Below are 288,358 nucleotides of genomic sequence, written 5' to 3'. Positions count from 1 at the left end.
AACTGGACTGTGCTCTCCCTGCTAAAACGCAAGCCAGTGCTCTCCGCAACAATGACTTTTGTCACTGTAAGGGGTCCATGGAAGAAGATATTGATATTTAATATGTACCCATCACCTATGACATGCTCTGTTTTATAGGAAGCATTCATTCAACTAACTGATTCATTCATTCATTCATTCAAAAAGAACTTACTGAACATCTGGTATACTCAAGATTGCAGGAATACAAGGTTTGAGCACCCTGAAAACCTACAGCTGAGCAGAAGAGAGGAGTGTGCACATACAAAGCTATAATCATAAACCTTGGAAGTCATAGACGCCACAGAAAGGAGTGGGAAAGGGGGTGTGGGGATTACTACGGAGGGGGGAGTTTATTCCAGGGGAAGCATCATGGAATGCTTCCTGGAATAATTTTCAACCAGGTTGGTTTTGAAGGTTGGGTAAAAATGTAAACCCCCATTCCAAATGAAACCTTGAGCTAAATGAAGGCATGAAAGCAAATGGGCATGAAGAGAAGTAAGGGCTATCAGGCTGGGAAAAGCTTTAAAACCATGCTCTGGAGTTTGAACTTGACCTTATACACAAGGAGAAACCAACAACATTGGGTTTTGAGCAGAAGAGCGATGTAAGATGAGTAATGCTTCAGGTAGGTTAACCGGGCAGCCTTATATAGAAAGAGATCAGGAAAGGAAAATAGTAAGAAAATCCAATTTGGAAACTATTGGAAATTTTTAGGCAATTTTATTTGGGAATCAAAGAGTTGGGCTTTCACTTTACTAACTCCAACGTATATTCCTCTTCTAACAAGAAATATTATGAAGGGCTGGTCAAACATAAAATAAATAAATCTATTTAGTCTCTTTGACTATTTGCTGAAGGCAGAGACAACTCAAGTCATCAATCTTTGGCTTTGGAAAACAGCAGATGGTATTTTTGGCAGCAGATCTGCTGTCCTAGTTATATGTTTTGCTCAAGCTAATGCTGTACTTTGTTTGCATTTCTTCAGCCTGCACCAGGAGCAAGGGGCCAGCAACCCCAAACGTAGCAAGCAATACAGGGAGCTACACTGGGCCTCAAATTTTAACATTCAGATAATCTGGATGCAAGCACAAGAGAACAGATGATATTCTTCATTTTTTTATTCTAACCTATTAATTTTTTCCAATCAGTGTATTTTTTTAAAAATACTTGACAAATATAAATTGTATATATTCAATGTGTACAATGTGATGATTTGATATAGTACATTCACATTGTCTAATGATTACCACAATCAAATTAATATATCCATCACCAGATCCCCAGAACTTGTTCATCTTATAACTGAAAGTTTGTACCCTTTGACTAACATCTCTCCATTTCCCCCACCCCCAGCCCCTGGTAACTATTGCTCCACTCTCTGCTTCTATGAATTTGATTTTTTTTAGATTCCACATATAAGTGAAATTGTTCAGTCTTTGTTTTTCTGTGTCTGGCTTATTTCACTTAGCATAATGTCCTAGGGTTCTCCATGTTGTTGCAAATGGCAAGATTTTTTCTTTTTTATGGCTGAATAATATTCCACTGTGTGTATATATGTGTGTGTGTGTGTGTGTGTGTGTGTCATTTTCTTTATCCACTGATCTCTCAATGGACACTTAGGTTGATTCCATATCTCCTTATCTTGGCTATTGTGAATAATACTGCAATGAACACAGGGGTGCAGATATCTCTTTGAGATACTAATTTTTTCATTTCTTTTGAATATATACCCAGAAGTGGGATTGCTGGATCATATGGTAGTTCTATTTTTAGTTTTTAAGGAACCTCTATAATGCTGTACAAATTTACCTTCCTACCAACAGCATACAAGGATTCCATTTTCTCCATACCCTTGCCAATTCTTGTTATTGCTTGTCTTTTTGATAATAGCCATTCTACTGGTGTGAGGTGATATCTCACTGTGGCTTTGATTTGCATTTCTCTAGCAATTAGTGATATTGTGTGCCTTTTCATAGACCTGTTGGCTATATTACAAAGCTATAGTAATCAAAACAGTATGGTACTGGCATAAAAAGATACACAGACCAATGGAATAGAATAGAAAGCTCAGAAATAAACCTATATATATATGGTCACTAATCTTTGAAAGGGGCACCAAGAATACACAACAAGGAAAGAAAAGTCTCTTCAACAAATGGTGTTGAAAAAACTGGATATCCACATGCAAAAGAATGAGATTGGACCCTTGTCTTACACCATATCTAAAAATTAACTCAAAATGGATTAAAGACTTAAATGCAAGACTTGAAACCATAAAAATCTTAGAAGAAAACATAGGAGAAAATCTCATTGACATTGGTCTTGGCAATGAGTTTTTGGATATGACACCAAAAGTAGAGGTAACAAAAGCAAAAATGAACAAGTGGGATCACATTAAACTAAAAAGCTTCTGCATAGCAAAGGAAACAGTCAACAAAATTAAAACACAACCTAAGAAATGGAAAAAAAATTGCAAACCATATATCTGACAATGGGTTAAGATATAAAATATATGAGGGACTCATACAACTCAATAGTAAAAAAATAAATAATCTGATTTAAAAATGAGCAAAGGACCCAAACTGACATTTTTCCAAAGAAGACATACAAATGGCCAACAGGTAGATTATATTCTTCAGTCTCCTATGCTAACAGTACTTTTGGAAGCCTGAGCACTCTTTCAATACTTCTGACCAGTTTCCTTCAAGTCTTCAAGACAAGAAGAGAGAAAAAAGCAAGGAGTAGAATCACATCGTAGTAAGTGGCTATATATGCAAAGCTGGAAAATTCCTAACACTGGTTACAGGCCACTGGAAAATAAATGCTTCATAAGACAAATAAAACAATCTTTTTTTTTGAACACTGTGTTTTTCTTGACCTGACTTTTTGAAGTGCTCCTTTCCAAAATATTAATAATAAAAAAAGCTGTTGCAGGAAATGAAGTGACTCATAGCATTTTCTTCATGGATTAAATTTCGGCAACTTTCTGTAGGCAAATCAATAACAGAAGGAATGGCATTTGCATTTCAGCAACACCAAACCCACTTACAAGGATGCACAGAAGAGATTATAGCAGAAGTGGGCGATTCATTCTTTCCTAAAGAGTCTAATTTCATCTTCCCAATTCCACTTTGCAGCCTTTCAGCATAAACCTTTGGCTGGGGGAAAATTCATCTCTATACTGATGGAAACCAATTTTTCAGGTATGTAAGTGAGATATAATACAGGACCTGTCTTCTGTACTTTATTTTTTGGCGCTTTTTTTTTTTTCCATACAGGTAAGCAGGACAGCCAACCAAACCCTGCAGAGGGAATTCATCAAAAGCCTTGCTTATGATGACTGCTCCCAAATCAGGGAGATCTAAACTGTAGTTTGGAAGCATTTGATTTAATGAAACAAAAAGGTCAATCTTTGAGCAGAAAAGGGAGTTTTTGCCAAGGGAAGCACTGCCAAAATAAGGAAATGGACTCTTCAGGGAAGTTCTAGGAGGAAAAAGGCAGAAGTAGCCACAGATGGGAGCTGGGGAAAGGATGGACGTTTGAACAGTATGACATCCATTTCACTGCATACCAGGAAGCCAGGATAAAAGTATGTACGTGGGCCTTGATCTCAGAGTGTTGGGAAGGCAGAAAAACAAAATAATACAAAGGAGGGAGGTATTTGGCATCGGCCCTATATAGGGAAAAGGGAAGGTAAGAGAATGAATGGTCAATTAAAAGGGATAAAAGCACAACATGTATTATTTTCATAACCGAAGTTGTAAGAGGCCGCTATAATCTCCACAGTTGTAATTCTACCATAAAAAACATGTTTTTAAAAATAAGGCCTCAGTGGAAATCGAAGTCCAAGCTGGAAGGCCTACAAGGAAAACAAGGCAGTGCTTCTTCCTCACATTGCATAGTTTCCTGCAGAAACACAGTGAATAACAGCGGATTCATTTCTTAAAAAGACAACACAAAGGCTTCAATTCTCTTGAATATGCTTATTAATATTTAGCCAGTTAAACACAGGCCTTTCCTAGTTGCAGTCTGCCAGCCCATAAATATTTACTAGGAATAGACACAGGCGCGCGTACACACACACACACACACACACACAGAGAGAGAGAGAGAGAGAGAGAGAGAGAGAGAAAATATTCATTCTTTCTCACCCCACAGGACTGGGACACCCAGGGGACTGTCTGCATATCTACAGACCCAGCCTGGCAAGGGGAGCATTTAGAGCTATATTCCTTGACCACGGCACACTCCGGGGACAAAAGATCTCTCTCCCCAGATTCTAAATTCTTCCTTATATTTTTCAAGCCTTGAGGAGGTGCCGACACCAAAGAGGAACGCCAGCTCTTCCATAAATTCCTGGACTTGGGATGGTTGAGGCTTTTCTGGAGCTGCAACCAACTCCCATCAACAGCACGATCCGTATATAATCTATGTTGTCAGGCCTCGGGGACACACCTCAATGGCTTTTTGAAAGAATATAGGATTCTGCCCAATTTGTTTACCCATTCTGCCAAGTGTCACCAAGCATGCTATACAACTGATAAATAATATGCCCGCCCCACGTATGAAAGGCGTTGATGATAATTACCATTGATTGGGGATTCTCCATGTGCCAGATGCCTTTAAAAACATCTAATGTTTGTAACAGATTTAATCAAAGGAATCATTAGCTCCATTTCACAAATGAGGAAAGGCCACTCAGGGAGTTAAACAGTCTACCCAAAGTCAAGTGGGGTAAATTGAGGGTCTGGGATTTATACCAGGGCTGGGTCTGCCTAAACTTTATTTCATCTTCCACTGGATTCTTTTAACTGGCCATGAAAACACAACCATGGGAAAACCCGACCACCTCACATCTCACACGCTCGTCCTAGCACCTGAACCGCAAGCCTGTATCACAGCCTATGGGATTATCCTGCCAGTTTCCAAAAAAAGAAAATTTACGAGGATTTTACAAAAATCACTGGGTCTGCAGAGGCTGCGAAGTGACTTCCAGTTTTCAAAACTAACAAGAGTCTCCCCCAGAGCCGATTCTTAGGGCTGATACAGCTCATAAAACAGACCATAAAACCATTTCTGTTATAATAGGTTTGTGTTTTCCTTTTCCAGAAGGCTGTCTAGGGGGAGACTGCTGCAGAACGCCTCCCCAGGTCTCAGGACTGTCTTCACCTCTTCCTTCCTCCTCTGTATCAGATGCTCTCAGGTTTGCACGAGGGAAACATGATTAACCAGCCTCCTCTACCAGAGGTTGATCTCAGATGGGTCCCAGGAGCCGGTTCTAATTTACTTAAATGATGAGATCTCCCTCTCCCCAGTTACTCAATCCTGCAATACCGGCCAGCAGATATAATTGCAAAGCAGGTAAACTAGACTCACCAATCTGCCAATTCGGTGCCAGCAAACGTTGCAAATTACAGGGTGTAAATTTAGCAGGGTGGGTCTTGACAAACATTCCTGCAAATTACATGTTCCCTCGCTAGTAAAAAGCGCATTAATTACTTCGGGTGCATGTACGACTTCCACCTACTCTGGGCTTTCTGGAAAGGTGTGAGCAACTCACAGTAATCCACGAAGATTAGAGCATCAATAAGTAACACCTGCTGGGGTAGGTGGGCTTTTTTTTTTCCAAAGCTGTTGGAAGCAGAATTGGTAACTTTCTCCCCACAGATTGAGAGAGTCACTGAGGCCCACTGCATTGGGGTCGAGGGCAAAATGACCCAAATCGAGACAAAAATATGGGACCAGTAGGGCTGGAAACCAGGACCAGGGTGGCAGCAACAGCAGCGACTTCCTCCATCTTGCACTAAAAGAGCTGCTTCCCCTGCAAGACGGGGAGCAGCTAGCTAGCACTTAGGGCAGGGCAGATGCAGCCAGAAGTAACGTCTGGACCCCTGGGATTGAGCCCGTAAGGAGATCTCACCCCGTGTCATGACAACAGAGCATGGCACTGATGAGCTAGGTACCTGCAACCTACATCTTCGTGGGATTCCTCACTTCCGCTGTACGAGGGAGGAAGGAACCAGTACCGAGTTTACACAGAGGGGAAACTAAGGCTTAGAGAGTTAAATATCTTGCCCAAGGCCACAAAATCAGAGAGTCGTGGAGCCCAGGTCTGACCCTAAAACTTACACTCTTAAACACTACAGGCTGCAGCATCTGCAGAGGGGCAGCCAGCCCGAGTGCCCATCAGGGCTTTGGGCAGGGAGAAAACACCACCACGCATTCACTCAGCGTCTCCTACCTCCTCCAGCCCCGGTAACAGCCCTGCGCTTCCACCAAGGCCGTCCCATCTAATTCTTGGAAACATTCTGAGAGGTGTCTCATGCCCTTGACTGCCCCCTAAGGAAACCAAAGCTGGGGGAAGTCGGGAGCATCCAGCTCGTAAGTAGCAAAGGCAGAATTGTGAACCATCCCTATGTCTCCTGAATTCACGGCATTTTCCTCTAATCTGTGAGTTAACTGTAACTCTGGTAACTATGGAGCCTCCGTGATTTGGGGAGGAAAAACAAAATGAAACTGTTGGGATCAGTGGGGAATACCCAATGGTGACAGCCACAAAGTCCCTGGGCCCATAATTCCAGCAGGATGGGGTGTGAGTGGCTGGTTTTCAGGTCACATCTATAGTGGGCGCCAGTGGCAGTTTTTTGTTTAAGATCCTCAGCATCCATTTCCCCCTCTACTTCATTGGAATTACCGATCTCTCAAAGACTGTAATGTAATAGGATCGTAGTCAAGGGTCCTACCCTCTCTGGCCAAAGGCAGTTCGTGTGATCTAAGCTGAACTAATACGATGCTCCCTTCCTGGAGTGTGACTCTTGAGAAGAGGGACAAAGGCTCTGAAAGCATTCCATTCCTCCCAAGAAGCAGGACGGGGCAGGCCTCTTCTTGCTGTAAGACCCCATCAACGTTCTCTTTCTTCCTCTTTACTCCACTCAGCTGAGAAAACTCACAGGCCTCCTGACTGAAGGGACTTAGACTTCAGCAGAAAGTCGAGGCTGAGAAAACACAGGTCATAGGCAGGAAGAAAAGCAACATACCACATTCACAGTGACAAAATCTGTGTGTCATCTACACTGAAACACAAAAAGGTATTTTGGAAGAGAACCTAGCAGCTTCCAGAAGGGACACACTCTGATAGGAGACACTCCGTGGATCAGCCAGGCCAGGCAAGATCGCGCTTGGCCATCTGAAGAGTGACCTGTCACAGCCAGATCACCCTCTCATCACCTCTGATATTGACAGGGCATTTCCTCATAGCCATCACCATTGGGTGGATTAATTAAACTTGGAATTCTCGAGCACTCAAAGTTATGACCTCAATCCTGGCTTCAGGAAATTGCACATTCTTTGTCTTAATTGGAAATGTGTATGGTTTTACCTAGCAAAACTGTGACGGTAACCTAATAACACAAGGTTACTCTATACCAGAAAGCTAATGAATAAACTTGGCACCGTCATATAGGAAGTGGCTGTTCTTAGATTAAAAAAAAAAGTGTAGGATGCCTGTGAGCTTCTGTTGCATAAATACCACCTTATTATTTAGGTATTCCCTCTCTAATTCTTTTCTACTAAAAAGTGGGAAGCAATGCAGTTAAGTGCACCCTAAGGTCCCTCCCCTCGGAATCAAGCTGAGATAAAAATCATTTGTTTGCAAGACATTCATCTGCAGGAACATTTCTGACCTTCCAAGACCTGGTGTTTAAGGTGACACTCATGGTCCGTAAGCCACATGGGATTCCAGTGGACCCTCCCCAGTCTAGGATGGGCCTGAGTAAGACCCAAAGTGACACTGGGTGGCAGCTAAGACAAGCCAGAGCTAGGAAAAGCGTCGGGAGATGATGTTAACCGAGGGCATCAATGGGGCTCTTTGAGACATCCCACGTGCTCCTGCCAGGCAGGCGGTCACAGGAACAGCATAATGCAGCACTGGCTCTGGCTCTGGCTGCTGAAGGGATGATAAGGATGACACAGGAAGAAGTGACAACGTACACACAAAGCCCTGCGCTCCAGGCTCCTGCCCCGGAGGAGCCAGGGCCGACAGCTGTCTCTGCCCCAAGCCATTCCACTGTGGGGGCACGAAGGGCTGTGGAACTTCTGGGAATTTTTCTTATCTACAGGAATGACTGTAAGTGTACACCAGCAATAGCTACAAACATGTCCTCGGCCGTGATGCTTATAATAACAAAAACTTGGAAACGACACAAATGCCCCAAATGAGGGAGTGGTTAAATAAATTACAGAACATCTGCTGGACAGAATTCAATACAGCCATTAACACTGGTTCAGAAGCAATGGGGAAGCAACCCCCCTAGAAGAAGAGGAGCCCATCAAGAGGGGCACTGTGTGACCTGGAAAAGTCAATTAGCATCAAAATAACTCTCCAAGGTGGGAGACAGATAACTTAAAAGCCTCTTGTTTTCACAATACAGAAAATAAAGCTAAGCCGAACATGGTGGTGAGGGCCTGAAGTCCCAGCTACTTGGGAGGATTGCTTGAGGCCAGGAGTTCAAGGCCACAGTGTGCTACGGTCACGCCTATGAATAGCCACTGCACTCCAGCCTGGACAATACAGCAAGATCCCATAAGAAGAAAGAGGAAGAAGAAAGAAGAAGAAGAAAGAAGAAGAAGATTAAGGGAAAACCAAAATAGAAATGTTTTTGAATAGAAAAATGTCCACTATGTATGAAATGAAAAAAGAAAGTTTAAAAATTATATCACATACACACACATTCCTATAACATGAATGAAATGATAATATTCCCCAATTTTTCTGAGTGGTGGGATTACTGGTGATTTTTAATTTCTTCTTTCTGATTAACTGTATTTTCTACAAAGAATAACAGTAAGAACAGCAACAAAAGTTATTTTTTAGAATTTTTAATGGGGGCAAAGACCATCACAGAACCAAACTGCCCAACAGTAAGTCAAAGTAGATTGACTTTTGACTCTAAAGAAACCATTTCTGGCTGGGCGCAGTGGCTCATGCCTGTAATCCTAGCACTCTGGGAGGCCAAGGCGGGTGGATCGCTCAAGGTCAGGAGTTCGAGACCAGCCTGAGCAAGAGCGAGACCCCCGTCTCTACTAAAAATAGAAAGAAATTATCTGGCCAACTAAAATATATATAGAAAAAATTAGCCGGGCATGGTGGCGCATACCTGTAGTCCCAGCTACTCGGGAGGCTGAGGCGGTAGGATCGCTTAAGCCCAGGAGTTTGAGGTTGCTGTGAGCTAGGCTGACGCCACGGCACTCACTCTAGCCCGGGCAACAAAGCGAGACTCTGTCTCAAAAAAAAAATAAAAAACCATTTCTCCCTAATTATTAAATTAAAAGATATTTTTTGATAATATCAAAAATACCCATGTATGCATACATGGAGCTCATTGTTTAAAGAATTCTCCTATGGATTCCTCTGTAATAAGTATCATCTTAATTTGTGGTTTGGAAATATAATAGATATTTTACATATGTACAATATAGACTTATACCTGACCAGGTAGACTCTGGGAAACAACCATCTTCTCCTTAGAGTCACTTTTTCCTCCAAGCTCTCTCTCTTTCTGACTCTAATCTGCTTTTCCAGGCAGAAGGTACCACTGAACAGCCAGAACACACAGCCCTCAAGGTATGGGTAAACCAGTTCTACCTCTTCCGTAGCCAACACGCCCTTGAATGTGAAGGACAGTGCTAAGGCCCCTCCCGTGGAATGTGCTGGCTCACGGCCACCCTTCCCAGGTCCCTCAGCTTCCCCTGGGACTCTGGTGCATCCTCTCCCCGCCTGGCTCAACCTCTTCCGCTCTGCCTGGACCACGACAGCAGCCTCCTCCTGACCTCCTGGCCCCCAAGCTCCTTCCCTCTCCGTCTCTCTGCACAGTGAGGGCAGGTCAAGTCACTGTCTCCACGTTGTGTCCCCACAGCTAGCAGATTGCCTGCATGACCAAGGTCCCATCTACCTTCCTACTTTTATCATCCAGGACATTTCCTCCCCATCAACTAAGTTCCAGACACCCCAGATAACCTCCTATTCTCTAGACATACTTTTTTAACAACAGGAAGTATTTCAGGCATATAAAGAAGTATTGGGCCGGGCGCGGTGGCTCACGCCTGTAATCCTAGCACTCTGGGAGGCCGAGGTGGGTGGATTGCTCAAGGTCAGGAGTTCGAGACCAGCCTGAGCGAGACCCCGTCTCTACTAAAAATAGAAAGACATTATATGGACAACTAAAAATCTATATAGAAAAAATTAGCCGGGCATAGTGGCGCATGCCTGTAGTCCCAGCTACTCGGGAGGCTGAGGCGGTAGGATCGCTTAAGCCGAGGAGTCCGAGGTTGCTGTGAGCTAAGCTAACGCCACGGCACTCACTCTAGCCTGGGCAACAAAAGTGAGACTCTGCCTCAACAAAAAAAAAAAAAAAAAGAAGTATTGCTAACATCATAAATGCTCACGTAATCAGACCCTGAAATTGATAGATACTAGTATTTTGCCATCATTATTTCATACAATGAAATCATTATATATTAAGAGCACCCTCCCATCCATCTTCCCATTTCTTTCATTCCTTCTCCAGAGGTAACAACAATCCTGGTGTGTATCTTCTTTTCCACTTGTTTTCTACTGTTTTTTGTTTGTTTTGAGACAGAGTCTTGCTCTGTCACCCCAGTTAGGGTGCAGTGACATCATCATAGCTCACTGCAACCTCCAACTCTTGGGCTCAAGTGGTCCTCCTGCTTCAGCCTCCCGAGGAGCTGGACTATAGGCACGTGCCACCACGCCTGGCTAATTTTTCTATTTTTTTGTAGAGATGGGAATCTCATTGTTGCTCAGGCTGGTCTTGAACTCCTGAGCTCAAACAAACAATCCTCCCGCTTTGGCCTCTCAGAGTGCTAGGATTACAGGTGTGAGCCACCGCACCTGGCCTGTTGTCTCCTGTTACCACATAAAACTTAATTGTGTGTGTGTGTGTGTGTGTGTGTGTGAACAGACACAAAATACTATGTATGTTGTATGTATACATTATATATACACATATTGCACTATATAGTATATATGTATTATACAAATATATAATGTAGCATGTATGTATATACAAACTGTTTTGTGTGGTTTTAAAATAAACTCAAGTGGCATTATACCATAACGAGCCTTCCTTTTTCCCACTTTAAGTTTCTTTAGAGGTTTATCCACGTCAGTGTGTGAATATCTAGACTACTCATTTTCACTGCTGGATAGCATTCCACTTCATACTAGTGCCATGATTTATCTTCTCAGGCCCCCGAAATGGGCAATCCGGCCATTCCAATGTTTACTATTGCAAACGGTGAATCCTTGCACGTGTCCTCACAGGCACACATGGAGACCTTCTCTGCAGGACAGTGCTGGTTCCACAGGCTGCAGGGCTCACCCCTCCTAGATACTGCCGTGCCTGGCCCTTGATGAGCAGGTTACCATCGTCACTTGTGCTGGACTGTGGCTACTGCTGACTGCACCAGAGGAGGGCCTCCAGTCCAAGAAGGGACTGCAGGGGGCCAGTGACATGCGTGCAGTGGCCAGAAAAGATGAGCAGGTGACACCCGTTCCTCCCTTCAGGTCTTTAGGATCAGGGTGCAGCTGGCCGGTTAGCCACGGGAGCTGAGCTGGAAGAGCATGAGGAAGGCTCGGGACTGGAATGGCCGTGGGCATGAAGCCTGGAGGACGCAGTGGGTAGGATAAGAACACAGCTACTGTGCCTTTGCACAGCAGAGAACACCAAGAGCGTGACCACACACGGCCAGAGAGATGGGGAGAGGCAGCCTGTGTTTTAGAGAGGTTTCTGGCTGCACCACCCTCTCCCTGCAGGTAATTTGGCTGACTCGTATCAGAGAGGACACCCTTCAAGGATCAGCAATGCCACCTCCACCACGAAGATTCCCCAATCCAGCCAGCTGAAGCAATCTCTCCACCCTCGGGCTTGCAGCATTTCCTGCACCTCCCTTAGAACATACATTCAGTTCCAGGCTGGACCCTAGTAACTGACTGCAAGCCTGTTCCTCCACACACATCATAAAGGCCCCACACACATTCTGCCACTGATCTGTCTCCTGTACAACACCAAGCACGGGGCTTTTTGCACACAGTAGGTGCACAATCAATTTTTCATAATTGAATAAAAGCTGTGAGCTCCTCAAAAGCAGGGCCCATGTCATCTCCATCTTTACCATATATCGGGTCTTTGCACAGTGTCAGGCATAGAGTGGGTCCTCATTAAGCGTGTGCTGAACGAATGACTGAGATGTAGGCTCACATGAACAAGTGCATCTGCCTGAACTGCTCTCCCAGGGCTCGTACCAATGATCAAATTTCAAAGTGGAGGTGACCAAGCCAAAGGATAATTTATCTCCCTAAAGACGTTAAGTGTCAGTTAAATTGCTCTATTTAATAGGGGCTGACTTAGATGGACCATTCTGAACAAAAGCAATAACTGCTCTCGTAATGAGCCTACTTTAAATTGCTATTACTATTACTACAGCAAATCTGAAGGATTCCTGGAGCCATCAGACCAAGACCCCAATTAGAGATGCGCAGCCTTTACAAACCACAGACCCCCACACTCACATCTCTGACCTCCCTGGAACCACAGAGGATAGTTTCCGAGGGAATCCAAGATACTCCTCTCCAGAGGTTCATTCTAGGACTGTTTTCTCTTTTGTTGTTGTTTGTTTGTTTGTTTGAAATCAGCTTGCCCAGCAGGCTCTGAGTCACTTCCCACAGTTGACACACAAGCCCGGTAAGGAGAGGATAGGCCACGGCTGAAGGAGCCTGGCGGGGAGGCCTCGGAGAATCGGGCTAGTGTTAAATGTGTGGATTCTGTCTGGTCGGTGCACCCAATGCCTCTGAGCTACAAGGAGTGCTTGCAAGCACCAGAGAAGAGAGAGGAGGAAAAGGGCCTTTATCTGCCATGACAGATTGTAATCTCCAACAGACAACAGGAACAAAAGGCAAACACATACTGGAAATGGATGACAAAAGCATCTGCAGAACAAAAAATCGGCTCAGAGTTCTTCAAAAAGGAGGGGGAAAGCACCTCCTCAGCCTTGGTAATTCTGGGGTTAGCGGGAGGAGGAAGCTAGAGGCAATGGCCTGGGCAGGTCCGTGCTAACCTGCTGCATGACCGTCCTCCTCCAGCGAACACCCTGGTCCTGCTCCTTGGGGTCACCTGGGTGAGCCGACTCCTTCCTGGAGAAGACCTTCAGGCTGAAAAGGCAGCACAGACCCAGAGCCCTCACCAGTGGGTCTGTGCTCCCCTCTAAAGCTGACATCTTCAGCCACTCATCAGATGAAAGCAAGGAGAGGACGGGGTAAAAACAGGAGGTCCAGGGTCAGACAGACCTGAACTCAAGTCCTGGCCTCCCACACTTTGTGGCTGTGAACCTTGAACAAGTTATACAACCTGTTCAGCCTCACTTTCCTGATCTGTAAAATGGGAATAATCATACTTAATCATAAAAATAGCCATCGTTTTTTGAGGACATACTATGTGTCATTCTGTTTGCCAAGTGTTGTGCAGGCATTACCTTGTTTTCAGTTGTCCGTCATCCCATGAGGCAAGGACATTACTATCTTCATTTGATAGGTGAGAAACCGAGGCTTCGGAAGGCAGACACGACATTCCCAAGGGTACATGGTGAGCACAGGGAGGAGCCAGGACTCAAACCAGGTCTGCAAAAGTTGCCAGCTACTGTGCTGAGATGTTGGGAGAGTTTGAATGAGACGGTGCACACTTTGCACAGGGCCTGGCACATTGACCAAAACAGTTCACCGTTGTTGTTCTCTTCACTCTCATTTATAGCTGCGCTTCGATGCCCTCCAGCATGCTCCTCGCCCCTGGCCTCTCAATCAGGTAAGGAAAGACATCAATTCTTGATCTAAGGAACAGATCTCCACCTGACACTGAAATAGTGTGCAGGCAGATTTCATTTTACTGTGCTTCACTTTTTTTGTTGTTGTTTTCTTTTTAATTCTGTCTCCGCTGCTTGAATCAGAATATTGCACTTTACTTTATTGTGCTCCACAGGTATTGTGTTTTTTACAACTTCAAGGTTGGCGGCAACTCTGCATCAGGCAAGTGTATTGGCACCATTTTTCCTACAGCATGTGCCAACTTCATGTGTCTGTGTCACGATTAGGTAATGCTCACAATCTGTCAAATTTTTCATTATTATCAGATCATGCTGATCTGTGGTCAGTGATCTTTGATGTCACTACTGTAATTATTTTGGGGTGCCACGAACCACACCCACATAAGACAATGAACTTAATAGATAAATGTGCAACCTCCAACCACCCCACTGATCAGTCTCTCTCCTTCTTTTTGGGCCTTCCTATTCCCTAAGACACAACATTATTGAAATTAGGCCAATTAATAACCCTATAATGGCCTCTAAGTGTCCAAGAGTCACGTCTCTCACTTTAAATCAAAAACTAGAGATGATCATCAAGCTTAGTGAAGGCAGCACGTGGAAAGGGAGGCCTCCTGCACCAGTTAGACAGGTTGTGAATGAAAAGGAAAAATTCTTGAAGGAAATGGAAAGTGTTACTCCAATGAACACACAAATGATAAGAAAGCAAAACAGCTTTAATGCTGACATGGAAGACGTTTTAGTGGGTTGGATAGAAGGTCAATTCTATAAAGGCTGAGAGAGGTGACGAAGCTGCAGAAAAAAAGGTTTGAAGATAGCAGATGTTGGTTCATGAGGTTTAAGAAAAGAAGCCTGTCCCTATAACAAAAGTGCCAGGTCAAGCAGCAAGTGCTGATGTAGAAGCTGCAGCAAGTTATCCAGAAGCTCTAGCTAAGATCATTGATGAAGGTGGCTACGCCAAACAACAGATTCTCAGTGTACATGAAACAGCCTTCTATTGGAAGAAGATGCCATCTAGAACTCTCACAGCTAGAGAGGAGAAATCAATGCCTGGCTTCGAAGCTTCATCGGACAGGCTGACTCTCTTGTTGGGGGCTAATGAAGCTGGTGACTTTAGTTAAAATCAATGCTCATTTATCTTTCTGAAAATCCTAGGCCCTTAAGAGAATTATGCTGATTCTATTCTGCCTGTGCTCTGCAAATCAAACAGCAAAGCCTGGGTGACAGCACATGTATTTACAGCATGGTTGGTTAGATATTTTAAGTTACTGTTAAGATCTACTGCTCAGAAAATGATTCCTTTCAAATTACTGCTCATGGACAATGCACCTGGTCACCTAAGAGCTCTGATGGAGATGGACAAGGAGATTCATGTTGTTTTCGTGTCTGCTAACACTACATCCACTCTGCAGCCCATGGATCAAGGAGTCATTTCTACTTTCATGTCTTACTATTTAAGAAATACATTTTGTAAGGCTGTAGTTGCCATAGATAGTGGTTCCTTTGATGAATCTGGGTCAAGTAAATTGAAAACTTTCCAGAAAGCATTCACCATTCTAGATGTCATTAAGAACATTCGTGATTCATGGGAGGAGGTCAAAATATCAACATGAACGGGAGCTTGGAAGAAGTTGATTCCAACCCTCACTGGATGACTTTGAGGGCTTCAAGACTTCAGTGGAGGAAGCAACTGCGGATGTAGAGGAAATAATGACACAACTAGAACCAGAAGTGGAGCCTGAAGATGTGACTGAATTGCTGCAGTCTCATGATAAAAACCGAATGGAGTTGATCCTTATGGATAAGCAAAGAAAGTGGTTTCCTGAGATAGAATGTACTCCTGGTGAAAATGCTGCAAACATTGCTGAAATGACCAGAAAGCATTTAGAATATTCCATAAGCTTAGCTGATACAGCAGCGGCAGGATTTGGGAGGACTGACTCCAGTTTTCAAAGTTCTACTGAGGGTAAAATGCTATCACACAGCATCACATGCTGCAGAGAAATCCTTCATGAAAGGAAGGGTCAGTTGCTGTGGCAAACTTTCCTGCTGTTTTATTTTAAGAAATTGCCAGAGCCGCCCCAACCTTCAGCAAACATCACCCTGATCAGTCAGCAGCCATGAACCTCGAGGCAAGACCCTCTACCAACAAAAAAATGCCAATTCACAGAAGGCGAGATGATCTTTATCGCTTTTTGGCAATAAAGTATTTTTTTAATTAAAGTATGTACATTGCTTTTAAGACATAATACTATCGCTCACTGAATAGACTACAGTTTAGCAAACGTAACTTTTATACGCATGAGGAAAACCAAAATATTCATGTTGGCTGGCTTTACTGCGATTTTTGCTTCATTGTGGTGGTCTGGAACCGAACCTCCGTATCTACAAAGTGTGCCTGTGCTCACGGCTGTCATGAAAACTGGCCAGTGGCAGATTTCCTCCTGCCTATGAAGGGGCCCCCTGAAACCCTGCCGAAGTCCAGACTCGTGGAAGGACAGGCTGTTCCTCCTCCCAACTCTGCCCCGATGACCCTCAGCTCTCGGAATCCTAACTCAATAGAGGCTTTTCTGTTCCCGAGATGGATACCTTTTACCAGCACTGAATTCATTAAGGGACGGAGAAAAGAAAACCTTTAAATCTATGTGAGTCCTTTTTGAACACAGGAAATAGTCCTGCTAGGCAGAAGCAAATATTTATGCACATAATTAACTAAGGAGGTAGAGTGTTCTTTCCAAGTGTTCTATACAAGTTGAGCAAAACTTGGTGGAAAAAAAAACAGCCCTGGCCACGAAATGGCCTGTCCCAGACACTGGAAGGAAGGGACCACAGGTCAGAATCAGCTCGTGATTCCTTGCCATGAACCCTCTCCCTACTGAGAATACGTAACACATCTGGACCAACCCAGGACCCCTCTGGTAGCTCATCCTTTATCCCGGTAAAAATTCTCTCTTCTTTGCATCTCTGGCCAGGGCACAACTAACTGACATCAACTGGCTGACTCAAGATCTGCAGGGGAACACCAGCTCTTCTCTTCTCCCTAATTTCCTGTATGCATTTTCCTAATTTTCTGTTATCCCCTACCTCAAATTTTACTTTCATCGGAAGGGTTACAAGCCAAATAGGCTACATGGCAGGAAGCTAGGAATTTCTAATCTTTTTACTCTGCAATGCTGAGAAAATAGCACCTTTGCCTGAAAAATAAACAAATAGGGCCTCCTCTGTAAGCTGGGGTGACGTGCGGTGTCATGCACTGAATACTACGCTAGATGCAAAAACATGCAGCCAGCCCTGCTCTGTCCTGAGCTTCCCTCACCCCTCCAGGTGCCGTCTGAAGGTGTTTACAAGGAGGGTATCCATTGCCAGTAGCTTTTTTTAACCCTCAACTTTGCTCAATCTTTTATTAATAAAAAGAACACCTAGCCTCTTGGCAAGCACAGTGAAATGAGAGTCAGAAGACCCGGGATGAAGTCTCAGCTCAGTCACTAATAAATTCTGTAACCCTGCACTCACTTCTTAAGCTTCAGGAGTCAGTTTTTCACCTGTACAGTGGAAAGGAATCTATAAAAGTGTGGATTATGGATTCAATATTGTGGCTCACGTCCAGCAACTTTTAAAGAAATGGAATGGAACAGATTAGAATACATCAGAACGTCTCAGACACGGAAAGAATAGGTTTTGATTCAACTTTATCTAATTGTTCTGGTTTGCAATGTAAATGTGATTTTTAACAGCTTTATTGAGATAAAAGTCACATGCTATGAAATTCGCCCATTAAAGTGTACAAGTCGATGGCTTTTAGTATATTCACAGAGTTGTGCAACCATCACCACAATAAATTTAAGAACACTTCGCCACACCAAAAGGAAATCCCATACCCATTAGCACTCCCCATGTCTTCCCAAACCCTCCCCCTATTCCCCACCTTGGGCAACCACCAAGTTACTTTCTGTCTCCATGGCTTTGCCTATTCTGAACATTTCCTATAAATGCAATCATAAAGTATGTGGTCTTGTGTAACCGGCCTCTTTCACTTGTCACCATGTTTAAAGGTTCTTTCATATTGTATTAATAGCAGGTATCAGAACTTTGTTCCTTCGAATGGCTGAATAATATTCCGTTGTATGGATATACCACTTTTTTTTTTTTTTTTTTTTTTGAGACAGAGTCTCACCCTGTTGCCCAGGCTAGAGTGAGTGCCGTGGCGTCAGCCTAGCTCACAGCAACCTCAAACTCCTGAGCTCAAGCGATCCTCCTGTCTCAGCCTCCCGAGTAGCTGGGACTACAGGCATGCGCCACCATGCCCGGCTAATTTTTTCTATATATATTTTTAGCTGTCCATATAATTTCTTTCTATTTTTAGTAGAGGTGGGGTCTCGCTCTTGCTCAGGCTGGTCTCGAACTCCTGAGCTCAAACGATCCGCCCACCTCGGCCTCCCAGAGTGCTAGGATTACAGGCGTGAGCCACCGCGCCCGGCCACCACATTTTTTTAATCCATTCACCTGCTGATGGACACGTGGGCTGTTTCCACTTTCCGGCTATTATGAATAAGGCTACTGTGAACCATTCATGTACAAATTTTTGTGGAGACTTATAAATGTGTTCCTATGGGTCATTATCAACAAAGTTTGAAGCCACTTCAACCTGGGCTTAAAGGTTACTGAGGGATCATTATACCATTCTGTGATTTTTTTTTTAATCAATTCATGGACTTTTGCTTTGGAAAAGGAATCAAAGACCATCAAATCAAGGTTGCATTCCTGTTCATGCAGCCACCTACGAATCTCTGTGGCCAAAACTGCTTCCCTGTCATCGTGAAGAAGAGATCATTTCAGAGAATTTCAACCGCTGAAATATACATCTTCCTTACCCAGACAGACTGAAACGGGAGGCACTTCCATGCTGACAGGACTTGCTGAACTCTCAGGAGAATCCATGATGGGGTAATGGGTAAATCTCGTTGTTTACCAGCTCCCATCCCAAGATGTAAATTCCTGCATCACAAGGTTTCAGACAAAGGGCGCTCACAAGCATACAGCCCTATCTCTGAGCCTCCCCTGCCACACACACACACAAACAACTATTCAATTTATGAACTGCTTCACATGGAATGTGACTCCTACAATTGCAGCTATTAAAGAGCTGATGTAAGAGGAGAGGCGACGGTCAAAAGCAGCTCCCTCCACCAGCAAACCTGCATTAATAATTCAGCTACTAACAGCCATGTAACCAAAGAAGCTTGCAAGGGACATCTCTGCAGTGGTCTGTGACACTAGCTCTCATTTCTACTTCAAACAACAGAGACCCAGATGTCTGGAAACACCTGTCACTATCACAGAAAGGGAACTTGACAAATTTGTGAAATCTAAGGAATAAATACAATTACTAGGTGCCTTAAATTTATGGCCCTCACAAAGCCTGCAAAATATGATAAACCATTATAGGTTTTTTTCTGTCTTCCCTGCCTCGGCCACAATTAATTTCACCATGTTCAAGTGTAATATGGGATGTAATATATGGAGGCAAGAGATTTAGAGCCCTCATTGCCTTGCAGTGAATAAGCTTCTGCAGTTTGGGGCCCCGGAGGAAAAAGAAGCAATAACAACAGGCCTCATTTTGGGTGACCATTTATGTGCAGTTTCTGTTTTGCATTGCTATGTGAGACAAAAGTGCCTGGAGGAAACCATGACAGCACTGGGCTAAAGTCACTCAAAATCCAAACGCCAAATACTCTGTAATTGAGATGCACGGCGGCTCTTACACACACCCTCGAAGAGCATCCTAGTGCAAATAAAGGTGGTGCATTACCGAAGAACAACAGAAAATGTTCTGGTTTCATCAGTATCGTAACCTCAGTGGTCTGAAAGGACAGCACAATTCAGTTAGAAAGTTTCAGGCTGGTATTCCCAAACACTCTACACAGAAAAGTAATGGCAACTAGTACTTACTGAAGGCCTACTACGTGTGGGTCCTGTGTTAGTACTCGACCACGCTACTGAGGTTAGCATTGAGTCTCCAGAAAAATGCGTTCAAGGCCTGACCTCCAACACCTGTGAATGTGACCTCAATTGGAAAGAGGGTCTTTGCAAATATAATCAAGGTAAGAAGAGGTCACACTGGATCAGGGTGGGTCCTAATCCAGTATTGTTATAGTGTTATAATTTAGTATGGTTATAAGAAGAGGGAAATGTGAACACAGTCACAGGCAAGAGCGCCATGTGGCAGAGGGAGGCAGGGATCGGAATTACACAGCTGCAAGCCAAGCAATGCCAAGGATTGCCGGCAACCACCAGAAGCCAGGAGAGAGGCCTGGATTCTTCTCAGATCCTCCAGAAGGAATCGACCCTGCCAACACCTCGATTTCCAACTTCTGTCCTCCAGAACCATGAGCAAGTAAACTTTCTGTTGTTTTCAAACACCCAGTCGGCAGGAATTTGTTACAGCTGCCCTAGGGAACCAATATAATTATGAATAAAATCCTTAGTACCAGTTAGGCATTTTCACCCCCTTGCTGGAAAAACTAAGTCACTAGTACAAAATCACACAGAGAGCAAGTGTGGGAGCCAGGATTCGGGCCTAGGCTATCTAACTCCTAATAAAGCCCAAGCCCTAACTACTTGCTAACAGGCACATAATTTTCCACTGAGTCTGCAGAGTGGTTTTCCTGTGAGAAGCTTTTAAGGAGATGATCCCTAAAAAAAAAAAATGCGAGACTTCAGTAGTTTCGTGCTAATAAAATGCAGAAATGTGTCTTGGCTGGTATTTGATCCACCTCCGCCACAGGTGGCACCAACATTCTCTTGAGGAGACAACTCCATTAACAAGACTATTCTAAGAGGAGCAGCCCTGTGAATTGGACCAAAAAGTCAACCAGCATTTGCTGAGTGCTGAGAAAAATGTGAGGCAGGCAGGCTGGTGTGAGAGGTTATGCAGCCCTCAGCTTTGAGGAGCTCAAGCCTTCTTTTCTCATCAAGTAAATGGGCCCAATCACCTACTCACGCCGGGGCTTTCACTCAGAGTCAATGAACTAATCACCAACGGTGAGCCCCGTGTTAGCTGTGGCGGACTGGTACTCATCTGCCCCCCACTTCCCAGCTGAGGCAGAGCCACGTGACTAGTCTTGGCCAATGGAATGTGGGGACAGGTGACATGTAGCACGTTCAGGGTACAGAACAGAAGAACCAGCAACAACAGCTCCTGCAATCTCTCCCTCTGCGGCGGCAATGTTCCAGATGGTGGAGCCTCAATCTCTGAGAAGTAGAGACCCCTCCCCACTCCCGCCATCCAATCTGCAGGGGTCTTTGTGTAAGTGAGAAACAGGCTTCTATGTGCCAAACTTTTGGGGAAATTTGTTACTCCAGCAAAGAGCTATCCTATCTTGACAAATACATTATCTAACACACATCCTTGCATGGGCGCATTACTATAAATAACAGGTTAAATTCCAAGATAAAACAACACAATTCTTTGAACCTGAACATCAATAATATTCTGGTGGACAGAAGTTTACCATATATTATAAAAGTTCTGTTAAAATGATTTCTTTCCTTCTATACCAAAAGGATACAAGAAACAAAATGAGATAAATTCTCTCTCCTATAACCTATCCAAAGCATTGGACGTGGGGAGTGTTTTCAGAATTGGATCTCTTCCTAGAGATAATTAGGCACCGTCCAGCTGCACCCAGCATGGCTCGTTAAGGAGCAGAGATTCTGCCTTCTCTGTGTGGTCCCTAGCCCTATATGGACCTCGATCCTGAGTCCAACAAATATTTGGTATATGGATATCTCTCATAAGAAAAACCAGCATTCTCATACAAACTCATCAACATAAGCCTCCTGTCAAACACCCATCCTTCCAGACTGGCTTCAGGGTACTGTCCCCTGCCTCTCTCCTTGGGCACACCCCAGCCTCCATTCTGCTCCATCTCATGACATAAATCGAACTCCGCCAAAGTATCTCCCACCTTTACCTTCCCCCAGGGACCCAGAGACTGCCTAGAGCCCAAGAGCTAAAAAGGCCCAGGGCAGAGTTTCAGCATCACCATCCCAATCTCCAGAAAGTCCCACCACCTCAGCAAGGCCACCTTACAGGATCTGCAGAAATATCCTCTCCGTTTCCTAACTACCAGGAAAAGCTCCAAATGCTGGATGGTTACTAACTCAAGCAACAATTGCAACACGGAATCTGCAGAACCAGAGGGAGGATGTGGGAGACACCAAAGAGCAATGATGTGCATCGCGTGCGCTGCAGGGATGCCTGTGCCCTTGCTTGGAGATGGGGGCATGGCGGAGGGGCACAGAGCTTACCCCCAACCCACCCCTCACCGCACCCAGCTCCCACCTAACCAAAACAGCACAGATTAGCTATTTTACCCATTAGCCTTGATGTAAAGATTTCCTTGGAGAAAAAGTCTCCGGTTACTGAAAGTGGCTTGGATGGTGGGACTCAGCTCTCCCATGGACTTGTGCACCCCTGGACGAGTCCGTTGGCCTCTCAGAGACACAGATCCCTTCTCTATAAACCAGGGCAGTAAACCACTTCACAGGCCTCGCGTGAGGATTAACTGAAGTGATTATGCACAAAGTGCCTGATGCACTGTAGATGGTCAACAAATGTTCCTTCTCTTTCCCCTAAACATAAACACTGGCCAAATAAGTCTGCTGCACATGGGGCTGAAGATGTTTATTTTGTGATTATTAATAGTAGCGTGAGGGGCTTTTCTAAAGTTTTTGGTGGGAGCCCAAAATCTCTAGGTAAACCAGCATGTCATGCTGTTTACCCAAAAATGGAGCTATCCATTTGAACAAGTACTTAATGAACACAAAGAAGACAGCAGATGTCTCATCAAGCAGGAAAAAAACCCTCATAATTAGTAAACTGTTCCTCTTTTTGTAAAGACACTTGTCATTGGCTTTAGGGCCCACCCACATAATCCAGAATGATCTCATGTTAAGATCCTTAATGTAATTACCCTCTTTGCAAATAAGGTCATATTCACAGGTTCTGGGTGGATTTATCTTTTGAGGGGCCACCATTCAACCACTACTGCCCTCTACAGGGGTCTGAGCATTGCCACGCGGAAGGTAAGCTAGCCAGTCAGGGCACCCCGTGCCCACCTCCTTCCCCAGCCCTCAACCCTGAATCCAAGTCACGGCCCAGCCAGATCCATGCAGTGTGTTATACAGACAGAGGGAGGGGGCAGTAACTAGCGGTGTCCAGCAGAAATTTAACACATGCCACTTATGCAATTTAAATGTTTCTATTAGCCACATTACAAAAAAGTAAAAAGGAACAGGTAAAATTAATTCTGATAATATATTTTATTTAACCCAATGTACCCAATATAGGGAAGATATGGTCCTTGTCTTCAAAGCGTTTATAAAAGAGGTGAAGAAATGAGGCTCAACTCTATGAAATGTTCAAGCAGGTTTCCAGGACTAGTTTAAAAGCAGCAACCATGGCCCAACACAGACACAAGAAATGTCGCAGGGCTGTACTGGAGCAATGGCCTTGGGAAAGGAGTGGAACAGACGTGAGTGCTGTGAATTCAGAGGACAAGACCACCGTGGAGAAAGCCGAGCTGTCTTCAGGCTGCATTAGGACATGGGTGGCAAGAGGGGAAGGAGAATGACAGATCTGTGGGGCAGGTGGCAGCTACCCAGACGTGCCCTTAGGTGAATTTTTAAAAGGCAACCCGTCTGGGCAGACACAAGCAAGTCCAAAGCTTAATGAGTAGGTTACTCTATGCAAATCAGCAAACAGGTATTAGTGATGGGTTGAACTGTGTCCCCAAACCATGCTGAAGTCTTAATTCAGAATATGACCATATTTGGAGACAGTATCTCTACAAAGGTGATCAAAAGTTAAAATGAGGTCACTAAGGTGGGCCCTGATCCAAGATGACTTGCAATCCTATAAAAAGGGGGATATTTGGACACAGGGACAGATTCGTACAGAAGGACGAAGATGCAGAGACAGGGAGAACATCATGCGAAGATGAAGGCAGAGACAACCCAAGGGGTGCCAAGGAGTACCAGGAAGCCACCAGAAGGTAGGGAGAGGCACGGAACAGCTTCTCCCTCTCAACCCGCAGAAGGAACCAGCCCTGCCAACACCTTGATGTCGGACTTCTGGCCTCCAGAACTGTGGGAGGATGAATTTCTATGTTCAAGCCACCCAGTCCTGGGACTTTGTAATGGCAGCTCCAGGAAAAGAATCCAGTGCTGCTCCTGAGTGCAGGGACAACGGCCCTGAGTGTGGGACTAACGGCTGCGACCCAGAACGGCTGAGGAAATAAAGCCACCGATGGAGAGTCCCAGGAGCTCTGGCTCCCAGGCCACCCAGCCAAGCAAGTAAACGTCCTTCAGCTTTCAGTGGAAGAACTAAAAGTGGAAAACACAGCTTTTCTGACATGTGACAAAAAGTATGCCTCGAACACCCACCCACACTCTGTGTTCACAGCCCGGGCTAAGCAGACCTACAGCTGCTCCTGCTGACAGCTAAAGCCAGGGAACCGCCAACCTGGTGGGAGATGCCAAGTACCCTTGGATTTCTAAGCTTATCCTGCCAACGGTGACTTTGGGCAGACTGCAGGCAAAGAGAGAGCCCCATTGAAACTGAGTTCCCTCTGCAAAGGGAGGGGTGAAGGTCACAACATTAGGACCATCACAATGAACATGAGAGAAGTAGACTTTAAAAAAAAAAAAATCTGCAGATCTAAAAATGAACCTTTTCATCAGGGTGTGCACCTGCCATCAGGATCTGAGATCTCCATGAGTTATTTTCAGTACTTAGTATTAAGAGCATGCGGCACTTCTTTTTTTTTTTTTTTCCCCAAACGTTACCCTATTTAATGTTCACAACTACCCACTGAGGTAGTTACTGCCTCCACTTTGCAAATAAAGAAACTGAGACCAGAGAGGTTGTGTGACACGGCCAAGGCCACACAGCTGAGAAACAGAGAGCAAACTTCTGGTCCCAAGTTGCTCTATCTGCAGAGCCCTGGCTCTCACCATAAAACCCTCCCCCTGACCCCTGGTCTGAGCCTCTCCATTGCCCTCTGTATTTCCCCAACATGTGAAATAATGACCTTGAGCATGCAGAAAAGAAAACTGTAAGCTCCAAGTCACAGCTCTATGTAGACCATGGTCCCAGAGAAAAAGGTTTCTGCATTTTTTTTCCTTTTCATGTACATGAGATTTCCTCCAACCAACAGAAAACGAAAATTCACAGGATAATGCCTTGACTCCCCTGGGGGTCAACAGTGGCCCAAGGGTCTCCAAAAATAGCTTCCACACTGAGGTCCCCAGATCGCTGGGGGTGCCAGAGATTCCCAAAACTAATTAAAAAGAAGCAAAGAAAATTGCCCATTTGCCTAAATGTTGGGCAACTGACACATCAAGTATCTTTGTTCATTGACTAAAATCAAAACATATTTGTATGGTAACGAAAACTACTTCCTTTGAGCGGAAACTCTCATAGTTGCAAATGCCTTTCATTAATGTTTTAATGATATAAATTATTATGTAATAATTGCAGTTTGGTAACAAGCTATTTCAAAACATCTTGTTCGTGGAGGGAGTGTTACAAAAGCGGCCGTTTGCTGGGGGGGAGACAGGGAGTGAGCAGACAAGGGTTCATCACCAGCACCTGTGTCATTCACAGTTGGAAAACTGAAAAACACCCCCTAGCAGAATCCAAGTTTATCATTAATAAAATCACATTTCTCAGAGTGTCATTCTCCCAACCTGTTTAACGAAGTTCACGTTCAATCATTAACCCTCACAGTGGGGAAGCTAAATGAACTAGAATTTCCATGTTATATATATAAAAGGAATCAGAAATCCCATTTTCAAAAGAAATAACTCAAACCAACTAAGCCATTGGCCAGTGGATTAGTTCCCTAATAGGAGCCAATAAAGCCAGTGTTGTAAAGGACGCAGGAAATGCCCGAGCGGTAATGCCTTTCTGTGGTTTGACTTTCTATGGGTCATTTATTTCTCTATATGAAGCCTCAATTTCCCCAGCAATAAAATGGGGATAATATCTGCCACCTGGTAATGAAGATACAGCTATAAATTACTTTGAATTGCCTGGATCATCAGCATTATGCAAATTGACAATATCATTAGAGAGCTACTAAACACAGTTATAAATCTTATAAAAATACTCCAGTGGAAATTAAGGCTCAATTAAGAGGCCCCATGTTTTAAAAATTTCCATCACCTTGTTATTTTAAAGACAAGAACACATACAGCTAACTTAGATGCTTCTAGAAAAGAGATAAAGGGCTTTCTCCAGCAGTCCTGATGCGTCTCTGCACTGCTAAACAGTTGGCCCATAAGAAGGGAAGAGGATATATCTGGCAGAACAGCTTCAAGCCAGGCTGAAACCAAGAGACCAGGAGAGGCGTCCTCCGGAGATGCCACTGGCTCAACAACCTTGTCCCAGGTACGACAACCACATTTCTTGGCCAAGGGCTACAACAAGGTCCAGTGTATCTTATAAATTATCTTTCAAACACGGTACCTATGAACGAAGTTGACTCAATTTTAACTTTATGTTTATCCCAATGCCTTCAGAAGAAGCAAGTCCAAAAACCTGAAATCAATGGACCGGAAGCTCTCAGACTCAGGGTTTCAACACCCAAAGCTCTGCTAACCTAGTAAGTCCAATTCTAGCAACGTCCTGCATGGGGGACCCACCCATGGCCGCTCTCAGGAAGGGGGCTCCATCATACCCCAACACCTTCTCAGAGACCCAGCGCCCTTCCACCGTCAGCATCCTGGGGCTAAAAACAATGCGTCTACAATCCCCAAGGGCAGAGAGGTCACAGGCTGGATGAGTCCAAAGCTAGCCAAGACAATCAAGCAGCAAATTAAGGAAATACAGTGGATGTTTTCTCGCGAACACCTCTCAGAAAGCCTGTCTGCCTTGCCTGGTCTAGCCTGTGGCCGCACTCTAACACAGCCCTGTCCCATCTGGGAGCCCAGGTCAGCCGGGCTGCACTGAAAGCAGAAACCACACATCCCGCTCCTGGTGCCTACCACCAACATCAGCAACCAGGCCAGTTTCTACGGACTGCGCCTGCTTCTTCCTGTCTTTCTCCATCATGGTTATGAGACCAACACTCTAGGCAGACACCCCAGATCTGGAGTGGAGCATTCTTCAACGCATGGAAAGAAAAACAACTTGAATACGAGAGAAAATGCAAGAAAATGGCTGAGAACAGACAGCCCTTATGAAAGAATCCTTTTCAAATTTGAGATTCTAGCATTCACTAATAATGGAGAAATGTGTAAAACCACTCAACAAAATCCAAAATGAGCCCAAGTTCAGGGAAGCAGCATACCAAGAGCTGTGCCCCTCCATGGATAAGCATAATTTAAGCTACAAGAACTCCTTTTTCCTCCCCTAACCAAAAGCACGTGGATTGTTAGAAAAACAACTCTGAATGCGGGTGTTAAAATTTAAATGTCTCATTGAGCTGCCGATCCTGGACTCAGCTGGTGATCAATTTACCTTTTAACAGTCTTTTCCAGCTCAATAATTTGCTCTAGGTAAAGCAATGCCTCCTGCTTAGGTGAGATCATGAGACTAAGAAAACAGGGGCACGCTTTCACACAGAGGGGCCCTCATCTGGGGAACTGGGTCGGAACCGAGGGTACCAAGCAGAGCAGAGCTGGGGACCCAAAGATGTGTGAGAAACAGCCCCACCTTGAACCAAGGAGTTTAGTGCATCAGGAGCTGACACGTGCACGAACACATTTAACCGCAGCAGCACCGGGTACCTGTCACACAGCACAGGACAATGGAATGGATTAGGCTGCTCTGCCCCGGACCACCCTGGACCACCCTGCACAGGATCGGGCAGGGAAGTACTGCCGGCATGGAAACCTGCAGGAATTCAGCTCGCAGAGGGCTACGGTTCGGATTTTGCCTTTCATGCAATGGGAGACACGCTTCAGTGCTATTTCCTTTCTTCCCAAAAATGTGAGCCAGAGCTCCTAGTTATTTTAAACTAGCCGCTTACCCTGCATCGCTCTGGAGAATCACAAGCCATCCTCAAAATCAATAAAAAGAGCCCTACTGTGCCTCCCTCGGGAGCACGTTCCGTGGGGCCACCACATGAGAAGCTGCAGCCCTATAAATCGGCACCCTCACCCCAGAGTGTCTGCCACGGCGACCATGGACGTGGGGGCTCAGGTTTGAAACTGCCCTCTGTTTTCCTTAAGGCACTGCTATGATCAGAGTGTTTGTGTCCCTCCAAAATTCACGTGTTGAAATCTAACCCCCAATGTGACTGTGTTAAGAGGTGTGGCCTTTGGGGAGTTGGGTAGGTCGTGAGGGTGGAGCCCTCATGAATGGGATTAGTGCCTTATAAAAGAGGCTTGAAGGACCCCTTGTCCCCTCCCACCATGTGAGGACACAGCAAAGAAGATGCCATCTAAGAGGCAGGGAGCCCTCACTAGACACCAGATCTGCTGGAGCCTTGATCCTGGACGTCCCAGCCTCCAGAACCGTGAGTGATCAACTTCTATTGCTTCTAAATCACCTGGTCTGGGGCATTTTGTGACAGCAGCCGCACAGACTAAGACAGGCTTATTCGGTCTCTCCCTACCTGTGCTCTCCCAGCATAACTCATATTCTTCTATTAAAGCTGCTCAAGAGAATGATACATATTTTCTGCAACATACCCCTGCACCCTCTAAATAAGTTTTCATAAAACAAGTTTCTAGAAGTAAAATTCTGGCATTTGATTCTCTTCCCTTCATAATTGGCCCCTGCACACAGACACAGACACACACACACACCCCCACCCATTATATGTTTTCCTTCTCTAATTACTAAGAGGACTCCTGATTTCATTTAAGCACATTCCCCAGTCACCTTGGCCACAGAATGTGGCCACGTGACTAAGTTTTGGCCAATGGGATGGAAGCACGAGTTCAGTGTGTGACTTCCAGGGAGGATCCTTCAAAGGAGGGAGCTCGTGGTTCTTAGTGCCTTCTGCCTTCCTCCAGCTGAATTCAGGTAACTCACGCAGTCGTCTTGGGCCATGAGGTAATTAGCAGAGGAACAGGTAAGAGAGGGAGCCCGGGTCCCTGATGGCATGGAGCCACCATGTGGATCTCAATTACCGACCTCCAGCAGCCTCTGAAAGCCACTCGACAGGCATTCGCACGCCTGAGTGATGCAGTTCTCATGTAAATAAAGGAAGTTACTGAATTTGAGCTTGAGTTTCAACAGAGCAATAACACCCCAAAAAACTCACATTTATATATATGTTCCAAGCATGCTCATTTCCAAGCCTCCAAGAAAGATAAAAAGCAACACAGCTAAACACGTACGTATGCACAAGTGCGTACACATGCATGAACACACACACACACACACACACACCACTAAGTCACCCTCCACCTTGCCACACAACACAACTCAACTAAAACAGACTCTTTTGGAAAAGGCAGTCTCATTTATCCCAGTCTCATCTTGGATACTTCAAAGTGTCCTTCCCCACCACGGAGCTCCTGGAGAGAAGAGACTGTTCATTCAACTCAGTATCCCCAAGTGCCTAACACAATCCCTGGGATATAGTTTGATAATGAATGAAATCCAATTCACGCACTTGTCCAGGAAAGAGGGAAACGAGTGCAGAGAGGAAATATCAACATCCTCCTTCCTGACTGCGTCTATGTCTGTGTTTCCAGGAAGCCTCCCATCCACCGTCCGGGCCCCCATCCCTCTCTCCCTTCAGAGGCAAGCGCTCCCCCAGAATCAGTCAGGAAACTTCTGGCCATATGCAGGATCTGAGGCAGATCTAAACGGCAACCGGGCGCCCTCCCTCTGAGACTAAACTGCTCATTAAGGTGTCCTAGATAACCGGCATCAGAAAGTTACCGCCTTGCCCGCCCCGAAGTGGAAACGAACGCATGGACCCGAGAGCAAGCACCATCGTGCAATCCCTGAACTCTCTGTCTCCGTGTACAAGCTGAGTGACCTGGGGCAAGATGCTCAACACCTCTCTGAGCCTCGATCTGCTCATTTGTAAAATGGAGTTAAAATCCTTCTAGGTAATTCCTACTATATTATTTCCAAGAGCTGCTATAACAAATCACCACTAACTGGGTGGTTTAAAACAACAGAAATCTATTTTCTCACATTTCTGGAGGCTAGAAGTTCCAAGTCAAGAGGCTGGCAGGGCCGCACTCCCTCTGAGAACTCTAGGGCAGAATCCACCCTCGCCTGGCTTCTGGTGGCTGCTGGCAACCCTTGGCTTGTACCCACATCACCCTAATTTCTGCCTCTGTCTTCACATGGCCATCTTCCTTTTGTGACTGTCTGTGTGTCCCCTCCTATAATAAAGACACCAGCCACCGAATCAGAGCTCACCCTAATCCAATGCACTTCATCTTAACTAAGTACATCAGCAAAGACCCCCATTTCCAAACAAGGCTGCATTCACAGGTACCAGGGCTTAGGGCTTGAATGTATCTTTTGGGGGGACACAATTTAACCTACCTTGCTGCCTGTGAGAGGACTCAAGAGATAATGACCTCAAAGCACAAAGGACAGTGCCCGGAGCACACAGTCAGCACTGCACAAGCGGGAGCTCACCTCATTATCAGCCATTTATTAGCCACACCTGGAGCGGTTTTCTCCTACACAGCAGGCTACTTTCCCGGAAGATCAGGCCTAGCTGCTTTGCTCCTCATAAAAACAAAAACTGCAAGGACGAAACCAAAAGCTAACAGGCCTGCATCCTCATGGCTGATGATGTGTTGTGGAGACTTTTAAACAAACCAGGACTTGGTACCAAATCACTGATGTCAATATTTTATCAGTGGGTCTCTCCGAAAAAACACCGTGCACGCACGTGGGCCCCACATCCCTCCTCCCTGGAGGAGCTGATTCTGCCAAGAACGAGCCACACTGGCTGCTCTGAAAGCAGATAGGGGTTTACTCAAGGTGTGCGCCTCTGGTTCCAGCGCCTGGCTGCCTTCCAGCTGAGCAAAACCTCCCAGAAACCACGCACACACAGGCCACGTCGAAACCCACAGCTCAAGCTGAGGCTGAATCTGGGGCAGCCACAAGAGCACCGGGCTTCCCAGGAGAGCCAGGTGACAGCACGGCCATGGGAAGTGATTAATAAATCATGGGCAAAGCCTTTTCCCCATTCCCCCCGCAGTGGAAACCAAAACGCCCATCGCAACGATCAAAGCCGCGGCCCACAACTTGAGATTGACTTTGACTGAGCTCATTAAGTCATAAGCTTCTGTAGAGTGGATTTTCTCCATGGATAATGCTTGAAAATTAGGAAGTTAAGTGGCCTAGGAGAACCTGGGACCCATTAACCAACTAGCCAGTCAGAGCCTCCATTAAAGGAGAAAAATGGCTGAAAACCTGAAATCCGTCCTTGGGCAGCTGTTCAAAGATTCCATTATGAGTTTTCAGGAAGCCCCCTGGGGTTCACGCCAGTGGGAAAGCCTCCATGAGGCGAGAAGGGCCTCGACTGAGCAGGCAGAGGCCAGGGTTCGAATCCCGGCCACATCTGGAATCTTAGGGGGTCTCCTTCCCTCTGTCTGAGCTTCAGTTTCCTAGGGGAGAGGTGCCACCCCTCATGTAAGGCACACAGATTCCAAGACTGAGACCCATGTATAAAATCGTGGAGCGGAGCCAGGGACTCGGTGCCCATACCATATGCACTTAAGAAAGGACTATTTGTAAGTAGAGATCAGTATACGATAGAGTTCCATCTGCTAGTTAGCAAACGATGAGGCCACAGGCTAGGAACATAACCAACTGACACAGTCACGAGGTCACAAAACAACCAACCACACAAGTCCCAAAGGAAAAAGCAAAGTGTCCCCACATTTCACCACTGTTACCCTAAATAAATAATTGAAAAGTTTTCCAAACAGGCTGGCCAATGCCATCCTAGAGTTAGGACCTCAGGACTCAGGACTCTGCCTGAACCTCTACTCTGTGACTTGGCTGTCAGGAGACTTAGGTACACCTGGAGCTTCAGTTTCCTCATCTGTGAAATGGAAATAATAGTGTGTCTGTCCCCAAAGATTCTATATGGGGATTAAATGAGATCTCTCTCCTAACATACGCTGGGCAGGTGCTAAATAAATGTTAGAGCCACCTGTTTCTGTCCCCTCCTTCCTCTCTCCTGCATTTTTCACCCACTCCTATCTTCACAAAGGCCTCTCCAATTCCTCTGCCCAGAGAGACGGCTCTCTGGCCTAGAAAGTGCTTCCTGAAATCCTAAAAACCCACATGCCTGAATACCAATCACCTACATCCTCCCACAGGCCCCAGCCAGAGCCCCAGGGCCTCTGGACAGAACAGTCTCCACCCGCAGTTCCCACATGTATGTTACAAGAACACCCTGGTCCATGACAACGTGTTCACTGGCCAGCAACAAAGTAGAAAATGCAGGCGCAACTGCAGCGAGCTCTTCTTAGAACTCTTCTTAGAACTAAACTTTACTTATCCCACTTAAAGGACCATCCTTTATTCTGAGGATGAACCACTGCTACATTTTTGTATTAAAATGTCATTCCTTTTATAAAATGCTGATGATCTAATAGAGGGTGATTTTTTTTGTTGTTGTTGTTATTCTCATTTGATCAAATAAAAGTAGGCGACCCCATGTCAGGAGCCCAACTTGTTTGGTGTGACTGGTTTTTTTTTCCTTTTTCATTATTTTACTGGTCCATAATATCCAAGTCTGGGAATTGCCGGACTATGCTAATCAATTTCCCTCTACTGCCTCCACTTCCGCTGCAGCTCAACTTCTCAGCCCTAATTTACAAACTCGGCTTCTGCTCTCACCATTCAAGTGACACTGTACTCTCAATGGTCTCCAAATCCAGGCTCTCCTCCCTGTGACAGCCACAGCCAGGCCCTTGCTACACTCAGACAGACCAGAGCCCCCAAAGGGGAGGCCACCCCCACTCTTTCTAAATAAAGCTTTGATCAAGGCAAAGGTGTCGCAATGCCCATGACACAAAGCCCGGCCTCTGTGGTCCTCGTCACCACCCCAGCCACCAAAGCACAGGCTGTGGAGCTGGAAAAGCTAAGGGCTCCCAGCCTCGCTCTTGCCCAAGTCCCAGCAAGTTGCTCAGTTTCTCTGAGCCTCAGCCTCCTACTTGGTCGAGTCGTGATCGCAGTCGTCTCCACCTACAGGGGTCTTGAGGAGATTCGACAAAATCAAGTGTGTAAGGCACTTTGCCCAATACCTGGGACACAGTAAGTGCCCAGTATTTAGGGACACAGTTAGTAGGAGGAGTATTCGTAGTAGTGCATGGGCTCTTTCTGGCTTTATCTCCCACCGCTCCTTATGACTCAGGCAAAACTTTATTTGTGGCTCCCCAAACACACTATACTTTCCCATCTCTGGGACTTGGCCCATGCCATCCTGGAATTCCATCATGTCAGGGACCACCTTCGTGATCCTTGCTTACTCATCACAGCCAGAAGAAATGTCCTCTGCAGTCTGGCAGCACGGGGTCTGTGCCACTCTTGCATCACGAGCCACATTGCTACGCATGAACAATGCTACACACATACTCTGAGGTCTACGGGCACATTTTCCCTCTCTTCATAAACTCTTAATTACTTAAGGTCAAGGGAAAACTCTGGAACTCCAACCATACCTACTACTTTGCTTTACAAGTCAGTGAACAATAAGTAATTGTTCTAAAAAGCCAGTGACATAATCCCGAATAGGTCATTGTAAAATAGATGGTAAGCAGATACAGAATAAAGACCTCTTATGTCCAATGCTGAATTTCTTCCGAGGACCGAGGCTAGCAACGTGTATAAGTGGGTGTATACATGCACACACACGCACAAGCACACAAACATGTTCATCCCCAAATCTCAGCCAATGCAAGTGGACAATAATGAAAAATTTAATCCAACGGGACTTAAAACCATGGTCCTTAGGACCTGCCCTTCATCCTCCCATGTGTCAGACTGTCAGTATGTGACTCTACTTGTTCTCCCACTAACATCCACGTCTCTGTACTGCTGATCTTGTTTTAATTATGTCTTCTTTTGGTTTAGTCTTCACCACATTATTTTCATATCTTCACTCAGATCACCATTTCCAAGTGGCATCACAATTGACTTCAGAAAGCCAGCCTTTATCCCTCTGTTGAAAACACCCACCCATGTTGGGCTCTTAATCCACTAAATGTCCTTTTTATGGTATCCTGTATATGTAAATAACTAAAATCTATAGGGATTTTAATTTCTTTCCATTCTGCTTTCATCCTCCATCTCTCAACTAAATAAAAATTATTTAAACAGGAAAGGGAATAGGCAGTGTGTCCTCCCCTAAATGCACTTAGAGAAAGGACATTTCTATTTCAAAATCTTTGAGGCTCTCTTAGTCCACGTAGGCACTCATTAAGACGAGGCGCTCTGGGGAGCCCAGGAAACTTAATGAGCCTCCGAGAAGCAAGCTGTTCGTCCCCTTGAAGTCAGTGCAGAACCAACATATGGAAAACTATCATCGGCAGCTTAGTCCTGATGATGGACCCACGGGGTGGGTTTTACCTCTTCGATCCAAAATTTAGGATGAAAAAGGTACTTTCTACAGAGACAAAAAGAGATGGATGAGTCATTTGAACTAGCAGCAAAACTAAGATATATCTGGAATCCTCCAGACTCTGCTTCCAGAATCTTACTCAATAGTGACCCTGCAATATGTCCTAGGTCATGAAAGAGAATACCCCCTAGAACTAGAGAAGCTCAAGTTCAAACCCCCAAAACTTGGGAATTTTAGAGTCATCAAATGGGGAGAAAAAGCTATTGGAATGTATTTCAAAAAGACCAAGAAGGCAGAGGGGGAAACATTTCAGGGAGGAAGAAAAATGGGAAGAATAAATTTTTAAAAGAATGTGAAAATGAAGAATTACAAAAACCTGATTTCAAGTTCATGACTAGTGACCAGAAATTTCAGGATTTCATCCTTTTTCTTTCCTTTCCTTTTTTTTTTTTTTTTTTTTTTGAGACAGGGTCTCACTCTACTGCCCAGGCTGGAGTGCAGTGACATCATCATAGCTCACTGCACCCTCCAACTCATGAGCTCAAGCGATCCTCCTGCCTCAGCCTCCTGAGTAGCTGGGACTTATCTCGCACTACCACACCCAGCTAATTTTTCTATTTTTTATAGAGACAGGGTCTCACCATGTTGCTCAAGCTGGGCTCGAACTCCCGGCCTCAAGCAATCCCTCCACTTCAGCACCCCAAAGCGCTAGGATTACAGGTGTGAGCCACCACATCTGGCCCATCTCTGTTTTAAAACCACAAATGGAATCATAGTAGTCCCTGCTTTAAAATATTCTCATTGCTCTTAGAACAAAATTCAAAAACCTTAGCATAGGCTGCCATACAAACTGAAGCACAACTCATACATTCATTCAACAGACACGCAGAGTTCTCATTCAGTGCCAGCCCTGGGCTAAGCACCCCACACGAATAATCTCATCTACTCTCCCCAAGAATGTTCGGAGGCTTGTATCAACCTTATACTCCTTTTATAGGCAGAGCGGCTCTGTAACTGGCTCGAGGTCACACAGTCAGGCTCTGAACTCAGAGCATTTGGTGCATGAGTCTGAGCCTGCCCTCTGAACTGCTACTCCCTCATATCTCACAGGAAATGAAGTCTAGAAAGTGACTCCCATTGTTTTGCTGATTTTCTCACAGTGGAGCACCCTTGGTTCAGTGGCCGCTGCAGCCTCACAGAGTGAAAACACCCACCAGGATGGAGGAGCACAAGACTGTGGCTCACCACCTGCTATATTCCAAGCCCTGGGGGCACCCAGAATCCATGCAAATGGCAAACATTGTGCTGTCTGGAAGAATGAGACCTTAGCACCCAGCGCTCAGGTCCAGAGTTTGGCCTGGACATTCTTACCACCAACACTGAACAGCCACCTTTTACCTGCCTGTGCCGAATGGCCTCTGGGTCCCTCCATCTATATTTGCTTCTGGGCAGGCCTGGCCACAGCCAACCACTCCCCTCACTAGTAATCGGGGAAGGCAAATTCAAACCACAGCAACAGCCTGTTCAACACGGTGAGACCCCATCTCTACAAAAAGTTTAAAAAGTAGCCATACACGATGGAGTGCACCTATAGTCCCAGCTCCTCTGGAGGCTGAGGCAGGAGGATCGCTTGTGCCCAGGAGTTGGAGGTTGCAGTGAGCTATGATGATGCCACTGCACTCTAGCCCGGCTCACAGAGCAAGCTCCTGGTCTCAAAAAAAAAAAAAAAACCAAGAAACACAGCAAGTTTCTACTTTGCACCTTGGGGAAACTAATTAAAAACTCTAAATTCCAAATGTTGGAAAAAAAGGTAGGGAAACAGACCTTTTCATAAACTACTAATGAGGGCATAAATGGGTAGGACTATTTCATAGAGAAGTTGAAAATGTGCAAACCCTTTGATCAGCAATTCTACTTCCAGAATAACATTATAGAGAAAGTCTTGCTATTAGGCACAAAATTTTTCACTGCTAGTCACAGTAATAACCTAATGTCTTGTTAATAGATGAATGAGCAAACTGTAGTATATTCATACAATGAAATACTCTATAACAGTTAAAATAAATTATTAATACATCTATATGTGGCCACATAGATGGACCTCAAAATTATAAGAGTAAATTTAAAAACTCATTTACAAAAGTAAAGGCAATATGATAGCATCTATGTATCCTTTAAAATCCTATGCATCGCATATAGATGTTCACTTTGGTGGTAAAAGATTAAAAACATGGACAGAAAGGATATACGCTAACTTGAGGATAGTGGTGACCTCTGAGGTAAGAAAGAAAATAATGAAATAAAGTCTTTTGATGGTATCTGTAATATTATAAATTTTCCTTTAAAATGTATCTTTCGTCAATTAAAATGACATGTTAAAATCTGCTAAGTCTGTTTGATAGGTACACTCATGTTGGTATGTTATTCTCAGTTCTTTTACAACATTTGAAAAGATTCCAGACTTTAAAGCAACTAAGACGTATACAGTTGAAAGCACCCAGGTTACTCTTATTATACAATCATCTAGGTTTAATAACCATTCAAGTATAGGGAACAAACTGTGTGTTAAGTTCAACAAGAACAAAATACAAGGTAGAGGCAGCCGTTAAGAAGCCAGAGATTAATTCTGTGATTGAAAGTTGAATACGAGAGGGCGGTTTTCTAGAAAGGGAGACTCACTAGCCAGGTTTCAAAGGGGTGAACGGGAAGCTTTCTCTGCAAAACTGTCTACAAACACAGCCACAGACTAAATTAATAGTAAGACCATACAGCAAACAAGGGCACACACTACATAATGCTGCATTTAGCTGTGGGGAAGTGAACCAGCTGGGAGACAGCGTTCCTTCTCAGTCAAGCTGTCCAGAATCGTTTGCTAAAAATCCAACAAGAAACAGGGCATCACTAGGGCACCGACACCATCTTTATTTGTGTCAGCTCACCCCACTGGCAAAGCGGCCCGATGTTGCTGGGAGTGGCAGGGACGGAGGGTCCAGTGACTTCAGAGCCCTCTCAAGGAAGCGTCTAGACAGAAGCAGCACACACGTGTGCAAACGAATCGAGGAGGATGGGTCATTGTGACTGTTCACTCTGGTGGGTTTTCTGCGTTTTTCCACCAATCTGAATGAGGGAGGGGGCAGAGTGGCTTCCTCTCTCTCAGTCCTCGGAAATCACTGCTGTCAAATGTGGGGGTGGGGAATAGTTAATTGATGGGAAGAGGTGGATTGAGGAGTTTGGAAGACAAGAATGTGCAACACTGGGCCACAGGCTTGGGAACAAAAAGCACTAGGAACACTAATGACCGGGCCAGGCACCCAGAAGTCCTGATAGAACCTACAGGAGGAGGAGGGCCCTGAACAACTGACTGACTTCCATGGAATCTTTAGCTCTTGGTGTGTGGGGTCAACTAGGAGCAGATCAGACTGAATTTAGAAAAATAACGAATATGCTGTGCCTCTGCCCTAAGCTACGTAGGGCTATTTACACCACACACACATATGCAGTACAGATTTGAATCCTGTTTCCTAAGAATTCTCTTCCCAGGCATGACTTATTCTTCTAGAGCAGTGCTGTCTACCAGAACTTTCTACAATGATGAAAATGTTCTCTACCTATGTCATCCAGTAGAGTAGCCACTGGCCACACGAGGCTATCGAGCACTTAAAATAGGCCGAATGTGAATTTTTTATTTTATTTAATCTTATCTAATTTAAATCTAAGTAGCCACATGTGGCTAGTGGCTGGTTTATTGGAGATCACAGGTCTATAGCATCCTTCTCACTGTCTGCATAGTACTTTAGTATACTGATATGATAACTCACCCCAACTAGTTGAGTATTTTGTTAGCCTCCGGTGTTTCACTACCATGAACAAAACCGCCACCAATACAGGTATCCTCACAGCTGAACCTTTATACACATCAAAAACTATTTAACTAGAATAAAGTCCTAGACATGGAATTGTGGAGTCCATAGATAGTTACGTTTTTAGGCTTTCCTACACCCACTTACAATAACATAGATGTGTACAGTATTTTACTTTTTATTAGCTGGTTTCACATACTACAGGATTCTCATCGGATCCTCATGACTATTAGATAAAGTGAGACAGGCCAGGTAATATCAAGTCCCACGTATAGACGAGGACATGACACGAGCTGTGAGACAGCCTGTCACTGGCTCTCGTGGGTAGACTTTTTATAGCCAACATCAAAGAATACACCCAACCATTCTGTGATGTTGGACTACTTGTTCTCCTAGATTGGTTCAATGCGGAAAAATGCTTATGCGACATTCATAAGTGAAAAAAGCAGGACATGAAATCACATTCATGTATGATTAAAACTATGTAAAATCAAAAATAAACAAATCAATCAATGTGTTAAAAAACCTTTAGGTTATAAAACTATAAGTTATGTGTTTCTACCTTTGGTCCAAATTTTTACAGCAAATCTGATTATTACTACTAAACAACACTTAATGGGCAATCATAAAGGCTAAGTGCTGTACATGCATTACCTCATTCAAAATATTTCCTCATGGTCAGGACCATTACTATCCCTATTTACAGATGAAGACAGATTGAAAAAGTTTAAGAAACGTAGCCCAGGTCAAGGCAGGGACCTGGAATCTGAACCCAGGCTGACTCACTTTAAAGCCTGTATTCTTAGCCACCACCTCAGTGCCTCTCAACTTTAACGTGCACACTTCTCGCCTGGGAATCTTGTTAAAATGCAGATTCTGATTCAGGTGATGCTAGTGTTGCTGGACTACACTTAGAATGGCAAAGCTCTACTCAATAATCCGTGTGCTATAATCTTAAAGAGAAAATACATTATCTAAACTCAACCAGAAAAACGTTTTCTAATAACTTAAATAATGTGAATGTTTGTAATAATTGTATGTAATAGCAAAAATACACTTTCTTTCTCAGTAGCCTTCACGCCCTTCTCTCCTATCCACACGACAGGCCCTAAGCTGCTCTTGTGAATTCCCACCAACAGACACCCCTTGGGCAGCCACTGGTGTCAGACTCACTGAGCCCAATGAAGTTAATCAACCTTCTCATCTCATTAGCAGGAAGGATTTCATCCCCACAGCTTCTGTGAGTAAGCGCTTCGCAGATCCAGGGAGCAGGTGTGTGGAGGAACGGGTAGTTCCACCCACCACAGACACCTACCACCCAGTCCTCGGCACCCCTTAGATCCGGGCATTTCCCTATTCTCACGGACTTTTTATTTAAAACATCAAAACCATGTATTCTCTAAATATTTTAATCTTCCAAAATTTGGCAAGAGTGAGCTAATTTTATACTTGAAGAAGCTTCAATATCCTTTCATTATGTTCCTCATTCTTCTTGTCTTTTTGTGGGGGGTGATCAGATACTTGTTGTTTAATGAACCCTTTGGCCATTTGCAGTAATCCTGTTTATCTATTTTAATGCTCACTACTACAAAAGTACTTATCTGATACCATAAAAGTAGCCCTTACAAAATGGTTTTTATTTTATTTTTTCATTCTATTTATATTGCTTGATTTTTACTGTGTCTCCTATAATGAGCGGATGGGTGATTTTTCAAAAAAAATCAGAATTAGTAACATTTTGTTTTACATTTAGTCTTATAGCTGATGCATTTATATCACCCTCCATTTACCTCTAAGATTATATTTACTGATGCACTTCCTTCCTGGAATCATTTGTGTGGTTTCTACCAGCAAATGTTTACTTCCTTTCAAACCAGACCAGAAGATATCCATCCCATCAGTTTCTTACTATTTAACGTTTTTAACACTGATATTTTATAAAACAGAGCTGTTTTCAATTTTTCCTCTTGGTAACTTCCATTTGTTAGGTAAACTATGTAAATTCCCTTCAAATAGAATTAAGATACAAAGCAGTTTTCCTTAATCTGTCAGAAACCCATTATACATGCCACATGCTAGTCTCCTAATGTAATCACCTGATTTAAAATTGCTCTAATCCATTTCCCTCTCATAGGCCCCTTTCTCTTTGTCTTTTTAAACCAAGGGTGTCTCTGGTAAAGAAAATCTTTGCAGGTCTTTGAAGATCAATGAGACTGTCCCAAAATCTAGAGGAGGAAAAACAATTCTTCACCTAAGGGCAAAGTTAGCGTGGCCAGGTAAATTTCATTCACCATGGCCACATCTGACTCCCCCAATTCCTTCATTTCTCCAAGGCATAGTCACATATCTTTAATGATCCTTCCATTTCTTCTTGTAGGTAACTTACAGGAAACCCTATCTGCCAAGCACTGATTCAGGTGCTGGAGTATAACAGCAAATAAGGTAGATGCCAAAGAACACGACGGATCCATCCTGTCTCACAAGAAAGCTGAAGAGTTCTTTTTTCTGCTCAGGATTGTTGCCAAGTCACATTTTATGGTTACTTTCAAGCCATATTGCCCCCACAATTCTGGACAATGTTCTTTTCTCTGACTATATATTCCAATTTATTTATTTATTTTTTTTTTTATATATTCCAATTTTTGGTCATCTCTGATTGTTCTGCTATGTTGATTACTCAGAAGCTGGACAACCTTATCATATTTTCAACATCATTAGCTTTTCTTATATTGTCATTATCATTTGCTTGGGTAGCATAAACAAACTGAGAATGCTAAACCTTTAACCTACTATATCGCCACTACCCTTCATAGGTTCCACCGATGTTAGTGGTTTTGCTATAACATTTACAAGATTAGTTCCGTCTTTCATTCATACCAAATACTCTTGATGTAAAAGTCATTCTTTCCAACTTTATCTCTTTTACAGCAGTTATTACAGCATCGATTCTTTACTGTCCCACTTCCCTCGCTCCCTGCCATCTGGGCTCACTTGCTAGTGTCATCCTTTCTAATCAAACTTATGCCAACGTTTTTATAAATCTGTTTTTGAAACACCTTATTCAGTTCCGTTCTGTTTCTCTTAGCAGCCACCCTTTTTTACGGCTTTAGCTCTGATGAAATACCCTACGTTGTTAATCACTCTTCCCCTCCCCAAACTCCCCCATTTTATTTTTATAATAAAAAAAAAGTTAAATTTAGAACTTTCCAAATCAATGAAGAGGCTTTTTTCAGCTGACTGTGGAACTACAAGTGTGACTAGGGCTCATTTTTCAGCCATGTCCAATTAGTTTAACGACGCCTGGAGAACACTGCTCTGATTCAAGGCTAAAGCTGAAGGAAAATGTTCCAGTAATGCCATCAAAGACAACATACTCCTGACATTCCCAAAGCTAAACTCACGGGGCCTTATAATAATGAGAAGGGATTTTTAATGCAATAAAATTAAACACCCTTTATGCTTTCATTTCTCTATGCCAACAAACACACAAGTGTCCGCTGCCACCTGGAACACTGGCACCTTGGGTTTGCAAGTCTTCTAAATCAAGCTATTCATAGACTCCACATCCCTCCAGCACCCGGATGTGGAAGGCCTGTCCCAGAGTAAGCTAAAGGGCTGCCCCCCCTCTCTGTGGCCGCTCTCCAAGACAGAGACAGCCTCGTCTGCACACTGCGCCATTTGTCAAAAATTGCAGTTGAACTTGGGCACCAGTGAATTCACCCAATTTATCACCGGTCTCTTGATATCACAATGACTCATGAAAAGGAGAGTCCAGCTCTCAGTTCTCTGGAAAGAACTTGGGAGTGAGTTTAAAATCCCGAGGTTCATCCTGATCTACCTAGAGTGATTAACACTTCACAGACCTGCAGCATGACTTTCTCACAAGCCACCCCTGCCTACAAGAGCTCATGGGCTTGAGGTGACAAGACGAGGCCAATTACTTCTAGCTTCTTTCTGGAGCAACACATTAAAATCTCACCTTCCACAATAAATAACATCAATCACTAGTTCTCCCATACGTGAACCATCCCAGTGTAAGCTCAGGGTCAGAAAAAGAAAAACAAACTTGAATTCCTCTTTTTATATGAAGGATTATCATCAGCACTATATTTTTGTCTAGAAAATCTATTTCCAGGCTTTTTAAACAGTGGGCCCTTCTATGTGGCACCCAGCACTATCTGAGGAAAGTACTGAGTGAAAAGAAATTGCTTTCAGTTGGTATCTCAACAAAATATTCCCATCAAAGGGGGAAAAATGTTCTCCATTATTAACATATTCAAAGGCAAGTCTCCTGATGCTGAAATAATCTGTTTATCGTTGTTTTTGTTTCTTTTAATAAATCAAGCCTCTGCAAAGGCCAAATGAAACACCTATAATGGTAAGTTCTCCATACAGAGGAATGGTAGGTAGAATATCGGTTTCAATTTGCCAAAGATAGGCCATTCGAATAAAATCTACTTGAGATGTCACCCACTCCAGTGGCTCTCTAACAGATCTTACCATCCAACACAGTAGCATGGAGTCAATACTGACATCACTATCCAGTGACAGAACCCTCTAGCACGAGCTAGATGGTGTACTTCCTTCTTCTTCCAACAAAACGGACTTGGATGTCTACCCCATGCCAAAGCAGTAGAGCCAGCGGTTAAGAGCATAGGTTTAAGCTGCCCAGACCAACGTGCAACCTCTTACTGGATGAGGGCTTGGGAAAATGACTTAACCAGTTAGTTTCCTCATCTTATAAAATGGCAGAACATACTATCTCCCGGAATAAACTGCTGTGAAAATGAAGATCCAGCGGCAGAGGAAGTATTAAATAAATTACAGTATATGCATACACTGGAAAGCTGTTTTTAAAAGAATAGACAGGCATATTAATGTAAGAGCAGAAAGAAAGATAGCCAACAAGACAGGTATCTTTGACATTGTAAAATCTCCAACATCAGGATATGCCTAGTGGCCAGCCGCATCTTCTGACAGCACAGGGCGGACCAAAGCTGTGATTTATTTGTCACTGGCAGCGCCTGGGTAAACCTAGTCACAGCTGTTCCTGTGTCGTCATTTCTGTTGGGTTCTGTGCATTGCTGGTACCGCACAGGTTGAATTGACCTGCTATTTAAGCTGTCTTTTAAAAGATGACATTAAAATTTGGCACTGAAATGGAAAATTAGTGTGTGTACAAAAAAGGGAGGGAAACAGTATAAATTTGATAACAATGAAGTACATACCCATCACTGGAGGAAATGACTACAATTCCATATTTGCTTGCAAAGCAAGAGCCGAGCATTTTCAGAGACTTAAAGGAGGAAGGTACTCACAAATAGCTGAAGTTGCACCCTGGCTTCTGAGAGACAGGCAGAAGGAGTGCCCGTTCATGAGCTGAGCAACACAAGTGGGGGTCAGAGAAATGGCCAAATGCTTTGGAATAACCAACATGCCTAAACAACAGGAGACAAGTGTGACCTATTCATGGGGCTCAAAGCAGAATTGATGAAATGTAGTTAGGTAAAAAAATCGAGTCAGAAAACTACAGAGACAAGAATGAGTTCATTAAATTACGTGTGTGTGTGTGTGTGTGTGTGTGTGTGTGTCTATACATATAAATCCATGTTAAGGTTAAATTGATATATGCCAGACAGTCAGCAGTTACTTAGGAGAAGGGAGAGAAATGCAAAAGGAAAATGAAGGAAGATATTAATGTTTTATGGCCATTACTTCTATTTTGTTTGGATTTTGTATCATGAGCATGTACTTGGTGTATTATGTTTGTAGTGTTTTTAATTCAAGAAGATTATAACAAAATAATACCTGTGCAGTGCTCGACACCCTGCCAGACAGCATAAACCTTCCATGACTCTACTAGACACCATAAAAGAAACAAAAAATACAACATATACATTTAACATATGATCCCAGCCCTCAAGGAGTTTTCAATCTAGTAGGATTAAAGGCTAAAGAGAGGTTTTCTATATACAGCATATACATATATATCACTAGGGGGTATATACATATATTACACACACATACACACACTGTGTATGACCATAATATAAAGAAAGCTATTGTCCAAAAGCCACAGAAGCAATTTCTTGCCCAAATCTCAGAAGCATAGCGCTAGGTCTCAGAGTGCCAACACATATATGCCAACATTTTATGTGGAAAGCGAAAGAAACAAGCTAGGACACATGTCACCACCTCTGAAACATGTTCAAGAATGACACATTGATTAAATATCACCAAAGACGAGATTCACGTTTGCCAGGGCATTCTGACATCTACACAGTTCTGTTCCCATCAAGGTCCAAGATCCATCAGTACAGCTCACATTGAGAAAATGCCCCCCCCGAGATGCCACTGGCAGGAAAGACCCTCTACCTTTCCCAGATAATTAAAGAAGGTAAACAATCTCATTTCCATCAGTGGATCATTCGGTTTGTCAACGGCAAAGAACAAGTTTTCCACAGCTCTGCACCCCTTCAGCACACACGGTGCCTGGGCATGGTGGCAGACTTGATACCACGCTAATGAATGGCCCAAATAAAATGTTAAGAAGAACTTTCTAGTTACCCAAAGACAAAACGGAAAATGATATCCACATGCTTGGGAAGCCAGAGCACTTCGCTAGAGAAGGAGTTTCCAAGAGGGCATGATTGGAGACAAATGTGTCTAAACTGAGACAATGTGCACTTCTTCCCAGAAAGCCCATCCTCTCCCTGTGGGTACCACCTTTCCTCCTGCAAATTCATGCCTAAAAGCAAACATCAAGCAGACAACTTATGTGGCTAGTCTGAAGAGAGGAAGAAATAAAAATCTCAACGAAGTCTACGAAAGGAACAAAGAAAAATGACAGCTAGAAGGAAAAGTGTCTTAAAGGAACTGAAGTGTTATAAAGCGACATAGAGCATAACTTTAAAGAGACTTCAGAGAAGAAGGTGTAAGATGAAAACTTATAAAAAGCAGCTTGCCGCTAGCAGAGATGATCTTCTCCACCACCTGCAGAACCGACTCAAGTTGTAAAGCCTTTTGATGGCAAGGGAGAAGGAATTATAGGGAGGGAAAGGGGAGACACGAAGAACAATAATTACTCTGTACAGTGGAGAAAGGGGAACTTCCAGGGTTAGGATTTCAACACGAGACGTTCATGGCAAACTTTCAGGCAACTTGTTCTCCTTTAGCCCTCCAGGCTGGTGAACCTCTCAAGTTTAACATTCAGGGAACCAGGTGGCTTTTGGGGTCAGCTGCCACCTGCCTGTGACCTGCTTTCTCAGCAGATGTTTCTCCCAAGGGGACCAAATCTACAATCAAAAATGCCAGAAGTTTTCTCTATGGCACAAGGGGGAAGCGTGAGGGAAAGGGTCAGAGCTGAGGGCATTTCTAGGTAGGAATGTGTTTTCAATAGAACTTTCTTGGCTGCGGAGACATAAAGCAGGAGCCCGATGGCCATCTCGACCCGCTGCATCCAGAAGACATTTTTAGGATGGGCAGTGGTGATGCTCAAGATGAATGGCAAGGATGCGTGCTCACACTAGACCAGGGGTTCTCAGTCAAGGGTCTTGTGGCAATAGCTGGAGACATTTCTGGTTGTCACAGCCGAGGGGTGGGGAGGAGGCTGGTACTGGCATCTAGAACCAGTCATGCTGCTGAATATCCTACAAGGCACAGGACAGCACCCACAACACCTGTCCAGTCAAAAATGTCCACAGTACCAAGGCTGAGAAACCCTGCACTAGACTAACCCTATCCTTGCAACCATCTCCAGAAGCCCTAGCAATCCTACCTCAAATAAACATTTGCTATCCCTCTGACCCTGTTGCAAAAGTCCACTTATTACGGTAAGCAATATTTAACAGCAAGCAAATAACGTGACAAGCAAATGTTGCATCTTCAAAGTATCTGGCTGCTCTCCCAGCAAACATTTTTAAGGATACTCCTCAGCATCCACGTGAGTAGATTCTTTTACAACAATTACAATAGAAAAAAGGCAGTTATGCACACATGCGCACAAGCACACCCAAGAGGGGGCGTCTTAAAAATCTTCCTGATTGTCAGGCAGAGGCACTAGCAAAAATAACCCTAAAACAACTGCATAGTTAGAATGACCCAAGCAATTCCGAAATATTCCAGAGAGAGAGAGAGAGAGAGAGAAAGAAAGAAAGAAAACAGAAAAAAAAAAACAAAAAAAAAAAACCCTCAACAACCAAAAATAGATCTGTCCCTGGGGCAATCCCATAGCTCAAAACAGCTCCATCACTCCAAGGTGCATCCATGGTATATAGCATCCTTTATTTTTTAATTACAAAATACAATAAACATTTTTAAAAGGGGAAAATATAAATTTAGAACTCAAAGAATGAAAACGAATGGCCCTGTAAGTACAATTCAGGTCAAGAAATGGAACCTTGGCTGGTAGCATCTTCCCACCTGCTGGGCTTCCCACTCACCAGTGCGCACAGCAAAAGGACCAGAGTTATTTTGAAAAAGTTCCATCTTTACTTAAGGATTGAGATTTATTTTATATATTTACCATGAACACTAACGTGTCCTCCAGAGAATGTCTGCTGAATAAATTCAGAGCAGTGACCACACGGTGAACAGACCGGGGAGGTGGAGCGTTCGTGTAAACAATCTCACTGACTGTGTTAATTCACAAAAGCTTTTGGAGGAAAGGCACGGAGTTGCTACACAGGAAGCCTGGCAACAGAGGGAAAAGCCCAGGTTGAGGGCGAGGAGAAACTTAAGTTAGAATCCAAGCTTCAGCCCTGGCTGTGGTACCTGGGGTATTATTGATCTCTCCTGAACCATAAAACAATTTCCTGCCACATGATATTGTTGGAAAATTTCCATGAGATCATGTGTTTAAAGTGGTGAGCAAAGCATCTCACGCACAGGAGATGCTCCACAAACACTGGGTTCCTTTTCCTCCCCTGCCCATGCAAACGGGCAAGGTGGTTAAGGCCAAGTCTTTAATATAAGACTGTTTGATTATGAGCATTTCTAAACTCCACATTCTCCAAACTGTTTTAAGAGGGTGACAGCACAAGCCCACTTCCAACTTACCCTGGAGACTTTGGCCAAAAGGTGTCTAAATCAGTCCACAGGGCCCAGAATTCACCCTCTCAACCTTCTGCTCCTCACATCTGTGTTCCTCCCCATTTACTCCAGGCCTAAGTGGGCTGTCAGGAAAAAACACCTCACACCCCAGTAGGGAGCCTTAGTCGCATCCCTTTGAAGATGAAAAGCAACAAGGTATGTTTATTTGTACTTGGTGTAGGCAGTAGCCTCATCTTCCCGAGTTGAGCCATGCTGGGCTATGCACAGATATTCAGCTAGTTAAAAAAAAAAAAAAAAAAAAAACCCACCCCTCACACCATTAAACAGATCTTTCCAGGAAAGAAGGTTAATAGTCAACTCCTGGGAGTACACACAGGAAAATCAAGCCTTTTCACTCATAGGAAGAGAATGTCAGGGGGTCTAAGCACAGGACAGCCCTGGAGGAGGTGAGAAGACTGACCACCCATCCAGCAAGGCCACCATTAGAAAGGTCTCAAGACCCATGAACTTAAACCCACCCAAGTTCACCCAAATGCAGGAAAATTGGACATCAGATGATGTGACGTGGGCTGAGGCTCTCTCACAGGATACATTAAAAATAATAACAGCCAGAATCAATGCTTCACTGCCCTAACACAAACAATAAAAACAAAGGAAGAAAAAAAAATACATATGAAGGTGTCTAAGAAGTTTCCTGAATAACAAAGGCCTTCAAATTGCTCTTGGAACATCAGTGGCCTCCCAGCCCTACAGAGACCCAGGACTCAGACAAGGGCTCATCTTTGACCCAGGTTTCTTTTACAGACTATCAGATGGAGGCAAAAATCCAGAATACTGCCCTTATAATCTCTCGTTTTATCAACTTTGCAAAAGAAAATAAAGGTGTAGGATATGGGAAGGAAGGGTGGGGTCTCTGGTCTGGCTGTAAACCCCAAACTGAACAACGCAGGCTTCTCTACGGGCTGGAAGCCCAGAGGCACCCGGTCAGCATTAGGAAAAACGACGAGCCCTGTTTCTGGCAACACTCGGGTCAAAGTGGAATCTATGCTAAAAAGATGAGCCTTAATGTAACATGAAAAATGCACACCCTCCAACCTGCCTAGAGGTTTCTAAGGCAAAGCCCACAGACAGCAGAAAACCTCCACCACCAGGGACAGCTGGGCTGTCCTTGTCCCCCACCCCCAACACACACACACATTTTATTTATTTTAGCCCTATTTTATATGTACACACACACAAATAACCAGTGCTGACCAGAGAGGGACAAAATTAACTTTGCAACTATTTTTACAGAGATGGAGACGTAACTGAAGCAACCCAGTACCAACTGGGTGATGCAATAAATAACAGTGTCCAGTGGGCCACAACAGCTCTCTGAGGACACACACACACAGCTTCCAGACTGTCCTTCTCGGTTAGCAGGGGACACACCATGGCTACGCAAATTAAATGTGTGAATCCAGGCAGGTCTTCGTGTCTGAGACACCCTAGAAAATGGTCTGCTCCAACAGCCTCCAAATAATTCACACCTGCACCGGCTGCCCAATCCCCTGTCTGAACCCTCTCCCAGGGGTGGTCCAGGAGTTCAGGAGAAACAGGGCGCTCTCATCCAGACCAGGCTAAGAAGCCCACCGCAGCTACCAGGAGGCCTAGCCCCACACTGGAAGCCAAGCAAACCCATGGACATCTAAATGGAGTCTCAGAGGAGTGGAATGACGTCATATGTCTAAGAGGCGGTTAAGGCTACCCAGTGGACTCTGAGGATGCCCAAGACCAGGGACTTCAAGGAAGAGGCACTCACATCTCCAAGGGACAGCTCAGAACAAAGTGAGCCTCAACTTAGCCAACACGCACGACCATAGACACCTCGACCGGCAGGCTCTTTGCAAAATCGCAGGCATAAATTAGACGGGCGGATGGCACAAACGCCAGGCAAGGAAGATTCTGCTGAATAAAGTTCACTGGGCCCTGTCACCCACTTTCTGGGCATCAGCGGCCCAGAAATAAACAACAGGGGGCTAAGGGCGGGCCCAGCAGAGGAGGGGTGGCCAGGGGCAGCCGATAGCTGTGGCCCGGAGGGCAGGGGCAGAGAGGAAGGGATCCAGGGGGCTGGAATTCGGAACGTGCCCACATCAGCAGAAAAGTTCCTGGGAACGGCATGCTGTCTGGGACTGAAGGAGGTTTGCGGCTGTCCGGCTGTCCGGCTGTCCGGGCCCAGGATGCACGCGCTGTGGTGATGCCAGGTTCAAAGGGCTTCCAGACGAAGCCCCGGGCCCTCTCCCAGAGCCCCTGGCCGGTCAGGTGCCCACTGCCGGGCGCGTGGGGTGGTCAGACGACTTAAATAAAGCTTCTGCTCCCAGGATCAGTGGGAAAAAAGAAAAATCCCCAGGTCCAGCCCTGCTTCGTCTCACTGTGCCCAAACCAAACACAGTCCCAGAGACGAATGGAAGGAAGTGGCGATGCTACTCGTCCCGCGGTGCAGGCGGGGACACTGAGGCACGAGGGTGCACGCTAGAGACTCGGCAAGAGGCCCTGGGGAGAGAGCAAGCGCGTCTTGGAAGACGAGATCAGGGAAGAGTTCTCTCCTCCCTCCTCCGTTCCCCAACACACACAACACACACAGACACACTCGAGCTACGCCCAATCGGGGCGGCTGCCGGGCTCCCCAGAGCCGGGCTGCACACAAAGCCCCGCCCGCGCACACAACCCCGCACAACCGGGCGCGCACGCCCACACAATAGGACGGCGCGCACCCCGCGGCGGCCCCTCGGCGGGGTCCCGGCCAGCCCGGCGCCGGGGTCCGCCCTCCGTGCACACCCACGCCCGGAGCCGCGGCCCGCGCGCCGGGAGGGGACGCGATCGCAGCCCGGCCGCCGCGCCCCGCGCCCCGCGCCCCGCGGGAAGTTCGCCGGGCGCCCCCCGACTCACCCGCGGCGCCGCTCAGCAGCAGGCACAGCGGCACCAGCAGCCACATGGCGCGGCCGCCGCTCCAGCTGCCAGGCGCCGTCGCTGCCCCCGCGGCCTCGCCGCTGACCCCGCCCCTCGCCGCGCCGCCCCGCCCTCCCGCCGGGCCCTCCTCCCGCCGGCCCGCCAGCCCCGGCCCGGCCAGTCCCCGCGAAGTTTCGCCAGCGCCCCGGCTGCGCGTCGCCGCCCGCGTCCTGCCCCGCGTGTCCCGGCTCCGGGGGGCCGCCGAGGGGGGCGCGGAGCGTCCGGCCTCTCGGCGTCTGGTCGCCTGCCCGGTCCGGCTGCGAGGATCTCACAACTGCCCGGGCTCTGCTCTCCGCCTCCTCCCTCCCTTGCTCCTACATCCTCCGAGAATGCGCGCCCGCCACCTCCCCAGACCCAAACGGGAGTTCTTTACTCAACTACAAAATGAGTTTACCCAGGGAGGAAAGAAAAAAGTTAGAATAAAGGGCCGAATCGTATGGAAAAAAGATATGTAGTTTACTTTTAGCAGCGAGTGCAGAATACGACCAGCGCTTGTCAAACTTTAATATGCATCCGACACACTTGGCGACCGTGTTAAGATGCTGACCCCGATTCAGTAGATCTGGGGTGGGGGCCTGAGATTCTGCATTTCTAACAAGCTCGCTATTGGAAGGCTGGAGACTCCGGAGCCACAGGTGGAGAAGAGAGGCTAAAACCTTCCTCGCACACAGCGCTGGCCACATGGGTTGTTTCGGCTGCACCGTGTCCACCTTGACCAGTTTTCAGAAAAGGTAAGTAAATATAAAGGCAGAAAGAACAGCTGCACCAATGAATGCAGTTGGGCTTCCAGAGAGCACTGATGAAAATCCTTAAAAATTTAGATGGTCAAAAAAATGGGATGACACTTTTGTGCTCCAAACTCTCCCGCCCCCACCCCAAATAAAGCAAAAGACTAAAGCAAAGAATTGCCAAAAACTGAAAACTGCTAAAGAGCCCATCAACTGGTGAATGGATAAACGTATTGTAGTTCATCATTAAATGCAACAACATGGATGAATCTAAAACGCACGCTGCACTCACTAGCTGAAGGCTGTCAGTGCTGAACCATCATTGGCTCTCCCCAGATCTCCCTGCTCTCCCCCCTCCCCATCACCCCAGGACAAGCCCCTGGCTCCTCTCCCCTGCCTAGAAACTCCCGCCTCCCCGCCAGTCCTGTCAATTCTCCTGGGTCATGGTTCTTTTAAAATGAACACAGAATGTAAGTTTATTTTCAAAAACATGAAGCCAGCTCAACCTTTAACTTTGCTCTTATTAAGTCTATTATCCTTAAAGCCAATAAATTATATAAATCTTGGATCTTTTTTTAACTCAGAAAAATAAACTCTTATGACAACCCATGAAAAATATAAAAATAAATAAATAAATAAAAAGCATGCTAAAGAGAACGAATCCAACTCCAAAAGTTTACATTCTGTATGATTTCATTTATAAGACACAGAGGGGCAGGGAACAAAACTATGGGGACCAGAATCAGAACAGTGGTTACCAGGCTCTGGGTAGAGTACAAAGGGGGAGAGTACAAAGGGACACAAAGGAACTTTGGGGAGCAGTAAGACTGTTCTAATCTTGATTATAGTGGCAGTTCCACAATTCTATACATTTGTCAAAACTTATAGAACTGCATCCTAAAATCCACCACTAACAAGCATGACATTTGCTGTATATAAACTGTACCTGTCTGGAGGAGTCAGGGGGATGTGGGTGCTGGAGCTGACTGCCTGGGAGGGTGGTTACAAAGGGGATGGCTACAGCAGATTTGGGGTGCACTGGAGACATCCTTGAGGATACTGAGACTCAGTGGCTTTACTGTTTAGTTGTCTGCTCTAGTCTGGAAACAGGAAGGCTAAAGTGGATCAGGTCAAAATTTAAAAATACCAATGAGGGTTCAAGATAATGAGAAAATGTGATGTGACGTCAGAAAGTTTAGCAAGTTCCATATCATCAAGTAGTTTGTAAAACATATGGAAAATATAAATAAATTCTTTAAATGATCTGGCATTCAGGGGTTTTTATCCTGGGACCCATGAACATTAAGGAGACTGTCCCAGGGGCTTCAGGGAGTTTTAAAGCCTCTAAAATTTTATGCAAAATTTCCGGTATATGTGGATATGTGCACTTTTCCAGGAAGCATGTTGGGAAGAGGCCCCCTGCCTTTGATAATGATACCCAAGGAGGCAAATAATTTCTCCTACAGCTGCTCCTTTGCCTCCCAACATTAGGAATATGGAAAGACAGTGGACCTGACTCAGTGCTGTAGTTCTTGTTTCCTTAGTCCTTAGGTTCCACTGGGCACATGAACTTCAACTTTGGGAATGATTTAACGTGCCTGGCTTACTCTCAACATTTTTCTCTCTCTCTCACTCTTACACACCACACACACACACACACACACACACCCCTTTTAAATATAGTAATGTCTTTGAAATCATTTGGACAAATGTAAAGCCCTCTTTAAGTTCAATTGTTATTTTTATATGTATTCTAAATCACTCCCAACCTCCTCGCCATATAAGCTGCGAAGGAGTTGAAACCATTCTTTTTACTCTATTAGTCTCATCTTTCCTCCTTCCCAGTTCGTTAGAATTCCACCAAAAGCACAAGACGCTCAGTTTCTGGGCAATGTGATAGGTGCCAATGCTAATTGTTTCGTCCCACGGAGCCAGTCAGTCTTTCTTAAAGTTGGTTTAATAAAAGTAAGAAAAATAGCGCTGTATATCTCTTGTTTACCAAAAAACAGACACTCTGACCTTGGATGTACACCTCTAACACGGTTTTATGCTGTGGAAGGAGAGAAGAAAGAATTGTATCTCCCTGTGGACTTCCATATCACAGTCTGTGGTTCCCAGACATTTCTCATTTACTCGCCACGGCAGTCCCAGTAACACCACAGGGGAAAATGGCACAAGCTGGACTTGAGCTCAGGACTGTCTGAGACATGATCAGATGCTCATTTCACTTGCCTCGTACTAGCTCTGTGACCTGGGGCAGGTTATTAGCCTCTCTGAGCCCCAGTTTCTTTGTCTGTAAAATGAGGATGACAAGAGCTCCTGGCTCATAGGCTTGCTGTCAGGATTAAAGACAATGTATGTGAAGTCTCCGGCATGGCACCTACTAATTACTCAAGAAAAGTTAGCTGTCACAGTGTCGTGGTTCATACTACAAGGCAACCGCTGTGGCAGCCAGCTTCCGAGATGGCTTTCCAAGATCCTTGTCTTCTAGTATCTGTGCCCTGGTGTAGTGCCCTCCTACGCTGAATGAAGCTGCGCTGTGTGACCAAATGAATATTGTGGAACTGACAGTGGATAATTTCCAAGGCTGGGTCACAAAGGAGATAGTGGTTTCTTCCTTGCTCTCTTTGATCATTTGCTCTGGGGGACGCCAGCCACCATGCTGTGAGGACACTCAAGCAGCCCTGTGCATCTATGTCCACATGGGAAGGAACTGAGCTTCCAGGCAACTTGTTAGCCATTGGAGTGAACCATGTTGGAAGGAGATTCTGTGGCCCCAGTCAAGCCTTCAGATGACTGTACCTCTGGCCAATATCTGACTGACCTTCATGTGAGCTGGAGTGGAACCCCCTAGAAACCCTGAAATTCCTGATCCACAGAAACTGTCAGAGATAATAAATATTCATTGTTGTTTTAAGCTACCAACTTTCAGGGTAATTCACCATGCAGCAATAGATAACTAGTGTATCTGCCTTTAAGGTCATCCATAGGGTTGACTTACTGGTTCCATAAGGCTCTTTTATATGAGTTAGTACATGGAAAACACTTAGAATTTTGCCTAGTACATAGTAAGCACTCAATAAATGTTAGTTTCATTATCCTAGTTTTTTTTATTGTCATTATCATTACCTTTCTCCCAAAGACCCTGAGACCCAGGCCTTTCAGACTTTCAAAAAAACCATTTTAAACTTGAGGAAGAGTAGAAACATGTTAGAACTAACAGGAGGGTTAAAAGGGGCGTGGGCACTGAAAGGACCAAGAACAAATCCTTACTTATAAAAAGCTATTGAAAACAAGCCTGATGGCCGGGCGCGGTGGCTCACGCCTGTAATCCTAGCACTCTGGGAGGCCGAGGCGGGTGGATCGCTCAAGGTCAGGAGTTCGAGACCAGCCTGAGCAAGAGCGAGACCCCGTCTCTACTAAAAATAGAAAGAAATTATATGGACAACTAAAAAAAAACATATATAGAAAAAATTAGCCGGGCATAGTGGCGCATGCCTGTAGTCCCAGCTACTCGGGAGGCTGAGGCAGTAGGATTGCTTAAGCCCAGGAGTCTGAGGTTGCGAGGTTGCTGTGAGCTAAGCTGACGCCACGGCACTCACTCTAGCCTGGGCAACAAAGTGAGACTCTGTTTCAAAAAAAAAAAAAAGAAAACAAGCCTGCCTTAGCTTCATTCACTTCATAAAAATCAGGCAGACAGATAGTAGAAGAAGTTTGACTTCCCCAGTCACTTCTGTGACTCATGGTTTCCCAGGGCTCCAAGTTCCTTGCTCTGTGCTCTCCCTATCCTTCTGATTTTCATTCTTCTCTTGGGTGTGTGAAGAAAATGGAAATTCAATGGAGGATTCAGCCAAGGAAGGCTTACTCCACCCCAAACTATAGTGGGTGGTGGGAACTGCCTACTGGAATGCCGCTTGTGGAAAGTCACTAAGTCCCTCCCAAAACACAGCACACACACACACCCACACACACGCACACGCACACACACGCTTTCTACCCCAACATATAATCAGGAAGCACAAAATCAGGTGACTAAGAGAACGGGCTTTGAGGTGGCTTCATACACCTGGGCTCCTATGTCCCACCACTTACAGACTATGTGAGCCTGAGAAAGTCAATTTATCTCTGAGTCTCAATTTCCTGTGAAATGGGCATAATATTTGTACCCAGCTCCTAGGATCATTGTATGAAGCAAAGGGACTATTTCTCATTCCTTTATTTATTTGACAAACATTTATCGAGAACAGACTCTGTACCAAACACTGTTGTAGGCTCTGGATTGCTGCAGTGAACAAAACCAGGTCCTTGTCTTCAGGGAACTCACAGCCTAGTTGGGGTGGTAGACAGTTATCAAATTAACAAGTGCCCGCATCATGTAATGTCATAGGGCATAGAATATCATAAGGGCATAAAATTTAAGGGCACATGATATCATAAGGGCTATGTGAAGCATTTAGCAGAGTTCCTAATGCAGAGCTCCTGTATTTTCAGCTCTTATTTACATTACTTAGGAAATACATGTGAGAGTAACACCAGGAAACATAGACATTAAAGTTGCAGAAGGAGCCTGCTGTGGGCAACCTCTGAGATGAACCACAATGATGCCCATCTCCAGATACTCACACGCCTGTGCAATTCTCTCCCCTCAGTATTGCTGGACCTCGTGACTCAATTCTAGCAAGTAGAATAAGGCAAAAATGATGGGATGTCACTTCCAATCTTAGATTACAAGGAGACTCCGGCTCCTATCCTTGGACTGACTCTTTCTGCCCTGCCCCCTGTTGATGGCTAGCTGCCGTGTTGTGAACTGCCCTATAGAAAAGCTTACGTGGCAAAGAAATATAAAGGCCTCCAGCCAACTAACAGTGAGAAATTCAGGCCCTCGAACCAACAGCTCACAAAGAACTAAATCCTGCCAACAACCACATAAGTGAGCTTGGAAGCAGATCTTCCCCAGTCAAGCCTTCAGGTGAGCCCACAGCCGAGACTGACAGCTTGACTGCAACCTCGTGACAGACCTAAGGCAAAGGCACCAGCTAAGCTGTGCCCAGATTCCTGACCCAGAAAAACCATAAGGTTATAGAAGTTTGTTGTTTTCAGTCACTAAGTTCTGAGGTTATTTGTTACATGGCAATAGATAACTAGTGTAAAGCCTTACAGCAAATATCGCGTCTGCGAACACTTAACATTATTGAATCTCACTTACCAGTTAGCCTGAGAAAGATGGTGTGGGAGGAGTATCATTAACCAAGTATCTTCTTCAGGCATTGTATACGTACAATCACATTTAATCTTCACAATAATCTCTGAGATAGCAATTATTGTCCCTTTAACACAGATGGAGAATCTGAGGCTCAAAGAATTTAAGTGACTGGCCCAAAATAACCCCGTGAATAACTGAGATTTGAAGCCAGATCCTTTTGATTCCAAAAGATTCCCACACTACCATACCAAACCATGTTGCCTACTACACAGCAAAATAATCCCCAGTGTACAAAACACAAAATGTATTTGTGTCTCAAAAGATAACGTGTTCACTGGTTTTGAGCTAGAAAGTTAAAGAAGCTCAGAACGTCAAACGGAACTTGATTTATTAGGTAATACAGTTGGACTCCCAGAAAAGTTTTCAGGATGTATCTAGTTGTTGGAGTCCCCGCCCACCCCCAAAATATGCTGAGCATGAGGGTTCTCCCTGTTAGAAATTAAAGTCAGCCCAGAGCTGCCAAATGTATACATATATATTTTTTTAATTGTCAGACTGATGTACAGCAAAATACTTTTGGGAACCAACAGAGTTCTTGTAATTTGTGTTTCATATAGTCACAAGCTTGCAGAAGAGAGATCGGTTGACATTTTTTTGTTGTTGTTGTTGAGACAGAGTCTCACTTTGTTGCCCAGGCTAGAGTGAGTGCCGTGGCGTCAGCTTAGCTCACAGCAACCTCAGACTCCTGGGCTTAAGCGATCCTACTGCCTCAGCCTCCGAGTAGCTGAGACTACAGGCATGCGCCACTATGCCCGGCTAATTTTTTCTATATAGATTTTTAGTTGTCCATATAATGTCTTTCTATTTTTAGTAGAGACGGGGTCTCGCTCTTGCTCAGGCTGGTCTCGAACTCCTGACCTCGAGCGATCCACCCGCCTCGGCCTCCCAGAGTGCTAGGATTACAGGCGTGAGCCACTGCGCCCGGCCCGGTTGACATTTATTAATGAAACTTTTGTACCATCTGAAATTATGAAATTGTTGCCCCTCATTTTTTTTAAAATGTGCAGTTGGTTATTTATTTTAATGCCTCCATTTTATTACCCCTTGAATGAAGTTGTCTACTCCCTTAAAAGGGTGATTTCTCACATGTGACCAGTCCTGAAACTAAGGAACAATTATATGAAAAAGAAGTTAACCTGTGGTTTATCAAGAGAAATTTTGGCTGTTTTCTCACCACGGCCACATTTCTTTTTCTTTCTCAATTGGAAAAAAAAAAAAAGTGGAGTTATTGAATGAACTGTCATTAACTATATAGATCAGCAGCATCCACTGTGGTAGCCATGAACCACATCTGACATTGAGCACTTGAAATGTGGCTATCCTAAATTGCTCTAAGTATAAAATGCAAACTGGATTTTAAAGACTTAGTCCAGGCCGGGCACATGGCTCATGCCTGTAACCCTAGCACCTTGGGAGGCAAAGGCAGGGGGATCACTTGAGCCCAGAAGTTCAAGACCAGCCTGGACATCATAATGAGACCCCCATCTCTACAAAAAAAAAAAATAAGAAGAAGAAAAATTAGCCAAATATGGTACACGCTTGTACTCCCAGCTACTTGGGAGGCTGAGATGGGAGGATCACTTGAGGCCAGGAGTTCAAGGCTGCAGTGAGCCATGACCATGCCATTGCACTCAAGTCTGGGAGACAAAGCAAGATCTTGTCTCTACAGAAAAAAAAACCTTAATTCATAAAAGACTGTAAAAGATCTCAATAAGATTTACATTGATCACATATTGAAATATAAAACTGAGATAGAATTAACTAAACTTATATTGACATTACCATCTTTTATTTCTTTTTGCTTTTTTAATGTGGCTACTAAAAAATTTTAAATTTCATCTGTGGCTTGCAATTGGAGCTCACAATATATTTCTTTTGAACAACACTGATATAGATAATATTTTATTTTGCGAATGAACACATGACCCCTTGGAGTTTCTTGCATCACAGTTGAGTATAAGTCCTGTTGACGATCTCTGACGTAAGAAGGACTTTTGTTCCCCCCAGTTCTTCATCTGACTAACTCTGCCTCAAAGCCCTCTTAACCTTATATTCTAGACAGCAAAGCCCATCGACACGGAAGTGATTTCAACGCCATAATTTCAGTATTCCAAATGCAGCACAGGGGCAAGAAGAAGGGAGATAAATGAATTGGGAAGAAAGAACCAATCTTTTTAGACGACATGAACATTTGATACTTGGATTCAGAAAAGAACATGACACTGAATAAGACCTCCATTTTCAGTGGGGAAATTTATACAGTAATTAACTAACCAGCCAGAAGTCACAGGAGATAGTGACAAATGTGAGAAAATGATGCCAGCGTGCCTGGGTCTGATTACCTTCTCTAAGTAAGAAACTCCCTTTCATAGACAAACAGATAAGCTGCAGACTTCAATACGAGCACTCCAAAAAACCATCTGGAAGGTAAACAGATTTACATTTTTAATCTGACATTATTGGAACATTTTCCCTGCACTGTGAAAACTCTGCTTTAATAATTTAAGTTGTTTTTCTCAGTATACCTCAGCCTACTTCTTTTCAACACCTCTTCATTTCAAGCTAGGTTCTTTGGGCTTGATTGATTTTAATGTTTAAAAGGTTAATTCCAGGCACTGATTGCCTAACCCGGGACTGATGTGTGGGTTTGTAGTTCAACTTGGGAGTCGGGGAAGGGAGTGGGTTTTTTTTTGTTTTTTGTTTTTTTGTTTTTTTTTTGCTCGAGCTTTCAGTGGCATTCCCACACTCAGTGTGGAAGGAAGTGAACAAAAGGGATCAGGAAGGGAAACTAGTACAGTTCACAGTTTTCATGGCCTTTCAACATACATGTGATGAAAACACAGCAGAATTACAGATATTGTTTGCTTTTGTGAGGCATTGATAGCAGCTCTTTTAAAATAGCTAGTATCCTCTACCTTGTCGTCCAAGCCAGAAATCTGGGTGTAAGCCTGGACTCCTCACTCTCCTGGACTCCCCCACATCACCAGTCCCCAAAATTTGTAGATTCTATGTGCTCAACATCTCTTAAATCCAATTCACCCCGTCCTTCCCTGTCTTTCCCTTAGATCAGACGCCCACGTGCCCGTGCCTGGGTGGCTTCAACCACCTCCTAACTGACCTTCTCAGGTCTTGTCTCAAGTCTTGTCTTGCTCCTGTTCAATCTGCTTAAAACCTCCATGGCTCCCTACTGCCCATAGGACAAGTCCAGTTTCCTTAGCTGAGTATATCTTTTATGAACTACTGTTGAGGCCCATGATCAGGAGGAATGGGGACAGAGACAGGGGTGAAGGGTAACACTAGAGGGGTGGGCAGGAGACTTTGGGGGATGTTAAGGTGTTTAGTTATTTTCCTATGAGCAATGAGAAGTCACAAATGGTCAGTTTTAAGCAGGGACATGGCATGAACAGATTTGGTTAGTGGTTAAAAGCAGGGGTTCTGGAATCCAGCTTCACCTAAAGGTCTGGCCATGCCACTTAGCTGTGTGTCCTTGGGAAAGTTACTTAACCTTTCTGAACCAATTTATTTGACCATAATGTGGGGGTTAAGACCCCTATGAATAGGCACACTTGTGAGATCTCAATGAGGTCACGCTTAGCATACTGTTTGGCACATAGTAAGCACCCCACTAATTATAACTAGTATTACTATTAATAATTCCCACTCTTCTTCTAAGAAGCCCTCCAGGATCCCTCAAGACTGAGCTCAGCCCCATTTCTGTGTGCTGCTATAACACCTCGTATTGTCCCTGTTTGTTGGACTTAGCAGTCTGTATTTTAATTGCCTATTAATGTGTTATTTCCCCCATCAAACCGTAGTTCCTTAAGGCCAGGAACTATGGCTGACACAGTGGAATGAATAACCTAGATTGCTTTGTATTTTGATTCACACTATCTCTTTTGTTCTGTCCTTATCGCCACAGTTGTGACAAAGGCTCAAAGAAATCAAGTTTAAGCCCAAAGTCCTACAGTCAGTAAGTGTCAGAGGTGCAACTTGTCTCAGGTCTCGTGGCTCTTACCACGGCCTGGAAGGAGGAGAAGTCGGGGGCAGCAATGCCCTCTCCAAACAGCCTTCCGAAAGCAGGACCAGTGTTTTCACAAAGCTTCATGAAATGTCAAAGTGAAGGAATAAAACACTTCAGCTGGAAAAATAATAGGTAGCCAGAAATCAACCCCAATCCTACCAGAAATAATAATTCCAGGAAACAGAGCTGTATACACAAAAAGGAACATGCCCCAGGATACACACAATGAAGTCACCTTGGCGAAGCTTGTATCCTCGTGGCCAAGCCAGAGGAGTGATTGAATTTAACAGAGACTCAGAGGGAGGACCTGTGACCTCGCTAGTCCATCTGAAGAGATGTGCCAACCCACCCTGCGATGTTCACGTCCCTGCCTTATAACCAGAAGCCTGATCATGTCAAAAATCCAGAGCAGTTACAATGAAACTTCCCAAGGTGGAAAAGATCAGGCCATGGTAATACTAGAAGCTGTCTACGCAGGCCAGTTGGCTCTAATCTCACAGCGTGGCGCCAAGGAAGCCAAAGTTGAGGCTGGTACTGGTATGGGCCAGTTGGCTTTGCACCGACAAGGGAAAAAGTTCTACGGTCACTGGCTAGAACCTTCATCCCACTCAGTCATCCTGCCAATGCTGGTGTTTGAGGTAAAAAAGGGATTGGGTAAGAGTTTGGAGGACCTAATGCCAACCTTGACAACCAGGGCTGACATTCAGACAGCACACACCATTACAGACAGTCCACTGTTGAATAATAAAGTACTTCTGGACCAGTTGGTAAAGAGGACTGACCCCCCCCCCCAAGGGTCTCCCATATCACCCCGACTGTCCAGCTCCTCCCTGGGGCTTCTGGACCCCCCACTGATGCAGTGGCTGTTTGGAGTAACAGCCTGATGCAGAAAGGGGCCAAGCCCTAACAGGTCGATGCCCTGCCTTTTGAATGTCATTCTGATCACAACTGCTAGAAAACAGTGAGTAACTCCATTCGTTCATTTATTCATTCACTCGACGATTCTTTATCCAGCACCTGTCACATTGATAGCAGGTCGATAGTGTGGTTTTCAGGTGTGAAGAGGGTCTTCTTGATCTATATGTACAAACCTCATTCAGGCAGAAGTATAGACAGATCAACTGGACACCCTGGGTGGGAGGATTTGGGCAGGAAGTTTTGGAGCCTTCAGTGCCCTTTTCATCCGTCCATCGACTCGTTCATTAATCAAATGTTTATTAAGTGCCTACTATATACAGGGCCCTAGGCTGGGTGCAAAAAAGTGAGGAAGATAAAGCAAACTCAGACCTTGGACTCTTTCAGTCGAGCAAAGGCGTGAAGACCAAGTCTACACACACGATAAAGCCAGGAGCAAGAAGTAGTGGGAAAGGCATCAAGGTACAGAAACCACAACTTCCCATGTGGGGGGACAGTCTGATTTCATGGGATTTGATAAATGTGCAACAAGATAAGGCAATGTTTATCAGTATTAAATTTAAATAAAATATCTTGAATTTGGGTTCCAAAATTGGTCTTCCTAGGAACAGAAAAGTTCTCCCATAAAAATAATAGCAGCAAATATTCATTGAGAGTTTTCTCAGTTTGGGTTCCCCTGAATAGAGCTTGAGACAAGGACGTGGGTGCAGATAATTTATTGGGAGGTGATCCCAGGGAGCAGAAGGGAGGGGTGGACAGAATGGGTCGACAATGGGAGAAAAGCCAATGAAAGGTGCATTTGTTGCGCTGGTTAATGCTGCGGGCAACGGAGACTCAACCCTGACATGGCCCCTGTGGGCTGTGTGCATATCACACCTCAGGTTAATTCTCTGAGTTGGGGGATGAGACATTTATACACAGACTCCTGTCCCCTATTGGTTGACTGTTAAATCTCTGCCCTTCATGGCTGCCCCACTGTGGAAGTGATCCTAAGGCAAAAAAGCTGAGAGACACCATGGACGCTGGAGGCAGGACCCAGCCACAGTGAGGGAACCTGTCCACAGCACCCACAACCCCAGCCACGTGGGCCACGTGATGAGGCTCCCAATATGCCAGGTATCTTACATTCCATGGGTAAGTCCTTTCATTTTCCTCATTTTCAGAAGAAGAAACCAAGACATGGATAGGCAAAGTACCTTCTTAAAGGTTGCGGAGCTAGGACATAGCTGAAGATTCAATCTGTGTTATTCAAATCTTGAATCCAAGTTTTAGACCATGTTAAAATACTGCCTATGCTGGAACTTCAGAAAACAAAACAATCATTTGGGGATGGGATGGGAGTGAGGCAGAAACAATATTAGGAAATTTTTTTATACACTCACCCTCCCTTTTTGTGGAAATACAGAAAGACAGCCAATCTGGCTGTACACTGAAAAAAAAAACAAAAAACCCTCTGGAAAATGTCTTGTAATGACTTGAGGAGACAGATTTACAGACAGTTCCCTACCCCAAACACTCAAATATATATATATTTTTAAAAGCACATGTGTTACCCATTATTCCAATGAAGGCCCAATACATATTGAGGCCACTGATGCTTCATGCTACAGCTCCAGGAAGGCTGAAGACCAAATATTTAGTGTAATTCTTCATACCATGATTCTTCTTGGCTTGGATTTTTAAGAAGTTGAGAACATTGCTTTCTCTGAAGCAAAATAAAAATGTTTTGGATAAAGTTAAAGACAGATGACATTTAGATTTAGAGAGATAAGTGGAGCTGATATATCCATGTTCAGCTGGTATATCTACATTCAGAGTGAATGAGGATCAAAACTTGGAATGGATTTATTAACAACTCATCACACTACTGGGAGTGTGGGGTAATACTTTGTATGTGATGTACCAGCTGTCTGCGGAGCTAAGCAAACCCAAAGATCAGACACTTTAGTCTCCTGGTCTCCAGGGAGACACAGAGAATAAAGGCCACTAAAGTGACATGGTTCCTCTCATTAGAGCTCTCATTGCCTGCCCTGTTCTCACTATCAATTTGGTTTCATTGCAAGGTTTCGAACGTGAATTTACAGCTTGTTAGTCATGACTGGGACCCATTAGGTTGCTCTCATTTTCTACCCCTGTGTCCCCTGTCTGAGTTTTCTCAAGCTTGATGTCTGTCCTAATTTAAATGGGACATCAGACACTTTATCTGTGGAGATTGTGCCTCTGCTTGGTAGATCACAATTAGGAAGCTGCTATCCACACTCTTTCTATTAGTGGAAGAAAAAGAAATAGAACCATCAGTAAATGCCTGAAATGCTAAAATACCCAAAGAGGAAGAGCTATGTGGGGTTGTAGCAATAGAAAAGAGTATTGTTTCCTTTATGGAACGATGAAAGCCATTACACCATAAGACCAGTCCCGAGAGGAAGTAGTATTTAATAAAGGCCAGTCCAAACAGACAAAATGTAATTTACAAGGAGTACTTAACTGGAGTCTTTCAGAAATTAAGAGAAATCTGATTTGTAAAATCTCACACATATCCAACATGTCTCATAATCACTTTTCTCTCAGTTTTCTTATGCTGCACTGGTTAGTACCTTCTTTCTGCAAATTGTTGGAAACATTCATTCCAATAATTTGTTCAGCAAATATTCACTTCCTTCCTCCTCCCCACTGTGGGAAGAGGAGACTTCCCAGCTTACTGAAGTTGGGCTGAGCCATGTGACTTCTTTGGCCAATGGAATATTGGCAGATGTAACAGGTGCAGAGGCCTTAAATTTTCTTGTGGATTTTGGCCTGACCTCTCATGCTCTGTGAATTTACCATGAGAACATGCCCTGGGTATTTTCTGCTCCATCAATATGGGCCCCAGATCAATCAGACATGGAGCAGATCTGAACCCATTCACACAGCCTGAAGCCAAACCCAGTCAGCCCACAGCCTGAAGCAGAACCACCCAGCTGAGCCCAGCCCAGTCACCATCAGCCTAATTGTAGCCAACAGCAGATCTGTGAGCAGGAAAATAAATGTTTGTTGCTAGCCACTGATTTTGGGGTGGTCTGTCCATGACCAGTGTTGCTCCTTGTCCTTCTCCTCTCTCCTTCCTCCTAATTCTAGTTCATTAAAGCCCAAAAGAATGGCACCTTCTTCAGAGGAGAGAGAAGGAGGAGAAATATGATGGAGCAAAATCAGGATCTTCTTTAACACACAGAGGAAGGAAAAAAGGCTGGAACTACTCATGTGCTGATAATTCTTGAATTGTCATGCCTGCGATAATGGCTACCATTTATTTGTTCTATGACAGGCTCAGTGTTAAACACTGTATAAACTTAAACATATTTAATCCACCCAATAACCTAAGAAGTCAGAATAAATGTCACCATTTGACAGGAAAGAAAACTGAGGCTTAGAGAGGCTACATATTTTGTTAGAAGGTGCCAGAACTAGGATTTAAATACTCAGGTTTAGGCAAATCCCAATAATTATTGAGCAACCTAGGTAGCAAACCAGTCTTAAGATGAAATACCATTCTTTAATGTAACAAATTGGCAAAGATTAGAAACACTGTAATACTGAGTATTGGCAAGAATACCACCAGAGAGACATCTTATAAAATACAGGTGAGAATGTAAATTGGTGCTAACATTTTGGAAAGCAATCTGACAATATTTATCAAGAACCTGAACATTTGCATACCCTTTGAACCAGTAATCCCACTTCTCTGATTATAATCTAAGGAACTAATCAGAGTTGCAGCCAAACATTCATGTACAAAGCTGTTCTTCAAGATGTTGCTCATCACAGTGAAAAATTGAAATCAACTGAAACGTAAAATAGTTACAGGATGGTTAAATAATTGATATTGCTACAGGCTGGAACAATATGCAACCATTAAAAATCATATTTTAATGATATGAGGAAAAGTTTGCAATAACTAAGTGAAAAAAAGCAAGATGTAAAACTGAATATACAGTGTGACTCCAGTTTGGAGAGTGTGTTTGTGTGTGTGTGATTGTAAAATAAAATAATGGTAGTAATGCATTGTTTCTGCATGATGATTATTTTCTGTGGGTTTTTTGTATTTTAACTAATTTTTTGTATTTCTCAAATTTATTGAATAGGCATTACTTTTGTAACTAGAAAAACATACTTTAATGATTTTTTTAAAAAAAACAATTTTTTTTCTCTGTAGAATATAAGCTCTATCAGAACAGAAGTCTTTATCTATGTTGTTCACTGATGCATGTCCAGAATAGCAACCGGCTCCTAAATACATACTCAGTAAATATTTGTTGAGTGAATGGAAGTTACACCCTGTGTTGTGTGCTAATCTATTATGTTTGTTTAGGTTATAGTTTCATTAACAATTACCCTCAAAACATCAACCATTTTCATAGGCTCATGCATTCTGTGGGCTATGACTTGTGTGTATTAGTCAGCTCAGGCTGCCATAACAAAATACCATAGATTGGGTGACTTAAACAACAGAAATTTGTTTTCTCAATGTTCTTGAGGCTGGCAAGTCATGATCAAGGTGCCAGCCCATTTGGTCCTTGATAAAGACTCTCTTCCTGGCTTGCAGAAGGCCCCCTTCTTACTGTGTCTTCATATGGTTGAGAAAGAGCAAGTGAGCTCTCTGATGCCTCTTCTTATGAAGACACTAATCCTATTGGACCAGGGCTCCACCCTCATGGCCTCATCTAATCCTAGTCATCTCCCAAAGGTCCCATCTCCAAATATCATCACTTTGGGGGTTAGGGCTTTGATATATGAATGGGGGCAAGGTGGACACAGACCCTCAGTCTATAGCAACATGATTAGCTGGAGGTGACTTGAAATGTTAGGAGCAGGAATCACTGGGCGGCTTCTTCTCTCACATGCCTGCTGCCTGAGATAACTCAGAAGCTGGACTCAACTGAGACTGTCAACTGAAATGTTAACACGTGTTCTCTCCACCCAGCCTGGGCTTCCACATTCAATTTTGCATGAGTAAGAAATAAGCTTCTACAATGCTAACCCACTAATATTTCAGGGTTCATTATTGCAGCTTAGCCTACCTTATTCTGGACTAATACAATGATTTTCAAATGTACAGCCATTCAGTGTAGTGAGATATACTGAATATACCTTGTCTTCTTGTCTCTGTTAGCCTGGAGGCCAACTGAGGAATGTTTCTTTTCCATCCTGGGCAACGTAAAAAGCTGCTTGGTGACCCACATGAGACACACATGACAAGGACCAGGGCGCCCACCCTGCCATGCCACTTACAAGCAGTGTGGCCTTGGAGAAATCACAGAATCTTTCTGAGCCTTGGTTTTCCCATCTGCAAAATGGGAATGATAATTATAGTACTTGTCTCAGGATTGTCATGAGACTCAAATGAGATGAGTTATCTACTATATGGCACTGGGCACAGCATAAACACTAATTAAATGTTAGTTGTTATATTTGTTCTGTTATAAAACAGTCCACGATCTCTTGATCTGAAGGCCAGGATGGTGTCAGGTATCAAGTATGCACAATTAAAAAGAATGGAGTTAGCACATCCAGAGAAGATTTACTAATAGTACCTTTTGCATGTATTTATGGTTGGAGACAAAGAGCAAAGGAGGCTTCTGAGGCCGGGCGTGGTGGCTCAAGTCTATAATCCTAGCACTCTGGGAGGCCAAGGTGGGAGCATCGCTTGAGCTCAGGAGTTCAAGACCAACCTGACCAACAGTGAGACCCCGTCTCTACTAAAAACAGAAAAATTAGCCAGGCATTGTGGTGCACACCTGCAGTCCCAACTACTCGGGAGGCCGAGGCAAGAGGATCTCTTGAGCCCAGGAGTTTGAGGTTTCAGTGAGCTACAATGACGCTACTGCACTCCACCCAGGGCAACAGAGAAAGACTCTGTCTCAAGAAAAAAAAAAAAAAAAAGGAGGCTTTTGAGCTCCTAAAGTTTTAGATAAGAAGCAAGGAGAAAGACCTACCATTTGGATATATTAAATATCTACTTATTTATATACTGCCTGGTTCCATGTGAGAACAGAGAAGGCAGACTTCATGCCATCTCATCATTTGGAAACAAAAACAGACACTAAAACAAGGATGTGGATGTAAAATAGAAACAGAAAGGAGCTCACAAAATGTCTTACCATGGGAACCTTGCCCCAGACTCTGGCCATGCACTAAACTCTACAGCAGACTGTGCAAAAACAGCAGCCGTGGTGGTTGCACAACCCCTCAGGGTTGCACAATCCACGTTCCTCACCACTGGGCACTCCACTGCCAAGGTGTGTACCCAAGGGAGGGGCAGGGAGGGAAGGTGCTGGCCAAGGTGACTTGAGCAACGTGCTGAGTGTCATGCATTGCACCGTGCAGGCTGAGTCACCCCAGAGGTGCAAGCTGGGGCTGCCAGGCCTCGCAGGGGGTTGCAGTGGGCAGGGAGGAGGAGGAGGTAGGATGCAGAGAAGCATCCAATTTTTGTCTTCATCACCATCAGTCAAATGCAGAGGAGAGAATGCCTGAAAAATTTCTCGCTGGCTTGCACTTTTGAGGCAGTTTAATTTTTTATTGTTGAGCATGAACAATGAAAGAGAGCAGTTTCCTGTTTCTTGGCCCCAACCCCCCACTGCTGAGGAATTTGGGTTTAAACTGCCAGGAGAGGAACGTTTAAATTCTATAAATTAGCTTCACTAAAGATGCTTAAGCGTTTATGAAAACATTCCCATTTTACACTCAGCTTTATAAAATCTTAAAGAAAAAAAAATCCCAAACTGCCATGTGAAGCTAAGCTGGCAGAGAGAATGATCTGCTCCGTGCAAATATGCCAACAGCTTTACAAATGAGGAATATGGAATCAGGATTAAGAGCCTGCAGATCATTTATCAGTGACAAAACAAAGATTCTTAGCCTCTGGACGCAGAGTCCATGGAGACTCTCACAGGCTAAATGGTGCACCGCAGAAGCAATAGACAGTGTTAACTCATTTATAGCCATTTAATGCTGGTGGCACGGAGGGTCCTACTGTGCCTACCTCAGGTGCCCAGGAGAGCTGTCGTGACCTACAGCAGAGTTTGGCTTCAGGGAAGACCTGGGTTTAAATCCTGGTTTAGCTACTAACTAGCTAGTGACGTTGCACCATGGGCTTAATGACTGGGAGACTCAGGTTCCTCCTCTGAAAATTTAGGAAGATAATAATATGCAGCCACTCAGTAAGGGATACCCCGCCCCCTATAACTTCACTTCTAGACAAACAGAATCAGCGTAACAAAACTACAGAGGGGTTCCTTCAAATGTACGTTCACATAAACATGTTTGGACACACTGCCCCATCGCACCACGAAAAAAAGAGTGTGCAAAAGAAAGAAAATGAGAAACTTGAGTTCTACCCATGCCTCATGTCTTTCTGATATCACCTGGCCTTCCACAGCGCTAGGGAAAAGAGGTCACAGCCAAAATCAAAAGAGAAGTTGAAGACGTTAATTTTGGTTTTTGATTCTGAGGGTTTAGGTTTAAGAATAGTTTGGACTCTTGGCTTTATAGAACTCTCCCCTCAAGTTCTTACTTTAAAATCTGTGACCTCCCCACCCAGCAGCTCCCTACCCCCTAAACAAACCTGCAGTTCCCATTACTATCTTAACCTGGAGGCAGCAAGGCACAGGGGAATGACCACGGGCATTCTCTGGCTGCTAGACCATGGCCCCTGCTCTGTCGTCTAACTTCCAGATCCTTTCAGAGACAAGATCACAGCCGAAATGGAAGTTCTTGTTCACTGCAACTTACTAAAACACTGTAAGTGTTTCCAGTTTTTTTTCTGCCTGATTTGCATCTTTTCTGTCCATCAAAATTAAGTGGTCACCCCAGTGGATAAATACTGTCTCTGAAGCTACATTCTGAGCAGTACTTAGAGATTAGCATTTCCAAGGACAAATACCTGATTTAATACCTATCACTGCCAACCACGTGTTATCACTATTTGCACAGTTTTACCTTTAATATGACACATTTATTTTCATGGCATTTCATTACAGTCTCAGTGGACAATGACTTAGCAGAGAGGAATTTTTGGTTTTAATGCTTGTTTAATGACGTGCTAGACCAGCACTTTCCATTGGCACTTTCTGGGATGGTGTGAGTCTTCCCTATCTGTGTCGTCCAGTAGGGTGACTACCAGCCACACAGGCCATAGCACTTGAAATTGACTATTAAAAATATTATCACTTCAACTTATAATCAATAAAAAAAATTGAGATATTTTACATTCCTTCTTTTATACTAAGTCTTCAATATTTTGTGTGCATTTTATAATTACAACACATCTCAATTTAGACTAGCCATATTTCAAGTGTTCAACAGTAGCATGTAGCTAGTGGCTAACATATTGGACAAGGTAGCACAGATATTAGCCACCCTGAGGCTAACTTTTCCATCTATAACATGAGCATGCTTACAGCAACAATAATCAAAAACACTCTTGCCTTTAACTAGGGATGCTAAACAATGTTAAACATAAACACCAAACTGGCTATATTTATTTTTACTAAAGTATACATAGCTATGCAAAATATTTGACGTTTCCTTTCCTCTCTAAAGATGTTTCTTGTTCTTTTGCTTTGAATTAAAGTAATTAACTAATTTTACCAACATGTCAATATTTACTGCTAATTATGCAAGAACATCTACAATTTGAAGAAATGCAATGTGATTGTGTATCATGGAATTCTTAAGCTCAGTGCCTAGTAATTTCCATATCAATAATTTCCATTAGTGCAATGGGACACAATAGAAGCTGCTTCTAGAATAAAAATGTACAATGAAAAAAGTAATTATAGAGAATCACTTGGCAGCAAAAATAAGCCGATGACCTGATCAATGAGTGTTAGATACATTAAATGCAAAAGATGATCCTGAAGTGTCCATTAGCAGAAATTCTACAAATAAATTACATAAATTACATAAAAATAATCAATACCACCAGCTGACAATGTAACCTATAACAGTGGATTCGGAAGCAATTTCAAAGATTTGCATTGCTCACGCCTGAGTGCCTTTTCAACTTTTACATTGCAAACCATACCTCCTCCCCCATCTCAAGCCCCCTCTTTAATGCTTTTTCTAAACTGGTTTGTTTCATTCATACCACATAGTAATGAAAAATGGATAAAGGCAGTCATGTGGGTTTTCTGTCTCTCCAGGACACACCTGGCTGAAACATGCTCGATATTTGCTAATGGCTTTGGAGGGAGAAGCTATGATGTTACAGCCTTTGCTTCTGAAGGCAAAAAGAAAGGAAACTTGTGAGGGGGTGAACTGTGGGGGGGACCAGTTGTAAAGATTAGATGGTTGCCTTTTAAACTTGAACAGGAAAGTTGTTTTGTCATGATTGTCCGGAATGTCAGCCTGGCTCCTGACTCGAAGAAGGGAAGCAAAATGCAGTTCCTGTGGCCTCGTGCACCACCAGACTAATCAGCATCGCTCCTTCCACTTTACAACAATTTATGTAGTTTGATTTTGTACATCCCCTAAGTGTTTACACACTGCAAAGTTAGCTGACTGGGAGAAGACAGGATAATAATCTCACTATTATACATTATTTAACTGGTATTAATCTTTCATTGGCTTCTCTAGCAGGAGTAAGATTTTGCTGTGCTCAGGAAAACAATCAGGAGTGGGCTATGTATGAGCTATGCTCACTTGTAAAAGGTTGGCCCTGCCTTCAAAGAGCTTGATCCCAGAATAGAGGTAGGGAACACAGAGGCCTCCTCATACCTCTTCTCTGTTGACTTTTCATAGTATGGCTGAAAAGGAAGCAGAGGGCTACCATTTACTAAAGACCTACTATGTATCAGGCACCATGCTAGGCACAGGTAGATAATACCTACTTGTATTGATATTTGTTTCACAAAGGCATTGTTAGTAATCAGAAAGGGGCATTATTTTGAACACAGAGAGGAGAAAATTTTCTGCCCATCCCAGTAGCAAAATCCTGGCATCTCAGGATTCCAAGAAAAAATGTCAGCAGGGCACTTTGATATTTTTTGTTTATAAGAAAGGAAATTAATCTAGGGATAGTGAGGTGAGGCTGTTATTTGCTCCTTTCTAGTGCTAAGGAAATGGTAGTCATATTACTGGGTTGCAGGATTAAGCTGCTTACGATGAGACCAGTAAAAGCCAGAAACCTTTCAAACCAGCAAATATTATCCTTTCAAACCAGCAAATATTAGGTCTCAAGAGCCAGAAGTTGAATTCTTTTTTGGAGTAATTTCTGGAAAGAGGAAGGAGCCCTTTAGCTGTGCATGTAAAAGTAAGTAACACATCCATCATTTTAAGAAAAATTATGCAATAAATATTAATATAAAAGTTGATGTTGGCCAGGCACGATGGCTCATGCCTATAATCCTAGGACTTTAGGAGGCCAAGGTGGGAGGATTGCTTGAGGCCAGAAGTTCAAGATCAGCCAGAACAACATAGCAAGATCCCATCTCTACAAAAAATTTAAAAATTAGCTGGGCGTCATGGCATGTGCCTATCGTCCCACCTATTCAGGAGGCTGAGGTAGGAGAATCACTTGAGCCCAGGCATTGGAGGTTGCAGGAAACTATGACGGCACCATTGTACTCTAGCCCAGGCAACAGAGCAAGGCTCTGTCTAAAAAACACAAAAACAAAAACAAGTTGATGTTAAAGAAAAATATTTTAAAAATAAAATCATGATTCATACAAACATAAAATGAACACATGTCAAAGATTTTATTTAACTCATTAATTAATGAGGAAACCAGTAAGACGTTACAACAGGTTCAAGGGAGAATTCAAAGAGTAGATACACCTGTGTGCAACCAGGAACGCTGGCAAATTTTCTTAACAGAGGCAAAAACTGACTTGAGGAAGTTGCATGATGTAGTAGACAGAATTCTGAGATTCCTGCCCCCTAGTGTACATACCCCATAGAATCCAACCTCTCTGAGTATGGGCAGGACTCTACATGTGATGGATTTCATTCTCATGATTAGGTTACAGCATGATTAGGTTAGATGACAAAGGTGAACAGATTTTACAGGTGTAATTAAATCTTTGGGACAAATTAATCAAAAAGGAGATTCCCCTGAGTGGGTCTGACCTAATCACGCATATCATTAAAGGAAGAGATTTGAAGTAGGAAAGATTCTGCCGGCCTTTTCTTTCTTTCTTTCATTTCTTTCTATCTGCCCTTTGCGAACAAATCTGCTGGGCTTTGAGAAGCCAACTGCCAAGGTATAGAGAGGGCCGCAGGGTAGGGAATGGCAGGCAGCCTCTAGAACTGAGATTAGCCCACACTGACAGCTGGCAAGAAAGTAGGAACCTCAGTCCTACAGCCACGAGATAAATTCTGCCAACAAAGTGAGCTTGGAAGAGGAACACAAGCCACAGATGAGATGGCAACCCAAGCCAACACCTTGGTTTCAGCCTGCTGAGACTCTGAGCAGAAGACCCACTTAACCTGTGCCTGGACTCCTGACCCACAAAAAAATACAAGATAATAAGTTTATGTTATATTATATTAAGTTACTAAGTTTGTGGTAGCTTGTGAAGCAACAATAGAAAACTAATATACATCGCTATGGGAAAGAATCATTTGTATTCCTATCTGTTAGCTACACCTGACAAGTTGTAAAGTAGCTCAAAGCACTGAAAGGTGCACTGATCCCACAGAATCAAATACCCTGGAAGGATGCCCAAGACAACACCTAGATTTTCATTGAATGTACTCGGTAATTTACTTGGTCCACTTCAAAGTCCTTGTATATAGTGAGAAATGTTTCATTTGGTAAAGTGCCTATTTCACTGACATTATTGTATTATTTTTATTCAAAGAAACCTTTTTTTTCCTTGAATGGATATAGACTACACTTTGTTTTTTTGGACATGTGAGGGGGTGAGGGGCAGCTAGCTTCCAAAAGTTGCAGAGTGGAGACCTGAGTAGGCTGCAGAAAGGATCACACACCTGTCATTGCTGAGGAAGTGGAACTGAGCAAACCTCAGCCTGACCTAAGAGGTTAGTGTTCTGTGTGCCGTGAAAGTTAAGGCTGATTTTATCCATTCACCTATTTATTCACTCAACAAACAAATCCATTGCCTACCTGGTTCTAGACAGTGATATGCTGCATCAAAAAAGCATTAAGTCCCGACCGTTGCAGAGTTTACATTCCAATGGAGGAATGAGAACTCTACTGATATTGGACCATTGTGTTCAGCCATGAAAAACCTTCTGAAGTTAAAGGTTGAGACCATACCTCTGTAGGAAAGGTTTCAGAGACAATCCAGTTGTTAATCATCCCGGTAACCGGCAGATCCAGGTAGAGGAGTGGAAATTCTGATGCTCCGCCCTAGGCTGTGGTGAGGTGGATGCACAGATGGCCACTGCGATGGTGGGGCCCAGGTCCCCAAGAAAATACAGACTTGATAAGGAACTGCCCTGGTGCTGGGCTCAGCCCTCGCCTGCACTTGGAGGCTGCCCTGTGCCCTGGATGGGGAGGCGTTCTTTAGTGCTAATAACTATTGATAGCTAACACATGCAAGCACTTACCATGGGTTAGTCGTTGTTCTAAGCACTTTATACGCTGTAATTAATGTAATGTTCACAATAACCCTAATGAGGTAAGCACAATTATTATCCCCAGGTTACAGATGAGGAAACTGAGGCTGAGAAAGGTTAAGTGACTTCCCCAAAGCCACCCAGCTAGCAAGTGTCAGAGCCAGAATTCACACCCATACAGTCTGGGTCCTAGTTCTTAACCCTCATATTGTACCATCTTTATAACAACGAATCCTTGAACATAGGCACCAGCCACATCTGGTAGTAGTTCTGAAGTATGCCTTGCCTTGCCTTTTATTCCCCCAAAGCTTCAGTATTGTCCACCATAATAGCCCATATTCGGGCAGACTATAGGAAATTAAGGAATTTTTATGTTTTCCTATAGCCATAGCAGGCATACTGATTATACACAAATACACAAATAAAGCTACCCTTTGCAAGCTATCCTTGCAAATCTGTCACCCATTTTAAAATGCATCTTTGCTCATATCTGAGCTTCATTTCTGCTTTCCTTTTGAAGAAGTGAACTTCCTCCTCTGTGGGCTCCGTCTTAGAAACGTATACTGCTCATGTCCCTCCTAGGAGTCAACTCCAGGCACAAGCTCTGAGCTTGAGTCCCCTGCAGCTGCCCACAAACAATAAGTAAGTAATACAAAGGATGACTGAGGGTTTCAAGTTTCCTGTTTACAGCCTCCTTCCAATGCGGATCTCTCCGGGAGAAATGTAAGGCTGGCAACAGATTAACAAGGGTTCAGTTATTTTACAAGGGAGAACAATGGGTCCTCTGACTACTTTTGATTCATTCCGTCTTTGGTTTCCATGGAGCGTCATAAGAGGATCTATGTGTGTGTCAATAGAGTGGAAGGAGAGAAGCGGCCCAGGGCAAACAGAGGAGGAAGCATCCGCCTGATGAGCCTCCGTCGGAAAGAGAGTATCACCAGTACTTGCAATCCAGTTCCTGTGTGGGTGGGCTGCTCTGCCGGGGAAACGCGATAGTACAGTCCCCATGCGGCCAGTCTCATTCCTCCCTTCTCGGGGATCTCTGCCCTGAGGTCTGTCTCCTTTTCATCGTTATTCTTGCCTCCATCTTTCCCCTTTCACTGTGGCTAGCTGGAAAAGCTGTTTCAGAAATCAGACGTGCCTGCTGCAATGCTTCTGGGGTGGAGGGGACAGGTGAAGACGAATTTTCAGGGATTGACCTTGGAATTAGGGGCACTATGCCAGGCACCTGTAGATGTTTCGCTATCCAAAATCGAACCCCCCTTTTCACAGTTTCATCGTCTCTTCCCCTTAGCTCCCTGGCTCAAGAATAGGGACTGTGACTTGGTCTAAGCCAATCAGGGCAGTACATTTCCTTGGCCTCCAATGATTGGTTCATTGATAATCATGTGACTTAATTAGAGCCAATTAAAGAGGCAATGAGACCCTCGCTGGGAATTCTGGGAAGGAGACTGTCACTTTGTCCTTGCTTGACTTGGGAGGTGTGAGGGTGGAGCTGCGTAGCAATCTCGTTACTGATAGGACCAAGAAGAGGACAGGAGAGACTCTGGATCTTGAGGACAGTGCTTGAGCCCCTGAATCAATGTCTGAAGCAAGCCCTGCTTCCAAACGCTTAGTTATGTGATTCAGTAAATTTTCTTTGAGCACTGTCTTGGGTTCGATTTTCTGTTTCTTGCAACTAAAAAAATTGTCTGTTTCCCCCTAGGGAAAGTTGAGGGGAAGAACAAGTGCTGCTGGAGAAAGGGCAGTTCACAGCCCTTCAGGCAGGAAAGAGATTCTCAACTGAGGCTATTTGTCCCTTTATGTTTATTGTGAAAAGGCAGGACCTGCAATATATGCTTTTAGAGCCATTAGCTTTTCCATTCCCTTCAATCTAAAACTGACATATTTATAGGCAGTGAGGGGACGCTGTCCAGTTTATTATTCAAGTGGTGGTTGGTCTGCTTTAAAGTGAACACAGACCTCCATATAAAAGTCCATATCTGCTTTTGGTCACCATGCCTTTGAAATGCTTACATTATCTCAATTACACCGTTTTTTTAAGCTAAGGGATGGTATATGAAGATATTTGGCCAGGGGACCCAGGAACTCCTGAATCCTGCCTTTGGCCTACTGGCCCCATCTGTCAGCAGCGCCCCCACAGGAACAAAAAGTAGCACTTTATTTTTAGAGAGAGCTTTGGCATAAAACCATAATGCAAATTCAAGTAAGAGTGGCCCGCGTGCTTCTTTCTTGTCACAATTCAGGCCCAATTCTCAGGAATTACCAGTTTGGCTTTCTAGTTCCACATCCTCTGGCACTGGGTGATGTGTCTTGGCTCAGATTTTTTGTTGTTTGGTTTGATTTGCTTTTGGGTTTTGTTTTTTAACTGTATCAGAAAAGGAAAGGAGAGCATTTTGCCACCTTTGCCCAGAATATTTGCCAAATGGTGGCTACCCAAGTCCTTTTAAACTGGGTCAGCAACTCTGAACCTGCTTCCAGGTGCAAGGAGGAATGTGTGTCCAAGAAGAGGAAAAGTGAAGGAATATGGAAAAGGGAAGGGCATGAACTAGGGCCAGCCCACCATTCTGTCTGGAAGTAGGAGAAAGAAGAGGAAAAAAATGTATGTGTGCTACATGTGCTATATAACTTATTTTTGCTGAAAGTTCCACTTCTAGAAAATGTGGGCCACTAAGAATCTTGGAATCTAACCAATCAGATCAGTACTCTCACAGCATAACAAGACAGGAGGTAAAAGGAAAAGCAAGAGAAGGTTTGAAAGCTTGCTCTTAATAATCAACATTATAGTGTTAGTAAGGAGAATGCTAGCTACAATAGCAAATCATCTCCAACAGCAGCCTAACACAATAAAAGTTTATATCCTGTTCATAAAACAATTCAAAGTGGGTATTTCCCACTAGCAGGCTGCTTCCTCCACAGTGATTTAAGAACCCATGTTTCCTCAATCTTAAGGCTCTACCTTAAGGCAATGGTTTTCAGCTTTAACTGCATGTTGTAATTACCTGAGGAGTTTTCTGGTAATACAGGGGCCCTTCCCCCAAGACATTCTGATTTTATTGGTTTAAGTTGCAGCTTGGGCATCAAAAAGTTTAAAACAGCTCCAGGGGTGTCTAAAGTGCAGCCAGTATTGCAGGAGAGCATTGCCCTGGGCAGTGGTTCCCAAAGTGTGGGCCCCAGACTGGTGCATCAACAACATCTGGGAACTTGTAAGACTTGCAAATTGTCAGGTCTCAGATCAGCTGAATAAGAACCCTGCGGATGGAGACCAGCAATATGTGTTTTAACAGCATTCTAGTTGATTCTGATGCATGTTCAAGTTTGAGAACCCCCGCCCTAGCAACCTCAAGTTCTCTGCATCCAGCTGGAAGGGAAAAAAGAAAGCACGAAGCAGCACACCTGTTTTTTAAGTTCCTTGAACTGGAAATGTGGTCATTTTGGCAATAGTCACATGGGCCAAGCTAGATGCAGAGGAATGGGAAATGTGACCCACCCTGGCTGAGCACCCTGTTTCTGCAGTAATCATACACTCCTGAGTTGTCTACACTCACCTTGAATTCCACACCAAATCAGGATTGAAGACAAAGGAAAGACAATTCTAAATTCTAGGTGTGACATAGATGGTCAGGAATTTGAGACTAAACGAAACCTGTAAGAAGACATGCAAATTATTTATGCAGATATAGGATAGATTGGGTTCATTCAGATAGACGCGTTAACACATAAAAATTGCACAAATTTGTAAGCAATATACCATGTCTTATAATGGTAATTTTTCATCAAAGTGATAAAGTCTCTTGAGTCCTTATTCTGACTAAATCTCTCTGAGATTCACCTCCTTCCAATTTCTTTGCCCCCAGCAGCTCAACAGCAATTTGAGGCAAAGATGGAAGATTGTGCATCTGTAGGCACAACGTTGTCTCAGAAATCAATCCTGAAGAAATCTGCCTACCCGAGGCTCCTGCTATGCCAAGATGGAGAGAATAGAGACCTTACAATCAAGCAGTTTGATTCATGTTCATGTCCTGGCTTTGCCATTTCTTTTTCCTGTGTGACTTAGGGTGAGATACTTACCCTCTCTGGGCCTTACTTTCCTCTTCTCTGAAAGAGATAAAAGTCCTGGCTTGTAAAATTATTGGGACAACTATATGCAATGAAATAGGTAAGAGTTTTTTTAAAAGTGTCAATGTTTCTAATCACCTCTTTTCTCTTCTTGCACTCTGGGTGGGAATAAACCCGTAGAACACATGCAGACAAAATAAGCCAGATTCTGGTCTCCATTCCAGGAGAATGCTATTTGGGTGAATTTTGGCTGTAGTGTAATGACTAAAAGAATTCAGGCCATTCTTATCATCCCCGACAGGCCACACGCACTCAAGATGTTTTAAGCCTGTCTGAGGGATGGATAAGTACAAGCGATTCTTATTAAAACTATTTATAGTAAGGAGCAATTCTGGTTAGGCCTGCCTTTCCAGTCTGCCTCATTGGCAAGGTGGTGAGTCTCTGACTTCTGTCTGCTATGTGTTCCTTGTGGTTTCTGTCCACTCTGGCTTTGGTGGTATGTTTCATTCAGACTAGATGCCATGGAGATGATGTGGTGCGGAGAGCTAAGGAACAGCCTGAATGCCTGGGGACTTTGTGCTGTCTGTCACACTTCAGAAAGTGACTCAATTAGCCAATGTCACAGAGAAAAGAGAATCTGTGAATATTTCGCCCATTTGGGGGCAGAGACAACTCTGGCCACCTAAACACTTGGAATATAAACCAGCTCCTTCAAAGTTAAAGGCCACTTTGGGCTCCATGATTCTTTATGAGGGTTAAGTGGCCAGGGAGGGTCCAGTACAGGGAAGAGACCAGACAATTACTGACATTTACAATTTACAATTTTGTGCAATGGATTAGCTCCCAGATATTTTAAATTCTGGACTTCAGAGTCAGTTCAGAACTCATAATAAAACAATGACAACAGTAATAAACTTATATATATGTATATACAGATAGTGCTTTTCAAATGTTCTTACAAAACATTTTCATATAGTACAAGAAGGCTAATCCTTCCCATTTCCTTGGATCACATAAGTTGTATGTGTTGTTCAGAGATCATTTGGTGGCATGGAATTCAAACCCACTGAAAGGTACCAGTTGCATGTGGTATAGTCAAACTGTACCAATCCTCATTTCTAAGTAATACAGCCCTGTATCTAAGTGATGTTTCTCTCCATAGTCTTGCCTGAAGTTAAGGCTTGGCAATCAATTCTTGCTGCCAAGTTTGTGACATGATTGGGATTGTGTGAGCTCTACAGAATTCACATGAGAGGTAATCCACATTCCCCCTCTTGCATCCTGCCCTTAAATTTACAAGGATATGTTCCTACTTGGAGTCTCTGAATATTGTAATAAAATTGTCACATGTCGTTAACACAGTTCAATTCTGCAACTTAACTGATTGGAAAAACTGATTCAATTGCAAACGTTCTTTTGGCAACAGCATCAGCATCTTCCCAAAATATATTAGAGTTGCCATTGACAGATGGTTTGAGATGGGTCCAGGGAGACTGTTGACAGATATCTTGGGATGGATCTTATTACATTGACATTGACATATCTGAAGAGTGTCCCACGGGAAATGTCTTCACAGGCCTGGAGGCTGACAGAACAAGATGGAAGCCCTTCAAGAGAATTGCTAATAAAGAAAGACTGAAAATGGGCACAGCCTTTTGGAGGTAATTTGGCAATGTGTATTAAGTCTTAGAAATTCATACCCTTTGACTCTGCATTTGTCTTCTCAAGTTTTACTTGAAAGCACTGCTCAGACATGTGTGCAAAGATTTATGAATAGATCTTCATTGCAGCATTAAACATATAATGGTGAAGAAATGGAAAGTCCCACAATATGGGGCCATTTAAATATACTAGTTATATTTATATTCATACTTACTATGATAAAATAAAATCAGGATAAAGAACTGTTTATTTAGAGTGATATAAGTTTTGTAAAAAAAAAAAAAAGAAGGCTTGAAGGAAACATATTCTACATGTTAATAGCAACTATCTAGGGGTGGTGATATCACAAGTAATGTTTCAACATTTTATTCTTGTATTTCCAGTGAATTTCCTATGAAGGTGTTACTTTTCAGATCAGAAAAATATGTGGTATTTTAAGTTATATTAACAGAAGTCTGTAGAAAATTTTGAATAGGGAAAAGGATCACCTATAATCAATACAACAATTTTAACTTTATATTCTAGGCTTTATCCATGTGCGTGGCAATGCTTTATATAATCAGGGAACACCTATAGTTTTGTGTTGTGTTCTTTACTATCTACATAAAAATAGCACACACCAAAAAATCTGTTGAACCTGAAAAATTGTGTGCGTACACATATACATTATGTGATAATATAAAATATCATATCACATATTAATTCAATTGTTTGAAATTTGATAATCAACGTATGTGAGTAACTCTCCTAATCATAAAATCTGCTATCCAAAACAATTTAACTCTATTTTTTCTACAGAAGAGATACCACTGTAGGCTTAAAATCAGGGATCTAGAACTAACCACCTGAATTTAACCAATTTAGCAAATTTTTAAAATATACAAAATATTCTTCAAGAACGTCAAATTTAAACTTAATTCACTGGAGAAAAGGAACAATGGGTTTTAAAAACCCAGGGGGTGAAAAATCTATTAAGCCTTGGGAAGCAGCAACAGTGGCGAAAGTGTTTCTGAGACAGATGCAAAAATGAACCTGAGGATGACAGCACATCACAAGGGGCCGTGGCGAAAGCCTTGACTTGATGTCCATAATGACAATGACCTCAAGGGAAATTTTGAAGAGTATGAAAATTCTGTATTTAAAATCAAAATCAGGATTGATGTGGAAAACAAATCTACTGTACTGCCTTCTGAAAAACAATGCAGAACCTGCAGCTGTATTTTAACAAGGCCTGCCTCCTACAATTCAAGTCAAAATATTACTTTCATCAGAGAATTATTTTTGTTCTTCCATGAAATAGCACAGGAAATATGTTATGAAATTACTTGCCAAGGTCAAGAAAACTCATAATCTTGACAAGGGGGAGAAAAAAAAAGAATAATTGTGCCTCCATCTAGACCAGTAATTCTCAACTGGGGGCAATTTTGCCTCTCAGGGAACATTTGGCAACGTCTGGAGACATTTTTGGTTGTCACAACTGAGGAGGTGGGGGCGGTGCTGCTGGCATCTAGTGAGTCGGGACCGGAAATGTTGCTAAACATCCTACAATGCACAGAACAGCCTCCTACAACAAAGAATTATCCAACCCAAAGTGTCAGCAATGCCAAGGTTGAGGAACCTTGGTGTCTAGATGGTCACAAATAATTTGGGAAGAAGTAATCAAATGTATGACCCCTGCCATTCTGTTCTAGAGGGTGGGGAAGGCCACAGCAAAGGTTGGGTGGTTAAAGGGACTTACTTTTCCAATTCCCCCTTTACTGGACCTAAGGCCAGGTGGAAGAGGTTGGCTCCCAACTCCTGATGACCAAGGCCTCAGTTACATCGTTCATAAGGATAGATGAAAAACTCAAATATGACAAAATCTTTTTTAACTGGAATTTATGTAGGCAAAATTCCCAGTTTAGCAGACACTTTTTTTTTCTCCCTGTACAAGGAGAAAGGAGCAAAATACCAGAAGGAAAAGGCTCATTTCAAGAACTTCAAAAACATGTCCTAGGGTTGAGTCCCAATCTCCTGTTTTTTGTTTTGTTTTTTTCTGGACAATGGAAATTGGGGTCCAGAATATTTAGCCTGAGGTCCAGCCTGACCCTCAACGATCAGACAAACAGTAAACGACATTTGGAATAAACTGTGCTTCTTAAGGCAGGAAACTCGACTCATGCTTTTCAGTAAGATTTTCAACATTGAGGGTTGATGTGAAAAGGATTTTCTGGTTAAGGCTGAGATAAGCCGGAATCTCCCATTCCCTGGGCATTTTGGCTAATTGGAGTTTTCCTGCAGTTTACATTCTTCAAGATAGTCTTGACACTGGCAAGGTTTATAGGAAGGGCTACTGACAATATTAAAAACTCAAATCCAAATTTTTCCTTTCTGCACTTTATGTCTGTAATGTTGGAATGTATTAAAATGAGCATGTAACATTTCTTCGTAATAAAGAAAAACAATTCAACTGTGTGTTTTTTAAAAATCTAAATAAAACAAAGAAAACGTGCAATAGGTAGAGAAGAGTTAACTGGCCTACAAAACAGCAGCAGAAGATAAAAATCTGGGTTCTGACTTGCAACCTATTCCAGATGGACAGCTCTGTGTGGCTGTGTCAGTTTGGAGGAGTTTGGAAAGTTCGATTTAAACGTTTGCATGATTGTTTGCTAGGAATGAACCACATGGAGTTAAATGGCTTTGCCTGAATCTCTCTAATCTCATTCTGACAGGTTTGTAGCCAGGCTGGTTACAGCCAGGACTAACTCTTCTCCAACGTTATTGCTAATTGGCAGCAACAGACAGTATGTAAGCTGGAATATGTGAAAGATGGGGAAAAACAAAACCAAAGCCAAGCTCTAAAACTCCAATCATCTTTAATTAGTCAAGACAAATCAACAGCTTAAGAACGTACACCTACTGAGATAGTGTGAAGAGCTGGCTGCAAAGTGTCTCTGAGTCCATCTGAGGCTCTCGTGCCCTTCACTGGCTTTTGTTTTTTCCACCTTTATAAATAAGGTGTTAAAAATTGCTCTCCTCCTGTTTGTACCAGATGTAGCAGTGCTTAATTTGGAAATTTTAAAAACGCAGAAATATCCATAATAGACCTGGTGCTAGAAGGTCATTTTCCCTGTCCCTGTCTCTTTACCTGAAGGTAGAGACTATCCTATATTGTGCAAATACTAATAGCCACAGTCCTGTGTCAGTTAACCAGAATCTACCTAACAGGACGTCTAATTAAGGCATTTTTTTTTTTTTCCTGTTTAACAATGTGGAGTAGTGAAAACACCATCAACTTTCGTTCTCCTCAGACCTGGGTTTAAAATCTTCCATGACTTTCTAGTTGGGTGACCTTAACAAAATCAGTGTGCTTCCCCGAGACTCAGCTTCCTCATTGACAAAGTGGTTTTGTAATGATTACTATGTAGCTGTGGCAAGGATTACAGTAAACAATACGTGCAGAGCAAATGGTTGGAACTCAATATATATTAATCCCATTCCCTGCCCCTCCAAGGCAGAACTCAACCCAACACCGCCCACTCACGCAATACACAGTTATTTATTGTTGTTACTGTTGAGTGTTTTCTTGAACACTTTTAGGGAAAAGAGAGAAAGCATCAGAAACCAAACCAAGAGTGAAGATTGAAATCAAACAAAGGCAATTTCTGCAAGTTCTGGGGCGAATTTATGATAGGTGTGACTCATGGTTTTCAGGTTTCTACACATAGAGTTCTGAATAATGAGAACTGGAAGTTCTTCACGATGACCCTAACATTCTTCAAGATCTTCAATTGTCTCTGACAAGGGACATTGTGTTCTAATGTATTGGTTAGAACTCTTTGGTTGCAAGTAACACAAGCTACCTTAAGCTAGCTCGGGTACGGATTTGGATGTGTGTGTGCGCGTGCGTGTGAGTGCGTATGAATCCGTATGAGTGTTTGTGTGTGACAAGGAGAGATTTCAAGGTGTTTCATGGAGCCCAGACTTGTTTCTACTTCTCACTGTATATCCATTTTATTTTTACTTTCCCAAACACCAGCTTCTGCTTCACATTCCAGATAGCAGAAAAGCAGCTGCCCCACAATGCTAGAGGTTATGTTACAATCACATGAAGAGACTGATGCAACCAGATGTTGCCCCTGTTTTAAATTCCCAGAACAAGAAGCTGATTGGTCCAGCTAGAGTCGACTGTGCACCTCAGCTCCAATCATCTATGGCCAGGGAGGCAGGATCCCGTTGTACAGACATGGCTGCTGGAGGCTCACTCCTACAATTCTGAGGATGGGGATAAAGTAGAGTTTTCAAAGTGTTGTTACAGGTAGACACAACAAAGCTGTCATTCCACTTTAAATAGTGGTGAAAAAAGTGAATTTTGGAATAATTGCCAGTAGCCAGGGTCACATTCTAAAAGGTTTTGTACATATCCCATGGTTAAGCCAAAAATTCAATTAGACGAAACTTTTACCCACATCCCAATTATAGCAGACATGGAAAGATGGCTGCCTACCTAACAGCCTGTCTGTCCCTTCTTCTCAGTTGGCAGGACTGCACATTTATGTGGGTGTCCACTCCCCCATCATATCAGTCGTAGAAAGATGACCTCATCCCTGTGTTTAGAACTAAATTACTCTAATGGTTGCATTTGCCTTTTTAATGATTGGCTTAGACACAGGCACATGACACAATTCTGGCCAATAAAACGTGATGGGGACTCAGCTGAGAGACCTTCTGCAAAGATTTTTTTTTCTCACTGATGGAAAGAAATTCATAGAAACACTCCCTCTCTTTCTAAACACTTTAGTATCTGGGTGTGATGCCTGGAACTATGGCAGCCGTCTATGACCATGAAGGATCCTAGCACGAGGATGGAAGAGTAGAAAGAGGGAAAGAACTTGTTATCAAGCAATCAGTGGGCTCACTGCCCAATGTGCATAGAAGCCACAACCGTGGCACTGGACTTTGAGAAAAGAAAAGCTATACTGCAAGTCGAGTGGAAAGGAGACAGGAAGAATGCTCAAATCTGTCTTCCCGAGCTGGGAGCGGGGTCGGGTTTTATAAGCATAAGGTAATGAGACATGATCTGATTGGATCTTGCAATGGCAATGCCAAGGCTTGATCTGATTGGATCCTGGATTCTGCCATTTGGTGTCTGCTTCTTAATTCAGTCCCCACTCCTCAGTCCAACCTAAGCACTTAAGTTCCACCTAAGTTGCACCTTTGGTTCATCTGGGCATGCTCTGGTTACATGACCTTCAACCTGGGCATCCATGGCAGATGAAAAACAACTCACAACTTGGTTACATAAAAATTGAGCCAGATTGGTCTAGTGTGGTTACAAACGTGGGTCCTTGATGACGTGATTTGAGCTACTGGGTTAAACCACGATGGACTATTTTACCTCTGGGATTCTTGTTATTGATAAAAGACATTTTCTTATTGTTTAATCCAGTTGAGCTGATTTTCAATTTTTAGTTACTTGCCTCCCCAAACATCCTAACTGACACACCTCCTAATTAACACAAATCATGGAGCCACAAATAAAGCATATGTTAATGAGAGCTGACTTAGTAGTGTGGGGAATAATCCTGCAAATGCTTAGGTGTCCCTTAGGCGACATTGATATTGGTAGCCAAGAGATCATAAATCATTTCTAATACTTCCAGAGCTTTATCAATATGCCGCATTTTGCAAGCCCAGCAGCATTTTTTTATGTTTATAAAAAAAGTACCTCAACGGAATTATCTGTTTAAAGTAGCTTTTTTTATGCTTCAAAATCCTTGCTCCTTTAGACAGGGAGTTGGACAAGTTTAAAGTGATTTCATTGTACATTCTGCTTGCTCGAGTTTGATAGGCTGTGTTTCCATGACAGGTCTGTCCCTACACTGAGTGTCTGGGATGCTTTGATGTGGGCTGCTTTCGGACAGCCTAATACTTGGGGGAAAATGTGCTGAAATTGAACAAGATTGCTTTCTGCCCAGCTGTTCTCCAAAGGCTCAGACATTTTTAGCACTGAGCAAAGAAGCTTGTATTTGTTTTGACAGTCTTGGCAGGGAGAACAATGGTTGATTATCCCAGCACTTTACTAACAAATAAGACTGCCTCCAGCAGAGATAAAATATGGGTCTTGACTTGATTGCATTTCTTGTCCAAGGGAATTATCTTCTATTCATTCCAATGCCCTTTCATTATGCAGGGTATCTTTTTTGTTCCTTATCCTAGCCCCGCAAAGTAACCCATGGCTTTCACTCTGAGAAGGCAGATTCCCAAAATTGTCATGGCCATGGCAGTTTGATTATCTTATAAAACATATACTGTGTTTTCATGTCTCCCAGTTTGATTTCTTGGAAGCTTATTTTTGTTTGTTTGTTTGCTTTTGGTTCTCTAGATGTGTATGGTTAGTTTCTTCTCTAATTTTCTGTCTGCTTGCTTTTGGTATTTTTTTATGTTGCTGCTACTGTTTTAGCATAAAGAAGTCTTGGATTTTACATCACACCTACATTTAAAGGGGCTATCCAAGATGCGTTTTTCTCACCCACATAGAGAACAACTATGTTTCCTTAAAAAAAGGGACTTTTTAATATTTTCACGAAAACACTTCTATTTTCTGCCTATTCTTCACCTTCTAAAAGATTTTAAAAATTAGACATTTCTGTAAGTATGAGATAGATGCACCTGCCTTTTCACAAAATGAACACACCTGTGTCACTATTGTCCTATCTTGTTCCCCTGGTCACTGCCTGCCTCTTCCCAAAGGTAACCACTATTCTGACTTCTATCATCAAGATGACATTGTCCTCTTTTACTCAACTTTGTATTTGTAGGATTCAGTTTTGTTGTCATGTCTAGTAGTAGTTGCTTCATTTTTATTGCTGCACACTATTCCATTGTGTTAATACACCACAAGTTATGTCAATGGCCATTTGGCATGTATCCCTTTGGGGCTATTACAAATAGTATTGCTATCACATTTTGTACATGTTTTTCAGTGAAATATCCATACTTTTTCTTAGTTATATATACCTAGAGGCAGAATTGGTAGGGAATAGGTTATGCATATGTTCACCGTTGATAGATTGTCCCAATTTACACTTCCACCAAAAGGGTGTGAAAGTTCTATATTAATTCAAATCCTTGGACTGGGCACAGTGGTTCATGCCTGTAATCCTAGCACTTTGGGAAGCCACGGTGGGAGGATCACTTTAGGCCAGGAGTTTAAGACCAGCCTGAGCAACATGGCAAGACCCTTTCTCTACAAAAAATACAACAATTAGCTGGGAATTGTGGCATGTGCCTGTAGTCCTAGCTACTCAAAAGGCTGGAGCAAGAGGATGGCTTGATCCCAGGAGTTTGAGGTTGCAGTAAGCAATGATGATGCCACTGCACTCTAGCCCGGGCAACAGAGCAAGACCCTGTTTCAAACAAACAAGCAAAACAAACAAAAACAAAAAATGAAACAAATCCTTGCTAGCACTTGGTATTATTGGTCTTTTAATTATAGCAATTCTGCTAAGTGTGTAGCAGCATCGTGTTTCTATTTTGCATATTCCTGATGACTAATGAAATTGCATACCTTTTATGTTTGTTGGCATTCAGATATCCTCTTTTAGGAAGTGCCTTGAACAGGTTTTGTCATTTTTCTATTGAATGCATTGATACATATATATTCCTTATTAATTTGTATGACTTCTTTATATATTATGGAAATGAATTCTTTGTTAGATATATGTGTTGTAAATACTGTCTCCCTTTCTGTGGAATGTCTTTTTAAATTCTCATAGAATCTGTTGATAAATAGAAATTGTAATTTTTTTTTAACTTTTAAATTTGAAATAGTTTTAGACTTACAAAAATAATACAAAGAGTTCCTGTATACCCTTCACCTGGCTTTCCCTAATAGCAACATATTACATAACCAGAGTACAATTATCGAAACCAGAAAAATTAAGATTGTCACCACAACATTAACTAATTTACAGACATTAATCCCATTTTGCCAACTGTCCATTAATGTCCGTTTCTCAGTTCTGGATCCAATCTAGGATTCCTACATTGCCTTCAATTGTCATTGTATCCTTGGTCTCTTCCAGTGTGGGACAGTTCCTCAGTCTTTCTTTGTCTGTTATAACCTTGACACTTTTGAAGAGTTATTTTGTAGAATGTCCCTCAATTTGGAATTGTCTGATGTTTTCTCATGATTATCAACACTAATGCAATGATTAGCAACTATTAACATGGTGTATCTGAGAAGTGTTAGTTCATCCACATTGATGGAAATGCTGAAATAATAACATATTTGAGTTTAAATCTACCATCTTATAATTTGTTTTCTCTTTATTCTATATTCCTTTTTCTCTCCTTTGTTGTCTTCTTTTGGATTGTTCAAGTTTTTTTTAAATCATTTTACTTCCTCCTTGTAATTGGCTTTTTAGGTATATATTTGGTTTCCTTTTTTAAATTTAAGTGGTTATCCTAGAAATTACACCACGTATTCCTGATTTATAATAGTTTAATTTATAGTAGTACTTTTACTACTTCCTGGACAAAGCAAGAACCATAGAATACTTTAGCTCCATTTATCTCCTTCCTCCCAGGCAGGCTTTGGAAGATAGTTATGATGATATCCTACTAGTTTTCTAGTTAAGAAGGTGTTCTAGGTAGTGAAAACAGCCAATCTGTGTGCTGAGGACTCCTCTGCCCTCCCCATCCCATTCTCTCCTTTCTCTGTGACCTGGGAGGCTGACCGGCTGGATAACTGCATCAGCAAGGTGGCCTTGCCCTCTGCCTTTCTGTTTTATAACAAATGAGAGGGACTGGCAGGAAACTGCAAGATTAAAGCAGTTGAAATATTTATTCTCTCCCTCCCTGGCATCCCTGCAAGCCTTCTGTGGTTCCGACTGTGGCTGCATTCTACAGCCACAGCTCCCGTCAGATGGTCCCTCTTCCAAGGTCTAGCTCCTGCGGGAATCTGGTGTGGAAAAAGGTGCGGTAATACGCCACTTCCAGTAGCTGCCCAGCGCACAGATGATAAAACCCAGACTCCTTATTGTAGTCTACAAAACCCTAATTGATTTGGCCTCTGCCTACCACGCTGACCTCAGCTGTGCTTTCTCACTCATTTACTGCTTCTTTGTCAAACTGTCCCTTTTCCCCCTGTTCAGTAAACATGTCAAGCTCCTTGCAGCTTGGGGGCTTTTGCAATTGCTGATCCGCTTCGTGGACACATTGCCTCTCTCGTCATCCACGTTTCAGTTCAACAATCACATTCTCAGAGAGGGCTTTAATAGCTACTCCCTCGAAAATGGCTTCTTCCTCCTGTTTATCACACATTATTGGAAGGTTTTTTTTCCCCTCATAGGACTTATTGCTGTCTGAAGTGTTTTCTGTATTTGTTGACTTACGTATTATCTGCCTCCCTCCTCTAGCATGTAGAGGTCATCAGAAAGGGACTTCATTTGTCTTATTCACTTTATACCTTCAGCTCCTAGAATAAACATAATTGACACTCAATCAATATTTCTTGAATGAATGAATGAACCTTTCTTTCTATCTGGCTCCCAAACACCCCTCTCCCCCATATATACATTCTATCCTTTATCACCCCACCCCCACCCCCACCTCCCACTCACCAACAAATAAGGACTTTGGCAGCCAAGACCATTACTGCCAATGACAAAAGACTACTTTATTGGGCAAAGCTTCCTGCAGGAAGTGGTATCTGATGTGGTCTTCAAAGAGAGGCAGGGAGCTCTTGCATAGAGAGAATCATTCTGCAATAAATTCAAGTCTTAGAATACCCCAAACCAAACCAAACCAAACCAAAAAACAAACAAACAAAAAAAATCTGAACCAAAACATTTACGAGAAAAGAAAGCATTTAGACATCGTTAGCTTCTTAGTGCTGTGCAACAAATTACCACCACACTTAGCAGGTTAAAACAACACTCATTTACTCTCTCACAGTTCTGTAGGTCAAAAATTCAGACAGGCTCTTCTGGGCTCTGCTCAGTGTATCTGAAAGTTGAAGTCGAGGTGTCAGCCAGCTGGGCTCGTAGCTGAAGGCTCTGAAGAAGACTGACCTTTCAAACTCATGCAGGGTGTTGGCAGAATTCAGCTCTTTGAGGTTGTAGGACTGAGATCCCTGTTGTTGGCTGACTGCCAGCTGGGAGCCTCTCTTAGCTCCTAAAGGCCATTCATGTTCCTTCTGGCGTAGCATCCTCCCTCTTCAAGTGAGCAACAGCATGTCAAATCATTCTCAAATCTCCTCGACTTCCCCTTCTGCCTTCCTCTTTTCCTTTGAAGGGCTCATGTTATTACACTGGAGCCACCTTTTAGGCCTGTCTCGTCTCCTGGTCCTTGGTTCCCAGCGTCAGGAATAAGTACTGGTACCAGTCGAGCTGATGACGGAGTGATCGCAAATATAAAGTGATCTGACACATGGAGTGTGTATTGCAAAGTAAAAGTACGTCTCAGAGGGAGAGATGGGTCATTCTCCACGAGTAGAGAAGACCCAAAGTCTTAGCACACACCGTCTTTTATATGCTCACTAGTTTGTCCCGCCTCTCTCCTGGGTGGGATTGGTTGCCATTTCCTGCCTTTGGGTGATTGACAGGCTGGGGTTATATAACAGGTTACATAACAGGTTGGGGTTATAGAACAGTTTTCTTTCTACACATGCATCTTCCCAGAATACTTCACAAAATACCTACTGGTGGGTCCAAACCATAATGCTAATTAGATAGTAATGAGCCCCGGTCAGTTAAGGTCACTAGGAGCTCCTCATTGCACATGCTCCATCTAGGGAAAAGTCTCTAGCCACAAATATCTGATAGTGTGGTTTCTTTTCTGCGTTCTGATTGGTTCCTGCTTTAGCCACTTTCTCTACCTGCCTTACAACTTGTTTGCCCTTCACCCAGACCTCACACACCCAGCTAATCTTTCTATCTTAAGATTAGTAACCCTAATTACAACTTCGGAGTCCCTTTGCCTGCGTAGCATAACATATTCACGTGCGTAATGCCGGGCAAAGGTCCTGGCGGCCACAATTCTGTCTACCACAGATAGAAACCTGAAAGGACAAAACAGTTCCTGGAAGAGAGTGAAGAATCCCAAAGACAGGCCCGATCTCCCTCAGCATAAAAAAGCAACTGCCCTTTTGATTCTGCAGACAAATCCTGCCTTCTCTCTTTTTAGAAGTTCATCACCGTCTCACTAGAATCTGAATTTTTAAAATTTTCTTAATTTTTAATTTTTATGAATACTTAATAGTTATACATATTTATAGAATCTGAAATTTTTTATTTGACTGGTTCAAGGTAGCCAGGGTTTAATAATTTTTCAAGGCGGGGATGGATGTGGGATGCTTTTCTTGACTCTACCTGGAATTCCTGTTCATCCAGCGCTAAGCCTGGTCAGCAGATGGCTCACAAATGCAGGTTCACGGGGGCTCCCAAGGAAGCAGCATTGCTGGTGCGAAACTGGAGTCTGTATTTCTCACATGCTTTCCAGGCGAGCTTTATGCCTCTAAGCTTTGACTCACACAGCTCTCTTCTTCCCACTGTGTTAGGGCACAAGTCAGTCATCCTGAGCACCACAAGTAGGTCCCAGACCATTGCCTTAGAGAAGTGCAAGGAGAGCTGACAGTTTCTAGCTCCTGAGGAAGCCATCTTGGCTTCTGTGTGGAGTCAAGGGGTATCTGAAACCCTGGAGATGAGGGAGGGAGAGAGTGGAAAGGCGAGGGAGTTAACAGGGACAAGTGAGTGCCTGCTTTGCCCAGGGAAGCAGGTTTTCCACTCACACAGAGGAGACAGGAGGGTAGATGGGCACACAGCGTGTGTCTCTCAGGCTGGCCTACCTGACGTCATAGATGGGGATCTTTCCCTCTCCTCACAGGCAGGAGAGATATTTCTTTCCATTTCCCCTGAACTCCTGGCTCATCCCAGGGAGCAGAGCCGAGCCCAGAGGCAGCTCCAGCCTCAGGCCTGTCACAGGCACAGGTGCCTCTGGATTTGCTGAACTCCTGCCTGGAAGCCAGACCAGCTGGGTTCATTGCATCTCACGCATCCTGCTCCTTCTCCGCCTGCCAGGCTCACCTGTCTCTTACCCAGCGCTTGCAGCAAAGCACACGGGCATAGACTCGGGTGCAGGCAACAGCTGCCTGGAGGTGCCTGGGGATGTGTGAGTTCAGGGCTGTCACCTCATTCCTTATTTAGGCAGCTGGCCAGCACCTGAGGGATTTTTCTAGATTTGCCAAACACACATCTGAAGCTGGGAGCAGGTGGCAGGAACAGGGAGGCAGCTGGGCGCTGAGGAAAGAAGGCTTTGGAAGCAACAGACCTAGACTTTGAACCCATGCCTGCCACTTCCTGTGTGACTGTGGGCAAGTCATTTAACCTCCTTGGGCCTCATTTTTGTTATCTTTAAAAGAAGAGGCTTTGATCTTTTTGCAGGTTTGTGTTGTGGATTAAATGAAATAATATTAAAGTGTCTGTTAAAATAGTTGTCATACAGAAAGCCTTTATTTATCTTAGGGCCTTTTTCCCACTATTAAAAACCTGCTTGGCAAGTTACCTAACTGCTCAGCGCCTCAGTTTCCTCATTTGTAAAGCAGGAACAATAACCACAGGGTGATTTCGAGGCTTACATGAGCTAATATGTACAAAGCCCTTTAGAACAGTGCCAACACGTAGGAAGTTTTCGAGAAGCATGAATGATCCATTACATGCCTACTTCTGTTCTCAACTCATTTAAGGTCGTAGCAGAGATGTTATGGAGAAGGCTGGAAACCCAGGGTCCCAGGATAGGCCCAGTCTCCCAAAGGATAAAAATGTAACTATCTGTCTTAGTTCAGGCTGCTATAATAAAGTGCCGTAGACTGGGTGGCTTATAAACAACAGAAATTTCTTTCTTGCGGTTTTGGAGGTTGCAAGTTCAAGATCAGGGCAGCAGCATGGTCAGTCCTGGTGAGGGCCTCTTCCTGGTTGCAGACTAGCCACTTCTTGTATCCTCACATGGTGGAGAGAGGCCAGGGCAAGAAAGCTCTCTGGGCTCCCTTTCAAGGGTAGTAATCCCATTCATGAGTGCTCCACCCTCATGACCTAATCAATCCCCAAAGGCCCCACCGCCAAATCTAATCACTTTGGGGATTAGATTTCAACTTACAAATTTTGGGAGGACACCAACACTATCTCTCTGATTTTTCAGACAAACTCTTGCTTACTCTTGGAATGGAAGAGCCTTTTCTTGCAGATGAATGAAGCCCAGTTAACACTCTTCTTTTCCTACATAAATTCAAGTGTGCAGACAAATTATATTAGTTATCTACTGCTGCATAATAAAATTACCCCAAAACTTAGTGGTTTAAAACAAACATTTATGATGCGTAGACTTCTGTGGGTCAAGAGTCTGGGGACAGCTCACTTGAGTGGGCCGCAGCTTAGGATCTCTCTCGTGGTTGCAGCTAAGATTTCGGCCTTGGCGGCAGTCATCTGAAGGCTTGATGAGCTAAGGGAGCTCCTCAAGCCTTCCTAAGATAGTCACTCATTTATCTTTTGGCAGGAGGCCTCGGTTCCTAACCACTGGGGTCTCTCCATAGGCTGCTGGAGGGTCCTTTCGGAATGGCAGCTGTCTTCCCACGGAGCAAGATGGGAGAGACAGAAAGATGGAAGCCACAACATCTTTGTCTTTTATAACCTAGCCTCAAAACTAAAACATCATCAATTCTGTAATCCCCTATTCATTGGAAACTAGTCCTTAAGACCATCTCACGATCAAGGGGAAGGGGAATTAGACAACATCTTTTGAGGAAGTATTGTCAAAGAATTCGAGGATATGTTTTAAAATCACGATACCACCATACCAATAATGATAGGTGCATGGCAGATTAGGGAAGGAGGCTGATTCCCAGCTGAGCCAGTGTCTTGGTTCTTTGTTCTTTTTATCACCCAGTTGACCCTTCCTGGAAAGAAATTTGAAATTTCCAATTTCCAGCAAAGTTGAAAATAGGCTCAGAAATGGAATAGAAAATGGTTACGGTTCATACCACAAACTCTTACCAAATACCTTCTCTATGCCATCTCCTATGTTGGGAATTAGAAACAAAGAGATTAACGCGAAACTGCTCTGGCAGCACTTGCTGTCTAAATGGAGAGAGGAATAAAGAGGAAGTTAGAATAAACTTGGACAACGTAGTCATTACCTCCCACCCTATTTTCCATGTCTAGATCCTCCTTTTTCCCGAGGACTTATCACAAATAGAACTTTCTCATTTATTTGTTAGTTTTACTTATTATTACTGTTTTCTTCCCACTGTATACCAGGGCTTAGCCCAGTGGCTGCTGCGTGGAAACGCTGAATAAACACTTGTGAATGAATAAGTTGTGATGAGGTAAGCACAGGGATCTATGGCAGCAAGCAGGAGGGATGCCCAACCCAGCCTCGAGGGAAGGCTTCCTGGAGGAGGTAATCCTATGTTGAGATTAAAGTATGAACAGGAGTTAGCAAGGTGGAGCCAGGGTATATTATTCCCATCCCCAGGAACAGCATTCCGAGCTGAAAGAGTCCAGTGCATCCAAGGGGCTGCAAACCCTTCCACGTTCTGGAGGAGAGAAGGAGGCAGGGATGGTAGGGCTTGGGGAGGATGGCAGAGGGAGCGATGAGAGATGAGAGTAAACACACAGCAGCATCAGGTTATTACAGACCGACCTTGTGTGGAAATCTGAGGAATATGGGCTTTATCGTAGAACCAGTGGGGAACTAGTGAAGGTATTGAAGTAGGGGAATGACAAGGTAAGTACAAAAGTCTTTGATGTTCTAGCAAGGATGTGAAGGGCCACCCCAGACTCCCCCTCCAAGGTTGGAGAACAGGAGCTACAGGTGCCCCAGAAGCCAGAAGATAACACTGCAGAGTTATTTTTGGACCATCTTTTTGCAGAGTGCACAACCCCCAACTCCTCCCCTGTGGAGGTGCCGGTGCTCTACTTTGGGGGCAGGGACAGGCGCACAGAGCACCCGCATCTCAGGCCATAAGATCAGGCCTGGCCAGGGCCCACCCAGTGGCCCCTCATAGCTTACAGAAAGCAAAACCTGGCTCTGTCATGTTCTTTGAGTCCCTTTCAGACATAAAGGTGGAGTGGCCTCCCCAAACCCAATTACTAGAGCTTAGCGACTACGAGTTGGAAAACACATTTTTCCTGCAAAATAATAAAATGTGCTGCTTCCCAGGATCCCCCCACTGGAATTATTTGTGAATGTGCAGAATAACAGAAAAGCAGTTTTCTCTTAGAGACATATGGAAAACGATTTGTTTGCTTGGAGGAAAATCATAACTTTTTGTCTTTTTTTTCCCCGTAGGAAAATTAAAACTCTCACACATTTAGTCTTTTCAATCCTTTGTTTGTCTTGTGCTTTTGAACCAAAACGAAGGCATGGGAAGAGGAGTGCTTATTGATGAAGAGGTAATCTTAGTTGGAGGGTTAGTTCCACTGGCCAAACTATAGGAATTCTGAACTAAATTGCCCATTCAGCATCTCTAAGGCAAGAATGGGGTCATTGGGCCACCAAGCCAAGGGACACATCTTTCACTGAAGGGAGGATGGCCTTGATTATATATGGTGTGTTTGCGTGTGGTGGGGGGACGGGGTTGTGGGGGAGACAGGCAATAGATGATGGCAAAGTGTGAAGGATTCAAATGTAATCGCCAAAGCAGTCTTGAAATAATCCTGCCTTTGCAGACCTGATCTTCCCAGTCACTATGTAAACAAAAGAAAATGGCCTGTCTTTTATTTGGTTCACTGGTGCAGAAAATGGGGCCCAGGAAGATAAGCCTGAGCTGGGTGTTTGAGGTGACTCCAGGGAGCCAGGAGGCTTTTGTGGGGGGATTTCTTTCACCCAAGAATCTCCTCAACCTGGAGCCTTCCCCAATGACAGGATCCCTGGGGCTGCCTTTTTCCCTCCTCTTTGAACAGCCTCAGAAGTTCTTTCCTTGGTAACATGAGAAACCATGCACAGGGCTTCGAGGATACATCCTGAATGATGATTTATGCTAAGTTGTTTACAGCCTTCCATCCCCACCAATAATTCTTCCAGAGAGCGTTTAGCTGATTTGGAAAAAGTATATCAAATCCCCCCCGAGAACAGTATGTATCTTAACTGTGGATGAGTGTAATTCCTATCATTCTCTAAATGATCAGAAAGCTTTACAAACTGGGTAACCCAAATGCACAGAAAAAACTGCTTGCCCAGCTTCTGAAGAAAAAGTTGGTTACCCCCAAGAGGCAGCTGGGAGTGGGTGGAGGAAATGGAGATTGATTCTCTGGATTGACCATTTGAATAGCCTGTGGGTATCTCCAGAAAGTAGGACTTAAGTGAACAAATTAATCACACCTTTCTCCTTAAAAAATATCGCACTAAGCACCTAATATTTGCCAAGAGCTTTGCTCAATGCTTGTAAAGAGTTACAGAAACATGGCCAGTGAGTCTTGAGCAAAGGAAACACGTGAGCTAAGCTCCACATTCAATTTCACTCTCTGCCAGGGACACTTTCTAAATGGCAGCACAAGGAAAATCCCAAAACATGGCAGCAATTTCACCAGGTAGAGTTGACAGAGTTCAGGCTGCTGAGATGGCTAGAGTTTGTAGAGCAAACTTTCTTCTATCATAGAAGAAAGAACAACGAAGATACTCCAGAAATCTGCATATGGGTCCCCTTCAGTCTTTGGCCAAATATTAATGCAAAGCTGTACATGTGCAACAAGGCCCTGCATGGCTATTAAGGGACCCATAATAGCTGGGTGGAGATTCTTGATGGTAGACATTGGATTTCTGGCCAGTCACAGTTTAGCCATATCACTGAACACTCTGGGCATTCAGTTGAGATCCCAGAAAGATCAGTCTTTAGAACTAAGACCCCGCTATTCTTGGCTCACTTTAACAAGGCTTAAAAACAAGCCTCAACAGGATCAAACTGAGCCACAAATGAATTAAATGTTTGCCAAAGCAATATATAAGACTCTAAAAGGAAATAGCATAATCCAAACTCAACATTATAGAATTCATAATGTCCAGCATGCAATAAAAAAATTAGACATATGAAGTAGCAAGGAAATGTGTCCCTTAACCAGGAGAATAAAGTTAGTAGAAAAAGGACTAGAGATGACCCAGCTGTGGGCAGTGGTATACGAAGACTTTAAAATAGCCATTACAAACAAGTGCAAGAATTAAAAGGAAAAGATGGACATATCAATGTAGAAATCTCAATGGAGAAAGAGAGACTTTAAAAAGAGATAAATCGAAATTACGGAACTGAAAACACACTTGTTTCTAATGTTTAACATTTTTTTTTTTTTTTTTTGAGACAGAGTCTCACTCTGTTGCCCAGGCTAGAGTGAGTGCCGTGGCGTCAGCCTAGCTCACAGCAACCTCAAACTCCTGGGCTCAAGCGATCCTCCTGTCTCAGCCTCCCGAGTAGCTGGGACTACAGGCATGCACCACCATGCCCGGCTAATTTTTTCTATATATATTTTTAGCTGTCCATATAATTTCTTTCTATTTTTAGTAGAGATGGGGTCTCGCTCTTGCTCAGGCTGGTCTCATACTCCTGAGCTGAAACGATCCGCCCACCTCGGCCTCCCAGAGTGCTAGGATTACAGGCATGAGCCACCGCGCCCGGCCATGTTTAACATTAAATAGGACAATGCAGAAGAAAAACATCAGTGAACTTGAAAACAGGTCAACAGAAATGATCTAAACTGAAGTGGAGAGGGAAAAAAGGGATTTAAAAAAATGAACAAAGACTTGGTGACCTGTAGGAAAATATCAAGCGGTATAATGTATGTGTAAGTGGAGTCCCATTAGAAAAGAAGAAAAAATCGGGCAAGAAAAAAATGAAAGAAATGATGGCCAATTTTTCCCAAAGTTTTTTTTCACTTTTTGATGAAAAAAATGTCAACATACAGATCCAGTAAACTCAATGAAACTTATTCAAGAGAAACACAAAGAAAACTGCACCTAGGTACATCATAATCAAATTTCTAAGAACTGAAGATAGAGAACATTTTAAAAATAGCCAGTATGAAAATAAATAATTCAAACTCCAAGCTGTTGGAACTCTAAATTATTTTGAACCTTAGAGGAATGTGATTAAGGGGCCCATCAGTGAGAAGCAGCATTAACCTAGGAATCTACAACCTTTTGTTTCTCTGATTATAGATTAAGCCTTTTCCCTCACCTGTGTTGTTTTGTGAAACATAAATGGCTGAAGGGCACCAGGGAAGACCCCATTCCTCTCCTGTTGACTTTCATTCTAGATTAACCTCCCTCTTCCCTTTCTCACACAAAGACTTTATGGCTATCACATTGCCTTAGCATGGAATGTTAAATATACTTTTTAAATTGGAAAGGAAATGAAAACCAGCCATAAAGAAAAGAAAACAAGCTGCACGGGAAAAGAAAATAAACTGTAACTAATTAATTTGTTGTAACTCATAAACTAGCCTTATATAGAAAATGTTAAAATCCTGTTAAATTTCTTCATCTTCTTCCTATGTAAGCAAGAACTTAACTTTAAACTTTGGAGCACGGACCGCATGTCTCTGGAGTCTGTGTGACCCTGAATGGTTGTCCCTAGCTTTTCACTTAAATAAATGCTTTAAAACTGGATTCTGACCCTTTTCATTATTTCAGGTTGACACCAGGGTAAAAAAGACAGGATATCTAAAAGGAATTATGGGAAATACTGCTAATTTTTCATCATACACAAAACTAGTCAGAAGAGAATGGGCCAGCATCTTTGAAGTGATTAAATAAAAACAAACAAAACTATAATAAAAACCCCAGTCAGCCTATAATCTATATCCAGTAAAAATTGCTTTAAAAAACAAAGATAAAATAAAGACATTTTCCGATAAGCAAGAGCTGGATTAATCATCAGCACACATGGGTTCCAAGAACTGTGAAAGGAAGTTCTCCAGGCAGAAAGAAAATAACTCCGTATGATACCGGATCTACGTGAAGAAAACTACCAGAATTGGAAAATACATGAGGCATAAATATAAAAGACATCTCTCCTTATTTCTTAGTTTCTTTAAAAGATATTTGACTACTTAAACCAAAAATTGTAGCAAAGTGTTGTGAGGTGTATAATCTATGTAGAAGCACAAGGTGTGACAACAATAACACAAAAGATGAGAAGAGATAAATGAAAGTATATTGTAGTAAGGTTCTTACGCTTAAGTGAAGTAGTACAAAGTTAATTCAAGGTAGACTGTGATAAAATACGCTTATTTTAATCCCCAGAGCACTCCTTAAAAATTAAAATGAAGAGGCATAGCTAAAAAGCTAATAGAGAAGGTAGAATGGAATACTAGAAAAACTCTTAATTCAAAAGAGGGAAGGGAAAGAGGGAAATCAGAAACAAAGGACAATAGGACAAAGAGAAAACAAATCGCAAGAATTAAACCAAGTCACTAATTACATTTTATCTAATTTGACTAGACATTCTTAAAAAAAACCTCCAAGACTGCTAGACTAGATTTTAAAAAATGAGACCCCAACTAAATGATGTGTATAACAGACATACTTTAAATAAAAAGTGTAAAAGAATAGAAAAAGACAATCATGTAATGATTAATTGTAAAAATATGGGAGTGGCTATATTACTATCAGACAAAGACAAGGAGAATTACCAGGGATAAAGAGGGACATTTCATAATGACAAAAGAATCAATTCACTGAGAAGACATACAATTTCTGAATTGTTACACACTTCAACATACGTGAATGCAAGGATGATAGAATTGAAAAGAGAAATAGACAAATCCACAATAAGAATTGAAGAGGTTTACCCTTCTCTCTCAGTAACTTATAGAACATATAAACAAAAAATCAGATAAGATGCACTGGTTCTGTGCTTGTTTAAAAAATAATCAGAAAACATACAGAGGATTTGAATAACCCTTAACAAACTTAACCTAATTGGTATTTTATCAAACACTACTCAACCATTGCAGAGTACGCCAGTGTGGTGGCTCACTCCTGTAGTCCTAGCACTCCTGGGCAGTTGAGGTAGGAGGATCATCTGAGCCCAGGAATTCAAGGCTGCAGTGAGCTATGATCACACCACCGCACTCCAGCCTAGGCAGCAGAGTGAGACCCTGTCTCCAAGAAAAATGTTAAAAAGAAAGGAAATCACAACAGTAGTTGCTAAAGGCTGAGGGTAAAGATTGACTGGAAAGTGAGAACTTTAGGGGATCTTGGGAATGCTATACCTTGTTCGAGGTGTGGGTTACAGAGGTATGCAACTATTAAAACTTACTAAACTGGTCAGGGGCGGTGGCTCATGTCAGTAATCCTAGCAGTCTGGGAGGCCGTGGTAGGAGGCTTGCTTGAGGTCATGAGTTCAAGACCAGCATGAGCAAGACCGAGACGCCGTCTCTACTAAAAATAGAAAAAATTAGCCGGGCATGGTGGCACGTGCCTGTAGTCCCAGCTCCTTGGGTGGCTGAGGCAGGAGGATCACTTGAGCCCAGGAATTTGAGGTTGCTGTGAGCTAGGCTGATGCCATGACACTCTAGCCTGGGCAACAGATGAGACTCTGTCTCTCAAAAAACCCCCAAAAACTTGCTAAACTGTGCCCTTAAGATCTAAGCATGTCCTTGAAAAACAAAAACAACAAACAAAACAGTATCATGGTTCAGGCTTTGATGTCAGACAGACCTAGCTTCAAGTTCTGACTCTGCCACATACTTGTGGCCCGACCTCATGCAAATCAAGTATTTTCCTTAAAATTCAGTTTCCTCAGCTATAAAATGGGGACTGAGAATGAAATAGAATAACTTATGAAAGCATAACATGTGATAAATGTCCAATAAATGGTGGTATTATTTTATTATAATAAAATAAGATATTGTAGAAAATCACACAATTAAAAAGCAGAAAATAATAATCAGCCATAATCCCATACAGAGATAATCACTGTAAAACTTTAGGCATATTTTTTTCTATTTACATATGTTCCATTTTTGCTGTGCATAGAGTTGAGTTCATAATGAATATACAGCATGGATTCCTTCTGTCATTGCATAAAAAAGCATGCTCTAATATTATTAGATACGTCTGTAAGCCCAAAACACTGAATGAGTAAGATTGGGAACTTCAGGAATCTGTCCCCTCCCCATCACTACAGACCACTCAGAGTGAGCTTTTTAAAAAGCAAATCTGATATGTCACTTCCCAGACCTTTCAATAGACTCCATTGCCTTTAGGATCAAGTTCAACTTCACAGGAACACAAAATCCTTCATGATTGGGGGTGGGTGATCTAGGCTGGGCCTGGCTCCACCGCTGGTTGTGGTTCTGTGACTCTTTTCCATGTGTCTCTCGATCTCCTTGGACCATCAGGCTGCCTGGGGCATGTTGTCATGGTGGTGGCTCACGGAGGCACAAGGAGCTCCCCATGCCTAACACCTAAGCTCTGATGATGCCCCTTGGGATTGGCTCACTGACCCATCTACCAAGTCTGATGGCCAAGCCAAAGTCGGTGGGGAGAGGGTCTCTTCACGCTGGCCATGGAAAGGTTAAGGCTGCAGAAAGGGAAGAACTGGGGCCAACAGTTCATTCTGCTGCCACCTGCTATGCTCTTGGCCGACTGACCACTTTCAGCTCCCTTGGAGAGTGAATCATCTGCTCCTCTTCCTGCTTTCAGATATCCCTACTCTTCCTTTAGAGGCTGCCAACTTCTCATTCACCCTCTACTTGTCCTTGACTGTCCCTGAGTCAAGGTCAGGCCAGGTGCCCTGCTACGTGTTCCCATAGAACTCTGCACTTCCCTATCAGAGCTCTTAGTACACTGTTTTGTACCTGGATGTTCACTTTTCCATACTCCAGACCCCTTATCTCTTTTGATGGTTTGGGTGAGCTTATCCTTGATGTGTGAGATAGGGAAATTTTTCCTTACCCACATCCCTTCAGGTCTTTTTTAAAAAATGTATAATAGCAGCTGGTCTTTGGGGAATCCCTCCTGTGCCACTGTGTATAGGCTGAGGTGTCCCCTGGGTTCTGTGTCCCCTGCCCTGTGTCCTGTATTGCCCACCTTGGCTTAACGTTGAGCTAATCAGATACTCTCACCCTGTAATATGAATCAGGTGGAGCACCCTGATAGGAAAACAATGCGAGCAGACTTTTCTAGAAGGTAGTTCTTTGAAGTGACCGCCATTATTAGTTCCTGCTACCCAGATTCCCAGAGCTACTGGGATTCCTACTCTTGACGAAGTTCTTAGGTTTTGCATTTCCTAGAATTCTCTGCTATCATACAGCCTTTCAGTAAATCCCTGCATTTTGTTTTTATTAAGTTATCCAGACTCAATTTCTATTACTTATTAAGAAAGCAAACAAACTGTTGCTGATGCCACAGCCAGATGCTACACAACCTCAGACCCCACTCTGTATGTCTTTCCTTCTGGTCCACCAGGAAGGGGGCAAGAAGTTTGCCAGCTCTTATTTTCAGTTAATTGTCCTTTGAGCTCTTGGAAAGCTCATTTTAAGAGGCAAATCTCTGGATAATTCAAGACTGTCAGCAGTTGGGCATCTCTACACACATGCATCTTTTCTTTGCCCAGGAGAGAGAGAAACTTCCTGTGGCAGCTGGAATAACAAGTGGGTACTGATTACCAAGTCCTGCACGTTAAAATTTTACCGCCATAATTATATTTGCGGAGAAGGTCTTTTGAGTAGTCTTAGATCTTGGAGGACAGACATAGCCTGTGGAAATTACCAGGGTTGGTGGGCCAGAATGTGGCCTGGGAGCCACTGTGTTGCATATCCAAATAAACCCCCCTACTATCTGTCTATTGGTCGATGTATCTATCACTAGGCTTGAACGCACTTTCATAGGCTCTGGGCACGTTCCCATTTCACACAGGCCAGACGGCACGTAGCCGGATGCACGAGCATGGTCGTCAGCCTGGCTTGCTTGAGAAAAGGCCCGAGGCACAGCTCTCCATGGGCTGCCCCTCACTTTGTGACTAAGCTCCCACTTGCTGGGTGCCACCAAACAACAAAAGCATCCACTCATTTGTTCCTACTTTCCAGAAACTTACTCTATACGTGGAAAAACAAATTATGGGACCCTGTCCTAATTTGGGACAAGTGGCACCTCTAGTTTATTCTTAATGGTCGTTCTATGCAAATTTCCCTTTTCCTTTCTAATTTGTCATGTGAGAAAAGTTAAATTAGCCTGAACATGTGGGAACAGACGCTGCTGATTTTAAGCTCTTCACTTCCTTCCCTTAGGCATTTAATCAGTTCTATTTTTTGGACTAGATTTGTTTGGCAAGTCAAAGAGAAGATAACAAGATTGGGGGCTGGGGGAGGCAGTTTTTTACAGATAGAAGTACAAAAGGAGCTGCCATCTGAGATCTCAGATTGGGATGGGAGGCAGATTTTCTACAGCTCTATCTTACTATAATTGAAAGTTTAAAACAGAGTGGATTTGAATCGAGAGGCTGCAATTAAATTTATTTTTCTAAGAAGTGCCCTCTTAGTATATAATATAGCCCTAATGCCTACTCTTCACAACTAACTTGGGGAAAAGGGTGTATTTCATTGTGAATATATTTCATTTTAAAGAGTATATTTCATTTTAATAGAAGGATTTTTGGGAGGCAACGAGGTACCATGGGAAATGCATTAGGTTTTCAGAAGACCTGGATTCTGGCTTATCTCCTTGCTACTTGTCCACTGGGGGGACCTTGCGTAAGTCCCTTACCTGTCTGAGCCAGAGTTGCTTCTTCCATACATGAATGACCACTCCCCTGCCCTGTGTAACCTACAGGGCCACTGTGCTCCATAAAGGGTGAGTTTTGTAAATGTGAACTGCGATAGGGGTCACAGGACGTGGCAGGGGGAGCAGGGCTCACAATTTCCAGCAGCCACCAAACCAACTTGACCTGGACAGGTTCGGAGAACTGGAACAGTCTGGAATAAACTAAGAGCCAAAGCCTTTAAGTCACCTGGGAGGGATTTCTGATATATGTCACTACGTATACAGTGGTGGCAGCGGGAGGTAGGGGTGTGGGAGGGGGAGGACTAAGTTGGTCCAGCCTTCTGGAGGGCATTATTATCCCCACTTCACAGATGAGAAAACTGAGGCACAGAGAGGCAAGGTAAACTGCCCAGTGCCACAGAGCTGGTAGATGGCCCAGCTGAGATTTAAAGCTGGTAGTCCGGCTGCAGGCCCTGGAGATGTTCAGCTACTCTGCAGGTGCAGAACCAAGTTTGGTAAAGCCCGAAGCTCATTCAATTTTAGAGAGCCTCTTAAAAAAATATGAAATCACAAATGCAAATTGGGCACAAAATGAATATTTATTTACAATGAGAAAAGAAACTACAAAAAAATCATAATTTTTTTTTTTTTTTTTTTTTTTGAGACAGAGTCTTGCTTTGTTGCCCGGGCTAGAGTGAGTGCCATGGCGTCAGCCTAGCTCACAGCAACCTCAAACTCCTGGGCTTAAGCAATCCTACTGCCTCAGCCTCCCGAGTAGCTGAGACTACAGCCATGCGCCACCATGCCTGGCTAATTTTTTTTTCTATATATATTTTTAGTTGGCCAGATCATTTCTTTCTATTTTTAGTAGAGACAGGGTCTTGCTCTTGCTCGGGCTTGTCTCGAACTCCTGACCTTGAGTGATTCACCCACCTCGGCCTCCCAGAGTGCTAGGATTACAGGCGTGAGCCACCGCGCCCGGCCAAAAATCACAAATTTTTAAAAGCTGACAAATACCACAAGCATCACAAAATCCAGAAAAATGATAAAATGTTTTTACTAATTTACTGCCTCATGCATTTGTACAATACTTTTTTCCCTACAGATTTTGGGTTGCAAACTCTTTGATCACTTCTCATTCATATGACAATTTTGCAATATCATTTTTTATAAAGAGAAAAGGAAGATAGTTCAGTCTTTCCTATAGCATGGTAAATTGAAATTTTTTCTTTATTACTGATAGTTGTGATGCAGAAAATGGGCCACTTCATGCAGACATATATCTGCTGTTTGCAATCCTACTACAGAATTGCCCTACAAAGACAGAAATTCTGATAAATTCTATTCCCCATGATTCCCATGAAAAAAGAAAAACCAGTATGGTACATTATAGCTGTCTATGCTGCATTAGTGTGTTTCTGGCACACTTGGGGAAGAATCAAAGCCCTTTTCATACCTCTGACAATTAGCACTTTCTGCAGACTAGCTCCTTGTTCTGTATATTTCAAACCATGTCTCTTCCATTCCTACATAATTCTCTACCTATTGTCCTCAGACACGTTTTTACTGAGGCAGGACCTATGGCCCTGCGACTTCATATCTTGATCCCTGCGAGTTGGCACAGCGGGAGTGGTGGTATCATTTCTGAAAGCCATTTTTACATTGTGCTGCTAGCATTCGCTTACTCACACCCCACGAGAGCAAACTAAATGGACGCCCCTGCAAGGGGCCTGTGCAATGAGGGACCACACGCATAAACATCTTTGGCTTTGTAGATTCACTGCACAAAACTATAAAAGAAGGATTCTCATCGCGATTTGTTGTTAGTGATGAAAGCTGGGTAAACCTAAATGGCCATCAGTACAGGACAGCTTAGAAGAGGAGATGTCCATACGATATACTCCTTTGCAAAATGAAAAATGCAAGTAAATGTTTTAGGAACAATGAAGTAAATGTCTAGATTGGGGTAAGGCAAGGTTTCCTTTCTCCTCATGGTGCAGTAGAAAACACAAGTTTCAGGATAATATACACGGTGTCCCAAAAGTCGCCATTCATAGGGAAACTGTAGCCAAATGTGCCTTAGCTACAATTTCCCATTTTCCGTATGTATTTCGATTTTGGGGACACCGTGTGGATAGTATAATCCTGTTTGTACATTTAAAAAATTGGTATATTTGTAAACACGCAGACGCATTTTGTAAGCATAGTTAAGAAACTGTGAAGAGCTATTGTCTCTGGGGAGTTTGGACTGAAAATTTGAGAGAAAAGGGGAAAGTTTTCATTTTCACTTTGTTCTTTTCTATTCTGAGTTATCTGACTCTGAATGTATATTATTAACAAAATACACACTTTCAGATGACACAACCCCAATTCAAAATAGATTAAGGAAAAAAGGACACGTATTAGTTCATAGCAACTGTTTGGGCCGGGAGCATCAGGCAGTGCCGGATCCAGGTGCTCAAAAGGCGTCATCGGGATTTGCCCTTTTAAATCTCCTGGTTCATCTTTCTTCCTCTCTGGTGTGTCCCAGGCAGGCACTCCCTTTGTAGCGGCAAATGGCCACCACCCATTCCAGACTCAAATTTTTATCAGCTCAGCAATCCCAGTGAAAAAAAAAGAGAATTTTTTTCCTAAAGTTTCCAGTGAAAACTGTGGAGTTGACGCTCACTGAATCAGTTCTGGCCACACGTCCATCCCTGAACCATTCACCGAGGCCAGAAAGACGAACTAGGCTAAGTGACCAGGTGAGATCATCTGGTCACCTTGGACTGGAAGGTGGGGTCAGTTTCCCCCAAACCACATGGGCTGAGCATTGCTGGAGAGAGAGGAGGAATTCCAACAAGGAAAAGTGGTCACTGTCAGACAGCAACACATACATGTCTGCCACATACACATTCCACTTATGATTTTAAAGGGAGAGAGAATTTTAAGAAGAGACAATGTGGATTGTCAGAGGAAAATCTCAAAGCAAGTCACATATCTCACTCTTTTCTAGTAAAGCAAAATAGAAACTATTGATGACAACAATGAAATGCACAGTAGAGAAAATTTCTGCGATCTTTTCAAAAGAACCCAAAGTTTGATTTGTTTGCTGGAAGAATTAGGCTGGTTAAATAATTAATGGTAAATGTTGGGTTGAAGTAAATAAATTATAGTATTTCCATATGATGGGAAATATGCAGACATTAAAATGATGTAGATGAATATTGATATGGAAGAATTTGTCACAATTACTGTAAGAAAAAAATGCAGGTTGCCAAACAATATTTACCACACAATCTCACTTTTATTTTTAAAATGTAGATGTATGTATAGTATAAAAGCTCAAAACTAACCTAGCAGTGTTTCATCAGCGGCTTTTCTGGGTGGATATGTTATAAATGGCTTTTATTTTATTCTTTTTCCATTTTTGTCTTTTTGAAGTTTTCTCCAATGGATATTTATTGACTTTTTAAACATGATTTTAATTTTTATTAGTTATTACTTTAGGAAGTCAAACAGTCCTATAAAACATAATAAAAAGCAACGTTCTCCCTCTCTTCACCCCAGTCCTCATTGCCAGAGGCAAGCACGTTCTATGCCTTTAGATGTTTCTGCTAGTATTTACTTCATTTTGCTAAATAACATGTTTACATTGCTATTCTTGATTTTTCAGATCTATATATTACATACTGACTTTCTAATAAGGAAATGAAGACAACTCTGTTAGAGCACCCTTTGAATACAATTTTTTGCTTATTCTCCCAACATGGTTTAAATCATCTTCTTTATTCAATTTATATTTGTCATTTTCATGATTTGGACCATGTAAATATTGTTCACTGCTGGGCCAAGTAGTGTATGTACATTTCCTTTCCTAAATATGTGTTCCTTTTAAGGACTTTAATTTGACCCTGAAAGCCCTGCCATTAAGTGAAAAGCTATTAAATGAAAAAAAAAGTTCTATTATTTTAATAGGGAAAATATTGAACTGACGCATCCCAACCCAATCCAAGATGCCCAGATAATTTCACAGATAGGAAAATATATCCATTGAACAGTAAAAACAAGTTTAAATAAATAAATAGTACACAATAAGTTGAAAGTACATAAGCACAGCTTAAACATATAAGGCGATGCAATAAAGGCTTATTTTTTGTTAGTTTTTGTTTGTTTGTTTTTTTAGAGACAGGGTCTTGCTCAGTCACCCAGCCTGGAGTGCAGCGGTGTGATCACAGCTCACTGCAGCCTTGAACTCCTGGGCTCAAGCGATCCTCCTGACTCAGCCTCCTGAGTAGCTGGGACCACAGGCATGCACCATCACACCCAGCTAATTGGTCTTATTTTTTGTAGAGACAGGGTCTTGCTATGTGGCCCAGGCTGGTTTGGAACTCCTGGCCTCAAGCGATCCTCCCAAAGTGCTAGGATTACAGGAGTGACCCACTGTGCCTGACCTGAAGGCTTATTTTATTCACCAAAGGAGGAGGAGTAGACTTAAGTGTGTGGTGGCTGGAGGAGGGAGTCATTCCCTGGAAGGTATGTTCTTGCTGCACCATTTTCTTCACCAACTTTTTTGAGCTCATAGTTACTACCTTGCACTCAAGCTGCATTTAGAAACAGAGTAAAGAAATATACCTAAATAAAGGCTAAATATGAGAGCACTTCCAAACTCATGGAAACAGCATGCACACTCAATAAACGGAAGTGTTGTAGAAGGTCTTTCTTGTTTGGTATTTTTTGCATAACAAAGCATATTATGTTCATCTGAACATGGCAAGTAACTCCAATTTGTCCAATATGCTAGTCTCTGACTGGAAACTGTTGAATCAATTGGTAAGTATGTCATTGCCTGAAATTATAACATCAAATTATCACTTCTTATAGCATATATATTGAGTATACTTCTGGGTGCAAATTTGTTATCCCCAAACTCAAAATAAAATGCAAGTCAGATGATAGTTGTCTGAAAAGTGGTATAAGTTTTCAAGAGATAGCATGAAGAGACGATTTTAACAGTTCTTATACGAGGTAATTGTACAATGTTTTATTTTTCTTGTACTTAATTGCTTTTCTAAAAAAATATTTGGTGTTCTTTAAATTTCTGGTGGAATCTTTTGTACAACTATAGAATGCCTCTCTACATAGCCAAACATGTCAGATAATCTACCACTTTCATTTTTTACCCCTAGAGAAACTCGACCAGAAACCTCTCCTCTCGTACTCTGCTCTGGATTAGTTTTCCTCTTGAACAGGAAGACCTGTTTTCCTGGTCTTCTCTTTTCTATCCTCCTGAAAATCCCCTTTCTCTCTTATCCTGTGCTGGATTATCTATTGATCCATTCCCTTTCCTTAATTTATGCCCTCATTTTGATGGAGCACATCCTTCAGTAACTTCTTTAGAAAGGTAGATGAAAAGTAAAATTTTTAAGGCCCTGCATTGACTAAAAATGTCTCTATTTTATACTCATTCCTGATTGATAGTTCGGTGGGCTATATAATTCAAGGTTGGAAATCATTTTCCTTCTGAATTTTAAAAGCATTGTTCTATCTTCTTTTAGTTTGATACCATTCTGAACGCTATTTCTTCCTGACAGCTTTTATGATCTTTATTTCTAGTGATCTGAAGTTTGGGGATGACAGGTTTGATGTGAGAATTTCTTCATTATGCTAGGCTCTCTGAAGCCCTCCTCAATCTGGAAACTCACATCCTTCCACCCAGAAAATTTCTATTATTTCTTTAATGTTTCCTCCCCTCCATTTTCTCTCTTGGTTATTGAGACTTTAGATCTCCAGACAGATTATCTCACTTTCATTTTTCATCTCTGTTGTAATGTTTGAGTTTCTGGGAGATGTCCTCAACTGTATCGTCTCATCCATCTGTTACATTTTTATTCCTGCTCTCAAATTTTTTATTTTCACATGTTCTTTCTTGTTCTTCTTCTCTTTTTACGAGCTTCTTTCTTGTTTTATTGCTGCAATATCCTCTCTTATTATGGCTACTAATTATAAATTTGGAGAAAGTGTTATTTTGCCCCTCCCTTCCTCCCTCCCTCCCTTCCTTCCTTTTCTCTGTCTCTTTTGTTCACTGTTTCTGATTGTTAGTTTAAGTCTTTGCCTTCCACTTCGAAATCTGTCCTGATGGCCAACTAGGAGAGAGGCTCTACACTGCTCATTGGGAGTTCCCTGCTTGTTGGTATAGCTTGCCAGCTGCTGGACTTCACTGTAGGAAGATTGGGTGGGAACCGGCTTTTTCACTCAGGACTTCTAGTTCGTATTTTGAAGCTACTTTTCTGGACTGATTGAAACCCTCTAGGCTCCCACCTGGGGTGGGGTGGGGTTACATTTGGCTGCAGCTTTTTGGGGATCCAGGTGGGGGCAGCATATTTGAGGGTCCAACTTTTCAGAATGCAAATTCTGTGTTTAGTAGGTATCTTCTCCCAATTCAAAGTTGAGTCCCACGTCTACAAGTTGACCTTGCCAGAAGTAAATCTTCCATCTCTGCCTGGGTGGAGATGGGTAGTTACTGGACCATGAGGATGGAGGTTGGATCAGTGTTTAAAAAAATGTTTACATCGTAATTTAATTGAAAAGAAAACATCATTTTAATGGGGAAGGGCAATTGTACTCCATTTAAAGCAAATCTCACTTCATTAAGCCCAAGTGATTCCAAGAGGACACACATCCAGGCACTGTAAGATATCTGATTTTTCACCAAGAAAATGTTCAGTAACCAAGAGCCATGAGCAACTCCTTGAACTCTGGGCCCTTAAGAACAATGCAAATAGATTCTCTGAGGACATCATATCATATCCCATCACCACTGAAGTTGCTCCATATATTACCATGGCTGCAACTTCCTACCCTGGGCCATTAAATCAGCAAAGACTATGTGGGTGCCCTTTTGTGAACTTAAGATGTGATATAAGCCTGTTTTTTGGCCACCATTCATTTAGCACCCACTAGGTGCCAGGCCTTGTTTCAGGTGGTTTTAACACATTTTTCATACTTGTACTACTACACAAGTTGGTGCAGGTTGTGCCCTATGCAATCCAAGGGCTGTCATTGACTTTGTAGCCCATATCAATGGTGGCCCCTTGGAACTGTGCAGTGCACAACCTGAGCAGCAATACATGGTGATTGTGACTTAAATCTTCCCAAAAATTCTATAAGGGGGTTCAGATCATTCGACAGATGATGAAACTCTGGTTCAGAGAGGCTAAGTCATTTGCTGAAGTTCTCACAGCTAGCAAGTATTGGAGCTGAGGTTCCAATCCCCAAACTGCCTGATTCTAAAGTTGGTGCTCCTGCTAGGCTCTGCCTTCACTGTGGTGGGGAGGGCAGGATTGGGTGAGATGGAGGGGCTAGGGGCTGTACTGCCACACCAACTGTTCTCAGCAGGTGCTGGCTGCCTCCCGGTCCCGACCTCTGAATGCCTTGCATGTAGGGATGTTCTCCAGAAAGTAATTGTCTTTTGAAACCCCGACTTAGCATTGTGGCTGCTCTTGGTGACACCTGGAGCTGGGATTGGCATGTGTTTATCCAGTGCTTTCACCCTCCCTTGCAGCCAGACCACAAAAGGGGTGTGGGTCTTGAAGTGGGGAGTCCCATCAAGAGGACTTAGAAGGTACAGTCTGAGGCATCAAGGGGTCAGGGAGGAGGAGAACAGAGAGCCATGCTTGGTCCAGGTGCAGTGTCTGGAAGGACCTGGAGTGCGATGTGGCTGTAAAGGCACAATTCCCCAGGCCAGAAATAGTGAAGTAGCTGCCTGCCCTGCTAGAGAGCTTCTCCCCTTGGGGGTAGGGGTGAGGGGTGGAGAGATGTGTGTGCACACACGTGTGCATGTGCATGCTTGTGTATGTGTGTGGTGTTCACAACACTTGTGTACACACAGACATACAAATAAGACTTGGAAAACCTGCAAAGGGGATGAAGACCCGTGAAGCCTGATTTCTACGTGAATGGGAGGTGCACGCACACATACACTCCTGCACGCAGCTGTTTATACATCCAATCCTCTTTGCACATGAGGTTCATGTGGCCCTTGTTCCCAATCCAGGCAGATTTGGAGGCTTTTCTTCTTCTTTCTGTGTCTGTTGAAATATTCTCGAGCACCTTGGAAGTGGCAACCACTTACTGCTCTTGCAATAGTAACATAACTGCCGGTTACTTATTTCCTAGCCAGACACTGCGCTCAGCCCTTTATACACACATTATCTCATTGACATTTCTGGGAACCTTACGGGACAGATATCATACCCAATTTACAGATAAGGAAATTGAGACTCTGAGAGGAAAATAATGTATCCGAGTCTCACTGTTCATTATTGGTGGGGGACACATCTGAACCCAGATTGATTCCAAACACGGGCTGTTTCCAATGTATGCACTCATTACACAAATGTTTGTTGGGCTCTGTGTGCTGGGCTCTGTTCTGATTGCTGGGGATGTGGCAGTGAATGAAACAGACAAAAATCCCTGCCCTTGTGAAGCTTACGTTCTATCAGGTAACCAGATTCAACAAGTTAAACAGTACAGCATATCGAGTGCAAATAATAATGGGAAAAATAAAGCAGGAGTTCAGAGTGGCTGAAGCTTTGGATAGAGTGTCCAGAGAGAGCTTTGAGGAAACGGTGACATTTGTATAAAGACCCAAAGGAAGTGAGGGAGCAGGCCGCACAGTTATCTATGGGAAAAGCATTCCATGCTGGGGAAACAGCCAGGTCAGAGGTCCTGGGGCGGGGCGGGGTGTGTGTGTCAGCTGTGCTCAGAGAATACTGAGGACCCAGCATGGCTAGAGCAGAGGCCGGGGGAGAGTAGTGAATACCACGCTTCCTTTAGTGATAAGATGAAAACGCATGTATCACTCAGGCCATACATACAGGGGTGTTTTATCTCTGACAAAGCATCTTCTCTATACTCTACATTCCTGGCATCTTTCACCAGTGTCCACAGAGGTTGGAGGCTGGGTTTTGTCCCTACAGAAGGAGGGAGGGGACTTCTAGATTTCTACTTGTGTCCACATAAACTGAAGGATCTTGCAGGGCTAGTGGGTGGATGGATGGTCCAGCGGGGGATGCGAAAACCTCAACCCTCACATTGCAGCGGTGCTAGCCTCAAGTAACTTGGCAGCGAGCCCCAGAACAGCCCTGAAGGCCCCTGCAAAATTATACCCCCTCAGCCCAGCCTTAGCCTTTTTGCTGGAGCCAAAAGGGAAGCTCTAATTCTTAAGATCACATATTTAGCTAACCTGCTCTGGCCTAAGTGATATTTTATGAGGAGTTAATCTAACGGCTGATTATCCTTCACACCGCGACAGTGGTCGACATACCCCAGGGAGACCTCATGGCTGAGCCAACCTCCCTGTTCTTGGCAGGGCCTGGGACCAGGCTGGAGAAACAGTCCCTGTCCTGCCTTGCTTCCAGACGCGAGCCGAGTCTGGGCTTTTGGAGATCTTAAGGAAATCAGGGCCAGCCCAAAGGAAATCAGACACAGAACAAAACAAATTGAATTTTTGGAGGAAATTGCTTTCTGCCTCTCATGTCTTGTTCCCTTTTATTTAATTTTGGGGATTCTGTATGAGTAAGTTACAAATAATCAACTCAGTATTTTCCACCCATTAATCAATAAATATTAAATATTAAAGAATCCAATTTGGGATGGCTGGCGAACCTGGATGGGTACAGCACCAGAATGCCTACTACACCCCAGCTCCTTTCGGGGGTTCTTCTCCTAAGCTGCCCCGGTGGCACCTTGTGACTCTCATCTCCCTGGTCATAAGCAATTGGTCCCTTCACTGAAGGGCAGCCAATCCATACACTGATTGTCATAGTTTTGGGCAAAAGTTGAGTTCAACAGGGAAAAGGGTGACCATCTGGGCCATTCAGATTCCCTCACGGGAAGAATTGGACCCCAAAACCTGGAGGCTTGAGTGTTTGGTGGCAGGAGTTCAAGCTAAAGATACAAAGAGAGAGAGGCAGAGACAGAGAGAGTAGCTGAAGGTAGACAGAGGAGGTACAGAGGTAAACGGCCGCAAGAATGTGCTGGGCCTTGGAGGGCCTCTATCTTCCCTTCACCATTGTCTCTTCCTTTCTCTCTAATTCTTTTTGCCATCTTTTTCTCTTCCTATCACCAAGTCTGCTTCTCTCAGTGTATGACTTCATACATTCCAGTGTATGGAATGGAAGAGGAGGAGGGAGGTCTGATCCCAAACTGTGTACGCTCTGAGCTTACATCACTCTAGTTGGAAACTCCAGTAGAAGAGAGGAGCTTCTCTCTCCTGGAGCCCATATATAAATCCCAGGGAGCCGGGCGCGGTGGCTCACGCCTGTAATCCTAGCACTCTGGGAGGCCGAGGTGGGCGGATCGTTTGAGCTCAGGAGTTCGAGACCAGCCTGAGCAAGAGCGAGACCCCATCTCTACTAAAAATAGAAAGAAATTATATGGACAGCTAAAACTATATATAGAAAAAATTAGCCGGGCATGGTGGTGCATGCCTGTAGTCCCAGCTACTCGGGAGGCTGAGACAGGAGGATCGCTTGAGCTCAGGAGTTTGAGGTTGCTGTGAGCTAGGCTGACGCCACGGCACTCACTCTAGCCTGGGCAACAGAGTGAGACTCTGTCTCAAAAAAAAAATAAATAAATAAAAATAAAATAAAATAAAATAAAATCCCAGGGAAACCCCTGATTGGTCTGTGTGGGTCACATGCTCTCCTCACTTGGCAAATTACTACGGCCTAGGGGATGGGTTATTTGATTATCTGGCTTAGGTGTCACATGTAGCCTAGTGGCCAGGCAGGTAACCCCCATGAACCATATGAAATGGAAGATGATCACAATATAAAATAACTCATCATTGCAGTTACTGTTACCAGAGGAAGAGGCTACAAGTGATGGCCATATACAGACCTACCTGTCAGCTGTCCACACACCCTGTTCCAGGCACCTGTGAGAAAAGAAATACAAAGACCATCTTTGGTACTGAAAACGATGGCAGACTCAATAGAGAGTTTGCAAACTTACTTCGTAAGTCTTAGCACTTACAGAGCAGCAGACCTCCACTGGAGAACTGGACTTCCTAGTATTGGCCAGTCCCTTTCCAAGCTCCAAGCCCCCTGCCCTCTGATCCACAAGGGCCTCACGGAAGACAGTTTAGGACCACTTCCCTAGTGTCCTTGCGCAAATTCTTAGGCTGTTGGTCATGTGACGACATGTGAGGAAAGGAAGTGGGTCGGGTGGAGGGAAAAGGATGCAGAGCTATCACTGTCCTCACCCAAAGACAGCCAGGAAAGGTCAGGTGACACAAAGGACTCTGGGCCAGTAATGGATTGTCTTCCAGGCTAGTCTAACCTAAGTTGGGGGTAGGGTATGGGGAAAAGTTTCGAAGAACATGGGCTTTGGGGTCGAACAAACCAGCAACTTGTGCAAGAAGTAGTGAAGTGGAGGTCCCCTAGCCTGGACAACCTCATCAACACAGCCCACCAACTGTTGGCTCAACTCCTAGAAAAAAGGGCTAAAGTGAGAATGAGAGGGGTGTAGCCTTCAGCTACAAGAGGGGGTAAGATGGAAGACAGAATGGGAGTGGGGCACGGAGAATAGTTTGACAAGCTCCACCCTTGGAATTAGAATTGAAAAGAACTTAATAGATACCACTGTAGAAGCTGTCAGGAACTAAGGCTTAGAACCAAAAGACAGAGGAAGACAAAGATTATGAGGAAGATGAGGCTCTGTACTGCATATGTTCATTGGAGAATAACAGATGTTTCACTCAGCAAGGGCCCCCAGACCAGGTGGCACCCAGTTAGTAGAAGGCAATTGTATCTGGATATAATTAGGAGGAAGGACCACATGATCCAGGGCCAGTATGGACTATGGGCAGATCCACCCATGTTGCTATGTACTGCACGATTTGGGAGGCTCCATTCCTACTTCAGTCTATGTCAGTGTCGCTCCCTGCCGTGTACATGCAGTGCACAACCTCAGTGGCCACAGCAGTGAAGCATTTCCTTGATATCTCGGTGACCAGGAGTTACAGCATAGCTAACGACTCATTCAACAACAAACGTGTATGGAAACCAACCACATGCCAGGATCTGTGCTGAGCCCTGAGGACCCTGGCAAGGTGTTGTGGTTCCTGGGAGAGACAACCACATGGGACTGTGCTTGTATAATTGTCCAAGTGGTGGGGACAGCGAGAAGGGAGCATCTCATTGTGTCTGGAAGAGATGGTCAGACAAGCCTTCAAGAAGAGGGTATTACTTGAGCTGAGGGCTGAAGATGAAGAGTTCACCAGACAGGTCAAGAGCGGTGGGAAGGCCCATCCCTGGCAGAGGAAATAGCATGAACAAAGAAAAGAACTAACAGGAAAGCTGGCTTAGATATTTGAGTTTGCAGTGGGCTAAGTGTAGAGTTGAACAGGCACGTGGGAGCTTGGATGCTGCAGTGGTTTATGTGTCTTGCTAAGAGGTTAGGTCTCCATGCTGAAGATTGTACAGAGGGCTAGAACTGAGGTCTTGTGTAATTCATGGCAGGAGCTCCCTCTCCATCCCCTGGACTATTGACTGTGACAATAGAAGTAATGAGAAGGGACATAGAGAGCCTCTTTTTAGGGGCCTGAGGGCACAGTCACTTACTATGTGGCTACTTACTAAAAGGCCAGCTGTGGTCATAATATGTCATCCCCAAATTCACATGTTGAAACTTAACTGCCAATGTGATAGTATTGAGAGTGGGGCCTTTAGGAGGCAATTAAGTCACAATGACAGAGCCTTCATGAATGAGGTTAGTGACTTACTCAAGAGGTTGAAGGGAGCTCCTGGGTTCTTTCTGCCATGAGGATGCAGCAAGAGGCACCATCTATGAAGTGGGGAATGAACCATTGCCAGACACCAGCTCTGCTGGTCCCTTGATCATGGACTTCCCAGGCTCTAGAGCTGTGAGCAATGCATTTCTGTTACTCATAAATCACCCAGTCCAAGGTATTTTGTTATAGCAACCTGAACAGACTAGGACAGGGCCTATGTGCACTAGGCCCTTTGTTGTATTAATAAACGCCCCCTGGGCAGGTAGATACTGTGACAGAGCGAAGTTGACAGCTGTTAGAGCCCATGCGTCACAGTGGGGACTCTGGAGGACTGAAGTGTGCACACCCCACCCAGAGAGACAGCATAACTCAGTTCTATTAAGTTGTTGCCATGAAGAAATGTGGTCCCAGTTTGCCATCTCCCCTGATTTTTTAAGAGAAGCCAGAAATTGAGTTTTTAGGTAAATTTTTCTGTGCTTTAAATGAGAGCAGATAATTCAAATGTTTTCAAGACATCATGCAGGCCAAACAAAATTCAAGCATGAGCAGGATTTAGCTATCCACCTAGTTCCCCTACCCTGCCATTCATCACCCAGCCACCCATCCATTTACCCCCTCATCCATCCATCCATCCACGCACCTACACACATCCACCCATCTAACCATCCATCCATGCACCCTGCTATCTATCCACCCATACACACACAGAGCCATACATCCACTCACTAATCTAGCCATCCATCCATCCATCCATCCATTCACACTCCTCTTCCACTGTTAAAGCACACTTCCTCTCAAACCTTTACAAGATGGAAACATTTTCTTTGTTCTATCTTCTCCACCTGCCCTTGGTCCTTGGAAGTCCTATTTCCCTCCAAATTCAAGCAAATTATATGTTTGTAAAGTGGTGCAAATATGAGTGAGCTTGCGTCTACCTCTTTTTACAGGGAAATTTTTACTTTCTCTTTATGTCCTTGCTGGGCTGCCTGAAGTGGGAGGGTAGTTTTTCTCCCCTTGGATTTGAGCCTTCACAAGTGTTCCAGAACAGAATTAAACCAAATAGAGAATTAGATTCCCCTCCCTTTTCTTGGAAATATCTTGCCACTGGGCCAGGCTCCCTGGGAATTAAATAACTCTTCAAGAGGAGATCAGAAATAGATTTCTCCATGGAGTTTCTACACGTCAGCAAATGGATTTATAGAAAATGGGTTAGGTTTGGTAAATTTTACATTGTGATTGGGTGAATGTGCAATATGTCTGTGCAAATAACCCTTTTATACTTTGTCCTTCTCTATATCCATTTGGAACGCTTCCTTCTTAATATCCTGCTTCAATTTTCCTTCCTTTACCTAAATATCTCCTCCATCTTGAGGCTAGTGGATTGGAAAGAGAGAGGGTCAAATAACTAATATTTATTGTGCTAAATTCTGGATATATGTGATAACACTTGTATTTCTGATTTCAGCAGCAAATACTCCAGTAGAATCTAAAGAGAAGGGCAATACTAGGCATATACTCTTTGAGCCTCAGTTTTCTCATTTGTCAAATAGGACAAAGCTTCCATGTCTCCTTCCCCAATCAAATGGAAACATCTTCAAAGGGTCTGCCAAGGTGCCTGACAACACCACTATGACTTGTCCACTCTCAAAGGAATGAAAAGCTTGTTAATTTTGGCAAATATGCTCTGTGGGAGTTCTTCCCACTGTCCAATCAGCTTTTGTTATTTATTTGAATGTATTTGCAGGATTAGGAGGCCCAGAGAGTATAGAACACAGGGAGGGCAGGTTTTGATGGAGTCTCAGGGAGCCAGGGGAGGGTCTGCATAGAAGCTTCCAGAAAGTGACATAGGAGCGGGGCACCATTCTGGGGATACTGGGGTGCCTGAGGGACAGTGGAAGGGTGTCTGGGGAAGGAATGGAAAAGGAGGAGGGGATGCCTTCTCTCTCACCTCTAGACAATATGTTTGTCCCGCTGTTTTCTCAACTGAACACCTGTCTGTAAGGCGCCATGATGTGTCACAACAGGATGGTGTCATAGACCGAGCACGTCTCATCTTCCGTACCCTCAGTCTTCCTTCTATCAAATGGACAGAATTACTGTGAGAGATTAAGCATAATAAATTAAGCTAATGTCTGTGTGAGGGCCTGCCTTCTCCTCCAAGGGGCTGCTTCAGGTTGAGCTCAGGCAGTCTGGCGTTGGGGCTGTCCTGAGGCCAAGGACCGGAAGGCAGAGAGAGGTCGTTACAGCTGGGACCTGGTGTGAGGGCGGGACAGGTGGCCCACTAGCCCTTAAGCTAGTGGACTTGCAAGGGGAGTGGTGAGTACAGTCTTCCCTTGGTATTCACAGGGCACTGGTTGCAGGACACCAAGGATACTAAAATCCGTGGAAGCTCAAGCCCTTATATAATAAAATGCCATAACATTTGTCTATAACCTATGCAATCCTTCTGTATACATTAAATCAACCTCTAGATCACTTATGATACCTAATACAATGTGAATGCTATGTAAAGAGTGTTATACTGTATCGTTTTTTGATTTGCATTATCTTTACTGTATTGTTATTTTTTATTATTTTGTTTTTCGAATATTTTCGACCCATGGTTTGTGGATGCGGAAGCCGCAGGTGTGGCGGACCCACCGTATAACAGTGGCCAGCCTTAGTGTTTATTCTGTGCCAGGCACTTTACTGATGTTATTTCGTGTAACACTTTCAACAACACCTTGAAACAGGGACTTTGTTGATTTCCATTTTATAATTGAGGAAATAGAGGCATGCGGGGGTGAAATAAATTCCCCAAAGCCCAGCAAGTGGGGCAACACTCAGCGTAGTGGCAACAGAGACCATACGGCCACAAAGCCTGAAATATTTATTGTCTTTACAGAAGATAGTGGCCCTTGGCAGAAAAAGTGTGCCGACTGCCGCTGCAGCAAAACATAGCTGCTAAGGCAGGAGGCAGAGAGGCAGCGAGGGAGACCAATACCCCAGCTAGGTCGGGGCAGCTCAGAGATAAAGATTCAAATCCTGACTTACTAGCTGTGTGAACTCATCAAGTTCCTAATCTTTCCAGGCCTCAGTGTGCCCATCTTGACAATGGGACTGGTCTTCCTGGGTCTTCCTCAGGGAACCTCCCTGACCTTCTCTCTCCCCTGACCCGGCTTTACTTTTCTTCATATCACGCATCCCTACCTCATGCTACACAGGTATCACATACACATATGTGAGCACAGTATACATGTGTTTGTATGTGGACATGCACGCGTGCATATACAGTACATACACGCACATACGTGTTAGTATGGGTTCACTGTCTCACTCCCACTCTGTTGTCCTATCATTATCCCCAGTGCTCAAAACACCCACCTGCTCAAATCAGGCGCTCAGTAAGTGCTGGTTGAAAGAATGAGTGAAATAATCTGTCATTTTTAACAATTTCTTTTGCATCCCCATGACTGGAGCCAGGACAGCACTGTCACCACTGGATGGTTCTGGATGAATGCGGGTATTTTTGATGCAGGCTTATAGGCATGTTCAGGAAGGGGAGGGGGGCCCCTCAATAGGGGAGGGGCCCACAGTCTCACCTAAATCAGCGACATCCCCCGGGTCCCCGTGCCCCCTGGCTCTGCCCTGACCCTAGGTCTGTGCTCCCTTCCGATGAGCTCGTCCGTCCTCCTCATTTCCTCCCCAGTGGCCTCTGGTGGCAGGTGAACGGGGCAAACATCTGTGCTGCTGGCGAGCACCAAAGGCAGAGGAAATGTGTGCAATTTCCTGAGCGGCACACGAGGAGACTGAGATTCATAAAGGAGAGGAAGGAGGAGCGTGGGGCGGGCTAGTAGCCTGCAGGCTTCATTTCCTGGGGACTCCAGGCAGCCACACAGGATGAGCGAAATGTGACGGAGGACAGTCTCCTCAGGCCCTGTGACCGCCCGTGTCCTGGGCGAGAACTGATGACCTGCTCCCAGGGTGCGTGGGGCGTAGGACCTTCTCTTTGATTTTCAGTGCAGCTCGCCTTAGCTGTTGTGCCTCTGCGAGGTTTGCCCAAGAACACGTTTCATCCTGTGTGAGCCTGTTTCAGCCCTGGGAGTTCAGGCGCCTTTTTCTAGCTAGTGCCTGAGCTGACGGGCTAGCACAGGTGGAGCCGTTCTCAAAATCACCCACCCTTCTCTGGAGGGTGCAAGAAAATATAGTTTCTTTCTTTCTTTCTTTTCTTTCTTTCTTTTTTTTTTTTTTTTTGAGACAGAGTCTCGCTCTGTTGCCTGGGCTAGAGTGCCATGGGGTCAGCCTAGCTCACAGCAACCTCAAACTCCTGGGCTTAAGTGATCCTATTGCCTCAGCCTCCTGAGTAGCTGGGACTACAGGCTTGCGCCACCATGCCCAGCTAATTTTTTCCATATATATTTTTAGTTGTCCAGCTAATTTCTTTCTATTTTTTTAGTAGAGACTGGGTCTCCCTCTTGCTCAGGCTGGTCTCGAACTCCTGACCTCGAGCAATCCACCCACCTGGGCCTCCCAGAGTGCTAGGATTACAGGCGTGAGCCACCACGCCTGGCCAGTTTCTTTATTTCTTTATAACTACTCTGATTTTCTACATAGGCTCCCAGCTGCTGAATAAAATACTTTTAGTCCAATCCTGTGAACCTAGTTTGATGCAAGTTTTTAGAAGTCATGGTTAGCCTCTTGATGTAAAAACCTCCCAATCTCTCATGTTTCCCTCCTGCCCCTCCCTGATGTAGTGCCTGGACTCGTGGACATGGGTGGTGGCAGTGGGAGTTGGTGGCCTTCGATCCTTGCTGGTCGCAGCCGCAGAGTGGCTGATCTAGGGCGGCTCCTTGCCCTGGGGCTGGTGAGGGGTGACTGGTCCAAGCCTGGCCCCCAGGGGGCAGCCACTGAAGATGGTGGCTGCTGTCCTGTGTGGTCTGGCCCCTGTCTTGGCTGTGTCGGGTCCTGGGCATGTTTTCTGCCTGGTCAGCCCCCTCTTGGTCCTCACTCGTGAGCACCGGTCCTGTTCTCCGTCTCAGCCCCGCCCTGACCAAGGCACTCTGTAGAGCCAAGAGCCAAGTCATATCAATTTTACCTTCCAAATCTGTCATTTTTTTTTTTTTATTATGATTCTTGTATGGGCAGTTTCAAGCATGTGCTGACTGTCTGAAACATAAACTTCCAATCATACGATATCAGTCTGTGTCCTAAGCAGAAATGATGCACTCAAAAGGCATGTAGCCAAGAGAACTAGATGAAGGGACCAAAGAAGGTGTCATCAGGGTTAATGGCACCAGCGAGGGAAAGTGTGACACCCAAGGATTAGCAATAAGGGAGGTGGTTACCACCTCTGCCTAATTTAGGGACAGAGATCTTTGAGAGATGAATGCCTGGAAAAGGAGCTCACCCACAGGAGCTGCCATCAGGTATAGCGGTCAGGGATCAACGGCCCGGGGACCTGCCACCTGTTTTTGTAGGTAAAGTTTTATTGGAACATAGCGGTGCTCATTCATTTACATATTATATAGTTGCCTTGTGCTCCAACTGCAGTTGAGTAGTGGTGACAGAGACTGCATTACCCACAGAGCCCAAAATATTTATACCTGGCCCTTTGCAGAAAAAGCTTGCCACCACTGTTGTTACAGGCTGAATTGAGTACCCCTCAAATCCACACAGTGGAGTCCTAACCTCTGGTACCTCAGAATGTGATGTATCTGGAGATAGGTTTTTAAAGAGGTAATTAAGTTAAAACCAGGTCATTAGAGTCGGCCCTAATCCAACATGACCAGCGTCCTTATAAGAAGAGATTAGGGCACGGACATGCACAGGGAGGAGATGGCCATCTTCGAGCCAAGGAGAGAGGCCTTAGATGATACCAACTCTGCTGACACCTTGATATCTTGGATTTCCAGTCTCCAGAATTGTGAGAAAATAAATTTGTGTCATTTAAGCCACCCAGTCTGTGGTACTTTGTGACGGCAGCATTAGCAAGCTGGTACCACTGCTAGAGTAGAAGGAAGCCACTGTTAGAATCACGGGGAGGCAGAGAAGGAAGGAGGGAATACATACCCCACTGTTCTTTTTCCCACTCCTGATCTACCGCTGGTGACCACTGTCGGCTAAAGCCAACCAGAAACCAGCCAACACAGTCATCTAGGGGATTCAGTCAGTACAGGTGGGCTTCTCAGGGCACAGAGCAAGGCAGAGAAGGGCAGAGAATGGATCTGGGGGCAAAAGGTAGAATAACCAGCAAATACACATAAAAAGTAGGGAGAATGGTACCCATCACCCAACTTCAACAATTACCAATATTTTTCCATTCTTGTTTTGTCTCTCTTTCCCATTTTCTTTTCCTGGAGTATTTTAAAGCAAATCCCAGAAATCATATGATTTCATCCAAAAATAGTTCAACTGCAAATAGATAAGAACTTAAAAAAATGACAATGCCTTTATCGTATCCAATAAAATTAACAAAAATTCCTTAATAGCATCTCATCCTAGGCAACTCTCAAATGTCCCCATTGCTTAAAAAATGTCTTTTAGCAGTTGGTTTGTTCTAATCAGGAGCCAAAAGAAGTTAATATATCACACTTACTTGTTGAAATAAAACCGAAGTCGTTTGTCCCTTTGTAGACTTTCTCACATTCTGGACTTGGCTGTCGGCATCACTGTGTTGATCTGGAACTTGTTCCTCTGTCCCCTGAGTTTCCTGCAAACCAGTAGTTAAAGGCTTGATCAGGTTCATGGGTGGTGCCTTCTATTGCACCACTTTAGAGAAACAGAATATCTGCTTCTCCCACTTCTGTAATGTTGAGAACGATCAGTGGTTCAGAGACATTAGCCTTGTCCTGCCATTATCAAGTTCTCCATTAACCTTTCATCTAATGATGTTAGTGTTTATTGACGGTCACTGCCTAGTCCATTGTCTCATTCAGGTTTGCAAAATGCCGACTTTCCAAGCCTATCATTCCTTTTGCATTTATTAGGTAGAAATCTTCTAAAAAGAAGATCTCTCCCTCATCAACTGTTTAGTGACCCTGGAATACAATTTTTATAGAAAAGACAGGATGGATACATACATCTTTTTCTGTATCATCTTTCAGAATACTAAGTTGGTAGACCAGCTACCAGTGATTTTTTTCTTAGTGTTATTAAGAACCCATAATTTTAAAAACTATATTTGATGTGTTTAAATCCCTTACAGACATTTCTTTTGATGCCAAATTACCCCATCTTTGCCCAGTCAGAGCCCCTTCAAATTGGTTCTGGTGTCCTTTTGACTCGACACCATTAGTATGTGATTATTTCTTTGCCTTCTGGCACAAGAAGATGGCCCAAGCCTCATTTTGTGTAGTTCTTTCTCCAGAGCAGTAATCAGCCCCAGGTCTTGGTCCAGGTTCACTTTTTTTTTTTTTTTTTTTTTGAGACACAGTCTTGCTCTGTTGCCCTGGGTAAAGTGCTGGGGCATCAGCCTAGCTTACAGCAACCTCAAACTCCTGGGCTCAAGCAATCCTCCTGCCTCAGCCTCCCGAGTAGCTGGAACTACAGACATGAGCCACCGTGCCTGGCTAATTTTTTCTATTTTTGGTAGAGACGGGGTCTTGCTCTTGTTTAGGCTGGTCTTGAACTCCTGACCCCAAGTGATCCTCCCGCCTCGGCCTCCCAGAGTGCTAGGATTACAGGCATGAGCCATCGTGCCCGCCCTCAGGTTCACTTTTGCTAAGGTGAAAGCTTCTGTGCTGACAGTTTCCTGGGAAGAGTGCAATCCCAGGGAAGGCAAGGAGGTTTAAAAATGAAAGGGGAAGTGAGGCAGAGGAGGAGGTGAAATACGGTAAGCGGGGGTGGCTTTAGGCTGCTGCAGCTTCACAATAAGCAGCCAGTCGCTGGAACGCTCGGAGCCTCTTGAGACGGGGGCATGGAACGCCTGCATCTCAGGACAGCCTCCCCTCACAGCCATAGGGGAACCTGAGCCCCACGTGGCCTGTCCAGCCAGCGTCTAATCAAGGTGGTCTCTCTCGGCACTCACTGCTGTGCACGGGGATTCTGTGTGTGCTGGCGGCAGTGATCGTGGGCACAGCCTTACAACCAAGACAATAGAGTGACATGAGAACATGGTTAGGGCCGCACTGACCAGGAAGCAAGGCAAACGGCCAAGGCCCACTGGTGTGGGGGCCAAGAGGACCTGGGGTAGTGCGTGAACTGGGTCTGGTCCATCCACCCCGTCCACCTTTCAGACTCTCAGACACACTCACATCCTCTTGCAGTGCTCAGATCTCATATGGGACACATTGTCCACACTCCTTTCCTTAGAGGGGAGGTGCAATCCAGTTCTTTCAGATGATGGCCAATGGCAATTTCCTCGGGAGACTTGAAAAAATTTAGCCAACAAAGCTACAGTCCCTACTGCTGTAGCTGGTCCAATGGTCAAAATTTATATTCATCATCTCACTCTTCCACCACCCATTTGGTTCTGCAATTTCCAGTTTAGTGGAATCTCTGTTATGTACCCTGGTGAAAGCAGCCCTGCCTGGGTACCAAGACCTCTAATCCTACAGAATCTCTGGTGGCAGGAACAGGAAGCTAAAATTCTACGCGTCTTTACAGGGAGTGATAGTGAGGCCATCAAACCTACTTTCACCACGGGGCTTCTGGACCATGTCTGTTAGCACCATAGATTGGTTCTGGTTCAGTGTAGGTGCCACACCCAGTGTGCTGACTTGCAAGGTGTCCCTGATCTGGCCTTTTAGCTGAGACTTCACCAGGCCGGTTGTCTGGGTGATAAGGTACCTGGAAGACTACTGTATCTTGTGGTTTTGAGCCTGATGTGTCATACCTGGTGGGTAGTCAAATGTGCTCTTTGGCCTGTGACAATGTAATATAGGGTATCATGTCAAAAGATGAGGCGTTCTGTGAACCTCAGGTGGTGGTGTTGTTAGAGGCACTGTAGGAAAACAGGTATGACACAATAGTCTCACAATATCAGACAACATACTGAACAAAAAAAATGGCAGAATGACCTGGTGAAGTTTCAGCTAAAAGGCCAGCTCAGGGACACCTTGCAGGGTTGGGACACCGGAGGTGACACATGGACTATTGTCTTTTTCCTTTCTGTCCCCTGACCAACAGGCCAGGCCATTCACTACCACCAAGGAGTCCATGTGTTCACACAGTAAGCCAATGTACTGCTGGCAGCTCTGCCCACGGGGAGGATTTTCCTTCACTATTTTTTCTGGGAGCCACCTCTACATGGGGCTGTAATGTGGCACAGTTCATTTCTGGCTAGAGTCAACATTATATTAATGTTCCTAGAGCCAGGTCCAAGTCCTGTTGGGTGGCTCAGAGGACTCAGAGGATGCCAGTTTCAAGTGGGGCCCACAGGCAGAAAAAGGGCTCTCCAGCATGTTCAGGCAGTTGTACAAACTTCCCTGCCACCTAGGATGGGGGACCCAGCAGATCTGATAATGCGAGAGGCATCCATGGTCGATAATGCTGCATGGGTTCTAACAGACTTCAGTAGGAGAGATGTAGTGGAGACCCCTGAGGTTCTGCAGCAAGGACGTGCTTTGAGTCTGGTGAGCTCTTGAACCCCGTCAGAGACTAAACGCTTGGCCACGGGACACCAAAAGACTGCACTGTACCACAGATGTTCATTGTGATCTGACTATTACAGATCCAGTGAGTCATGTGGATATAGCAGTAATCCACTGTCTGATAAATTGATACAGTCAGGATTCAGCACAAGTAAGTGACATGAGCAGGTGGCCCTGGCTCTCACAGCACACCTACCTCTTTTGCACCAACGCATTTCAGAACAGAGGAACAATAGGGAAGCTCTCTTGCTTTCCTTGCCATGTAAAGGACTGCATTTGACCTCCCTGTTATTAGGGATAAAGAAAAAATTAATTCACCATATCAACAGCCACGGATCAAGTGTCAGAGGTGCCACAAGTGGCACAGTAGCTGTGCTGCAGTTGGGGCTGCCACCTGGTTAAGTTTTCAGCAACTTACCACCACCCTCCATGATGTGTCTGGTTTTTGTAAAGGCCGGAAAAGTGAATTGAATTGACTAGAGATGTGATGGGAGCCACTGTCATGCATCCTTTAAGTCCTCGAAAGTAGCAGTAATCTCTGTAATTCCTCTTAGAATAAAGTATGGCTTTGGATGTACTGTCTTGGCCAGGACAAAGGGTAGTTTCCACATGGCCCTTCCTGTCAAAATGACTTTTACCCTATGAGCCAGGGAGCCCAGGTGAGGGATCTGTTACCTGTTAAGTACAATCATCCCGACTCTGCATTCTAACCAGAGTTATAACTGACAGCCAGAGAAATAAACTAGGGGTGGATTCATGGACTTTTCCCCTAGTGTAAGTTACCCTCGCAAAAGGCAACAGGTCTCTTTGGGGAAAGATAAATTATAAGTTCATATTGGTATTTCCAACTAAAATTAAAGATTACGGAGTCTTAACTCATTTAGGTTTTTACTTGTGTCTCTAGTCTTTTGTGCTGAAAACCCTGGTTCATAATCACATTAATAAAAGTACATACTTGCCAGTCCTCCAATATACATAGGATAGTTTCATAATGACAATACCGACAGTCTGCTCTCTGTGGGAGACTGTATCATTGCTCACCCATATTTGGTACCAATCTCCGCAGAGGCTTATACTTCCCTGCCCTTTTGAACTCAGGCTATGTGACTTTCTTTGGTCAATAAAATGAGATGAAATAAGAGTGACCTTCGTCATTTACAGGAAGAGGGTTTAAGAGCCTGAGTCCCTTTTCCCTCTGCCTCTATGATTGGCACAATATTCCAGACAGACGCTCTTCCCCCAGCCTGGGTCACGGAGGGAAGACAACACACAATAAACATGTAACATGGGTGAAAAGAATCTTTTACTGCTGAAGGCACCATGATTTGGGTTTATTTGTTACTACAACATAACATTATCTAGTCTATCCTGATTTATAGACCCTTGAATGCAGTTTAAGATTTCTTCATGGTTCTTTTCAGTCCTCAGGATATATATCCCATCAAGGATATATTATCAAAATAGTATTGTACAGAGTTGTTTGCAATAACTCTTCTTTGTGTGGCTAAATCACCTACCTGATAAATAATTATTATCATTTGTTTCCATTGTTCCAACTTTTATAAATTTCCTTTACATCTTTCTTTAATTTTATTTTTGATTTGAAACATTTACATGGTTCCAAAGTCAAAACATACAACCTATTACACTTCAGTTCAGTCCAGGGTTCATCCTGCCCCTCTACTCTTTTCCTTCCCCTCTATATAGGTCTCCATGTTTATTGTTTTTTTGGTTTATCCTCCCATTATTACCTTTTGGTAATATAAGCAACTATATTTCTTTACTCATATACCCTCCTTTCTAAAACAAAAGATAGCATATTAGAAACACTTTTCTGTACCTTGTCTTTCTTAGTTAATGATATATCCTGGAAATTACTTTATATAAGTATATGTGTAGAGAGATCTTTCTGACTCATTTTTATGGCTGTATAATACTCCATTGAGTGGCTGCACCATAGTTTATCCAACCAGTCCCCTGTTGACGGACATTTGGATTGTTTCTGTCCTTTTACTGTTACAATTATTAGCAATGGATAGCCTTGCAGATAACATCACTTTGTATTTTCGCCAGTTTATTTTTGAGATAGATTCCTAGAAGTGAGATTGTTGTGTAAAAGGTTAGATGAATTTGTAATTTTGCTAGATGGTCCAAATTCCCTTCCATAATGGTTGTATCGTTTTGCATTTCCATCAGCAACCTTGGACAGAATCTGTTTTCTAATAGTCTTATCAACAGAATATATTGTCAGACTTTGGATTTTTGCCAATCTGATAGATGCGAAATGATACCTCACCTAATTTAAGTTACACTTTTCATATTCTGAGGAAGTTGAGGTTCTTACCATACATTCAGTGGCAATCTTCATCCCCTACCCAAACTGTTCATATATTCTGCACATTTTTCTGTAGGGTGGTTGTTGATTTTCTTCTCAATTTTAGAAGCTCTTTATCCTTTAGGAATATTAATCCTATAAGTTATATTTGAGATAATACAAAATGGCATGATCCCTGTGCAGGGAATTTGGGGACATCTAGCAAAATTACTATGCATCCTTCCTTTGACCTGGCAACCCCACAGAGACACTGGACTTGACATTGCCGAGCTCCTGAACCAGCAGCTGCTTACCTCTGTCCTTGTTATGCAAGAAAAATGAACCCTCAGACTGATGGTAGTCAGGTTTTTTCTTTGTTTTTGTTAATCGAAGATACTTTCCTACATTAATATATACATCAGTTTTTATACATATCAAACTATTGTAAATATTTTTTAAATGCTTTTCTCTGCCACCAAGCAGGTCAAGAACATCTATCTGTTCTCTCCAATCTCTACCTGTCACCTCTCTCCTCCTCATTTATCTCTTATATTTTCTTCCATTTTTTCCCACCATGATGCTAGTCCTACCTAGTAATTTAACTATTAAAAAGTAGGTTCTGGCCGGGCGCGGTGGCTCACGCCTGTAATCCTAGCACTTGGGAGGCCGAGGTGGGCGGATCGTTTGAGCTCAGGAGTTCGAGACCAGCCTGAGCAAGAGCGAGACCCCATCTCTACTAAAAATAGAAAGAAATTATATGGACAGCTAAAAATATATATAGAAAAAAAAATTAGCCAGGCATGGTGGTGCATGCCTGTAGTCCCAGCTACTTGGGAGGCTGAGACAGAAGGATCCCTTGAGCTCAGGAGTTTGAGGTTGCTGTGAGCTAGGCTGACGCCACGGCACTCACTCTAGCCTGGGCAACAAAGTGAGACTCTGTCTCAAAAAAAAAAAAAAGTAGGTTCTGACACACAATCTAACAGGGGTATCCCAGTGCACAAAAAAAGAGTTCCCAAGGCCGGGCGCGGTGGCTCATGCCTGTAATCCTAGCACTCTGGGAGGCCGAGGCGGGTGGATTGCTTGAGGTCAGGAGTTCGAGACCAGCCTGAGCAAGAGCGAGATCCTGTCTCTACTAAAAATAGAAAGAAATTATCTGGCCAATTAAAATATATATAGAAAAAATTAGCCAGGCATGGTGGCACATGCCTGTAGTCCCAGCTACTTGGGAGGCTGAGGCAGTAGGATCGCTTGAGCCCAGGAGTTTGAGGTTGCTGTGATCTAGGCTGACGCCATGGCACTCACTCTAGCCCGGGCAACAAAGCAAGACTCTGCCTAAAAAAAAAAAAAAAAAAAGAGTTTCCAGAGAAGAAGAAAAGGAGGATGAGTGATTTTACTTTATTTTTCTTCCTCTTTCTCTGGAATGAGCCCACTGAGAATAGAGGGTGGATACCTTGGTGCTGGGGACAGCATGGCTGCTGTGACTCTGTCTGCTCCAGTAGTGTCCAAGGCGATTGTGGAATTGCTTGGGATACGCGCAGAGGCTGGGCCCCGTCGGGCCTCCTCCTGTGCCAGCTCAGGGCCTCCTTGGCTGTGTGTCCTCTTTGGCTACCCCCCAACGGCCATATAAATTGTGTACCTTCTCTCACTGACCTCAGTGGAGTCCACATACTTCAAGAGAGTCTTATGCTTGGGCTCAGCTTATGGCTGTGCTTATTGTTTCATATAGAAGATTCCAAATTCAGCACTAAAGTCTATAGACTCTACCCTATAGAAATAAAAGCACTAGTACCTAAGAATTTATATTATTGAATATAAACATTTCAATGTCATTTGTAGTGGCCAAAAAAAAAAAAAAAATAGAAGCAACATAAATGCTTATCAATAGGTCCGACAAATAGTGGTACATTCATACAATGGGGCATTTTTTATTGCTCCTTAGAAATGAGTTAGAGCTGGATCTATTGCCCTGGAGAGATGGTAGGATATACTATACTTCAAGAGCTACCATGGTGAAATATGTACTGTGTTTCTCTTTTTTTTTTTTTTCTCTCTCTCTCTATTTTTTAAGAGACGAGGTCTCCCTATGCTGCCCAGGCTGGAGTGAAGTAGCTGTTCACAGGCATCATCATAGCTCACTGCAGCCTTGAATTCCTGGGCTCAAGTGATCCTCCTGCCTCGGCCTCCCAAGTAGCCGGGACTACAGGTATCTGGCTTTCTCTGTACTTCTTAAAAGACAAAAAGAAAAAATTTCCTTATTTGTGTCTACAGATTTGTTTATATTTTTGAATATTTTGGGAATATGTTGGGGCTCAGTTTGTTCCTGTGTAAATTGAGGATAAGAATAGTACCTCCCTCACAAGGTTGTAGTGAGGATTAAATGAGCCGCAGTAGGTAATATGGTAAAACAACGCTTGCCTTGCAATAAACATTAAGTAAATGTTTACTGTTATTATTGTTTTACGTGAACATAGGTAAATATGTAGAGCGATGTTCTCAGGCTGTTAATACTGGTTACAGTGCGGGGGGAGAGAAAGAAGAGAGGGAGATAAACTGTGATTTTTGCAAAATGGAAATATTATTTATGGTAAGAATTAAAGTGAAATTGCAGAAATTAACAGTCTAAGTTATATCTATGACAGTATAATGAATATGGGAAAACTGTGTATATGGGTGGAAAAATTAAAATATTGATTTAATTAGGTGACTAGAGTGTGGGCCATTTGTATCTTAAATTCTGCAACTATTTCAATGTTGTTTTTCCTATCAACTGTTTTAAAAGAGGGCCTAGCATAGCTCCTGGCACACAGATGCTCAACAAATGGCAGCTATTTCTATAATAGTTTTATTCTGAGAATGGCTCCCCTAGCATCTTCCTGTCTTTGGGCTCTCTCCAAACACGGCAGCCCTGCACGGCAGACCTTAACGAGTTCCTCCCCACTTCACTGCATCGCTGCTTGGTTTTTCTGTTTGCAGAGTTGAGTTGGTTCTGTGACACTAAGTAGCCACGATGACCTTGACATAGGGAGGTTATTCTGAATTATCCAGGTGGGTCCAAAGTCACCACAAGGATCCCTGTGAGAGGGAAGCAGGCGGGTCAAAGTTAGGCGAAGATGATGTGTTGATGGAAGCAGAGATTGGAGGGATGCATCACAAGCCAAGGAATGTGGGCAGCCTCTAGACGCTGGACGAGGAAAGGATGGTCTCCCCTGGGGTCTCCAGAAGGAACCTTAACAATACCTTGAGCCCCTCACAAGGCTCATTTCAGACTTCTGACCTCCGAAACTCTAAGAGGATAAATTTCTGTTGTTTTAAATCACTAAGTTTATGGTAATTTGTTTTAGCAGCAATGCAAAACTAATATAGGAACCTTGGGTAAAACAATCCATAATACCCTGGTTTCCTGCATAATCCTATTTTGCATGACTGCAGCTGAATATCACATTGTTCTTTCTCTTTGAATTCCTCCTATAAAGAAATCCTAATATCTTTTTAGGCAGATGGATGCCTTGGGCAGACTAGGGCAAAGATTTATGCTCAGAAAGGCAACTGTTTACATATATGCAAACAACAAAAACAAAGGCACTGGAAGGAAATACACCAAAATATTAACAATGATGAAAATATCAACTCATTTCCTGTCTTGAAGTTTTGTGGATTTTTCCAAGGGTCTCTAACAAACAGGCATTTCTTTTGTAATTTAAAACATAATTTTAAGTGATTAGGTATGAGATCATCTAAGTACTCACGCCATTCTCTGGTACCCTAGTAGTTAGCATAAGGGTTAGACCACTGTGAGCTGGAAGGGGTCAGGGAAGGTTTCACGAAGCAGGCAGGAATCTGAGCGCAGCCTGGCAGGGTATTTGAGAGGTACAGCAGGGTGCAGAAGTCATGCCTGGCAGGGGCATGTATGAAAGTGAGCCAAGAACAAGAGTGTATTTTCCTAGGTTAATAAATAAACCCATTTGACTCAAGAGGAACATCAGAAGAGAATATAGTGACAGTACAAAGAAAAAATAATAATTTATCCATTTGTGCTGGATACTGTAGTAAATGTTTTGCTGCATTATCTCACTTATCTCATATCTCCCAACAATCTCATGAGACAGGTTCTGGAATTATCCTAAATGTATAGATGAAGTAATGGAAAAAACATAGATGCCATGTAACTTGCCAGCAAGTGGTAGAGTCCAGACTTGAGCCACAAAGGCACTACCGAGTTTATGTTTGAGAGGTGAATTAGAGAAGTTTAGGTGGGATAAGAAACTCTCAAGGCCTTGAAATACCAGGTGTGTTCATTTTCTATTGCTGCATAACAAATTACCACAAATGTAGCAGTTTAACAGGACACTCACAATGTCATAGTCTGTAGGTCAGAAGTCCAGGCAGCTCATCTGGGTTTCCCCTTAGGGTCTTGTAGGCTAAAATCAAGGGTGTTGACCAGACTGGGCTCTTATCTAGAGGCTCTGGGGGGAAATCAGCTTCCAAGGTCATTTAAGTTGTTGGCCAAATTCAGTTTCTTGTGGTTGTAGGACTGAGATTCCCATCTCCTTGCTGGCTGTTGTTGAATTCTTCTTTTTTGTTTGTTTGTTTTTATTTTTTTATTTTATTTATTTGTTTTATTTCAGCATATTACAGGGGTACAAATGTTTGGGTTACATATATTACCTTTGCCCCACCTGAGTCAGAGCTACAAGCATGTCCATCCCCCAGACAGTGCGCACCGCACACATTAGGTGGGAATATACCCATCCCCTCCTCTCCCCCAATCTGCCTGACACCTGATGAATGTTACTGTCATATGTACACATAAGTGTTGATCAATTAATACCAATCTGATGGTGAGTACATGTGGTGCTTGTTTTTCCATTCTTGTGATACTTCACTTGGTAGAATGGGCTCCGGCTCCATCCAGGATAATACAAGAGATGCTAGATCACCATTGTTTTTTGTGGCTGAGTAGTACTCCATGGTATACATAAACCTCATTTCATTAATCCACTCATGTATTGATGGGCATTTGCGTTGTTTCCACATCTTTGCAATTGTGAATTGTGCTGCAATAAACATTCGAGTGCAGATGTCTTTTTTATGGAATGTCTTTTTTTCCTTTGGGTAGATGCCCAGTAATGGGATTGCTGGATCAAATGGTAGGTCTTTTTAGCTCTTTGAAGTATCTCCATACAACTTTCCACAGAGGTTGTACTAGTCTGCAGTCCCACCAGCAGTGTATGAGTGTTCCTATCTCTCCGCATCCACGCCAACATTTGTTGTTTTGGGATTTTTTGGTAAAAGCCATTCTCACTGAAGTTAAGTGATATCTCATTGGGTTTTGATTTGCATTTCCCTGATGATTAGAGATGTTGAGTATTTTTTCATATGTTTGTTGGCCATTAGTCTGTCTTCTCTTGAAAAGTTTCTGTTCATGTCCTTTGCCCACTTTTTAAGGGAGTGTTTGATTTTGGCTGTTATCCAATCCTTCTAATGCTTCTAATTTCTGAATTCCTCTTCTATTACTAAGTAAAAAAAACCTCCAAAGGGCTTGCTTGATTAAATTAAGCCCACCTGGATAAGCTCCTTTTTGCTGTACAACATAATTATGGGGGTGATAGCTCAACCTATTAACGGGTTCCACTCGCGCTTCAAGGGCAGTGGATTATTCAAGGATGAGTGTCCCTGGGTCATTCTTTGAATTCTGCCTATCCCCACCAGGTTAGGGATTTTGCTTTTTGTCTTGGCCAAGGAGAATCGCTGGAGGTTTTGTAGAGGGATGTGCCTTGCTGAGCATGGGGTTTTAGAGAGATTACCGGACATTAGTGTCTAGTTGGGACTGAGATGAGTGAAGAGTGAAGACAGGGAGACCAAGAGAGCAGGGGAGAGGTGACGAAGGCCGAGAACAGGACAGGCTCACAGGGAGCTGAGAGGAGAAGACAGATGGGAAAGAAATTAAGGGGAGAGGCTCACCGGGGCCTGGTGATTCATTCTGCAGGACTCTTGACCTTTTGGAACACTTTTGTATCCATAATTTCCTCTGACCCTCATTACACACCTGTGAAGCAGAAGGCATCATTCTCTCCATTTGACAAAGGAGGGAACTGGCAAGTCCCTGAACATCACTGTGCCTCAAAGGTCACGCTCTGGATCTGTGGCCCAGGCCAGCAGACTCAGCCCTGCTCTTCCTGGAGCTCAGGAAAAGGAAATTGTGCAGGATAGACTTATGGCCTCAGGACCCCGGGCCACCCTCGTTCCTGACATCTACCTTGCTGGGGCCCGCAGGCAGTTCCTTCCCAAGGGGAACATCAGGGGAATCTGATTGACAGGCATACGCTAAGGATAGGAGAAATTTCCACTACATTCCCGGAGACCCCATATTCTCAGTGAGGCTGTGAAGGGCAGAGGGGAGGCAGAGAGACGATTTTCTTCATCTCCGTAGGTGGGAAGGAGAGGACTTTTTTTTTTTTTTAATTAATTATTGCTTTGGAAAGGGAATGAAGGGGAAAGAGAATGTGAAGGGAGTGTGGAAAGAGAGCAAAAGGGATGTGGAGTACCCAGTGACACTGTTGATTATGGGTGATACAGGTCTACAGAAGGAAAACGAGGCATCGCAGAGACGCAAAAAGAAAATAAACAAACAAAAAAAACCCTCATAATCCTGCAAGGCAGAAATAACACCTTTTTAAGATTTAGGAGCCAAAGTTTCCAGGTTTTGTATGTGACTATGTGCATCCTATAACAAGTACCTACTGTTCTAGAATCTGCTTTGCGGTTGGTCAACACTGATGACAGCTGTCAGGGACAGGCGCCTGAGGCCAGTCTGAATGGCCGCCTCTCCTGGCAGATTCCAACAGGGCTGTCCCCCCAACCCTTGAGCAGCAGACAGGAGAGTAGCAGGCAAGCCCAGCAGGGGTCTTCGCCCCGTCCGGGAAAGCAGTCCACTTAGCCTGCCCTAGGCTGTCTATTCTTAAGAAACAAATCACTCAAAAAAAAAAAAAAAATCACTCCATTAAGAAATCTAGCCCAGTAATCTCAGCCCTCACATGCTTGCTTTTTCTCCACTCTGCCTGAATAGGAGAAAAGCAAAAAGGAGAATTTAAAATGGCACGTATTGATTGGCTTGGCTCACCAAAAGAGGGCACTTTTACTAGCTTTTCAAATTACAATTTATTCAATAGTGAAAAAGTAACTCAATTTGAGAGAGACACCCCTTAAGAGTTGCTTTTTCTCCACATAAATTATGTCATTACCATTGTTCACTCATCATTCTCTGGAAGCCACTGGGCAAAGCACAGTTCCTGGCACTTAGGAGGCAATCAATAAAGGTTGTTGAATTAATGAGACTATAACTGGCAGGGAAGTTCAAATTCCAGAGACTTGGGAAGTTCGATGTATGCAATGAGTTGAATTGTTAAGATTTATCCCCTTTGGTCAGTACTAAGACGATCACAGGGTTTAGAATCAGCAGGAACTAGGTTCCGAAGGTGCACCTTTTTAGCTCTGGGAATGCTTCACATCTCTGAGCCTTGGCTTTTGTGTTAGTAACAGGGTAGACATCTCTCTTGTGTGTCTGTGGTGTGGGGGTGAGGGAAAACTTGCCCTTTCCCCTGAAAGCTTGCTGAAAGATCAACTCACAACTAAGGCAGATTAATAAGAGAAAGGTCTGTTTAACATGAGCATGGGGAGAATCACAGAGTGATTGTGCAATATCCCAATGAAGTTCAGATATTTTTATACCTGTCCTTTTGGAGGGGTGGGAGAGATGAGCAGGACAGGTAATTCTGTTTAGGGGAAATAAATGGTTGTGTAACAGAGAAAATGGCCTGAAAAGGGGTAAAAATGTTTTCTATCTCTTCAAAACCCCCTCACACTTTTTGAGAACTAAAACCTATATCCCTGCCTGAGGCCAGTGGTCAGGAGGGCAGGGGAGGGTCCTGAGGGTGAAGCAGAAAAGCTTGTGATCTCAAATTAATTCCAACAACACTGATAGAGTGGCTTCTACGTCCAAGGCTCCAAGGTAAAAAAATCATACGCTACATATGTGTCACTGTCAGGGTCCTGCAGGAAACAGATGGCACAGTTGGGGTAACTGGGAGAGTCTAATCAGAGACTAATTACGAAGGTGTGGCAGGGTTAAGGGAAACCAATAAAGGTGATGAAGTCCCCTGGGGCTAGGAGTACTGGAGAGCTGTTACCACTCCTGGGCTGAAAGACTAAGGGGAAAAAGTAGTTCCCAAAAGAAAAAGACAGCTATAGCTGCATCTAGATATGGAGCTACAGCTGGATTGGAATCTGGAACTGGAGCCATGAGAATGGGCTGCTTAATAGGAGCTTGAGAGGACCACAGCCACTAGCCCCGCCCAGACTGGGCCTGGCACGGAGGGAACTGGGGGAATACATACTGCCCTCTCTCTTTCCTTCCATCGCTGACCGTCTGTTGGTGCATTTCAGTGCTGTACTATTGGAAACCAGAGCGGAAGGCCCACATATGCAGTCCACTGAGATCAAACTCCAGGGCACAAGGCAGGGAGAAGAAGGCTGATTTATAATCAGAAACATATTTGGTCTTTGTCCCCAATCTAGGCACAGAGCTCCTAAAACCCTTGGGATTTCCTAAGTAGTAGGAGTGATAAAGGAGAATGGAGTATCTTGTATTATTTGTAACCAGCCCCTTTCGACCAGACCTTTTATGTTAATGAGGTGACTTTTGAAATCTCAAACCCTCGCCCCACCCGACCCTGACCTCTGGGGAGAGCAGAGGAACTGGAGATTGACTTGATCACCAAAGGCCAGTGATTTAATCAATCACGCCTATGTAATGAAGCCTCCATAAAAACCCAGAAGGATGGAGTCTGGAGAGCTTCCAGGCAGGTGTGCGCGTGGAGGCGCTGGGAGGCCTGGAGATGACCTGGACGCTCCTCCTCCCTGCGCAGACCTCACTCTGTGCACCCCTTCCCTTTGATCATTCCTGAGTTTTATCCTTTTATAACAAATCTAATAGGTAAACTGTTTTCCTGAGTTCTGTGCTATTCTAGCAAGTGGTTGAACCTGAGGGGGGGTCCACAGGAACCTCTGATTTATAGTCAGTAGCACAGGTGACAACCTGAACTTAAAATTGATGTCTAAAGTGAGGAAGTCTCGTGGGACCCAATTCTTAACCTGTGGGATTTGAAGCCATCTCCAGGTAGAAAGTGTCGGAATTGAGTTAAATTATAGGGTACCAAGTTGGTATTTGCCAAGAAGTGGAGAATTGCTTGGTGTGGTCCCCCGACATCTGGTCACAGAAGTGCTCCGTGTTAAATGTGAGTAAAGGGAAAAACAGCTGCTTTTTCCTATATAAGTCAAGAGATGGGCAGGGCGGGGAGGAATGGAGAGTGTCCGGCACAGCGCATGATTCTACTTGCTCATGATCACACTCTGAGGTGGGTATGATTGTGCCCACTTTGGAATGGTAAAACAGAGGCCCACAGTAGTGCAGTCACTCGGCCAAGCTCACATGCTTTGTTAGTGGCCAAGCCTGGACTAGCGTACAAATCCTGACTCCCAATCCAGTGCTCATGTCACCTCCCACACCCGCCTCCCAGAAAGAGAGCCTGTTTTCTCCTTTGGCTTCTGGGTTCTTCTCGGGAATGATGAGACCCCGGTGGAAAAGAACTGCCTTTCTATGAAGCAGAATGAATTCTGCAAGTGCAGGATTGGAAGTTGGGTGCCAGAGATAGGGATTTTCTGTTTGAGCCTTTTTAGAATGGAAAGAGAACCAGCTCAGCAGTCAACAGGGCTGAGTCCTGGGTGGGCCCCACCACCAACAGGTATTATTTATTGAGTCTCTGCCAAGTGCCAGGCACTGTGTTAAATGCTTCACAGTCATCCTAACCCTCCAAGAAGCCTATTATTTCTGTTTTACTGGCCTGAAAACTGAAGTGCAGAGAGCTTAAAGTACTTGTTAAAGGTAGAAATAGGATTCCAAATCAAGTCTGTCTAGCTGCAAAGGCCAAGCTCCTTCCTTTACTCTAGCAGTTGTCCTTTGGAAGTCTGCAAGCTGATTTTTTTTTTTTTTCCTACTTGGACCTGAAGAATTTTGTAAAGAATTAAATCAGTGGCCAACACCATAAAATTATACAACTTCACATAAAAATCTAGATATCTGACTTCTGTTGAAAAAAATGGAAGGTCAGAAGCCCTGGGATAACATTCTTACATGGCAATAACTGGATGTAACCGAGTAACAGCTGCTCCTTTTAGATGGGAGATTTGCTCTCATTTTTGCCACAGTCCACACCCCTCTCTATTGCCTCCAATACTGAGACTGAGAATCAGTTGTTGCTTACCCTGCCTGGACAGTTGGTTCTTTTACACTCAGTCCACTCCACTTATTTATGTTGCCTGCTTGATTCCGGTAGGCATTTGGGCTTGTGTCTCCAACGTGCCTACTTCATCAATGGTACAAGATAATCTATTCGAGTGGGAGAAACAAATATTGGACCATCTATTTTCATTAATATATCTATGGTCACATTCCTTTTTAATATTTACTTTCATGTTTCATAATATACTTAATACGTTGATACAATAGTCATGGTTATAATTTATAAATAAATTACGAATAGACACTGAGTATATTTGCTCAGAATCATTTTTCCAGTAGGACTCCAAGATAGAAGAGTTTAAAGATCACTGCTGTCAATCACCTCATTTACACCAGCTGTGAGACACTTTGAAAGTCTCTTTGACTTTCTGGACCTAGATTTTTTTTTCATTTGGAAAATGGAGATATTGGTACTGTCTACCTTGAAGGATTGTTTTAAAATTCCAAACACCCAGCAAACTGTAAAGTGCTGAGCAATAATAGCAGAAAGCCACCCTGGGAGAAGGCAGTGGGTACAGCATGTGGTGGCTGCTCCTCTCATGCTAATGTCGATCTGGAAGCGGGCTTGGAAGGCTCCCTGCAGGGTGTGGAGTCATAAAGCCAGAGCTTCTGGCCGACCTGGCCCAACCCCTGCACAGCAACAAGGATTGATTTTCAGGTTCATTAGTGCTGTTGATGCGCTGCTAGGGAAAGACAATAGCCCTGCTCTCATTAAAGAGAAGCAGCTGCCCCATTTCTGTTCACCTTCCCCTCACCTCCAGCCTATACCTGGTCTCTCAGGGAGAACATTTTCCATTTCCTTCAAACCCACTGGCCTCCTTTGTCCCTGGGTTCATTCTGGCTTGGGGAGAGTCAAGATTTAATGGCGCCTCAAACACAAGTGAGGGTGTCAGCTGAGTGCACGCCTTGGTTGTGGTCATGACAAGGCTCCGGGACAGGATGCCCCAAGCGCTCGCTTCTTGCATTCCAATGACCAAGGATGATTTTAGAATTGCTGAAATCCCCAATGTACTGAAAGGTCAAATTATCCAGGACCACAGCCTGTGAAGGAGTGGAGCAAGGAGGACCAAATATCATACTCTATCCAGGACCAAGAACTTTCAGTGCTAAAACCATACCGTTCACGGAAAGCTGGGATAATTGGACATCCTAGATGGAGCTGGAATCTAAACCCCTGCAATCTGTCTCCAAAGCTCACACGCAAAACAGCTCCTCTAGAGAGCCTTGGATGAGGACAGTGAGAGCCACTGGAGGTGTGTGTAATGTGACAGGCAGTGCGCACCTACAGGGGGAAGGAAAGAGGCAAATGTAGGGACAGGTTCTCAGTGTTGTTTCTATGTCTGCCTTAAGGAATGGCAAGAGAGAGTAGAGAGGGTGGTCTCCATACTCACCCAGTTTGCAAAATGATACTCCAGTAGAAGAGAGCCAGGACCTGTGTAGACCCTAAAAGCTACTGTTTATGGGGCATCTTTACATTTACTTCGGTCTAAACTCTTATGGGTAGGTTTTTACAGACGAGGAAACCAGTGCTTTGAGAGGCTCAGGAATCTTCTCAATGTCTCCAACTGAAAGTGGTAGAGTCTGCACTTGATCTCAGGTGTGCTTGCCTCCAGGGTCTGTACTTTTAACCACTAGGCACAACACTGTCTCCCCAAGGGGACTTTAAAAAAAACATGGATCATTTCAAAGTATTATTATTATCATTATAACCCAGGAGCTAAGAGGAGTGGGGGTAGGTAGGTAGGTAGGAGCTTTGTTCAATCTTTCTGTGCCTTTTGAGCATACAGTATTTTCCATTATTGGTTGGCTGGGGTTAAGGTAAGGAGAGGGGCCAAAGTTGAGAGTCTTATATTTCTGACTTATTAACACCTGATCAGGAGAGAACATCAAAGCTTTCAAGTGCGATGGAGGTGTCTGTGGATTTCAGTTACCTACCAAAACCCTCCACCCCAAATCCAGATGGGGGAGCCACCTGAACATTGAGCCTTTGTGTATGGGGGTAGGGGACGGATGGAGTTGCCACACATTCATTGGTGCTACTGATTGTAAAATGACAGGCTTTGTAACACTGCCTATGGGCATGCACTAAAATTAAAGTCTTATTTAAAATACATAAGACAGACCAGTAGTCATTTAAATAGCTTAAAACAGTGTGAGACCCCCACCATCTGTAAAATACTACCTTGTTGGGAGATCCAGTCCAAAAAAAGAGTTTTTTCCTTGGTCCTGAGAGTACATGTAGCTTCAGTCTTCTCATTCCACAAACATTTCTTGAATTCTCCTATTAGCCAGGCACAGTGCTAGGTGCTGTGAGGAGATCAAGATGAGATTGACTAGGAAGGGTCTTTCCCTCATGGAGTCCCCAAGTCATTAAAGGTGGTAAGACACATACGAAAATTAATATACTGCTGAGTAGACATGAAGAAAGGGACAGCATTCCAGGCAGTGGGAACGGCCTGAGCAAAGATCCAGAGGATGTGAAACCAATACACTTGGGACTGGGAGGAGCCTAGCTTGGCTCACGGAGAACAGCGGGGACAAAGGAATATAGACTGCAGCTCCCAGCAGGGAAGAAGTATCCCTTGATGCCTGACCTCATTCCTTAAGATATGAAGATGTACAAGCCAGAAATAGGTCCCAGGAAGACCTAATGGTCAATGACAAGAGCTAAATGTGGATAAATTAAAACTCCTGGGAAAGTCACAAACTTGGGAATGCCAAAGCTGGGATACAAATGATCGGGTCAGAAGTTCAGCTGGGGTCTTGGCATGGGCTGCAGATCCAGTGCGTTTCAAAGACGAAACTAGAATTTGACTTAGATGTGGGCTGTGGAGGGTGGAAAGGATTTCAGGGGTTGGAGAGAAAGCCAAGGGCAGTCTGAGCACAGGGAACTGCCCGAAGAAAGGTGGGGAGGAGGGAAGCAGAAGGTAGCTTGGGGTGGGTGATTGCGCTGGTTTGACCAGAACCAAAGGGTCTTTCTTGCTCTAACTCCCCCGACCCTGGACAAGCGGACAGATCAGTGAGCTGAAGGGCAGCCCAGGTTTTGGAGGGTTGGGTTGAATTCCAGCTCGGTTCCTTTGCACCTCCCTCCGCCTCAGTTTCCTCACCTGCAGAAGGGCCTAAACAAGGCTTCCCTAGTGGAGATGCTGTAAGGACCGCAGCCTCTTGTCAGAGCGCTCTGGGTGCAAGTCCTAGTGAGTCTGCCTCAAGTAGCCTCGCCTTCTGCTCTGCAGCCCCCGGCAGCTTCCTCCGCAGGCCCCAAGGACAACACAAGCACCTTTTGGGGAAAGAAGAGAGTCAGGACTCCCCTGTGGCTTTTTGTAGACATGAGGAAACTTCCAAGAAGCCCTCCAAGTCACATGCTCATTTCTGAACCACTAGTGACAAAGGGGTGGGACTTCCCTTAGACCAATCAGGTCGGCTTCTGGAGCTGGGAGGCGGGGTCAGTCCCGGAGGCTCCTGGGAGCGGGAATCTCCGCACCCAATTTGCCAGGAGAGGGAGCACGCACCCCTAAGGGTCTGTTTTAGAGACAATTTGCTAAAAGCTGGTACGTGGATGCTCTCACTCCGCGGGAACATGCTGGCTGCTACAGCCAGGCTCAAGGTGCCTTTCCTTAATTGTATTATACTGCGGTCATTAAAACCTCTAAATAAAAGGGAGGGGAGAAGATGAAGGGAGATTCTAAGACAACCCAAGCAGCTCAGAGTGGTTCGTATCAAAACCATAACGTTGTCTATAAAGTTCTCTTAAATGCATATTGCATCAGACTTAAAAAAAAAAAAAAAAAAGCCTGTAACACTTCTCCCCTATTCTGCAAGGTATGTAACAACATATCCCTTTTCATTTCGTTCTCACGAACACCCCAGACTCTTGTGGGGAAGTTATAGGGTCCTTCCTGTTACCTCTTCTGTGCCATCTGGAGGGTCTTTACTCTTGGTGCCCTTAGTGATTGTGAACCTGGTAGAGGCCCCACTATCTGGGTACAAATCTCAGCTCCAGCACTTTATAGTTGTGTGAACTTGGGCAAGCTAGCCTCTCTTTCTTGCCTTATCTAGAAAAATAATAGTACCTAGCTCCTCAGGTTGGTATGATGATTAAAACAATTTGGTTTTCTCTGGCCTGTTGACAATGAGGAGAATTTTTGAATCTGGGTAGACTAGATTCTTGCCATTTCCTAACATCTCATTGAAGAGCAGAACATAGAACGGGGCTACGTGAAGTGAAGGAATGTGTACTTAATGAAAAGCATGTATTCCATAATTTAAAGAAATTACAGTATTATTACTTTCCATCATAGCAACAAGATATAAATAGATACTAATAAGTAAAATCAGGTTAGTTGCTGAAAATGTGCTATTCACAATAGGGTTGCATTATATAAATGTTTGCACATGTAAAAGTCCTTTAATACCCATGGACTTTAATTGCTGCATCGGCATAGAAAAATGCCAGCTCTGCCACTAATAGCTGTGTGAGCTCAGGCAATGCTTTTCACCTCTCTGAGCTTCAATTTCTTTGGCCATAAAAGAGACTAATAACATCTTTCTTGTAATAAAAGACCAGATGAAGTAATGTGTGTGAAAGGACTTTGAAGACTGGAAAGCACAGTACTTTTCTTAATTATTTAGTAATTATTGTAACTAACAATCATCCACAATAAAAATATATTCAAGGACAGCATAAAAACTTGAGCTTACAGTTTGAAATAGCAACCTTAAGAATGATCCAGAAATACTGAACTCGTGCTTTTTTTGTTTGCTTGTTTAAACAATGGGGTCTATAAATTGGAGACATTTAATCTTCTTTTTGAGACATTGTCATTTTGATTACGTCACCTTTGGTCTTCCTGGCATCTTCTTTAGAGACCAAATAGCAATTAGTGAATTGTTTCAGACAGAAATCTCGATGGTCCAAGCTCCTGGATTAAGGTAGCTCTCTTTATGAATGTATTTTCTGAGTAAACATGAAAACTGGATTAAACCAAGCACTTCATTGTGGATAAAGAAAATCGATATCCTGTGGGCTGGGCTGTTTATAGACTATTACATAAATGGATGCAGTATTTATACCTGCTCTCTCCGGCAATGGCTGTTAGCTCCTCACTTCAAGTTCATTCACATGGCCATCACAATGGAGAGCCAGTCATTGTGGGTTAAAAGCAACTAAGGTCAGACCCCTGCTGGCCTAGTCTGGCACTGCAGGGGAGGAAACACTCCAATTCTTATTAATGGGGAAACTGGCTACAGGAACAACAGCCGAGACTCCAAGGATTCAGTCTTGCCTCACTTTGTATTTAGGGTCCAATATTCCAAAGGTGTGCCCAAATGGGAACATGAAGAAAGGTCGGACTTGACTTACAGTGGAGAATGGTTCTTAAGGGAACTGGGGATCCTAATCTCCCTTCAGGGCAGTTGGGGCTTGGATGTGCCTGTCCCACAAGTTCACTCTTCATTGCTAACAGCACATTGCAACAACACAAGTTTTTCAGTACCTTTCACACTCGCTGTTGGTTGCACACGCTAACCTCCAGGGGGCGCAGCGGCTTTCTCCCAGTTTTTCCCTTCTGCCTCTCAAAGGCAAGGCGAGGCGTGATGACGAGTCAAGGGCAGAATGGAGCCCTCGAGGATGTGTGTGATGAGGCCACGGAACTAGGAGGCGGGGTTTGTGGGAATGAAAGTACCCAGAATTGTAACTCTTTCCCTTCTTGTGGTCTGCACTTCCTTTACTCTCATAAAACTGGAATAGTACGGGGTGTGCCTCTGTAAGGCCAAACGGAGTCCAGGGAAAAGGAAGCACAGAGCAGGAAGGGCCCAAACAAAACAAGAACCTCAGATGAAGAGAGCAAAGCTCTTGTTTGGGGGAAGGGGGTCTTGGTTGATGTTCCTGGTTGGCAGAAACCAGATGTAGCAGGAATAAGCTTAGAGAGTGGCAAAGTGGTGGGAGGCCTGGCTCCACTCCCAACCGAGTGTTTTTGGCTACAGTGAACAGGTAAAGGATTAGGACGGGGGAGTCCTGAGGGCTGGGGAAAGCCATTCCACCTTCTCTGCTTGAACATGGCCTAGTAGATGACCTTTCCTTCTTCTTCTCACAGCAGAAAGCTCTAAGGAGGGTTACCAATGGCCAAAAGTTAGGGTCTTAACTCATTTGGTTCACCCTACTGGCCCGGGGGCTTGAAGGTCACTGCAGCAAGATGGGGTTGTACCAGGAGCCAGGGTATCTTTCAACCAAGCCCCTCGAGCCTTTCCTCTGCAGGGTTTGTGCCTCTTCAGAGTTTGGCTTGAGTGACACAAATCCACTCTTCCCAGTAGAACAAAATCATCATCTGATTAGCATCCCAGAGAATGTTCTGTGATTGCAGGAAGGAAAGCTGTGATTGCCAATCTAAACTCGGAGGCCTCAGTGATTTTCAGAAGCTGTTTCATGAGCTAAGCAGGGAGTGAGGAACCCACCCTCCCACCCTCCATTTTCTGTAGTGTTCCTCTACACGGACAGATTCTAAGACACTTAGCCAGTCCCATTAGTGGATATTTAGGTCATTACCACATTTTTTGCCATTAAAAACAATTCTACATGAACATTTTTATGCAAAAAGCTTTGTGCCTTATTTCTTTCAGTTAGAGAAATGGGGTTTGATACCACCAAATTTCCTTCAAAAAATCTGTTTTATTCACCAATTTGTAATAATGCTAATATTGACAATAACTATTTTATCTTTTGATAATTGCCAGGCACTGTATTAAGCACTTCTCTTGCATTATCTTATTTGATCCTCTTATGTACTCAGTGTGCTAAGTTCTATTATTATCCCAATTTTAGAGATGAGGTGATGGAGGCACAGGACACAGAAGTTACTTGCTTAAAGTCACTTAGTAAATGCCAGACCCAGGCATTCTGATCCAGAGTCCATGCTCCCATTATTTCAAAGAGAACTCACCTCTATTTCAGGAAGAGGGAGCTTGGGTAAAAGGCAGCCACTGGGCCTGGGGAAGTTGGCCACTTCCCTAGGGAAAGGAAGTCAATTAGAAGCTTATTGTTGGGAATGTCACCATCTTGAGTCTTCATTAACAAATCTGTGAGTTTGGTGTTGATATAAAGACCCAAATTCAAGATCACAAAAGGATTTCACTCCAGCTGTGCCTATGCAACCTCTTTTTTAAATGCATAATTTGATCAACACAGTAGTTCCATTTAACCTGTGCCGAACAACTGGTTGAAGTGATCCCCCCACCCCCGCCCCCGCCAAGTTATGTCCTGGTATTCTGTCATGTCAGGATCATGAAATGGGATGGTGGATTGATCCAATTCGAGGGCACACTTGATGCTGGGCATTCCTAAAAGCAAAGTCACTCGATAGGTATTAAACATCACAAACAGGGACCACTCAGGAACTCAGGAATAGCTTTTCCAGGCACATTTGTTGTCCATGAGCTCCTGGGGACGATGCTCCCAAGAAAGGGCAGGAGGAAGCTAAGAAAAGGGGTGAGAAGGAGGAGACAGAGAAAAGACAGCTGACCCAGCAAGTGGGGATATTTATTTCTTACTGTTGCTAAATGCTCTTGTTACATTCCGGTGGGTCTATAATCTCCTAAGAAAATACCACCCTTCTGTCTCCTCTTACTTAGAAGGACATGAACTCTGTATGAGACAGCCTGTGACCACATGGGGAGTGTTGTGATCTGGGTGTCACGCATACTTTCTAGATGAGGAACGGAGTCCTCATTAAACCACCAGCCTGATGACACACACACACACACACACACACACACGCCTATGACACATGACACACGACCAGTCTGTTGGGGGAGGGGGGAGGGGTGGGTGCAAAAACTTCACTAAAATTGTAACGAGGTGGAGAAAATTATACTTCCAAGAACTCCTTTCAGGGAAATAATTGTGTAGGGTTGGAAGAAATACTTTGAAAGCCATTTGGAAGTGGGTGGGGTGAGACCCCAAAAAGAGTAGGCTAGAATAACAACAGATGGCTGCTAAATGGTCTTCTACAAAGCGGGTCAGGGCTTTCGTTTCTGTAAGCGTGGTATGCAGGGGGGGCACGGCCTCCGATGCCCTCCCCCACACCTGCCTCCATCCTCTCCTCTGAATAAATGCTGACCTAATATTTAAAGAATAGCAGTTTGGAGGGGTGCCAACTCATTATTCTTCCTGATGTGCCCATATTTCCCTCTGGCATTACACACACACACTCGCAGTCTAACTGGCACCTCCACCCGCGTGCTGCTGCCTGCCACACCGATGCCCCCACAAGGGCACCTGAAGCTTCCTCTGAGGCCTCAAGGCCAACATGCCAGGAAAGGCATGTGAGAATGGTTCATGGTCAACTGTTAGAGTTCAGGCACAAACTCCCATCTTTGGTGACCTCCTTACACCTCAGTTCCCCACTCACCATTAACCTGGGGTACAGCGGCCTGCTGATGCACCTGAATATCCTGGTGCTTGGTGTACTGGTGTGGCAGAGGTCGCAGTCAAGCAGGCCAGCACTGCCTTTACTTCCTGTGCTTGCTACAGTAAGTAGCCTTTAATGTTGTAGCCTAGAAAAGAAAACCGGGGGGGGGGGGGGGGGAGGGTGGGGAGGAGGAGAGAAAGAAAGAGAGAGAGCAGGGAGGGAACCAGAGGGAAAACCATACAGAGAAAACCACAGATAGAGAATGAGAGAGAACTGTAGCTTGTATAATAGCTTGTCAGAGCTGCACTCCATGTGACAGATGGTGCCACCCTGACAAGGAAGCTTGCACCTGTGCTGAACACTAATGCTGTGCAGGCCCCGAGACAGAACTGCAGCCTATCAAATGCTTCCTTTCAGAATCAAAGGAGAAAACTTGGGTATCTCCTAGAATGTTCTAACGTGGGCTCTTGAGTCGACTCACTAAACAGACTTTCTCTTCTGGGAGACAGTGGCCAAATCTGGATAAGAACTCAGGTCTCCCAACAGCCACATGACCTTAAGCAAATCCTTTAATCTATTTGGGCCTGTTTTCTCACCAGTTAAATGAGATGAGTTGGACTCATTTCTAAATGGTGTTTCTTAAAATTTTCACACAGTATACCAGAAAACCAGCAAATTGTTACACTGAAGCTCTACAATGCACATGAACATACTAAAAGCTCCAAGAAGTCCCATAGGGACTTCAGGTTTCTTAACATGTTTAGCTTTGTTTAGCCCACTGTTTTACTTCCCAGTGTACTTGACTACAGTACATTTTTTCATGGCTTGTGTACATTTGGGGAAATGCTGTTCTCTGTAAAGTATGAATCTGGCTCTCCTGGCATAGCCCCAGCACACACACATACACACATGCATGCACTCACATATATGCCTGTGCACACATGCATATTCATCCATGAACACACACATACACATGCTTACACACGGACAGGAAACAGATGACTTGGGACTCTCAGAGGAAGCATCTTCCTGTTCCCACTGTCACTTTTTACTTTGCTAATATCTTACAATGTTAGAGCTGGAAACAGAGATCCTCTCATTTAGTTGACTCTGCCCCTATTACGGTGGCTCCTAATGTTAGGAGTAGAGAGAGAGTAGGACATGCCAAATGCTGTACAGCTCGATAGTGGCAGAGCAGGAATGGGAATGAGGTTTCCCAATTCTCTTCCCTCTTCTCCTGGGAAGAGAGTGTGCCTTTTCGTGGTACCACTTGCTTTGGACACTCATTGTGGGGTAGATGTAGCTAAAGATGTCTTCCAGTTTTCGGCATTTAATATGGTATCTGGAGTAACTCTGGATATGAATGCTATCAAGATGTCGGTCAGTAAGTCCACAAATATTTTTTGAACATCTACTCTGTGTCAGGCAATTTTGTCAGCATTGGTAATACAACAGCAAACAAACAATACAACATTCAGAGTTACAGACATTACCCATACAATCAAATAAATACAAACAATTTCAGGTGCTTATAATTGATATGAAAAAGTGGATCAAGGCGACGTGGTAGAGAGGACTATGAAATAGCCGCAGGGAGGATCTAGAGGTGAGCAGAGCAGCTCCGTGGGCAACCTAAGGGCAGCTCCATCCACATTCCTAACAGGACTCCATCCTGGTGAGCGGCCGTCAACACAAAAAACAGTAATCAGCACTACCATTTCTAAGTGCTTACTACGTGTCAGGCACTATACTATGCCCTGTAGACCATCTGCTCATTTAATTCCTTAGTTAGTAAAAAGCAGAGCCTGTACTAGAACCAAACCTGACTGCTTCTAAAACCCAGGATCAAGAACAAGCTTGTTCCACTTTCCAAAGATAGAAGATGACACATTTCTCTTCTTCCTGGACATACAACACTGGAGTTAAGTGGTTCATAATGTTAACAGTTTCACTCAACAATCTAGTCTAAATTTTACTTTTCACTTCATTCCATTACTCTTAGGTCTACCCTCAAGAGACCCTCCCCTTCCCCAATAATACACACAAAATCAATTACATCGTAGTATCTGATGCCAGTTGTGTTTATACCATATAAGGGAGAAAAGTGTATTTTTATGAGTGGAGATTTTGTTTTTCCATTCTGTTCCCTCCCAGGGGATCTAACTACTTTTTCTGAAGTTAGGCATTGTGTGTGGTTTTGGAGCTGAGTTGGCAAGAGAATGGATACACGCTACACCTTATTTATTTTCTCTTCTGGGGAAGGGTCTCAGCTGTTTTTTCTCCCAAATTGAATTCTCTTACTCTTAAAGAATGACCCAAGCTGAGAAATTTCGCAAACATCTGAAATCTGAGAATTTGTGCCTGGAATCCATGAGGCTCATGGTTTCCAGATGGAGAGGCCGGAAGAAGAGGCGGCGGAGGAGTGGAGGAAGGAGGTGGAGGGATAAAAGGCAGGGGAGCCTGAACTTTGGATCACTTCTGGCTGCCTTGTGACCTGGGCCCGGTCTCTTGCTCTGAAGTCTGCCATTTGACAACGTGCCAGGCCTGAAGATAGGCAGCAGTCGTGCATATCCCCCTGAGACTGTTCCAGTGATTATTCGGAAGTCAGTCATTGTGAAATTGTCTTTTCCAAGGGCAGTGACTGACCTCAGTAGCACAATATAAAGAAAGCCCTATGGTTTGGCTATCAAGAGGAGCATAAACACTCCAGATGGATTTTCTCACCATCCCAGAAATGGCAAAAGACAGACACTTCTAGAAATCTTGGCTTCCTCACACCACTTAACCATATGCAATGGTGGACCTCCAGGTGACCTAATTCTTCCTCCACATGTCTTGTCCTCGTGCCAGAGGTGAGAGAAAGGGCTTAATAGGCAAGCTTGTTTTCAGTAAATAACAAGAAAGTACAGTTTGGCCACAGTGCGCTAGGTATGATCGCAGAAGGAATGCCTGTGTTTGATCAGCCAGTATCTTCTAGGGAAATATGAATTTGGGGAAAATAGATCAGATCCCACCTGTTAGCAAATGGGAAATTGGTTTGAGTGTTGAGAAAATACATGTTTTTATTGTTATCAGTGGTTTCTTTATCATCATCTCCCCCCAAAACTACCCCACTGACACTCCCTATCACCCCCACACCACCAAGTCAGAGAGCAATCTTCTTCCTCTATCACAGTTTTTTCCACTTAGAATAGGCTGAATCTGGCAGTAGGATATAGCGATCCAACTGGGTTCAAAAGGTCTCATGTGTGGAGAGAAACCAACCACAGAAAAGTTACTTCCAATTAACACCTCTAATCTCCAGATGTCCTAATAAAAATGGCAAGGCAGCAAATGGCCACCCTTGAGCCAGAAAATCATACTTGGACTCACCGTTTTGAAGAGTGAGGCAAAGCATCGACCTCTTCTTAACTTGATCTCTCGGTGTGGGACACATAAATGTTTAACAGAACTCTGGCTTAGGGAAGAAAGCAAGCAGAGATGAACATATCCTGTAATGGCATGGCTTCAACAGATCTCTCATCACCCCCTGAGGTATGAAGGGACGCTACCTGCCTCCTCAAGCTGAGCAGTGCCCAGAATCTATGAACTTCTTTGGAGAATGATGTGAATCTGGGGCCTGCGCCAGGTGTTATCATTGGGAAAAGGTGGACGATTTCCCTCTTCCCCACCCCTCCTTTTCCTATTGCTGATTGTACTGTTCAGAAGTGAATTATGATTTAATCCCTTCTGCTGTTAAGAGTATTACAAACTGTTGGTTGCAATGAAGTAAGAAAAAATATTTAAATAAAAGAAAGAAAGATGGATAGATAATGTTACAGCAAAAGACAAAACTCATCATTACCACCAGCAGAAGTACAGGCATGGAGAAATCCTTGCCTACATACCAAACGGAATGCAGCTGATGAACTTAGACCATTTCTATATATGGGCGACACGGCATGTGCTTTTACAATCGTGCAGTGTTGAAAGCAGTGCATCACGGGAGAAAAGATAGTTCCAGTCACATGCTTCTGCATTTTTTTTTTTTTTTTTTTTTTGTTGAGACAGAGTCTCACTTTGTTGCCCAGGCTAGAGTGAGTGCCGTGGCGTCAGCTTAGCTCACAGCAACCTCAGACTCCTCGGCTTAAGCGATCCTACTGCCTCAGCCTCCCGAGTAGCTGGGACTACAGGCATGCGCCACTATGCCCGGCTAATTTTTTCTATATAGATTTTTAGTTGTCCATATAATGTCTTTCTATTTTTAGTAGAGACGGGGTCTCGCTCAGGCTGGTCTCGAACTCCTGACCTTGAGCAATCCACCCGCCTCGGCCTCCCAGAGTGCTAGGATTACAGGCGTGAGCCACCGCGCCCGGCCTATGCTTCTGCATTTTTAATCTTAGGGTCATCAGCTCAGGGCCAGGTTACCACAAAGTGCTCGATGATCCGTGGGAAATGAATCATGTCTTCATTCCAGGGCTTAATATATGCATTACATCACTATTAGAAGCAAGCAACTCTTTGGTTGATGGCTCCAACTTGGATTAAGGTCAAAAGTGGCCCTGGAAACCAAATTCCCTAGTGAGGAATTGCCACACAACTCCATGTGCCCTTTCCTTCTGAATTCTTTCTTCTCCTAGCAGTAACTAACCACCAGTTTTCCAAGTTGGCATTATGTCTACATAAGGTTTATTCTTCTTGCAGCAAAGAGCTGGAGAAATACAAGTGAAAATTTGTTATTACAGGTTAAATTGTGTTACACCCAACTGGTGGTAGGGGTCCAGTTTCTTTTTATTGTACTCCAATTTTGTTGTAATGACTATTGCCTAAAATAAATGGGCAGTCGACAGGAGCTTAGAGATAACAGGGATGCTTAAGTGATTTTTATAGTAGCAGTATTTGTTGTAACAATTTGACCTGTATTCTGGTTATTAGTTTTATTCATCACATTGGAAACTTGGCACTTCCTTTGTTCATGCCATTATATGCAAAGCACTGTAGCATGAAAGTCACTTACAGAGCCATGGAAAAAACCCTCTAAACACAAGAGGCTCATGGAACAATGAAACCTCAGTTAGGGGGTATATATTGTTTTATTTAGCTAAATGTTCTGGATAGTCAAAAGTTTATTCAATTCCTGAGAGGTTGTTTTTTGTTATTTTTTCTTTTTTTTTTTTTTGCCATCTGTGACATATTTCTTGACTTCTTCTGACCATAATCTGGTTTGTGTGATACTCAGGGTCACCAGTTTTTTTTGTTTTTTTTTTTGAGACAGAGTCTCACTTTGTTGCCTGGGCTAGAGTGAATGCCGTGGCATCAGCTTAGCTCACAGCAACCTCAAACTCCTGGGCTTAAGCGATCCTACTGCCTCAGCCTCCCGAGTAGCTGGGACTACAGGCATGCGCCACCATGCCCGGCTAATTTTTTCTATATATATTTTAGTTGTCCATATAATTTCTTTCTATTTTTAGTAGAGACGGGGTCTCGCTCTTGCTCAGGCTGGTCTCGAACTCCTGACCTTGAGCGATCCACCCGCCTCGGCCTCCCAGAGTGCTAGGATTACAGGCGTGAGCCACCGCGCCCGGCCACCAGTTTGAATTATATTCTCTTATGATACAGTGAGGCTCTTAGGGATTGATATGTGCACAGAGCCATTTATAACACTAAATACTCCCATAATACAGGGCTTTTGAAGCTTTTCAGTAAACTCAAAATTTTTCTCTATTGTTGTCACTTCTTTCTCCTCTCCCTTAATCTGCTGTGGGCTTAGAAACCAATCATTTAGAAATATGAATTAAGAATAAATAGGTTCTGAGTGGGTGCTTGATGGGTAGATGTATGGCCTTTTTCTTATGCGTTTGCTTCATAGTATTTATTTCAACTGGTCAGAAGACTTGTTTGCTTACTTCCTAGTTACCATTTTGAATGGGTTGAGCAGAGGTTCCCAAGTTTTCCAGTTCTGTCTCAATTACTCATTATCAAACCACTAGTTTGACTTTTGTGTTTAATAAGTGTGGACAGGTGAAGCTGTCAGATGGCTGAGCCCCAGGTAAATGAGTTGCTACTGAATCCTAAAATGGTGTGATGGTTGTGGGCCATTTTTATAAGGTAAATGGTATATACTGTGGCCATGATGGCTAAACTCAGTAAATGAACTTTAAAATAGATAAGCTCTTTTGCCTTCCCTTTCCAAGAATATGAAGCTGGCCTAATGTCAAGCCGTTGGAGACGCCTTCAAGATGTTTAATTAAATTACAGACTCAGTGTCAGAGTTGGCTGACTTTTGGGATTCCAACACCACAGCAAAAGAAGATCCGGCTTTGCTCTCTTGTTGATTTCATTATTTATGGCCTTGGAACAAAGAACATAAAGCAAGTTTAATAGTCTTCACCTTCCAAAAGTGCAGTTTCAGGCAAGAAGAGGATTTCACTGCCATCCTTAGGCCCCCTTCCCTCTCTGTACACTGCATTTTCCAGGCTATACAAAGCAAGACCCATTCTGCAAAGAGCAAATTCCTGTGCCCCAAAGCCATACTGCATGCATGTGTGGGGTAGGGGTTCAGGGGAGGCAGTGACGTTATTCACAATACAAGGTAGTGCAGCTAGGAAAAGAGAGATTAAGAGCAGGGGTTGTAAAGTCTGGTACTCCTGGGTTTAAGTCCAGGCTTCCCATTTATTAGAGTGTAACCTTGGTCATATTACTTCATTCTCTAAATCTGATTCCTGAGCAATAAACTGGGGGATGACAGTATTGGTGTTGTGAGACTTAAATAAGATAATGTGAAAAGCAACTAGGAGAATGCCTGACCCAGAGAAAGAGCTCACTAAATGGTTAGCTCTTACTGTTAACAAAAATAAATGATATAAACTTGGACATTGCAATATTTAACAAGCACAGACACTCAGTGCACCCGGTTATTCACTTTAGGCAGTCTTTTTTGTTCCTGTTTCTGTGACATCTTTTTCTTTTAGTATGACTGGCAACCTGACTTTGCATTGGGTGTCTCTAACTCTGGTGCCTTAAGGCCAGGAGATATTCTAGACAAGCTGCAATTTCACCCTTTTATGAGCATAAAGGAAATGAGGCCATGTGTAAGCTGGACAAGTATCAATAAAACAAAATAAACAGTTATAGCTTTCAGAGGGAAAGATAATGAGAAAGGCTGGGGCAATGGGATGTGGTGTTGAGATACTGGCACCAGGACGGAGGGAAGAAAACCTCCAAACACATTGTGGTTTGTTAAAACACTGAAGACTCCCAAGTGCTACAGTGGTTGGCAATGCCATCCCACCAGGCAGAAGTAGTGTCCTCAGCAACCGGGAAGAGGAAGTAGGGGCTAATGATTGCTACAGGAGACAGAGAGTCTGCTGTCCTGGGCTTTACCAGCCAGGCTTATTGGGTGACCTTGAGTGACTCCCTACATTGGACAGTTCCCCAAAGTCCTCAGTCCCCAGCCAACTGAAGAGTCTGATGAAAAATAATTTGTTAAAAGGAAATTTAGAGCAGGGTTCACAAACTGTAGCCCCTCCAGACACACCTGCTAGTGGGTTTCAGGATTTTTAAACACTCAATTTTAATGCTTTAACATTTTCTAATTTATACAATATTTACCATCTTGGGTCTTCATGTTTGGCTCCTGAAGGCCTCCAAGTATTTGACTGCTGGTTTTAATGCAATCTCTGGTCCTAATACTACAAACCAGATTGGAATTGCTTCATTTACAACTTAATTCTATCTCTTCATCAATTATATGCAAATATGTACTTCTAAAGTTCCACAGGGATGATTCTTCTGGCCTAACTGTAATCTGTTCTATAAAGATTTTTTCTAGGATATATGATAAAAAATAAAATTTGATCTTCCTTCTAGTTAATCCAAATTCTAAAGCTTTAATGTTGGCCGGGTGCGGTGGCTCACGCCTGTAATCCTAGCACTCTGGGAGGCCGAGGCGGGTGGATTGCTCAAGGTCAGGAGTTCGAGACCAGCCTGAGCGAGACCCCGTCTCTACTAAAAAAATAGAAAGACATTATATGGACAACTAAAAATTTATATAGAAAAAAAAAATTAGCCGGGCATAGTGGCGCATGCCTGTAGTCCCAGCTACTCGGGAGGCTGAGGCAGTAGGATCGCTTAAGCCGAGGAGTCTGAGGTTGCTGTGAGCTAAGCTGACGCCACGGCACTCACTCTAGCCTGGGCAACAAAGTGAGACTCTGTCTCAACAACAACAAAAAAAAAAAAAAAAAAAAAAAAGCTTTAATGTTATTTGCAAACATCATTCAGGACCAAGTATTCCTTGGGTTATAATCTACTTTGCTCATAAAATTTAACCTAGGCATGTATCATTTTACTTTGAGGAGAAAACATAAATAAATCATAATATAAATAAATAAATAAACAATAAATAAATAAATAAATAAATAATGATCTTAAGTCTGTCCTTTTGCCACTTCCTAGAGATCTCCTAAGGTACTCTGGGGAAGTCGGGAGTAAATTATACTCGCACATCTAATAACCAAAACACCATCACCTCCAGCATTACCACAGTTAAGTATGCAGATCGTCATGAATATTTACACCTAGCAGGGTCCTTTATGCACAACTCTGAGAGACAAATGGTATTTCCAGTAATAGTTTATTGATTTCCAAATGCACAGGGGCGCCAAGTCCGAACATCCTGGGATTGCAGTAAATCTCTCTTACAAAATAATTTACAGTATGAAAATGATATACTGAAACATTAACTCAAACGTGTAATTCCCTTGAAAGATTGAGTGTTCCCTTGTTTAATGTAAAGGGTGGAAGGGGAAGATGACTAAGGAGGGAATGTGACTGTGCACAAGAAACCAGGCAGAGGACAATGAATTCACTGGTTCTCCCCACTCATGCAGTGTGGCCGGTCACTGTAGAAAGACTGGTCAGGTTTAACTCCCATCAAATATAAATCTGCTGTCCCCTCAACGTTACATCAAGCCCAGCATGGGCTCTGTGGTTTTTTTGTTTTTTTACATCAATGTACCAAGAAGTGTCTTTGTTTATTTTCATTCTGCTCTGGCCCTTGTGCTGTTTCTGGTATATTCTCTGTTCCAAATGATACTGTCTTAACAGGCAGGCCTTCAGAAGCAGGAACCACCTAGGTCTTACGGCTTTTGGAATGGGCTAGGGTGGGGGGGTTTCAGAAACACTGCTGGTGAAGGCAGTAATAATGTCTGAAGTCTCCCTATGGGCCTTCTTTTTCTCTTTAGGGCTGGGCTGAACTCAATCCATAATGAGTTTTTTTAACATAAAAATCTGGATGTGATCGGCACACAGTAAACATGCAATTAATTTTCTTATGGAAAAGCAAGTACTGAACAGCCATTACATGAGTGTGGAATTTCAGGAACCAGCAGGAGGGTATTTTCTAGGTGGGAAGAGAGGACTTCCTAGGCCCTGACACTACCACAAGGTCGTGAATTCTGTAGTTGTGCCCTCAGGCCTGAATGGAGTAGTTCATGCTCTCAGGTTACCAAAATGGCTGAGCATCTGAATTTCCCATGTCATTAGACATCTTGGAGGAAGGATGGAGTACAATTTCCTTCAGGGCTGTCACCTTGGCTCAGTGCTTTACGAGCTGACAATCTCTGCTAGGGAGTTGCTCTTCTTGTAAGCATCTTGTAAGCAAGAACCCAAGCTTTAATGATCTGGTGGCACTTAATGAGGGCTGGCAGAAACCTTTGCAGAGGTATACAAGATGAAGAGGAGGATGCTGTGAGTTTCCCTCACTTCTTAAATAGTTTGTGTGTGTACACATGTATATATTACATACATTTACACACATCACATTTATCATTCATATAGAGGTACACACACACCAGGAATCAGCAGGAGAGCCCAGATTCACTGAGCTATGAATCACCACATCCTCACAGAGTACAAAACTGGTGGCTAGGTTTACTAAAATATGAAGATTTCTTTTTCTGCAGCAGTGAAGCTGCAGACGTTTTCAAATTAAAGTTAGAGAGCACATCACCCTTCACTTTTACTATTTCTGCAAAGTGCTATACTCTTAAGGCCAAGAAACACCTTACTTATGGAAGATGGCACCAAAAATAAAAGGTTCCCCCAACTCCTGGGGGCAGGCTCATGTTGTTAAAGTGTACTTGAAGCATCTGCTAAACAGGAGGAATAAGGCTACTTTCATGTAATTTCTGAGCCCAAACTACAGCCATGAAATGTCATTTTGAAAAATAATTCATGAAGTAGGATGGTCAGACTTCAGTGGGAGAACCTGAAGCCTCTTTATCCCTTTGTATTTTTAGGTGTACCATGGCATGGGACAAAGAGCCTGTCCACAGAATTAGGGAGAGCTGGGTTCAAAACCCAGCTCTGATATTTCCTACCTGTGTAACTTGAGACAAGTGACTCTTGCACACCACATCTGTTTTATCATCTACAAAAGAGGGGTGTAATACAGGGCTCATAGTTGGTCCTCAATACAGGTTAATTCCCTTCTTGGACTATCAGCACTGAGACTCCAAGCACTTCTTGAGACTGCCTTGGATTTAATATTATCAAGTCAAAGGACAAATTCCTCTCAGCATCCAGAAACCCAACAATTGAAAGGTAGCCAAGAATTGCTATGAGTGCCCGATTAGTTCTGGAGACATTCATTACCTGCCTCCCTTGGTGACTTTTTAGGGATTTCTCTGAAGCCTGCAGCTTGCAGCCTGCAGCCAGTCAGAACACAATTCTGAGCACTCTAAATTTTACTGACCTGGCAGGAGGGAAGGCTCATGATGCGGGGGCTGAAGGCCCAGCAGCATGCTCCGGCTCTGGGGGAAGCTGATGCCACTGCAGGAAGCATCCTAGTTCTTACGCTGATAAATGCTGCCGGCAGGAACATGGGCGCCTGGGCAGAAGCTGCTGCCCTGTGTTTAATGCTTCCCTGGTTAAAGTTTTATCAGGTGCTGAAGACAGCAGGAGCCCATAAAGCAAATTTGAAACCCTTTCTAAGTAAAACCAAAAGTGCTTTCCTTGAGGATTACAGATGATATAATTTATTGAGACAGGTTGGCACATATTTTTATATTTCCATTTATATCCACTGCATAAATGCTTGGATTTCCCAGATACTGATTTAAAGTAATAATACATGATCAGCTATGGAGAGTCAATGATCTGTCCACTGCTAATATGAGGCTACCATTTAGAGATCGAACAATGATGACTGGGGAAAGACAACACAAGTTTCCAAATTCTAGTTTTTCAAATCTTCTGATATTTAAACTGTTTCAAGAGTAGCCATTGGTCCTTTTCTTTTAGGGTAGTTTTCTTGGATATGATTGGAGCTTGTAATTAGTTGTATGCCAAATTCTCCAGTCTTTGTAGACAGATAGGTAAACCTCCAAAATTATCTTAGCCATTTTTTGGCCACCAGCAGTTTGAGAGAAAAAGACTTTTTTGGGGGGCAATATCTCTAACTCCTCTCAGCCCCAATATCCAGACATATTTAGTGAGCTAGGGTAATCCTAACCTAGAAGCATATATGCCTGGTAGCTTCCTGGCCTCAAAGGAATAAATTATTTCACAGCAAGCACAGGACTAAAAAATAATATATTAAATAAATAGGACTCCTACAGTAAGCAAGTATTGTTTCTGCCTCAAAACCATCCTGCATGCACACAAATCAGCTGGCCCTAAAGCTTTGCAATAGGTACAGAGGTCACAGGCACTCAGACAGACAGGAAGAAAGGGATTTCTCCCAATGCAGGCTCCTTTTGTTCTGCCTCACAGGCATTAAAACTCTAGGCCCTGGGTCAGCAGCAACTCCAGGGCTGCTTGGATGTGGTTCCAATCGTATTTCTTAGAAGTTAACACCAAAATACCAGTAAAAGCAGAGGAGAGGGAACACATAGCCCACTTGTAAACAAGAATTACCTTTCAAGTCCCCTGTTTTATCTTAACAGTTTATGTGTATGAACATTCTATTCCATAATATAACTGTGTTTGTTTTATATAAAAATAAGGTCATCCCCTGACTCCAAACCATTTTTTAAGTAAAACTGATGCTTCAGGAAGATGCAAGGCTTTAAGCTTGCAGTTTCGTATTCCCCTAGCACATCACTACTTAATTGGGAGTAAAAAGCTTGGTTGTAGAAAATTGTGATTTGGGATTGGAAAAAGGGAAGGCAGTCTAACTTCAGGTGTGTCTCGTGTTACTTAACAGAGAGCCAGGGTGTGGGGATGATCTGAAGGTCTGTGGGTGAGGACTGGCATAGGAAGAAGTTCCAGGAGGGTATCAACCTGCTGGGAGAAGGAGCTGAATTCAGCACACCACATACAGAGTGGCAGGAATTCTCCCCACACTGCATTTAAGCCAAGTTAGGCTAAAATGAGGGTGGGACCAGCAAAAACCTACACTGAAAATCCCATTTGGTGGGATTATATTTCAGCCCTTCATGTTGTGACAAGCCCATAAAACCTAGAGAAAAATTCACCCAAATAATTCAGTTTCTATTACATCCTTTAGTGACTATTTTGGAAACTCGGGCAATTTGAATTCAGAAATATTGATTTCAACTTTTAATCCGATTTCTTTGGTCCTGTGTTTTTTTTTTTCCCCCTAAGGTCATTTCCTTTCTACCTCTTCAATCATGTTTTCATTTCCACAGCACTGAATTATGAATCTGAAGTCCTGGATAACGTCATATACTAAAAATATCTTTATCTTCCTAACTTTTAACTATTTCTCCAACGCTGTTTTCAAGTCATCCATCTTAATTCATGGCACCACATTTTCACAAATGTAGAACTGGACTTTTAGAGACTTTCTACATGAGTCAATTCGGCCCTACCTTGCCATCATTTATTTCATGCTTCAATATGAACAAAGTGGGGTTTTTGTTAGCAGGTAGGGAAAAAACGCTGACTTCCCTTCAAGACTATTCCAGATCCTTCCCAAGGAAGCAACAGTTTGGTTAGACAATATCACAGGGGTTGGCTTTCCTGAGCAAGTTCCAAGCAGCCATCGAAGAATTGCCTGAAGGACCCTTCTTAATTGCTCCTTGTTGATCAAAGGGGCTCTTTTCCTTGACCTAACACAACAAGAGAATGAGAAGCACACAGTCGGCGAGCATAAAACTGGTCCTCTATTGGAGAGATATATGTGCCTGTTGTGGATCTGGGGACGTATCCGGTGGAAGTACATTTGTTGCTGAGCAGCTTTCACAGAAATCAGAAGCCGTAACATACACGCTGTCACATACACACAGGGGAGGGGATGATTTTCCACTGGGGACGGCAAGCCTTCATGTGTCCTCTTCTTCACTGGCACCACTACAAAGGAAAAGGAGAACCAGGTGAGTTAAGACATCACAGGAGGGGAGGCAGCATAGCCTACTGGTTGATGACACAGGCTTTGTTGTCAGACATACCTGGATTCTAGTCTTAACTACCATAATTGAGCAGTGTAGCCATGGGCAAGTTACTTAATTTCTCTAAGTTCTGATTTCTTTATCTGACTACAGGAAGAATGATGATAATAAAACTTACTTTCTTGGGTTACTGGAGGATTAAATACGAGAATACATGTAAACTGCCTGGCATACAGCAAGTGAATACTTATTTAAAGGACCTGAGAGTCATATTATTAATTTTTTTAACTGACAAAATAAATTGCTGGTAAAAATCAGGAGTTTGATTTCCCCTAAGCCTTAAGCCATCTATTGTTAGGAGAAAAAAATAAGGAGAAGCTGTCATCTTCAATCCTAATGGCACTTTGCATTTGGAATAAAAGCCAAGGTTTCAACTCATGCCACAGGGACAGTTTAAATGTCACCTCTTCAGAGAAGATACTCTACCTCCCTTAGTAGGACTCCTTGGTTATTCTCTATCTTATTTCTTTCACAGCCCTTATCATATTCTATAATTTCTTTGTTTGCTATTTACTCTGTACTCCTGACTAGAGCAAACAAGAGTAGCGATACTATTTTATTAATTGTGTATAGCTACAACTATTTCATTATCTATGTACTATGCTAGGCACACAGAAGTGCTCAATAAATAGTTGTTTTTTAAAAGGGATTGAAATAGGCTGGTGCAGTGGCTCACGCCTATAATCCTAGCACTCTGGAAGGCTGAGGCAGGAGGATTGCTTGAGCTCAGGAGTTTGAGACCAGCCTGAGCAAAAGCGAGACCCCCGTCTCTACTAAAAATAGAAAAATTAGCTGGGCATCATGGCACACACCTGTAGTCCCAGCTACTCAGGAGGCTGAGGCAGGAGGATTACTTGAGCCTAGGAGTTTAAGGTTGCAGTGAGCTATGACACCACTGCACTCTACCCAGGATGACAGAGTGAGACTCCTCTCAAAAATAAAAAAAATAAAAAAAAAAAAAAGGAACTGAAATAAAAACAACAGGAAGAGAGGGAGGGAGGGAGGGATAGATGCAGTTGAAAGCAGTAGTCGGTGATTACTGTCCTGATCAGGGTATTTCATATGTCAGTGATGTTTCAGTGGCCAAAAAACTCAGTTGTAGTACCCAGAGGCACGGCCAGTACCTCAGCTGCTCAGAATTACAGCATCTCAGGCTTGGTCCTGGAAGGGAACACTCAGTACAGGGATCAGGGCAAGGAGAAGGCATAGCCCTAAAAAGAAAGGCGGCACACTTAGAAGGACAAAAGTCACAAACTTGTATAGTTCCTCCTCACCCGCTTCTAGAGGTCACTGTCCTTAAGATAATAACAAGAGCCAACTTGATCAAGTGCTTATAGGCACTACTATTATCTTCATTTCCCAGATGAAGACAGTGAAGCTCTGAGAGATGTAAAACCCTAGGATCACATAGTAAGGTCTGTGTTCTTAAAATTCCAGGTTTAGTTTGGTTGGATAAAGTCTGAAGTAGTCAAGCTGGTGGAGAAGGAAAAGGCATGTGGAATATCAGCTTCCAGCTATTATTACCTAGAGATTTTTCATCTCATGAAGGATTATCTATGTCTACATAAAAACTGTGCTCTTTTGCATCCATTTGGGAAAGGTTTTAAGAGAAAATATCCCAGGCAACAGACTTTTGGAACTTCCATTAAGGATGAAAACATTTCAAGACACAGGGCCTGCAAATTGAAGTAAGTGTACTCTAGGAGCCAAGAGAACCTACTCAGTAATCTTCACCATCCCAAACTTTGCCCTATTTTTACCCCCTTTTCCTGCTAGCTGTCTGATCATGTGATGGGGGTGCATGCTAGGAAGGGCTGGACAGTGGACTGTCATTAAAGAGCAGTATTTGGTGGCATCTGTCCCAAAGGGAACAAAGGATCTTTTATGAAAGCTTCTCATCAGAATCAAGGCAGAGTTGGAACTGGCGCCATACTATCCCCCATTGATATTATACCCAAAGCAAGCTCTCACTGTTCTCTTGTCAGTTTTACTTCAAATATGAGAGAGCTAGCATGTGACTGTGCCCTTTCCTTAAGCTGCTGTTCACTTTTTAACATTTTTAACTTGAGATACATAGTTTCATGAACCTACTGAAATTGTATACAAAATTCTATCTGTGTATTCTTTTGTCTGAGAATTTTCATCATATTCTAAAAGAGGTCAACAACCCCCCAAAATTGAGAATAATCAAATTATAAATAAATTCTTTTCCAGTTGCCAGGTCTTTATTATAAAACTTAGAGAGTGGCTGGGGAAAAGGACAAAGTCCTGACTGATAAAATCTTTTCTCATTACCGTAAAAAAGACCTGTTCCTGGGCCTGAAAGATACAGTTTATCTCATAGTTTAAAACACAAGATGTTGAGATTCTGGCCTATCATTTATTGATTCCTTCATTTGCTAAATATTTACTGTCTGCCACGTATCAGTCATGATGCTAGTCATAATAACGAATAAGATGGACACAGTCATTGCCTTCATGGGCTTTACAGCCTAGTAGGTGAGAGACAGACAGAAAGGGGTGGTGAGTGGTGGGTGGGAGTAGGGTAGAGAGAGAGAAACTTTTCCTTCCAGAATAGCATCTTCAAAGAAAGAATCTTAGTTTTATAATCAATAATGTGTTTTTCACAATAATGAAGAAAAAGGATCTGAACTGAATCTAAGATAAAGCTTTGCTCACCTCCTTTGTAGGTCTCTGCTGGAGGGTAAACCCAACTGTATAATTAGCGTGAGGCACCATCTCTTCTCCTGAATACTCGTTATTCACTTTGTATGCAAGATGGTCTGTGTTCATGAGATTTTATCTTACATAGTCTATAAAAGTTGGCATTTTCTCCAAAGTTAGTAATACAGCCTTCCACCTCAGCCCCTTACCATCCTCCTCTGAAACATCTATCAGTCACGGTCAGATTTATAACTGAGTGGGACTTAGAGGTTAATGTCTGTTTTTTTTTTTCTTAATGAACTACGGGTGTTAGGCAGACAGTCCATTCTATAGCAGATACTTACCAACGAGACAAGCAGCATTACATAATGGCTTTTCAGTCATCAGAGTGAACTAGGTTCAAATCCCTGTTATGGCATTAATAAACTGTAGGACCTTGGGTGAGTTTCTGAACCTTTCTGAAACTCAGTTTCCTCATGGTAGTACTATCTATCTTACGGGGTTATTATGAAAGTTTTATGTATTTTATGCATTATATGTTATAAAAATGTTGGCCCCCTTCCTTTATCCACCTTCCTTCTTATTCTGAATCAAAACCTGCCTCCTCCTAACTTTCCTTCAACATTCCTAGTTCTGGAATCTGAAATATCACATTCCAGAACAAGTATGTTCTTATCTCCAAATACCCTTCAAATATCTGGAAAGCAACTGTATCCTGCTTTGCTCACTTGGAGAGTTTTTTTAATGCCAACTCCAGACCTGATGAAATACAGGTATTGAATAGAAAGGTTCTGACTCTTCTACATGGCAGGTCTCTAGAAAAGTCATTCCCTGACAGACTCCAATGAGGACGAATACTGAGTAAAGTTTAGTTAACTGGCCCGCACTCAGTCACTGACTGATCTAGTCTGAGGGTACTGCTGGATCTAAAAGTGATAGTTTTAAAAATGGGGTACACATACTGTTGTCGTACACAACGACTTTCCAGGGAGTATTTGGGTGCAGATAGTTTTAAGGAAATAAAATGTCCAAACGCTTAACTTCTTTCCTAAAACTGACCTTTCCAAGAAGATGCCTGTAGTCTATAGGTTCTCATTTCAGCCACCCCCACTTTGCAAATCACCTTACTCCCACTTCAGAAAAGAAATGCATACCTCTCACCTTCCTGAATCTAACTCTACAACAATTTCAGAAGTCTAAATTCTAAGAGGAGTCCTATGAGAGAAAGGCAGGAAATAGTAAAGCAAAGAATCCCTTATTTCATTCAGGCAATAAGCTCTTGGCAAGGTTTTGTGCTTCATTTACTGTCCATTGATCTCTGAGTTAAAATTCAGAAGATAACTGTCATAAGGTATATACTAATATGTTTATTTGAATAAAAAAAAAAATGAAATCAGACTTGATCTGACAGAAAGCAACTCTGATTTGGCTGGATGGTTTGACCATAGCATTGGCTTTGCCAATTAGATTATACAGAGTGTCTTGCCTGTAAATTTAATAAGCTAAATGTGCAGTGCCAAAGTTTTGACGAAAACATACATAAAAACTCATATAAACTACACAACATGTCAGCAATCCCATCCTTAGCAACTGTCTAAACTTGATATATAAATTCAGACGTTAACTTAAATATGAGCAAGGAGGCAACATACTTTTTTCTATTCTTTTAGGGCTTATAAAACCAAAAAGTAAACTCAAGGAACTGGTAGCTCCTAAATTCTGACTGAGAGGGTATAAGATTTAACACATCCCTGGTTGGAGTGACAGAATGCGACTAAGGTGTCCCAGCCAGCAGGATACTGTATCCTTTCTCTGACTGGGCACACTGATGAGGTATTCTTTTTGTCTTGCTATGGTGCCTATGAAATTGAAGAGTTGTCAGAGGCACACCATAAGCCCCAGTCACATGCAGCCCTAAACACCTGCTGATAAAGTGATTATGATAGGGAAGTGTTTTACTACCTGACAATATTTTCATCTGTATAGATAGGCAGCTCAGCTTTTCGGCTTCTGTCCCCAGAGCTATATGGGGTATAAGAGGAAGTCAGTAAATGAGATGGCAGGCATTCTGACTTTTCAAGTTTAATCATTTCTTTTCCTAAGCATAGAATACAACTTAATTTGATTTGGTATCACTCATGTCTGCTGAATTCTTGGCTATGTATTAATTATTGTTATAAAAGGATTATTCAACTCAGGAGGATAGAGAAATTAAGAGGTATTGACAAGAGAGGAAGGCTAGATTAAAGCGAGATGCAAAAAGACAGATTTAGTATTCTCTAAAAATTAAGCCACCCAGGCACTGTACAAGGAGCTAACTGGGAAGTCTTGAGCTTTCAGTACCTGGGGGAAGTGGCTGCTTAGTCGCAGTAAGTATGCGATCAGTTCTTCTAGGGGAATGGACACACACTTGTGTCCAGAGACATTCCTCCACTAGACAGAGCAGAGCTGCCACCTTTGTCCCTCTGTCCCACACTCACCTGCCCCAACAGCTTGAGCTGAAAGGAAGAAGGTCACTGTGCTGTGAGGGATCAGAACTTACATATTTAGCCGTCACCTATAGAACAAGTGAGGTATAAATATAAAATAAAGTAAAATGTTCTTGGTTTATCCTGGATTAACTGAGAAATACATGATGAAAAGACTAGAGTTCTAGCCCTGGCTCTGCTATGTGATTCTGGGATCCAGTTTCCTCAACTGGGAAATGAGGATGCTTTGCATTATAAGCAAAATTTAGGAAACCTCCAAACCAGACAAAAACTAAGCTCCTTTCCAACTTATACACCTGCTAATTAACAAGCTCTCATTTACAGGGTTTTCTCTCTTTACTTCCTCTGCCCATCTCTCTATGCCCTGGCACCTCAATCTGAAGGCTGGCCTAAATGTTCCAAGTTCTCTCACCTCTTTTTCTGGCTGGGCCCAAATGCTGGGATGATGAATGGAACTTCTTGTTTAGTACCTAGTACAGACCCAAGAGTGAGCTCTGGTATGAGCAAAAGCCCCATGACTCCTCCTCATTCCATTGTGGTTCTTAAAAATGTTTGACTTGGCTCCAGCCTTATGGCATCTTCCTTCTCAAACCATAGGAAAGACAAGGAAAAGGGCTCTTCTCTCTCTAAATTGCATTCTACTTTATCCTAGGAACCTTCTCTGCTTCAATAACAGCCACTATTCATAGAGCGCTTACTTAATGTTCCATGAACTGTGCTCAGCAATCTATTTACATAAATCTCACTGCACCCTAACAACAGCTTCTGGTTATTATTATTGTCATTCTACAGATGAGAAAATTGAGGCCCAAAGAGGCTTACATGACTTGCTCAAGATACATAGCTTGCAAATGGTAGACCTGGGTTAAGCAATCAGACTCCAGAACCCTCAGAAATGAAACTGGACTTGGGTAAGAGGTTAGCCTGTATTTTCTGAACCCTAGGTTACCCAGTCATTAAATGGCAGCCATTTAAGTTCTCGGAGGCCCAATTTTTTCACCTGAAAAATGGGATAATAATACCTACAATCAGGGGTTGCTCTAATGAGATGGAAGACACATGCAAATGTTTTAAGATTAAAAAAAATGCCAGATAAGAGTAGGATTACTACAGAAGAAAGAAATACAGACACCTGGGTTTGTCTCTCAGCCCTCACAGCTGACTCTGCTTCTCCAGACCTACTTAGGGGCCTCTGAGAGACGGCTGGGTCTCCAGCACGGCTCATACCCTCATTCTGACCACAGTACCAACTGTGATCCCCACGCACCTTGGAGCCTATTTACCGTTTCTACAGGTGGCTACTCTTCTCGCACTGGACAGGGCCTGTGTGGGTGGTGGCCTGCTCAGTCAGGGCCCTGCTACAGGGAGGTATTTGAATAGAAGTAACAGGCGGGTCTGCCTGCCAGTGCTGGCGTCCTATCTGCTCTCAGAACTCCCTTCTTTAGGACTGCGTCCTTTGCTGCTGCTGAATTTAGAAAAGAATCATTTCCAGCATATTTTTTTTAATTCAAAAAGTAACTTTTTCTTTTTTGCTGCTTTTTACTTTCTATAACAAACAGGTATTGCTTCTATAAAAAGAAAAAAAAATCCATAACGTTATCCACCAGGGATACTCATCATTAATACACTGAAATATATTCGCCCATACTCCTTCTATACATATATAAAAATAAATATCTTTTATAAAATTGGCTCATACTTCACAGGCTCTTTCATAATCGCTTTTTCCACTCAACTATCAATCATTAATATCTTTACTTACCAAGAAATATATTTCTATAAGATTATGATTCATGATTGAATTGTATCGATTTATCATATCTAATATTGGACATTTAAATTATTTCTACCTTTTCACTATTATCCACACCTCTGTGATACACATCATTGTGGATGAATCATCCTTAATTATTTACAAAGAAAAATTCCTAGGAGGAAATTCTTGGGTCAAAAGACACGTTTGTTTTATAAGCTTTAATATTTAGAACAGCTTTAGATTCACAAAAAATTCCAAAGGTAATATAGAAGGTTCACACACCTAATGTCCTCTATTATGAACATCTTACATTAGCATGCTACATTTGTTACAATTAACCGATACTGATACATTAACATTAAAGTCTGTATTTTATTCAGATTTCCTTAGTTTTTCCCTAATGTCCTTTTTTTTGTTCCAGATTTCAGCCGGGATAGCACATTTAGTCATTGTTTCCTTAGGCTCCTCTTGGCTGTGATAGTTTCTCAGAATTTTCTTGTTTATGATAGCCATGACAGTTTTGAGGAGTCTTGATCAAGTATTTTACAGAATGTCCCTCAATTGGGATCTGTCTGATGTTTTTTCCACAATTAGGCTTTTGGAAGGAAAACCCATTATCATTACATCATATTAAGGATTCACATTATCAACATGACTTCACTGTTGAAGGTGACCTTCACTACTTGGTTGAGGTAGTGTAGGGTTTTTCCATGGTAAAGCTACTTTTTCCCACAGTGGGCTCTTCAGAAGGAAGTTACTATGAGTAGCTCACACTTGAAGAATGAGGAGTTATGTTCCCTCTCCTTGAAGGTGGAATATCTACATAAATTATTTGAAATATTTTTGAACATCAGATTTGTCTCTTCTCCTTCATTTACTTATTTATTCAATCATTTACTTATATCAGTATGGACTCATGGATACTTATTTTATACTTTGGGTTATAATCCAATACTACTTATTTTGTTAATCAAATTGTGCAGCTTTGGCCTTTGAGAGCTCTTTTAGTTGGCTTCTGTGTTTCCTTGACATAGCTCCATCAATGTGGGGTTTTTTGTTTGCTTTTTGTTTCTGAGCACTTCCCTACTTGCTGGCACTACAAGATCCTCCAGGCTTAGCTTATATATTTCCTGTCTCCGTCTTAGAATCAGATAGTCTCTATAAAGCAAAGAACATGTGTTTTTAAAGGCATTTGATAACTTGATTATTAATCTGCCCTCTAGAAATCTTATATTGATTTACAATTACTCATTTAGGTATGTGAATGCCCATTTTCCCCACATCCTGGCAGTCTCAAAGTGTCTGCAGGGAGCTGATCTGGCATGGGATAGAGCATGTGTGCATATGTGTGCATGTGTGTGTCTGTTCCTAACCAATAACCATGTTATTTCATTTCCTGTTGAACTTCATGAAGAAAATGCCATGGGGCAGTTAAGTTTTCCCTTTTCTCTGCCTTTACGATGGCCTTCCCCAACCTCCCTGTCCTCCTCCAGTGCTGCTGGATTTCACATCACTGAAGATCTCCTGTGGTGAGGGCTGAAAAAAACCTTTCCCATACCCTCTATTAGGGCCCAGGCAACTCCAGGAGGTGGGGAGTTAGAAGCAAAAAATAGCCCATGGGTTTACCTTCCCTGCTCCTGTACCTTCAGGAAATCCACCTGACCCAGTTTCATCTTCTCTTGGCATCTGAATAATGGAAACCAAATCTCTCAAGCAGTTTCCTTCTACAGAAATCTTAAACATAGGATTTAATAAAATGCTGGATTTCAAATTTCCTGTTGCCTCAGCTACCGTATCTTACAAGTTTCCCAAGAGAAAGAAAGGATCAATAAATAAATATACTTGACACCAATCTCTAATCTCTGTATAAACTGTAGGCTGTGTGTGTGTGTGGGAGGGGAGGGGGGGGCAGAGCGGGGGAGGGGAGAGAAAGAGAATGAATATGAATGAATAAATGAGAGTGAATATTTCTCAGTAGCTTTGAGTCCCATGATGATCTTGAATTGAGGTCTGGAAGTTGCAGAAGTTGGAACTTGGAAGTGCACCAACCTTTAAAGACCAAGTGCTACTTTTCATACAGCAGAGGGTTATGAATATGGATTTAGGAGTTAGAAACACCTGGGTTTGGGTCACAGCTCTGCAACTTACTAGCTGTGAAATTTGGAGTTCAATGTTCTTATTTGGAAATGGAGGACAGTTTAGTAATTTAGTTCCTACCCAGAAGAGTTGCTGGAAGGATTAAATGAGATTAATGTATATAGAGTATTTGGCAAATATATAAAGAGCCTGGCATGATTCCTGTCATTCAGTAAGCACTCCATACATTTTGTAGTTACTTGAGTAACATCACATGAAAGAACTAGGGCTAAGAGAGGCTAAAAGTCATACAATGAGTTGATGGCAGATTAAGACTGACTGGAAGTCAGTTTCTGGCTCCTACACCACCAAACCTGCAACCCCCACTGCCTCTAAGACTGCTATTTATTAACCAAAAAAAGAAAAGAGTCAACAATGTTGTCAACCATACACTGTAGGTATCATGCAGTCATTTCTTCAAGATTGCTTCCTAAGCTTGTCCTCTTGGTGTTCAGGCCATTTTTTTGAAACAACAGTAACAGCTATCATGTACTGGGAACGCTTTCCATGTGCCAAGTGTCGTGCTCAAAACCTTAGAAGCACCATCTCCCTATACCATTGAGTCCAACAGCACGTCCAGCTTACTCAGCCTGCACAACCTCTCCCATGGCTGTCCATTCCTCTTTTCCACTGCTGCCACCATTTCTTGCTTGAACCACTGCAGCTGCCTCCTGACTGGTCTTCGTACTTCTCTTAATTCACCATTGTCTACTTTTCAAACTGTATTCAGAGTAGTATTTTTTACATGTACAACAGATTAAGTCACTGCCCCACTTAAAAATCCTTCAATGGCTCCCTATAGCCCTTAGAATAAAGCCCATAGCCTACAAATCCCTACATGTGTTGACCTCTGCCTCCTTCTCTAACTGAATTTACGCCATCTTCCAGCCATACTGGCTTTCTTTCTGTTCCTCAAATAAGCTGAGCTTGTTCCTGCCTTAAGGCTTGTGTTTTCCTGTTCTGTCTCAAAGCTCTTCCCCTTACATCTTAGAATGAATGACTTCTTAATATTCAGGTTTCAGCTCCAAGGTCACTTTCTCAGAGAGGCTGTCCCTGACCAAGCGATCTAGAGTAGCCATCCCACCCCTGCACTATTATATTAACCTGTTGTATTGTCTTCATAGCACTGATCACTACCTAAAATTATTTTGAGGTGGCAAATTTTGTTCTGTGCTGTATCATCAGTACCTGGTAATGTGCTTGGCACTAATGAAACCTCATCAAATATTTTTGAATGAATGAACAAATGAATGATCAAAACAACCCCATGAAGTATTACTGTTTTAGAAACTTTCCCAGGCAAACTATAGGCTGCTTGCTGAGTTTGGAGATAATGCCCAGGAATCTCAAGAATAGCTTACCTGACAGGTGAAACCAGGCTCCATTTCTTTTCTAATTGTTATTGCAATGACCAGGCACATATAACCACTGGGCTCTAGGTATGAAGTAAAATGCTGTATTATAAATAATGATTAGTCTTACAAATGACTAAGCCTTACTGGAAGTTTTACTAGTAAAGGACAGGTGTGGCCGATGGACAGAGAATGCTGTTGTCACAAAGCAGAAGCAAGCTTACGTCCAGCTCTCCCTAAATACAGGAACTTGAAGAACCAATTCGTCTCCATGAGGAAATGTTTTCATTTGGCTTCCCTATAAAACAGCTGCACATTTGGCAACTTCCAACCCCCTAAAATCCAGCTGTGAGTTGTTCTGAAGGCCTGGATTCAAGACTTTAACCATCCACCTGTCACCCTACTAATGGTCTATGGAGGGAGAGAAGTGAGGATGATATCAAGTCATCCAGGCCAAGATGGAGATGAAGGTGCAGTTAATTCATGGACCCCCTTTCCCTCAGATGGAATGTCACCTGAAGAATGGCTCCAGAAGCAGAAGAGCTGGGTTAGTGATTGTGGTGGCTGTGATTGAAAGTAGAAAAAGCACACAACTGAGCTTCAAAACCCATTCTAGCATATGTAAAAAGAGGATGATGATACATTATAAGCACTCACTAAATGGATGTTATTGTTTGCTAGACACTGAATAACTTCACAGAAACTTTTACAGTCAGTTTTCATAATAACTCTGTGTAATACCATTAACACTCCATTTTACAGATGAAGACAATGAGGAGCAGAGAAATGAAGTAAAATCCCAAGGTCCCACAGCTAGGTAGAGCTGCAGCTACAACAAATGCCCGGCCCTGTTTGAACCCTGGGCAGGAGACTCAATGGTTAGAGAAGGCAGCACATAAGGGGGCTTGTGAAATCAGCTTGGCTGCATTTATCCAGCCAGGTTATTAGTAATGCCTTATTACCAGCAGCAGAGATGGCAACTGTTACCTTGTTGCTAAAGATTTTCCAAGGCCTTGACAGACTCTTACTAGAGAACTTCCTCCCTGCTATGGAGGATCCCAGTAGTCTTTTAATAAAAAAGAAGCACAGCTAGATTTTTTCACTTTTTACAACTGCACCCAGTCTATGACTCTCCTGTTGTAACCTGGCTGCAAGGTGGCCGTTTCCCTCAGACTCTCACCTTGGTTCTTGTGGGCTCTAGCAAGCATAATCATGTAAAAAGGTCTGCCACCAAGACACCTTCTTCTGGACTAAGGTCAGAGTCTCTCTGGGTCAGATATCAGTTTCAATTTCAATCCCATCTGTCCTGAGGTAAGGGGCACCAAGCTCTTGCTCTTTCAATTAGGTTGCACAGAAAGTATCTTTCAAGGTTTCAGCTGATTTTCACTATACCCTACTAGAGGATGAAGTTTGAATTAAATTAAGATGCTCCCTTGTCTGCCTTCAGGGAACCAGTGATGAAGGTGGTCTGACAGATCCTTGCTTTGCCCTCGCAGCCTCCAGAGGTTCAAGGGTTCAGAATGCCTTAGCATGGCTATATTGTAAATGTTGGTCTTTGCCACATGAGCTCCTTAGAGACTGAATTTGTTTCTCACTCATCATTTTATCCCGAATGTTTAGCAACATGCCTGGCACTTAAGACATATTTGGCAGCTGGCACATGGTAGCTCTCATGACCTGCCTTGGCCTAGGGATTTAACTGGTGAGGTGAAAGGTGGGAAAGGCAGACCTTCAAGGTAGAAACTGTGTCCAGCAGGAAAGCATCCTTTCTCTAGGAGCACTAAGATCTGTCTACTTGGAGAACTCCTAAAGGAGGTAATATAGTATGTTAGGATCACCCACTCTGGAATGACACCAAAATTATCATCCAAACCCTTTAACTCTGAGCTGTGTGACTTTAGCAGAGCTATTTAACATCTCTATGCCTTAATTTCTGTATCTGTGAAATGGGTAGTTATTTCATTCATTTGCTCTTTCAGTGAACAAGTATGTATTGGGTACCCATGATATATTAGGAACTATAACAGGTGCATTATAACAGTGAAAAAGGTTAACAAAGTCCTTGTTCTTATGGAGCTTAATTTCTAGTGAGGAGAAAATAAACAAGTAAACAAATAATTTCAGATACAGATATGAAGAAAATAAAGCAGGATGCTGGAATAGAGAATGATGGGTGCTTGTGTGTCTGCAAGGGGGGCAACTCAGGAGGCGAAATATCAGGATCTACCTCTAAGAGTTGACATAAGTATTAAATGAGATAATGGAGGTATAAAGTGTTTAGCATACTTCCTAACAGGTAATGAGCACTCAACCAAATTCAACTGTTTTTATATCACTCCCACCCTGAAGTCAGTTGCTTCTCTTTCACCTCACAGTGACTGAGCACCAACCACATGCCAGTGATGGAATGCAGTGGTGAGTTGATAGGGTCTTTACCCTTAAAGAGATCACGGTGTGGCAAGGAATGTAGATGTGTGCTAGGAGAGAAGAGGTGGTAAATTCCATCTACGGAGCAGAAAAGGCTTTAGCACTCAGTGTTGACAGATGGATTGGTATTTCCAGGAAGACAATGGAGCCAGGAGGGGGTATGCCAGGTAGAGGGAACTGCTTAAGTAAATTCTTGAAGTTGTGAAACAGCTCGGCATGTTCAGGGAGCTGTGAAAAGTTCACAATGGCTGCAGATAAAGTATGAGAGGGTCCACCAAGAGAAAAAGTGTCTCATCAGCAACTCCTAATGCTTGTCATCATGGGCCACGCTTGAAGTGTCTGCTAAGAAGATGGGGGATGTAGATGGGAAAGAACAGGAGATGAGAAGGCTGTTAGGACTCCATATGGCGTCTACCACACTGCCAGCACCTCAAAATGGGAACAAGGGCTATGCTTAAAATATTCAGGCTGTGTTCTCTGCAACACTCCCAAGGCAGCACAAACAGATGTTTCATGGAAAAAAAAAAAAGAAAAACAAATACCCAGTGGTAACTCAATATAAAGCCTGTGTGGGTGCTAGCAGGCAGTAGGCTGCTCAAATGTGATTACATCATCAGCACACGTCTGAGACTCAGCTTGGAAGAGTAACACGAGTGCCAATGTGATGATGCTGGGTGTCTGGAGCGAATGCCCCCAAGCAAAGCCTAGGGCTCCTTCTGTGCCAAAGCCAGACTCACTCGCCCGAGAGTCTAAGGCTCATGCCAGGGGCACTGAGAGAGGTGGTTCTAAAATGGGAAAACAGGAAGCCACGAGGAGATGTCCTGTGCCCAGTTAATAACTCAGGCATCTCTGCCAGCATGTCTTTTCTGAGATGAGTATAACTGCGAAGTGCATGTTTATAAAAGAGAATGAGGTCCCTGTTCTCCCACCGCCTGTTTACTACTCACTTCTACCCCCGCCTTTGAAGTAAACGTTCTCCCCAGGAAATGGAAAAGAAGGTAAGAAAGCTATCCCCACCTGCCGCCTACCTCCAATATTTCAAAAGGTTGTAATATAGCCGGTAGGTCTGGACTATAGGAATCTGCCCTTCCTGGGGGGAAGGTTGCTTGATGTAGACAGCCAAGGAGATGAACACTACATCCAATCTACTTTCAGCTAAACTCTCCTTGGACTTCAGTTCAGTGCTGTCAGATGAGAGAGCGCACTAGTCTAGTCATCACTAGATGACCAAAGGCACATGAGAACACCAAATAGGAGATCCAAAGCAGAGAGAATAGAATTGAACACTGCAGCTTTCCAACTGTTGCACGCCACTACCCAATCTCAAGACTGAACAAAGCCCTATGTACTGGAAGTGGTGACAGATACCCAACAGAAGAGCATGAAAAACAGCAAGGCCTTCACCACTTTCCAGAGATTTCCTCCTATAAGCCATTAAGCCTAAAGTCCCTATTAAGTTCCTTTGGTTTAAGGTACTTAAGGTTCCTTTTCGTTGAATCCCTAGAGTTAAAAATCAGTACATATTATAACACAATATGCCATGAGACCACCATAACCACTTGAACACACAGGAGTTTCTGGATGAGCCAGCTGTCACCTTAGAGCTGATGCGATGGGGTTAAGTTTTGCTGGAGAAAGAGAAATGATAATCTTTAAACGGGACTAGAAGGTATAAGTACAGGGTGCTGAAAGAAGCAGATAAGGGTTATTAAAGACATTTTGCCCTACTCCCAGTTTTTCCTGAAGCCAGCTCTGCTGTGATACCCAAATGACATAATCCTACCACTTTAGACATGTTTCATCTATATGCAGAATAACTTGTTTATGGCTTAGTCTCAATATAAATCAGGTGTCATAACATTTATTTATGATATCTGGAAAGCAACTGCTCTCCATTGGCCCAACCAGAGGAAACAGTGCAAATACACCAAGGAGCACCAGGAGAATATGACCCTTAGAACTGAGAAAGGCACAATCACCCGCTAAGACTGCCTAATTGAGGAGCATCTGTCAACAATTCGGATGGCAGGGTTCCCTGCTGTCAGAACTCTCACGTTCTCTCAGACTGAGAAACCAAGGTCTGAATCCAGTACTTCCACTTATTAACTGGGCAAAACTTACTCCACTGGGTCTCAGTCTCCCCACAGGATCAAAGATTTCCAAGTTCTTAATGAAGGTAAAAATGCATATAGCACATGGTAAACACTATTAAGTGATCACTTTTCTCATGAAATGACGTACATGACAGTGCCCTGCGCATACCAGACTTTCACTACGCATTGCTCTGTTCCCTTCTCTCTCCTTAGATGAGATGATTTCTAAGACTCTTGCACCAAGTCCGCATCGGACTCAAGTTTAATATAGAACAATAAATATATCAGATGGCTCTTCTACACGAGCACAAGGAGTTAACCAAAGTGCATAGATCTGTTGCTTTCCCCACCCACTCACCCACTCACTACTTAAAACATTCCACTGCAGTCTTCACTCAAGCCCAGCAGAGAGGGTGGGAGGAAGGGAATGACAACAAAATAAATATTTCAGCTAACCACTTTGGGGAAAAGATATGAAAATTCTTCGGGGAGTTGTTTTTAAATTAAAAACCATTTGCTGTGAGACAATAAAGCTACTTCTCTATAAAAACTATTTTTAGGGCCTTTGGCTGAAATATATGTAAGAAAGAAAAAAGGAGTTAAAAAGAAGAGTGATAATTCTGTGCATAGGAGTTTAAGCAAAGCCTGTGGAACTACCTGTTTTCTGTTCAGCTGAAAAGAGAAAGCTTATTTCCTTTCCAAACTGCTTCTCTAGCTCTCTCCCCTAAGTCTGATTTCTAACAGTGCTCAGAGCCCTGATGGGATAAGGCCTCTGGCAGCCACTTACATGCCTCTTTTTGCCCACGGAAGAGGATGGGAAGACCAGCCTTTGGGAATGGGGTCAGACTAACTGTACGAGTTTAGCAACTAAGGCTTGGAACCACTGGTCTATGTGAAATGCAAGATGCTCACCCACTTAGCTCTTACTCATTTTAATTGGCCTGAATGGTCACAATGTGGCTGCAAAGGGCACTCTTGCTAAGGGTCAAATAACCAGTTTCTCAAATTAGGCCCAGCACAGGAATGTAAAAATTGTCTGGAGAAAGAGAGTAGAAGGATCCCAATGAATCTGATATAACTCTGTACTAGAGGCTTTATTTTATTTCTTTCATTCCAACTCCTCCCTCCCCTCCCCTTTGGTAAAGAACAGTAACAGCACTGAAATCCACAGATAATCCTTAAATCTCTGTGGCAGCTCCAGTTCTAAAATCCTCCTTCACAACGACGGTTTGAACAACTGTTAACAAGTTATAACAAGGATCTCTCTTGCTCCAGTGTGGAATATCCATATCCTTTCTCTTTCCCTATCCAAATCATAACCAGCCTTCAAGTCTACATCTTCCATGAAGACGGTGCTGACTACTCCACCCTACACAGACTACTCACCATCCACCCTCAGGCGCAGAGAATCTGGGTCCTGCTTGTAGGGTCAAGGGGAACTTAGGAGTTATGCATGAAGGAGCAGTAGAAATGTAGGATGCCAAGGGCTGGTGAGACAAGGTGCGCTAGAGGCAGCCTAACCAAGGGAATAAGCATAAACAACTGCCATACAGGCAAGACTGGCGACAGAGCTGACAGAGAAGGGCAGAGTGGCAGCCCTGAGAAGTGAGCCATGTCCATAAACAGACAATTCATTAAAAGGCTAGGAAGTGGAGTGCAATGTAAGCAGGACTGAAGAGCTTAGTACGAAAGCTGTGAACAGTGGTAGACACTGGAAGCCTCTTTATAAAATGTCCTGGCTGTGTGGTTTGGGAATAAGCCCATAAGGTTTAAGAGAGTCACACAGACTGGGCACATGGCACTTAATGTGAAATCCATTTCCCTGCCATTGATCATCCACTACCACAGGTGTCTCTTGTTGTGATATTAACCCAGTATGGCTACTCATCTTTTATTCCTCCAGACAGTGAACTGCTGCTGAGGGCAAATACCCAATTCATGACTTACAGCCCTGACTAGCAGCCATGTATCTAAGATTTGTGGAATAAAGATACAAAAGATTTTCATTTTTCCTCCGTTTCCTTAATCTCCTTCCTCTTGGTGAAGACAGTCATAATTAGAAGGTTAAAAAAAAAAAAAAAAAAAAGTGGGAACAGTCTAGGCTCCCAGGTGGCAGGCATAGAGTGACTGGCTGGCTCTAGCTGCATGCAGAATGCTCCTCACGGTGACCACACAGAAACACTACAAAAATGTACTGCTAGCTGCTCTTTATCAGTTTTGGTTTTATTTTGTTTTGTGCTTTGGCTGGTGTTGTTTAAGAATATGAGAGCTTACCCATTCCATAATCCTCTACCGATTATACTTCCAGACATGCTGGCGGACCTGAAGTGGCAGAATGTGTGAGAGCAATTTTCAGCACCACTCCTCCAGCTGCCAGCCAGCTGCTCAGGGACCCATCATTTCGCTTTGCTGGAGTACACACAGCCTTGCTCCCTCCTCCAGTCCCCGTGCCCGCCCACACCACTTTCCCAGAGGTCAGCAGCAAGTTCACATCAAGCAACAAGCAGCGATTACAAATTGAGTGCCTGCTGGGAATATCTTTCTAGTGTCAAGCAGCCATTAAAAGCACTTAAGGAAATCACAAAAGGGAGGTGAGAGAATACTTCCAGAGACCTATGGGATGGGGAGGGCAAAAGGGAAAGCATCAGCCCACCTCCTACCTTGGGGGAAAAACAAGACATAAAAAGCAAAGTTAGTTCCAAAGAATGGACCTGCCTTTGGGAAACTGAAGAACACAGCATCTTCCAACCACTCTCTTGCTGGGGCCAAAACACTTCAGGGTGCCTGGGAAACCTTTTGCTAACACAAACAAGGTAAAATGACATTTTAAGCAACTATACTTAAAAAAATTTATTCAATGAGCATGCATGATAATGGGTACTCACATATAATCTCTTGTCCAACTAAGACTGCATCTCTGTGAAGAAGGCATTAAGGATTCTGTTTTATAGATATGGAAACTGAAGTTCAGAAAGGTCAGTGACTAGACCACATTTGGATCCCAGGATTGGCCAACTCTAAAACCTATGTTCTTCCCACTAAAAAGAAAGTTGGATGGGACTATAACTTCTTGCCCAGTGTCTGTATTAGTCTAATCTACATTCTCAGTAGATGTTACTACTCAGTTAATTAGGTATTAGTGTGACTGGTCTGCAGAGCATGGTGGCTCTTCCTGTCCACCTAATTAAAGGAAGAGTCAACCTAGCTACATTAAGTGGGCTAGTGAAGTCTCTTTGATGGAATCTTTCTTCAATCTTCTAGTTGTCAATAACCATCTAACAGGGATGGACTGGGAAATGAGATAAGTAGATAATGCAACCTTGGGAAGGTGACTTTTATGAGTTTTACTATCCTCATCTGTAAAATAGATCCAGTAAAACCTATGTAATAGAGTAGATGTGAACACTAAATAGAAGCCCTTATTATACAAGTCCTTAATATTATATCTAGCACAAGGTAATACTTTATAAGCAATAGTTATTGTAATTTCTGTTATTTCAGATTTAACAGTTTCAGAAAATACACGGGTTTGGCACCAACATGTTCTCATGCAGAAGGTGCTATTTATTGTTGAAAACAATTTCTAAATCTCGAGTTTGTTTCATGGCTAAGAACAACTACAACAAAAGAATGGCAATGGAAGCACAGACCACGGGGGTTCAGAAAACGGAGCACCATATTCTCTCCGGGGCTGGTCCTCTCCCATGTGGTTCAATCATCTTAGAGCAGACTATAAGCACAGCTCTTTAGAGACTAGAAACTTATACTACACAATATACACACATGGCTGGGAACCTTGAACATTTTAGGAAGCAAAAGACGTGTAGGATGAATTAATGCAAATGGCTTTGTTTCAGTTATATAGTTCCCTGAAGGCACATTTGCTAGAGGAACTCTCTTAAGATGGGTGGCTCCAAAGAAGGACAGTTCAGGCTGGTTCCCAGGCTTGTCTGGCAGCTTAACTGAGCAGACAGCAGCAAACTAAAGGAGAATCAGGCTGATACTGTGTTTTGGCCCCTCCTCCTCACCATAAAGGATGAGCTGTAACTCCAATAGGAGTGTGGAGTCGGGTTTTAGTCTTCTGCAACTCTAACTCAAAGCTGCTCTGATGATAAACTGCATCTTTTTCTTGCGCTCTGTCCACAGAAACATGAAGCCAGTGTTGCCGGAGACAGTTTCTATCTCCATTTTCATTTCTGCACCCTTTTCAGAAAGGCTTTCTAGGTTGAAGCAAGACTAACCCCACCCCAGGGCAAAAATAAAATGTGCTCGAAGTCATTCTCCTCGAGGAAATGGTGAACAAGAGGGCAGACTGCTCAGACATGCAAAGCTCTGAAGGTTTTTGCCTTTCACTATTTTCTTTTAGGGGATACAGCAGGCATTATTGTTATTTGAACTTGCAAAAATGGAGAATACAGGACTCAGAGATTCAATTCAAGGGTAGAAAATACAGTATATTTGGTTCTACAGAAGTTCCTGTAAAATAGTAAACTTTTCAGTATAGTAGCTTTTTGGCACGAAGGAAGCAAAGAACAATAATTTCTTTAAGGTTATTGCACCAGTGTTATCTAGGCTTATATTTCTTGATAGATTTGGAAAAACTAGTTCTTGCAAGTCTGTCTTTCAGGTATTGACATAAGAGTCAGGTGATGCACTGTGTAAAAATTAAGGCTAGAGAGACTCAAAGAGGGGAAGGCACTCTCTGTGAAACAGAAAATGAAAGATAATGAAATTCCACAACCTAGTTTTTTGATAGATTTTCAGCAATAAAAATCTGATGGGACTTAGGATCACTTAAAGATAGAGAAATTTTGCTTTCCCCCAAGCCAAATTTTAGAAAAAATCTTGCCCCTTTTTTTTTTGTTAGAGGCAAAACAAACATTTCCAGACCCTTTAATATATGTGCATATTGTATATGTGTGTATATATACACATACTTACATACACACGCACCCCTCACATTCTAAATTCAATTTGCAACCACTACTCTTTGATTTGCCTTGCAATTACAGAGCCAGTAATCCTAAACTGTGCAGCCAATTTTTATTAAGGGGTACCTCCTGCATATTTTAATGATTTAAATGGGGTGGGAGGGGAGTGGATGATGGGAGGTTGCTTGGTGGGTACAATGTGTATTGCTTCAGTGATATGTGCACTAAAGGCCCTGACTTTGCCACAATTCAACATGTCAATGTAACAAAACTGTACTTGTACCCCATGAATACTACAAATAAGAAATAAATAGGAAAAAAAGATTTAAATAGGTATGGAATAGGTACTATCTACCTATACCTGGAATACATATTGTATAAAAATGTAGTATTTTCTAGAAACTTGGGATACTCTTTTATTCTATAAAACATTACCCCACTTCTTTTTTAATTCCCAGAACCCTTGAAGGAGGATCATAATATTGGGTCTTACAAGTTATCTTCCAGGTACTTTTTAACTGCTGAGACCCAAAGCCTCAGAAAAAATGTTTGGCATAGATGTATCTGAAAAGATATCACTCTAAGAATCCCCGATAGACAAGCTGATGTCCAGAGCATATGGCCCACATATTGTTTCAAACGTAATGGGGTCATTTCTTGGATAGCTGAGCACCCCCAGCTCTTTGATACAAAGGAGCAATATCCTACCACAATCCAGATTTACAGAGTCTTTGACTATTACCATCCTCTACCTTTTGGACTGACCCTCACCATAAATATCAGTTCACATAACTAATCCTAAGCCAAGCACACTCTGCTCCCCAGTGGGTCTCTGTCTCACTATTCACTCTCTACACTGAAGGCTATGTCAGTGTGTAGCTGACAGATGGGGTGACTGCTGGCAACAAGCATATCAACAACCTTTGCTAGCTATGCATATGATGGCAAGAAGACCTTGGAGTACCCCAAAACTTGGATCCCGCAATCAGCACTTTTTCTCTTTCCCTCATAATGACATTTGACTACGATTTGTGCCCATTAAGTAGACCCAAGCACTCATTCACAAAGAAACCTGCTTGCACAAGGTTTGCTGACATGCACAGCAAATTACCTCCAATGTGCTCTTCTGGGAAAGGGTAGAGGGCCACTCATTTCAGGCCCACAATTCATTCTGCCCAAAACATTCTATCTGCTGCATGAATGCAAAAACATACGCACACACACAGGGCATCCCTCATTTCCTCTGGAGTAATGGGAGCCTGGGCAATACTTTAAGTATTCATTTTCCAACATAAATTAGAATGGAGCATTGAAAACACCAGTGACATCTGCACGGATACAAAATGTATTCATTATGGTTGGTGCTATTACAATGAAAGGAAATGCATTCATAATGGCAGGACATTTGAAATAATGTGTTGCTAGATTCTGCGTCCATAAAAAGTAATAATGAAGAAACAGGAGAGGGTCACATAAATAAAAAGGAATAACAGGGGCATGGGGTAGCTTTAAGGGCTCTGGGCAATTTCAGTGAGATAGCACATTCGCTGGATCCACAGGGAGAAAGTTTTGAAAGTTTAAAGGTAAAAGAGGCAAAAAGAGCATCAGGCTGACATTCTAGAGAACTGAAGTTTGAATCCTGGCTCTGCTATATGCTAGCTTTGTGATCCTGGGCAAGTTGTGTCAATATCTCCTTACACCTCGGATCTGTTACTTGGATACATCTTTAAAATGAGGAGAGCCTACCTCACAGGATTGCTTGAAGAAGAAATGTGAGGATGTATGTAAAGTGCTTAGCATGGAGTCTGGTGTATAATAAGCATACATACAATCAATATTAACTTTCGTTTTTGTTACCACTAAATAAATGTATGGCTCTGTGATTTTAGGTAGCACCTAGCTCTTCAAATGTTTCTTCTTCTATAAAGTGGAGCTAATAATAATACCTGCTCTTCCCACCTCATGAACTTTAAAAAAGAGGCAACTGACACATATATGTTTGGCAGACACAACTGACTGGTTGACTTAGTAGTCATTCCCAACTCACTCTCCTTGCTGCCTTCTACTACAGAGTGAAAGAGCTAAATATTTTGTACCTAGTCTACACTGCAGTTAGGGGTGGCTATGTAGCCCTGCTCAAACATGACTCAGAAGTGTAAGTCTTGTGGTTTGGTGGTAGTGATGGTGGGGTGCTCCTTGGGAAAGTGTTCACTTTCCTGATTAATAGAGACATGGCCCTTCTTCTGACCCCTTCTTCATGTCTGAACATGGATATAATACCCAAAGCTGCAGCCCTTTTTCAATCATAAGGCAACAAAGCATGAAGGAAAAGCCCAGGGTATCTCAGAGACACATGGCAGTCCTGACATCATCAGCTACTCAACCAAAACCAGCACTCACCTCTCTCCAAACTTAGTCCATGAAACAAATAAACCTTTATTTGCTTAAGCTACTGATACCAGAGTTTTCTGTTACTCATAGCTGAACACAATTCTAACTGATACAATGCATAAGTACTCTGGAGAATTAAAAGCCCTACACATAAGTATATGATCTTTCCTTTGCCAAGAATTTCATTTCCTTGGCTCCATCTGGCTAATTTATATATGTCCTTTAAGACTGAGATTTAGCAATATCTCCTCTAGGAAGTTTTCTAAGACCCTATCCCCAGTTGGATTAGTGCTCCCCCCACCCCTTGGACTTCTCAGAGCACTCCATAAACACCTCTATCAGTTCATGTTATAGTGTTTTGTAATTATTCATTTACTTGTCTGTTTGCCCCACTAGATGGTTAAAATGTCTTAACAACAAGGATCTTTATTTTAGCCATTTAAAAAATTCCTAGCACTTAGCATGACACCTGGCATGTAGCAGATAACTCATTAAGGGTTTGCAGAAATATTGAGTAAACCAATGAAAGAATGATCTGAAAAGGGCATGACGTAAACGATAGCCTGTGTAGCCTTATTATTCATTTGTATCTTTGAAACACTGCAAACAGCTTTCTAATTCCTGTTACGACTTTCAGGGACCCTGGGCTGGAAAAACAGGGGTAAGGCAGTGATTGTTATCATTTTAAAAGTTATTCCACTTGATCCTTGTCTGAGTTCATGACATTCCCCTACTCCTACTCCCTAATTTATTTTATACCATTTATTTAGTCTATATTTATCTACATAAAAATAGTTTAATTTCCTTCTTTGTTTAGCACCAAAACAAATGTTCACATCATCCAGTGGCTCCCTTCAGAGGTGTCTGAGTTCTATGTGGCTGGGGCTCTGGAGGCTTCCCGCCAACTCTGGCATATCTGGGTCCTGACCATCCCTGAATGCAGGGAGCAGCTCCTCGGGCTGAGTCTAATATGGTGTGTGGTTCTCTGCTAGGAAAAAGATATAAAATCTCATGTCCTCCTCCTATTAAGCCAGCTTGTCTCTGGGACTTGTATAGATAGATCACAGCCTTCTTGAAGTAAGATTATTAGCCCCACTGCCAAAATACCCAGGAAAAGAAAAATGCCAAATAATATAATACCACCATTCAGATTATAAATCAGAAACATGCTCTACTGTAAAGCACATTACATAAAAAGAAAAAAAGGGCTAAAAGGTGAAGTAGTCTGATGCAGGTCTGAACTCCCTGTCCCTCTGCCTGTACCACTCTCCATGTCCATTTTTGCTTGGCTATCTCCTTTGTTCAGTTAGGTTTCAGTTCAAAAGTGATTTCCTCAGTCCTTCTTTGAAAACATTCCACACCTTACCTATAAGTAGCTGCTTCTCCCCAGTCCCTTTCTACCAAATCATCCTGTGTCATTTCCTTTCTAACTCTGCTATCCAAAATTATTTTGTTCATTTAGTGGCTTACTAGATTTTTGTCTATCATTTCCCACTAGAATTAAATTTTACCAGAAAAAGGATCTTCTGTGACTGTTCACCCTGTATCTTCAGCACCAAGAGCTATGCCTGGCATAATGTAGGTGCTTCATAAACATGAGGGGTCTTCAGAAAGTTCATGAAAAATGTGTATCGTTAAGAAATTATGCATGGATTTCAACTTTTTTTGGCACTAAAATAAACTCCTACTAACTTGTTATAATATGTCTGAACGGGATCTAGTTTGAGGCACTAAGAAAGAAGGGTAAGATAGTTTGAAAAGAGTCCCTATCAGAGCAACACCAATTTTGCTAAAATTAAAGCAAGAACAAACATCAAATACATGGTGAAGCTTAGGTGGAAGAATGGTGATGCTTTTTGAAAAGTTTATAGGGACAATGCCCCAAAGAAACCAGCAGTTTACAAATGGACAACTCGTTTTAAGACAAGACAATGTTGAAGACAAAGCCCGCAGCACAGACGATCCACGGTCTTATTCATGCCCTAATTGAAGACTGTTCATTAAGAGCAGAAACAACAGCTGACACCGTAGACATCTGAATTGGTTTAGCTTACACAATTCTAACTGAAAAAGGTGACCAAACTTTCCACTTGGTGGGTGCCAAAACTGGTGTGCCCAGATCACCTGCAGACAAGATCAGAGCTTTCAATGGAAATTTTAAATAAGTGGGATCAAGATCCTGAAGCATTTCTTAGAAGAACTGTAACAGGAAATGAAACATGGCTTTATCAGTACGATCCTGAAGACGAAGCACAATCAAAGAAATTGCTACCAAGAGGTGGAAATGGTCCAGTTATGGCAAAAACAGACTGGGCAAGAGCAAAGACCATGGCAACAGTTTTTTGCTATGCTGAAGGCATTTTGCGTTGACTTTCTGGACAGCCAAAGAACAATAACATCTGCTTACTATAAGACTGTTTTGAGAAAGTTAGCCAAAGCTTTAGCAGAAAAATGACCAAGAAAGTTTCACCAGAGAGTCCTTCTCCACCACGACAACTCTCCTGCTCATTTCTCTCATCAAACAAGGGCAATTTTGCAAGAGTTTTGATGGGAATCATTAGGCATCCACCTTACAGTCCTGACTGGACTCCTCCTGACTTCTTTTGGTTTCCTAATCTTAAAAAAATCTTTGAAGTGCACCCATTTTTAATGAGTTAATGTAAAAAAAGACTACAATGACAAGGCTAAATTCCCAGGACCCTCAGTTTTTTAGGGATAGATTAAATGACTGTTATCATCACTGACAAAAGTGTTTTGAACTTGGAGCTTATGGAGCTTATGTTGACAAATAAAGTTTATATTTTTAATTTTTATTGTTTAATTCCATTTTTCCATGAATTTCTTGAAGTCTCTGGTATGTGTTCACTTAGTAAATCCATTTTGCTGGCATTAAGTTTTCTTTTGTGTGTAGGGGTGGAGATCGGGTTGATGAGCATTACTGTAGGGGTGGTGAGGTTGGCTTTGAGAGGCTATGTGGAGTTGTGGAAAGAGCCAAAGTCCTGGCCTTGCCACTTACAACACATACGAGAACTGGAACATATCCCTTTATTGCTCTGAGCTTCAGTTTTGTCATCACTATAGTAAATTATTTCAGAGGATCAGTTTAACAATTAAATGAGACAAGCACGTGGTAAATAAGTTAGTTCCCCTCTGCCTGGCCTTAAGGCTGTAGAAAGAGGAAGCAATACAGGAAGCCCAGGAAAGTGGTCTGATGCTATTCCCATTCTAGTGGTCACCTTAGCAACTGCTATGATTCTCCAGGGAGATAACCTCAAGCTGCTGTATCAGGGAGTCTAGCCCAGAGGCCAATTTTGAAGTCCTCAGTACATTCTCAAAACACTGAGCACAAGTCTATCTTGCAATAATATTAGAGATTTATTCCTCTCTTCTCAACTTTATATCAACTTATATTAAACTGGGGCTGATGTTATCCCACAGAGGTAAGCTTATAAATCTATTTTAAAGAACTTTACGTAGTGATTCTGCCACAATATGTGCTTCCTGTGGTCTCATCAAAAGCAGGGCATTCAAAGCCATCAAAAATCTGCAGTCCCCTAGCCTGCTAGAGACACTTTTGGTGACATCAGCCATTACAGCTATTTGTCTGTTTGAACACAGCTAATTCTTTACATTCAATTCATTTTGTCTATTCATTTGTTCATTTAATAAGCATCAATTGAGCACCAACTGCTGCATGTTCAGCCCTAGTGATACAAGTTACCACATATTGGGCAGTTATTTAATGTTACACATTGTAACCTAACCCCTTATGTTCATGAGGTCATTCAGTCCTCACTTCATCCCACAAGTACTATAATTATCCCCATTTTACAGATAAGAAAACTAAAGCTGAAGAGTTTACATAAATTGCCTAGGTGGTCAATAAATGGTGGGGGTCATTACTCTAACCTACCTCTTTCTAACACCAAATCCCATGCTGCTAATCACTACACTCCAGCAAACAGGTCCTGAACATGCACTTGGTACCTAATAGGGTGCTAGATGCTTTCATAAATTAAAAAGAGACAAGCCTATACTATGACCTTCTTCAGGGTGAGAGATCTGTATGATTCTTCTTTACATTTCTAGCCATCAAAACAATGCTAAAAGTGTTTACTGAATTGATGAGAATATGGCTTCTATTCTCAAAGACATAGTGGAAGCAAATAGACAAGTTTATATAAAAGACCCAAAATAACAACCTAAGAAAAAGATGAAGACACAAAACTGTACAGGGTACAAAAGGTGTGAGTGATCACAGCTAGGAAGTGGGTTTTACTCTATAACCAAGCAACAACACAAGGAGTCTGAACTAGCACAGGCATCACAGACTCAAATGCTTACAGGGCATGATAGGTATCATAAATGAATCAACCTGGGACAGGGGGAGGCTGTGGTAAATCAGAAAAGCACAACCCCCACCTAAGTAACAACTCAGCTTCAGCTGGTCATGTCATGGAGCAATGTGGACCCAGGATTACCAGAACTTTTGAATGTTCAAAAGAAGCTGAAAAACCTATTTTTGATGTGAAATTTTCTAATTTTTAAGTGCCGGTCAGTAATTCATAAACTGAAAAAACACTTTATAAGCCAAACAAAACATACCCTTAGGCCAGATTTGGCTAACAACCCATCGGTTTGCAGTCTTCAGATTCAACTGTATTTGGTCATCTTTTTATCATCAAGGAACCAACCCCATTTACCCTCTATGGCTTCAGAATTTGAAAGTTTTTGTCTAACAAACAGCATTTTTGAATATTTAGTTTTCTTACATGAATTAAATAAATCAATAACTGACAAATTAGGTCACCATGGGAGAAAAAGTTAACATTAACTCCACCCTAAGCAAAGAAACTTCGCATTTTTGTTACCAAGTGTAAACTTGTTACAGCTAAATGTAAGATTTCCCATTAAAATTTCAGAAATAATGAAAATGGTGCGAAGAATTTATTTCTATCATCATGGATCCCCTTGGGATCTGAAGACCCCAATTAGAAATTATTAGACTAAGCAAGTGGGCTCTAAAATCTGGTGGCAGTGAGGCAGGCATAGTGGGGAAAAATGTGGGATTTGGAACCAGACAAAACTGGGTTGAATGCTAACCCTCAATTTACTAGCTAGGTGACTTTCAATCAATTATTTAGCTTCTTTTACTCATTTGCAAAATGGGAATAATCCCACCTACCTTACAGGGCTGCCATGAGGAGTATATTCAATTAAGTATGCAAGCTACTTTGCATGATGCCTGCCACATAGCAGGGATTAAATAAGACTGCTTTAAACTCTGTTCTTTAGTCTACACTCAAAAAGTTTGAATCCATGTTGGACACTCTCTTTGGGCCACCTACAATCAAATCACTGAGTTTTCAATCTCCATTCCCTACCTAAGTTTCTGTTTTGTCTTTTGTCTGCTAAGCTCTGGGCAGTGTTTTCTTTCCCCAAAGCTCCCTGAATGTGATTCAGTGAATTACTGCAGCCTAGGGCTGTGAGCAGCCTTATGCACTATGGTTTTAGAGTGAAGCTCCCTACTTTCTGATTAAAATTTTCACTGCAGCTGCCACTGGGCAGTCAGCCTCCACTAGGATGAACAACTTCTCAGGGCCAGGAACCATCAGGAGCCTGCATAGTCATCACTACAGCCACCACTCAGTGAGCCTCTACGTGCTAGACCCTGTCCTAGGAGATCACGTATCTGCACCGTTATCTACATTGTATAGGTGGGAATGCTGAAGTTCACAGAGATTACGTACCTTCCCAAGGTCAAATCCATTAGAAAATAGTTAACGCGGGATTTGATTTCTGAATCTATGTCTGCATAACTTCAAAGCCCATGGTCCTTCCACTATCATCAAGTTGCCTCTCTTCAAATAATACATCTATGGTGGTAAATTTTCATATGTGTATATATATGTGGATGACCTTCTTTCCCACAGAGAAAGAACATTATGAGCATAATGTTTCCTCATTATTCCCACCACAGCAGAGACATAATACAACCACAGAAAAACCAAAAAAAGGGGGGGAGCCTAGCAGCACCCCCAACCTTCTTTCCTTAATTCTGCATCCTGGAATAGAGCAGCAGCACAGAGGATTATCTACTGCATATCCCACCTGTGACTGACAGAGGAGGGATACAGAAGATGATCTTCTATGTGGACAAGTCTGATTTTTTTCTTTGTTCTTATCCACATCTAAGTAAAGATGATCCTCAGTCAAATCACATTTGTGATCTATGTTTTTCTCTCATCATCATCATCATTATCTAACTAAAAAAACCACCCAGATAAAAGCCCATTTAATACCATTATAATGATTAAAATAATTCCAACTCAAAAACACAAAAAAATGAAAGGTCCTTTATCACACATGGGGGCAATGATGATACACACATTGATGTAGGAGTGTACATCTATTAACTTCCATTACACCCTTCATTCAAGGGACTCCAATTCCTTAACCACAGCCTGAGAGTTAGAGGTGGAGAACTGGAAACTTGGTGTGCTTAGGAATCTTGCCTAAAACCATACCGACTCAGGTATGCAGATACGACAGCATCTATTTCTTAGTACCCTCATGCTAAGTGTCAGCCAAAAAGCCAAAAATCAATCTTTGTTCCAACCTCTAATATAATTTATTAATAATTGAACTCATTTGTACAGTGCTTAACTAATCACAAAGTCATTTGTCCAACACACATTTATCAAGTGGCCCTCATAAGTAGCCAGAGAAGCTGGTGAGGCATAAGTCAACCCCATTTTGTGAATCACGGAAGAGAGGCTCTAAGAAGTTGCAACTTACTCATGGTCACTGAATTAGTAAAGAGATGGAACTAAATTGACACCAAATTCATGGTTTTCTTCATATACTTTGGCCTGCAAGAGGCCACAGCAAATGAGCAACAGTGGTGGTAGGAACTATATGCTGGCTGAATGATCACTACTCTGTATGTCAAATGCCAAGCATGCAAGAATGGAATCTGTTCTGGAATGGCTGCTGAATGTGGTCATTTAGGAGCACTTTTCGTCTAACTATAAGAAAAACTGTATGTTAAGAAAATCTAAGTTGACACCTTAGATTATACACTAGTTTGCCTCTCTGGGGTAGCACAGTAGAATATCATTCAATTTTGCCTGCCTTTCCCAATTTACTCTTCCGCCCTGCCCCTGACTTGGGAAGGAGAAGCCCTATAAACCACTTGACTCCCCTCCCCATCTCCACCACACATACTTTTTTCTGTAGCTAACTGGACTGGGTATGCCCATCTAACACAAGAGCAGCTAACAGGCAGATGAACTGGCTGGGTTTTGTTTTGAGACAGTGGTGAGGCAATGGTGATTCTGCATCAGAAAACTATAGAGCTGGGGTCGAAGTGGTGCCAGGGCAAGCTGAAATTATAAGGGAAGAGGAGAGACACAAGTAAACAGAGGAGACAGCTCTGCAGAAAGGAGAGTGAAATGAAAGGAGAAAGAGACAAAGAAAAGGAAGACTGAGAGAACAATATCTGGTCCTAACCAATTCCCACTCCTATCTCCACCAGGCACAGAAATACTTCCTTCGATGGGGTCCTGTGAAATGCACCATATCCTTTCCATACACCCCTGTGTTATCTGAACTAGTCTGGGTAAATCTCTGTTTATTACAATTAATCAGTTTCTGACTAATACAATAAGAAACAGCAGACGTAGTTATAACAGAGAACAAGTAAAAGAGTAGGAAATGGTTAAACAGAAATTAAATCTCTTTCTATCAGATTGCACAGAAAGAGCGGGAGAGAATAAATGAATAAATGAATGAATGAATATGTCAAGATTGAAGAGGCCCCAAATTATGGCTGTCTCAGAATACACCAAGTTTCTTTTATGTCCATGCTCTTTTTAGAACCAGAAGGATAAATGTTGGCAAAGCCCTCTCCTTATAGAATAAAGCACAATGCTGACAAAGTGTGTTGTAATACACACTTTACACCTTGTGAACCATGGTTCAAAATCCCCTTGTAACTAATTGAGCCTACTTTTATGATGTCTATTCTCTACCCATCACTAGTCAACTTAGATTGTATAGCTCTGTTCAGGTCACTGGTCTGAATGAGTCAACAGCTGTGAAATCTTCCCTTATTCCCTAACAAGAACTAGTCACTTTTTACTGTGCTTCCCATAGCACTTAACACATTTCTGTGTGGGTTCTCATACTGGTAGATTATAATTCTTCGCTCAGGAACCTTATTGCTGAAATGGACTATTCCACCTTGAGAGCAGGGCCCATGGCTTATTCTTTATCTCTGTTGTGCCTCACACAGTATCTGGTACACATGGTTATGAAATAAATAGATGCCCATTAGCTCTGTCTCGTGAGAGAGGTCCTGGAACAATAAATAAGATTTAAAATTTTTCTGTAACAAATCAACTGTGGTTGCAACTATGCACACAAATGGTTTAGCCATTTCAATTGAGTTAGACTGTCATTTTAGTTAAAAAAAAAAAAAAAAAAAAGTACCAGTACCTTTTGATACCAAGTCAGAATTTATTAAGTACATGCCAGTTAAAGAGTTTCATTCCAGCTGGGTGTGATGGCTCATACCTATAATCCCAGCATTTTGAGAGGCTGAGGTAGAAGGCTCACTTGAGGCTAGGAGTTAGAGGCCAGCCTGGGCAACATAGCGAGACTTTATCCCTATGAGATTTTTTTAAAAAGTTAGCCAGGCATGGTGGCGCACGCCTGTAGTTCCAGCTACTCAGGAGGCTGGGGCAGGAGGATCGCTTGAGCCCAGGAGTTCGAGGCTGTAGTGAGCTATGATCGCGTCCCTGTACCCTAGTCTGGGTGACAGAGTGAGACCCTATAACTAAAATAAATAAATAGATAGATAGATACATAACAAGTTATATTCCAAAATACTGTAAGGGATAATGGGATGAGGTGGATGAAAAGGAGGTTAAACTGTCTCTCCCAAACTATTAAGTACAACTGTCATCTTTAGGAAGCTCATATTGTACGATAAGTTTAATACTGAATAGTCAAAGTAATCATTTAACTAAAAAAAATTTGAAATGTTTAAAATGCCAGGATATAGAGCTGGACTGAGTTCCTTAGAAACACAATTTATGGGTCAAGCAGATACTGGTTAATGGCAAATCAGCTTTGTAAACAACTTCCTATGATACAGGGGAAAAATAGCCTTCCTCTTTTATAATTGCACTCTCCTACTGGCAAAGCTGAGGAAGGTGAATAGGAGGCCATTAACAACTGTGATGCGATGTTGAAAGGGTTTTGCCGAAGGTCATGCATGGTGTCACTTATTCACTGTATCCTCCAATTTCAAACAGAGGAAGCAGAAACTAAGGAGCTAAACAGTGATCAAGGTACTACTTTTGCTCATGGAGACCCAATTAATAAAGTATAGTGCTGACTTAGATGGACTGGTGTCTGAGGCTACAGTAGATGCCTCCTGCCACCTCTGCACTAAATTAAAGTTATCTAAATCCCAGAGAAGTGACCTGATTTACTTATCTAGGCACTGATGGAGAAGTTGGAACAAACACCTGTATGGGTCTGTCATAGGTGATTCTTTCCTAATCTGCTTCAGAAGAGCAAAGAAGGCCCACCCTGACTGAACCAGGTGACTCAAGAAAGCGGAAAAAAAAGAGAGAAAGATAAGACCATGTTGTCCTTTCAGTGCAGGGATTGTTAACACACTAACCCTTCACAACAGAGAAGAAGGGCCAAATGATTACCAGACTCTCACCAATCAGATAAATTGCTCCTCTTCCCATGGGAAGGAGCAAGTAAGGGATAAAAGAGAGGCAGAAGCATGCCCTTAAGGAGACGGAGGAGTTGGCAAAAGTTCTGATTCTATGGATCCGTGGGAATAGGGAAAAATATTTCTCCTCAGATGGGCTCCTTGGCTGACATTTGTGAAGATGTTATCCTACTGTGAAATATGCTAGTGGAAGCATAAAAAGATGTTAGGATACCAAAAGATGCTAGAGAAGCACTGCACACAAGGCTACATTAGTCCCATGACCTAGCCCAAAGGATCCCATATTAGAGATGAAGAATAAATTCTATCTCCTTTATAGATTACGCCGGAGCCAAGGAGAAAGTGAGGGCTATAAGCAAGGGTAAAAAGGCACAAAACCCAATGGGCTCAGACAAATGCAAAATGAAGCTGTTATATCTTTCTCTCCAAATTAACTTTCCCTTGCAATAGTACCACTCCCAGTAGTCTGTGGTCTCCCAGAATAAGGACCTCGGAATTTTGGAGTCTCAGAGGGATAGAGCTGGAAGGAACCTTAGGGCCCACATCAAATTCAGGACTCTCATTTTATGTATATTCACAATCAAGACCAGAGAGGTTCAATGACTTGTCTGAGTTTACATAACTAAGCAGTGCCAGAGCTCAGCTTGGAAGCCAGTACTTTTGACTTAGCTCCATTCTTCTCCTTTATTCCTCAAATATAGCTATTCACTAAGTCCTATTTCCCCATCCTTGTTTCCCCCACCTACTCTTTTATCCCCTTTGCTACTGTTCTTATCCAAGTCTAGAACTTCAAGATCTTTCATCTGCATTACTGCAATAATGTTCTAATCAAGTGGACCTTCAAGATTATTCTTCCCATCTGAAATCACTTCTCACTCTGTCTCAATAGTGATTCTCTGCTCTACTGGGGTGGGTTTCATGGTTTTGCCATTGCTCTTTGCCAGCATGTTCCACGTAAGGACATGTTCTCCTTTAGTCTTGGTCTTAGAATGAAGGAGAAGGGAGCAGAGCAAAAGCTGATTCACAATGGACACGCAGTATATGAAAGAAATAAATACTTGTTATCACAACTGAGATTTCAGGGTCATTTGTATATTCTATGCATTTACACAGTGCCTTGCACAAAGAAGGCATTCTTTTTTTTTTTTTTTTCTGAATGAATGATCTCATTTAAGCCTCATAGCAGTCTCATTTTAGATACCATTATCATCACCATTTTGTAGATGAGAAAACCAAGGCTTAGGGAGTTTAAATCGTAGGGCTCAGGGTTACACAGCTAGTAGGTAATAAAGCTGGAATTGAAAACCAGAAGCTTTAACCCCAAAGTTCATATTCTACAACCAGTGCATCACACTGATTTGTGAGAACTCTTACAACTTATAGTTTGAAATACACATTTGGTTCTTAATTATGTATTATCTAATTGTCTGATTATTTCATGTATTATAATCTTGACTCCCCTCATTTACCCTTGATTGTAAGCAACTTGAGGGCAAAGACTGCATCATGTCACAAGCCTAAACACCTGGCTCAATAAAGACTTGTTCACTAATCAACTGTGGCTGGTGCAGACCAAGAGTTCACTCTTACTTCCAGTCCTCACAGAGTCAGAAGTCTGGATTGGGCGCTCCTCACCTTGACTCAGTGCTCAAGAGGCAAAGACTGAATTTTAAACAACTTTTAGGTCTGACAGAGACATAACCTTTGAAGAAGGAGATTACTTCGTTCCTCCCAAATGTCAGAGCTATCACTCAAAGACAGGGAGGAAGAGAAATTGCCACCTAGAAACATTATTTTAAAAGTAGAAAGAGGAAATGGTTAGGCTTCAGTTGGAAAGTAGGAGTCAACACAAAAAGTTTGTTTATTTTGGGAAATGTCTGAGGACAATTTGAGTTCACACCCTGCTTTTCCGGAGAGTAGCCTGCACTAACACTGGCTCAGACAGGCCACTGTTCTCCAATCTTATCATGTACAAGGCACACAAGTTTGAAGCTGAAAGGGCAGCCACTGTCATGAAAGCACCTCTGTAGCCAGTTGCTTGACAAGGACAAGGAAAAGAGCACTGCTCAAATCTCTCCAGGGGCTCTTCTGCCATGGCCTTGAGAGTACAGTGTACTCCCTCCAAAGCTCTCCCTGCTATAGCCCTGCCTTTCTCAGAAGGCTCAAACAGCAGACAGGACAAGTGAGTCAGCTTTAAATAAAAATAGAAAAGAAGCCAGCCTTAAATAGTTAGATTTAAACCTCTTTAGAGTAGACATGCATGAGAGAGGTTTAATTTATTTTCGTGCAAGCCTGTGATGGTCATTTGACTCTGCAGCCAGACAGCTTTGGTTGAAACACTGGCCCTACCATTTACTGGCCATGTGACCTTGGACAAATTACTTAATCTTTCTATGTTCAATCTTTCTCATCTGAAAAATGGGGATGATAATAGTATCTATTCCTATGGGATTATTTTAAGGATTAAATGGAATTATGCCACGTATGCCACATAGCACTCTCAGAACAGTGTCTGGCACATAATAAGCCCTCATCAGTGTTAGCTATTAGGCCATGATGATCATTATCTAAGGAATGGCCATGGGTTCATGAGGCCTAGTCAGTCATTTTCCAAGTCTAGAACATGGCAAAGTATGCTGATATATATAATCAGCAAATAATATAACAAGACCTGCTACATATTATAGAGATAAACAAAAATCTCTATAATATAAACAAAAATCAAGTATAGATGCTGTCATTCAGGTGCTCAAAGGCTACTGGTGTGATACAGCAGATACATAATTATAAAATAGAGAAGAAAGTGGTAAGTCCAAAAATGAACTGTATTCACAGTAGCCAAGATGTGGAATCAACATAAGTGACCATCAATGGATGAAAGGATAAAGAAAATGTGGTATATATATACAATGGAATACTATACACCCATAAAAACAAAATCCTGTCATTTGCAATGATATGGATGAATCTGAAGGACATTATGTTAAGCAAAATAAGACAGGTACATGCTGCATGACCTCACTCATATGTAGAATTTTAAAAAGTTGATCTCAAAGAAGTAGAGTGGAATAGTGCTTACCAGAGGCTGGCACAGTTAGAGAGAGGAGTTAGGGAGTTGTTAGTCAAAGGATACAAAATTACACTTAGATAAGGAGGAATAAGTTCAAGACATCTATTGTTACTATAGCTAATGACAATGTATGTTCTTGAAAAATGCTAAGAGAGTGAATGTTAAGTGCTCTCACCACAAAAATGTATATAACTATGTAAGGTAATGCATATGGTAATTAGCTAGTTTAATCATTCCACAACGTATACACACTTAAAACACCATGTTGTACACAATATAATTTTATCTGCCAATTAAAAAAATAAATAAAAAAAACCTACCAAAGAACCAAAAATGAACTATAAAGATTGGAGGATCAAAGAAGGATTCATGGCAAAAGGGTCCAACTAAGTTGGACCTTGAAGGAAAGGTAGGAATAGTACAGCTAAAAAGAAGACAGATAGTTCAGTCTCCATAACAGCAGAGCACTAGAGTGAGCAGCAGGTAATATGAGCCTACCTTTCTTTTACGCAATCACTCAAAGATTAGTAAAGAATGTTAAAGAAAAAGAAAGATTACCTCTAACACAAAGTCTCAAAGCCCAAGCCAATACTCATGTGTAAAGTGCTTAGCATTTACTAGTCACTTAATAAGTATTCAATAAATGGATTCTACTATAATTTTATTATTATTATTACTACCATGGAAAACCAGTTTATTTTTCCCCATTCATCATCTTGATACAGAACCAATATTTATAATTTGACTCAGTTCAGAAAGAACTAAAGGACCAAGGTAGAGACAGGAAGGCATGATTCTCTCAGCCCTGCACCTTAGAGCCACCATCTGCTCTACTGAAACTCCGCTTGGTACTATAATCTGTCTCAGCCATTATGCTGTCTCCAGAAGCACAATTCCTCCGACTCACTATCCTCCCTTCCCCTCAACCTGGGAGGAGAGGCAGTAGCAGGTTAGGCTCTTAGAATAGTCTAGTCCTTTCACTTCATGAAGAAATCATCTCTTTGTCCTTCTTTGGTATGAACAATAGCACATTTGCTATTAGATAGTACTTATTTGGTACGGACCTTCACCGCCACAAGATCCATGGTACAAGTGTCAACACAACTTAATAGCAAACAGAACTTGGACTGCATTACCTGTCAGCTTCTACTGAGAAAGAAATGTTTTGAAACAACGAGTGCCTACACTGGTCAGAGTTACGAGGTAGGAGAAGAGGGCTGGAACTACTAAGACCACCATAGAGGCTAAGTGGTCAGGGACAGAAGATAGCAAAGGATATGAATCTCTGAAAGGAGTCCTATGTACCTGGGGGGTAAGGGTGGGGGTGGAGAGGGGGCAGGTACATAGTGCTTAAGGTAGGAGAGTCAGTTCCTTTAAATCAATTTGGCAACTGCATGGCATGAGCTTTCTTATTCCAAACAGCATTAGGATAGATCTGGTTTTAGTAATAACAGTGTTTACTCATTTACTTAAGCATAATCTGGTATGTTCTAGAAACAAGACTAAGAATAATCAAGAGAAGACTTTCCTATCATTAAGGTAGCCCTGCCAAAGTGAATTGCCCCTAGTGCCTTAATATTACTTGGTTCTTCACAAAAATTATGATGCATGAGCATTATTTCACATAGCTACTAGGAACCATACAGCTTGGGCTAGTTATTCTTTAGGCCAGGGTTTGAGGATGAATCAAGGCCCTAGGCTTGGGATTCTAACACTGCCAGAGTAGAATCTCTGCCAGGTTGTAAGGGTATAGAGCTGCAGAGAAACACTGAAGATATAAACTTGTATAAATTCCCTACCAGTGCTGTCCTGGAGGGAGATCAGGCTCTGAGACTCAAATACAGGCTTTTTTGTCCATGTCTATAATACCTTACTATTTTCAAAGAACTTATATTTGTTCATATAATCCCCCCTCAACTGTTATCCCATCTTGTGGATAACAAAAGCAGACTCACAATTAACTGCTGAAGGAAATGACCTGCACCAGGTGATAGACTGAGAATATAATCAAGTGAATCTAAGGTTTTCTCATTCCAAACCAGTGTTCTCTCCACAACTTAGAAAACAGTGTTTGCAAAGCTATTTATTTGTTCAAAAAATAAACTGGGTTATGTTCTAGAGAATGCAGCTGTGAAAAAGACAGTTTTTACCCTCATGACACTTATTTCTAGTGGAGAAGAAAGAAAATAAGTTGAATACATAATACATGTTCATGCAGTGACAAGTATATGCAGAAAACCAAAGGGTAAGGAATTAAGGAATATTTCAGCAGAGAGCTGGATAAAGTGAGTGAGCCAAGTGAAGATCTAGGGGTGAGCATCTAGGCAGAAGGGAACGTGAGCACAAAGGCCCTGACATAAGACGAAAGTCCACATCTGTTTGAAGAAGAGTAATAATAGAGCATGACTGAATAACGAGGTGAATAGTTGTGTGAGGATGGATAGAGAAGTAGGTGGTAGTCTCATCTTGTAGGACTTCACAGGCCCCCTTCCTCCGGGGTTATTCTGAAGCAAATTCCAGACACAATATAATGCATACTGGAGTGTTCTGAATGGGAGAACTAGTTGATCTTCTTTGTATTCTGAAAGTTCACTGTAGTGTCTATGTGAAGGATGGAATGGGGGGTTGGGGTGGGGGTAAGGATGAGTAAGAGTGGACACCAGTGGAAGGCAGTAGGATTTTTGAAGAGAAATGATGTGGCTTGGACCAGGATGATGAGGTGGGGGTGGTGAGAGGTCTTTAAATTTGATGTATACTTGAGGGTAAACCTGACAGGATTTGCTGATTAAGTGGATGTGGAATGCAAAGAAAAGAGAGAGATGTTGAGGATTACTCCTAGGCTACTGACCTGAGACAGGATGACACCATGAACTAGGAAGGTGAAGTCAAGGGTAGAAGCATTTTGGGAAAAGAGGAGAAAACTAGAGTTATATTCTGAAAAAAAGAAAGAAAGAAAAAAGTAGCTAAGAGAGCAAAGGCATGGCATGCAGAAGGTGGCAGCCTTACTTTAAGCACTGACTCTTGCCACTTCTAGTTCTAGTTGGGCAACCTGGAACACACTCTCATTCAATTTCCCCATCTATGTAATACGGGGATAGCAAAACTACCTCTCAGGATTGAGAGAATAAAGAAATGGGATGCACCCTGTGCGTGCACCCTGTAAGTTGTAAAGGTGCTGATCAAGGTTAATTTTGTTTCCTCTGTTATTTCTGGTAAACGTTTGTTTAAATGACTCATATTTGAGTCATAAGTATAAATACAATTATATCAACACATACCATTATAAAAAGACTTAACTTTATTTCATCTAATCCTATCTCACTTGTTCATAGTACACTTTAAAGGGTATATGGTATCCTTTTAACTTCTTATTTGCATTTATTATATACTAGCATTCACATATATTACCTTATTTGATTCTTTATACAGACAGAGTAGGTACTATTGCCCCCAGATGACTGATGAGAAGATCGAGAGACAGAGAGGTCCTACTGAAGGCCTGACATGCTGATCTCATTGCCCCCCTTTCTTAATCCTTAAGTTAGACTACTGGGATCCTAGCATATAATTCATTTGGCATCAAGGCTTGGTCATATTAGGGAAATTTTTGACGTGTTGAATGCTGAGCACTTCCATGATCATTAGTAAAAAAAATAATAACTACTCCTTAGACATCGTACTTAACAGTTTGCAAAATACTTTTATTTATATTATTTTCTTGGTTCCTCCCAACATGTGATAATAAGCATGTGATAGCTACCACATGTAAGAGGCACTATCAAGAGAAAAAAAGATAAGCCTACTTTATGCAATGACTTAAAACTAGAAAAATGTCACTGTTTTGTATTTAGAAATGTTCCTTGTGACTGACCCATTCATTCATTTAACCAATATTTGAGTGCCTACTCTGTGCTAGGCAATGTGCTGGGGGCTTGGTATATAGTGGTACCACAGCTTTGTTATTGTTAAAAATAGAAAAAAATTACATTACTAAGCTGAAAAGAACACAAAACTTATTTGTGATATTTTATTTTTTAATGGGATTATGAACATCCAAGTTTGGTTTTTTTAATGTTAATTTTTAAAAATAGCCCAGCAGCCCTCTCTAGGCCTCCTTTTCCCCGGAATATGTATTAGCTTCATTATCTGTACCCCTGATACTTATGCTTTTGTGTTGCAAATAAATTACATCAATGGTAGTAGCAAAATGGTCTAGACATCCCATTTATTTGAAGCAAAGTACAATGAAGAGGATATTTCAAACTAAGGGTATATAGATGCTAAACATTTCTTGTATCCTCTTTCTGCCTGACAAATCATTAGCAACAGGTCCCAACATCTAGTGGAGAATGAACAGCATTCCCACAGTATATCTTGAGGAACACTTCTTCTAAAGGATATTTATTTGATAGGGGTTAAAAGAGTCTCATGGTCAGTAAGTTTGGGAATGCTAGGTTAAACAACATAAACATATTGCATTATCACAGGCCTGCTCAAAGTCTTTATCATACCATGGTACTTGTAGAACTCCAAGAGGTGGGTATATAAAGAGCTTTTGCCAAACTTATCGAACCATGGAACCGTAGTTTAGAAGAGCAAGCTGACAACTCAACTAGTGTTTATTCTAATATATCTTGGAAGCCCTGCATTGGGGCCATTTCCATTTATACTTGCATGTGATATGAATTTTTTTAGTAGACTGCTGATTCTTTAAACTTGTAGAGAGCTGAACAGACACAGAACAAACGTATGCCCCTTAAACGCTGCAATATGAACAAGAGACCATCACTACATGATAAGCACCAGAAAAACAAGGACTGGGTCTAGTTTTTGTTTTCACTATAGCTCTAACATCTAGCACTGCCTGGCAAATAGTAGACACTTGTTAAAATTAATTAAATAAATGGATAAAAGAATGAATCCTGCAGAAATGACAGACGGCTCATGGAGATTTGGAATGGGTAGCCATACTATTTTTCTGTCTTCAATGATTTCAACTTCTATATCTAGACTTCTAGGTTGTGTTTAATTTTCTTAGAACAAAGGACTGAGAATTATTCCAGCCTTTTACATCATGACCCTGTACTAGTCTAATAAGAGAAAGGTTACACTGCTTTTTGTTGATGAACAGCACATTAATGAGATCTCTGTGAAATAATCTCATCTCTATTATGCAGGCAAAATTACATTTTCCAGCATAATTATTGTGTCAGTAGAGCTCCCAAATTTTGATATTAATTGTTTTACTTGCAAAGGCAACATCAACTTATTAATTTGTCAAATCTCTGGAAAATCCAAAGTAACCTCATAGTTTTAAGTAGCAATTATCAACCTATAATGCTCTCTTATTCTATCTTTTGCATATTTTCCTACCTGTCAGAACAACTGGACGATTTTCATTTTCTGTAATAGGTTTTAAAAGCAGGACTAATAGGTCTCTTTAAAATGTGTTTTTGAATTATATACCATATCTCAGCCCTTACTTGAAAGATTCTAGAATGTTAGCTCTTTGAGGACAGGGACTTAGAATGTTTTGTCCACAACCCTATCCCTAACACCAAAGACAATGCTGTAACAAAGGAGCTGCTCCATAAACACTGCTGAATGAATGCTGTTTCTCCTCCCATTGAGACTCACTGTTTTAAAGTAAAATATCTCCTCCTCCTTTTCTCTCTCTCTCTCTCTCTCTCACACACACACACACACACACACACAAAGGAACACAGGGAAGTCTTGCTATGTACTATGGCATTTTTCCCATGAAAAATATATACATCTTGGGAGTTTGGTTAAAACAGATCATTTGACAAGCTTTGGAAAGTCTCTTTGCATTGTTTAATGTCACCAAGTCACCTCCTCTTCTGATCCTTAACCCATCTTGAGCCACAGAAGTAAGTTAGGAAGGAGTCATGACTCACACTTATTCACCTGATCAGGGCTTAGGATATAAGGCTAATCTTGAGCTGTCAGCCTGACAGATCTCAAAACACAATAGGACATTCTCCAATATTGCTCATTCAATAATTTTTATTTCGCAGTTTACCTTACTTTACTAGAAAAAAACTATTTTCCTTTTTATTATAGACAGTTTACATCTATTCAAGTCTGATTCTATTCTAGATTGGGACCATCATTTCCCTATAGAGTAGTATAGGTTCTATTTTATAAATACAACACAACAGATAACAGGATTCAGTACACTGACTTAGTAGCTCTGTGACCTTGGTTAAGGTACTGAACATCTCTGAGTCTGAAATGAGAATAATAGCACCTTCTTCCTAGGTCGTTATGAGGATTAAATGAGATAGATTATCACTTACATGAGTGCTACTTTCATTAATACAATCTCTCAAGGGTTGATAGACCAGTAGCCATGAAAGTACCTAAAGAAGTTCATCACCTCTACAAGTCCTCCTTTTATTTTCTTTCAAATAAGCTGCCCTCCCCCATTCCATCCACAGAAGTAGAAATTCATAGGTATGCTTTGTGGGTCCTATTTTGTCCCCAAGCATGAATTCTTCTGTAGAATTTAGACAGCATTTCTGGATTGCTTCTGGCTGAGTGGTATCATTTAGGGTAGTCATTCATCTGGCCCCCTGCATTTCTTTTCACAGCCTATGTAACATTCTTCTTTCCTCATGTGGTTCCTTAAAGAGACTTGGTTGGCTAGGGACTTGACCCTACATTTTACTCTATCAAAAATTCCTAACCAGAGGGGATGAGCACTAAAAGCTAGGAGCATGCTGGGCTGGAGCATCTGTGCTTGGCCTTTTCATCTATGCAGCTTGCTGGTAATTGCTAAGTTTTCCCTCCTGCAACAATTATCCCTCCATTTCTCTCCCCACCCCCACCTCACCCCCAGTTAATTATCAGTTCTAGAATTAAACTGCTTGCCTCTCCTGCTGTTACCATGGCAACAGTTGGCCTGCACCTGCCACTGGGTGAACAGTGGCTCTTTCAGAAGAGGCAATGGCAGTTGCTGGCTCCACAAAAGCCAGGGAGCAAACTAATGTTTACCTGTCTGGGGAGAGAAGTTCCTGTTTATTCCACCTTAGGCACTTTCCTAGCAAGCTCCACCTCAACTTTCTTCTCAAACTGCTTGTTAACATTCAATAAAGAAAAGGAAAAAAATTTTCTGATAAAAATCCCAAATCCCTGTTGGCTTCTCATAATCCTATCCATCAGCTTCACTTATTCCCAGCTAAGAAGTTAAGAGACATGAATCTTCCATCTCCTGACAAAGGTAGGACAGTAAAAAGGTTGGAAGCATAGAATTTTAAGCTGGATAGATCTGGGTTCTAATCCTGGTTAAGTTGATCTCTAACTACATGATCATGACTTAGTCACTTAACCTCTTACAGTATCAAATTTCCTCATGTACAAAGAGGGGATCAGAATAACTATACCTCACAGAGTTGTTTTAAAGCTTTGAAATATATAATATATAGGTCTAGCTCCTACTTAATGTTAAAGACATAGGCAGGTATCACTGTTATTGTTGGTTAACTACTAATCCTGGACAACCATGAAAGTTAGGGCAAAGTTAGTTGGCAGCTTGGTCAGTTTTAATTAGTCCTTGTATGAGTGATAGTACATGGAGACCAAGATGCATCTAGCAGCCGGGGTAGCTGGGAAATGCTTCTCTCCCTGTCTTTGCAGCAATTCTGTCAGCTCCTCCCTCTCTGCACTGTTTTTCTCATACTCAATCTCACTTTCCTTTAAATAGAATTGACAGAACCAGAGGGTAAGGGAACACGTACTCACCAAGAAAACAAAATACTTTTCCATTTTACAAACACATTGCAACCTACGGGGAATAACTGGTAGTGGTACTAAGGAGTAGGGGGAATGAGGCATTTACGTAATAAAGTGTTTTTCTTCCCTGAAACCCTAACTTATAAATAAGAAACTCTTTTTTTTATGACTTGCAACCACTCATGTTTAGGTACTTAGTACAAACAAGAACAGGCACGTGGATTTCATCAATGACCCAAACTTCACCATTTAGGGCACCTCAATTTTATCTCAGCCTTTGGCTACCTTTCTTAAAGTTCTGAAGCCACCTCCCTGTAAATCCTAATTTTAAGAAAACCTGTACTCATTGACTCTAAACTTCACACCATCTTGAAAAGAAAAAAGAAAAACAAACAAAAAACTCCACCAGCATGTGCTCCCAGCATCAGTTACAGATGCCTGCTGTAGGTTTCTGGATGAAGAGGTGAATGCAGTTCAGCCACATAGAGCTTACCAAAAAAAGGAAGGACCTTTGGAAGCTACCAGGAAAATGGAATTACTGACCTCTTGCCTGCTTCTCACTGGGAAAAGAAGCAAGAAGATGCTTGAGACCAGCAGGTTTCTCCTAAAAAGAAAAAGACACCCCAAACAATTTTGCTGTGGCTACCCACAGGTGAAGGGCTATAACCAAGGACATCAAATTTAGTCTTAAAACACAGACTGGAGTTTCACAACTTACTAAAATCTATGCTGTTTAGTGCCAGTCTAAAAGGTATATGAAGACAAACAAGGAAAAAGAGAAGCAGGCTGTAGCCAGACTCTTTAGCATTGGATCTAATCCAGAGACCAATGTGTCTTTCACATCAATTCATCTTTTAAGTAAAATATCTATGCCCTCAAATAATTTGGAAAATGTTGGGGCTTTACTCCATTAATTTAAAAGGAACTAGATAACTACAGCAGGCCCTTGAATAACATTGTTTTGTCTGACATTATCTTGTTATAACACTGATGAGAAAAGAAAAATGGATTTCCACCTGCGGTTTGCACATTCTCTCCATGTCTGCAGGGGTTTTCTCCAGGTAGTCCAGTTTCCTTCGCATCCCAAAGATGTGAACCTGTGCGTCTAAACTGTCCCAGTCTGAGCAAGTGTAAGTGTAGGTATGAGTGCGTCCTGAGATGGAATGGCGTCCTGTCCAGGGTTGGTACCTACCTTGGGCCCTGAGCTGCTGTAATAGGTTCCAGCAACTCGAGACTCTAAACTGGAATACCTAGGTAAATATTAATAATTATCTTACTTGTTTTTATTAATCTTTCTTAAATCTTTCTAAACTATTGTTATATCAACTAGCCTATGGTAAAACTGGTTTTGTTATAAATCATTTCACTTAAAGTCTCAGTTTCCAAGAACCTATTGATGTTAAATAAGGACTTACTGTACTTTCCAAACTTCATTTTAAATTAGAGGAAGGGGTCCAGCACAGTGGTTCACACCTGTAATGCTAACATTCTGGGAGGCCAAGGGGGGAGGATCTTTTGAGGTCAGGAGTTTGAGACCAGCCTGAGCAACACAGAGACCCCATCTCTACTAAAAATATAAAAAGATTAGATGGGCAACTAAAAATATAAAAAAATAGCTTGGCATGGTGGCATGTGTCTGTAGTCCCAGCTACTCAGGAGGCTAAGGCAGGAGGATTGCTTAATCCCAGGAGTTTGAGGTTACTGTGAGCTAGGCTGATGCCATGGCACTCTAGCCCAGGCAACAGAGTGAGATTGTTTCAAAAATAAAATAAAATAAAATAAAAAATAGAGGAAGGTAAGAGCTATCAAAATAGGACACAAATCAAATAAACAATTTCTTCTTACAACTACTTTATCTCAGTTGCTTTTTGTTCCATCTAAAAGAGCAAGCCCCCAAAAATACTTTCTTCTATAATGGGGCAATGCTGTAACCAAGAGGTAAAATGTAACAGAAAGTATTAATAACTTTTTGGTGCCTCAACATGGCATACCAGAACCTTTATAAGCTGGACTCAGTCCACCTTTTAGTCTCATCTACTGCCCTAGTCCAGTCATGCAGTTACTTACCATTCCCTACACAGCACATGCGTTTTCACTCCTCTGAGCTTTTATACTTGCTGCAGGTCTCTCTGCTTGGACAGCCTTCCTATCCTTTCCATCTGAAAAAGCCCAGCCCTACCCATCTGTCAAGGTCCAAAAGAAATGCTATCTTTTCTGATTCTTTATCCTGAGTTAGTTGTATCCTATAACTATTTACTTTAGAGAATCACTATGGAGCCACAGTTAGGAGTTTATGTTCTGGAGTCAGACTACTTGAGTTTGAACACTGGCTCTACTGCTTTTTAGTTGTGTGATCTCATGAATGTATAACCTCTCTTGCAACTAAGTATTCTCATTTCAGATGAGAAATAAAGATAATGTATTAACCACTTACTAGGACTGTTGTGAGAAACAGTGTAAGTAAACGTTTAAAATACTTCTTCATAGTTGGCACTAATTGCTTCTTTATAATAATTTGTCATGATGATGATTATTATACTGTACGAAATATGAAATTATTAATAGAATTGTTTATTTAGCTCTCTCTAAACTAGATTTTGAGATTTTTAAATGCAGGGACAAAATATTAGTCATCTTCATATCCCTGAGGCCTAGTGATATGGTTTGGATGTTTGGCTTCTCCAAATCTCACATTTAAATTTGATCCCCAGTGTTGGAAGTGGGGCCTGGTAAAAGGTGCTTGGGTCATTAAGGGTGGATCCCTCATGAATGGCTTGGTGCACTCCCCATAACAATGAGCGAGTTCTCACTTTATTAGTTCACATGAGAGCTGGTTATTTAAAAGAGCCTGGCACCACATCCTCTCTCTCTTGCTGCCACTCTTGCCATATGATATACCTGCTCTCCCGCCGCCTTCCACCTTGACTGGAAGCTCCCTGAAACCCTCACCAGAAGTAGATGCTGGCACGTTTCTCGTACAGTCTGCAGAACTATGAGCCAAATAAACTTTTCTTTATAAAATTACCCAGCCTCAGGCATTCCTTAACAGCAGCACAAAATGGACTAATACACCTAGCATAGGATCTGGTACACATTAGGCAGTCTAAGATGTTTGCTGAACAAATGAATTAGAATTGCTCTGCAATCTTTCCTGTCTGAGAGGTTAGGAAATTGAGCTACTAGAGGCAAATGTTATCCTGATAAGCTCTGAGGTCAAATATATAAACAAGGCTGGCCTGCCAAACATCATAACTACCGTTCTGGATGGCAAACAGAAGTTGATTAGAGCAGAACAAAGCATGCAAAATGACACCCAGGCCCCTTCCTACTGGGCCTTTTTTTTTTTTTTTTTTTTAGCATCATGAAGCCAGAAAAGGCAGGCAGACGTATACTAGAATTCAGACTGTTCCTAGTCAGCATTTCCAGTTGGTGGCATATGCAATAAGCTAGAGGCACCTCGGCAGAATTTTCCAGCAGTGAATGGGTTCTCTGGTTAATACATAAAATAAAGTTGTGAATCTCACAGGCAAATTTCTAAAAATCAATTACTTTAGCAAAGAGGCTTGCTTTTGGTATAGAAAGGCAGCATAATGCATAGCATGGCTTCATCTTTCATTTGGTTAACGCAGGGGATAAACAAACCATATTGGCATGGGAAAACAGAGTCAGCTCAGGCTCCATAAGAGGGAAATGCGAAAGTTAAGAGACTCTTTATGCTGAAGGCAAACTTAGATGTTGGAACCCCACTCTGCATAATCAGCAACCTTGATAGTTTCATTCCACGTCACAACTATCGCAGCCATTTTCTTTGGCTTCCACATAGGCCTCCAGAAATGAAGCCAACACAACAACCAAACCATGAATTTGCGATCAGCAAAATGAAGACAAAAGAAACCTAAGGGTATTACTGACTTAGTCCTCTTTTCTCTCTACAACCTAGGTAGTCAGAAAGAGCAATGCCATATCTTAGGAACATATGGTTATTCATTTAGAGGGGAAAAAAGAGTACCTAGCATATAGCCTCTGGATAATTTTTAAAGAAACAAAACTAAGAAGGTAAAAAAAAAAAATCTATCAAATTATAAAATCTATATGCAGATTCTTTTCACTCCATATTTGATACAACATCTGTATTCCTACTGACAATTATACCCCCAAAATTAGGCAGAGGTAATAGGGGTGGGGAGTGATGAGGGTAACATTTACATGGAAATAAAAACAGAGTACCAGGAGGTTAAATGACTTGCCCAAGGTCACACAGTCAGTCACAGGCAGAACCAAGAATAGAAGCCAGGTCTGCTGACTCTCCTTCAGCTCCTACTTCTTCAAAACATGCTTCCTGTTTAATCACAGAATCAGCATGGGTCAGATTCACACTGATCTCAGCAGGAGCTTTTTGCCTGAATAACAGCCAGCTTTGAATATGAAAAATTCTACAGAAGTTCCAAGTATGGCTGTTACTATTAAAAAGCCATATTCTTCTTAGTTTAAAAAAAAAAAAAATCACAGAAAACCTCAATAGCAAATCAAAATTTAATCCTGATCTTGCTCCTTCTCCTCTGAACACAAGAGTTTAAGAGTCTTTCTCTCTCTGACTTCCTCCTACTACACAATAGCTTTCACGCCAACAGATCCTATTGCCACCCCCTCTCCTCGAATACATATTACTTCTCAGCAGGCTCCAGGAGGAGTAGAAAAGGAGCCAATCTGTGAGGGAGCGAACACAAGATCTCCCATAATAGCATAGAGAAGACAGAAAATTGCTGCCAAAAGTGTAAATTGCTTTTTTGCTTGGAAAAAAAAAAATCACTCTGAGCTTCAAAGACAACCTCTTAAGAGATGACTCCATAGAATTAATGCCCATGCTCTATATGTTAGGATTTTTGTTCTTCCACACCCTCCGAGAATCCTTGCCAGCTCCATGACTGTGTTATCATGGATTTGAGGACTGAGCTACCAGATGGAGAAGCAATAGGCAGCTATTCTGTGGGGTCAAAGGAAAGCTTGGCTGGCTGCTCCTCAGGGAGCACCCATTTTGCTGCTAACCCTCTGAGATATTTTGTGAGAATAAGACGAAGAAATATCCCTTTATAATGACAGAAGCTAAGGAGAGGGGAAGCAGCTTGCAGAAAACAGAGACCACAGCAATTCAATGTCAAAGCAATTATAAGAACTCTCAGGTTAAAGGAAAAGACCTAAGTGATCTTTCTGAGGACTGTGTGAATTCTCTTGGCTTTCATACAGGGTCACAGAGAGAAGTGTGCTGGCCTCTTGGAGATAGTCTAAATGGTGGTTAAGAGCATTTGGTGGTTGAGCCCTGAAGCCAGATAGATTCAAGTCCAAGCTCTGCCACTTACTAGCCGTGTGACCTAAGGCAAGTTAATCTCTCTGAGCATTAATTTCCTCATTTGACAAGTGGGATAATCATAAGCTTTACATAAGTATTAAATGAGAATATATATAAAACACACTGGACATAATAAACCTTCAATAAATGGGTGCTATCATTAATTAACAGGATGACTACACAGTAAAATTCAGGACAATGAACAGACATGACTGAAAGCACAATATTTGGTCCCCTCATATCAACTGCTTGGGAAATCAAAACAGAAAAGAGGAAAGAAGGTGGAAAGACTTTAGCTGGCAGAAAGGGAGGAAGATCTATTATAGAGAAATATGTTTCCATAGGACAGAAATTATTCTTTGTCCTTCCACTGCGGAGACTGGTTGGAACCTAATTCTCCCTGGACTTTTGTGTAGATAGTAGAGAAGTGGCTATGCGGAAAGAACGCTAGCAAAGGAGACACAGGCACAATGACCCCAGCAGGACTGGAACCCAGGGTCTCCAGATTCATTTCTCATCCAGCTCCTGTGTAAGGAGACCCACACTTCCTTTCTGCCTACCTTACACAGCAAATCTTCATTTAATACTGTCAGCAAAACAGAAGCCTTTGGAACAAAATTCTGCTTGGCTTATTGAAATGGCAAGGTGTATATCATAAATGAGAAAAATTTCAGATCAAAGGCAATCTGCCCTAAAGTGTTAATTGGAATAAATTGAGCCAAATGGTAGTTCAATACAAATAAACTGAATGGAACCAACAAACACAAATTTAAAGGTTAAAAAGGAAATTCGACTCTTCTTCCATCTTTCTGCCAAATTAGAACATGCTCTTCAAGTGCTCATTGTACCAAAAAGGGTTCTGTCAAGTCCCAGTCCAACAGACTGCCCGCTGACATCCATGGCAGCCTGGCTCGAGGGAGACAGCCTGACATCCTAGTTGCTAGTAAAGAACCTCTATGCCTCTACACTATTTTGTCAAAATGACACAAAGTTATCTGCAATTAAACTCTAAAGTCAGTATCTCACACTGAATAGTATCTGTGAAGCGAGTGAATCTCTTTATAAGGTCCTTATATTTTTCTAATCGATGTGACTCTGGCATGTGGCCAAAAAGACAAGATGAGTATGTTCATCCCAAACAGGATGTCCCAAGACAGAAATGCCATTGCTATTCTATGGAGCCTGCATATTACCTCTGCTTTAGTATTTTCTTTCTTTTTTTTTTTTTTTAATATTTTTTGAGACAGAGTCTCACTTTGTTGCCCGGGCTAGAGTGAGTGCCATGGCGTCAGCCTAGCTCACAGCAACCTCAAACTCCTGGGCTCAAGCGATCCTACTGCCTCAGCCTCCCGAGTAGCTGGGACTACAGGCACGCGCCACCATGCCTGGCTAATTTTTTCTATATATATATTTTAGTTGTCCAGATAATTTCTTTCTATTTTTAGTAAAGACGGGGGTCTCACTCTTGCTCAGGCTGGTCTTGAACTCCTGACCTTGAGCGATCCACCCGCCTCGGCCTCCCAGAGTGCTAGGATTACAGGCGTGAGCCACCGCACCCGGCCAACTTTAGTATTTTCTTTATCATGGTCTTGTTTGAACTCTTTCTGGGATAGAAGGTCTAGTGCTCTGTCTGGCTTGAATTTTAAGGAGCTAGAGCTAATCTTGAGAGTGGAAGAGCTAGAACGTCAATGAGATAGTTTAAATAGTGTGTTTAAACCAAAGGTCTGTGCAAAATAGTAAAAACCTGGCCATTAACTAGAGAATATATTGATTTCGGTTCCCATCATTGCTAGACTAGTCTAGTCTCCCAGGCTCCTGACCCACCTCCAATTCATTTTCTATTTTGTAGGCAGGAAAGATTTCTAAAATGCAAACCTGCCTAGGTTAATTCCTGTTTAAAATTCTATCCACTGCCTTCAGGATAGAGCTCAAATGACTTATGAAGGCCCTAAATGATCTGGGCTCCAATCTATTGTCTTTCTTCCACTCTTATCTGGAGCTTTTACACAAGTTGTTTCCTATACCTAGAACAATCCACCCCTGTTCCTTCTTTGCCTATCTTCTCATCTTTCAGATCTCTGTTTATATATAACCTTTTCTAGTTAAGCCTCCCGTTATCCTCCAAGACTCACTTAGGAGCCCTTCCTAAAGCAGCCTAAACTTCCCTTTTCATAGCACTTCCCCCACTGTATAAGTGCCTGGGTACATGCTCACCTCTCCCACTAGACTTAGGATCTACAAGGATAGGGACCATGTCTGCCTTAGTCACCATGATACACTACAGCACGGCACTAGACACAAAGTAGGGTCACAAATATCTTAGGTGGACAGAAAGAAGGGAGGGAGTGATGAAAGGAGGAAAGAGGGAGGAAAGAAGGAAGGAAATAAACCATAACACAAAAGGAGCCTAGGAATTATTGGAAGATGAAGTTTGAAGGGGTCTCCCGAGATTATGTAAGTTTAAAGCAGGGTACACCTGTGGCTTTAGCCACAGCAGACAAGGAGCTGGATAGATTCTTGCAGTTCTAGAGTAGAGGTTGAGAACCAGTTTCCAAAGGAAGGATGCACCAAGAGATGCAGATGTTGGGATAACATTTGGCACTAAGAAAGGGGCTCAGGATTCGAGAGAAAGAAGGTATTGGTTTGTAAATAAAACCAAAGGCCAAATCTTGGCTCCAGTAAGGTGACCTTGGCTAATTCATTTATTTTCTTTTAATGAGAGCCTTGAAGTAGATTGGTGATTTTTAAACTGAATTCTGAGGAACCCTGGGTGTCTGTAGAAGCCCCTCAGGGTCTACTGTGAAGAGAAAAGGTTCACCAAAGGAATGTGGCCCCACTTTAACTAAAGAAAAATTATTTTCTACACATTGAGGTTCTACTTACAAGTCCATTTGAAGAAAAAGTGCTTCTGCTAAAAATAAAGTTTGAATAGAAGTGGCCTGGATGGCCGGTGTGATACTTCCCAGCATTAACAGTCCTTGATCCTTTGCAACAGATGGGACCTGGCCAGACACTGCATTTTACTTTATACAAATACCCCTCAATTGTGCTGACGGCACAGCTGCAGCATTTCCTGGAGTTTATTCTCACTGCTGCAGCAGAATGATAGCAAAGGTAAGTAAACCAAAGTCCAGGTTCACTGAAAGGCTGAGGCAATAATAAAATGTACTTTTAAAATTTATCCAACTATGGTGATACAGAAACACAAAGAAACATTTTTTTGTCTATACCTATGCCCTAGGGTTCATTACATAGGTGTCTTGGGTTAGACATAAAGATATTATAGGTCAGAAATAAAGAATATTGGATCCAGAGCCCACTTGGGGGGGGAAAAAAAAAAAAAGCAATCCAATTCCAATCAAGAAAGAACAATGCAAAATTTATCTAGTCAGTCCATCAGATAGCCTAACTACCATTATTCAAATGTTAGTGTCTACTTTTCTTAACAAGGTATTCTGAATGTGCTACAGAATATAGCAAAGTTACTGTCATTACATACTTTAAAGTCTACCTTTATCTGAAGGTTATAGGCAGGAATGACATAGATGGGGAGGGAGATGGCACTCTTACAAAATAAGATCTTCAAAGCCCAGGCTTAAGATAGAGATTCCTTTTCTGTGCTGTTCCTTGGCTGTCCGTATTTCATGGAGCATTAAAAGGCCACAAATATCACTTCCTTCAATTCTGAGAATAGACCAGCAGCAATAATATCATCTTACCTGGGTCCTTCCTCATCGCCCTGAAACACAAACAAAAAGGAACAGCATTAGAAATCATCACTAATACAGACAGATTTAGATTTCTTTCTTTTTCCCTCTTCTCTCCCAACCTGAAAGCATGGATTGTGCATTTATTGTAACAGAGACAAACCAATGGACATCTAAGGGCTAAGACAAGCGCCAACATAATCCAATGTTCAAACTGCCCAGTGAAGATGAACTGATAATTTGCCCTTGCAAGCAGAGAAGTGAATGCACAGACCTAGGAGGCCTAAATAATAGCCTTGCCTTTTTATTTGTATGGCTGGAAGTATTTAGTTCTGAGCAAACTGAGAGCCTCAAAATAGCAGCGGGTCTTAGGCAAAAGCTGACCAGTTCCAAAAACATCAAGCTGTTTCCTTCAAATACTCATTTCTGCCTTGGTCTAGCATTTTTCCTGCAAACACGACCACAGCAATTCTAACATAAAGCACATTCTAGTAGAAAGGGCACTGAATTGGGACTCAGGAAATTGGGATTCTAGTCCAAGCTCTATAACTTCTGAAATTTGTTGACCCACATCATTCTTCAAAAAAAAGTCTTTTCTCTTTTTCTCACCCACTCATTGCAAAAACAATGTGTTAATGTTATTTTTCCAGGTATTGCATTCTCTCAACCTAACTTTATCAGTAGTGATCAAAGCAGATTCCTTTGAACCTCCTTCTGTGAGCAAATGAGATCACTCAAATGACCCTCAAGCCATTCTTTTGATGCCCTCCTCCTTAGCCATCCAGGGATGGTCTCAAGAGAGAATGTACCTTCTGGTTGTACTCCCTGGAGAATAAACAAATGAACAAATGAATGAATGAATGGTTCCTATTGGTGTAAAGGAGAATGAGCTTTGGAGGCAGACACTCTGGGTTCAGATCTTATCTCCATCACCTTCCTGCTGTGTTACCCTGCTTATTTTGCCTCTCTTAATTTCAATTTCCTAATTTGCAAAATGGGGTAATAATTATCTCTGTATCATAGGATATGTATGAAGATTGAATCAAATAATGCTTGTAACCATTAAGCACAGTGCCTATGACACAGGATGCACTTAATAAAGGTTATTTGTCAATATTAGTAGCAATTCAGTATGATTCATTAAGAAGCTATTACATGTAGGTGCTAAATAAGGATAAAAGATAAATAACCCATAATGATCTAACTTTCTAGGAACTCCCAATCAGGAGCAGGGAAAACAGGCAGAAAGAAAATGCACTATGACTAATATGTTAAGGACTCTACCAAAGACATAAAATGTTTTGAGAGTCAAAAGATAAGTTATGAACATTGCTTCTCCTGGAGAAGATGGGAATGGTTTCACAGAGAAGATGACATTTATATTGCTACTTGAGGGATAAGTAGGATTTTCCCAGGCTGACAACAAAGAAAAGAAGGAAGGGCACTGAAAGAGCAAGAGCAAAGGCACAGCAGTTTTAAAAAAAGTATTGTTCAAGGAAATTTGAGTCTCTGAAAGCAGAGAATGGGGATGTCCATGTGTGTGTCTTGGTCAGGGAGCCTGCGGGTGAGACTGAGGGCAGTGTGAAGTACAGTGGGACTGCGGTAAAGAGAGATTGCCAGGGTGTAAGCCTTTAAAGGACAGCTACAGCCAGAAAGGTGATTTAAATCAGAATACACACTGGAGGTTGAATAAGAAGGGCACTGCTAGCAGACAGTTAGGTATTTGTGATAGTGGTAAGGGCACTAATCATACCTAGTCAAATGAGAAGGCAGTGGGGAGAGTGGTGCAGAAGGGTATAGCAATAGTGGAAGCTTTCTTTGCGTTTTGATCAACTTTGCATTTTGATCTCATTCTCTCATGACAATTATAATATAGCAAGAAAAAAGTCATATAATTTAAATTTAATATGAGTTACATAACTATCAGTGATATAATTAAATCTCAATACAATTTTTCAATTAATTTTGGATCTTTAAACATAATTGTCTAGGAGAACCTTATGGGAAAAAATATCTAAACTTTCTCCCATGATTTAGCGCAAGTCCTCCTCACAATTCCATACCTTGGTGCCATGATTAAGAGATGGGTTTCTGAGTTATAAAAATATGGTCTCAAATTCTGGTCCATTAATCCCATCAGTGAAGCTTTTGGCAATGCACTTAACTTTTCCAAGGTTCAATTTCTTCATGTGCACATGGAGATCCTAATTCTTACCTCAAAGGGTCACTATATGGATTAAAATGAGAAAAATCTGTGTAAAACACTAAGCAAGTGTTTGTTACACTGTAAGTGTTCAGCAAATGGCGTCCATTATTGTACTTTCCCTGAATTGTTAACATTTCTAGGGGAGAATGAGGAAAGGACAGAAAAGATGAGGCACAAGGTTTTGCTACATGTTCATCCATTTCTGTTGTTTATAGATGCAGGTATCTTTTCAGAAGCAATAGTCACTATCACAAAGCAAGAACACACACACACATAAATTACAAGGCCATTCTGAAAAGGTCGGCAGACATTCAGAGGATTGCTAATCTTGCTAGTAAAAGATGTGCGTGTGCTGTCCCTGCTACCTTATTTCAGGTTATTTCACATCCCTCTTCTGAAAGCCTAGCTAATTCCTAATCATCCTTTAAGATCAAGCCTCACTGGGAAACTTTCTAACAGCTTGAGTGGGTTAATCTTCCTGTAAGGTTTACCCTTCTAGGCTCGTACTTAGAGAAGAGAACTGAGAGTGACAACACCACACAGTACCTCCTCCCTCCCTCTTTGGATTTCAATTCCTTGAGAACAGAAACTATGTTTTGTTTACCTCTGTATTCACTGCACCTAACATAGCACAAGGCACATAGTAAATAATTAAGAAAGGAAAGGAAGGCAGTGAAGATATAAATAGGATTTAAGATTAATTTCTACCCCCATTACAAGTGAATTCTGATTTCAGGGAATATTAGCAGAGTCTCTTACATACCAACTTCCATTTAAATGATTTGTTGGATTTAAGCTGTGCTGCCAAATTCCTCCTTAAAACATCCTGAATGCTCTTGGTTGGCAAACTACACTCTCCTGCAACCTCTCAGTTCTACTTCCACTGTGGAAAAGTTATTTACCAAGAATCAAGTTGAATTCCAAACCTGTCTATATTGGTTGAACTTGTAATTATAATGACACATTTAATTAAATAACAAAAAATGAGTGCAAGAGAGACAAGTGTTGCCTTCGTGAGTTGTTGCTTTCATGAAAAAATTAATTTGAATGCATCCACAGTATTTAATAAAGTGAATTATGTAAAAATTGCTATCAATGTTAATACAGGTGAAATACATGCAAAATACTAGAAAAAATAAATTATAAAAATCTAACATTCTGCATTCAGCTTGCTTTGAATGGTATTCCCCCTCATTATAAAAGACACCGAAATTGGATCTTATAAATAGTAGAACATAGGCGTGGTTTATGCCAGAAACATGACATTCAACTCCAATTAGCAACCCCATATTTTCAAAGAAATGACCTTGCCTCAGAATCAAAAAAACGTACAAATATATGTTTCAAGTTTAAAATATATGCTTAAGGTATGAATGCATCATTTTAATAATTTCCTCATCCAAAACAACATTTTCCAATATCATCTCACTGCAATTCAGTACTCTCCTTCCAAAATTGGACAAAAGATGCAAATTCTCATGATGTACAAATATTTTTTAATACTTGACTTTGGCAAAGAGTTTTTAAAAATGATGTAACTAAATTCAGCAAAAAAGAGAAAGTCAGAAAATAAAGCAGAAGGGAATATTTCTGAAGTTTGTTTTATGAAGCCAATATAACCCTAATACCAAAACCTGATAATAACATCAGAAAAATATAAAAATACAGACCAATATCCCTCACGAACAAAGACACAAAACCCCTTAACAAAATATTAGCAAATTGAACCCAGATAATACATCATGACCAAGTGGGAGTTTATCTCAGAAATGCAAGGTTGGCTTAATATGGTAAAATTAACCAATGTAATTAACCATTACAATAGAATAATGGACACAACCCATATGACCATTTCAGTAGATGCAGAAGAAATATCTCCCAAAATTCAACATTAACTCATGATAAAAACCCTCAGCACATTAGGAATAGAAGGGCACATCCTCAATCTGATAAAAGGTATCTAATAAAAACATCATACTTAACAGTAATATACTGAATGTTTTCCTTCTAAGATTAGGAACAAGGCAAGGATGCCCACTTTTACCATTTACATTAGACATTGCACACTGAAAGTCCATTGCAATAAGGCAAGCAAAAGAAAGAAAAGGCATAAAGATTGGAAAGGAAGAAGTAAAACTGTCTGTACTTACAGATGGCATGACTGCCAAAGTAGAAAATCCATAAAACCACTACTATAACTAATAGGTGATTTTGGCAAGATAGCAAGATACAAGGTTAATATATAAAAATCAACTTTTTATGTTATATATTAACATAAAAAATCTGAAAAATAAAGTTTTAAAATTATTCCATTTTAATAGCATCAAAAATATTAAATACCTAGGAACAAATTTAATAAAAGCTATTCAAGACCTTTAAATGAAAACTATAAACCATTACTGATTATATAAAATCAGACTTACAAATAGAGACATGTTCATTCATATTGTTTTTCCCCATAGCTAATGTCATTTCTCTTTAGCTCCTCTGGCTTCAAAGTTTTTTTCTTTGTGATTAGTTTTCAGAAGTTTGATTTTGACGCATCTGGATGAGGATTTCTTAGAGTTTATCTTGTTCAGTTCACTTAGCCTCTTAAATCTGCAGGTTTATGTCTTTCAATCAAATTTTTAACATTTTGAGCCATTATTTCTATAAACATTTTTTATCAGTCCCACATTCCTTTTTCTCCCATGAATAGTATAGACCCTTTATTATTGTCTCACAGGTCCCTAAAGGTCAGTTATTTTTCAATTTTTTTTTTTTGTTGTTGTTGTTTGGATTGGATCAATATCAATCTAACTTCTAATTCATCAAATCTTTCCTCCAATTTGCCATTGAGCCCATCCAGTGAATTTTTTATGTCAGTTATTGTATTTCTCAATTCTAAAATTTTCATTTGGTCCTTTTTTATATCTTCTATTTCTTTGTTAAGCTTTTCTATTTTTCATTTGCTTCCAGCGTGTTTGTAATTGCTCAGTGAGGTATTTTTATGGCAGCAGGTTTAAAAGCCTCATTTGATAATTCCAGTATCTGTGCCAACTTGGTGTTGGCATATTGTCTTTTCTCCTTTGAGTTGACGTTTTATTGATTCTTGATATAATGAGTAATTTTGAACTATATTCTGAACATATTGACTTATATTATAAAAATCTAGTTCCTATTTAAATCTTCTATTTTAGCAGATAGTCATCCTATTTACATTCAGAATACATGTCCTGGATCACTTTTGTAGACCATGGTTTAAATGCTAACTTGGTTTATAAAGCCTCTACAGTGCTATTCTGCTCTGGCCCATTCAGATAACAGGACTCACTCTATAGTCTCCACAGAGCTAGCTGAGAAACAGGAGGGATACCAACCCATTACTACATGGCAGGAGTGGAAGATAAAGTTCTACCCACTAACTCAGCTGGGGAGGGGCAATGCTTAGTGGTAAGAAGGAGGAGTTAGAGCTCTATCTGCAGTCTCCAGAAGGCAGAGGTACTACTTTCTTACTGTTACTGCAGGGCAGGGTGGAAGTCAGAGTTCCACCAACAAGTGCTTGGGAGATGGGCACCACTTATTATTGAGAGGAGCAGAGACAAAAGTAGAAGTCAGAGTTTTACCCAGAGGCTCCATGAAGAAAGAAGGATACCTCATTACTGCAGAGGAGGATATAGAACAGGTTTTGCTCCACAGCTGCAGTGCCAGTTTGGATTGGAAAGGAGTGTAACTTTTTTCATGGTGTTCATCTCCAGAATAGGCAGGTATGGTCAAAAGGTTTCTCTATGACTGAACCATCACCCTTTTCCCAGTATTTTGACCAGAGAAAACTGGCTTTTCTTGGGTATTTTCTTTTTGTCTGTGTCCATTAGTGTTTCCAGTTTGCAGAGCACACAGGCCAGGATATATAGGAAGCAAGGAAAACCCCAGAGAATTCACTGCTTTGTACTCCCTCAAATCCCAAGGTCTCCAGTCAGTCTGTCATCTTTTCTCCACCTTCAAGAGTCTTCTTGTAGGTTACTTCAGTATTTTTACCCAGGGATTTTTCCTGTGATTAGTGGAAGGAGTAAAATGGAATGTGTTTAGCTGCATCTTATTCATAACGAGAAACTGCACTTTGCTTTAAATGCATCAAAAATAAAACGGATTGATGAGTGGAAGACTGGAAAGATGGCTAGACTTGCAATGAACCAAATATGGCAAAATGTTAATGGTAGAATCTAGGTGGTAGGTACATGGGTATAACCTATAAAATCCTTTCTACTTTGCTATATATCTGGAAAATTTTATAATAAAGTGTTGGGAGGGAAAATCCTTTGGCTCAATTCAAAATGCAGGTGATTTTTTTTTTTTTAATTCCATAACATGCAAAGGGAAGAACAGAATTCCTCTGTTGAATAAAAGGTACTGAATATTTGCTCTGATCATTAAGTTACCAGATTAACTGGAATGAGAGGCTATTAGATAATAACAACTCTTTGTAAATGCTCTAGCCAGCTGAATATTACTTCTTGTTTTCAACAGCTTATTTTGTCCACAGCCTGGTCCTTAAGAGTAATTCCATCAGAGTTAACAAGGATAGCACAGCTTAGGTGCTTAAAGGACAATTAATGTTGGGGAAGGACTAAATTCACTACTTGAAATAAAAATAAAAGAGAGGGGGCTAAGTTTCAAAATTAAACCTTCATTTTTGAAAGAACAACCTAATCAACACATAGAATAAATGTGGGAGTCCAATTTGAGAGGAATTTGGGAAAGAGTTACACTATTAATTCCTTGAGTTAACTCTGGTTGAACTTTTTGTTTATTAAGACACAAAGTGAGCATAAGCAAGAGAAAAACTCCTTCTCCACAAAAAACAGAAAAATGAGCTGGGTGTGGTGGCATACACCTATAGCCCCAGCTACTCAGAAGGCTAAGGCAGGAGGATCACTTGAGCTCAGGAGTTTGAGGTTGCAGTGAGCTATGATGATGCCACTGCACTCTAGCTCAGGACACAGAACAAGACCTTGTCTCAAAAAACAAAACAAAAAAAAAAAGACACACAGTGATCAATTCAACATCGTAAAAGGTCTTAGGTAATACAAAACTGTCTAGAACACTGATTCTCCTAATTTTTCCCACACATACTAATAGGACACTTAGTGTACGGCACACAGTAGGGAAAAAGCACGGGCCCTGCAGTAGGACAGACTTAAATCTAAATCCTGGCTCTATTTTCTGCTAACTAAATGACAGTAGGTCAGCGTCTCTGCAGTTCTCTGCATGTCAGTATCTCATCTGTAAAATGGAGTTAATGAATGCTGACCTAAGGATTAAATAAAATGACAAATATAAAATGCTCTCTTCGCTGTCTAGAAACTTACGCACATAATTTCTTAATTCTGGGGAGGATAAAATGAAAAGAACAGGAGCTATTCTTTTCACACATGGATGAAAATTAACACATTGACTGCCACACTAGGAAAAAAAAAATTTTTCCTTGGGGCCACAGTGTTTTATTATGAAAGTAGAATAAAAATATGAAAAAAAAAAAATGATCCCATCTAATTTAATGAAAAATTTATTTTTTATTATTTTCTGTGCATGAGTTAAATGCAACTTGAAAAATAGTTCATGTGGCTCACAAGGTAGAGACGTGTGAGTTACATAATCTTCACAAGGCCCCAGGCTCAAAACATGACAGTTACTGTGTTAATCAAGAGCCCTGGATAGGTACATTTCTTGCCAGGATGATTTGGATAATACCTGCCTCCTGGATTACCCTGGCTCTTCTGTTGGCTAGTTTGTTCTCTCCCAAGCCAAGGCAAGACTGCCAGTTAAGGCTGAACTAAGTCAGCAGCAGTCCTGTGAAGTCCACAGGACTGTCCTAGATTTTCTTCAGAAAGGACCTACCCTAAACCTATCTGGCATTGGCTTGACCAGAATTTTCAACATAATGCTATGGAATCTGATGAACAGAAGCCTCTCCCTAGTAGATGAAATGTAAGTTTTCTATATTTTTTTAATGACTGCCTTAAATAATTTTTTAGAAGTAGATTCAAAATGCCTAAATATGTTGTTTGGTAAACTGCCCAAGATCCTTTTATTCCTGTTACAAAATAACAATGACTATTAGTAATTAACATTTATACAGTGATTCAACATTTACCTTGTATCTTTCAATTTTGTTTTTTTGTATTTTTTCAATCCTTACAATGCCCTATCCGATGTGCCACTTTTTTTTTTTTGGAGACAAAGTCTCACTCTGTCACCCTGGTTAGAGTGCAGTGGCATGATCATAGCTCACTGTAACCTCAAACTCCTGGGCTCAAGCGATCCTCCTGTTTCACCCTTCCAAGTAGCTGGGACTACAGGCATGCACCACCATGCCTGGCTAATTTTTCTACTTTTTGTAGAGATGGGGGTCTTGCTCTTGCTCAGGCAGGTCTTGAACTAAACTCAAGCAATCCTCCTGCCTTGGCCTCCCAAACTGCTATGATTATAGGCGTGAGCCACCGTGCCTGGCCACATGCCACTACTAATCCAGCAGTTATACCCAAATTTATATGACTAGCTCCTGAGGCACCCTTTTACTATTCACAGAATAAATCCAAAATCTTTCATTTGGTCTGCTTTACGGACCACTTTCTGATTTGTTCTCATTCAGTCCAGTTCTCATCTCTATTATGACTTTATTTATAGGCTCATTTCACAGCTTGGGATCTATCACCTGCCCTCTTCTCTGGCTCTGATTTCTAACTTCCCTGCTTCAGTGTGATTAGTATCTGCCCCACTGACTATACTCCTTTAAGTCATGATGGATAAATACTTTGCCAGGCCCAGACACTGGGTGCCCTAGTGGCCAGTACTTCATACTGGTTTATATACCAGTTGAAACACTTAAAGCCTATCTAAGCTTTCAATTTATTCACGTTCATGGACCACAAGGGAGTATTTCCAGAGCTAGCAAATGTGGCAGTTTCCTCCTTTTTCTCTTACTACTAATAAGTATGGGTATTTTTGTTTACCTCTGCCTTTGGCTCAGCTGATTCATTAGAGGTATCAAGTTGTTCCTTGGCTTGGGCCATCTGAGTCATCAACCTATCCATGTGGGATTGGATGTCTGCCAGTATCTCAGTCACATGAGCTGTGGCCATTGCTTCCTGGATGTCCACTAGATGAAGGGCCTTCTGCTCCTCATCAGCAATCACTTTTTGAACTTTCTTAAATTCCTGCTGTATAAACACCTTCATCTGGTCCCGAGTTACCTGTAGAACACAGATAAACAAGAATAAGATGGACATACAAAGAAATGAAAAGGTAGAGTTATTGCTACACAGTCTTGGACAACATACAAACCATGGTTCCTATATGACCCTGAAGTTTTGGAAAGAGTCTATAAACAATGTTCCCTAAATTCTTTGATGAATTTACTGCTAATCTTTTGGAGTGTTTTGTTCTTTAGGAAGTAATTTTATAACCTTTTTTGCTTTTGTTCATTTTATACCAATAATATATAATTACTATTTTAAAAGTTTAATAGATGAGTATATATAGTCAAATGAAATTCTTCTTTTCTCGCCAATTACTGTTAACAGTTTGGTATGTATCCTCCCAGCCATTTTTATATATACTTATATTCCTATATGTATATAAGTTATGTAGTTTTTATATAAATGGATCATAGTGTACATATGGTTCTGTGTCTTGCTTTTTCTACTTAAAATATGTTTATGCATTACAGACAAACTTCATTCTTTTTATTATTTTTACTACCTGTATATGACACAGAGATATGTGTGCGTGTGTTTATCTCCTATTTAACCATCACTCACTAAATGAAAATACAGGATATTTCCAAATTTTTGCTATTATAAATAACACAGCAATGAACATCCTTGGATATACCTCTTAATATTCGCATATGAGTTTCTTTAGAGACCTTTGGAGCCACCGAGTCAATTTACATATACTCTAAAAATACTGACTGATATTGCCAAGCTGCCCTTCAAATAAGATGTACTAATTACTTTCCTACAACAATGTGTGAAAGTAAGCACTTCCCTACGCCCTCACCAATATTGGATAATATCAAACTTTTAAATTTTTACTACCTGATAGGTGGAAATACAGCATTGTTTTGTTTTACAATAGTAACTATGAACTAAAAATATGACTATTGGCTATATCTGGCTAGGGCATAAGAAAGGCAAACAAAGTGAGTAGGTATCAAAATAAGAACTTCTAAACTCCAAATCTTGCCAGCAACCGCATTTATTGATGTTTCCTCACAACTATGTTTATTTTATGAGTATTTTTAAAACAACTATGCATATAATGAGTAGCTGAGATAGGGACAAGAAGAGTAAACAAAAGGAGAAAGGCCAACAGAGGATTTCAGACCTGGAATAGAAAGTAGTTGTCATCTCAGTGAACTCCTTCCTTTTACAGATAAGGAAACGAACACAGGGGCAAACTTGTAGGAGAGGCAAAGACTCCAGTCTTCTTGTTCACAGACTGGTGCTCTGATCACTCACTGTTAGTCTATCAGAAGGGAAGTCAAACTGGGAAAGCCTCAGAGATTGAGGAAGAGAAAGACTAAAGGAGGGGGAAGGAGATGAGGCCATTTTCAATGAGCCTTTTAAAAATTGATACCTTAAGCACCTTTTGTAACGCTGCCATAAGAACATTAATGTAAAATAAGGCACGTATGATACTATCCACTCACACAGTAAGTTACTAAGTGACAGAAGCCCTCAGGAATTCATATACTCTGCAGGTGCTCTCCCTGGTGCTGGAGAAAAGGGGAGGGAGAGTGTTAATTGTTATTAATGTCCCTGCAAATTCTGTATCAGGTTGAGAGCTATGATTTATGATTATTTACGTAATTCCTTTTTATTTTTAGTGTGTATATTTTAGGATTATTATGCTTTGTGGTTATCATTTATTGATGGATCTCTATCCTTGAAATAAAATTAGGTATTAAATGACTAGGACCTTCTCTCAGAGACCAAACCTGCAAAGTTTTCACTAAGGGATGAACTTTTCTAAATGTCTGAGAAACTCTCTTAATGGCTATAAGTGACTAAAAATGGAGATTGCAATAAAAACTGATTCACAACTTATTTTACTAGACATCACATACACATGTGGGTCAAAGTTAGGATGCTGATATCACAGACAGGAAAGGTGTGGACTAGAATATAGGTGAATAAATCATGAGTTTTAAAATTCTCTATTTCCCATTGTTTTACAGATGTTTTTCAACAAGACATTTTATTTTATACATATCAGGCCACAAATGAAAACTGAAGGCAAAATAAGCTGCTCTATAAAACCTTTGTGCCTTCTTCCCACTCCCATTCTCTACTAATTAACAAATAGGTATACTCCAACCTAATTCAAAATGGTAAGAACAAATTTCTGGGTCATAGCAGCCATTCAAATTCGGAACTCAAGGGAAAGACTCCCTGGGAAATTGGGCATGTGGTAGGTTGGGTATTCTGGAAAGGAACTCTTGCCAATGGCAGGAATGAAGTAGCTTTCAAGACTCCCTTTCAAGACTCCATCTCATTTCCTTGTCATCAAAACTCCATTCTGCTAAAAACTGCAGTTCCCCAAGAGTGGTAGGCCCTTCATGTCTGGGCTTGCTATCTGGAGCCGCTGGCATCATTTCCAAGTGCATTTCCTAGGGACTTCTTCAGCCTCTGTCCTATAGTTTCCAAAAAGTGACAGTGACAGTCTTATACTCCTGACTATATAACTATATGCAATGATACATAAAAAAAGAAAATTCTGCATACTCAGAGAAGACAGAAACCTGGACGTCTGCATGTACCATAGACTGATAAAATTGATGCAAAAGTTTCCTTTATACAGCATCTACTAGTAATTGTCAAACATTTTTAAAGCCACAGAACTTCCCTCACTCCAAACAAAATCTTAATGTGGAATCTCAAAATGTAGTAAAGCCAAAAGCAGAACCATTCTGGTTAAAAAAAAAAAAAAATTTCCCATCCTTCTTGAAGTCCTTCTTAGGGAACTGGTAGTGATCTCCAGAAAAATCTCACCTGAGGGACCTGGGTCCTCAACACAAATGAAACCTTAAAAGGAGCTTACTCCCTTTGGTCAACTGACTGGCCCCTAGTTTGTCAAAACCTTCAGCTCCTAAGTTACAAGCAAAATGATGTATCTTTGCTATATTTGCACTAGGGTGAAATGTGATGTTGATTACTTAACCAGAGCATTTTACTAAAATTACTTAACACAGTATTGTAATTTGAAAGATTTGACCATTGTATGATCAAAACTAACTAGTAAACATCTGAGACCAACCTCCTCATTTTATAGGTGAAGAAAAATAAAAGTCCCAGAGAAATGCAGTAATAAAGTCAGGTTTAGAAACTTCCTCTGGTCCAGTCCAATGTACTTTCTGCCATAACATATTGCCTCCAGTGATCCCTTTCTGACTGTGTCAGGTTTTTCAAACGTATTCCTTCTTAACTGAGATATTTCCTCAGTTAACAGGCTGCTTCTATTATTATCCTGACTGGGATATTATTCTCCCTAAGTAAAACTTGGGAAAAAGGATTTATATCTGAAGAGTTACTACTGTCTTATCCGATGGTACTTTCTGTATGTTCTGATAGTTAATATTCTCAAGGTAGGCCAGACCTAAGAGGCATGCAGACTGGTACCTTACACATACATAATTAAAAAAGCTTGTATTTAAAAACAACTTCACTCAATGTACTTTACATGGGCTAGAAGCCATTAACTTCCAGCTAGGTGGGCTGTAGAAACCCAAGGCTTCATTTACTTTTTTAAAATTTACTTTTCTATCAGAGGCAGATTATAAAAACAACAAGCATACAAACTAGAAAGCATCATGGCTTAAGAAAGATTTGTTCCGGAAAAGAATTCCTGAGATGAACTGAGAAAAATGGATCGGGGGAGTAGGAAACTACTCAAAAGAGAAGCATGCAAGTCTACACTGCTTGAAGATTTCAGAAACACTTGTTCTATTAGCCACATGTACTGCAAGGTTTAAAGGAGGCTAATTTAAGAATAATTTTAAAAACTGTGGACTGCATGAAATAGAGGATGAGGACTCTAAATACCTCCTCTAAAAAGTCAAAAAGTCCATTTTTGCTTCCCTCTTCTTCATCTGAATGGCCACTTTTCTAAAATAGAAAAACAAATGAGCAGGAAATGGGACTTTTTCAGATGCTGCAAGCTGTCCTTACTGCTACCACACAGTGCCCTCCCTTGCCAGTGTCTATGGAAATTTTCAAGTTGGGAAGCTCAAAGTTAAGGTTTCTGTACAGCCTCCAGCATTTATTCTGGCATTATACGCCAAGAGAACTCCTTTCAAACTTCTGTCAGTCTCCAATGCTGGCAGAGAAGAGCTTCATCAACAAGGATATAGGCTTTTTTCAACAGATGGCAAGATCTCCCATTTCCTGTGTCCTTTGTGTATGGGTGGAATAGCCACTATTTGTGAAAAAAACAAAAAACAAAAAAACAAAAAAAACTGCCCATATTCCCCTGGCTTGGATATTATCCAGCAGCCTACAAACAGTGCAGACATGAACCCTGAACTACATTCCATTACCAACATTCTCAGTGATGTCATTCTCAGTAACCTAATTAGAAGCCTAATTGCCTTAGCTTTTGCAATGGAGCATTGAGAATGATAGAGAAAAAGTTTACTAAAGTGAGCATTTAGGCTGGGCATGGTGGCTCACTCCTATAATCCCAGCACTTATAGAGGCCAAGGTGGGAGGACTGCTTGAAGCCAGGAGTTCAAGACCAGCCTGGGAACATAGTGAGACCATCTCTACAAAAAATTAAAAAAAAAAAAAAACAACAACAAAAAACAGCCAGGCATGGTGGCATGTACCTGTAGTCCCAGCTACTCAGGAGGTTGAGGCAGGATAGCATGACCCCAGAAGTTTGAGACTGCAGTAAGTTATGATAGCACCACTGCACTCTAGCCAGATGACAGAGCAAGACCCTGTCTCTTAAAAAAAAAAAAAAAAGAAAAGAAAAGAAAGAAAGAAAGCAAGCATTTAAACTCTTCCTTAAACCATCTTCTCATTCTCATCAGAAGCTTTGAGGCAAAAGCAGTCATTTGCAGCTTCTTCACTTCCTTTCATCACCCCTACTTTGTTAATAGAGCACCATGAGATCTTTACCTCCGTTATCCACTTAGTTACTTCGAGTATCCACTCAATGAAGTAACAGTGGTATTTACTGTTGCTATTGTGACTGTTAGTATTTCTATTATAAAAGACTATAATAAATATACCAAAATGTTAGTGGTTTATCTATTAGTGGTGGGATTACAAGTACTTTTCTCTTTTTTACTTTTCAGTCCAAATTTTCTATAACGTGTAGCTTTTTTTGGAACAATAATTTTTAAAAAGAAATGTAGCTTAAAGAAAAAGTTAAATCCTTAACAAAATATTAGCAAGTCAAATGCATTAACATATAAAAAGAATTATATATTACAACATAAACATAGGATATATGCTGGGTATGCAAGGCTGGTTCAACATTTGAAAATCAGCTAATGTAAGCCATCCACATCAATGGGCTAAAGAAGAAAAATCACATAATAAAATCAACAGATGCAAAAAAAGCATCTGACAAAATCCAACACCCATTCATGATAAAAACTCTTAGCACACTAGTAATGTAGAACTTCTTCAACTTGATAAAGAACATCTATAAAAAAATCTACGGCTAACATCATACTTAATGGCCAGAAATTCTAGGCTTTCCTGCTAAGATCAAGAATATGATCTTATCACCTCCTTTTCAACATGGTCCTGGGTGTTCCAGCTACTGCAATAAGAAAAGGAAATAAAAGATATACATGTTGGGAAGGAAGAGATAAAACTGTCTTTGTTTGCATTTGACAAGATCAGTTATGTAGAAAATCTGAAAGAATTGACCAAAAAAAGGAAGAAGGAAAAAAAAAAAAAAACCTCCTTGAATAAATAAGCAATTATAGCAAGACTGAAGGACACAAGGTTGATATACAAGTCAATCTCCTTTTTATATACTAATAGTGAACAAGTGGGATTTGAAGTTAAAAAGACAAAACCATTTACATTAGCATCCCCCAAAATGAAATACTTAGATATAATTCTAACAAAATATATACAAGATGTATATGAGTAAAACTACAAAACTCTGATAAAAGAAATCAAAGAAGAAATAGATTCATAGATAGAAAGGCTCTATATTATGAAGATGTCAGTTCTTCCCAACTTGATCTACAGATTCAACACAATCCCAATCAAACTCCCAGCAAGTTATTTTGTGGATATAAACAAACTGATTCTAAAGTTTACATGGAGGGCAAAAGATCCAGAACGGTCAACCCAGTATTGAAGAACTAATTCAGAACTGACACTACCCAACTCAAGACTTACTATGAAGCTATAATAATCAATACAGTGTGAAAATGGCACAAGAACAGACCAATAAGTCAGTGGAACAGAATAAAGGGCCAAGAAACAGACTCACATAAATACGTCAACTGATCTTTGACAAAAGAGCAAAGGCAATACAATAGAGAAAAGACAGTCTTTTCAAAAAATGGTGCTGGACATTCACATGAAATAAAATTAATCTAGATGCAGACCTTATACTTTTCACAAAAATTTACTCAAAGTGGATCATGGACCTAAATTTAAAAAGCAAAACTATAAAACTCCTAGAAGATAACACAGGAGAAAAGCTAGATGCCTCTGAGTATGGTGATGACTTTTTAGATAAAACAGCAAAGTCTTAACCCATGAAAGAAAGAATTGATAAGCTGGACGTAATTAAATAAAAAAACTACTATCCTATAAAAGACATTGTCAAGAGAATGAGAAGGGAAACACAGACTGGGAGAAAATACTCGCAAAAGACATATCTAATAATAGACTATTGTCTAAAATATATGAAAAACTCTAAAAATTCAAAACTAATAAAATGAACCTGACTTAAAAATGGGCCAAAGACCTGAACATACCAATCATATAAACAGATGACAAATAAGTATATGAAAAGATACTTATCATATGTCATCAGGCAATTGCAAATTAAAGCAACAATGAGATTCTACTGCACACCTGTCAGAATGGCCCAAGTCAAAACACTGACAACACCAAATGTTGAAGAGGACATGGAGCAACAGGAACTCTCATTTACTGCTGGGAAAGCAAAATGGTGCGACCACTTTGGAAGATAGTTTGACAGTATCTTAGAAAACTAAACACAGTCTTACCATACAACCTAACAATCACTCTCCTGGGTATTTACCCAAATAAACTGAAAACTTATCTCCACATAAAAACCTGTACACAGATGTTTATGGCAGCTTTTATTCATATTTTTCAAAATCTGGAAGCATCCAAGATATTCTTCAGTAGGTGAATGGATGAACCAACTGTGGTACATGGAGACAATGGAATATTATTCAGTGCTAAAAAGAAATAAGCTGTCAAGTCATGAAAAGACACAGAGGAATCCGTATTACTAATGTAACAGGCACCAAGAATAAATTTAAATGATCCCTGTATGTTTTTTATAATCCTCTCCCTTTACTAACTACTTGACCTTTTGAGTTGTTTTTCAGAAATAATGGATTTTCTGCAAGACAAAGGAATCGAGACTTCCTGACACCAAGATTCTCTACCTCCTCAACCTGCCCCAAGGCATGTGGCCACTCCTTCAAAAAAAAAAGCCCATGTCTGTATTAGGCAGGAAGATTTGAGGCAGCTTCTCCCACTAACAGGGACATGACATCTGTCGTATTAAAAAATTCCTTTCTTCCTCAGCAATCCTCTGTTGTCTCAATAATTGGATCTTTGTGCGACAAGCAACTGGACCTAGACTGAATCTTAGTGTTTTGACAATACTAAGTAAAAGAAGCCAATGATTCCAACTATGTGACATTATGGACAAGGTAAAACTATGGATACACTAAAAAGATTAGTAGTTTACAAGAGGTGTGGAGAAAGGGGGGATGAAAAGGCAGAGTACAGGATTTTTAGGGTAGTGAAACTATTCTGTATGATACTATAATGCTGGATAAATGTCATTATACATTTGTCAAAACCCACAGAATGTACAACACCAATAATGAACCCTATTGTAAACTATAGACTTTGAATGATAACGATGTGTCAGTACGGTTTATCAATTGTAACAAATGTACTACTCTTGTGCAGGATGTTGACGGTAGGGGAGGCTGTGCATGTGGGGTGGGGAGTGAGTACCTGAGAACTTTGTATTTTCCATTCAATTTTTCTGTGAACCTAAAACCACTCTAAAAAATAAAGTCTATTTTAAAGAGTCAATATAAAACTAAGTAGCCTAGAGAAGATCTTGGGGTAGGATGAGCATCCAAAGGGCCAGGCAGGATAATTCTTCTGCTTGAACCTTACTCCCAAACATGTCAACATTTCCATTTTCTCTGCCTTCCCAGGTAATACTAGACCCTTCCTTCCCAATCTGACTCCCTCTTTCTATAATACATCAAAGTTTTGAAAAGCCCTTTTCAACTTAAGCCCATTCAATGGCTTCCACAATAGTTAAGCACTTAGCACATGCTGCCCCCGTCATTTGAAGGTGGTTCTATGGAAATCTCAGTCATTCTGTGGCCCCTCAGAAGTGCCTGAAAAATTCTGAAAAACATCTAACCAGTTGATCCAAAGACCTTAAGTCTGAAGTTACTTTTGACAACTATCAAGCTCATCAATGAGAAACAGACATCATTACAATATATGCTTCAGGACACTATATACCCACAATAGCACTAAACCTCATGATACTGCTCACATTATAAAGTGGGAAATGGAGTTAGGAGCAATGCTGGTTGAAACAGAAGGCAAGCCTAACTTTGGCCCTGTTTTGGTCATTGGACATTTTGTCTTTTAATCCATGACATAAATAAGGTCTTAGAAATAATAACGAAAACAATATTAATATCTACCATGTGCAGACAGTATTCCAGGTATCCTCATATGCACATTTCTCACTGAATGCTCCGGTAGGCAACAATATTTTCATTTTATGTTAAGGGAAACTGAAGCCCACGGTAGTTAAGTCACTTGCTTGATGCTATGCCACTGGTGAATGATGATTAAGGCGAAGATTCAGCTCAGGTCAGACCTATTCCAAAGATAGTGCTCTGACAACCACTCTATACCACATCTTGCTACTCAAAAGAAAATCGTCCCTCTAAAAATCAGGCTTAGACCACTGGTAAGCAATCTGGAAAGCACTCAGGATGTGAGGTCAGAGGCCATAGATTAGTCCTGCCTTTTGGAACTGACCAGCTGTGTGACTTTGGGTAAGCCACTGAATCTTTTTATTATATTTTATTATAAAAAATGAAAAGCCAGCTGGGCGCGGTGGCTCACACTGCTTGAGGCCAGGAATTCGAGACCTGCCTGAGCAAGAGTGAGACCCCATCTCTACAAAAAACAGAAAAAGTAGCCAGATGTGGTGGTGCACCTGTAGCTGCTCAGGAGGCTGAGGCAGAAGGATCACTTGAGCCCAGGAGTTTGAGGTTGCAGTAAGCTATGGTGCCTCTGCACTCCAGCCTAGGCGACAGAGCGAGACCCTGTCTCCACACACACACACACACACACACCCACCCACCCCCCAAAAAAGGAAAGGCCAAACTTTGTTTCTTTTTATCTCTAAAGTGAAACAACTACATAAACTTTAGACTCTTAGAGCAGTAATCCACCAATCCGCATTTACTTCTCCCTAATCATATTTGTTGCCAAAAAAAAAAAAAAAGACGGAGGATTCAGGGGACTGGAACTCTAACTCAGCAATTGTTAGGGTGACATAGCCAAAATAAGAAGTAAATAAGAGTGTAGGATAATCCTTTTCCTTTGACAATGCTGCCCTATCAAGTGATTATCCTCTCTCTTTAACTACCAACGTTTTTCAAAAAGTAACATAATACTTGCTGTGCTCTCTACCACAAAGGTGTCTACTACTCACCAATTCCATTTGACTTCACCACTGACCAGTGTGTAGCATTCAGCACGACGGACACCTGTTAGTCCTATGTTTGCTGTAACCCTGGACTTCCCTGGCTCTTGGTTACTGGCTTCATACCTGAAATTCTATATACTCTCCAGGTGACTGAGATTGAGAAAATCCTCCACACCAGAGTTTTTCAACTTTGGCATTACTGACATTTGGAGCCAATGATTCTTTGTTGTTAGGGGAATGTCCTGTCAATCCTACGATGTTTAGCAGGATCCCTGGCTTCCATGCACTAAATGATAGTAGTGCCATCCCCATCCCCAGTTAGGACAACAAAAAGAGTCTCCAGGCATTGCTAAATGTCCTCTGGTGGCAAAATCACTTTCCTTTGAGAAAAACTACTCCGTACCCACTTCCTTAGCAATTTTTCCCCATCTTTGAAATTCAACTACTATTAATACCTCCATAGGGATGGCTCCTAAGCCTGGATTTTCTCTCCAGGAAACCAGTCTCACAGTTCCTCTTGGCTGATGCACATCTCCACCTGGATAATTTCTATTATCCAAGCCATCAAGCCTGAAACTGAATCCTCCCCCTCCTCATCATTATCATTGCTACCTTCTTTCAGTGCCCTATATTTAAGGCACGATTCCAAGCACTCCACGTATAATACTTCAATTAATCATCACAATGGTACTGAAGGAAATTAAAAATGTTTATCCCAAAATATGACATTTTGACATTCTGGACTGATTGAAGAAGCTTCAAGGTCTCTCTGACCTTCTACCACCATCATGACTCTATCAAAATCTTTTCTTCTGCCTGAGATCAGAAGGAGGACCTAGGAGGACAATTGTTTTTTTCTTCCTCTCCCTGGAAGACCAGGACAGACTCTAAGAAGAAAATGTCCAGTCTCTCAGACTCACTTAAATCCCAAAGGGAACTATTTACCAGTTAATTTTTGTTCCCCATCCGTTCATCCACCCCAATAATCCTTTATTGCCTCTCTACAGAATTCCTCTTTCTCCATCCCATAATCCATTTTACCAGAAAGGCATATAAACTTCTGAACCCCACTGGGGAGTTGAATCCTCATTTTCTGGGGGTTCCTGTGTATATTTATTAAATAAACTTGAAAATTTTCTCTTGCAATCTTATTGTGTTTATTTAATTTTTCAATGAAGCTTCTGAGAGCAAAGGGGAAGTTTTGCCTTCACCCCCACAATACCATGAGGTAGCTATTATTATACCCATTTGACAGATGAAGAAACTAAAGTGGGGAGGTAAAAAATCTGCCCAAATTGTCACACATATAGTAAGTAGCAGAGTTTGAACCCCCATAGTTTCTGCCTTCTGATCACAACCTGCCTTCTGACCACAACATTATTCTCCTACACCTTCCCGGCAAACGTTGACTTGCTTCCTCTATTCCCCTTAGTGAAACCACACTTTAGGCAGTCCCCTACGCTTCACACTCTGGAGTCAAGTCCAGCAGATAATATGTCTCTTGACTTACTATCTGAAGGGGAAATTATGACACTTTAGCTAAGGGCCTTGCACAAAATGTTGGTCACCACATTCTGACTGAATGTCAGTAGCCATACCACATCTGCCCCTCCAAAACAGTCTGGCTGGAGAGCTGTTCCCCCACATCTATGAAAACCCCCTTCTTTTCTCTGCATTCCCTTCTCACTACTCTCCACTAAACATCTAGACCCATTCTTCAACGTTACATTTTAGTCCCACCTGCCACCCCACCTAGGCCCTTTAACCCAATACCACTTCCCCTTGCGCCACTAACTTGCTAAAACAAAATTCTAAGTGACAGAGAGCTTCTGAGTGATTTGAAAAAATCAGTTAGGATCCTGCTCCTACCTTCAACTTGTTCCTAGAAAGCTTTCTCTCCCTTCTCATCTCCACTTGGACCTGAATTCTTGACTTTCTAATCTTCATCTCAAATCCTACTCTTGGTTCCTTTTAGTCTTAGTGACTAAATGTGGCCACTGACCTGGTGTTTAGACCTTAGCTTTCTTTATATAGTCTTTGGCTTGCCTTACATCTTTGACTCCTGGAATCATATTCTCTCAGATAGAAACCCCATATCTTAGAATACTCCACCTTCCTCTACTTCTGTCCTGAGTAATTCTTCCTAAGACTATAAATTTTGGTACCTGAGCCTAAGTACTGAATTGTTCTTTAACAGCTTCATGCATGTGATCCTATGCTTCTTCTGAATCTCCTTCCCTTCATGGTTCTCCTTCCTCGATACACGAACATAAATGTAAGTATTCCTGTACATACACATACACATACACAGGATCAGAGGCTCAGGATGATGTTTCCTAGAGGCTTTGTACTTGAAAGGATCTAATAAACACTTCAATTGAGTCTGTTAATCAGTTGTGAAATAGACAGCAACTGTGTACCCCAGTCACCTGTGAAAGACACAGTCACAGACAACTGACAAGCAGTTACATGGAGATCTAACCACTGCAGTTGTGGCATCACTGCCAAGCATCCTCTTCTTCCAGGGCTGCTTGTTCATGCTGTCGGCTGCTATGACTTTATTGCCGTGACAACCTGATGTGTAACCCAGTGACACAGCTCTGAACTAGATGCACCAGAAAGCAGTTCACTGGGGATGGTGAGTTTACTGTGACTCGGTATTATTGCTTGCTCTTAAGATGCTTCTCTCTTTGCCTGACCCCACGGTGGCAATAAAGCATGCAATCGAAACTTCTGAGCACCATTTTTCCAGAGTAAATAGAAAAAAATTCTGGGTGGCTCTCACTGTAGGAATGTACAAACAGAAGAATGAGTCCCCAGAGAGACCCAGAACTTGTAATAACCAAGAATAAGAGGAGAGCTTCTATTCCATCTTGATTTCCTGCTTTCTTATCACCTTAAACTATGCATAAACAAGAAAGACAGCTTCTGCTTCAGGAGTTATTATGTAGGAAGTATAAAGTGACACTTAAAGTTTGAGGGGGCAACTATACAGAATTTATACTGTTTCAAAGTCTTTCTTTCACAATACAAAGAAAGCCTATTTTATCTGTTGATGATTGAAGCAATTTTAAAACAAACAAGACTCACTCCTCAACTACCATTCCAGTTCTCTACCCAAGCACCTTCCCTGAAAAGCCATAGTTATTATATTTATATATTATTAAAATCCCAACATTGAAACAACTGCATGCCACCAGGAATACTCAGGGAAGGAGACCAAGATGCACATGTCATGTTTTCTGAGTCTTCTTTGCTACAGAGGACCACAAGGGTTGAAGCACATAGAATCTGATGTGGTGGAGAAAGGGTTTGAGAACTGGCTCTGCTCATTCTATGCTTCTAGAGCTCAGAAAGGTGAAAGTTTCTTCATAGAAAGGGGGGTAATAATATTATTCTTACAGATATTTTTCTGAACTTTACATAAAATAATACATGGAAAAAACTTAGTACTTTCCGGGCACATAGGATCATCAGCAGAACAGTTCTGCTGATCAGAGGTAATAGTAACTGAATTTTTATTGTGTGCTTTCCCATGCAGTACCAACTGAGCTCTTACAAAGAGCCTCCAACAAGCTTTCTAAAAAAAAAAAAAAAAAAAGAAGACGACGACGACAACGACGACAACGACGATGAAGACGACGACTATACCTTTAGGAGTTCAGATTCTCATTTCCTAAGGGAACATCGGAAGGCCTTTCTTACACATCCTTGGAATTGAAGAGTAAGGATATCAATACATGCCTCAGTTTCACTAAATGGTCACAGGTTGTCAGGGAGCAATGGCTGCCTTTTCTAGTTTGTTATGATCTGACTGGGCAACGTCTCAGATACAGTCTACTTCAATGATACTGAAGCAAAGCACAGAGAGTACAGGAAGGACGGGTCACATTCTGCTCCACAGCAGCTGCACGGAGTCAGTCTATGGGCACAGTTGGCTCCTGAACCTCACGACTTGCCTCTTATTATATTTTCTCTCCTTTGTAGACTAAAATTCCACTCCACCTCCTTGAGGAGCTAAAAACCTGCTCACCTAAAAACCACAGTGCTCATTAACTAAGTACAGTTGCTAAAATATTTTTCAGGTTCCCAAAGGCTGTGACATCGAATCATCATGCATCATTTCTTATCTCCTCCTCAAAGTTTCCCTTTTTAGGGTACTCATTAATAAAAACATAGTATGATCAGTCCTACCTTATAGAGGACACTGAAGTATGTGGACTTGTGTCATTAGACTCCAATATTTGTGCTCTTCACCATAAAAGGAAAGAAAAGCCTGAGCATCCCATACTCAATATAAATTATTTTCCCTGAAAGTGTGAACAAACTCTACATTGGTATACTATTCCCAATCCATTTTCTATATGTAAAAGGTTAATAACTTCCTATAACTACTAATAATTCTATATTTAAGTCATAGAAAGGCAACTTAATAGCATCCTTAGCCCTGTGTCCTTGGACAAGTCACTTAACCTCTTAAATCTCTGTTTCGTCATCTGTAAGAAGGGGATTTTAACATCTAACTAATTGGGTTGAGTAAGGAGTTAAGGAAATTTGGTAGAATCTATTTCACCTGCCATGAAGTAAATAAAAGCCATTTAACAAGGGTGGTCATCGATTGGATCACTGGGCTAAATGGAATTTCTCTCTGCAGAGACCTGATGAATTCTGTCCTTTGGTTAAATGGAGAGTAATCAGGAGAGAGGCACTGTTTTAAAATTTTACATTTATATATATGTACAACCATCCACATATACACGTGAGGTAGACTGAGAGTTGGTTGCATTCTGTAGGTTTAGCCTTAAGATATCAAAGAAAACACTTTTTTCCTTTAGTAAACCTAAGTTTTATTTCCTTAACTGAATGAGGCTGAATTAACAGGAAAGGAGTAGGGAGGGGGACAGAAGAGAAGCAGGCCCTTGAATAAAACTCTGGGTGGCTTTATCACTATTATCACAGTAAAGGTTTATGTCTAGGTACCCAGGCTCCTAAATTAACTGTCAAATACAATCCTGCACTGGAAACATGAAGCGTGGCTACTAGGGGGGAGTCCTGACAGTTCCACTCCCATCTCTGCATTGGCTGTGTAATCAGTCCTTCAAGCTTTTGGCAGAGAGTGCATTATCAAGTCTCCTGTCAGTGCAGAGAGGAGCTGGTGCAAGGAGAGAAGGACATCACAAAGTGTTAATTTTATTAAGCCATTTAAAGCTCAATCCTTTTGCTTTCTAACAATGCTCTAGCCTACCAGGCAGCTCAGAAACCATGCCCACCTTAGTTTTAAAATGCCTAGAGTAGATGTGTGTAATGGTTCACTTAGGAGCTCTGGGACCCCAGTAAGAAAGGAGAGGAGTCAAAGGATAAAGCTGCAGGGGAAGGGAGAAGACGAGGTAGGAAGGGAAAGAAGAATCTCAGTGGTGTTTACTTTAAAGTGGGGATTTATCTCCTAATGTGTTTCTTAACTATGACTTAGCTTCTTTATTTTTCTTTTAATTTGGCACCAGGCAGTTCTGCTAACTAGAGAGTTTGCTCATAACAATAAACATAATTGCTTCTATGCATTGATTTCTTGTTTCTATTGGGAATATATGGACACACAGCTGCACACTCCCAAGGCAGATATATTTGCCTTGACTTGAATGGGCAATAGAGCTATGGTGAACTTATGCCAGTTACTCTGCAGCCCGGCAAGGCCCACAGAGTGAGTAAGCCAGTCAGCCACACCATGGGATCCTCAAAGTGGAGATTTAACTCAATTTATTTGCTTATCGTTATCACTCAAAGTGGTATGAATGGCCCTTGAAAACCTGCAATCTGGGTCACTAATCCTCGGGCGTGTTAATTGATCAAAGTATAGAATCTAGTTATTTATAAACAGGTGGCTTACTCTCAGCAAGGCTTGGAAGGTCTCCTCAACTCTGTGGGGAGGAAGCTACACCTACGTACCCCTGCCCTTCTGCTGGAAGCAGTGGCAGTCCTCAAGACTAGGAGAAGGTTCTCAGCACCCACCATTTACAGTGTAGAAGAAAAAGAAAAATCTCAGGACCCTCCCTAAATTCATTATGCCAAAAGAGAGAACTGAGCCTGAAAACTGAGTCACACAAGCACTGCCATGCCCTCCCCAAGATGGTACAGGGTTCCTCTTTTAAGAAATGAAAGGGCTTAGAAGATGACTAAACAGTGGTTTTTGTTTGTTTCTTTGTTTGTTATTATGGACTGGGTATGGGAGGGAGAAAAGAAGCCTGGCTGGCAAGGTGGTCTTGTTACACAAATAACCCTCGCAATAACAGCCCTCAAAGAAATGCTTTTATTCAGACCTTTAAGGGTGTCAGACCATCAGCAAACCAGTCTCAGATTAAATAGGCAGGGCCTGGCTGCATTTAACAGAGATTTGCTACAAATGCAAATCTCTCCCCCGGCCTCCCCACCAAGACAGCCTTACAGCATTACCGCCCTTTTGTCAGCAGCCATCTCAAAATATGTCAAAGAAATATATTTTGGGTTAAAATATTATTTCCTTCAGCCCTAAAAAAGACCTTTCAAGATATACAGCCCCAATAAAATGAGTGCATGTCAATTATAACCTTAAGACTGTAGAAATCTTAAATGTCAATTACAAGTTTTATCTTCACAGACGCAAATCAAGGAAAAGATAGGATCACTCTTCTGCCCTCACTGAGAAGATTCACAACTTTGACTACTTCCTCTACCCCATTTTTTTTGAATGTTCATCTTATCATATATAGATTTACTGAGCACCAAATAGAACTTCACAAGAATAACACCATTGCCTCACTGTCCACCTTCTTCACCCCTCCTTTTTTCCTGTACCCCACCTTTTTCCTTTAAATGTGAAGTTCTCAACCTCTTCTACAGAGAACCCAGTCCACGACAGATACTTTGTGAGCTGTTAACCCACCTACCACTGCACAAATTTCAATGACTACTATATAATTCTCTCCCTTAACTACCTGATCTTTTGAGTTGTTCCCAGAAATGGTGGGTCTTCCGCAAGACAAAGGAGCTGAGATTCTGAAGGCCCCTGGGCAGACTTCCTGATGCCAAGATTCACCATTCCCCACAACCTACCCTCAATGTACCTAGCTAGCCCCTTGTTAGTTACACCACAATCTGCCCCAGGGACAACCTGTCCCAAGGCAGGTGGTCTCTCCTTTAAAAGCCCATGATCTCCATTAGTTGGAGAGACAGATTCGAAGCAGCTTCTCCCACTCTCCTGATGTAACAGAAGAAATAGCTTGAAGGAAATGGCAAAAATGTTTTCTGTCTCTTAACAGAAACATCCCCCACTCCTTTTGGAGAACTAAGACCTCCATCCCTGCCTCAAGCCAGTGGTCTGGAGGGACACGGGAATGTCTTTTGTTCTTTGTGCCACAGGAGATGGCTCAAGGGAACTATTTAGGCAGAGGTCACAAGACTGTATAGATTGTCTAAATCAAAGATGGGATGAATCTGAGCTAAGGTCATGAGATTGTCTTAGCCAAAGATGGGACTGATCAGAACCTTTAAAAGCTCTAACTTCTGCTCAGAAGCAGGACAATGGTACTTTGAGACAGGAGTCTGCCAACCTCCTCATTTGCTGGCAAATTAATAAACCCCTCTTTCCTTCTCCTCAAACCACTTGTCCTTGTTCTTCAGATGCGGCCTCGGGGACAAGTGCTGAACTTTCGGTAACACTGATAAGACCTCTGTTGTATTAAAAAAATTCCTTTCTTCCTTGGCAATCCTTGTCTCAAAAATTCCATCTTTGTACAACGAGCAACTGGACTTAGACTGAAATCCACTTGCAGTTTCAACAACAGCTGTGTTTTTCCCAGGCGTGTCCTTAAAATCTTGGCTTAATAAACCTCCATTGTGTGTGACTGTCTCATTTTTGGTCACTTATCATTTAGGTTAACAGGATGCTGTACTCAGCACTTCACATGGATTATATCATTTAATGTTCCTAACAACCAATGAAATATGTACTGTTATTCCCTATTTGCAGCTAAAAAACAAAAAAAAACCCTGAGAAATAGAGAGTTTAAGCACAGGATTTGCCCAGGGTCCTATAGCTATCAACACTGGAGATGATGAGAGCAGGGGTGGGGGGAGGAGTGTGGTGATTTACATTTGTAGATCTGATTCCAGAGCCTGAGCTTTTAATAATTGTGGTAATAGTGCCTCTGCCTGCCAGAGACTAACACGAGGTTTCTGACCCTCATTCCTGTCTAAAAGAGTAAAGGAAAAAGAAAAAGACTGACACCTCAAGTGAAGGGTCAAAAAAAGTGATTCAGGCAATAATATTTCTCACTTTCTCTCTCAACAGTTTTACTGAGATATAATTCACATATCTTACAATTCACCCACTTGAAGTATACAGTTCAGTGGTTTTTAGTATATTTACTAAGTTATGTGGCCATCACCACAATCAATTTTAGCACATCTTCATTATCCCAAAAAGAAATCCTGTACCTATTAACAGTTGCTCCCCCTCTATCTCCCTCAGCCCTAGACAATACTGAGTCTACATTCTACCTATAAATTTGCGAAATCTGAACATTTCATATAAATGGACTTATACAATACTTGGTCTGTTGTGAACAGCTTCTTTCCCTTACCACAGACAGAGTTCAGGACATCTATCCAAAAATATGACTGTAGGAGACCACAATAGGCCACCCCAAAATATACCTCTTTGGTGGAAGAATTATTTTGAGCTCATTATTTTGAGAAATTGCAGACATAAGCTCTGAAAACAAGAGAAGTTACCCTTTTGTAAGAGAAATTTACGTCTATAAAGGAAATCTCCATTTGTAAAGGTATCTCCCTCTCCAAACTCAGGGTAACTCTAAATCACTAGAAACTCTTTTATAAATGGAGCAGGCACATACTTAAATCTACATAACCTTACCTTCGCTTACCAGGCTTTTCCAGGGCATCTTCCTATAATCAGATTTCCCCTTCCATGATATTTAAACCTGAGGCAGGAGATCAGAATAGGGAACACAGGTGGGGTGGAATGGTAGGAACAAAATCAGGGTTATGGATCAATGACAACAAAAGCTATGGTCAAGCTACTATTGTAACCATTATGGAAACACCTTGCTGGCTCTGGTTTAGGGAAAGTCCCTCAGGTGCCTGCACAGATGGAGGGCAAAAGCATCCTCAAGTGACTCTGACTTCATTATACCATCATTACCATAAATCACTGCCCCCCTTAATGGGCTTTGGAAGCCAGGATGCCTCCAGGCCTGAAAAAATAAAGTAAAAAACTCCCCTGCCCTGTGGATGGGAAGAGATAACATTTTCACTGGTCAGGGACAGCAGCACAAGAATGAGGAAGTAAGAAGAAAAGGAGAGACCCAAGGAGACCCCAGTGCCACTGTCCACCTGGACGTGTATCCGCTCTGACCCTTCTGGAGTGTACTATCCCCTGCTTGCTTTGGGAGTGGGTTTGCTAAATAAAACTTCTGCTTGTGCTTCGATACTTTGGTTTCAATTCTTTGTTACTGGACACAAGGATGGAGGAAGATCACACACCAGTAAACAAGCCTGAATTGAAAGTCACCTCTTTGGAATTTACTCATTTTCCATAGGTATTTCCCTGTATACATGAGGTATACATGTTAATAAACTTGTTTTTCTCTTGTTACTTTGTCTTTGTTAAAAGAGTCTGTCCCCAACTAAGAACTCTGATGGGTAGAGAATTATTTTTCAGGATCCTACTTTTCTAAATTGGAGTTCAAAGATAGAAATGGATTCAATAATAAAAATATATGTATTTATAAAAGATAATGTTCGACGTGTGAACTAAAATAAAATCCTAAGCTGCTCACCCCTGACTGAACAGAACCCTTCTTGGCCAAGGGGACCACAGGAAAACCTTAAAACTGAGTTCCTGGCTATGAAGGGAAGGGAAGTCAAGTCCTACAGGCCTCTTTATAACCACCCTCCCCCCACCTTTGGAGTTCAGATACAATTGATCAGCAGTAATGTTAAAGCAGAGATCGTAAGACTGACAAAACACACTCTGTGACAATAAGATACTAAATTATTAACAGGACCCAAGGCCATGCAGGACAAAAGTTAAATTACCTGCAGGCCATCCATTTTCTGAACAGATCACTTGAGTATTTTGTGGCTGGTCTCCAATTAACAGACTTCCTTACCTTAACTTAAAACATTCCAAGCTTTTAGACAAAGCTTTACTTCTTTAACCAACTACAAATCAAAGAATCTTTGAATCCGCATATAACCTATAAGCTCCCACTTCTGGATGTGTCATCTTTTCTGGCCAAACCAATGGACACCTTCCCTGTATTGATTAATGACTGTATCTGTAATTCCTGTCCCCCTAAATGTATAAAACCAAACTGCAACCCAGCCCACTTTGAGACCACTTGCTCAAGACTTCTTTGGCATGGCTTCCCACACACATTGGCTCAGAATAAACCTCTTTAAATTATTTTACAGAGTTTGGGGATTTTTTCTGTTAATATTAATAGATTAAAAGTAAAATACTAAAAAAATGTAGATATATATATACACAGATTGAGCATCCCAAATCTGAAAATCCAAAATGCTCCAAAATATGAAACTTTCTGAGCACCAACATGAGGATCAAAGGAAATACTCACTGGAGCATTTCAGATTTTCGAATGAGGGATGCTCAATTGGTATAATTGAAATATTCCAGAAATAAAAAAAAAATCCAAAACACTTCTGATTTTAGGCATTTCAGCTAAGGGATATGCAACCTATAATATCACGTTCTACCTGAAAGGCAAAACACCATAATATTACCCATTTTTTAATAGGTGTCTCTCAAAGTCTGATCATTGACCATGTGCATCAGAATCAACCAGGATGCATATTTAAAAAGATCTCAGAACGGAATCAGATGCCCTGAGGCTCAAGAATCTACATTAAAAAACAAAAAGTACCCAAAGTTTACAAACCACTGCAGGTAGCAGAAGAATGGGTGATTTTTTTTTCCTTTGTCTTTACACTTGTCTTAATTTTCCAAATTTTTCTACAGAAAACATGTACAGACAGTCCCCAGTAAGATTTTTCAATTTTACAATGGTGTACAAGTAATACACATTCAGTAAAAACTATACTTTGAATACCCATACAACCATTCTGTTCTTCACTTTCAGTACAGTATTCAATAAATTACATTAAATATTCAACACTTTATTATGGAATAGGTTTTATGTTGTATGCTTCTGCCCAACTATAGACTGGTGTTAAGTGTTCTAAGCATGTTTAAGGTAGACTTAGCAAAGCTATGATTTTCAGTAGGTTGTGTGTATTAAATGCATTTTGATTTACAACATTTTCAACTTACAATGGGTTTATCAGGATGCAACCTCATTTTAAGTCAAGGAACATGTGCATTACTTCTATAACTGGATCAGAAAGAGTGAGAGGGGGGAATTTACTTTGTTTTGTTTTGATAAAGGCAGGGGAATAGTGAAGGAAAAAAAGAACTTGTTTCTCCTTTTTCTGCTACTCAAGGGTCTACAGAGGAGAAAAAGGGGCCACATTTGCTTCTGGGTTATTTCCATGCCTCAGAGCCTAGAGAAGACCTGAGAAAACACAGGTATTCTTTTCTGATTGGTGTCCTCCATCAATCAGGTCAAACTATTGAAGCACTTGCCTCAGTTCTTCATGGAGCCAGGGCTAAATGCTCCAGGGGTTATGGTTCCTTTGCCATCTCCTCACATTTTCTGTTGGAAAAGGCCATTCTCTAAGTCTTGGTGCTCTAGGATTGTGGGACACTGGCTAGAGGATCCCAGCAAAGGGAAGTAAAAGAAAAGTATGATGGAAAAATAATCAGTGCAAGGTCATATTGCTAGGCATGACAGGTTTTATATATATATATATATATACACACACACACACACAGATATATATAAGTATATATGTGTATATGTATGTATGTGTGTGCATATATATATCTCCACAGATACAACAATAGTATATGGGTGAAATACATGGAGTAAGACAAATCTGAAGTCCAGGTCTCATCACTTACTAGCTAGCTATTTTAACCCCTCTATATCCCAGACTGCTCATCCATAAAACAGGACAAATACTTATTTTCATAGGGCTATTATAATAATGCATATCCATTTAGTACATGCCAGACTCCATGCTGATAAGGGTTGAGAATACACAGCTAAAATAAATACAACTCACCCCCCTGAATTTTTTTATGAATACCTATAACTACCTATAACTTTTTTACGAAAAGTGCAGAAATAGGTCAATAATTCTAATAACCCCTCAACCAAAGAAACACTTTTACATGTAGCAACTTGATAGCTGAGGCATCTCAATTCTCTGCTTCATTTGGCTGAATAAACACTGCCCTAGTCAATGTTACAGTCTTGGTGCAGAGCAAGGACCAGGATGAGTGAGGCCTGGCTTGAACCTTGTAACTAACAGGACACTAACAACAAGAATTCTAATTAGGTTTGTCTTATACTCATTATTATTTGTACATTTAAGACTTACACTTTTTGACAAGAATCTGATTATCATAGAAGAAAGAAAGATTGGGCTACATTCCATGCCAATGATATCCACTATGAAAAATGATTGTAAAGTCCTTTGCAATTATAAGATGCTATAGAAATGCTAAATAAAAATAAGAAAACCATTCTCAGATCTATTTAACTAATTTCACGTTGCTAGACAATTCTTTGGTTTCACACTTCAGTAAGGACACCTAGAGACTGGAGACAAGAAAAGGAAAAAAACCTGCTGCTTTAGGCAGCCTTGGTATCACCAGATCCCATGTTTAATCCCATTCTAGTCAGACAGAATAATGTGAGAATAAAGTGAGAAACTCTCACTTGGTGAGAGTTTTAAGATGCTTTTTTTGAGAATAACTTCTTATAAGATTAGTATGAATCTGAGACACACAACTGTATTTTTAACTGCTTGCTTCAAGCATACCAATTATAGGAAACAACGAACAGAACACCTTATAGGGAAAGAAAAGCAATCAATATATAATAGAGAAAGTGGCTGTTATTAACTGCATAATAAAAATTTAGTTTGATTGAACTTGGCATGTTATGTTTTTGGTTCATTGCTTTCTGAGGACTGAGTAGAGGGAATGGAGGGGAGGGAATCAATGTATTGTCCAGGCCTTGGTTTCCTATGGGTAAACTATGAAAGATAACTGTATAGTCACTAGGAAAAGTATGTGAAGATAAAGAACTCAGAAAGCTTTAAATTTCTTAAAAATCCAGTTCCAGACACACACATAAACCCCTGACTGACTACATCTTTTAACTTCCCTAAAGCCTAGCATAAATTAAGAAATCTACAGACAAAAATCCTGTTTTGTGCAATAGGTGTTTCTGAAAAGTTTGGCTGGGAAAAAAAAAAAAGTTTGCAAACTGAATTATGTCAAACACATTAGGACTGCTTATTATTTAAAAGACTACTTCCTACTAATCCTTTTGACAAATTAAAGATTGTTATTAAAATTAATCTTCTTCCACGACATAAGGGGTTCTATATGTCTAGAGGTATGCATCCTTTAAAATAAGCTTACCACAGCAACATTCATGCACAAAACTTCTTCTGGTCCTGTGCCGTATTATTTCTCAATCATCACTGGCTCTGATTCCTGCTCTGAGGCTCACCCCTAGTGGCTGGCTGTTCCTGCTGTTCCTCTGAGTTTAGAACTCAGCCTACTGCTGAACCTAGGCATGGGCTTTGATCTTCCTCCTAAATCCTGACCAGGACCCCTTTCCCTCTTTTTGGCTTTGCTATTTTCCGTTAAAAGGAACAATGTAAAGTAATTCTGTCCTCTTAGCCTCAGCTGGCTTCCCAACCACCTCCCTTTACCCTCCCCTACTCCTTTACTACCTCTGCTCAATTTATTGTTTCATAAGCCTAGATTTCTATTTAGGTTTTTTTTTTTTTCAAATTTGAAATCACTCGGACTTATTTCTAGAGACTCTCTTCTATTTGCTGAAAAGAGTGGAAAAAAAAAAAAAATCATAACAAGCATGAAGAAAAATAGCCAAGGTCCAGCACAGTGTTTCTCAAAGTGTGGTCCCTGAATCAACAACATCAGTATCACCTGAGCATTGCACAGAAATGAAAATTCTCTAGCCACTCCAGACCAACTAAATCAAAAACTCTGGGGGTAGTCCCAGCACTCTATATTTTAGTAAGTTCTCTGGGTGATTTTCATGCACACTGAAGTTTAAGAACCACTGTGTCTGGAAGAAAAGGCGGCATCTAACAAATGTTTGGATAAAATGAGGCAACTCATTAAGAAGAATTAAGTCTATATTATTGACAGAGAAGAATACTATAATATTCTACATAATGAAAAAAGCAACTGAAAAACCATAGGTATAGTGTAATTTTGTTAATAATGTTTAAAAATGTATCTCCATGGGGAAAAATGTCTAGAAGGTTGTGCACCAAACTGTTAATATAGGTTAACTTTGGGTAAATTCATTTTACTTTTCCTTTAGGAATATCTGTATTTTTTAATCTACAAGCATGCATTATTTTATAATTTTAAAAAATGGTTAATCTAGGCATCTTCTATTGCTCTCTGGCAAAACTCAGAGGTAAAAATTAACTCAGTCCCCAGTAGACTTCAGTGTCTGAACTAATCAAGCTTTGTGATGCTTTAGGGAATTCTAGAGGAAGTGAAGCAAAGATAGTGCTCTATTCTCCATGACTCAATCAGTGCTTCTATGTAAAGCCTCTGTGCCAGACAATGACAGGTCATAAAGCCTGAGAGATTCTGCACTTCTTAAATAGGCCAACTCAAACAGGGGATGGTGGAGTTCTGCAGGAAAAACAGAACACACTAAAAACTTAAGGGTCTCTTAAAAGACACCAATTTACTTTCAGAGAAATTTTCTTTGTTGCAGAAATTATATATATTTAAGTCACCCATTTTTCACCCCCCTTCCTGACCTAGCAGTCATTCTGCAATTATGTTCACCCTTCTTCAGGCTGGCTCCAAATACATACAGCATATGCATGTGGTAGACTAAGAAGGGGCTTGAAAATAAAATAGGTTGGTGGTAAATGATCCAGGGCAAGATAAAGAGAAGGTAAAAGAGAGGTATGTGTACATACATACCCAGGAGTAAGTTGGGTCCATACAAATATCCTTTAACTTATCCTGCATCATGGGAAAACCCTGAGGCTTCCATGGGTTCCTCTCATGGGACCACTCAATTCTTTCATTTCTGGCAAGTTTCCCATCAGAAGCACTACATACATTCACAAAGGATCTCAAAGCACTGTACCTGTATTATCATCATATACAGAGGCCACTTAGTGTTATCTGTACACATCCTCTCCCTCTTCACTGCCCTGCTGATTACAAGCACACTGGTGTGGCAGAAACAGAAAATACAGTGTCTCCCTCAGCATAGGCTGTTGCCCCAGAAAAGAGAAACTTGGTAAGAAAAGCTTTCAGGAACCTTTAATAATTGGTTCATCTTTACTAAAGGAAAAACTACTTATACCAGAGGTCCTTCTACTTTGAGCTAAGAAAGTTGATAAAGGTTACCTTAATTTTTTCTATCAAGATACTCTTTACTTCTGAAACCTTAACTACACCAGAAGACAAGAGATATTATCAATGCCCCCATACTTTCAATGTCATATGAAGTGAAAATTATTTTGTAAATTGGTGGCTGTAGTCACCTTTTCAAGAGCCTGTCACTCTCTGTGGCTATGCCTCATATAGTGTTTCAACTTAGAAAACTGAGGCACAATGTGATTATATAGCAAAAAGGAGATAAAATCCAGTGCTTGGTTTGCAACATGACATAAAAGAAAGAGTACAGGCACTGGAGTCAAAAGTTTTGATCTCACCTCTACTTTATACCAGATTTGGAGCAAATGACTCTACCTCAGTCTCAGTGTCCTTATCTATAAAACAGGAATAATAAGCTACTTTACAGCGTTGTTACAGTAATCAAAAAGTATATAGGGCGAGAGAGGAAATGAGAAGTTAGAGGGTAAAGAGTTTCAGTTTGGAATAATGAAAAGGTGGTGATGGTTATAAAACAATGTGAATGTACTTAATGCCATTGAAATTTACACTTAAAAATGGTTAGAATTTTGTTATATATTAGCACAATTATGTAAGGCTCCTAACATAGTACCTGGCTCTCAGTAAGATGCTCAAGAAATAAAAGCCAGTCCCATTTCCCTTATAAATAATGTACAAAAAAAAAAAAAAAAAGACACATGAAGTAAAATAAAATCATGCTCCTTTTCCTATTTAATTGTGAGAGGTTTGAGTCTGAAGCAGAGCCAGCTGACCCAATACCAGGTAGTGCCACAGTGTCTGGGTAGGAAGGAGAAGGGAGTCTGTTAGTCATAATTCCCCCTCCCCCTGCAACCTGGCATGTTCAGTTCCAAGTCCACCCCCACCCTGGTATGGCGTCTCCCAGAATATCAACCCTCCATCCCCTAACATCTTGAAAAAAAGCTGGGACGCTTAAGCTATTTCACAAACCAGACTCCAGGTCGTGAGGACAAAAGCATTCTCTGTGGCAGCTGGCTCCTATAAGTGGGAGAGAGACTAGATGCTAATGCTGAAGACAAACTGGATGGGTCTGGATCCTGTTCCAGTCCCCAGCTTTAGGTTGAACAGTATCTCAGATGCCTTTGGCTAGATTTAATGGACACAAAGGACTGAGCTCTCAAAGGCCCAGTAAAGGAAGATTAAAAACGCACTTGTCTCCAGTTCAGGGAAAACAATTAATGATTATGTGTTGTAAGTCATAAAACAGAGAAGGAGAAAAATAGATGACTTATCTCCAGGCATATTAGAACATTATTTTTGATGGGCAGGCTTAATTAGATCTTAATGCAATGTTCAGATAGATGATCATTAACACCCCTCAAATTTAGCTCAGGGAGAATAAAATGCTTGGGGTACTAACACTCAATCAATTACAAAACAATACTTACCTTAGGGTCTGAGCTCTTGAACTTTAACCTTTCCACCAACTCTATCATAGCTGCCTTCAGTCCACCTGAGTCTTTGCTCTAGAAGAAAGAAAAGTCAGGGGTCACTAGACAGCATTTTGTTGCTCCGTTAAATACAAATAGCGTTTCAAAGGACAATGAAATGGAAAGCAATTTTTTCTTCTTATCAGCCAAGAGAACTAAACAACTAAAGAGAGCTGCATTGCCTCTCTTCCCCTTCTCTATGAACAAAGAGGGTCAAGGACATAAATTGCCCAGTGACCTGAAAGAACTATATGAAATGAAAATTAAATGCAATTTGTGCAGGCCGACTCACTGCTTCATTTCAGGCTCAACTGTGCCGACATTCACTGAGGGCTGAGGCTCTGCAAAAGAGATTTCCATCCAGGATGTCTATGTTACGGCCTAGTAAATTTCATTTTGAACCTTTACATGTCAGATATAGAAGTATTCAATATTAAATATTGTTAGGAAAATTAAAACAAAGAAAATACCTTGAGATTCAATTGGAAACAGGATTACAGTGTGCTGATTAAGAATACAGGTTTGTGAGTCAGAAATAAATAGTTTCAAATTTGAGGTCCATCATTAACCAGCTAATTAATCTCAGGCAAATCATTAAATTTCTCAAAACCTTCTACCCCTTCTATAAAATAGGGATAATAAATAGGGTTTTTCTGAGTCGTAATTGAAATAGTGTTTGCAAGGCTATTAGCAGAGTATATGGCACATAGTGCTCAAAAATTACATGGCTGGGTGTGATAGCTCACACATATAATCCCAGCACCCTGGGAGGATAGGTTGAGGCTTGGAATTCGAGACCAGCCCAAACAACATAGTGAGACATTGTCTCTACAAAAAATTTAAAAATTAGCCAGGCGTGGTGGTGAGCACCTGTAGTCCTGGCTGCTTGGGAGGCTGGGGCAGGAGATCACTTGAGCCCAGGAGTTCAAGGCTGCAGTAAGCTATGATCATACCACTGTACTCCTCCAGCCTAGGTGACAGAGTGAGACCCTGTCACCCTGTCTCTAAAAAAAAATTTCTTAAGAAAATGTCATGTGCTATTATTATTTCAATGTAATGATTTAGAGTAACACAGTCCAATAAAACACAATGTAGCCCACATGCAAGCCATATGTAATTTTAAGTTTTCTACTAGCTATAATAAAAAAGTGAAATTAATTCTGATATATTTACCTCAGTATATTCAAAATATTATCATTGCAATATGGAATTTCAACATGAGATATTTTATATATTTTTTCATACTAGGTCTTTGAAATCTAGTGTGTATTTCACAATTATAGCCCAATTCAATTTAAACTAGCCACATTACAAATGCTACAAAGATACATGTGTCTAGTGACTATTGGTCAGGTCAGATTTAAAGCACAGATTATAGAGACCCATTGCCTAGATTCAAATCCCAAATCTACCACTAGCTGTGTGACCTGAGGCAAGTCATTTGGCCTCTCTTTGTTTCAATTTCTTTATCTATAAAATGGAGCAGTAATAACAGTACCTACTTCATAAGGTTATAGTAAGATTAAATGACTTAATATATGTCAAGGTGCTTAGAACAGGGCCTGGCACATGGTAAACACAATAGGAAGTATGAGACAGTTTTATTATTATTGTTTGCTCCCTCATGGTGCTTTAAGTTCCTTAAGGGTAAGAACTACATCTTTTCTCTCTCTGTATCCCTCGTGCCAGCATCAAAAAGGTGTTGTAAAAAATCTGAATAAATGAATCAATTAATGAACATACAATCTTAAGACATGAATGCCCTAATAATAAGACATTACATGTGTGTAGCACAATCTAAAAATCACGAGTTAATTTTCTTATCTCAACAACTTACTGGGATAGGGTAGGACCACTGATTTCACCAATGAGGGAAAGGAAGCAACAGGAAGTAAAATCACTGTCATTTTTATGGGGAAAGAAACAATAAAGAAATACAAGAATAAACAAACATTACAAATAACTCCAACTCAAAATTGCCCTCTGGATGAGTGCTAACATACTTTCCAAATTTGCAGAACAAATTTCAATTCTTCCAAAACAGGAAATAGTTAGTTAAGACCCCATTGTATGGATTAAAATATACCAAAGGCTCAATCTTTTTTTCCCTCTGACCTCCCTTGCCTCCCAAGTCTACACAGTAAAAATTCAATGTAACATGACTCTGACCAATATTCACTTTAGATGTGCCCTCCAGACACAGCTTAGACCACATTTCCATGCTAGCTGTGGTTCTATATTTTAATAATTTCCATTTTTTAAAATGATTGTTTACAATTCCCCTAAATTCTCCACTAATTTAAGTCTTTAATCTCTGTGGTCTCACAGCAGACAGTTGGAAAAAGGAATCTAAAGGTCACATACCAGGGTGTGGGTGAGATCTGAAGTATCTAAAAAAGGGTTAAGTTGCCAGACACAATCCTGCTTTTATGAGATGATCAGACAATAAAGCCTGTCTGGTGATATCATTACTCTAACCTGCTTCTCATTGGCTGAACAAGCAGGTCACTTGTCCCTGGAAAGCTCTCTTTCCCCACATCCCAGCTGCCAGCGCCCATTTTAAGCTCTTCGGCAAGAGCCCTGATGTATAGACCTCCCCCCCTGGCTTTGGAGACCAGAAAGGAATGCACCAAACTGTGCCTTAAAACCTTCAGAAAAGAAATAAAACGATGACGAAGGAATCCCTAAGAAGCAGACAGCCTGTCTGCAGGCAGATGTGCCTCGTGTAGACAGATAAGGGAACTCCTAGCCTTCTTTCATAAAAACTCAATGTGTCAGCAGAATCATTCCTCCTTTTCACAAACCATCAGCAGCATCACCTACCCAGGGGAGAGACAAAGGAGAGACACCTGAAGAGCACCTCCCTTCAGGAAACTCACCTGTCCCACCTCCCCATCCCACTTTCTGTGAATTATTCAGTAAGATTAATTGGACTCTATGTTGAGCCTGCTACACTCAGTCTCTAAATGAGTGGTGAAGAAAACCTTCCCCACTGGCTTTAAAAAAAAAAACCCATAAAATAAACAGTTGGTCAAAAGGGAGAGTCTCCTCTGGGTAAACCTGACCCTAACATGACAGCTGCAGAGCTGGAGCAAGAGTCCAAATAGAGGACTCTGACCCAAATCCACCTCCCTGTTGCTTTTCCCACACTCCAGTCCCTTCCTGCACCCCAAGAGGCCTCATGCACAGGTGTTCAAACTAGTATGTCCAAGCTCTGAAAACATCCCTCTCAGTCACCCTTTAGCCACACCTGAAACCTAGGGATACACATTTCATGGGTAGGGTCCAATGGCTTGATCCATCTTCAGGCAGACAGATTCTGCAGGCCCTGGAAGCAGGCTCAGGATATTTTGTCAGGTACTTCTTGGGTCCTAGATACTTGGAGAGTGGTCTACAAAGGGGCAGACATGGTCACAGGAGGGGCCTTCAAAAAAGCACAGGACAGGACAGGCACAGTGGCTCACGCCTGTAATCCTTGCACTTTGGGAGGCCAGCGTGGGAGGCTTGCTTAATGCCAGGAGTTCTAGACCAGCCAGAGCGAGAGCAGGCCCTGTCTCTACAAAAATAGAAAAATTGGCCAGGTGTGGTGATGTGCACCTGTAGTTCCAGCTACTCAGGAGGCTGAGGCAGAAAGATCACTTGAGCCCAAGAGTTGGGGTTTGTAGTAAGCTATGATGAAGCCACTGCACTCTAGGCCGGGAGACAGAGCAAGACCCTGTCTGTCTCTCTCTATCTCTGTGTCTCTCTCTCTCTCTCTCTCTCTCTATCTCACACACACAGCATAGGATATAGGGCAGGAACACAGGTTGTCTGGGCCTAAGGGTGGTATCTGAGTATGAATATCCCTAAACCATAGGATGGCACCATGTTTCAGTTAATTGTTTGCTGAGGGCAGTCACTACTCAAAAAGGTAACCAGAACAGGCATTAAAACTTCATATGTTCCCTAACTGGTAGAACACAACAGCTGCCTCTGAAACTCACGTTCCAATTGAGTAGTGGACCATAACTAAAGCAAAGCTAATTCTAACCTTGTTGACATTTGGTTCCATAGATGACCAGATTCTACTATGTCAATCCTTGGGACAAGCACTGTGACTAGTGAAGAGGTGGAACTCTCATGATATCCGTACTTCCCTACCTCCATCCCACCCAATGCAATCCAAGGACATAGGAGTTCAGCATGAGCAGATTTTGTTTATGTACCTCTTTCCTCCCCCAAGACAGTGTAGAATAAAAAGAGACAGGTCCCATGTTGTGACACCCAGCCCTCAGAATTTGATTAATCCGCATGGGATGCTTCACAAGAGCCAGCTCCCAGGTATGAGTCAAAATAAAACCAAAGAAAGGACAAAGCTTTACATTTGAAGGTATTCTTTACTTTCCAAAGCACTTTCACATGCATTCACTGGCATTTCACAATAACCCTAAAAAGAAGTGTATTCTCTTCTCAGTTTACAGCTGAGAAAAATGGCTGGCGAAAATCAAATGAGAAACTCAAAAATCATAGAGCACATATACTCTTTCACTGGCATTTCACAATAATACAATAACTAAGAGGTAGTGTATTCTCACTTCACAAAGGAGAAAAATGGCTTTGACAATGATGTCCCCAAAATCAGAGCCAGTTAGTGGCAAAACCAGGGATCAGAAAAATCCAAATGCAAAAGATTTATATATACAACAGAAGAGACTGTTATTAAGAATACACACACATACACACACACAAAGAAACACAAAGAATTTTTATAAATCAGTAAGAAAAAGCCAAATAAGCACAAAAGAAATCCCAACAAAAAAATATGAACATAACAGAAATGTGAAATGGCTTATAAACATATCAAAAGATGCTCAAACTTACACATAATTAAGATATAATTTCTTATCCATCAGACTGAAAAAATGAGAATCTGATAAAAGCAAGTGTTAAGGGGCTTTGGGTGAATTGAGGACATCCATATGCTGTTGATAGATGTGTAAAATGATAACGCTACTCTGAAATCACATGCCTAGCAAGTCCATTTCTCGTTCCCCTTGAGAAACACTAGCACATGTGTCAGGAAAGCATGCACAAAAGTATTTATTACAGCATTGTTTGTAATACTAAAAAACTGTAAACACCCTAAGCATTCATCAATGGTGGGTCCCTAAATAAACTGTGGAATTAACAAACTATGGAATATGACATAGCAAATAAAAAGAATGACATAGATCTATATGTACCTGGATACAAGGCAAGACATACTGTTTAATATTTTTAAAAACCTGCAAAATGGTACTAATACATATAATAAATACAATTAATTTAAAAAAACTCACAAAACTATTATTTTCTATGGGTGATATATATGTACATAAAAGATCAGAAAAGCAATTATTGCTGGGTCTGGTATTAGGGATAATAATAGAAGAGTTTTAGACTTATGTGTATTAGTTGCATTAATATTAGTTGCATAATTAAGATTTGGTAAAAAGAAAAAAAGATTTGGCATACGGCCAGGAGGGCAGGGAGGAAAGGGGAGAGGAAAAGAAGGAGAGAGGTAGAAATGGGGGACCCAGAGCTCCTGCTTCTTCCCATGAGTTTGCCTATGTGTAGTATTGGGGGGCCTGTTCATTTTACACTGCAAACACATGAACCAGTAGGTACAAGACAGGATTATTTTACTTGGTATTCATGTATGGATTTCAGGGGGTCTGAAATCTGTAAAATTTGGGCCATACATGCACTATTCCAGGGAAAGAGACATTATCTTTCCTCAGATCCCCCCAAAAATTTAGCATTCCTAGTGTAAAGAGAATTGCACAAAGAGAAAAGACACCCAGGTTCTATTTCTCATTCTGCCAGTAACTGCTATGCGAGCTTGGGAAAGTCATTTTACATCTCTGGGTTTTTGTTTCTCCATCTATACATGAGGAAGATGGGCCAGATCAGAAGCTAAAAATTCGCAGCCTGCAGCCTACCCAACTATTTTCTTTAGCTTTTAGAGTGTTGCCCCACACACTTAAAATTCCCAGTGGAATTTTAAGTTAGTTGCCAGCAATTAAAAATCAGAAGATATGACATAATAAAGATTTCTAGCTTCTTTTGAAAATCTGAAGGGTATGATTGTGCTGGACTCCCATTCCCACATACCAGAAATTGGCTGAAGGTGAGTAGCAGCTATTCACTTTAGGCAAAGCAAGCTCTCTCCAGCTTGCCATACTAACCTTAGTTTGCTTCTTTCGTTTACATTACCTTTCTGATAGACATCTGAAGTTACTACCCATGGCACTCCCTGAAAGTTTTCTACCTCTAAGTTTCCCCATTTTTGAATATCAAGAAATTGAGGTGTCTTTCTTCAAAGGAGTGCAGAATCCTTGATATACACATATCCATTCACCCCCAAAACAAAGAAATAACACAGTTCCTTCTAATGTAAACATCCTTTAAAAATGGGCAAGGGGGGCCAGCTTTAGCTCAGCGGTTCCTTCGACAGTACTTTGTCAAAATAGGCAAGGGGCAGAAACAAAGGTGGAATATGGTAGGCAAAGTGGCATCAGAACATGAAGAAGTATTTCTTGACAACCTTTTGCACTTTTATGGAAGTCGGTCTAGTCTAATGCCAATTACCAGCTGGGCACCCAAAAGAAAAATCAAATGTCAGCAAAATGTAAATATAAAATCACATAAATATCCTAAACTGGCTCCTAAATATTGATTTCTATATTACAAAGCATCAGAAGATGCTGAATTCAGAAAGAATACTGGCTGTCTGTTTGGGGGTGTTTTTCTTCCTAACCCACTGGCCTTTTGCTGATACCATGCAAAAAAAAAAAAAATATCAATCCAACTTTGTCATTTTTACAAAAAGGTCTTGTTTGGGAGAAACAGTGCAAAGGATCAGAAGATGGAATACATTTCAAAAGGAAGTGAAGCTAAATGTTACTACTGCTATCCCAGGTATGAAAATCTTTAACATCTTCACATTATTTCATTTTCCAGCTCAAAACCCACTCCTATGCTAGGCCACCACCTTTAGCTGCTCAGACCCAAAATCATTCTTGGGTCTGAGAAAATCTATCAGTAAGTCTTTTTAGACCTAACTCTAAAATAAATACCATCTCTGGTTGACATAGATTCTTCACCATCTCCACTACTCCCAACCTAGTACAAGCAGCAATACTGCTCCCACTCTTGCTACCCTACAGTCCATTTTCCACACAGGAACCAGAGTGAAGTTTTAAGAACATAAATCAGATTACTTATTCTCTTGCTTAAATAGTCTATGGCTATTTAGAATAAAATCCAAAATCCTTAGCTTGTCCTACCCAGTAATCTGACATTATCTACTATTCACCCCTCCATCCTGCCCTTACTCATACTCCATCCATTCTTTTTATTCCCTCAGTAAGCTTGTTCCATCTCAGGACTTTGTACTATTTCCCCCACTGAAACCACTATGCCCCCAGATCTTCTCATCACTGGCTCTAACTACACCCACGTCACTAGCTCAAAAGAGTCCTTCTCAGATTCTTAAACACTGCAGTCCCCAACCACCAGGCTGCAGACCAGTACCAGTCTGTGGCCTGTTATGTTAGGAACTGGGCCACATAGGAGGAGGTGAGCAGCTGGCCAGCGAGCAAGTGAAGCTTCATCTGTATTTACAACCACTCCCCACTGCTCACATCACTGCCTGAGTTCTGCCTCCTGTCAAATCAGTGGTGGCATCAGATTCTTATAGGAACGTGAACCCTACCGTAAACTGGGCAAGCAAGGGATCCAGTTTGCACGCACCTTTTGAGAATCTAATGCCTGATGATCTGAGGTGCAGTTGAAGCAGTGACGATAGCACCAGGGAGTGGTTGTAAATACAGATTATCATTAGCAGAGAGGTTTGACTGCACAGAGACAATAATAAATCAATTGCTTGCAGACTCGTATCAAAACCCTATCAGTGAGTGGCAAGTGACAATTAAGCTGCATCTAGTGGCAGGCTCTATAGTGGAAAGTGAGTTGATGTACTTCAATTATACAGCTGCATCTGGTGGTAGGCTTTAAACCAGAATCTGACACTTATTTTATTTACCACTTCTGTCTGTGCCTCTTTCCCACACCACACACTTGTCTCAGTCACAGTGTTGGTAATTCCATAAGCTAAACCCTAGCAAAAATGAGTAAAAAACAAACATCACTGGAGAGCTCCTTTGAAAAGGGGGAAAAAACCCAAGAATGAGACAGCAGAAGATTCTAAGACTGCCAACAAAATGAAAGCTTCATTTAAAAGAAAAATACCAAGAGTCCTACTTAAATTACCGGTTTACTGCAACAGGTGATTCACATTCTCCAAGCCCAATTTCTACAATATGTGGCAACTTACTATCCAACAAAGGCACAAAACCTTCAAAACTGCTTCACCACAAGGAGACCAAGCACCCTTAAAAAACAAGCCTTTGGAGTTTTTCAAAAGAAAAAAACACGAAGTACAGAAGCAATTATTGAAGGCCACCACTTCATCAAATGTGTCTGTACCGACAGCATCATTCTTAGTGGCTAACGGCACTGCTAAAGCTAAGAAGCCCTTTACTAATTGGTGAAGAGTTGACCCTGACTGCTGCTAAGGACATTTGCCATGAACTTTTAGGAGAGGCTGCAGTTCAAATGGTGGCACGTGTTCCTCTTTCAGCTAGCACCATAACTAGATTGATGAGATAGCAGAGGATACTCAAGCACAACTGTTATAGAGGATTAATGAGTCACCATAGTATGCAATCCAGGTTGATGAGTCTACCAATGTAGACAACAAGGCAACAATGCTTGTTTTTGTTTGATACATTTTTCAGGAGAATGTGCAAGAGAATATGTTACCTGCACTTTTATTGCCACCCAACACCACAGCTGCAGAACTATTCAAGTCTTTGAATGATTACATATAACGCAAACTGAATTGGTCATTTTGGGTCAGTGTACGTGCAGATGAAGCAGCTGCCATGACAGGACAGCTTTCTGGTTTCACTACTCAGGTCAAGGAGGTCGCTTCTGAACATGAGTTTATGCACTGTGTCATCCATAGAGAATTGCTGGCTAGCCAAAAAATGTCACCTGAACTAAGCAACGTTTTGCAGGATGTGATTAAAATTATCAACTACATTAAAGTACATTCCCTTAAATCATGTTTGTTTGTGCAGCTGTGAGGAGATGGATGCAGAACACACACATCTTTTACACACAGAAGTGGATGGCTTTCTAAAGGTGGATCACCGGGCAGAATTTTTGAGTTATGAGAGCTGTTCCAGAGATTTCTTTCTGAAAAAGTCTCCACTGGCAGCACACTTCAGTGACACAGAATGGGTTGCAAACTTGCTTACTTGTGTGACATACTCAACCTGCTCAACAAACTCAATCTGCCACTTCAGGAGAAAGCGACAACTGTGTTCCAGTCAGCAGATAAAGTGGCTGCATTCAAAGCCAAACTGGAATTACGGAAGTGATGAGTGAACATTGGGATTTTTGACATGTTTCAAACATTAGCAGAGAGTTTGAAAGAGACTGAGCCAGGGCCTTCTTTCTCCCAGCTGGTGCATGATTATCTATCTTAGCTTTCAAAAGAGTTTGAGCATTACTTCCCAATCACAAAAGATCCCAAAACTGGGAAGCAATGGATCCACGACCCATTTGTGAATAAACTAGATGAATCGATTTTGTCCGAGCTAGAAGAGGATCAACTGCTTGAGACTGCAAATGATGGTGGCCTTAAAAGTATGTTTGAGACAACTTCAAATCTCCACACATCTGGATTAAAGACAAAGTGAGACTGCCTGAGATTGCCACAAAAACACTGAAAAGCCTGATTCCATTTCCAACATCCTATCTTTGTGAAGATGGGTTTTCTGCAGTGACAGCAACCAATACGAGATTATGGAGTAGGCTGGACTGAAGCAACACACTTCGGGTGTCACTGCCTCCCATCACCCCCAGCTGGGACCATCTAATTACAGGAAAACAAGCTCAGGACTCCCACTGATTCTGCATTACGGTGAGTTGTATAATTATTTCATTATACATTACAATATAATAATAATAATAGAAATAAAATGCACAATAAATGTAATGCACTTGAATCATCCCAAAACCTTCCCCCAACCTTGGTCCATGGAAAAATTGTCTTCCATTAAACCAGTCCCTGGTGCCAAAAGGTTGAGGACCGCTGCTTAAACAACCTCCCTCTCATTCTCATACCCCAGTCCCTATCTTCTTCCCTAGTGTATTCATAGTACTTATCATTATTTGAAATATTATTTATTAACTTGTTTACCATCTGTTTTGCTCATAGAATATAAATTCTATGACTTAGAATTGTTTATTGTTAGGTTCCTTACTGCCCAAAATACTCCACCTGGCACATTTTAAGCCTTCAATAAAGATATGTTGAGTGAATGAATAGATCAAAAGAAAAAAATCATGCCACTACAAACAATAAATGTATCTTAATAAATACTATACCTCAAAGAATTGTGGCAAAAATTAAATGCAATAATGTGTAGAAAGTTTATAGTATAGAACCTGGTATAAGCTAAATTCTCAATAAATTTCAGTTATTTGTTATTGTTATTATTAATTAAACAATATAGTGACTATTAGGTATCAGGTACTGATCTAGAGAAGTGATGAATAACAAAATGAACAAAAGAACCTGTCACTGATCAAAATACTCCGTAAAAAATATACAGGAAGAAAACTTCAGAGAGAAGAGGAAAAATAGTTTTATGATATTCAGAAAGTATTTACCTATTAAATACCTTCATATAGATAGTAAACATTAGGAGAACATGTCAGTACAAATAAGAAAGCTTACGTGTGAGTGGGAATAAATGAGTAAAGGTAAAACAGAATGGTGGAAAAAATATGCACTTTGGTGTCAGACCTGGATTCAAATTCCAGTCCTTCCACTCCGCTGAGTAATCCTTGGCAAAACTCAACTTAAATATCAGTTTGCTCATCTATAAAATGGGAATCATAACAACACAGCTTATTGGGGAGTTGTATTGAGGATCAAATGAAATAATGTATGAAAAGTACCTAGTCTCAAACCACTCAATAAATGATAGCTATTATTATTTTTTTTTTTTTCTCATCTCTGGAAAGAGCCTCAAAATTCGACAGACAAGTTTCTAGATAGACTCTCTTAGTTTTATAACTTCAGCCAAAGGTTAGCAGTTTTATTCTTCATACATATGAAGTCAGAGTCCACCACTCAACACAAGTTATACCCTGCCAGGGTTCACACAGACCCAAAGTACAGAGAGAAGAACAGTAGGGGCACCTATATAAACACAACCTTACATCTCTTCCCATGACTGCCTAGTAGAAAGAAAATGGAGGCTATTTTCTAACCATAAAGCAAATGGTATATTGTCCCCACCTCCCCTCTGCTTCTATAAAAATTTCCCACAGTTCAGAATGTAAAACAGAATCTAAAGAGGACAACCAGTAAGACTTGTGAACCTAAAATTAGACCTACCAGCTGTGTTTTGGTTAGCTAGTGCATAAGGCACCAGCAGGACACTGAAATATACAGAAGCCTCTTCTCTAAAGACAAGTTTTTCACCAGCCTATCTACCCACCAGATTAAAGCAGGCAGAAGGAACAGAAGAAGAGGGGGCTGAACAGTTTGCACCCAAGAAACTTGGTGTCCAGAACTTCTATTGCTGCCAGACTAACTTGTCTGGAACTGAACTCAGAATAGAACCTTACTATAACGGCAATAAGAAAAAGAGCCACCAATTGCCAAGGGCTTATTATATTCCAGGCACTGTGCTAAACTCTTTACATCTATGATCTTATTTGTGCCTCCCCATAACCCAATAAGGAGAAACAATTAGTATGCCCATGTTACTGAAGAAGAAACCAAGACTCAGAGAGGCTTAGTGAAATTACTCAACACGACAAAGCCTCAGGTGGTAGAGCCAGGACTCAAATACATAGATTACAAAGCCAACTGGGGCAAAGACTGTTTGATCCTTCGATATTCATTCTCCCATTTTTCCTTAATAACAGAACCTTAACTTTTAGCTAGACACACTGTGGCCTAGAGAAATGACTGTTTCCCAGCCTCCTTTGCAACTAGATAAAACCATGGAATTGAGTTCTGGCCAATGAAACATAAGCAGTAATGTGTGCAAATTCCAGAGAGTTCTTCTAAAATAGAGGGGTATGCCTTTCTTCATTTTTCTATGTCTGTTATTCCGAAACTTGGAAGTGCCTGCTGGACCTCCAGCAGTCACCTTGGTCCACGACAAGGATTACACTCTAAGGATGTCAGAGTGGAGCTAGAAGGAGCCTAGATTCCTGCTAACTTTGTGGTTCCTCTACACCAACCTTAGAATGCCTACAGACTTCTTTTACGTGAGAGAGAAATAAATATCTATCTTATTTGAGTTGCTATTATTTTGGATTTTTCTAAATTATTTCATAACTTTACATGCCGTCAAACTTAATCCCAATGTAAACACCGATACAGTAAACTGCTATGCAGTACTGGTCTCTTTCAGTTCTTCATTAATGCCCTGGGACTAGATGAGATTATACTATTTCATATCACACATTTACCAAATAGTTCATGCACATCTACTATCCAGCAGGCACTGTGGTAGGTGCTGGGAACACAAAAATGATTAACATATAGTTCTAGCCTTGGAAGAGTTTATAACCCATGAGGGACAGATATGGAAAGGGATGATACAGTACACAGTATTTAGTGCTACAGTAAATGTGTACAGGCTACTGCTATGGGAACACATAGAAGGGCTATCTAAAAGGCTGTATCTACCTAGTAAAAACGCTAATGTGACATGGTGTCAGCCTAGCTCACAGCAACCTCAAACTCCTAGGCCTAAACAATCCTCTTGCCTCAGCCTCCCTAGTAGCTGGGATTATAGGTGTGCACTACCACACCTGGCTAGTTTTTTCTATTTTTAGTAGAGACAGGGTCTCACTCTTGTTTGGCTGGTCTCGAACTCCTGACCTCAAGTGATCCTCCCACCTCAGCCTCCCAAAGTGCTAGGATTACAGGTGTGAGCCACTGTACCCGGCCTGAAGTTCATTTCTTTTCCTTCTAACTTTCATAGCATACTTTTTATACTTCTCTAGTACACACAATTAAGCATGTTAAAGACTGCCTTTCTTATTAGGCTATAAGCTTCCTGAAGTTGAAACCTTTCCTTATTTCTCTCAATATCCATCACACAAGTCACCACAATAACTGCCCCCAAAATTATTAGGATAAATAAAATTAACTTATAAAAATATCAGTCTCTGAAATTGAAGCTAACTATTAATATATGCTAGAGTTTGGACATATTATAATGAATGTTCTCTTTAATATTCTTATTGAAGTTAAAAGCAGATTATCACCTTATCAAAAAATAATCACCTCTCAAGAGATTTTAATACATAATTTAATGTTCAAAAAGAATAATCTAGCACATTATAGTACACATCAAAGTCATTGCCCATATGGTTATTTGCCATAAATTATAGACTGTGCCTTTAGTAATGTGGGAAATTTTGTTTGACTGGTTTTGTTTTTTCCATTTTTGATTAGTTTTCTGACATCTAAAAAGGGCATCAATATTGATTTTTTTTTCCCCCTGACGACATGTTGGCTTGATCCCTATCATAGTGATGCACACATACACACATACACATATACACACACAGAGGATTCAACTTTCCCAGGGCCAGGCTTCTGTTGTTTCTCACTGCATTCTCATTTCTACTTCATGTATCAGAACTAAAGCTCTTGCTCCACCCACTCCTTGTTTATACTCTGTCTATATTCTGAGAAGTCCATGAGCATCTATGTTTCTCCCTGCCACCCAATAAGTTTAGCACCTGGTTCTGGATATTAAAATAACCAACAGGAATAAGAACATGAAACAGAGCTAGTCATCCCAGACTGAACTGTAACCCCAAGCAGAAGACACACTCGACACTGATACGGATGAATCTCTGTCTTCTCAGACTTAGGTCAGATGCAATGGGAGAGAAAAGCTGGGTATACTAATGGATAGGTAGGCCGGACAAACTCCATGTTTGAGGGTTATCGTCAAGAATAGCTGGTGCCAGAGGCACAAAATCCTTTATTTCCAGAGGAGCTTAAGAAAAATAAGCCTACTGCATCAGCAATCTTACCTCGAAAATCAATTGCCTAGCAGTATAAAATGCCTATTAACCCAGTCTATTTTGATTGAAAGATCAGGGAAGAGAAAGAGAGGGCATTAGACTCTCGGGGGAGAGAGCAGGGAAAACCTGGACCTTTTCTCTCACACCCCTGTCTAAGCTCTGCCACTTTCCAAATGTATGACCCTGGGCAAGTTATTTGACCTCTCTATGCCTCAGGTTCCTTCTTTTTTTTTTTTTTTTTTTTTTGAGACAGAGTGTCACTCTGTTGCCCAGACTAGAATCACAGCAACCTCAAACTCCTGGGCTCAAGCAATCCTACTGCCTCAGCCTCCTGAGTAGCTGGGACTACAGGAACGTGCCACCATGCCCAGCTAACTTTTATATATATATATATATATATATATATATATATATATTTTTAGTTGTCCAGCTAATTTCTTTCTATTTTTTTAGTAGACACGGGTCTGGCTCTTGCTCAGGCTAGTCTCAAACTCCTGAGCTCAAACGATCCGCCCACCTCGGCCTCCCACAGTGCTAGGATTATAGGCCTGAGCCACCACCCCAGCCTTAGAATAGATATATTACAATAGAATGTTACTAATAGAATGTACCTCTAGATCGCTGAGCCTAGGAGTTTGAGGTTGCTGTGAGCTAGGCTGACGCCACCGCACTCACTCTAGCCCAGGCAACAGAGTGAGACTGTGTCTCAAAAAAAAAAAAAGAATGTACCTCTAGGATTGTCATGAGGATCAAACCAGTCAACATGTATAAAGCACTCTGAAAAGTGCCTGTACATAGTATTACGTAAGTGCTAGCTATTAATATTATTAATCATTTTTCAAGAATCAGGCTATGTTCAAAAGTTGACCAATGAGTGAGGGAAAGGCAGGGAGAGATTTTTCAGGCCAGTGCATGAGACATTACATTATCCTTACTCATGGAATCACAGAAAGGAGGGTCAGACACAGAAAGTACCAGAGAACATCCCCTGTCTCCCAGACATCAACAGGGATAAGTCATGTACCCTTAACTCTGTGGTCTTCCTCCCGAAAATCCATAAGCCCAGTCTAATCATGAGATGAACATAAGACAAATCCCAAAAGAGGGACATTCTACAAAATATGTGACCAGTACTCCTGACAACTGACAAGCTCATCAAAATAAGGAAAATCTGAGAAACTGTCAAAGCCAAGACGAGCCTAAGAAGACATAGTGACTAAATGTAATGTGGTATCCTGGGTAACCTACTGGAACAAAAAAAGGGCACTGGGAAAAACTAAGGAAATTAGAATAAAATATGAACAATAATGTATCAATATTTGTTCCTTAATTGTGACAAATGTATTCAACAAATGTATTCACATTAACATGTTAACAATAGGAAAAACGGCATGGGGTATGTGGGAACTCTCTATACTATCTTCTCAACTTTTTTTTATAAATTTAAAACTATTCTAATGTCAAAATTTTATTTAAATACACACACACACCCCCCCTATGTATGTATGCCTGGCCCCATCCTGAGAGATTCTGATTTGATTGGCTGGCGTGGGGCCAATCACAGGTATTTTTTAGAGATTTCCCCTCTACAGGTGATTCAAATGTGGAGCCAAGGCTGAGAAACATGTTTATTTTGTTGGGCTCATCAGCTACTCCTCTTTCACTCCAGCCTACTCCATCATGGCGTTCTTGCTACCCCTCCAACACCCCAAGTTCACCTTTAATCAGAGCTTTTGTATTCACCATTCTTTCTGCCTTAATCACTCCCAGACTTTTCTTAACCCTTACATTATAAAGTACAATTTTAATAATTTAGGTTGCAGGAAGAGTCCACACCCTTACCATGACACAATTAGATAGCTCTTCCCCCTTCATTTAACCCTTCTAGTCTCTTTAATGAAGCTCCATCACTGCCAATGTTGAATCCCCTGAAAAAATCTAATATTGTAAAAGGGATTCCTATAACCTCATATTGCCTCCATAGAGTAGTATTTTCACTTGTGCTGACAGCACATTGTAATTGCTAGAACAATGTCATTCTCTCACTTACAGAGCTAAGAGTTATATAAACCAAACCAATTATCTCTACTATAAATAAAAACACTGGACTTTGTATAAGCAGCACCAAATGGTAGCACAATAGGAAGGTTTCCCTAGATCTTTGCAATATGTCATAATTCAGGTCTTCACCCAAATGTCATAGCTCAGAGATGCCTTCCATAACACATCTAATCAAAAAGTAGCCCTATCCTGCCACACCACTCACTCTTACATTACCAGGATTTATTGTTTTCATAGTACATATCACCATCCAAAATTACTATCTCTCTCCCCTGCTACAGGGTAAATTCCAGAAAGCTAGGGCCTTGTCTGTCCTGTTCACTGCATACTTCCAAGACTTATTACAAGTTAAAAAAGCAAATTTTGGGCCCAGGCATGGTGGCTCACGCCTGTAATCCTAGCACTTTGGGAGGCCAAGGCAGGAATATCACTTGATGTCAGGAGTTCAAGACCAGCCTGCACAAGAGCAAGACCCCATCTCTACCAAAAAAAGAAAAAAATTAGCCAGGCATGGTGGTGCATGCCTGCCTGTAGTCCCAGCTACTTGGAAGGCTGAGGCAGGAGGATCGCTTGAGCCCAGGAGTTTGTGGTTACAATGAGCTAGGATGAGGCCACTGCACTCTAGCCTGGGTGACAGAATGAGACCCTGTATCAAAAAAAAAAAAAAAAAGTAGTACATTTTGAAGGGTAGACTGATAAACTGAGAAAGGGGAATCCCAGAGCTACAGACCTCACATAAACTTTTCACAGAACTATTTAGGGGCAGCCCCAACTTGTGACACCAGGCCATCTCTTTACCCTAGTCTTAGCTTTTGTCTTATTCTGCACAAATAAATAAGACACTGGTTGAACCATTAAGTAGCCAGTGCTTCGTGCTTATTAGAAGGTGACCTATAGCCTTTCAGACAAGAAATAAAAAATATAAATAGGTTCAAACTCTGCATCCCTACCAGAGCTGCTTCTGTGAGCTAAGAGCCAGAGCCACTGACCACTATTGGATACCTAATGGCATACATCCAGCCCCTCTGGAGTCACAGCTGTTCTGAGCATATGCCTTTATCCTTCCAACCACCCTGATACCAGTGTCCCCTCACTGACTCTCCCATGCAGTTGTTCCCCATATCACTTAACCAAACATTCTTCTCCCCAAATACTCATCTTAAAAGCAAAGAGTGTGGTTTCAGAATCTTTGGGTCCATAAATACCAAAGCCATGTTAAGAGCTCCACAGATACTATGTACTTACTGCCAACCACTTCCCCCTTTGCCACTTTTTAAGTCTCTACCTTTTCTTCAGGTGATCTTAGGGTGAACTAGATAAGTGCTTTTCAAATCACAGGACGTCACCCATTAGTGTGCCATATGAATTTAGTAGGAGGGTTCAGAATTTTTCTTTTAACACAACAGAAAATGAACATACCGTATGTAGTAAGGTAAACAGTGTTCCATTTGAGTTAAAGAGGTGTGTATGTAAATGAGGTCACAATGTAAAATATATTTCCCCTACCGTAGGCTATGTTCAAAATAGTTTTAAAAACTACTAAATACTGACTATATCTAATTGTACTTTGATTGTTCAACAAAAAAATTCATTAACTATAGCTCCAAATGCAAACTCCCTTGACCACATAAGAATTTTCACATGAATAAATCCAAAAAGCAGATCAAGTTTCTTGGTCAGATCCAATGACTCATTTTCAGGCCCAGAAATTATGGTCAGAGCGGAAAAAAAAAAAAAAAAAAAAACATATCTGAGATAAGAAGTCATGACCCAGGTAAGAAGTCATAAAGTGGGCCGTGTGACTATTTTTCTATGATAAAACTAGAGCCCAGGCTCAGTTCAATTTTGGACCAACAAAATCCTCTGCAGACCAAATGCTGTGGAGCCAAACAGCAATAGAGCAAAGTCCAGGAGAAAAGATGGAATAGTGCTTCCGTGACTAAGTGTTGACTTTGTCCTTTCAGGGTGCTCAGCTCAGACCATGTGGCCTAGCAGGTTGCTTCTACCCCTGATCCCCTCTTGCTGTGTGGTCACCCTGGTTTTCTGCCCATCTGGCCTTGTTACTTTTCCAAGAGTCAACAGACCTTGGCAATAATTTGACTTTCAACCACCAATACCAACCACTCACAGCCTGATTCAGCACTGAAGTATCAAAACAAATTGTACAGACTCCTCCCAATGCTAAACTTGTATGTTTAACTAGCCTCTTCATATTAATAACAAAAACAAGAGCTAACATTTATTGAGCACTAACAATGTGTTAAGCATTGTTAAAGTCTCTATCCACTAAGTCATTTCGTTCTCACAAAAACCCTATTTCTTATTATTATACCCATTTTAGAGATAAGGAAACAAGGCAAAACTGTTACATAACTTGCCCAAGGTCAAAACTAAGTGGCAGAGCTAGGATACTTCTTGTCCCTCTCTAATACTGTATTATCTTTTATTTATTTGTAACACTGTATGTTTTTCTCTATTTCCCTCTAATACAATGTCAGCTCCAAGAGAAGTAGAGACTTCTTCCATTTTGTTCACTGCTATATCTCTAATGCTTAGAAAGTACCCACACTCCACTGATGCTCAATAAATACTAGCTGAATGAACGAATGCCATTAAACAATGATCCTCTTCTCTTGCCCATCATCCCACTGAGTCACTTTTTATATTCCAAAAGACTTACTCTTGGCCAGGCCTGGTGGCTCCCGCCTGTAATCCTAGCACTCTGGGAGGCCGAGGCGAGAGGATCGCTCGAGGTTAGGAGTTCGACACCAGCCTGAGCAAGAGCAAGACCCCGTCTCTACTAAAAATTGAAAGAAATTAGACAGATAACTAAAAATATATACAGAAAAACTTAGCCAGGCATGGTGGCACATGCCTGTAGTCCCAGCTACTCAGGAGGCTGAGGCAGAAGGATTGCTTGAGCCCAGGAGTTTGAGGTTGCTGTGAGCTAGGCTGATGCCACGGTACTCTAGCCCGGGCAACAGAGTGAAACTCTGTCTCAAAAACAAAAAGACTTACTCTCTTGCCAATAAGCAAATGTACATTGCACTCAAAACATTTGAAACAGAGAAGTTAAACTAAAGCTACAACCAAGCTCCCACCAAGCTCAAACCTTTATTGGATCAAAATGAGCAGCCCCTCACCCTAGCTGCCTAAAAGAGCAAATGGCATGCCGTTTCCTAAGAGAAAAAAGAAAATATTACTCCAGTTTCTAGAGTTCTTTTAAACACAATGTCTGACATTAAATGAAAAATCATGAGACATTAATAAGCATCAAGAAAATGTGACATATAATCCAGAATAAGGCCCAAAAAGATCCAGAGAAATAGATCTCTAAAAAATAACCAAATAGACATTCTAAAGTCAAAAAACATGGTATCTTAAATTAAGAATTTAATGAGAGACACACAATGGAGTATTTGCAGTAGTCAAAAATAAATTTAAAAAAAAGAATGAGGCAAATCTATGAAGTAATTTCCAGGACATGCTGCTAAGTGAAAAAAACAAAGCATAAAAGAGTATTATTTTCCCCATAAAATCCATTAACTCCAGTTTCACTATGAGGAAGACATCAGACAAATCAAAATTACGGAATATTCTACAAAATACCTGACTAGCACTCCTCAAAACTATCAAGGTCATCAAAAACAAGGAAATGTAATGTTGGAGTCCTGGATAGGATCCCAATATAGAAGTGATTAAGGGGAAAACTGGTGAAATTCAATAAAGTCTATAGTTCAGTTAGCAAAACGGTTCCAATGTTAGGAAAGGCAGAGGACAGGAAGCAGCTCTTGATCTGAGGACAGTTACTGATCCCAAGAAACTGGGCTGTGAATTTGGTTAGGGATGAGAAGTAAGGTGGGAGAGGAGTAAGGGGTAAAAGAAAGCACAGCCTATGGCATGCACAGAGTGGGACATTTAAAGGAGACCCTTTCCATATAGACGTGAGACCCTCCCACCTTCCCATCCCCGCCAAAGAGTAAAACCCCAGAGTAAAGGCAAGCTAAAAGTAAACTTGCAGTCCCTTCAAAGGGGACTGTAGGAAGTGTTGTCTCGGAGCTGAACAAAACAGAAGGGGGATTAAAAAAATGAACGAAAAATCTTTAAGAGGCTGTAACCTTGGGCAGGCCCTCCTGAAAATTTGGTTCAAGAAACCTTAAGAAATTAATTCAGGCTGGGAGTGGTGGCTCACGCCTGTTATCCTATCACTCTGAGAGGCCTGGGCGGGAGGATCACTTGAGGTCAGGAGTTTGAGACCGGCCTGGGCAAGAGCAAGACCCCCGTCTCTTCTAGAAATAGAAAATTAGCCAGACAACTAAAAATAGAAAAAATTAGCCGGGCGTGGTGGTGCACACCTATAGTCCCAGCTACTTGGGAGGCTGAGGCAGAAAGATCGCTTGAGCCCAGGAGTTTGAGGTTACTGTAAGCTAGGCTGACACCAAGGCACTGTAGCCCGGGTAACAGAGCAAGACTCTGTCAAAAAAAAAAAAGAAAAAGAAAAAGAAATGAATTCAATTTAAGGGCGTTCTAAACAAGTTGTCTTCTCAGGCCTTAGCAGAAGCAAACTCAAATTTCTCTTGAAATGTGCAGCTTCATGCAAGTCTTGGGGAAATCCTCACAAATAATTTTTTAAAGTCAATGAGAAGTTATTGAATCAAACATAACCAAGCACAAAAGGAAATAAACAAAAAAACCCCATCAAAAACAACAGAAGAAAGTGATCTGTACAGTCTTAACATACTGGAATTATTAGAGGCAGACTACAAATCAACATGCTACTGTTCCCAAAGAAATAAAGAGAATAGCTATAGTATGAAAAAACATAATGAAAAGATATGCTTCACAAATTTATACTACTATATTTGAAAATTTAGACAAAATAGACAAACTTCTGCGAAAATGTAGCTTATCAAAATTGACTTAAGGAAAAAAATAGACAATCTGGACAAATGTATAACCATTAAAGAAATTAAATCCATAGTCAAAAATATTATACAAAATTATACAAAACAATAACAAAACAATCCTCTCCCTCTGCCCACACTCTCTCCAGGTCCAGACAGCTTCCACGGTCAGTTCTACCAATTATTCTAGAAAGAAATATTCCAATCTTACACAAATACTTCCACCAGAGCATGAAGAAAGAATACATTAGAAACAATACACTCTGCTTTGGACTATGAAGCCAGCATAACCTAGACTACAAAATCTCATGAGGACAGTACAAGAAAGAATAATTACAGGCTAATTTCTCCCATAAATTTTTAAAATTCTACATAAATTATTAATAAACCAAATCAAAAAACATAAAGATACTTCATCATGACCACATTGAGTCAAGTATTAATATATCTCAGAAATGCAAGGCTGCTTTAATTATAAAATAGCACGAAGAAATGTAAATAAGACCATATAAATGCACACACCTATATTTGCAAAAAGAAAACACTTGAAAGATAAGCCAAAAATGAATAAAAGTGGTTGCCAACAGTTGGTGGGAGAACCAGGTAAAAGGGGCATTTGAGACATATGAACACATTACTGATTTTTTTAATTTAATTTTAAAAAGTAAATCAGCTGGGCATGGTGGCTGATGCCTGTAATCTAGCACTTTGGGAGGCCATCGTGGGAGGATGACTTGAGGCCAGGAATTTGAGACCAGCCTGAGCAAGAGCAAGACCCCATCTCTACAAAAGGTGGCATGCTCCTGCAGTCCCAGCTTCTCAAAAGGCTGAGGCAAGAGGATCGCTTGAGCCCAGGAGTTTGAGGTTGCAGTGAGCTATGATGAAGCCACTGCACTCTAGCCTGGGTGACAGAGAGAAACCCTGTCTCAAAAAAAGAAAAGTAAGTCTATTAATGTAATTCATTGCATTAACATAGTAAAAGAGTAAAATCACACACTCATCCCAATAGATGCAGAAAAATAACTTGATAGTCAATATCCATTCAAAATTAAGAAAAATTTGGTAAACTAGGACCAGAAGAGAACTTTCTTAATCTCATAAAATATATTTAAAAAAAAACTATAGAACATATCATTTATTTGTGAATGATGTAAGTTATGCCTAGATTAGGAACAAGACCAGAATATCTATTATCACATCTATTCAACATTACACTGGAGGTCCTATCCAAAGCAGTAAGGCAAGAAAAAACCAGTTATAAGGATTGGAAAGAGACAAAAACTGTCCCTCTTTGCAGGTAATATGATTATGTACGTAGAATGAATCTACAGATAATTAGGATAGAGTATTTAGCAGACAGTTAATACAAAAATCTATATATAAAAGTTAATCATAATCCTACATATAATTAGAAAAAAGCTTAAAAACATTTTTTCCAATGTTACTTAGGATTAACTGCACAATGTACAAGATCTTTCAGAAAAAAAGAAAACTTTATTGTGAGGCAGTAAAAAAGACCTAAATGAATGGATCAGAAGACTTCATGTAGTAATGGCATTAATTCCCTCTATATTGGTTTATAAATTCAATACCATACCCAAAAAAAACTTTTGCAGGCTTTTTTATAGCATGATTCTAAGAAACATAAAGGGCCAAGACTGGCCAAGACACTTTTGTAGAACAAGATGGAAGGACTTGGCTCTATCAGATATTAAGACATGCTATAAAGCTATAGTAACTAAAAAATCATGTTGTTCACACAGGGATATGCTAACAGATCAATGGAACAGAATAACAGAGTCAATAAACACATTCACATACAGGCACTTGATGTATGACAGGTGGCATAGCAGATCAGTGCAAAAAGGGTAGGCTTTTCAATAAATGCTGCTTAGAGCAACTGTCTACCTGTATGAGGGAAAAAGGAAATTGAGCCCCTACTTCCACTACACAAAAATCAATACTAAGTGGAACAAGACACAAAAAGCACTAATTATAACAAAGTATTGATAAATTTTACATTAAAATAAAGAACTATTCAAGGCACCACTTTTTTTAAAAAGAAAAACCACACAGTAGAAGATATTTACAACCCATATAAACAACAGATAAGTCAGAAACAAATATATAAAAACTTCTATAAACGAATGAGAAAAAGATAAACAATCCAATAAGAAAATAAGCAAAAGACCTGACTGGATATTTCACAATAGAAGAAATACAAAAGATACTCAAAGTCATGGGTGACTAGAGTAATGCAAATTAAAACTGCCATAAGATGCCATTACATATCCACAAGATAGACAAAAATTTAAAATATTGTAATAGCAAGTGTTGGTGAAAAATACATAAGCAAATAGGAACTCGTATACTCTTCATGGCAATGCAAACTGGTACAACCACTTTGGAAAATAGCAACATCTAGTACTGTTGAAGGTATGCATAGTCTATGATCCAGTAATTTCACTCCTATGTTTATATTCCATTTAAATGTATGGAAATGCGTACCAGGAGACATGACCAAGAATGTTTATACCAACATTGTTTATAATAGCCAGAAGCTCCAGAACCTAGGAACAAATCAAATGTTTATCCATGATAGAATAGGTAAGTGCAGCACATTCATAAAATGGAAGTCAATACAGCAATGAAAATGAACAAACCACAGCCAATCACTGAATGAATCTCACAGACACAATACTGAGAAAATGAAGCAAAACCCAAAAGAATGCATGATAAAAATATGATACCAACAGAGGCAAGTTCAAATAAATTTTTGAATGCACACGTAAGTGGTACAAGTAGAAAGATAACCAAAGATATCATCACCACAGAAGTCAGAATAATGGTTATCTACAAGGAAGAGATGGTTATAATTGGAAAAGGGCAGGGGCAGGAGGGGGCTTCAATATTGTAGTAATATTCCATTTCTTAATCTGGGTGAAGGCTATATCAATCAGTATTTGCTTTATAATTATTTGTTAGACCGTGTGTATGTTTTTACCCACTTTCTCAATAAAAAATAGGGATTAAAAAAGGGAAAATCTAATACACACGATCTTCATTATCAAAGTATTTGTTATCCCAAAGCCAGCAATTGTGAGGTTGCTTAGGAAAGCAGAGGTCATCATAGTACGACAGCATTCACTGAGATACCAATCTCTTAATGAACTGATGGCTCCACTCAAACTTTCCTCCTTGGTCAACACTAGCAGTTTCTCTTACTGATTGTAAACACCCACAATATAAATTAAAAGGCAAATCATTTGCAAATTCATTCATTCAACAAATATTTACTAAGTGTCCACTACTTGTCAAACACTGCTCTAGGGAACCAGCAAGGTCCAAGATAGAAGGCCCAGGAGGAAGACATGGGAACTTCCACTCCCACCCCAATTTGGCCTCTACCCTCTTAATGTCCTTTCCTACGAAGTTGCACACATGAAAAACCTAAAAGGAACTCAGGGCACACATGAAGTTATCATCAAAACCACTACATAAGGGAGTCTTTTCACTACAGAGAAATCACTGTAGTGATTGGATTCATTTTGCAAAATCATGGCTTCTCATGTTTTCAGGTAGGCAAAGAGATTGCCCTATCAAGAGCCCGAAGGCAAGGCACTAGTCTCAACGTTAGTGATGCAGCAGAAATTGGCCTAAGCAGGGTCAAAACTCCCAAGAAATGCTTTACCTGGGATCCAGAGCAGAGGCCTGCAATTTTCCAGAAATTGGACACTAGATTTTGTGTGTGCATGTATTTTATCGGGTCAGAGCACAGAACTTTCATTTGATTCTCAAAGGAGTTCAACCAAATGGGTGAGTAAGCACTGCTCCCAACAAGTTGAATAGATAGCTTTTTAGGGACGTGGTGAAAGTGAATATGGTCACAGCTAGGCCACCTGAGTTGAAAGCCAGGTGTCCGGACCCCTAGGCCTATACTCTGAAGGCCCAATACTTACTCTTAGTTCTTCGAAGGCTTCGTCTAGGGTGGAGAGTTGGTGGCCCTGGTGAGCCCCAATGACTGGACACAGGACACAGATGAGCTGCCTGTCTTCCTGGCAGTAAGTGCTCAAATCGAGCCCATGGTCCGGACACTTCCTCTTGGCCACTCTCTCTGCTTCCATTTCTATTTCAGGGTCAAATTCGCTTTCTGCTTCAGTTTCTCCCTCCGCCTCAGATTCTCCTTCTTCCTGATTGTCCTCCTCTGCCTCGCTTTCTTGCTCATCCTCCATTTCTTCCTCACTGTCTTCTTCACTCTCGTCATCGCTCTCATCCTCACTCTCTTCCTCCGTCTCGCTCTCTTCTTCCGACTCACTCTCTTCCTCAGACTCACTCTCTTCCCCTGCTTCGCTTTCTATCTCCCTCTCCTGCTCCACTTTGGCCTCCTCGTCTTCCTTCCCCGCCCCCTCCCCGCCGGCTCGCGCGGTCCAGGCCTGGGCGCCGTGGACGTATTCGGCCAGGTGGTGACTGAGGAACTTCTGCCTGTGAGCCTCGGCGTGGCGGCGGCAGTAGCAGAAGCCGCATTCTCGGCACACTTCTTCGGCCCCAGGAGCCTCGTCGGGCTCGCACTCGTCACATGTGCCGTCGTGAGGCAGCTCCTCGAAGGCCGCGCCCACGCCGGAGGCCATGTGGGTGCTGTGACGCGGCCAAGGCCTCCGAGCCCGCCGCCTTCCCTTCGCGCGGCCTCTTCACTTCCTCCTTCCACCCCCGGGGTCCCTTCCTCGGGTGTCGCCGCCCGTCTGGGCCGCACCGCGTCTCCGAGCGGGACCTGGGGCCGCGGCAGGGGCTGCCCTGGCGGAGGAGCAAAAGGCCTCCCCGCCGACTTCGCCCGCTCTGCGCTGCTGCTGCGCTTCCTCTGCAGCGCTGGGCACTTCCGGCGCGGACGCCCTACGCCCCCGTCGGCCCCCGCGCCGCGCCGCCCGCTCGGCCTCCGGCTACCCCGGCGAGCTCGCGGGCGCCGCGGGCCCTTGCGCCGCCCCGGTTCCACTTTCCCTTTCGCTGTCAGGCGGCCCCTTTCACTTCCTGAGTCATTTAAAGTGGCAATGGCCCTTTTCTGCCTTTCCCGCGGGGCTCAGCTGCGCGGCTCAGAATCTCAGCATCCCCCGAAGGAGTAGGAGGATGGAGGAAGTCTCCCGGAATTGGGCCCCGCCTCCCCCACTCTCTCCCTGCAGGTGTTACCCTGACTTTTCAAGGCCACTAGCTTGGTGTCCCTGTGTATTTCAGTCGCTCTCTTGCCACGTTATCGCTGCCCATCACAGTCCCCGCTGTTCTGCAAGGTGCCAGGGACTGAGTGGTGTTTACCAGACTGAACCTGACCTCTTGGGACTTCCTGAGGGCCCCAGAAGGGCTGTGTTTGAACTCCAGGGCTCAGGGAATGTCAGAGTCAGGCTGAGCAAACAAACATTTTCGAACCACTGCAATACTATGCCTTGTCTGTTTGCAAAGTCTATTTGCATTCCTGCTTCCTAGGGGCTCAGAACTTCTGGGATGGCAACCTCTGTGCCTTTTTCTGAGAGCCTGTCTTGGCTTAGACTGAAATGTCAGGTGAAGTGAGATGGGAAGAGGCAGTATTTGTCTAGTGAGAGTTCCAGGTTCCAGCCATTTTCCTTTATGTAAGGAGTCCCTCTAGATTCAGATTGGATTCCAAGAGAAAGTTAGGGGACCATTGTTTATTGAACAGTACTAAAGTGCCAAGAACTGGGCTAGATCGTTTTATGGCTCTTTTTAAAAGCCGGTTTTTTGGAAGATTCCACTGTCCAAGGGCCCCCAAATCCTGATGCCACTGCTTATCAGTTTTGTGATCATGGACAAGTTAACACATCATGTTTTCCACTTTTTAAAAAATATGTAAAGTGAAAATAATGGTAATAGCTATCTTATGGGGTTGTTGTATGGATTAATTGTAAAGGTGCCTGCACTGTATTCACTAATTATTATTTTTGGCACAAATTATATTTAGTGCTCACAGTAACCCTTTGAAGGAGGTTTTGAAACATTGTACACACATTGGGCATTTCTGGTGGGCTAGTGGTAGTGTAGGCAACTCCCAACCCCTACCCCAAATCAATGTCTCTCCATTCACAGAAGAGCTTTTATTTTGTACTGTATTTGGGAGAGGAAAAAGAATTTTTTGATCTAGTAAGGCGAGGGGCTGGGGGTGGTTAGGAAGAATGGAGGAGTGTGGAGTGGTGTTTGTCTTTCATTGATTCCCTTAGATAATTTTGAGCTGGGGTTTCCAAATGGTCTCCACAAAAATACCAGGGAATGAAGTGGGTTAAAAAGCATTTTAAACAATTTTTATGTTTCCCTGGATGATGTATGCTTAACCTTTGTGCAGCTTTTGTTAGATATTTTAGTTTTTAGAAACCTTTTTTTTTTTTTAACCCTCAGAACAATTCTATAGAATGTTGAAAAATATCGGATTTGTTTTGTTCTAATTTATACACATTTCTCCTTTTCTCTAGCTCATTTCTCTGGAAATTGCTTATATGTCTGCCTTTGAAACAAGGATTGACGCACCATTCTGAAGAAAAATATTCAACAAATGTCAACTCAAATGTCACCATCAATAATACCTAGTGAGTAGTATTCCTTGCTTGATTATTTACACCTCCTCCTACCCCAGGCTTAAAAGGAAACAACTTAGCCTTTAGAAACATAATGTTATCACATGTAGAAATCTTTTTTCAATGAAGATAATTTTTTAATGTCTTAAAAGGACATTTTGTGTCCGGATTTTTGGTGGGGGGAGGAGGAGTTTTGTTGTTGTCGTTATTGTTGTAGTTATTTCTTAATTTTACTTGACAGAAGGTTAAACTGTAATACTGTGCTATTTAGTATCTGACACTTGTAATGCTTCTTTGAGTCCTCTGTGGAGAGAGGGTCTTAGAGGCAGAAGCTGATGGAACTATTAAAAAGAAACTTTATAAAATTCTATTGACAAGTTGTGGCAGAATCAATGAAGCAGATCTTCTGTACCCCTCTGCACAGAAATTAAAACCGTCTGATTCCCCAGGAATCGGAATCTTTGGGAGCATCCAAAAATGGCACTCTTATTATATTGATCTATTACTGCATAGAAAATTGCCTCAAAATGTAGCAACTTAAAACAATAAACATTTATTATTTCACATAGTTTCTGTGAGCCAGGAATCTGGGAGTGGCTTAGCTAGGTGGTTCTAGCTTAGGGTCTTTCAGTGAAGATGTGGGGTACACTATAGTCATGTGAAGGCTTACCTACAAATGTAGGATTTGCTTCCAAGATGAATCACTCAGATGGCTGTTGGCAAGAGGCCTCATCACTTTCTACAGGGCTGCTTGAGTATCCTTGTGACATGGCAGTTGGATTCTCCCAAAACAAGTGATCTAAGAGAGGGCAACATAGAAGATGCATTGTCTCTTATGACCTAAGCTCAGAAGTCACCTGCCATCATTTCCAATATAGCCTATTGCTTTCAGAGATCAGCTCTATTCAGTGTGGGAGGAAACTACACAAGGGCTTGAATACCAAGAGGTGGAGATCTTTGGGCCATCCTGGAGGCTGGCTACCACAATCTGCCCTTTGATCTCCCAGGATTCGCATATCTCCCAAATGCAAAATACACTCACTTCTTTTTTTATTTTTTAGATAGGTTCTCACTCTGTTGCCTAGGCTAGAGTGCAATGGTGTCATCGTAGCTCACTGCAACCTCAAACTCCTGGGCTCAAGTGATCCTCCTGCCTCAGCCTCCTGAGTAGCCGGGACTACAGGCATATGCCACTGCACCCAGCTAATTTATCTATTTTCGTAGAGATAGGATCTTATTCTTGCTCAAGGTGGTCTTGAACTCCTGAGCTCAAGTGATCCTCCCCTCTTAGCCTCCCAGTGTGCTAGGATTACAGGTGTGAGCCACCATGCCCGGCCTGAAATACACTTACTTCTTCCCCAAGTCCCCCAAAGTCTCAACCCATTATATTATCAGCTCAAAATCCAGAATCTTATCACCTAAATTGGGACCAGATGGGGATGAGACTCCTGGATGTAGTGTTTTAAGTGGAGCTCCTCAAGTATAGTTCATCTGAATACCTGGGTCTCCCACACTTCCAACATACAATGGTGGGACAGGTTTAGGATAACTGGTACAGACACGCCTGCTCAAAAAGGAAGAAAATACGGGAGGCTCTGAGAGTCACTGGGCCATAGAATTTTTAAATCCATTTGGGCACATGTTGGAACTTCCTTGAGTAGGGCTCAAATCTATTTCTGCCCAGGAATGACTTTCCATGGCTCTTGACCTCACCCTTTGGGCTCTTGATTCCACTTTCTGGGTCATCCTTCCTTTTTCATTAAACGTCGTCCATGTTTGCAGTTATATAGTTTTGTCAGTTTGCTTCCTACAGGTAGAATTTAGGAGGTCCAAAGGCCACTTTTCATTTTGTACTGTCTCTGTGTGTCTGCTGGCAGTGTTTCTGCCAATATAATTCTTTTAAAATTTTTGTGAGTCTCCTATAAATCTAATTGGGGTTTACTCTGTTGGACAAAAATTATACCCACCAATCTCTTCAAGATAAGTCTGTCTCTATAATATAGAGTTTCTTTGCCGAAACTGCTGAAGCACAACACCGGTAAGCTTTATTGAAGCCCTAGTGTTTGCTTTAATGATTCTCTGAATCACAGCCATAGATCTTTTTGAGGTCTGAACAAAGGGTTTCACAGCCACACTCTCAGTTCATCATTTGATGATGTTTTCTTGGCAGTGTCCTGGAGTTTATCTTTGCCTGGAATCAATTTCTTTATTTTAGCATCATTTGCCATCTGGAAAAGATGGGAATTTCCAAAACTAGCAAGTTCTGGATCCTTTTTTTTTTTTTTTTTTTTTAAGTCCTTCCTGTAGATCTCTTTCTTCTCACATTTTGCATAATCAGCAAGAAGACATCAGCCAACACCTTTAACAGTCTGCTAGGAAATATCCTTAGCTAGAACACCCAATTGATTAGGCACATTTTCTACTTTCCAAATTACTGCAAGTGACAGTGCTACTAAACTCCTGCCACTAGATAACAAGGACCCCTTTCCTCCAGTTTCCAGTAACATTTTCCTCATTTCCCTTTAAGCTCTCACCTGCAGCTTTCTCAAAGGCCATCCGGATTCTACTAAGAATTTCTTCAAGACTCCAGTCTTTCACTAACAGTCTCCTCAAAGTTCTTCCAGCTTCTGCCCACTGCGCAGCTCCCAAGCTGTTCCAACATTTCAGGGTTTTGTTATGGAAGAACCTTACTCTTCATGATAAAATTTGCATTAGTGGTCTATTGCTGCATAATGTAGGGGGCAAAGGAAAACTTCCTTTTCACCCTCTGGAAGTTTGCTGAAAAATCAACTGAAAAAAGCAGATTAATAGGAAAAAAGGCATACAAATTTATTTAATGTAAGTTTTACATGACATGAGAGCCTTCAGAATGAAGACCCAAAGATATAATGGAAACTGTCTATTTTTATGTTTACATTCAACAAAGTATGGACAGCCATGTAGAAATATGATTGGACAAAAAAAGGGTATGATCTAATGCTAACAGACTGAGAAGGGAAATCTAGCAAGGCTTGTATGTTTAGATTCTTCTTGGCTTCTCTGTGCAGCATTCCTTCCTTCTGGGTATGGGGAAGGATCCTCTCTGGGATGGGGGCCGTATGACCTACAATCAAACAAGGTAGGTCAGATCATTTCTTTGTGGCCAATTTTACACAGAAAGGCAGGGGAAAGTTAGAGTAATATTTTAGGTTCTATGGCTGGGTTTGGAGAAAAGGGGTTCTGGTTTCTATGACCTGCCTTGGGGAAGAAGGATTCTAGTTTCTAGCCTCAGGGAAAAGTGAGGGGTGAGAGACAGGAAGGTAGGAGAAGGGCAGAGAGAAACTTTTGCTTCTCAGACCACTTCTAAGGCCTTCATTTTGGAGTATTGTTTTTTAAGCCCCAACAGTAACAAATTACCCCCAAACTCTGAGTCATCTTGGGGGCTGGTCATCACACTTGGCATTGCCATTGTGGTCAACAGTAGCTATAAGGCATCTCCAAGATGCTTAGCGGGCAGTAGATGTGGAGAACAGGGCAGTTTGCAGCTGCAACTGTTTTGTGAGTGTACATGGGACTTCCAGAAGTAAAATGGTGTCGTCCTAAATAAGCAGGTGTCTGCTATTATGTGGCTGATAGCTCTTAAGTCTTTAAACATTTGAACTCTACAGATGAGGAAACCTAGGTTCAGAGAGGTAAAGACACTTGTTAAAGATTACCCAGCCAAAAGGTAGCTGAGTTGGGATTCAAACTCAGATCTCTCTGACTAGATCTTACTAATTTGGCCTGTGGTATCAATAGATGATACCCCCAAATTGCCTAACTGCTTCCCAGTAACTTTACTTTGTCTTTTTCTTCCAGCTGTGAAATCAACTTCTATCCCCTTCACCTGTTCCAAATAGAAGAGCAGAGTTTAGTAAAATTCATAACACAGTACATTTAATTTCAGAAAAATCTTAAATTGCAAAGACAACAGGGTGAAATTTCAAAGTCCACTGCTTCAAGAAAGGTATATGCACCCCTTCAGCTGATCCCATTGTTATGTAATTAGACTGTCACTTCAGTGACTGGTTTCATTTTCCCCAACAGGCCCCTGAGATTGCGCCTAAATCTTATCTCATGCTATTATCATATTAGCTAACATCTTATCCTATTAAAGTCAGTACAGTGAAATGTGATATCCCCTACCCCATCCCAGCTCTGCTAAAATATAAAGAATGAAGACTATGGCTGGGCCGGACTCAGTTCATCAAAGCCTATTGGAGACAGACACACAAAATAATTCCTTGGCCCAATACCCTTCTGAATATTTTCATTTCATTCAGTGTTTACAAGTAAATGGCTCACTGCTTGGTAATATTATAATGCTCTAAACAACCCCACCCCTTAAAAGCAAGCATGTATAAAGCTAACTCCAGACAAGCTCTGATCAAGATATTTTCATTACATTCATTTAGTATGTTACTCGCAAAATAGTGCTAAATAGTTCCTGTAACTATAACAATAATTAAAATGCTTCATTTTCATAACCATGATGTAATTCACCACAAGAATTCAAAAGATCCCATTAAATCTTGTTTCAGTTTTCTTCAGACAGTTTCTACAAAGTCCCTGCTAATAGATGCTTCCATTTTACCAGTGTGGAAACTAAAGGCCAAGAGAGATACTTAAAAAAACTTCCAGTCAATTGTGAGTTAATCTCTGACTTCCTCTCTGGTTTTCAAGCCAGCTTCCTAACCTCTGGGTGATGCTAATTCTTTTCGGCAAAATGATGTTTTTCAAAATCCTCTCCTTGGAAATGGTTTCTTAGGGGTGGTCTTGGTGGTCTTGGCTTTTATCTGAGTGTGCTGCAGGGAATGAAGGCAGACACTTAATCATCAGTGAGATCCGCACTATTTGGGGGTGAGAAAAAATCCCTAAATTTGCCTTCCATTACACCAGTTGGAAAAGCAGTCACCTCTGGACTGGAACTAATTAAAGACTTTGTATTTCAGCAGTTAGTGCACTGCCCTTGTAAATCAGGGATTATGAGGGAAAATCTCCCTGAGGCTTGGTCTCTCCATTTATTTATTTATTTTGGAACTCAGGTGCAGATAGGCTAATCATACTACTCAGATCATAACTTGTCTACAGTACATGCAAGGCATCTTTCTTATTTTATGTATTTTTAATTTAATTTAATTTTTAATTTTTCCTTTAGTTACAGACTTCACTCCCATTCCCCCAGCTTTTCACAGAAACTCTAATGTGTTTGGTAAATGTCCTTGAGTATAAAAGTATCTTTAAAAAGTGTTCTATGTTTTATTTATGCATGTGTTAGACTTTACAGAAATAGGGCACTAAGGAATGCTTTCTGTTTCTTTCATTTTTTTTTTTTATACAATGCTATGATTGTTAAAATTGTGGATATCCACTCTTGACAACATTTAATATTATCTGACTTTCTAATTTTTATCAATCTATTGGGTGAAATCATTGTGGTATTACTTTTGCATATCTTGAATTGCTAATAAAGATAAATAGCTCTATTCTTGTTATTTGAGTAGCCTATTCATAGCTTTTGTCTATTTTTGTTTGAGTTTTCTGCCATATTATTGTTTTTGCGGTATTTTCTTGTACCTTCTAGATATTAACCCTGGTCAGTTTTAGACATTGCAAATATCTTCTCCCAATCTGTCATCTGTCCATTAACATTATCCAAAGTGGTGTCCTTTTTGAATAGGGATATTATGTTTTAATGTGATCAATCCATTCTGTTTAAGAAGTCCTTTTCTACCCTAAGATTATAAATATATGCTCTAATATCTTCTTTTATCTTTATGGTTTTACTTTTTTTTTTTTTTTTTTTTGAGACAGAGTCTTGCTCTGTCACCCTGGCTAGAGTGTAAGAATATAGTGGCATTATCATAGCTCAATGCAACCTCCAACTCCTGGGCTCAAGTGATCCTCCCTCCTTGGCCTCCCAGAGTGCTAGAATTACAGGTGTGAGTGGTTGTTCCCAGCCCTATGGTTTTACTTTTTACAATAAGTTTCATTTATAAGTCACCTTAGTATATGGTTTAAGGTAGGGGTCCAACTTTATTTTTCTCTGTAGAGTGAGACAGTTTTCTCAATATCCTGACTCAATTTATAATCCTAACTCTGAATAAAGAAATTTGCATTATGGGAGGTACCCTAATGATGTTGCTAAGAGTAGAGTGTGGGAGGTAGCTAACAGGTGACTTATTCCCCCTAAGTATGCTCCTGAAAAGTGGTACCTTTTCAAAAAAGTTTGAAGACAATATATTGCCATAGTAGTTATTTTTAGACTATGACGACAGGACATTGGAAGGGTGGAACTGAAGGAGGAAGAGGCTGCAAAACAGGAAAGACAGATAACCCAATGGGGCCACAGGACAGTCCAAAGGGGAAAGGGCTGTCCTGAAAATTCTTAAGGCAGCCTCTCCTGATGAGGTGGGGTGAGGACTGAGAACAGGTAGTCTCAGTGTGGGCCATTCATTTAATAAGTGATGATTGCTTTCCACGGGCCAGGTACTTTTCTAGGCTCTGAGGATATAACCACGAAACAAGGCCATGAGTGCCGCCAGTGCATTCGTATTTCTAGCACAAATTGACATTCTCCCATTTCTGGCTCACCTTCCACACTACCACCAGAATACTTCTTTCAAAGTGCAAATTTAATTAAGATGCACTCATCTTCTGAACAGCCACTAGTAGATTTCTGTTGCCTACTGAGAACTTGGCATGGTTTGACCACCTGCTTACTTCTCCAACTTCATCTCTTGCTACTCCTCCAACTCTACGTCCTGATCCTCCATACACCAAACCATTGTATGTGCTAAACATCTGGTGACCCCAAATAAGGCAATTCTACCATTTCCCCCATGACAGGACCCCACAAAAACCCCCAAATTTTTATGGCCAACTTGAATGTATAAATGTCTGGGGATGTAGCTAGACATTTTCAATGTCTGCTTATAATATTTAGTGTGTTAATTTAGTTAAATATATTTTATTTTATTTTGTTTTAACTCTTGAGACTCTGTTGTCTGGGCTAGAGTGTAGTGGTGTCATCATAGCTCACTGCAACCTCAAACTCCTGGACTCAAGCCTCCCAAGTAACTAGGACTATAGGCATGCAAGCCTCCATGCCCAGCTAATTTTTTTTTATTATTTTTTGTAGAGATGGGGTCTTGCTATGTTGTTCAAGCTGGTCTCAAGTGATCTTCCTGCCTTGGCCTCCCAAAGTGCTAAGATTATAGGCATAAGCCATGATGCCCAGCCTAATTTAGTTAAAAATATTTTAAACTGGCCGGGTGCGGTAGCTCACGCCTGTAATCCTAGCATTCTGGGAGGCCGAGGTGGGTGGATCGTTTGAGCTCAGGAGTTCGAGACCAGCCTGAGCAAGAGCGAGACCCCACCTCTACTAAAAATAGAAAGAAATTATATGGACAACTAAAAATATATACAGAAAAAATTAGCCGGGCATGGTGGTACATGCCTGTAGTCCCAGCTACTCGGGAGGCTGAGGCAGGAGGATCGCTTGAGCCCAGGAGTTTGAGGTTGCTGTGAGCTAGGCTGATGCCACGGCACTCTAACCTGGGCAAGAGAGTGAGACTCTGTCTCAAAAAAATAAAAGTATTTTAAACTAAAGATATGAAATATTAACTTAGAAATATTGATTCTGTTTGTCTCTCAAATTTCATGAAATAATTTTCTTCTCTTCATTGGCAAATCTGACAACAATGTCTGTCCTCATCATCACTAGAGCCACTTTTTTAGTCACAGAATGCAGCTTCAAAGCTTTCTACAATGTTTATAATATAGAGCTTTTTGAAACTAAATAATGCAGTCACTAGAATTTTTATCACAAGCCACACATACACCTTTATATAACAATAAGACATTTTTAAAAGTCCCCTATAGATGTATATATGTATTCTCCACAATGGAGCCATGTGCTGTGTGGGGTTTTGTGGGTTTTTTTGTTTTTTTTTTTTTGTGGTCTTTAAAAGGCTAGTTTACAACAACATGTACCACTAAGGATGGTGAGGACACACCTCAGGCAAGGAATAACACTAAGTGTTTAGATCAATCTCTCTTTCTCTCTTTCTCTCTCTCTCTCTAACTAATTTCGTCTACTTCCCCAAATGGTAATTTATTTTACTTAAAATGAAGTAACCACCTCATAAAATAATAGCCTTTAGAAGAAATCAAATTTAAGATAATCCTTTTCTGAAAAATAATTTGGAGCAAGAATCTTGCATTACATTTGGCTATCAGGAGCGACGGATTATTATGGTTCCCTAAACCATGCCATGCCTTGCCATACCTCCATGCCTTTGCACTTGCTCTTCCCTCTCCTATAATGCCTGCTCATCTCCTCCTCCATCTGCCACCTACCACTGTTCTCACCAGTGCCTCTGTTATCATGTTTATAAATTGGAAAGCAGTTGTGTATGTCACCTACCATGCAGTGAACTCCTTGAGGGCAGGGGCTGTGTCTATTGACTCTGGCATCTTCAGCACCCACGATGGCATCTAGTACCTCATTTTCTTCCTTGAAACCTGAAATAGTGAACTGAAAGTGAAACAATTGAAAGGATCACTCTATAATTTATTGTGCAAACTGGAATAACTTGAGAATGGAATTGAGCACCATTGACAATTATGCCAGGACACTAGTATAGACCAGAACTGTCCTGGGTAAACTGTGATGTACAATCATTCTAATAAGGTGACCAGGGGAGGCAGCCTTAAATTTCTAGTTCCCAAATATTAATAAGCTTCCTAGATCAATATTTTACCTTTCATGGGTCCAACTTCCTGCTTGTCCCCCCTTTTTTCTCATTCCTTCTCCCTTCCTTTTTTGCTCTCTCTTTTCTCAGCAAGACTCTGTAAACTTGCTAAACCACAACCACATAATTCTCATCCTTACTTCACGGGTAATTTAAGGATTAGAAGAGTCCATAACTCCTAATGTGGAATGTAAAGTGTGGAGCGGGAGCAAGGGAAGTATCTTGAGTATAGCTCTTGTGAGGGATAAAAACTCAAGACCTTTATATTTCCCTCCTTAGAAAGAGCCCTTGTGATTCAAAGCAAATGCTCAATAAAGGAAAACTTTTTTTTTATTTAAGCATATTACAGGGCTACAATTGTTTAGGTTACATATATTACCCTTGTCCCACGTGAGTCAGAGCTTCAAGCATGTCCATCCCCCAGACAGTGAGCACCACACCTATTAGGTGTGAGTATACCCATCCACTCCTCTGCCCTCCCACCTGCCCGACACCCAGTGAGTGTTACTACCATATGTGCACATAAGTGTTGATCAGTTTATACTAATTTGATGGTGAGTGCATGTGGTGTTTTTTTCTCTATTCTTGTGATACTTCATTTAGTAGAATGGGTTCCAGCTCCATCCAGGATAATACAAGAGGTGCTAGATCACAATTGTTTTTTTGTGGCTGAGTAGAACTCAATGGTATACATTTACCACATTTTATTAATCTACTCATGCATTGATGGGCATCAATACATGATTGTTCCCACATCTTTGCAATTGTGAATTATGCTGCTATAAACATTCGAGTGCAGATGTCTTTTTTATAGAATGTCTTTTTTTCCTTTGCGTAGATGTCCAGTAATGAGATTGCTGGATCAATTGGTAGTTCTATTTGTAGCTCTTTGAGGTATCTCCATATTACTTTCCACAGAAGTTGGAAGCTGTGTATCATGATGGTTAAAGAGCAAGCATTAGAACCTGGATTTGAGTCCTGGCTCTAACACCTACTTAGCTAGTAACTTTGAGCACACTACTTAACCTTGTTAACCTTAGTTATCTTATTTATAAAATGGGAGGGGGTGCCATAGGCTCATTATGAGGATTAAGTGAGATAATGCATTTAGCCCTGTGCCAAGCACACAATAAACATTTACTCAGTGAAGCCTAAAATTTTATATGCATGTCAGCAAAAGTTACAAGTGCACCCATTTTATCTGGATGAAAATATTTATAACAGATTTAATGATCAGAGCAGTGGACTGAGAATGCAGAAATTCAAGTTCTAGCCATGATTCTACCATTAATAAACTATGTGGCTCTGAGCAAGTCCTTTAACTTTGCTGGCTTTTCAGTCCTCTGTGAAATGAGTGAGCTGGAGTAGATGATTTCATTCCTATTTCAGTTATCTTTTGATATGATACACACCACTCCAAAACTTAATAGCTTGAAACAATAATGATTCATTGTTTCTCAGGATATTATGAATTGTCTGGGCTCAGCTGGGCAGTTCTCACACTCTGTCACTGTGATCACCCATGCAGCTGCTTTCAGTGGGGTGCTCAGCTGGCGCTGGAACAGTTCAAGATGTGTCACTCACTTGTTTGACAGCTAGGTTTGTCAGCCTCAGTTCTCTACTACATGAACTGTTATCCTCCATGGTCATTCTCTCTCTACACAGCCCTTCAGCTGGGTAACCTGGACTTCTGTACACGGCTTCCAAGAGGATAAAAATGGAAGCTTCAAAGTTTCTTAAGTTCTAGGCCAGATGTAACACAATATTACTTTCTCTGTAGAGTATTTGTCAAAGCAAGTCAGAGGCCAACCAAGATTCAAGGAGAGGAGGAAAGGCTCTACCTCCTGAAAACTTTCGAAGTTACATCATAAAAGGGCATCCAGGATTGGAGGGATTGTTGTGACCTTTTTTCAAAGCAATTAAACCAATCCATGTGGTACATGCTGGCTCTGACAGTTCATATTTAAACCTAAAACTCTGAGGCAATTCTAGTTCTCCTCAATTTGATATGAACTCTGTGAATTCCCCACTGAGTGCCTAGTATGTTCCAGGCCTTGAAACTCTCTCTGCTGTCAGTTTAGCTCCAGTAGACATCTGTTGTTTTTTCTATCCAGTGTCCCCTCAGCCCCCAATTTCTCTCCAGGGACCTCTTCATAGCTGGTTGTGACCCAGCTGCCATCTCCCATTCTTTCTAACAGAACCCTGATTTGCCCAGATATTTAGATATTAGCATTCTCAGCCCTGGGGCATGAGCTATCACAGAGCTAAGCCAGTCATGAAAATACCATACTCTTTTGCCAGTAACTGGTTTCGAGGTGCACATGTGGCCCAGCTCCAGCCAATGAGACATTAAGCCTCCCTTTCATGGGAGGCTTCTAGAAAAGATTTTCTTTCCTAAATAAAAGAAAGAGACTTGTGAGAAAAAAGACCTACCCTTCCTTGCTGCTTAGGATCTTGTGTGGCACAAAGTGTGAAGGCCACCATGAGGCATAAACCTAACGGACCCTAGGGAAGCACCCAGACCCCTGACATTATTAAGCTTCGGATTTATCCAGATCTGCCTAGCTCTGGACTTCTTGTTATGTGAGCTAATGACCCCTATAAGTACGCAAGTCTGTTACCTGCTGTCAAAAGCACCCCTCCTCCACTCCTCTGAGTCTCTATGGCTCTAGAGACACTGAATCTAGGCAGGAGCACAGAGCTAAGCAATTAACTCCTGCATTCACCTGACCTCAGTGGTTACTTCAGAGATGGGCCAAGATTCTGGCAGAGCCAGTGAGGGGCAGTGTGATTTTCCTTGGGAATTCTGAGAAAGAGGCAATCATTTTTTTTCCTGCTGGACTTAAAAGTGGAAAGGTAATAGCAGCTAGGGCTGCTGTGGCCATTTTGCTAAATCTTGCTGACTTTAACAGTCAACACTCTGAGGAAGGCAGATCAAGAGAAAAAGGAAAACTGTTTCTTGATCTGAATCCAGCCATGCCCGAAGCCTTAATCCTACATTTTTCAGTTTACCGGACCCACCCTTTTTTGGAATAAACTATTCTGATGGAACTTTCTGTCAGAATCCCAGCTGAGGAAGTATGGATATTAATTATGAAACCATCCACCAAGCTGGTACTCTCTGGGACTTTTATTTGGAACCTCTGTTCGTCATCCAAGTTCATCCATTTCTATAGGTATATTTTCCACCTGCAGTTATATAGTCTAGCTGTTAGGAGTAAGGCCTTGGGATTAGGCCTAGTCCTGGGTTCAAATCCTGGCTCTGCCACAGTTTAGATCTGTGACCTTAAGCAGGTCTTTTAAACCTCTGGGTTCTTTAGCTTTAGCATGCTTAAAACTAGGGCTGTAATGGTTCCTGCCCCCTAGGGTTGTTATAAGGATAAAAGCAGTGACTGCATGAAAAGTGCTTAGCCAGCACAGTGCCTGGCACACACTAGCTTCTTACAAATATTTGCTGTTATTAATAAAACCTAACCTGGTGTGGTAGGCAGAGTAATGGCTCCACAAAGATGTCCATGTCCCAATCCTCAGAATTTTGTGAATATGTCATGTTACATGGCAAAGGGGAATTAAAGTTGCAGATGGAATTAAGATTACTAATCGGCTGACCTTATAATATAAAGATTATCCTGGGTTATTCAGGGGCTCCAGTGTAATCACAAGAGTTCTTAAAAATGAAAGAGAATCAG

At 41.8% G+C, this 288,358-nt stretch overlaps 1 protein-coding gene across 1 annotated transcript; it reads right to left on the bottom strand.

Annotated features, from left to right (window-relative positions):
- Nucleotides 1-159,824: 159,824 nt before the first annotated feature.
- TRIM44 (tripartite motif containing 44) lies at nucleotides 159,825-274,286 on the bottom strand. The gene is made up of 5 exons (XM_069471266.1): nucleotides 273,289-274,286; nucleotides 248,163-248,240; nucleotides 221,198-221,437; nucleotides 212,012-212,031; nucleotides 159,825-160,029 (listed from the first exon to the last, which is right to left on the bottom strand). Exons 1-5 carry the CDS (start codon nucleotides 273,955-273,957, stop codon nucleotides 160,002-160,004), a joined length of 1,035 nt encoding a protein of 344 aa, XP_069327367.1. The 5' UTR covers nucleotides 273,958-274,286; the 3' UTR covers nucleotides 159,825-160,001.
- Nucleotides 274,287-288,358: the final 14,072 nt, after the last annotated feature.

The sequence above is a fragment of the Eulemur rufifrons genome, chromosome 6 (genome assembly GCF_041146395.1).
Source record: "Eulemur rufifrons isolate Redbay chromosome 6, OSU_ERuf_1, whole genome shotgun sequence".
NCBI lineage: Eukaryota > Metazoa > Chordata > Mammalia > Primates > Lemuridae > Eulemur > Eulemur rufifrons.
This window is presented reverse-complemented; position numbering and strand designations above follow the sequence as displayed.

Bases quoted from the DNA above. Each gene is read 5' to 3' on its own strand.
- TRIM44 (XM_069471266.1), bottom strand. From the start codon at position 273,957: ATGGCCTCCGGCGTGGGCGCGGCCTTCGAGGAGCTGCCTCACGACGGC. The intron at 248,241-273,288 runs GTAAGTATTGGG...TCTTTCTTCTAG, and splicing joins AAGCCTTCGAAGAACTAAGA to AGCAAAGACTCAGGTGGACT. The intron at 212,032-221,197 runs GTAAACAAAAAT...TTTGTGTTTCAG, and splicing joins CAGCTGAGCCAAAGGCAGAG to GGCGATGAGGAAGGACCCAG.